Raw genomic sequence first — 237034 nt, forward strand, 5'->3', positions numbered from 1 at the left:
GGCCTGTGCAAGAGATGAATCCAACTGAGCCAGAAAAGCCCTTTTTTGGTCCAAATTTTTTTTTCTTTCAGGCCTTGTCCTGTGTATACCAGTCACGCACCACATAACATTTTGGTCAACAAGGGACCACATATATAACTGGTCATCCAGTAAGCTATGGTTACTTTATTATTGAAGAAAGAAAATTTTTAGGCCAGGCGCGGTGGTGGTTCACGCCTGTAATCCCAGCACTTTGGGAGGCCGAGGCGGGCAGCTCATTTGAGGTCAGGAGTTTGAGACCAGCCTGGCCAACATGGTGAAACCCTGTCTCTAGCAAAAATACAAAAAGTTAGCCGGGTGTGGTAGCATGTGCCTGTAATCCCAGCTACTTGGGAGACTGAGGCAGGAAAATCACTTGAACCCGGGAGGCAGAGGTTGTAGTGAGCTGAGATTGTGCCACTGCACTCCAGCCTGGGCAACAGCAAGACTCCGTCTCAAAAAAAAGGAAAACGTTTAATATAAATATAAATATGGTGCAGCCTAAGTGTACAGTGTTTATAAAGTCTGAAGTAGGCCGGGCGCGGTGGCTCAAGCCTGTAATCCCAGCACTTTGGGAGGCTGAGACGGGCGGATCACGAGGTCAGGCGATCAAGACCATCCTGGCTAACACGGTGAAACCCCGTCTCTACTAAAAAATACCAAAAAAAAAAAAAAAAAAACTAGCCGGGCGAGGTGGTGGGCGCCTGTAGTCCCAGCTAATGTAGTCCCAGCTACTCGGAAGGCTGAGGCAGGAGAATGGCGTAAACCCGAAAGGCGGAGCTTGCAGTGAGCTGAGATCCGGCCACTGCACTCCAGCCTGGGCAACAGAGCGAGACTCCGTCTCAAAAAAAAAAAAAAGTCTGAAGTAGTGTACAATAATGTCTTAGGCCTTCACATTTACTCACCACACCCGCCGCAACTTCCAGTCCTGCACCTCTTTTCATGGCAAGTGCCCTAACCAGTCATTTTTTATTTTTTGCACTGTACTTTTACTGTACCTTTGCTATGATTAGGTGCACTAATACCGCTGTGTCACAATTGCCTACATTGTTCAGTAGAGTCACTGCAAGTTTGTAGCCCAGGAGCAATAGGCCTTACCATATAGCCTAGGTGTGTAGTAGGCTCTACCATCTTGGTTTGTGTAAGTTACTCTATGATGATCCCTCCATGACAAAATCACCTAGTGACACATTTCTCAGAATGTATCCCCGTAGTTAAGTGACATATGACTATTTTTTTTATTGTGGTAAAATATAGTCACATTTACCATTTTAGCCATTTTTAGGTGTACAATTCAGGAGCATTAAGTACATTCATCCTGTTGTATATCCAGTGATCACTACTTATTTCTAGAACTTTTTCATCACTCCAGAAACTGTACCCATTAACTCTTCTTCGCCTCCCACCCCCATCCCCTGGCAACCATCATTCCATATTCTGTCTCTGTGAATTTAATTACTCTAGGTACCTCATGTAAGTAGAATCATACAGTATTTATCATTTTGTGACTGGATTATTTCACTCAACGTGTTTTCTTTTTTTTTTTTTTTTTTTTTTTTTTTTTGAGACGGAGTCTCGGTCTGTCGCCCAGGCTGGAGTGCAGTGGCGCGATCTCGGCTCACTGCAAGCTCCGCCTCCCGGGTTCACGCCATTCTCCTGCCTCAGCCTCCCGAGTAGCTGGGACTACAGGCGCCCACAACCGCGCCCGGCTAATTTTTTGTATTTTTAGTAGAGACGGGGTTTCACCGTGGTCTCGATCTCCTGACCTTGTGATCCGCCCGCCTCGGCCTCCCAAAGTGCTGGGATTACAGGCGTGAGCCACCGCGCCCGGCACTCAACGTGTTTTCAAGGTTCATCCACATCGCAGCATGTGTCAGAACTTCCTTCCTTTTTAAGGCTGTATAATATTCCATTGTACACATTGACCACGTTTTGTTTATTCATTTGTTGGTTGACACTTGGGTTGTTTTCACCTTTTGGCTATTGTGAATAATGCTGCTATGAACATTAGTGTATAAGTATATGTTTGAGTCCCTGCTTTCAGTACATAAGAGTGAAATTGCTGAATCATACGCTCATATTTTGTTTGACTTTTTGAGAGATTGCCAAACTTCTCCATAGCAGTTGAACCATTTTACATTCCCACCAACAGTGCACAGGAGTTCCAACTTCTCCACATCCTCACCAACACTTGGTTACCTTCTCTTTTGTTTTGTTTTTTCCTAATAGCCATCCTAATGGTATGAAGTAGTGTCCCATTGTGATTTTAATTTGCATTTCTCTAATGAATAGTGAGATTGAGCGTCTTTTTCCTGTTTTTGGCCATTTGTATATGTTCACTGGAGAAATGGCTGTTCAAGTCCTGTGCCCATTTTTCATTGGATTTTTGTTCTTATTGTTGAGTCATAAGATTTTTCTAGATATTCTGGATATTAATCCCTTGTCAGATACATAATTTGCAAGTATTTCTCCATAGGCTGCTTTTTCACTCTGTTGATAGTGTCTTTTGATACACAGAAGTTTTTCATTTTCATTAAAATATCATTAACTTAATTTCACTAATTGCATTAATTTCCAAGTCCAATTTGTCTATATGTTGGTGGTAGTGGTGGTGTTATATCTAAATCATTGCCAAATCCAATGCTATGAAGTTTTGCCCTATGTTTTCTTCTAAGTTTTATAGGTTTAGGTCTTTATATTTAGGACTTTGACCATTTTGAGTTCATTTTTATATACAGTGTTAGGTAAGGATCCAGCTTCATTCTTTTGCATGTGAACATCCAGATGTCCCAGCATGATTTGTTGAAAAGACTATCCTTTCCCTATCTTGGTACCCTTGTTGAAAATCATTTGACGTATATGCAAGGGTTTATTTCAAGGCTCTCTAGTCTGTTCCATTGGTCTGTATGTCTATCTTTCTTTTTTCAGGAAAGTACAGTGTTCAAACTACACAGTCTTGATTACTGTGGCTTTGTTGTAAATTTTGAAATCAGGAAGTGACAAGCCTCTACGTTTGTTCTTTTTCAAGATGGTTTTGGCTATTAGGAGTTCCTAGATTCCATATGAATTTTAGGATGGGTTTTATCTTTCTTTCTTTTTTCTCTGATTTTATTTTATTTTATTTATTTATTTTTTTGGAGACGGAGTCTTGCTGTGTCGCTCAGGCTGGAGTGCAGTGGCGGAATCTTGGCTCACTGCAACCTCTGCCTCCCGCCGAGATCTCGGCTCACTGCAACCTTCACACCATTCTCCTGCCTCAGCCTCCTGAGTAGCTGGGACTACAGGCGCCTGCCACCACGCCCGGCTAATTTTTTGTATTTTTAGTAGAGATAGGGTTTCACTTTGTTAGCCAGGATGGTCTCGATCCCCTGACCTCATGATCTGCCTGCCTCGGCCTCCCAAAGTGCTAGGATTACAGACGTGAGCCACTGCACCCGGCCTTTTTTTTTTTTTTTTTAAACTAGACACAGGGTCTCCCCTGTTACCCAGACTAGAGTTTAGTATCCTGATCATAGCTTACTGCTGCCTCAAATTCTTGGGCTCAAGTGATCCTCCTGCCTTAGCCTCTAAAGTACCTATGACTGCAGACATGTGCCACCACACCTGGCTTTTTTTTTTTTTTTTTTTTTTTGGTAAAGCTAGGGTCTCGTTATGTTGTCCAGGCTGGTCTTGAACTCCTAGGCCCCGCAAAATATCGGGATTACAGGCATGAACCACTGAACCTGGCCTGTGATAGGTTTTTATATTTCTAAAAATCACTGTTGGGATTTTAATAGGATTGCATTGCCTCTGATGATCACTTTGGGTAGTACTGACATCTTAACAATATTAAATTTTCCAACACAGGATGTCTTTCCATTTAATTGTGTCTTTAAATGGATATAATTGAACACAGGATGTCTTTCCATTTGATTATGTCTTCTTTAATTTCTTTTGTGGTTTTCTTTGTACAAGTCTTTCACCTCCTTGGTTAATTCCTACGTATTTTATTCTTTTTGATGCTATTTAAATGGAACTGTTAATTTCTTTCACGAAGTGTTCACTGTTAGTACTATAAAGAAATGCAACTGATTTCTGTGTGTTGATTTTGTATTTGACAACTTTGCTGAATTTGTTATTCTGTTTTTATAGAATCGCTATAAGATCATGTCATCTGTAAAAAAAGAGAATTTTATTTCCAATGTGGATGCCTTTTATTTTCTTGTCTAATTGCTCTGGCTAAGACTTTCAGTACTATTTTGAATAGAAGTGACAAAAGCAGGCATATTTGCCCTGTTCCTGATCTTTCGGGAAAAGCTTTCAGTCGTTTGCCATTGAGTGTGATGTTGGCTGTGGGTTTTTCATGTATGGGCTTTATCATATTGAGGAAGTGTCTTTCTGTTCCTTGTTTATTATTGAGTATATTTATCATGAAAAAGTGTTGAATTTTGTCAAATGCATTTTCTGTATCAATAAAGATTATCATGTGTTTTTCCCCTTCTTTCTAATAATGTGGTGTATTACATTGATTTCAATGTATATATTTTTTCTTTTTTCTTTTTTTCTTTTTTTGAGATAGGGTCTCACTCCATCACCCAGCCTGGAGTGCAGCAGCAGGAACACGGCTCGCTGCAGCCTCAATTCCTGGGCTCAAGTGATCCTACCCCCTCAGCCTCCCGAGCAGCGGGGACAACAGGTGTGTGCCACCACATTGGCACTTTTTTCTTTTTCTGTAGAGACAGGGTCTCCCTATGTTGCCCAGGCTGGTCTCAAACCCCTGGGCTCAAGCAATCCTCCCACCTTGGCCTCCCAAAGTCCTGGGATTAAAGGGGTGAGCCACCACACCTGGCTTCAATGTATGTATTTTTAAATGATTTTAGGCCATGTGTGGTGGCTTATGCCTGTAATCCCAGCACTTTGGGAGGCCAGGGTGGGAGGATTGCTTGAACCCAGGAGTTTGAGACTAGACTGGACAACACAGCGAGAGCCCATCTCTAAAACAAATTTTAAAATTAGCTGGGCATAGTGTTGTGCACCTGTGGCCCCAGCTACTCAGGATGCTGAGGCAGAAGGATTGCTTGAGTCTGGGAGGTTTGGGGCCGCAGTAAGCTATGATTGTGCCACCGCACTCCAACCTGTGCAAGAGTGAGACCCTGTCTCAAATGAAAAAAAAAAAAAATGTGGAATGAAATCCTTTGGTGTCCATCAGAGGCCCCGATGTCATTCCCAGAAAGGAGTCTCCTTCCTGCCCTGCTGGTGGCGCTGCACCCTACATGACTCCTTTGGATACCTCAGAGACCCTTCCGTCTTAGCCAGAGCAGGGAGGTGGCTGGGCACCCAAGCCTGGTGACCCTGGCGCTGTTTGTGCTTCATCCCTTAGAAACCAGTGTTCTCTTTGTGGGTTTCCTTCCATTCTTTAGTTGTTGTTTTTTTTTTAATTTAAAAAAAAATTTTTTTAGAGGCAGGATCTCTGTTGCCCAGGCTGAGTACAGTGGCACAATCATAGCTCACTGCAGCCTCAAATTCCTGGGCTCAAGTGATTCTCCTGCCTCAGCCTCCTGAGTAGTGAGGACCACAGGCATGAACTACCATGCCTGGCTAATTTTTAAAATTTTTGTAGAGGTGGAACTCACTCCATTCTCTTTTTTTTTTTTTTTTTTTTTTTAATTGAGGTAAGACTTAAGTCTCAGGTATGAACAACAACAACAACAAAATTGAGGTAAGATTGACTACAATGGAAGGCATGGATCTTTTATATTTTTTATTTTTTATTTATTTATTTATTTTTTTTTTTTTGAGACGGAGTCTCGCTCTGTCTCCCAGGCTGGAGTGCAGTGGCCGGATCTCAGCTCACTGCAAGCTCCGCCTCCCGGGTTTACGCCATTCTCCTGCCTCAGCCTCCCTAGTAGCTGGGACTACAGGCGCCCGCCACCTCGCCCGGCTAGTTTTTTGTATTTTTTTTTTTTTTAGTAGAGACGGGGTTTCACCTTGTTAGCCAGGATGGTCTCGATCTCCTGACCTCGTGATCCGCCCGTCTCGGCCTCCCAAAGTGCTGGGATTACAGGCTTGAGCCACCGCGCCCGGCCTATATTTTTAAAAAATATTATCAGGCAGCCCCCCAAACCAGAATAGGTTTGAAGAGACTCCCAGAATGCACAGATCTTAACAGCACGGTTTCATGACTTTTGTATGCGCAGACCACTGCCACATACGAGTAAGCTATGGAACACTCCATTCCCTGAAAGTACCCCCAGGCCCCGTTCCTCATTTCTGGCACCTCATTTCTGCCTCATTCAGGCACCATTCTGATTTCTACTCCATCGCTTTACTTTGCTCACTCTGGAACTTCTCACAAACGGAACGCTACAGTATAGAATCCTGAGTGTGGCCTTTTCCAGTCAATACAGCATTTGCAAGATTCATCAATGTTGTGGTCACATGTATCTCATTTGTTTTTATTTTTGTTTGTCTTAAGGACAGTGTGATAGTAAATCTCATTTGTTCTGAGTGCTGGGTAGCATCTCATTGCATGACTACAGTTTGTCTGTCCATTCTCTCTGTCTCTTTCATTTTTTGTAGAGATGGTGTCTTGCTCGTTGCCGAGGCCAGTCTCGAACTCCTGGTCTCAAGTGATTTGTGTGCCTCGGCCTCCCAAAGTGCTGGGACTACAAGTGTGAGCCACTGTGCCAGGCCCCTGTTCTCTTATTGATGGACATTCTTGTGACTTCTGGTTTGGAACTATTGTGAATAAAGCTGCTCTGAACATTCTTGAACAAGTTCTTTTTGTTCACCTAAGGTTTCATTACTTCTGGGTAAATATCTAGGAGTGGACTTGCTGGATCATAGGGTAGGTGCATATATTTAACTTTTTTTTTTTTTTTTTTTTGAGACAGAGTCTCGCTCTGTCGCCCAGGCTGGAGTGCAGTGGCAGATCTCAGCTCACTGCAAGCTCCACCTCCCGGGTTCCTGCCATTCTCCTGCCTCAGCCTCCTGAGTAGCCGGGACTACAGGCGCCCACCACTGCACCTGGCTAATATTTCGTATTTTAAGTAGAGACGGGGTTTCACTGTGTTAGCCAGCATACAGGATAGTCTCGATCTGCTGACCTCGTGATCCACCCACCTCAGCCTCCCAAAGTGCTGGGATTATAGGCGTGAGCCACCACGCCTGGCCATATTTAACTTTATTTATTTATTTATTTATTTATTTGATTTTGAGACAGAGTCTGTAGCCCAAGCTGGAGTGCAGTGGCGCGATCTCGGCCCACTGCAACCTCCGCCTTCTGGGTTCAAGCAATTCTCCTGCCCCAGCCTCCCGAGTAGCTGGGATTACAGGCGTCTGCCACCATGACCAGCTACTTTTTGCATTTTTAGTAGAGCTGGGGGTTTCACCATGTTGGCCAGGCTGGTCGCAAACTCCTGACCTCAGGTGATCCACCCACCTTGGCCTCCCTAAGTGCTGGAATTACAGGCATGAACCACCGCACCTGGCCAATATATTTAACGTTATAAGAAACTGCCCACCAGGTGCGATGGCTCATGCCTGTAATCCCAGCACCTTGGGAGGCCAAGGTTGGGCAGATCACGAGGTCAAGAGATCGAGCCCATCCTGGCAAACATAGTGAAACGCTGCTCTGTTAAAAAAATATAAAAATTAGCTGGGCATGGTGGCACGTGCCTGTAGTCCCAGCTACTTGGGAGGCTGAGGCAGGAGAATTGCTTGAACCCGGGAGGAGGAGGTTGCGATGAGCCAAGATCGCGTCACTGCACTCCAACCTGGGCAACAGAGTGAAACTCCATTTCAAAAAAAAAAAAAAGAAGAAACTGCCAAGAGCGTTTCACAGTAGCTGAAATGCTCATCTTTCCTGCAGCATTGTATGTGCATTCCAGTTGTCAGTTGTTCCACATCCTCACCACACTTGGTATTGTCAATCTTTTAAATTTTAATCATTCTGGCAGGAATGGAGTGGTATCTCATTGTCGTTTTGATTTGCATTTCCCTAGTAACTAATGATGTCCATGATTTTATGTGGTTGTTTTTCACCTCTTATTAATTTGCAAGAGGTCTGGGGGTTTTTTGTTTTGTTTTGAGACAGAGTCTTGCTCTGTCTCCCAGGCCGGAGTGCAGGGGTGCCATCTCGGGTCACTGCAACCTCTGCCTCCTGGGTTCAGGTGATTCTCCTGCCTCAGTCTCCCGAGTAGCTTGGATTACAAGTATACACCACCACACCCGGCTGATTTTTTAGTAAACACGGAGTTTCACCATGTTGGCCAGGTTGCTCTCAAACTCCTGGCTTCAAGTGATCTGCCCATCTCAGCCTCCCCAAAGTGCTGGGATTATAGGCTTGGGCCACCGTGCCCAGCCAGGAGTTTTTGCATATATTCTGAATTAAAAAGTCTTTGTCAGATACAAATATCGCAAACACTCTTTCCTCATCTGTCACTTGCTTACTCACTTTCTTGATGTGTCCTTTTGAAAAGCAGAACTTTTCATTTTGATGCGAGTGCTTTTTGTGCCCTAAGAAGCTTTGCTACCCGAACATTATGAAGGTTTTCTTCTATGTTTAGTTTTGGAAGTCCTATTATTGTCACTTCTACATGCAGGTCTGTGGTGTATTTTGCACCGATTTTCATGTGTGATGTGAGTCAAAGTTTGTTTTCTCCTTATGGACATCCCATTGGTTTTTTTTTTTTGTTTTTTTTTTTTTTTTTTTTTTGTTGAGACAGAGTCTTGCTTTGTCGCCCAGGCTGGAGTGCAGTGGCCGGATCTCAGCTCACTGCAAGCTCCGCCTCCCGGGTTCACGCCATTCTCCTGCCTCAGCCTCCTGAGTAGCTGGGACTACAGGCGCCCGCCACCTCGCCCGGCTAGGTTTTTGTATTTTTTAGTAGAGACGGGGTTTCACCGTGTTAGCCAGGATGGTCTCGATCTCCTGACCTTGTGATCCGCCCGTCTCGGCCTCCCAAAGTGCTGGGATTACAGGCTTGAGCCACCGCGCCCGGCCATGACATCCCATTGTTTTAGCACCATTAGTTAAAAGGACTGCCCTCTTCCCCATTGAATCACCTTGGCACTCTTGTTAAAATCCAGGTACTACATTTGTGCTGATCTACTTCCGGACCCCCTATTGTGTTCCATTGATCTTTATCCTCAGGCCCAAAGCATACCGTATTCATTACTGTAGCTGGCCAGGCACAGTGCTCATGACTATAATCTTTGGGAGGCCAAGGTGGGAGAATCACTTAAGGCCAGGAGTTTGAGACCATCCTGGACAACATAGCAAGACTCTGTTTCTATAAACAAAATGATAGCTTTATAGTAACACTTGAAATCAGATAGTGTAAGTCCTCCAACTCTGTTTTCCTTTTTCGAAATTGTTTTGGCCATTCTAGTTCTTCTGCACATCCATGTACACTTTGTAATCAACCTGTGAATTTCTATAAAAATAATCAGCCTGACAATTTCTCATGGGATTTTAAGATTTTGTTGAATCTATAAATTTGGGGACACAGAACATCTTTTTTTTTTTTTTTTTTTGAGACGGAGTCTCGCTCTGTCGCCCAGGCTGGAGTGCAGTGGCCGGATCTCAGCTCACTGCAAGCTCCGCCTCCCGGGTTCACGCCATTCTCCTGTCTCAGCCTCCTGAGTAGCTGGGACTACAGGCGCCCGCCACCTCGCCCGGCTAGGTTTTTGTATTTTTTAGTAGAGACGGGGTTTCACCGTGTTAGCCAGGATGGTCTTGATCTCCTGACCTAGTGATCCGCCCGTCTCGGCCTCCCAAAGTGCTGGGATTACAGGCTTGAGCCACCGCGCCTGGCCGACACAGAACATCTTAACAATATCTCATCTTTCAATCTTTGAACAGATTACATCTCTTCATTGATTTACGTCTTCATTAATTTTTCTTTTTTCTTTTCTTTCCTTTTTTTTTTTGAGACAGGATCTCACTCTGTTGCCCAGGCTGGAGTGCAGTAGCACGATCTCGGCTCACTGCAACCTCCACATCACAGGCTCAAACAATCCTCCTGCCTCAGCCTCCCAAGTAGCTGGAACTACAGGCATGTGCCACCATGCCTGGTTAATTTTTGTATTTTTAATAGAGATGGGGTCTTACCATGTTGTCCAGGCTGGTCTCGAACTCCTGGACTCAAGTGATCTGCTTGCCTCGGCCTCCCAAAGTGCTGGAATTACAGGCATGAGCCACCGTGCCCAACCTTAGGTCTTCATTAATTTCTTTCAGGAATGTTTATAGTTTGCAGTGCGTAGGTTTGGGCATATTTTATTAAATTTATCCCTACACATTTTATGTTTTTTGATGCTACTGTAAATGGTACTTTTAACCACCACATGTCCTCACTCATATGTGGAAGGTAAAAAAAAAAAAAAAAAATGGTCTCACATTAGTCAAAAGTAGAACAGAGGCTATTAGAGCTGGGGGAAGGGAGGGAGAGAGAGAGATGTGTTGAAGGATACAAAATTCCAGCTAGATGGGAGGAACAAGTTCTAGTGTTCTACACCACTGTAGGATGACTGCAGTTAACAAAAATGTTATAGTTTCAAATAGCTAGGAGGAGGATAGCAAATGTTCCCTAACAAAGAAATGATAAGCGCTGGAGATGATGGATAAGTTAGTTGACCCGGATCTGATCACTGCACATTGTATGTATTGAAACATCACTATGTACCCCATAGGTATGTGTCGTTATTTGTCCATTTAAATTGTTTTACATTTCACTTTCCAGTTGTTCATAGCTAGTATATAAAAACAGGTTTGACATTTTCTCTTGAGCTCCTGCTAAATTCATGTATTAGGTCTAGTAGTTGTTTTGTAGATTCCTCAGGAGTTTCCATGTACATGATCATATCATCTACAATGAAAAACAATTGCGCTTCTTTCTTTCATATATATATGTTCATTTGTATATGACATTTGCATGTTGATTTACCTATAATGTACATAGGATGTGTACACATATGCATACATTTCTATACAGGATGTTTTTGCCTATGTCAGTGGCCAGGTCCGTCAGTGACAATGTTCAGTGAAAGTGGTGTGAGTGGGTGTCCTTGACGTGTTCCTGATTTTAGGAAAGCGTTTGGTCTTTCACAATTAAGTACAGCGTAAGCTGTAGATGTTTCTCCTAAATGCCTTTTTATCAGGTTGAGTGAGTTTCCTTTTCATTCTAATTCCTTGAGAGTTTTATTTTTTCATAAATGGGTTTTGAATTTGGTCAAATGCTCTGTCTCTGTTGATATGATCACAGTATTTTTCTTTGTCATTGTTAATGTGATAAATTACGTTGATTACATGTTGGCTGTGAAATCGTCTTGCATTCCTGGGATAAATTCCACGTGGTCATAATGAATGCTTTGTACGTGTTGCTAAGTACAATTTGTTCACGTTTTGTTAAGGACTTTTGCGTCTGTGTTCTTGAGGGATAATGCTGGCCTCATAAAATGAGTTTGGAGATGTTTCTCCCTTCTCTATTTTCCTAAATAATCGGTGTAATATTGGCATTATCTCTTCCTTAAATGTTTGATAAAATTAACCAATGAAACCGTCTAGGCCTAGAGTTTTCCTTATGAGATAGAATTTAATTATTTTAATAGATATAGAGATATTCATATTTTCTGCTGCTTCTTGTGTAAATTAAGGAATTTGTCTAGTTCATTTAAATTTTCAAATTTAGTGAACTAAATTTGTTCATTTTGACTTATTCTCCTTTTAATGTCTCTAATCTCTGTAGCAGCATTTCCTCTTTCATCCCTGATATTGGTAATTTTATGGCTTTTTATTTTCAAATAACCAACATTTTACCTTAGTGGTTTTCTCCATTCTTTTTGTTTTCTTTTCTTTTCTTTTTCTTTTTTTTTTTTTCTTTTTTTTTTTTTTTTTTTTTTGAGACAGAGTCTCACTCTGTCGCCCAGGCTGGAGTGCAGTGGCACAATCTTGAACTAGCTCTACCTCCCGGGTTCACGCCATTCTCCTGCCTCAGCCTCCCTAGTAGCTGGGACTACAGGCACCTGCCACCACTCCCAGCTAATTTTTGTATTTTTAGTAGAGACAGGGTTTCACCTTGTTAGCCAGGATGATCTCGATCTCCTGACCTCATGATCCGCCTGCCTCGGCCTCCCAAAGTGCTGGGATTACAATTTGTTTTCTATTTTACTGATTTCCACTTTTATACTTATTTCCATCCTTCTATTTACTTTGATTTTAATTTTAATTTCTTTTTCTGTTTTGTTTTGTTTTGTTTTTTTTGAGATGGAGTCTCACTCTGTTGCTCAGGCTGGAGTGCAGTGGCGCAATCTCGGCTCACTGCAAGCTCCGCCTCTGAGGTTCATGCCATTCTCCTGTCTCAGCCTCCTGAGTAGCTGGGACTACAGGTGCCTGCCACCATGCCTGGCTAATTTTTTGTATTTTTGGTAGAGACGGGGTTTCACTGTGTTAGCCAGGATGGTCTTGATCTCCTGACCTCGTGATCCGCCTGCCTCAGTCTCCCAAAGTCCTGGGATTACAGGCGTGAGCCACTACTCCTGGCCCTTTTTCTGGTTTCTTAAGGAGGTTGCTTAGGGCATAGATTGTAAACCTTTCTTCTTTTTTAACAGAAGTATTTAAGGCTATAAATTTCCCTCCAACCACTGCCTTAGCTGCATTCTAGAAATACTGATGTGTTATTTTTTTTATTGTCATTTAATTCAAAATATTTTCCAATTTCTCTTATGAGTTCGTCTTTGATTCTTAAGTTATTTAGAATGTGTTGTGTGATTTCCCAGTTGGGGGGATTGGCAAGCTATCTTTTTATGATTGATATTTATTATTATTGTTATGTCCTAGTGTGTGGTCTACTTGGTGAAAGTTCCATGTGCAACTGAAAAGAATATGAAGTGTGAAACATATGTGAAGAATGATGGCGGGACTCTGGTATAATCATTTTGGAAAAAGTATTTGTCATTCTTGTGTTAAACATATACCTACCTATGACCTAGCCATTTCACTCATAGATGTCTATCCAAGAGAACTGAAAATGTATGTTTACACAGAAAGTTTTACATCAACATTCATTGTAGCTTCATTAGTAATAGCCAAAAACAACCCACCAATAGGTGGGGGATAAACAAAATTGGTGTATCTCTACAATGGAACACCGCTTACCAAAAAAAAACCACCACAGCAACAAAACAAAAAAACAAAAAACCTAGCTCCTGTTACTGGCTTTTTATTTTTATTTTTATTTTTATTTTATTTTATTTATTAATTTTTTTGAGGCGGAGTCTCGCTCTGTCGCCCAGGCCGGAGTGCAGTGGCACTATCTCTGCTCACTGCAAGCTCCGCCTCCTGGGCTCCCGCCATTCTCCTGCCTCAGCCTCCCGAGTAGCTGGGACTACAGGCACCCGCCACCTCGCCCGGCTAGTTTTTTGTATTTTTAGTAGAGACGGGGTTTCACCCTGTTAGCCAGGATGGTCTCAGTCTCCTGACCTTGTGATCCGCCCACCTCGGCCTCCCAAAGTGCTGGGATTACAGGCGTGAGCCACTGCGCCTGGCCACTGGCTTTTTAGATGTGCCTCTTTGTATTTTAGTGGTTGCTCTAGGAGTTTACATTGTACATCTTTATTATAACCTACTTACTACGTTATATTGTACTACTCCCCATTAGGTATAAGAAGGTTGCATCTGTATAATTAATTCCACTGGCAACCATGTTTTTGCTATTGCTGTCATATGTTTTTCATTAATATAAACCCAACTATACATTGTTATCATTCTTGTTTTAAGTAATCAGTATTGTTTAAAGAAAATGAGAAGGCCGGGCGCGGTGGCTCAAGCCTGTAATCCCAGCACTTTGGGAGGCCGAGACGGGCGGATCACGAGGTCAGGAGATCGAGACCATCCTGGCGAACACGGTGAAACCCCGTCTCTACTAAAAAATACAAAAAACTAGCCGGGCGAGGCGGCGGGCGCCTGTAGTCCCAGCTACTCGGGAGGCTGAGGCAGGAGAATGGCGTAAACCCGGGGGGCGGAGCTTGCAGTGAGCTGAGATCCGGCCACTGCACTCTACCCCGGGCGACAGAGCCAGACTCCGTCTCAAAAAAAAAAAAAAAAAAAAAAAGAAAATGAGAAGGAAAAACATAGCATTTTTCTTTACCTGTATATTCGCACTTCTGATACTCTTCATTTCTGTCTGTCCATCTAAGTTTCCATCTGGGAAAATTTCCCTTCTGCCTGAAGAACTTCTTCCTGCAGTGGTTGTAGTGCAGGTCTGCTGGTAAGGAGTGATTTTGGCTGACTTTATCTGAAAATGCCTTTATGTCTCTTTAGGGTTTGAAAAGTATGTTCACTGCACATAGATCTCAGAGTTGCCTTTTTTTTTCTTTTCTTTTCTTTCTTTCTTTTTTTTTTTTTTTAAGATGGGGTTTCACCGTGTTGGCCAGGTTGGTCTCAAACTCCTGACCTCAAGCGATCCGCCCGCCTCGGCCTCCCAAAGTGCTGGGATTACAGGTGTGAGCCACTGCGCCCGGCCTGGAGGTGGCTTTTTCTTCCTTCTGCCCATACGCTTTTTCCTGATGGGAAGTCGCCAGGCATGTGCAATATGTCCCGGCTGCTTTCTTAATCTTAGGTTTTCTCTTAATCTTAGGTGTCCAAGAGTTTGATTGTGATAGGCCTGGCTGTGTTTCTTTGCATTAACATTCGTTGTAGCTTCACTAGTAATAGCCAAAAACAACCCACCAGTAGGTTGTGTTAAACATATTGCTTGGAGTTTGCTGCGATTCCTTGATGTTGGTCAACCAATTCATGAAACTTTAGGTCATTATTTCTTCAGTTTTTTTTCCTGCCCCATGCTCACTCCTCTCCTTCTGAGACATCATGATGTAAGTTGTTTGAATATTGTCGCTCGGGTCCCTAAGGCTGTTTTTTCATTGTTCTTTTTAATCGTGTTACTCTCTATTCTTTTGATTGGAGAACTTTTAAAAAATCTCTATTGAAGTTCATTGACCCTTACTTCTGCCATCTCCAATCTGTTCTTAAGAATAAAGTCCATCCAGTTAAATTTCCAATTTTCACCTGTTATTTTACCTTTACTTTTTGTCCTAGAATTTTCCTTGCTTTTTTCTTTGAGGTGGGGTGTCTCACTGTGTTGCCCAGGCTGGAGGTAGTACATGCAGTGGTGTGATCATAGCTCACTGCAGCCTCGAACTCCTGGGTTCAAGTGTTCCTCCCACCTCAGCCTCCTGAGTAGCTTTCAAGAGTGAGCCACTGCGCCCTGTCAACCATGGACACTTAAAAACAGAAAACATAACATAAAGCCTTCAGGCCATGCTTGACAGCCATGCTTTGAGCACCTACTATGTGCCAGGTACCATGCTGGGGACAAAAATGTGAAGAAGGGAGGCTCCTGCAGGGCAAGAGAGAAAGACAGGCTTTAGAGTAATCAAGAAACAGCATTCTGTGGGAGCCCTGGGCGGGTGCCTCATCTTGCCAGCTGACAGGGAGAACTTCCTGGAGGGGGGCCTGTACGCTGAATCTTAACCAATGAGGGGGCATTAGCCAGGGCAGAAAGAGGAAGGCACAGCTTGGGGCTGAAGGAACAGCATGGGCAAAGGCACAGAGGCCAGACAAGGCGGGTACGGGAAAAAGTCCCAGGCAGGAGTAAGAGCAGTGTCCCCACCCGCTGGGCGCCCCCACTGCAGCCGTCCGTGGGTGGGGTGGGATCAGAGCTTGTCTGAGCTGGTGAAGGCGGGACTCATCCCCGCTGTGTCTGGGCCTCCTGGTGCAGTCTTCCGCCCTGACATGCCTGGGCACCTGGGAGCTGACAGGTACGGTGCCTTTCCAGAGAGGTAAGGCACTGGATGGGAGACTCTGACCTGTAAAGAACTGGTTGATGGGAAGCGCCTGCTGCATTGATATGGCATCTCCGCCCCACCAAGGCTTTGAAAATCAAATACTCCCCAAGCTATGGAAACCCAACCACAGGCGGACTGTTAGGACTTTATTATTATAATCACTCGGCCCAATTCCAGCCACCGTGGGCAGAACAATGAGCCATTGAAGCCTTGCGGAGGTCTCGCCTCTCCCATGGGCAGGGACCCGGTGCTGAGGCCTTGGCAGGGAGGGTGGTGGCAGGCCTGTCCGCTACTGCACAGCCCGGGGGCCCGCTGGGGGTCCAGGCTTCGGTCTCCTCACTCATCGAGCGGGCGGCCTGAAGAGCACACATCCGGACGGTGCTGCACTCTCCTGACATTCTGTCCTACACTGTGACCCTTGTAGGTCAGGAGCTAACTCTGTCTGCTTCGGGGAGACCACCATGCAGAAGACACCGGCGCCCTTCGCAGTCCTCAGCATGCATGGCCCCACCCACATCATCATAAACAGGGAGCCTGTGGGGTGCTCCCGCTCCGAGCTGGGGTGCCCAGTGTAGGGGTGGCCCTGGGAGCCCCAGCTGGGTCAGAGGTCAGCAGCCAGGGTAGAGGGCTAGGCACAGCTGGCTCCGCCCCCAGCTGCTGAGTTACAAGGCCACACCACCTCCTGCCTGTGGCTCCACTTGATTCTCAAGCATCTGGTGTATTTCATCATCAGTTATAAGCCAAAAAGATTCCAGTTTTAGTTAGGGGGAAAAAAAGTTCCATTCTGTGGAACCACAAGGCCCCATCATTGTCCCACGAAACCCTGGAGGCCAGGACCTCGCCAGGCTTCAGCCAGGTCTGCCCCACGCTTTGCTCCTGCTGCACCGGCACCGCTGGCTTTGCACCTCCTCTATGTCCTGAACACACAGTTTGTTGGGCCTGGATTTTCACTCCTGTGGGTGCCCAGCTCCCTGCCCTGCCCCCATGGGAGTCAGCTGCCAACCAAAAGGCACAGCGGGGGACGTTCTCTTCTTGTCTCCCAGGAGCCTCTGCTTGTCCCCTCGCTGGGAAGTAAGGGAAGGCTCTGGGAATGCCGGCTTGGGTTTCGGGATTAGGGTAACCCGAGCACCATACACCACGTCAGGGCTGGGATCAGGCAGGCTCGGGCCTAAGATGCTTTGCTGGACCCCACAGATGGCCCCCTCGCTGTCCTCATAGACACAGGGGGTTGGCCGGGGACCACGACAAGCAGGACTCCAGAACCCTCTGGTGGCAGGACCAGAGGTCAGGGAGATTTCAGGGAGTTAGGCTGGGCCTCGAGAGCAGGCATAGGGGAGGATGAGGGACAGGAGGGTGGTCAGTGTGTGGCAGGAGTGAGGTTCGACTGCACCTGCAGGAAAGCACCAAGGGCCCACGGGCACCAGGCCCAGGACTGAAGCTGCAGCCCTGACGGTTCCCGTGATCAAGTGGACAGGGATTAAGGAGCAGCATCTGGAAAATGGGCCCACAGTCTTGCCTCTCTCTCCCAGAGTTGCCCGGAAGATCCATCCAGGGTGTTGACAGCAGCAATCAGTGGCATTCAGTGCATGGACCTGGCTGCAGGGCGTGGGCACCGTGTGGGTGGGTGTGGCGCCCCAATCCTCCACTCCTGGCCAGCGCAGGCAGTCTCGGCTGCTGTTGCCTGTATTCCCTGATGACCCGTAGTGCCAGCCCGAGCTGGATGCTGTCACCGCCTGACAGAGTGCAGGGTGTCTGCAGCAAGTCCTCAGCTCTTGACCAGACTTCACCCTGCATGGTGGATTCTGGGAACAGAAAGCCATGATGCCAGCCACGCCTGCCAGGCTTGGAAGTGGGCCCTGTGGCTGACGCTCAGGGAGCTGCTGCAGGTGAGACCCCAGGAGCTCCCTGGTGTCTGGGGCCCCATCCCTCCCACGCTCTGCCTCCCAGAACCCTGTCGGGGCTGCGTCACATCCGTTTCCTGGGTTATCAGTCTCATGGCAGCTCTTGCCTGTTGAATCTTCTGTCCAGTTATTTCCCAAGCCGAACATTCCAGGTTGTGGCTGGACAGGCCCTTGCCTGCCTGCCTCCCACTCTGAGCTCCTTCCTTCACTAGCCCATCTGAGGGGGCACCAGCAGCTTGGCTCCCCACAGCCGGCCCTGTGGGACCTGGTCTGGGCAGGGGCAAAGCAGAGCTGGGGTCTGCACAGCACTGGAGCACTGGATCCTGCCTGGAAGAGCACAGCCGAGAAGCCCCAAGCACAGCGGGGAGCCCCCTCAGCCCGGGTGCAGAGGGACATGGGGGCACATGGAGCCAGTTCCTCCCTGCCTGCCTTCTGCTCGGGGGTGGCAGCCAGGACGCTAGCGTGTACCTGTTTGTTTATTTACGCCCCTGCCTGGTACAGGAAGGACCTCAGGCAGCTTGCAGGGCCATGCAGTGCCCAGCCAGAGAGCCCAGCTCGAAGATGGTGGCAGAGGAAGGAGACTAGGCTGGGCATAGAATGCTCCCGTGCCAGGCCCTGTTGAGCTCTGGACTTCCGCTGGGAGGGCTGGGGAGGGGAGGACCAGGGAGACAGAGGTGGGCCAGCCTAAGGACGCAGGCTGGGGGCCCATGGGAGGGGTCTTGTGTGCCAGTGGCCCTACCAGGACGGGTGTGGGGCTGCGGCCTGGGGCTCCATGGAAGCTCAGGGAGCGGGATCTGGAAGTCTCAGCAGCTGGCTGGCTCCCTGGCCCAGGCCCATCTGGATGGAGAGGCAGTTCAGAGGGAGTTGCTTCCTGATGGGGCTGGGGTTGGGCCCATGGAGGAACGTGCTTCTACCTCAATGGGCCCTGTGCCCGGGCCTTGATACCTGTAGGGGCTGTACCACCTGCCCTGGCCACTGGTGCTGGCCCGCTGGTCTTGGGTGTGCACCCCCTGCTGCTTCCTGCTCCAGAGTGTGGGGATCCCCGTGTCTGCCAGTGGATGACCTACACCGACCCTCATGGACCCTGACTAAGCCCAAGGGTGGGAAGTGGCGATGAGTGAGGGCAGGTGGGCAGAGGCCAGCAGGTCTCATCAGGCTGGGCGGGAGGAGCTCTTGCCCAGGGCAGGGGCACTCAGGGACTCTGGGGAGGAGAAGTGGCTCCCAGAGGGACACAGGGTGGGGCAGCAGCCTGGGACCGGGAGCAGGAGGCTCAGGCAGCTCTGAGCTCTGGGAGGCAGGAGTAGCCCCCACCCACCAGCCCAACGCAGACACCAACACTCCTCTCACGCCACCCACTGGAGCCAGGTGCCAACGTGTGCTCTCTTGGGGAGAGACATGAGCATGGGGTGGTGACGCCACTAGGATGGAGCCTCAACCCGAGGTGGCCCAGGCACCTGGAGCCTCAATAGGGCCTGCAGGGGTTAGTGTGGCCTCATGGCCCTGCCCCGGTGGGCACACTGCCCAGCCACCTCAGGGCATCCCTCATTACAAGTCTTGGGTCACCTCCAGTTCTTGCCCAGTGTGTGAGGGGTAGGTGGGGGCCTCAGGCCTGCCCCTGGGGCCTGCTTCAACCTGGGGAGGGGACCAGGGCCCAGGGCCCAGGTACTGGCGGCACCTCTGAGCTGCCGCGCTGGGGCTGGAGTGGCCGTGGGCCAGGTAAGGCAAGCAGGTGTCAGCCGAGGTGAGCTCATGTGCCAAGACCCTGTGGGAGGAGCCCAAACCTGAGGCCAGGAAACAGGTGCTCTCAACTGCAGCCCTGCCTGACACTGCTGCTCTCACAGGGGCAGCTCTGCCTGAGGGCCCAGCCAGCACTAAGGTCACCTCACGGCCAGGAGAGCAGGGCCGAGGCGCCCGATGGCTGTCAGCTGAGGCTAGGGACAAGCGAGGCTGCAGCATGCTCAGGGAGGGGGGCTGCAGTCTGAGCATCTCAATCACCCCTCCCCTTGAGCTGATGACCCCTGCTGTACCCCCTGTTCCACTCCTCAGAGCCCTGCCAGGCCCTGCCCTCCCCTGCTGCCCTGCTCTGGCCCTGAAAGCCCTCCATAACTGTACGTCCCCTCCCCTGCATGTGGATCACCCAGGGGGCCTGGGAACTGCCCAGTGTCACTCGGGGGTGCTGGGGGCAGGAGAAGGTGACACTGCCCCATGTCAAAGTGGAGGGTGCAGCACAGGGGGTCCACTCAGCCTGGTTGGGCAGCACCCCCTGCCCACTCCTCCCCCTCCCACGTCTTTGCGAAATCTGGTGCCACAGCAGAAGTGTGCAGGATGTCGCCGCGGGTAATTGCAGGTTACACAGAACAATCTGAGGAATTAAAATCATATTTTCATTACACCATAAAAACATGTGAAGGCGGGAAGGCGGCCCCGGGGCCAGGTGGAGAACACCCTGCTCTGGCTCCACCCTGTACTCCCTGGGCCGTCCCTGGGGAAACACAGGATCGAAACCACTATTGGCCCAGGACACTCGTCCCACACTGGGCAAGGGAGCCTGGGAGAGCGGCCGCTTTGCCCACATTGCCCTGCTGGGCCTTGGTTCCTGCCCTGGCTGTGCAGCTGCCTGGGTGGGGGCTCTGGGCCAGTGTCCCACCAGAGTAGTGAGGTGTGGGGATGGCCAGTGCCTGTGGGGTCCCCTGGGCCTGGTCTGCAGCCAGGTGCCTGCCAGTTCAGCACCGGCCCTGAGAGGGCCTGGGGCAGCAGTGCTGGCCTGTTTGTGGCAGCTCTTTGCCTGCAGCACCCATTGCTTGTAAACTGCGCTGGACCCCTGCCTGCCACTTACCAGGAGAGTATGAGCCCCTGTGCAGCGGGAGCCCAAGGACCCACGGCTGCCTGGGATGTGTGTGGTGGACGTTTTGGTCCCTCCTAGGGGATGCGCAGGCCGGCTGAATGGGCCACACAGCGCGGGAGAGCTGAGGTCACAGAGAGCAGGTATGTGGTACACGGTGTGTTCCAGGAAGAAAGGGCACGCAGGGCAAACCACCTGGAGGGGCCAGTGGGGACACAGACGTGTGGGTGGCTCTCAGGCCCCCAGCAACAGGCACTCCTGGTCGGCTGGGCGGGCAGGGAGGCGAGAGGCCCTCCTGGCAGAGTGCCGCCCAGCGTGTACTGCGGGCTCCACACAGCTGCATCCTCTCCATCACCACAAAAGCACCAAGGCCATTTCAAGTTTTCCCTGTGCTCCCTGGCAGGGACTGATCCCAGGGCCGAGGAATCCACAGGCCCTCTGCCCCCTTCCTGGCTGCTGCCCAGAGCCACCCCCTAGAGCCCAGGCAGCAGGTGTAGGCCGACCTCCCGGCTTTGCGGTGCCCCCAAGGCAAAAAACTTGCAGGCCTAGAGGCAAGCCCCACCCACAGGATCCAGCCCAGGCATGCCACCAGCCGTGCGTTAAATGGGACATGGCTGATCAGGAGCTGCACTTGTGGGAGGGCCTGGCCCAGCACTTGGCATCTTAAGTGGGTGTCTGAGAGCTCACGCGCACGCTTCACACGGCAAGTCGGGCTTCTGCAGGCCCATTAAGGCGCAAAGGCATTCCTCTGTGCGCTGACAAGCAGGGTCCCATCCAGGGCTCGGGGCCGGCAGACTAAGTGATGTTTTCTTAAGGAGGACACGCGATTAGCCACCGCTAAAGCCCCAGCACAATGCAGGGCCCGGCCGTGGCTGTCAGCGCTGTCTCTTGGCAGTGACTGACAGGCGCTCCCCAGCCCATCAAGCCTCAATGCACAGGATTAGCCTGACGCAGTCGACAAGCTGACTTGGAGGGCCACAGTGGAAACCGGCAAAGTGACTGACATCCAGGGACAGAGAGCCTCACACAGCCCTGCTACCTCCCATCATGGGCCCGCCCGTTGGCGGGCTGTTCCAGAACAAAGCCAGTGTCGCCGCCCCTCCCGAGAGCCTGCCTGGCGCTGGGCTGCCGTTCTTGCCTCAAGGTGCAGAGACCAGGCAGAGGGTCCCAGGAAAAACCCTCAGTGGGCGTCTTCAGGCCAGAGGCCAGACAGCTGTGGGGCAGGTGGGGTGGCTCTGCCTCCTGCCTAGGTGGGGTCCCCAGCACTGCAAGGCTGCTCCCCTCTGCCCAGGGCTGCTCGGAATTGTGCTCAGGAGTTCAAGGGGCCCCAGCGGACCCTGGGCTGCACATGATTTAAGAGGGGCCCGGTGACCTGGCCAGACCCCACCCACCTGGGCGATCCTGGGGGCCCGTCAGGGACACCACAGGCAGAGCACGTTTCAGAAAAAGCACCCTCTTTATTTGCACCGCAGAAATGCCAGGGGGCTCGGACATGGGTGCCCACAGGGTGGGTTTCCACCCAGGTCGTCATCATCTGGCAGCAGGAGCCTAGAAGGAGTGCCAGGCGGCAGAGGCTGAGAGGTGCAGGTGTGAGGTGGACAGTCCCCTGAGCCATCCCTGCGGGGCACACAGGCCACCTGTCCAGCACTTGTGCTCCACGCTGACCGTCTCACAGGCGCTCCAGGAGAGGGGTGAGGCCCTCCAAACCTGCCTGCAGCCATCCTGCCAACAACGGGAAGGTCAAGGCAGCCACCCACCCCTCCCATCAGCCTGGTCATGTCTCCCACTGCCACACCCAGGGACCCCCAAGGGAGAGACGGGTGAGAAACAAACCCTGCAGAGAGTGGCCCCACCCCAGGGCGATGCGTCACAGGGAGCGACGCAGTGCTACAAAAATATTTTGAAATGATAAAAATTTATAGCAGGCTCCTAACAAAACAGCTCTGGGAGGTGCAATGTTCTGATAAGAGTTTCCTCAGGATGCCCTTTGTTTATTCCTATCAAGCTCAGCCCCGCCGGGGGGAGGCAGCCACAGCGAAGCAGGGGGCCCTGAGTACCCCCAGAGAGGCCTCCCCAGAGCCCCTCGGCACCATGCGGACCCCAGAGCCTGTCCACAGGCATCTTCGGGGGAGCCCACTGCTCTGCCTGGTCTCCACCTCAGCCCCAGGGGAGAGATGGAGCCCAAACACCCCCAACCCCGGGACAGGCTGACAGCCGTGGGGGTGCCCCAGGTGGGCTGGATGGCACAGGCTGAGGGCCCACCCTGCCCCGGCCCCCGTCCTCAGCCCTGGCCGGAGGATGCACTGTCAGACCACGAGGCGAGAGGGCTCTGGCACAGGCATCCCTGGGGCAGAGGCCAGGAGCTCTCTCCAGTTTCTTCCTCCTGGGAAGAGGATGAACAACATGCCCCTGGCCAGCCTGACTCTGCAGAGCTGAAACAGAACCAAATGTGTGGGGCAGGCTGGGCAGGGCCGGCCATCACAGGGCAGCGCCTCCACCTTCTGGGAGGCAGGGAAACAAGGGGGCCCTGAACTCTGCAGGAGCCAGGTGGGAGGCCAGCTTCCCGACTGCAGCCGCCTGTGAAGCAGCAACTTGAGATGCCCGACTTCAGCCCGCCCCGGACACCCTCCACGCCAGCATCCACCTGGGCCAGGCTCCTACGGATGAGCCCTGTTTCTTGAGACCTCTTGTGTGTGGGGAGCAGCTGTGGCCAGGCCGGGGTCTGGGGTTCCCGGGGAGGTTTGGGCCCTTGGGGACTTCTCCTCCTGCCTGTCACCAATGTGGCCTGGTTACAGGACGGAGCATCCCTGTTCTGGGTGGCGTGGCAGGTACAGCCTTGCTGTACACCTGGAGGGAGCCCATGGCCAGGGCTCCTGCACCCCTGCCATGTGCCCTGTCCTCAAACACAGAGCCGGCCCCACTTGCATACCTGGGTCTGGCCTCCGAGGAGCTGGCGGCGGGCGCACCGTGTGCCCTGGCCTGCAGGGACGGTGCTTACCCTCAGCAGCCTGTCACCGTGGGGTCCAGGCCTGAGCGCTTGGAGATGCGCAGCTTGACTACCTCCTCGGAGCATGTGGGATGGATACCCACGGTCCGCATCACCTGCGCGTAGGAGGCCCCACACCTGCACATATAGGGGATGGGGGAGGCAGGCGGGGGTCAGCACAGGGAGGGGGGTCCACAGCATCCCATCCCTGGGAAGAGGAGGGCCTCGGAGGCTGCTGGTCTCCTCACTGTCCCCTAACCCCCAGCCAGAAGCCAGGACCCCTGCCCACACCTGTGGGAGCCGTCCACCTCCCTCCCAGCAGATGCTCAGCGCTCATCTAGCCCACCTCCTACCCAGCCACGCCCTGGCTTGCCCTGGCCTGGCTTCCTGCTGTTCCATCCCCTGCCCCCAGGCACAGTCCTGCCTTAGGCCTCTGCTCTCTGCTTTACCCACAGACAGCGCATCCTGACCTCACCACACCACCGCCCCCCAGGCCCCACATCCAGCCAGCCACGTCTCTCAGGCCATGCACAATGTCCCAACCTCCAACTACCCCTGTCAACCCACCCAGAGCCTTTGCCACGGCTTCCTTTGACCCCGGGACGCCGAAAACACACAGCCTGAGCCCAAGACCCGGGCAATGGCCCCAGCTCCAGACGACATGCAGCAGCCCTGGGGTGGCTCTCCAGGCACTGGCGCCCCGCTCATGGTGGCATGAGTGCTGGGCCGGGCGGGCGAGGGCCCCAGCAGCGACCCGGGGCCACAGTGGACACCTCGCCTGGCTCTGGCTGGCTCAACAGCATCTGGCTGGGGCAGAGCTGCCCCTTGTCTCCCTGAACCCGCCCTGTCTGAGGAGGGCCTGAGGAATCTCTGCTGCAAACCCGCGAAGGCCACATAAATGCAGCAAGAGAGGCAGCAGCTCTCCACTGCCGCACTGCCGGCACTCGAGGGACACCCGGCTGCGCGTCGCATCATGGCCCGCATTCCTCGGGACTTACTTGATCCCCAGAGCAAATCCTTGAGTAACTTCGCCTGCGTTGGGGCCAAGGAAGTGCAGGCCCAGCACCAGCTGCGGGGGCTCCCTCAGGCACACCATCTGAAAGCCGCACATCTCAGCTACCAGCCCAGGAGGGGGCTGGGTCACGTCCACCCTGCATCCACCCTGCACCCTGCCTGGGGGTCATGGCTGGGGCCAGCCCTTGGGTATTAGCCCTGCCGGGCTCTTTCCCACCCTCCCTCTCACCCTCAGCACCCTGGGCCACAGGGATGCTCACCTTTACATAACACTGGGATGCATCCCGTCCAGCCACCGTGAATTCCAGCGGTTTATAATGGGCGTGATAGACCTGGGGACAGGATACCACCCCTGGATCAGTGCTGGGACAAACAAACCTTGTGGCACCTGCAGCTCCCACAGGCTGCATGGGCAAGGCAGGGTCATGATGGGCAGGAACCATCCATCTCGCCTGAAGGTCTGGTCTGGGATGGGGAGGAGGGCTTGGCTGGCTACAGGCTGTGTGCAGGCAGCCAGTGGCTGGAGCCATGCTCTACAGGACAGACCCTCTCCCAAACAAGCCTGGGACCCCCGCAGACCATAGCAACAGAGCAGGCATCAGGCAACCCAAGCACCCAGGCTGGGCACAGCAAACCTGCGTGGATATAGCTCCCCCACAACCAACGGCGGAGGCAAGAATGGGTGAGCAGGCGACCACCCGGCTCCCTCAGGCACCCTGGTGCTCCCTTGGCCCTCACTGGAGCAAGGCCGCTGTGGCCACACCAGAGCCGGAGCTGTTGGACAAAGGCTTTCAGCACCCTTGAAGGGCTCGACAGCGTGTCCGGGGCTGCGGCCAAGTAAAAAATGAGCGGGGCCCTCACATGTGCTGCACAGCCATTATTAATTAATGGAACTTCAGAGAATATTGTTCTAACTAAGACAGAATTGAAAAGAAAACAAACAAAGAGTATTTGGCCATTCAACATCGTGAAACATAAAACAACATTATAAAATGCCAGGAACATATGTCCCAGCGCACTTGTGATGAATCAAACAAAAATAGCAAATAAAGTGCCTCGGGGAAGGCTGGCCTGTCAGGCCTGTCCTGTTGATGGAGAGGACTGGGGTGGAGGGGGAAGGGCCCAGCCCTGGAGCCCAGTGACTCATCCCCAAAGGCCCCAGGCCCCACCACCCAGGCCACAGGCTCCGGTTTCTCTGGGTGCCTGCAAGCTGCCGCGGCAGCAAGATGAAACCGCACCGAAGGCTTCCAGCTACCATGGCCCGGCAGGCTTCAGAGCCCCTGCATTCTTCCAGGCCACCCCAGAGCCACAGCCACCTGCCACAGCAGACCCCCAAAGCAGCCTTGCTCCATGAAAACCCCTTTCCTCCAGGGTGAGTGCCTGAGCCTGGAAGAAGCTGGAAGAGGATAGGTGTCAGGATGTGGTGGGGGGCGAGGGGTGGGGGGCTCTTGCCCGGGAGAGAACCCGGGCAGTCCAGGAAGACGAGGTGTAGGGTGGTTAGGGGGTGGGGGTGGAAGCAGAGGTCGGAGGCCCCTGGGAGAAACCTTTCTGGGTCGAGTGAGATTCAAGTCCCTGCAAGGTGGGGACAGCACAGAGGCACCTTCGGGGCCCTGGTGCTTTCAGGGATAAGCAGCTGTGTGCTGGAGTGGGGCCGGCGCTCAGTTGACCTCAGCAGGGGAGCGGGTGGCACCATGGTGGTGACCCAGTTGGTGCTGGGCACCCCTACAGCATGGCTGGGGTGGGGCTGGGGGCTTCTGGGCCACAGGGCTTCTTGCCCTCAGAACAAGGCAGCCAAGGGCCTTCCCCTCACTGCTGTGACACGTGGTGGCAGAGACCAGAGGTACCTAAGCCCAGTCACCCCAAGGCTGCCAAAGCCCAGGCACCCCCATTTCTGGGGCTGCTCCCAACGTGTCCCTTCCTGCTACACACAGCCACCGCTCAGGGCCCCTGGAAAGGAGAGACCCTGGCGCCCTGTTCACAAGGCCTCCGCCCAGAGCGGGGAGTGAGGTCGCGGAGTCGCCACTGTCCTCAGCTGCACTGCTCCCAGGCCTCACCTCAACATGCTCCTGCCCGTGGCGAGCCACTGCCTCCTCCTCGGACAGCCCCACACAGCCATACTCCAGCGGGGTGAAGACGGTCGTGGGAACCTGAAAGCAGATCCGGAGTCAGGGAGGGCCCTTGGGCCCCGAAAATCGAAGGTCCCCATTGCATGTGACGCAAAGAGCAGTGATCACAGACCAGGCCCAGATGTGCCTGGAGCAGGCTGCAAGTACAGCAGGCGACCCACCTGCCCGCGCCTGCGCCACACTCTCAGAACGGAGCCCCACACACACGCTTGCACACACACGTGTGCACAACACCCCCGCATAAGCGCACACACATGCATGCCCACACCTACATGCAGACACACAGCGCACAAAAGCCCCTCACCCCAGAAGAGCTAGCCTCGAACTCGGCCTCTCCCGGGCTGCACGTGGCGTCCGCTAGATAGAACTCACATTGTCATAGTCCATCAGGTCTGAGGACCCGCCGAAGAGCCGCTGCACCAGGAGCCTCCCAGCCATGATAGCCGTGGGTGTCAGCTCAGGCCGCCCCTTGGGGAAGGCACAGCGGGGCGACGTCAGCACCATGTCCGGGGTTATATGCAGCCCCCATGCCACCACCCTTTGCCCCCCAAGTGGGCATCTCCCTTTAGAAAATCCCCAACACTGGCACCGAGTACGGTGACGTAAAGCCTCCCCCTGGAGCTCGTCCCCCTGCGGGGCATCCCAGGGACCTAGGTAGGTCACTCATTCTCCCGCTTGTTGCCCTCCACCCTGCCCTGGGAAAGGAGTCCGCTGCCGATGAGGCCGGCTGTGCCACCCTCACATGCTCAAGCCTTCTCTGCAAACCCTTCTGCACGCTGCTGACCTCGGAGGGCTGCCTGATGACCAGGCTCAAGAGAGCCCCTGCTACCGTTTGCATTCACTGGAATCCCCGGCTGAAAAGGGACCCCAAAGCGTTCCACACACTCCCAACGTGCAGCTCGACTTGCACGTCACAGTCCACAACAAATTCCAAATCAGAACGTCGCTGTGCTGGAGAGCCCTCCGTCCCAGGGTGTCCCCGGCCTTGGGGGTTCCAGCACCGTCCTCTGGGATGGGCTGCCAATCACCTTGGCAGCAGGAAATGCAGATGTTGTTTGGCATTCCAGAAATGCGTAGAGATCCGTGGAGATAAACTCAGAGCGCAGCCTGCGCATTCCAGCAGGCCTGACTAACGGCGGAAACGTCCCGGCGGCGGCGCACAGCGCACAACATCTCATTAAACAATAGCCCCCGCCCCGCCCACAGGCTCTTCCCAGCCGCTCAAGGGACCACTGGTTGGGTGTTAACTCTTTGGACTGTTCAGAATGACCTTTCTGAGTGGATTTAATGTTTAAATAAAGAATGCCTTTGTGTGTGCCATGCATTTCTGGCAAAACAGTTTGAAATGTTACAGTTTCCAACGCAGGAGCCTGGGAGCTACACACTTGCAGAGGGAAAACTCAGATTCCCAGACAGAAGGGAGGCTCCCTGCTGTGCACAGAAATGCACGTGGCACTGTCTCAGGGTGCAGTGCTCACAGGATGCAACAGACCATGCAGTCAGAGACCACTGCACCTACATGGTCCAAGGCAGAGGCTGCGCTTGCAGAAATCACACTGAGCAGCTGAACCATCCAGCTAAGCAAGCTGGGGCTGCAGGGTGGCCGAGGCATGTGGAGTCACGTGCTCTGTCCACACAATCGGGACGGCGAGATGGGCCCTACAGGACCCTGCTGGGTCCGCCTGGAGCCTCAGAGTGTGACCTTATTTGGAAATAAGTTCTTTGCAGATATAATTAAAGTAAGGATGGAGATGAAGTCATCCTGGATTAGGGTGGACCCTAAATCCAATGACAGAGAAACTGTAAGAAGCAAATCAGGGCCCAGAGACACACCCAGGAGACTGTCACGTGATGATGAGGCAGAGAGAGGAGTGATACAGCCACAACCCGAGGGACGCCGGAGGTGTCCTGCCCCAGAGGCTTCTGAGAGAGCCTGGCCCAGCTGACACTTTTTGAGATGGAGTCTCGCTGTCACCCAGGCTGGAGTGCAATGGCACGATCTTGGCTCATGGTAACCTCCACCTTCCTCCTCCCGAGTTCAAATGATTCTCCTGCCTCAGCCTCCCGGGTAGCTGGGATTACAGATACGTGCCACCACGCCTGGCTAATTTTTGTATTTTTTTAGTAGAGACGGTTTCACCATGTTGGCTAGGCTGGTCTTGAACTCCTGACCTCAAGTAATCTGCCTTGGCGTCCCAAAGTGCTGGGATTATAAGCATGAGACACCGCACCCAGTCCCAGCTGACACTTTGATTTCAGACTACTGCCCCCAAACGTGAGAGAATCCATGTCTGCTGTTCTGGGCCACCCGTGTGTGGTGATTTAGTTGTGCAGCCCCAGGACGCTGACACCAACAGGTCTCGCTACAAAGAAGCTCTCAGGGACACTCCAGAGCCACTCTCAGCAGCAGGCACTGGACACATGCAGGACAGGCAGAGCACTCCTGAGGCTGCCGGGCTGCAGCATCCCAAGACTGACCACCCAGGTCCCTTACTGGGGCCATGGGTAAGGAGGGCTCCAGAGCCCCCACCCAGGAAAGACTGGAGCTGATCTTCACAGCAGCAGCTGAGAGCAAAGGACCTGTCCCGGTGTGACACCCAGAGAGGCAAGCCAGGGGATACGAAGGTGGGGAGGGCGGGGCCAGGTGGGCCCAAACTGGACCTGCCTCAACCCTGTGGGGACAGGATGGCCCCACGGCCATGTCCAGTGGTGGCATTTCTAAGCCTATGCCTCCAGCCTACCTGCCGGGGGTTGGGGCCTGCGCGCAGAACTGACCCATGCCCAGTTCCCAGCAGGCGTCCACCGCTGGTGCTTGCAGCTGTCTTTAGGCCTTCCACACTCCCGCCACAGAAAGGAAAGGAAAGGCAGAGAGCTGAGGCCCAAGTCCAGGTTGCCCCAGAACTCCAGACAGGCTGGACCTGGGGTTTGACCCAGAGCCTCTGTGATCAGAGAAAGTGTTGTTTCTCTCCCACAGGACAGAAGCAGCCGGAGCCCAGCGAGCAGGGGTGGTGGGGCAGGCAGGGGCAGGGGCCTGGTCCCAGGACGCATGCCGTACCTCCACCACGTCACCAATGGCGTAGATGTGGGGCACAGAGGTGCCTTCCCGGGAGTCCACCAGGATCTTCTGAGTGTCGGGGCTAGTATCTACCCCAGCCTTCTCCAAATTCAGACTTCTGGTGTCTGGTACTCGACCTGAAGGAAATAGAGAGGGGGCTGAAAGGTCATCTTCAGTGGCTTTGACCTAGAGCTGTTGTATTTAAACTATTTCTCAGAATGTCCACTTACAGACCGGGTACGGTGGCTCATGCCTGTAATCCCAGCACTGTGGGAGGACGAGGTGGGCGGATCACCTGAGGTCAGGAGTTCGAGAACAGCCTGGCCAACATGATGAAACCCTGTCTCAGCCGGGCGCGATGGCTCACGTCTGTAATCCCAACACTTTGGGAGGCCGAGGCAAGTGGATCACCTGAGGTCTGGAGTTCAAAACCAGCCCGGCCAACATAGTGAAACCCCATCTCTACTAAAAATACAAAATTACCTAGGCATAGTGGTGCACACCTATAGTCCCAGCTACTCAGGAGACTGAATCGCTTGAACCCAGGAGGCGGAGGCTGCAGTGAGCTGAGATTGCACCATTGCGCTCCAGCCTGGGCGACAAGAGCAAAACTCTGTCTCAAAACAAACAAACAAACAAAAACAAAAACAGAAAAGTAAAGAAAAGAAACCCTGTCTCTACTAAAAATACAAAAATTAGCTGGGTGTGGTGGTGTGCACCTGTAGTCCCAGCTACTTGGGAGGGTGAGGTATGGGAATCACTTGAACCCGGGAGGTGGAGGTTGCAGTGAGCCAAGATCACACCACTGCACTCCAGCCTGGGTGAGAGAGTGAGACTCTGTCTCAAGAAAAAAGAATGTCCACTTAGAACCGGCCAAAAGTGAAGCACCAGCAGCGCAGAGGGGCTCCTGGCCTCTGCAGGAGGTGGCAGGCAGGTCTGAAACAGATGCTGGTCAGATGACAGCTGGCACAGGAGACAAGGCGGGGTGCCACCCGCGGAGACCAGTTGACCTTAGACTGGTTCCTGGCATGCAGGAAAGGAAGAGGCACTTGCCAATGCTGGGGCTCCCTGACATCAAAGAGTGCTAAGTGTGGGATTCCAGAACCTTCCACATGCCCAGGCCTCAGGCCCTGCTGCAGGGCCACCAGCACAGTGCCAATGGCTCTGGTACCGACTTCATCCGGAGAAACCAGCCCTTCGTGGGGAGCTGCTGGCACCTGGCCTGCCTGGTCACCCTGCATCTGTCTGTAGCACTGCAGCCTGATACCATCAGGCAGTGAGACCGAGAGTCCAGAGGGGCCTCCTTCGAGGACACCTGCAGGCTCCCGATGGCCTCCTCCCTATCTGGACAGGCTGAAGAGGAGCCGGCCACACCCTGGACTGTACCCCAACAATGCTCAAGTCCTGGGTCTGGCCCTCTGCCCAGGTAGGGCCTGAAGGTCTCTCCCCATTAGGGGAAAGGAAGCCCCCCCAACCCACTAGCAGAGGGCCAAGTGAGCAGAGCTAGCAGCTGGGTCTCCCGCCTGCTCTGTGCTGCAGCCCCCCGTGGCTGCCTGGCACACAGCCCCAGCCTAGAGACCTCAGGGCCGAGGGGAGCTGAGCTAAGGGGCAGCGTCCTAACTACACCATGCCCATTCTAGGGGGCAGCTGGCTCAGCTGATCCTGCTCTTGGGTGCAAAGGTCAAGAGGGGCAGGGGATGGCCAGTCCAGGGGGTCAGCACAGCTGCCCCCTGCCAGTCTCCACATAGCCTGGGGCCCGGAGAGAGGGCACCGCATAGGCCTCTTCACAGCCCAAGGGCCAGCAGAGGTCCCTTCCTCCCCTAACTCAGATGGGTGTGGCTTTGCCAGGCCGGCGGGCGGCCACAGCAGCTTTTCCCTCCCAATCCCAGCTGCTCTCGGCTCCCAGGGGCTCAGGATGATCCACCGATGGCAAAGGCGGTTTGGCGTCAAAGGCATAGGACCCCTGCTCATTGTGGCTGCGACAAACCAGCTGCTGGCCGGCATGTGGGTGGCGCCCACCTAAGCATCTGGAAGCTGAAGCTCCCGTGAAAGGGAACCCTTAAGTCTCCAGCTGCCGTCCTGGGGCGGGAGTCAAAACATACAAACTTGGCTAAGCCGGCTTGCGGGAGGCTGGCTCCAGCCTCTGTGCTCTGCTCAGCCGCAGGAATTGGGTGCCGGGAGGGCTGGCACCGGCTGGGGATCAGCCCAGACACAGGGGATGCCAGCCCACATCAGAGGAAGGAGCTGGGCCCCATGGGCAGGGCTGGGGCACAAAGGAGGAGCCGAGGTCCCTGCAGGCAGGGGGCTCACACCCAGCCCTCTGGTCCCTCCCCAACCTGGTGTCCAGCCCACCAGACCCAGTACTTCCTGGTGCCTGTGGGAATAGAACATCTGACGCTGCACCCACACTCTCCTCTGCATGCTTGCCTGGCTGGTCCCAGGAAGCCAAGGCACTCATCATGTTCCTCATGATAACTATGGCAACTATAGACCTTGCAGGTGCTGACCAAACCCTGTCCCCAGGTCTGAAGGAAATAAAGATAAATTTAAAAGTAGTCACAAGAGATAAAAGAGGCGTGGAATTAGGTGGCCCATCCAAAGCCGGGACTCTTCTGCACACGCTGTGTGGATCCCTCTGGGAAGTTGGTGGGAATGTGATGGAGCCACTAATGTGAAAAGCATGACAACAGGACAGGCTGGATGGCCAGGGGAGAGAGGGCTGCGTGGCACAGACACACCTGGCCCTGCAGGGACTCCATAGCCCATTAGGGAAGAACAGCAAAGAAAGAGTGAGTGGCCTGTGGCAGGTAGCAGGCTCAGCCCTGAGGAGGGCAGCCAAGGGCACAGTGGGGTTAGAAGCTGGGCCGGTGGGACGTGGCTGGGAGTGGGTGCAGGGAAGAGGCCTGTTCCACTTGGGTGGGGCCACGTCCCCAGCTGTGGCCAGCCCTGATGGCAGGACACCAAGCCCTGAGCCCCACTATGGGTCTTGCAAGCAAAGGACTGGGCAGTGGCCAGAGAAGGGCCAGATATCCCTGCTGGTGCTGGACAGCCAGTCAGGTGTCCTAGACCCCACTGGTTCAGGCCTGGAGCCCTGCAGGAGGGTGAACGACTCGTGCCAAGGTGGGGACCCAGTGGGGCCCGAATGGTGTGAGCAGCAGGATGCAGGCGGCTGTGCCCAGTCAGCTCCCCACCATTTCCCTCCTATGCCAGGATAAAGGCGCACCACTCAGGCCATTTGGGGAAAGAAGGGCGCCTGCACCAGTGTCTTTCGCCCCTGCATGTTGTGCTCTGAGCTTTCCCAGCTGTGCCTGCAGCCCACTGCAGGCCTCCCCATGGAGGGGCTCTGTGCTCCCTGCAGCTCCGTCCTCGCAGCCTTGGCTCTTGAGCGCCCAGTGCAGTGTTTGCCAAGTGCTGCTGAATGGCCCCTCCTGAGGTAGGACATTTGGTGGCTCTCGAGTCTCTGATTCCTAGACACCACCAGGATGGAGACCTGGGGCACCAGCTTGCCATGTGTCAGCTGAGTTCCTGGGGCAGATCCTCAGAAGAAGGGCAGCCAGCTGAGTGGGGACTTCCGGGCGCAGGACAATCCTTAGACTCTGTTCCTTCCGGGGGCAGGCGGCGCACAGCGCTCTCTGTCATGCTGCTTTAATTTGCACTTCTTTGATGACTGGTAAGATGAAGTAATTTTTGGCCACGTGTTTATGAACCGTATTTCCTCTTTTGTAAATTGCCAGTTTCTGCCTTTTCTCATGCATTTATAGGCATCTTCACCATGTTCCTGCTTTGTAAGAGCTTATTACGTAATGGATACATAACACTCTGTCATATTTTCTGCAAACAACAAGGGCATTAAAATTCCAGGTACAGCTCTTCAGACTGCACTCATGAGCAGTCGTGGGCCACAGGATTCGTGGGCAGAGGAAGGGCGCCAGCTCTGTATTCCTTGTGCATGTGAAGCACGAGGGCTCATGGGCCTGCACGCTGTGGACTTACCCGGGCGGCACAGCTACATCAAGGGCACCTTGAAGGACATCCCCTTGCTGAGATGGTCTCCAGGATCCACACCAGTTTAAGCGGCAGACAGAGCTGTCCATCACCACCAAGGGCCTCCACATGGGCCAGTTTGTTTGTGTACTGTAGCAAGAGGGCCCAGCTGGGCGTCGGCAGTGTCCTCCCTGCAGGCACCACACCTGTACCATCAAGCGCTGCCTGGAGGAGAGGCTGGGACCAGGACTTATTGACCTGGGCCTTTGAGAACTACACCGCAGTCACCTCCCCTAGCCTGGAAACCAGGAAGACTCACATGAAGCTGCCCTCCAAGAGGATCATCTCAGCCAACAGAGCTGTGGTCGGCATGGGAGACAGAGGTGGCCAAACTGACCAGCCATCCTGAAGGCAGGCCATGCCCACTACATATAAGGCAAAGAGGAGCTGCTGACCGTGGTGCAGAGTATGGCCACAAGCCCCAAGGAACGTCCCTTCAGAGATGGCAACCACTGGCACGCTGGCAAACCTGCCACTGCAGAGATGCCTCTGCTGGTAGCAAACTGGGTCTCGTTGCTGCCCACTGGGCTTGGTTCAGACTTGGGGCTGATGGGCCCAACAGAGTTTGTCCTTCTGCCAAAAAAATAGTAATTCCAGGTACAAATGGACGTTCTCACTTCCTATGTATATGTGTGGCTGGCCCACAACACTGACACTCAGGAAGCACTGGGCTGAGCACCTCTGCAGCCCGGAGCTGCCTCCAGCCCCAGGCCCAGCAGTGCAGCACCCCTGATGCAGGACAGCCCATCTCCACATGTGGCCCTGGGAGTGCTAGGAGCAGCCGGGCAGGGCAGCCCTCCTCTGATCACAGTGAGAGCCTCACCAGCTGCTCTCAATGGCCCGGGAGATGGAGGGCAGCCACCACGCTTGTCCAGCCAGCCTGGCCCCAAGGAGGGACCAGAGAAGGCTGAAGCCCAAAAACCACCCAGACAGTCACCATGGATCACTCCCACCTATTCTGATGGACACAGGGACAAGGGGACGGCCAGTCACATGCAGTATTACGCACCTCTCTCATCTGTGATAGGAAGAACAGGCATGCCCTCTGATTTCACGCCCGCCTGGGACACATGTTCCCAACAGAGAAGAGCAAGGAGGCGGTGCCCCGGGTGAGAGGTAAGTGCCAGCGGGAGTACAGCAGGGTGAGTCAGTGGCTGTGATCCAGACAGAGGCAGCCGGGGCCAAGCACTGCGCCTGAGGACGAGGGTGTGGAGTGGGAAGCTCCAGGGCTGGTGGGCGATGCGAGGCAGGCAGGGCTTCACACATAGGCCCTGTGGGCCACCTGGCAACTGTCTCACGAGGGATGTGGCCCCCAGAGCCAGCCACTCTCACAGAGCCTGGCCTGCCACTTGCCGCAACGAGGCACCTTGGAACCAGGCACAGAGAAGAGTATATATGCCTTTGGAAATGGAGTTAGATCCTTGAAGCTTATTTTTCTTTTTTTTTTTTTCTTTTTTTATTTTATTTTTTTTGAGACGGAGTCTCGCTTTGTCGCCCAGGCTGGAGTGCAGTGGCCGGATCTCAGCTCACTGCAAGCTCCGCCTCCCGGGTTTACGCCATTCTCCTGCCTCAGCCTCCCGAGTAGCTGGGACTACAGGCGCCCACCACCTCGCCCGGCTAGTTTTTTGTATTTTTAGTAGAGACGGGGTTTCACCATATTAGCCAGGATGGTCTCGATCTCCTGACCTCGTGATCCGCCCGTCTCGGCCTCCCAAAGTGCTGGGATTACAGGCTTGAGCCACCGCGCCCGGCCTGAAGCTTATTTTTCTAAAATACTTATCTTCTTCTTCTTTTTTTTTTTTTTCCAGAATCACCCCTTCTCAATGAGCCCCAGGCCCCTATCCACAGCTCTGAGCCCAGGAAGGGGATGCACCTGCCCTACTGGCCTCGGGTCCCCTCGAGATGCCATGTTAGTTGAATAAATGAGTGAGCCCCGGGGCCTCAATGGGACCTGACTGGCCACTCGCTGTGACCACCAGGGACCCCCAGGCTGTCCCGGGGTATCTTATACCCAGGGAGGCTCCTCAGGGGATGGGGGTGAGCTTCCCCACAGGCAGCATAAGGGCCTTTCCTACTTGAGCTGCCTGCGTGCATTGTGATGTGTGAGACCCCACAGTCAGCCTTGGAGTACAGCGCAGCCTCCAGCTCAGGCCCAGAGGACCCCCAGGAAGGAGCGTGCTCTATGGCGAGTGGTCATTATTGCTTTAACAGTTATTATTAGACCGGGCGCAGTGGCTCATGCTTGTAATCCCAGCACTTTGGGAGGCCGAGGTGGGTGGATCATGACATCAGGGCTTCGATACCAGCCTGGCTAACACAGTGAAACCCCGTCTCTACTAAAAATACAAAAATTAGCTGGATGTGAGGCCGGGCGCGGTGGCTCACGCCTGTAATCCCAGCACTTTGGGAGGCCGAGGCGGGCGGATCACAAGGTCAGGAGATCGAGACCACGGTGAAACCCTGTCTCTACTAAAAATACAAAAAATTAGCCGGGCGCGGTGGCGGGCGCCTGTAGTCCCAGCTACTCAGGAGGCTGAGGCAGGAGAATGGCGTAAACCCAGGAGGCGGAGCTTGCAGCGAGCCAAGATCGCGCCGCTGCACTCCAGCCTGGGCGACAGAGCGAGACTCCGTCTCAAAAAAAAAAAAAAAAAAAAAAAAATTAGCTGGATGTGGTGGTGGTTGCCTGTAATCCCAGCTACTTGGGAGGCTGAGGCAGGAGAATCGCTTGAACCCGGGAGGCAGAGGTTGCAGTGAGCCGAGATCACGCCCTAGGACTCCAGCCTGGGCAACAGAGCTAGACACTGTCTCAAAAACAAACAAATAAAAAACAATTATTATTATTATATTATTAATTATTTGAAAAGAGGTTTTACTCTGTTGCTCAGGCTGGTCTTGAACTCCTGGACTCAAATGATCCTCCCACCTTGGCATTCCAAAGTGTTGGGATTACAGGCATGAGCCACCTCACTCAGCCCTTTAATGATTGTTAACATAACTGCAATTGTAACAGGTTGGCTGCCCTGGGACACCTGCAGACATTAGAGGGTGCATGGTAATATGTATAAATGGTGCCGACCTATCTCTAGAAGACTTTTCACCATGTTGTTCTTTTTTTTTTTTTTTTGAGACGGAGTCTCGCTCTGTAGCCCAGGCTGGAGTGCAGTGGCCGGATCTCAGCTCACTGCAAGCTCCGCCTCCCGGGTCCACGCCATTCTCCTGCCTCAGCCTCCGGAGTAGCTGGGACTACAGGCGCCCGCCACCTCGCCCGGCTAGTTTTTTTTATTTTTGTATTTTTCAGTAGAGACGGGGTTTCACCGTGTTAGCCAGGATGGTCTCGATCTCCTGATCTCGTGATCCGCCCGTCTCGGCCTCCCAAAGTGCTGGGATTACAGGCCTGAGCCACCGTGCCCGGCCTGTTCTTTTTTTTTAAATTGGTTTCCACTCAGTTCTAACCATAAGTACTGAATATGACATGGTAACAAGACCCAGCTCGACATCCATGTATGCAGGTGCTGGCTGGCCTGTCAGATGGCTGTGGGCTCTGGACACGGGTGTGAACTGGCCCTCAAGCCAAGCATGGGGCACCAGGCTGGTGGGTAAGCACAGGGCGCTGCTTCCTGCTACTCTGGCCTGGCCTCTGTGAGGTGTTAGCACCACCATGAGCTAGGGCTGAGCCAACAGTGCTGTCTCAGGAGCAGCAGTGCACGCCCAGGGCCACATGGTGTGGAGGGGAAGGCCGCAGCCACCGCTCATGGGAAGAGCTCCACGAATGTTCATCTTGGCTCCACTTCAAAAAATACCAAACTCACATGCAGACAGATTTGGGTCTCTCTTGATGTAATTAATTACAAACTAAATTTACACTAAAATAAAAAGGTGTTAGACTATCGAAGAGGGGTCTCAGATCCGTATCACCTGCCCAGGGATGGCCACTCCACCCTGAGAGCACGGAGGTGTGGGTGCCAGGGTCACGGCTGGGCCCATCCCCACCGGGAAGAGCATAGCCACAAACTTGGTTTCACGCAGCTGCAGCAAGGCACATCCCTGAGAGCAGTCCTGATGGGCCCACCGCAGGCCCCCTGCCCAGGCAACATCCACACCCACTGCGGCCCCTAAGCCCCGGCTGCGCCCACACCAGCACGGAGGGCATCCAGGAGGAGCCGCCCTTTCCCTCTCACCAGGCTCGGGATGCTCCCATCCATCCCCAGCCTAGGGGACTTGGTTCTTGCTTTCTGCCCTTTCTTGCTGCCTGGCACTCAACAGAGGGACATTCCGCAGGGACTTGTGTAGCTGAATCTGCGGTGTACGGGAGCCATCAGCCAAGCACAGCTGAGCAAAGACGGTTGCCTGCCACGTACACGCCAGCAAGCAGTGCCTGGGTGGAGAGAGGAGCCCCGGGCTGCAGCCCACCCTGGCAACAGCTCCCCTCCTGGGCACCGCCAGCCCCCATCATCATCTTCTGGGCACCCCAGTCTCTCCGGCTATGGTCCAGGCACACGTGCCACGTGGGGCAGACTATACACAGGCAGCTTGTGCGGGTGGCCTCTGTGCGGTACCAGGAGGAAGCCGGGAAGCCAAGCTCCCACGCTCCATGCATGCTGTGTTTCAGGCTCTGATGCTGATTTACACACAGGTGGACATCTCTGAGTTAACTAAGAGAAAGCCCAAAGAGGAAATGGCTTCAGTGGCCAGGGTAAGATCCAGACGGATTCCTTCCCTGGGTCTCGTCTCACCTGCCATACCACAAGGCCCCCGGGCAGACCCAGGGCCACCCTCCCTGGCACTCAGGCACAACAGCTGCCTGGCTGTGGGATCCCCAGGCTCAGCGAGTCCCCTCCTGTGTCTGCTGGCTCTTCTGGCCGTGGGCAGGACTCCCGTGGTGCAGGGAGGGATACGCCAGAGCCTTCAGCATCTTACCCTCAAGAGAGGGACAGAGAACCATCCAGAGGGGCTGGGGACGCCAAAGGGGCACATGACGATCTCAACTTCCAGTTTCTCAGGGCTGCAGTCCAGAGGCAGTCTGTCCTTTCTTTAAAACCAAATTTAAGCTCAACTAGCACTTAGAAGCTTCTGCACTAGGAGGCATTTGCTCAGGACGCCCCAGCCCCACCCTGCTCCCCTAGACAGCCAGGGATTCAGGCCACAACTGGTTAACTCAGTGGGCGAATTCGAGCCCGCAGCGGTGCTGGCTGACTGTCTTCACTCAGCGCTGTAATCGGCACATCTGCAGACAGGAAATCCTCCTCCCTGAAGTTCCCAGTCTATTATCTGAGACACCTGGTGTGGGCGGGTGATTCAGAGACAAACAATGAGCGGGGCCCCCTGCACAGCAATTAACTGCTTTAACTGCTAATATGTTTAATCCACCACGTGGAGATCAAGGCTGCATCGAGGAAGGGGCTCGGGTCCTCCTCAGCTTCCAGACTGCAGGGCCCACTTCGTGATGCCAATGTCCATGGTCCTCGCCAGCTGCGGTCAGGCGCCAGGCACACAGGCAATGGGCAGGGCCAGCACTCAGCCCCACGCGGGAGCTCTGTGCAGCACCTGGGCTCCGTGTGTGTGTGTGTGCGCTGGGCATGGGGGCATCCCCGCTTCCTGTCAGAGCCCAGCTTGTGCGGACGTAGTGCACACCCGGGACAGGAAGCGGAGTCGGAGATGTTGGCATTGCCAGCTGTGCCGCCCCTAGGGCGCTTTATTTTAACCTCCCAGAGTGGATCATCCTTTATTGCAAGTAGAAATAAAGCTTGGTTAAAGGCTTATCGTACAAACCGGCAGAAAACGCTTGCAGTTGCTGACCTGGGAAGTGGCTCCTGAATGTTTACAAAACCTGGCTCTGAGCAGCAGCAAAGTCAGCACATGCCCGAGCGGCCCCCAGCAGGCGTGCAGAAGCCGCGCCGCCCTCGGGAAGCAGGGTCAGAGGCCAAGGACTGCGAAAAGCTTCCACCCCCAGCATCAATCACGCCAGGCAGACTGTCTGGGGGATGCTCATTTTGCAAATACAAAAAAATAAAACAGACTCCTAGCAAGGGAGGATGGGCGTGCAGGCCATGGCAGCTCTGCTGAGTAGGGAGGGGACTTGCTTGTTGCCTGCCAGGCTGACGCCCGGGCTTTCCAGGGACACAGCCCCTGGCCCATTGGTCTGCTACATCCCTGTGGGCTCAGTCGAGGGCGCCCCTCAGCTCAATGGCAAGAGCTCCCTTATGCCATGGGTGAAAGGAGATGTCAGCAGACAGAGGAGGAGGGTTAGGGCGCAGGGGGAGGGAGAAACTCGCCACCTCCCCTTTAGAGTGGAGTTTATTTGGGGTAGGAGGACAAATTTTGAAAGAAAAATAAAGTGGAGTTTATGATGAGAACCATCAGTACACTTCAGAGTCCAAAATGTTACCTAATCCTTCAAAGTGTTTATCATAACAAATTTACTTAAAATCTGCTTTTACAATGTGACTGAGAGCATTGCTCTTGCTGACTGATCACCTCTGGGCCGAGAGCCCTGCATGCACTTGGGCGTCTCAGGTCCTCCCCAGCTGTCACCTCTGGCTGTGCCCACTGCACAAAAGTGAAGGCTCAGCCGCTTCAGGCTGGTTTCCTTGCTCATTTCCCATTCCGAGTGACTGCTGCAGAAGTGCATCACCCTGTGACACAGCTTGTGCCTGCGGGAGCCCTCCCCCAGGGGACACTGACACCTGGCCAGCCCCACGTGAGCCCAGTGAGCTGATGGAGGTGGAGCCGGGGATCTGAGAGGGACCCTAGCTCTGACGTTGGGCTCTCGCAGGGGACAACATACCAGGCTCAGCACGAAAAGGCCTCGGAGAACTAACAACACTGAGTAGGTTGCTTCCGCCTTCAACATGCAAGTTGACAGGGCAACTGGGAAAACTAGGAGCCTAAACTAGACGGCCAGGCACCGAGGCGGATAGGACGTCTGAGCAGGCGCGCTGTGTGTGCCGCCACCCACCCTGATGAGGACGCGCAGCCCTCCTTGGGGTGGCCCATCTGCAACGGCCTCCACGCCCAGCTTTGTAGCAGGCCTGGGACAGGGCAGTGTCTGGGTGATCCCTGTTGGCTCCAGCTGCCCCTCGCCAGTCCCCTCGGACAGCCCCGGCCCAGGTCTGGGCACAGGTATCCCTGGGCTGTGTCCATACTCCCTACACCTGCTCGGCCTCTGCCCCATGCAAAACCGGACCCACACCTGACAGAGAGCAAGACGGTGAGACCAGACTGTGCCCAGCAAGTGGCAGCCAGCCCACACCTGGCCGGGAAATGCCCAGGCCTCTGCCCAGCACTGGAAGGGTGATGTCTTCAGAAGCCTTCGAAATGTGACTTCTGGAAAGGCCTGCAAGATGCCACTCCGGGCATGTGATGACTTGCCAGGCCCAAAGGGACCCACTGGGAAATACTGCAAGCCACGAGAAGGCTGGGCGGAACTTTAAAATGCCTGCATCATTTTTATGTGCTGAAAACAGGCACCTTGTGCACACCCATGTTCACAGCAGCATGATCCACAACAGCCAAAAGATGGAAGCAGCCTAGGTATCCGCTGACAGATGATGGACACACACACAACTCAGCCTTACAGGAAAGAAATGCTGGCACGCGCTACACAAATGCTAACTCTAACAGACGCTACAACATGGACTCGCCCTGGAAAACACTTTGCTAAGAGAAATGAGCCAGTCACAAAAGGACAAACACTGCCTGATTCTACTTACATGAAATCCCTTGAGGAGTCAGATCCACGGAGACAGACAGCGAAGGGTGAGTGCCAGGGGCCGCAGGGAGTGAGTGTTTAAGGGGGACAGAGCTCAGTTTGGAGATAATGGAAAAGTTCCAGAGATGGATGGTCATGCTGGTTGTACGATATGAATGTACTTAGCACCACTGAACTATATACTTTAAAATGCTTAAGATGATGAATTTGATGTTATGTGTATGTCACCACAAGTTTTAAAACTTTCAAATCTATATCATTTTTACGTTAAAAACAACAAACTAGCTTGGCTGGGCATAGTAGCTCAAACCTGTAATCCCAGCACTTAGAAGGCTGAGATGGGAAGATTGATTGAGCCTGGGAGGTGCAGGCTGCAGTGAGCTATGATCACACCACTGCACTCCTCCTAGGCAATAGAGACAGACCCTGTTTCACACACAAAAAAGAAAAAAACCTAGCTGGAAAGCCTGAAGCAGCAAAATATTTAATATGCTAAAGAAAAACTACACACTGGCCAGGTGCGGTGGCTCACACCTGTAATCTCAGCACTTTGGGAGGCCGAGGCGGGTGGATCACGAGCTCAGGAGACCGAGACCATCCTGGCCTACATGGTGAAACACCGTCTCTACTAAAAATACAAAAATTAGCCGGGCATGGTGGTGAGTGCCTGTAGCCCCAGCTACTCAGGAGGCTGAGGCAGGAGAATCGCTTGAATCCGGGAGGTGGAGGTTGCCACTGCACTCCAGCCTGGGCGACAGAGTGAGACTCCATCTCAAAAACATAACAAAACAAAACAAAACAAATCAAGACTTAAACCTGGAAGGTGACATGTAGGATTTATGTGCTGAAACCTTAATAAGCAATCGATCAAGGGCCAGAGAAGGTGAGGACGACTGCCTACTCGCTTCTTTTTTTTCTTTTGAGACGAAGTCTCACTCTGTCTCCCAGGCTGGAGTGCAGTGGCACAATCTCGGCTCACTGCAAGCTCCGCCTCCCGGGTTCACACCATTCTCCTGCCTCAGCCTCCCAAGTAGCTGGGACTACAGGGGCCCGCCACCACGCCCGGCTAATTTTTTGTATTTTTAAGTAGAGACAGGGTTTCACCGTGTTAGCCAGGATGGTCTCGATCTCCTGACCTTGTGATCCGCACACCTCGGCCTCCCAAAGTGCTGGGATTACAGGCATGAGCCACCGCGCCCGGCCCTAGCCGCTCCTTGATGAGGACACCTGGCTGATGCCATCTTGGTATCTTCTCTGGTTTTTCTAGCATGTCCCACAGTGGTGGGGAGACATGCAGAGATGTGAGGTGCTGGGGATGGCAAGATGGGCATAGCCTAGTGTGGGTGCCGCCCCACAGGCCTTCACTGTTGCTCTCGAGGTGTACTGGGGAGTGGCCAACCCACCTGGCAGCCAGCAGGCTGGGGGAGCCCTGGGAGGTGACAGGAAGTGGGGCAAAGATTCTCCATGCATCTTGGGGAGACCGGAGACAGAGTGTGTGGCTCGATGCACCCTTACCTATGGCCCACAGGACGGTGTCGAAGGTGCCTGTGTCCTCCTTGCCAGTGGTGCAGTCCTCCCAGGTGACCTGCAGGTGGCCATCAGGGAGCCTCCTGACTCGGGAGGGGGCACAGCCCCTCAGGAACTGGGTGCCATGAGATGCCATGTGCTCTATGACCATGGAGGACATTTGCTGCAAAACACAAGAAGACAGGCCATGAAGACCAGGTGGCCGTGGGAGAGAGGCCCTGGCCTGCCCTGCTCTCAAAGGCCTCAGTGAGGGGCTGAGAGGGGTCTGTGTGGAAGACGGGGTGGACACCCAGCCCCTGCTCTACGTCCTCTTGTTCTCTGTGGAGTGTCTGGCCCCTGTCCAGGCTCCAAGTCCTCAACCCTGGGCCCTATGGTCAGGACTCACTCAGTCTGTGGGCTCCTCTCTAGATGCTAATTAACTAAGTCTTCATCAGCCAGATACAGCCACACCTGTAATCCCAACCCTTTGGGAGGCTGAGGTGGGAGAATCCCTCAAGCTCAGGAGTTTGAGGCTGCAGTGAACTGTGATCACACCACTGCACCCCAGCCTGGGAGACAGAGTGAGACCCTAGCTCTAAAAGAAAAAATAAACAAGGCCGGGCGCGGTGGCTCACGCCTATAATCCCAGCACTTTGGGAGGCTGAGGCAGGTGGATCACAAGGTCAGGAGATGAGACCATCCTGGCCAACACAGTGAAACTCTGTCTCTACTAAAAAACACAAAAAATTAGCCGGGAGTGGTGGTGGGCACCTGTAGTCCCACCTAACTGGGAGGCTGAGTTAGGAGAATGGCATGAACCCAGGAGGCGGAGCTTGCAGTGAGCCGAGACTGTACCACTGCACTGGGTGACAGAGTGAGACTCTGTCTCAAAAAAAAAAAAAAAAAAAAGGAAAAATGAACAAACAAATCCTGGTACACCTACACATTTCTTTTTTTTTTTTTGAGACGGAGTCTCACTCTGTCACCCAGGCTGGAGTGCAGTGGTGCAGTCTCGGCTCACTACAAGCTCTGCCTCCTGGGTTCATGCCATTCTCCTGCCTTAGCCTCCTGAGTAGCTGGGACTACAGGTGCCCCCCACCACGCCTGGCTAAGTTTTTTTTTTTTTTTAGTAGAGATGGGGTTTCACTGTGTTAGACAGGATGGTCTCAATCTCTTGACCTTGTGATCTGCCCGCCTCGGCCTCCCAAAGTGCTGGGATTACAGGCAAGAGCCACCGCGCCTGGCCCATCTACACATTTCGTAAAAAAACAAAAACAAAAACAAAACAAGAAAAAAACAAAAAACTTAGTCTTCACTAAAATCAATGAGGCTCTGTGAGCTGAGGGTTGGCCGAGGACCCATAGCAGGGCCCGCAGATCTGCACAGCTCACCCTGCATGGGGCCTCCTTCATGGCAGTCATGTAGTGTTGGATGTCTCCACAATGACAACTCCAGACTTCTATTTTAACAGGAGACTTTCCCTTGAAGAGTTTTTAGCTAAAAAAAGAAAATCTCTATTGCTCCACTCTAGGAGCTCATCCTGCTGGCCACATGAGTGTGTGCACCCCAGACACAGATGAAGGCCACTGTACACAGCGCACCTGTCCAGACGCCAAGACCCCACAGGCTGTCTCAGGGCCAGCGCTGCCCTGTGTCCCTCAGCCCAGCTCACACATTACAGCTATTTCACCCTCACTCCCTCAGAGGGGACAGGCAAGGGGAGAGCAGGGAGTCAGGGGTCTCTGAGGTGGGGCTAACACTTCTGCAGCACACACCAGCCTCTTACTAATGGGACGACCCGGAGGGTGACCCTATCTGCCGGCACAAGGCTGGGCAGAGCCTCCCTTCACTGTGCCTGCGGTCGGCTGGAGGCCTCTGTCCAGCCGTGTGCCCCACTGCCACCCTCCTCCCTTGCTCTGGCTGCGTGTTTGCATATTTCCTGGACAACCTCCTCATCCCATTCAAGGGTTATCTCTAAAGATTCAGGCATCACTCATGGCCCATGACTGCACTGCACCTGCCTGGGAGGGGCTGTGGGAGGAAGGGCCGCAGAGCCACAGGGGTGGGAGCTGGGGCCTCTGGCACTACCTGGTCGAAGCCGCGGAGGGGGATGCTGCGTATCATGACGGTGGTGTCCAGCCCGATCCCGGTGAGGAAGCCAGCACACTCCAGGGCCACGTCTGTCAGGTGCCGGCTAAGGAGCACTGGAGATCCTAACTTTGGAAGCAATGGGACAACACCCCGGGGCCCTGTGCCACAGCCCACGCCCCACCCATCCATGGCTGGCCCCGCAGGAGGCTCCCAACTCAAGACCCCCACCTCCACATCTCAAGTGCACAGGCTAGGGTTAGCAAGGAGCCCTCAAGCAGCACCCATGGACTAGGCTGGCCTCTGGCCTCTGCTCCCATGGCCTATCGGTCCCAGCTCCGGGGCAAGGCCTGCATCCTGGTGGATCCCAGTTGGGATGGAGAGAAGTGGCCAGTTCAGGGAGGACCTCAGCCATGGGAGATGCCAGGTGGCTGCTTTCTTCCACCTGTGCTCTTAGCCAGCGGCTTGGGGCTTTTCTTTTTTTTTTTTTGTTTTCTGTTGCCTAGGCTGGAGTGCAGTGGCATGATCTCGGCTCACTGCAACCTCCGCCTCCCAGGTTCAAGCAGTTCCCCTGCCTCAGCTGCCCAAGTAGCTGGGACTATAGGTGTGAGCCACTGTGCCCGGCCAGGGGCTTTCATTTCCCTCAGATGTCCCCTTGACCTCAGGCCCTCCTGCAGCTCCTCTCCTGACCCTCCCTGTCTAACTGTCCCTTCTGAAGGAATGAGTACAGGCCTCATAGCCATGTCCAGCTGTCCCAGCTGTCTCAGTGCCCAGCTCAAGAAGAGCCTCCAGCAATCCCTGGCCAGAGGTCAGCCTCAAACTGTCCCCAGGCACAGGTCCTCCATGCCAAGAGGCCCAGGAAGTGCTTGATCTGAGGCAGCAAAGAGCCTGCCGGAAGGGCGGGCGGCAAGGAGGGACTCAGGGGAAGGAGTGTCCAGTTCCCAGGACGGCCACCTGCACGCTAGCAAAGGATACAGCTGGCCCCGACCACCAACCTGTTACAGAAACAGATACAGAGAGAGAGCACGTGTAAAGCTGAGGCCCTTATTGACCAAGTGAGGTCAGAGAAGAACCCTGCAGCCTTCGTCCAGGCCCTCGGTCAGCTCGTGAGCTCCAAGGCTACTGTTCAAACAGCTTGCACAGGGTGCAAAGCCCACTTTCCAAGTCCACACTGTCAAGCATGTTGTGAATCAGCAAATCACCTGGTGGTGAAGGGCGTGTGTGTCAGTGACAAGTGGTACCTGTCCCCTGGAAGGCACCTGGAGGCATGGAGAAACTTCCACCAGAGCAGCACACGGCTTTCCTTCTTTCCCCCGGGGCCTCTTGGGCTAGGGTGGAAGCCCGGAGATGCTGGGCAGGACGGGGAGGCCACCAGACCGCAAGGGAAGACATCATCTGAGCAGAACACTCTCAAGACCACGGAGGGCCAGGTCAGAGGCACATCCAGCCCTATCACAGCCAGGCGCAGGGCCAGGAGGGCCAGCTCCCCAGAGAGGGGACTGAAGGACCCCAGGGACAGGGGAGGCAGCACAGGACGCTGCGACCAGCAGTCATTGGAAATATTTGCTCTTGTAGTGAAAACACCCTATTGTTCAACTCCACACTCCACATGTGTTTTGCATACACACGTACTCACACACACTTGTATGTGCACACATGCCACACACCTGCATGCACACATGTGCATGCACATACTCTTACATGGGCACACACAAATGTAAACACACACACACTCACATGGGTACACACATTCATTCACATACACATACGCACACACTCATGTAAACACATGCGTGCACACACATGCACACGGGCACAGAACCTAACACGGAACAAGAACTCCCAGCAGGGCAGCTGCACGCGGGTGGGCTCCCACATTACCCTTCAGTCTTTGAACAAGAGGAGGTGATGTAAGGATGGATAAGCCCAATGTCAGTGCTAATCCCAGCAGGTACTAATGATATAATCCCATTTCAAAACGCGGTGTATCCCTTGCAATCATTCTGCAGGTGCCCTGCGGGAAGCATCTGGCGTGCAGCTTCCTCACAGTGGCTGGGGACAGAACCGCGCCACTGTCAGGATTAGGGTGAGCAGACAGAGCTCTGATGGCCGGCTGAGCACAAGGTGGTTACACGCCACACTCGGCATGTGAGGACAGTGAAGGGGGACCCTGGGACCCCCAGCCAAGCAGGACTGCAGAGATGCATTCCCCGCCCCACTCAGGGCCAGCAACACTTGGGAAACAGGCACCATGGTATGCATGCACTTCCACACGTGCACACACACGTAGGCACCACATACACATCTCGACACGGAGGTGCACTTCCAAAATGACAAAACCAAACTCTTTTTGGACTTGCTATACGCAGTGAAAGGTACAAACTTTTGTTTAAGATATGAAGTTATGGCCAGGTGCGGTGGCTCACGCCTGTAATCCCAGCACTTTGGGAGGCCAAGGCAGGCAGATCACAAGGTCAGGAGATCGAGACCATCCTGGCTAACACAGTGAAACCCCGTCTCCACTAAAAATACAAAAAATTAGCTGACCGTGGTGGCGGGCGCCTGTAGTCCCAGCTACTCAGGAGGCTGAGGCAGGAGAATGGCGTGAACCTGGGAGGCGGAGCTTGCAGTGAGCCGTGACTGCGCCACTGCACTCCAGCCTGGGCGACAAGAGCGAGACTCCGTCTCAAAAAAAAGAAAGAAAAAAGATATGAAGTTATGAGTTACTGCAAATATAAACAGAACTCTGCTGCTTTGCATATAGTGTCCCAAATGCAAGGGTGTAACTGGGCGAGAGCCCATGATGCGGTGCCCCTTGCCCCCTGCTCCCAGAGGTGGCTGTGCATGGGCTAGAGGCTTCCTGCTGGGCTGTGCAGGCACCAGGGGAGTGAGGCCAATGCATCGCCTCTGTGGGCAGCTGGGTCCTGCGCATCAGGGCCTTCCTGGCCCTGAAGGCCAACCCTTTTTCAGCAATGGGCCCTGCAGCCGCAGGACAGGGGCCAAGCTGTTCTCCGGGCCTCCTACCTCATTGCTAGGGATATAGCAACACACCCTCCTGATTTCGCCACAAATGTTTGCTGTCTCTGCCACCGACGTGTACATCCCCACCTCCTAGACGATGCTGACCCACCAGGACTGGATTGGGGTGGGGGCAGGTGACTCTCTAGGCCCTCCCTCGGAGCCCCCCCAATGCCCAGGCCTCCTGTCCTGGCACCCACAGGGCACAGGAGAAGCTCCTGCCTCAAGGGCCACCTTCAAAGTCACAGGTGCCCCCATCCCTCAGCTGCCAGCTCTGAATCAGCAACCGAGGGCACAGTTAAGAGGAGGTGGGCACAGTGGGCACATTCCCGAGTGGGCATCATTGATCCTACGTGTTCGGCTGAAATCTCTGAACAGAAGCTCACGTCTCACTCGCGTGGAGGGTCATTTTGGGCCTCTTCTTCTTGTCATGAGCAAGGATTACTGACAGCACTGGTTTTCACTGTATCCCTCCCCACATTGATCAAATTATGTGAATGTTTACCCTTTGAAGAATGCAGGATATGAGAACTCAAACAGAGAACTCCGTTCAGACCAGCTAAAGTAAGAAAATGCCCGAGCAAAATGAGACAGGCACCAAAGCCTCCAGATCACAGGGATAGAGAGTACCCAAAGACAGGGACCTGCAGACACCTTCTTCAGGCCACTCATGGCCCAGCAGGGGTGGGGACAGACAGGAACATGGTGCAGTGACCAACTCACACCATGGCTGGCCACAGGTGGTCAGAGGTGCTGGCCCCAGAAGTCAGGGGACCAGCTCACAGGACCTGCGGGTAGGGGGCTGGAACCACTCAACTTACCACTACATTAAAAGACCCAGAGATTGGGTGTGGTGGGTCATGTGTGCAATCTCAGCACTCTGGAGGCCAAGGTGGACAGACTGCTTGAGCCCAGGAGTTCAAGACCAGCCTGGGCAATATAGCTTGTCCGCATCTATACAAACTAAAAAAATCACTGGGGCATGGTTGTATGCACCTGTAGTCCTGGCTACTCGGGAGGCTGAGGAAGGAGGATTGCGTGAGCCTAGGAGTTTGAGGCTGCAGTAAGCTGCACTCCAGTCTGGGAAACAGAGTGAGACCCTGTCTCTAAAACAAACAAAACAAAACAAACAAAAAATCCATTTTCCATGTGATCCCAGCAGCTCCACTCTCTGTGCTTTTTGGTGTGCAAACATTTTCCAAAGAGGCATAATAACTACTGCAGGATTAGCCTAATCACAGGGCAGGCTTTCTTGTTCAGAACTGGAGTGGGGGGAGGAAGCAGAAACAAAAGCATTAATTCAGGCCCACGAAGCCCAGGCTTAAAGAGCAATCCATCTGCCTCTTGAGCTTGAAGGCCTGCTCTCCAGAGGGAATACTCACACAAAGTGAGAGTCTCATGGGAGGCACCCTGGCCCCTTGGAGGTCCTGCCAGCCCAGGAAATACCAGATGGGCCGCCAAGCTGCGGACGCCCCAGGGAGGCAGCACAGGGCTGGGGGTAGTACGAAGTCCTCCTTCCCTGGCTTGCCTGGGACCCCGCCAGCCCCACCCAACCCCTCAGGGGCAGATGCTGGGCCAGAGCCTCTGTGTGCTGGCCTTGTAACAAATGCCACCGAAAGCCCTATCTTGTCATGTCTTAGCCACAGGGATGCACACCAAGAGTGGCAGGGGCTTTGCAGTCTGGTAACAAGCCCCAGGAGGACAGCTGGTCTCCCTATTGCTGAACACAAGGACATCCCGTCACACCAGCGGAATGTGCCACTTAAATTAAATTTTCTCCCAAATGGCTGTGGTTCTTCCCAAGATAAAATTTATCTTCTTCCCTCTTGAGCTTAGGAAGAGAGAAAAATGATCGCAGTACCTGGCTGGCTTCCGGACTTCCTAAGGGTCAAATGAAAGCTCTTTCCATGACACACTGACAGGCAGCCTTAAACCAGCCCAAGTTATAAAAACACTCTGGCTCTCAGAGCCCCAGGAGTGCGAGGACAGACAGCAGCAGGCTGGTGCAGCAGCCTCAGAGGGTGGACAGGCCTGGCTGGCTGCAGCCCCTCCCCTGGGGGCCAGTGTGTGGGCTGGGAAGCCCCTGAGCCAGCCTGGCAGCTGCAGAAGAGGCTAACCCCATGCTCCGTAAACCCCCATGGGGACCTGGGCAGGGGCTACAGAGTCAGAAGCAGGAACAGGCAGCCCCTGGTTGTTTCCAGGAGGCAGTACCTCTGTTATCGGACCTGAGAGAAGGCTGCGTCTCATTCACGCCCTCTGCCCCGTCCCAGTGTTGCCAGCTCAGAGCCCTGCTTCGCCGAAAGCGGACCTACAGACACAGCAAGAGGGAGGACTAGAATAGAGTGACCACAATCCCTATATTGGGGTTAGGGCACCTGAGCTCCAAAGCCTAGCACTGAGAGAGAAGACGAAGCCCAGGGCCATGGGCGTGCAAGAGACAGAGACAAGGCACACTGTCAGGGCCCAAGTCCCTGCTGGGTGCAGAGGCTTCCCGGTGGAGGCAGCCCTCCAAGTCAGGGAGTGGCAGGAAGATTGTACGGCTATGGGACTGGAGTTGGAGCTCAGCTCCTTGGCCCCGCTCGGTTGCCAGGCCCCTCTGGGCCTCGGGCTCCTCTTGGCTGCACTTGGATCCCAACCCCCAGTGCCTGCTTCTGTAAAGGAGCTCCCGGAGTAGGCTCACCGTCCTTGCCTTCCACATTCCTCCACCTGCCGGGGGCTTGCTCTGTGGAATAGAAGGTTTGGTTTGCAAGGTTGCATGCCCCCTCTGAGCCTTGTCATTTGGGGTCACGTGCCCCTCCGCACCCCTTCCTCCCTGCAGTGGCCACTGTTCCCAGAGGGGCTCCACTGCCTGCCCAGGGGTTGCTGTACCTCCCCAGAACCCTCCTCTCTTCTTCAACCTGTCTTGCAGTTCCAGAGAAGGAAATACACAAGGCCAGCAGAAAAGGCAAACAGGCTAGGCAGAAGGCAGGCGTCTGCATGGCACAGAAAGAGCATGAACCGACCTGGAGTCCTTCCCAGGGTCCTCCCCACCAAGACTGAGAGGACAGCCCCCTGCGCTGGGGCATGGCTGTGGGAGTGGGGCAGCCAGAATGTCCCCCGCCCCACCCCAGTGCACTCAAGGATCCTGCTCACCCACCCACAAGCTCACATTGCTTTTACAGGAGTTTTCTGCACGTCTTCCTCACCCTCCTGGATTACAAACCCGGTGCTCAGCCCACTCTGCCCGACAGGTATGGCCCCATTTTGCTAGCATATGGCTGTTTAGTGAAGGGCCCTGTTTAATTCTGTCTCCCCTTGACTGAGTTTGGACACGATCCCCCTACCTCTGCCATCTGTCCAGCCCTGGGCTCCCCAAGACCTGGATGCAAACAAAGGAGGAAAGGGGCTCCCAACTTGGGGCCCAAGGTGCACTGTGATGCCTGGGTGGCCTCTCTGGGGCAAAAGTGGCATGGTACAACCTTGCAGGCTGGGTCCCAGGCCCCACTGTGGGCACCACTCGCCAGATCTGGAGCTCCCAGCAGTGGGCCCCATGTGGACGTGCGCTGAAAGGAGTTCCCGGCAGCCTGTGCCTGTAGTGGAGAGGGACGAAGGAGGCCTTGTGCACGCCGCAGAGCCCACCGAGGGCCTGGGGCCAGGGGGCCAGGGTGCCTCCTTGGTGGAGAAGCCAACCAGGGGACACAGTGCCCAATGCAGGAGGGGCACTGGGATGCCGGGCACCCTGAGTTGCCCACCTGGCCTCCTGGACAGGACCAGGTAGAAATGTCCCACCCGACTACGGGAGCCACTCAGGGGCCAGGGGAGCAGCCCTGGGGTCCATATTAATTTCAGCTCCATTTTAAAGGCGAGTTAAAATAAACATGGGGAATATTTATAAGGCAAATAAATCTGGCAGAAACAGCCCCTCCAAGTGTGAGTGGAGGCCTCCCCTCAGCCCCAGCCCAAGCTGATAAAATACAGAAATGCTACTGTAGACCCTCCGGGCTTATTTTGACTGCGGCAGAGGAATGTAACATGTAAACACTGACTCCCATATTACACTGTTACAACTTGCATTAACAGCGCCGGACAAAAGCCGCATTTTCACAGAAGCATCGTACAGGGATATATCTCCAGCTTAATTTTTAAAAAAACCATTTCCTCACATAAATCATGCTCAGAATGAAACGGGTGACTGATACATTGCAAACACTTTTTTCTTAAACAATAACATACCTAGATTCCTTCTAAATGAAAGAGCTTTAAAAAAAATCTTCTAAATGTTTTTTTTCTGAAGAAAATAAACACTGCAGTTTCTTTCCCGAACAAAATATCTGGGGCCGCGTCTTCCCGGCCGAGCTGGCTGCTCTCAGCACAGGGTTGCAGGGGAGCGCTCCCCAAGCCCCAGCCACCTTGCTAGGGAGGCTGCAGGGCCAGGGCACCCAGAGTACCGGGCCCCCTCCCCAGCCCCAAAGGGCAGCCTCTGAGGGGGCCAGGCGTGACCAGGGTGGCCAAAGTGCTGGGCTGCAGTGACCGGCCCTGAAGACTCCAGTACAGGCCGGGCGCGGTGGCTCAAGCCTGTAATCCCAGCACTTTGGGAGGCCGAGACGGGCGGATCACGAGGTCAGGAGATCGAGACCATCCTGGCTAACACGGTGAAACCCCATCTCTACTAAAAAATACAAAAAACTAGCTGGGCGAGGTGGCGGGCGCCTGTAGTCCCAGCTACTCGGGAGACTGAGGCAGGAGAATGGCGTGAACCCGGGAGGCGGAGCTTGCAGTGAGCTGAGATCCGGCCACTGCACTCCAGCCTGGGCGACAGAGCGAGACTCCATCTCAAAAAAAAAAAAAAAAAAAAAAAAAAAAAAAGACTCCAGTACATCGAGGGGCCTGGCAGACATCTTGGGGCCGCCAGACGTCCAAGGCCATTTCCCTGCAGGTCCAGCAGGCAAAGCATCCTGCAGCAGCTGGAGGGGCATCCAGACTCCACCCAGAGAAGCCAACATGAAAGACAACCAGAGCTACCGGCAGGACTCAGGATGCCAAGTGAGAACAGCGCCTTGAGATGGGCACCAGGGCCCAGGCAGCCCGTCTCCACCACGCAGGCAGGACTCAGGACGCCAAGTGAGAACAGCGCCTCAAGATGGGCACCGGGGCCCGGGCAGCCCGTCTCCACCACGCGGGCAGGACTCAGGACGCCAAGTGAGAACAGTGCCTCGAGATGGGCACCGGGGCCCGGGCAGCCCGTCTCCACCACGCGGGCAGGACTCAGGACGCCGAGTGAGAAAGTGCCTCGAGATGGGCACCGGGGCCCGGGCAGCCCGTCTCCACCACACAGGCAGGACTCAGGACGCCGAGTGAGAAAGTGCCTCGAGATGGGCACCGGGGCCCGGGCAGCCCATCTCAACCACACTGCAGAAGAAGAGCAGCCAGCCCAAGGAAGTAAAAGAAAATCCGACTTGTGGACGCCCATAAGGAAAATACAGGGCTTTAAAAAAAAAAAAAATCTTGGGGATGGGGCAGGCCTTTCTGAACATGCAATAAATCAAAAAGCCGTTAAGTGTAAAAGATTTAAGTTACATTTTAAAAAAGTTAAACCATTTGTACATCACACAAGTTAAAAGACACTAGAAGCTGAGAAAATCTGCACCACAAGCGACAGAGGATCACATCCCTAATACGCAAACCAGCTGGAGGGTAAGAAGAGATAAGAGAAGGGAAAAGCCAGACGGGAAAGTGGGCAAGGACCATGCTGGCGATTATGAGGCTGTGAAACGAGGCTTTTCACGTAAATATGTGAAAAGACCACCGATCACAGCAAATGCAAACAGAGTCAGATCATGTGTAACCCGGCAGATAGTCAAAGATCAAACAACAGTCTGGGCGCGGTAGCTCATGCCTGTAATCCCAGCACTTTGAGAGGCCAGGGTGATCACTTGAGCCCAGGAGTTCAAGACTAGCCTGGGCCACATAGCGAGTCCTTGCTCTAAAAAAAATAATCATTAGCTGGGCGTGGTGGTGGGCACCTGCAATCCCAGCTACTCAGGAGGCTGAGGCAGGAGAATTGCTTGAATCCAGGAGTTTGAGGCTGCAGCGAGCCATGATTTCACCACTGCACTCCAGCCTGGGCAACCGAGCAAGATCCTGTCTCAAAGATTAAAAAAAAACAAACAAAAAAACAGATAACCCAGAAATTATGGCATAACAGGAAAAAGTGATCAGTGTGACAACAGAAAAACTTAAAACTTCTGCAGGAAATAATATCACCAAGTCCAAAGACAAAACACCATCAGGGGTCCAATGGAAGGCAGCAGGCAGTGGATGGAAACCAGCACAAGCTTGGCACGGTCTCAGGAGAGTGTGGGTGCACCGTGGGCAGCAGTGACCGCTGCCCAGGCCAGGGATATGGGAGGAGAGGCTCCTTTATGTTTTGTGTCTTATCAAAAAGCTGATGCCTGAGTTACCAAGGACGGGAAGCGGGAAATGTACACACGGAACCAGCCTGTCAGCACAAAGTGTTAAGATTGAAGGGCAGCTCCCCTTGTACCGAGCTTTTCTACTTCCAGGAAAGATGTAAAGTGTATAAGACCACCTCACAGCCACTAGGATGGCCACTGTCAAAAAAACAGAACACATCAAGTCCAACAGAGTTTAAAGGAAAAAATAAAAATTAAAGAAAGAAAGAAAAACAGAAAACAACATGCACTGGCGAGGATGTGGGGACCCCGGAGACCTCCTGTACTGCTGCTGAGAATGTAAGATGGCGTGGGCACTGTGGGAAACAGGATGGAGGTTGCTCAAGACCATATGATCCAGCAATCCCACTTCTGGGTTTGCACCCAAAAGAACTGAAAGGTCTCCAAGAGGTATCTGCACATCTGTGTTCACTACTCACAGCACTATTCACAACAGCCAAGAAGCAGAGGCAACTTGGGTGTCCATTGACAGATGAATGGATAGACAGAAGGTGGTATGCCTGTGCAATGGAATATTACTCAGCCTTAAAAAGAAGGAAATTCAGATACAACATGGATGAAAAGAGTTCCAGATATGGATAGTGGTGATGGTTTCACGACATTATTAACATATTGAATACCATTGAACTGTATACTTAAACATGGTTACAGTGGGGCGGGCGTGGTGGCTCACGCCTGTAATCCCAGCACTTTGGAAGGCCAAGGCAGGTGGATCACCTGAGATCAGGAGTTTGAGAACAGCCTGGCCAACAAGGTGAAACCCTGTCTCTACTAAAAATACAAAAAAATTAGCCAGGCGTGGTGGCAGACGCCTGTAGACCCTGCTACTCAGAGGGCTGAGACAGGAGAATCGCTTGAACCCGGGAGGCGGAGGTTGCAGTGAGCCGAGATTGCGCCACTGCACTCCAGTCTGGGCGACAGAGTGATACTCTGTTTCAAAAAAAAAAAAAAGTTAAAATGGCAAATTTTATACTATGTCTGTTTTATCACAATGAATAATTGGGAAAATGGGTCAGAAGCACTTCTGATGGTAAACAGATGCACCTTGAAGGTTTTCACTGCAGCATTGATAATGATGAAGAAGAGAAACTACTGAGATGCTCATTAACACGAGAAAGGTCAAAGGAATTACACTACATCCATTCAAGGGAATCCAGTCCTGACCCCACACAAAGATGCCCTGCTAAGTGTGAAACAATGACAAGCAGAGCACGTGACACACCACTCACACACACACACCACATCTGCACGCACACCATGCACATTCGGGCACACACAGAGGTGGAAACCCTTTTCCACTGGTATTTTCTCCTGGGGAAGGCTCGAGACTGCTATTGACCAAGCCTCTGCCACCCTCTGGTGGCCTCTCTGGTCCCTGCCAGCATGAAGTCTCCACACCCCACACACAGGCAGGAGCTGCCTGGACCTGGGACCTCGGGATGGCCCCCTCTGTGGGCATCGGAATGCACTTAGTGACTCTGCACATGCTCCCATGGGGAGTGAGAGCCACTCTCACACTGCTAGCCTCCCTTCCACAACCAAGATGTTGTTTCTGAGGCCTTTGGAGTCTTTGCTAGATTTCAGGGAAACCCAATGTACAAACCGGAAGACAGTGCAGGTGTTAGTTGAGGGCTGGAATAGGGATTGCTGGCTCTCCCCTCCTTAATGTTCTCCCTGATGTCCTTGATGGAAACCACTGGAACCCCAGGGCTCCTGGGAACCCCATTTGACAACCACTGACCTAGATAACAAATAGCTGACACCCTTTATACGGCATTCTTGTTATTACCTCCAAGGCAGCCACAGGACAAAGTACATCAACAGCCCTGCAGAGGGGCACAAGTCACAGGCATATTGTCTCGTTTTGAGACAAGGTCTCACTCTCCCAGGCTGAGCGCGGTGGTGCAATCACAGCTCACTACAGCCTGAACCTCCTGGGTTCAAGCAATCCTCCCACCTAGCCTCCCAAGTAGCTGGGACTACATGGTGCACAGTACTAAGCTTGGTTAATATTTTCAGATTTTTGTAGGTTGGGCGTGGTGGCTCACGCCTGTAATCCCAGCACTTTGGGAGGCTGAGGCGGGCGGATCACCTGAGGTCAGGAGTTTGATACCAGCCTGGCCAACATGGTGAAACCCCATCTCTACTAAAAATACAAAAATTAGCTGGATGTGGTGGCGGGCCCTGTAATTTCAGCTACTCTGGAGGCTGAGGCAGGAGAATCACTTGAGCCCGAGACGCGAGGGTTGCAGTGAGCCGAGACTATACCACTGCACTCCAGTCTGGGCGACAGAGTGAGACTCCGTCTAAAAAAACAAAAACAAAAACAAAAAACAACAGATTTTTGTAGAGTCAAGGTCTCACTATATTGTACAGGTTGATGCTGATCTCAAACTCCTGGCCTCGAGCAATCCTCCTGCCTCAGTCTCCCAAAGTGCTAGGCTAACAAGCATGAGCCACCGTGCCTGGCCACAAACAACAGGCCTTTTTTCCTTTTTTGGGTAAACCAGAAAGAAAGTTCCAGGAGCCAAAGACCAGCACAGGCTCTCAGGGCCCAGTGCTCACTCTGGTGAACAAAAAGAGGACCCCACCACGCATGCGGCAGGCCTTACGTTTTTCCAGGGGATTCCTTCAGCCAGAAGATGTCATCACTTGTGATTCCATATTCCAAGGCACCTTCGATCTGTCAAGACAGAAATGACCCCTGGGACAAGAGCTCCATTTGGCCTGTCCTGGGGCTTCCTTAAAGAGGATGCCAGCTTTGCAGAATCAACCAGAGCTGTCCTAGGGCACACATGCACGGGGCTTCCCTGATGCCAGTCCTTGTGTGCAGGCTGTGGCCTCTCTGGGGCTGCAGGTGGCCTGTCTGCATCTAAGCTGCTGTGCTCCAGGGCCCGCTGCCCTCGCAGGGTACCTTTCCCCTCTGTTCCCCAGGACCCTCCTCTTGACCCTGGTTCAGAGCAGGATACAGGGCCTGAGGTGGGTACAGCAACTGCAGGGGCCATACAGGCAGACAGCTGGGCCCCCTCAAGTCTGCCTGGGTTCTGGACAGACACACCAAACAGACGGGTATGCAGCCCCAGGGAGCAACACCTGGGTTCTGGGTGGTCCAAACTCAGAGAGGGGAAGTGGGGAGAGAACAGGTCAGCAAACCAGGGCCAGCAGAGCTCAGGTGTATCTGCGTGGCAGGGGTGGCCTGCAGAGCCAGCCAGAGGAGAGGAGGCACAGGGGGTAAGTGCCACAGGTTGAGGTGGGCAGGGCCTGAGGGGCAGCTCTGAGGGCACCTGGCTCAGCCAGGACAGACTTCACACTCTCAAGGGCTGGCCCGGGTGGGCTCTGAGCCCGGAAATCAGACAGGTCATCTGAAGAGGGGTGGCCAAGCAGGTGGGAGGCCCAGGGTGAACATCCCCTTAGCGGCCATGAGAACAAGATGTGCTGGTGGAGGAAACGGATCTCAAACAGTTTACGCTTCCAATTGGCAAAAAAAATAAAGTCAGGAATTTCTCAGGTTTGCTCAAGGAAAACCGAAAGGTCTGGCAATCAAAGGGACTAAAACGCAAGCAAGCCTTGGCAGACACCCTGGGAGGGCGTGGCGGGGAGGGCAGACAGGCTCTGAGCTGCCTGCCTCCTAAGGACCAGGAGCGCCTGCTGGATCCCCTATGAGCCCAAAGAGCCGTCAGCAGCTGCCTGTGAGGTGCAGAGCAGGGCCGGGCCAGGCCAGGGCTCCCGTGCAGGGCTCCCTGGTATGGATGCACGTGCAGCTCTGCCTGGGGCCTCAGAGAAGCCCAATGACCACTGGGCTGCTGGAAGCTGGCTGTGGCCTTCTTTAAGCACAACCACCATGAGCCCAGCTGCCAGGAGAGGGGATCACCTGGACCCTGTCTGCGGCAGTTGCCTTGAACAATCTCACAGTGTCATCCTACAGAGCCACGCAGCCCTGAGCCCCACCTCTGTGCATAAGCAACCTGCCCCCGCTAGAGGCTGCTGTGGCTGCTTGGCAGCCAGAGAAGTCCCGTGGCCTCTAAGGACTGGGAGTGCTTGTGCTCCTTGGGGCCCCTCCTTTCCCTGTTCCCATAGTAAGCAGAGGACGAAGTGGAAGCTGGGGTCATGTCCAAGAAGCGGCAGAACCTCCCCTTGCTCCACCTCCACTGGACTGCCCCTGGGTCTAAGTCAGAGGTGGTGTGGCCTCCAGGCTGAGAGACCCGTGGTCTTCAAAAGCTTGGCTGCAGCCTACTTAGAGGCTTGGAGCAGGCGGCACACGGTTCCCTGGGAGGCCCATGAGGGCTGGTCTCAGCCAAACCTCTCTGCCCACCCCCAGCCGGTTTGCTTTCCCTGCCACAGCTGCCCCCCAACCCCTCACCCTGGGGCCCCTTCCTCAACTCTGACCCCACAACACACAAGACTGGGCCAGGAGTTATTCACCTCTCTGTTAAAGACAGTGATAAAACTGGCAAGAACCGTGAGATTCAGAATTATGGAAATTAACCACAGGCTTGCAGCAACACAGGGAACATTTAAAGTCAGGAAAAACAGCTGAAGCTGAGTGAGAATGGGAGCTCCAGGGTGTTTTAACTCACTCTGGTCCCACTCCCACCTCAGCGGCAGCCTGAACAGTGACGTGTCAGAGAAAGCAGAACCCAGCTGGGGTCTTTCAAAGCCCCTCCCAAAGAAGAGTCAGAGTCAGCATCTGACCCTGACAGGGGTTCCCGAGAAGACCTCTCAAAAGGGTCATCTTTATCCGACTTCACTGGAGCTCAGCCAGGGTTAAAAGCCTTTCTCTGGGGGGCATTTGTCTGAGGTTTTCATCTCACAGCTGCCTGAGGGGATAGGTAACAGTTGGAGCCAACAACAGACTGCCCAAAAAAGCTTCAAAGGAAAAGCCAAGGAATGAGATGTCCACTGGAGCTTTGAAAGGTTCCAGCATATTCCTGGGAACCTAGGCCGGGCACACACACGGCACTGTGCACACATCAGGAAGGACCAAGGAGGCCCTGAGCCCTCACCTCCAGATGACCTTGATCTCTGCACAGGCAGGAAGTGAGGGCTAGGGCAGAGCTGCCTGCTGTCTGCTGAGTGCGGAAGGCATCCCCTCCAAACGCTCATGGAGCCCTCAGCAAAGACCGGGAGAGTGCTTAGTTTAGGGAAATCTCCATGCAGTTCTTAGCTGACCACTAAGCTAACCAAGTAGAGACTTCAGTGGCCTCATACAACAAAGAATAAGAGTCGACAAAGTCAGTTCCGAAAAGTCACCAAATAAGCAGCTGTAACAACAGAATCCTGGGGCAGAGGGAGAATCTGGTTTCCAAAGTTACCACATTAAATTATTTGAAATGTTCGGCTTTCAATTAAAAAAATTACAAGATGGCCGGGCGCGGTGGCTCAAGCCTGTAATCCCAGCACTTTGGGAGGCCGAGATGGGCGGATCATGAGGTCAGGAGATCGAGACCATCCTGGCTAATACGGTGAAACCCCGTCTCTACTAAAAAATACAAAAAACTAGCCGGGCGAAGTGGCGGGCGCCTGTAGTCCCAGCTACTCGGGAGGCTGAGGCAGGAGAATGGCGTGAACCCGAGAGGAGGAGCTTGCAGTGAGCTGAGATCCGGCCACTGCACTCCAGCCTGGGTGACAGAGCGAGACTCCGTCTCAAAAAAAAAAAAAAAAAATTACAAGATACGTGAAGAAACAAGAAACCATGACCCTTACACACTGCTGGAAGGAATGTAAAATGCAGTCATTGTGGAAAACAGTCTGAGGTTCCTTGAAAGGTTCAACATAAAGCTACCACATGGCCCGACAGTTCTGCTCCTAAGTGTAACCCAAGAGAAGTGAAAACTGAAGTCCACCAAAAAACTTCTTTTTTTTTTTTTTTTTTTTTTTTTTTTTTGAGACGGAGTCTCGCTCTGTCGCCCAGGCTGGAGTGCAGTGGCCAGATCTCAGCTCACTGCAAGCTCCGCCTCCCGGGTTCACGCCATTCTCCTGCCTCAGCCTCCCGAGTAGCTGGGACCACAGGCGCCGCCACCTCGCCCGGCTAATTTTTTGTGTTTTTAATAGAGACGGGGTTTCGCCGTGTTAGCCAGGATGGTCTCGATCTCCTGACCTTGTGATCCGCCCGTCTCGGCCTCCCAAAGTGCTGGGATTACAGGCTTGAGCCACCGCGCCCGGCCAAAAAACTTCTTTGCAGATGTTCACAGCAGCACTATTCACAATAGCTAAAAAGTGGAAATAACACGTGTTCATCAACAAGCAAGTGGATTAACAAAATGTGGTCTATCTATACAATGGAATAGTATCCAGCCATAAAAAGGAATGATACTGACACACACTACAGTGTAGGTGAACCTGGAGGTTGTTATGCTCAGTGAAGTAAGCCAGTCACTAAGGGACACACACGTACGATTCCAGTTACATGAGAAGGACTAATGTGTACGATTCCACTTACACGAGGTGCCTAGTGTTGTCAAATTCATAGAGACAGAAAGTAGGTGGTGGTTGCTAGGGGCTGGGGGAGGAGGCGCTGGGGAGTTAGGTTTAATGGGAATAGAGTTTCAGTTCAGGGATGATGGAAGGAGTGCTGGCAATGGATGGTGGTGACTGATGGCCACACAGCTCTGTGAATGTACTAAAAACCACTGAATTGTACCCTATAAAAGGCTAAATTTTATAGCCTGTGAATTTTATTTCAAACTTTTTTTAAACTGGGGGAGGAGAAGGAGGAAGATGAAGAATGAGGCTTATATCCTGAATGTGCCAACATTCTGAGGCTGAAGGGAAAAGGGGGAATCAGCAATGGAGACTTAGGAAGCAGGATGCTGGGGTAGAAGGGGACAGATCCAGCGGGGCAGAGGGAGAGCAGAACGAGAGCTGTCCTGAGGATCTGGCAGCTTGGAGGCCACTGGGGACCCCACATTTCAGCTGTGTGGATTCAAGAGCATTGGAAAGCAGAAAGTGATGACAGTGAGTATAGGGGGAAAGGGTGTGCAAGCCGCTGCCGTGGAAGCACGCGTGTAAAAGCACATCCCTCAGAGAGACCGGGGACGGGCCAGTGCAGCAGGGACGCTGTGCTCTAGGGACACTCACGTGTGTGGGGTACCTCGGCCGCCCTCCAGTAGCAATGATGATGTGGTCAGCTGATAGCAGAATCTGAGAAGAAAAAGAGAAAGCCATGGGTCAGACAGGTGCATGGTGGTCACTTACCGGAGGGCCTGAGCACTACAGACCTTGGCCAGCAGTTCCCATAGCCCCTGCCCTGCAGTGTGGACCCTCGGCCAGCAGTTCAGAAGCCCTGTGGAACTGGAATCCCATCAACGGTCAGCCAGGCAGAAGGGGGACAGGCAGAGCGGACAGGGAGATGTTCTAATACCAAGCACTTCAAGGCACCCTCAAATCCCCAAATAATCCTGCAAAGAGGGTGTGGCCACCAACCCTGTTGCCATATCACTCTGAGCAGCAGCTCAGTAAACTATTTGATCATGTTAAAGACAAGTGCCCAGAAAGAAGCCACCTTGTCGATTCCAGCAGCACGTGTTACTGAGAACAGCACCCAGGCCAAACACAGCTGCAGTTGGTGCCCAAGGTCTGCAGAAGAGTCCATAAGGAGCCACACAAGTAAGTCAGATGCTCACCTCTTTCCCACCTTTGGCAACGCCACAAACCGTGTGCTCGTCAACAAAGCTGGCTTTGATGTTAAAGTACTTGACTTTTCTGAAAGATAAAGATAAGATTTTCAAACACTTCCTCTGCAAATTAAACGTCACCAATTGTATCAAATAGGGAGCACTGGTAAAAGGGAGTTCCAGCCTCCAGCAAGGCCTGGTGCTGTGGCTCAAGTGGACCAAGAAGTAAGCAGCAACCACACTGAGAAGCACGGAAGGGTTGTGTGGGCACCTCGCCTGTCCCCCAGGGATCCCAGGGACATGTTAACCACATGTGTCAAAGCAGGGACAGAAGCCAGCTCAGCACAGTCCGGAGAGGCCATGTACACCCCTGGTGTGCAGCAAGAGGTGGGTGGACCTCTCTTGGGGACAGTCCTCATCACCCAGACATGTTCCAGCAGGGAGCTGTGGTGCCCACCAGATGGGGTCACCTTCTGCCTTCAGGGGTGTGGTAACACCAAGAGAATGGGCATGACAAGCCTGGCAAAACGGTGGCTGGGAGCATGGTGCACAGAAATAAAACAACCCATGCTTTCTTTTTTTTTTTTTTTCTGAGACAAAGTCTCACTCCGTCGCCTAGGCTGGAGTGCGGTGGCATGATCTTGGCTCACTGCAACCTCCACCTCCCGGGTTCAAGTCATTCTCTTGCCTCAGCTCTTGCCTCAGCCTCCCAAGAAGCTGGGATTACAGGCTTGCGCCACCACGCCTGGCTAATTTTTGTATTTTTAGCAGAGATGGGGTTTCGCCATGTTGGCCAGGCTGGTCTTGAACTCCTGACCTCAAGTGATCCACCCACCTAAGTCTCCCAAAGTGCTAGGATTACAGCGTAAGCCACCGAGCCCCACCCTTTTTTTTTTTTTTTTTTTTGAGACGGAGTCTGGCTCTGTCGCCCGGGCTGGAGTGCAGTGGCCGGATCTCAGCTCACTGCAAGCTCCGCCCCCCGGGTTTACGCCATTCTCCTGCCTCAGCCTCCCGAGTAGCTGGGACTACAGGCGCCCGCCGCCTCGCCCGGCTAGTTTTTTTTTTTGTATTTTTTAGTAGAGACGGGGTTTCACCGTGTTCGCCAGGATGGTCTCGATCTCCTGACCTAGTGATCCGCCCGTCTCGGCCTCCCAAAGTGCTGGGATTACAGGCTTGAGCCACCGCGCCCGGCCTTTTTTTTTTTTTTTTAGAGACAGATTCTCACTCTGTCACCCAGGCTGGAGTGCAGTGGCACGATCATAGCTCACAGCAGCCTCGTCTCAAGTAACTGGAACTATAGGCATGGGCAACCACACCTGGCTAGTTCATTTTATTTTTTGTAGGGACATGTAGCAACAAAACTATGTTGCTCAGGCTGGTCTGCAACTCCTGGGCTCAAGTGATCCTCCCACCTCAGCCTCCCAAAATGCTAGGATTACAGGCATGAGCCACCGCACCCGACCGACACTTTCTAATGACAAAAGGACCGTGCAGCAGAAAGGGTTCTGGGAAGGCTCCGCCTCCTGCTTGAGCCTGCCTTCTCCCCACCAGCAAGCCTGCGCCTCCATGGGCTGTCTGAGGTGCATGAAGTTCCCATAGCAAGAGCCCTTCAATCACCTCAACGCCAGGAAGCAGCCGTGGGACACAGCCACGCAATGCTCATGACAGCACTTTTCAGAAGAGTGAAAAAGCAGAAACAGCCCAGGTGCACCCCAGCCTCCTTCTGCTGGTGGCTCCGGAGCAGGCAGTGGGCTGGGCCTGTTTGATGCCCGCCCAGGAGCTGCCCAGGGCAGGGAGGAAGGAGGGCAGAGCCTGCTGCCCCCAGGAAACTGCACCGGGGGATACACAGCCCCACAGAGCAAAGCAGAAACTCCACAGCACAATGTAGCTTAGCTCCCTGGATAGCGGGAGAGCTCGTGAAGCCCAGGTGGAGGGCAAGCAGTTGGCTTCCTGGCTTCTCTTTCCTGGATTTAGCGGGCACAAAACTGCTGCCTGCTGTGAAGCCCCAGGAAGAACCCGCCTGGGGCCAAGCAAATGGTGCATGAGGAGAGCCACTAGACCTCTGCAGGACCACTGTCCCCTCCACAGCCCATGGGGCACAGGCAGTGCCACAGCCCCGGGAGAAAGGCTGGGTCTGAGGTGGTACCAGTTTCAGGCATCTGCTGTGCTGGCAGCTGAGCCCCAGGAGAAGGTTGCAGGCCCAGGGAGCATCAGCCTCTGTGCTGGAGATCCCCCAGGAGCTGAAAGGAACAGTGACCAAGTAGGGACATTTGCTCCAGCGGAAAGCACCAGGCCCCTGCACCCACACCCAAGGAGCTGGAGGTGTGCAGTAAGACGGGGGTTCACAAGGTAGGGGCTTGCCACTGGGATGGCCCTCACCGCTTATCAGCCCCAGGCCCAGTCGTGTCCACGCTCTCTGGCCTGAGGCCTCCCAGCCCCAAGCGCCTCCTCCCTGTGCAGCCCTGGGCTCTGGCCATTCTGCCAATGTGGCCTCACTCGTTCCTTGGCAGCACCTCCAGGCTGTGCTCAGCATCAAAGGGCAGTCTCCCCTTCCCCTGCAGTCACTCCCATCTGCTCCTTGTCCTCATCCCCACCCCTGAGCAGGACCTGAATCCCCAGAGCCTGCCAGGGCGTGCTCTGCACAGTAAGTAAGTGTGTGTCCAGGCACGAAACGCCCGAGAGAAGGTCCAGAGGGTGGCCCACCCCCAAGAGAGCTTCAGTACCTGTCCTGCAGCTGGACACGGTGGCCCCAGTTCAAGGACTTCACGTGATTTTGAACAGCTTCTGCCATCTTCCTCCTGTGAAGACACAAAACAAAATGTAAAAGTCACAACACAGGTGTTAGCTGCAGGGTCTCACAGTGGACTATTAGATTCAAATGGTACATTCATAGAAATATCAAAAAACAAGAGTGCTTTGAGAGGTGGCAAAACGTGACATCCATCCCTACGCGCCACCGCCTGTCCCAGGCTTGGGGCTATGGACCTTTGGACTCACAGAAAACAGGGGCTCTGACCCACGGCTATCCAGATGCAGCTGTTCTGTGCCCCAAAGGCTACTCACAGCAGGCAGAGCCTATCTGAGCCACTGTGGGTGTGGCTGGGCCACGTGGTCCCCTTCCCAAAAGAACTCAGCGGAAGCGGCCTCCCACTCCGCATTCCGGGCCTTGGAGATGGACTGTTCTTGGTGGGGCTGTGCTGTGCACGGTTGCAGCATCCCTGGGCTCCCCACAGAAGGGGATCAAACGCTTCCCCAGTGACAACCAAAACTGTCTCCAGATATTCCCAAATGTCTGCAGCAGACAGCGCGGAGTCGCCCCTGGCTGAGAAACCCATCCTACGGCGCACTCCCCATGAGGGTTCATGGAGGATAAGCCCCCTCTTCCTCTTCCACTCAAGAATAGAAGAAAAGTACCAGAATGCCACGGCGCCAGGTCCTTACCAGTCATGCGGCACGGGCTGGGCCACCTCCCAGCCGTAGTGGGGGGCATCTTGGATCAGGCCTCCCAGCAGTGCCGCCTGGTGCATCAGCTTCTTGGGGATACAGCCCACGTTGACGCAGGTGCCGCCGAGGCCCCACCGGGTGCCTGGGACGTGGGACGAGCACATTTGAATTTATGTTCAGGTGACTGCTAAAGGCTTCCCTGATCTTCTAGAGTGTTTGGAATTCCTTTAAGTTGCTTTGTAACTCTAACAGGGCCCAGTTGACATGCCACATGAATCTGCTCTCTATAACTGTACTCAAAAATAAAAAGTTGTTTTTCTTTTTTTTTATTATTTGTTTATTTGAGACAGAGTTTCACTCTTGTTGCCCAGGCTGGAGTGCAACGGCGTGATCTCCATTCACCCCAACCTCCGCCTCCCAGGTTCAAGCTATTCTCCTGCCTCAGCCTCCTGAATAGCTGGGATTACAGGCATGCACCACCATGCCCGGCTAATTTTGTATTTTTAGTAGAGATGGTGTTTCTCCATGTTGGTCAGACTGGTCTCGAACTCCCGACCTCAGGTGATCCACCCACCTCGGCTTCCCAAAGTGCTAGGATTACACATGTAAGCCACCATGCCTGGCCTATTTCTATTTTTAATTAAAAAAAAAAAAAAATTAGGCCGGTGTAGTGGCTCACGCCTGTAATCCCAGCACTTTGAGACGCCGAGGCGTGCAGATCACCTGAGGTCAGGAGTTAAAAAACAGCCTGGCCAACTAAATTGAAACCCTGTCTCTACTAAAAATACAAAAATTAGCTGGGTGTGGTGGCATGCACCTGTAGTCCCAGCTATTCAGGAGGCTGAGGCACGAGAATCACTTGAACCCAGGTAACAGAGGTTGGCAGTGAACCGAGATTGCAACACTGCACTCCAGCCTGGGCAACAGAGCGAGACTCTGTCTCAAAAAAAAAAAAAAAAAAAATTAGAGACAAGTTCTCACTCTGTCGCCCAGGCTGGAGTACAGTGGTGTAATCAGAGGTCACTGCAGCCTCAAACTCCTGGGCTCAAGTGATCAAGGTCTGCCTTGGCTTCCCAAAGTGCTGTGAGTACAGGCATGAGCCACTGCACCTGGCCAGAGTCATTCTTGATAATGATGAAGAACTTTAAAGTAATGTTGAGTGAAACAGGACACTGTCCAGAGACCATGGACAGCAGTGCTGAAGGACTTTGGTGTCAGTTGCCCTCTGTACAGCAACTGGGCCCACCTCCCGCCTCCTTTCCCAGGATACCCAGCTCCCATAGGGTGCTGCCTACCTTGGGGAGAAGGTTCCACGTAGTCCACCACGGCCACCTTCCTTCCCAGCTGAGCGGCTGGAAGGACAAGGAGAGCAGCAGGTGAGCATGGGGAGCTGGCTCAGGACTCAAGAACAGGCACTCCTTGGGGCCTGTGAGGTCCAGAAGAGTGTGGACAGGGCCTGGGCCTGTGGCTGCCCACACGGTGGCTAAGTTGCACGATGCTAGGTACCCCTGAGCTGCCTCTGCACTCTGGCCCGCTGAGCTGCGCTGCCTGCTGGCTCTGCACTGAGCCTCTTGCTGCCACTGCCCACCCAGCTGCGCTGCCCACACACAGGAGCCCTCAGACCTCTCAGGGCCTTCAGCCTTTGTACCATCCATGCCTCACAGTGCTGGCATCAGCCCCACCTGCCCCTGCATGTTCACCATAAGCCCAGCGCCCACCCAAGCATCCCTGGGTGGCATCCTCCAGGTAGCCACCCCACTGGGAATGGCTCCTGACTCAGAGGCTCTCCCTTGTCCCTTCCCAGCCCAGCCAGAGCCCCCTAGGTGGGTATTTGCTGCCTCACTGTCAGGACCAGGACACCAAAGCTCAGGAGAAGTGACGCAGCAGCCCCAGGGTAGGCCAGCCCCAGAGCAGGAGCCCAGTCCTGACTCCAAACCACACTTCCTGTGGCAGAGCCACCCAGCTGCCGTCCCAGCCATCGGCGGGGCCACCCAGGGCCACGTGTTCTGAGGCCAACACAGAAACCATTAGCCAGGACCGGGCACGGTGGCTCACACCTGTTATCCCGGCACTTTGGGAGGCTGAGACAGGTGTATCACTTGAGGTCAGGAGTTCAAGACCAGCCTGTCCAACATGGTGAAATCTGTCTCCACTAAAAATAAAAATTTAAAAACTGGCTGGGTGTGGTGGTGCAAGCCTGTAGTCCCAGTTACCCAGGAGGCTGAGGCATGAGAATCGTTCAAGCCCAGGAGGCAGCAGCTGCAGTGAGCCAAGATCATGCCACTGCACTCTAGCCTGGGCGACAGAGCAAGACTCTGTCTCAAAAAAGAAAGAAAGAAAAGAAAACATTAGCCAGGGCTAATTTCAAGCTTCCATTTGGCCGGGCTTGGGCACTGCATCAGCAAACTTCAGGCCTTGGACTTGACTGCCTCCCAGGGCACACATAAATCTCATGAACCCTACAATGCCATGGGATGTGTTTGATTCATGGCTATTAGAAAGCAAGATTAGAACAAAGTTTTGTAAGAGTTCATTTTAAAAATCCATTTTGCTTGGCTGGGTGCGGTGGCTCACGCCTGTAATCCCAGCACTTTGGGAGGCCGAGGTGGGCAGATCACGAGGTCAGGAGATCGAGACCATCCTGGCTAACACGGTAAAACCCTGTCTCTACTAAAAAACACAAAAACAAAATTAGTCAGGCATGATGGCAGGCGCCTGCAGTCCCAGCTATTCGGGAGGCTGAAGTAGGAGAATGGCGTGAACCCGGGAGGCAGAGCTTGCAGTGAGCTGAGATCGTACCACTGCACTCCTGGGCGACAGAGGGAGACTCCGTCTGGAAAAAAAAAAAAAAAAAATCCATTTTGCTCACTGAATGAATAATGGGATTCCCATGCTCAATTTAAAAGCTCAGGCCAAGGGGATGCTTCAAAAAGCTACTGTCACCTGGGCACAGTGGCTCATGCCTGTAATCCCAACCCTTTGGGAGGCCAAGTGAGGCGGATCACCTGAGGTCAGGAGCTCGAGACCAGCCTGGCCAACACGGTGAAGCCCCGCCTCTACTAAAAATACAAAAATTATCCGGGCATGGTGGCAGGCTCCTGCAGTCCCACTTACTCAAGAGGCTGAGGCAGGAAAATTGCTTGAACCCAGGAAGCGGAGGTTGCAGTGAGCTGAGATTGTGCCACTGTACTCCAGACTGGGTGACACAGTGAGACTCTGTATCAAAAAAAAAAAAAAAAGGTAATGTCCACAAGGCGCAGTGGCTCACGCCTGTAATCTCAACACTTTGGGAGGCCACGGCAGGCAGACTGCTTGAGCCCAGGAGTCTGAGACCAGCCTGGGCAATACAGCAAAACCCTGTCTCTACAAAAAATACAAAAATTAGCCGGGCATGGTGACATGCGCCTGTGGTCCCAGCTGCTCAGGAGGCTAAGGTGGGAGGATGGCTTGAGCTTGGGAGGTGGAGGCTGCAGTGAGCCAAGATTGTGCCACTGCTCTCCAGCCTGGGTGACAGAGCAAGACTCCATCCCAGAAAACAAACAAACAAACAAAAAAAGCCAGTGTGCAACTCCCACATCTGACCATGACGGAGCAGGGCCCAGATTTACCCTCCCCCTGAAGCCACCCAAAACCCAGGTAAAATGCATGAAACGGCGGGCTTTCAGGTACTCGATGTCAGGCAACAAAGGACCTGAGGGAGAGGAAACAAACATGGTGAACGCTGGGGAGTCTCCAGGACCCAGCACTGCAGGCCAGGGGAGACCCAGGAGAGTCCAGCGCAGGAGAGGGTTGAGAGCTGGGGGAGACTGAGGCAGCCAGAGGTCATGCATAGGAGACAGTGAGGAGGGGGCTGCCTAGAGAATCTGGGAGATCTGATCGACGCATGTGTCTTGGGAAACTACCTGAAACCAGACAGAACCACCTGGAAGGACTGGCGGGGACGGTGCCTGTTCCCAGAAGCTGGACTGGGAAAAGCATGTAATTCTTATGGCACTGGGTAATGCTTCAGTAGTTGAGAATCATTAGCCCTAGACTGGGCCCTGCTCCATACCCACCTAACAAATCTTTTGCAGAAGACCCAAAAGGATCAAACTGACTCTTAATAATGGCATCAGCAGAGCTCAATAATAATATTTCTAGAAATACAAAAAATGCCCCGAATCCAACAAGGTAAATTCAAGTGTCTGGCATTCAACCATAAATTATCAGTCACACAAAGCAGCAGGAAAATACACCTATAAAGGGGGGGCAAAAAATTAGTCAATGGAGACTCACTAGGAACTGACACAGATGCCAGAATTAGCAGAAAAGATCAATGAAACAGGTATTCTAACTATTCCATATTTTTTTCTTTTCATTTCTTTGGTCGGACGCCTCACTTCTGTGCCCCATCTCCACCCTGTCACATACGATAAACTATCTGTTCATGTGTCTGTCTCGGTAACTAAACTGCAGAACTCTGTGAGTCAGGGGATTTGTCCTGGTTTGTCTTTGCTGTTCCAGGTCCTGGCCCAGAGCTTGGACCACATTAAGTATTCAAATGGTCTGTTGAAGAAATTAGCATGTCAAAAACAAACCTTTCTCACAGAACAATGTTCCTCCTTGAGTGTTCAAGATCCCAGACCTCTGGGTCCCTTTTTCCCTATTTACTCCCTACCAAAAGTTCTCTCTCCTTTGACTCCGGGGTGGTTCTGTAAACCTCTTATGCAACCCAACTTGCACTATACGGCAGCTACTTCTCACAGTCACAGACTTTTGGCGTGGGAAGGATCTTTTTTCTTTTTCTTGAGATGGAGTCTCGCTCTGTCTCCCAGACTAAAGTGCAATGGTGCGATCTCGGCTCACTGCAACCTCCGCCTCCCGGGTTCAAGCGATTCTCCTGCCTCAGCCTCCTGAGTAGCTGGGATTACAGGTGCGCACCACCATGCCTGGCCGATTTTTTTGTATTTTTAGTAGAGATGGGGTTTCACCATGTTAGTCAGGCTGGTCTTAAACTGCTGACCTCGTGATCCGCCCACCTTGGCCTCCCAAAGTGCTGGGATTACAGGTGTGAGCCACCATGCCTGGCCAGGAAGGATATTATATGCAATTTGTTCTACCTACTTACCTGAAGTTTGCATCTCCTTTATAACATCCTCACCAAGCGCTCACCTATGCCTGGTACCTTTGTCTGGGAATGTACTGCCTTCCAAAGCGGTCACTGAATTTTGGGAACTCTCCCAGCATAAAATTCCTCCTCATATTAATTGGAAATGTTTTCCTGTAACTTTTTTTTTTTTTTTTTTTTTTTGAGATGGAGTCTCGCTCTGTCGCCCAGGCTGGAATGCAGTGGCCGGATCTCAGCTCACTGCAAGCTCCGCCTCCCGGGTTCACGCCATTCTCCTGCCTCAGCCTCCCGAGTAGCTGGGACTACAGGCGCCCGCCACCTCGCTCGGCTAGTTTTTTTTTTTTTTTTGAGACAGAGTCTCGCTCTGTCGCCCGGGCTGGAGTGCAGTGGCCGGATCTCAGCTCACTGCAAGTTCCGCCTCCCGGGTTCACGCCATTCTCCTGCCTCAGCCTCCCGAGTAGCTGGGACTACAGGTGCCCACCACCGCACCCGGCTAATTTTTTGTATTTTTTAGTAGAGACGGGGTTTCACCGTGTTAACCAGGATGGTCTCGATCTCCTGACCTCGTGATCCGCCCGTCTCGGCCTCCCAAAGTGCTGGGATTACAGGCTTGAGCCACCGCGCCCGGCCTTCCTGTAACTCTTAACTATCTCCCCCCACCCGCCACATGCCCACTCTTCAAAATTTAAAACAATTTATATTCTTTCTTTCCCCTTAAGTTTTCTCTTTTTGAATTCCTTCAGTGATGAGTTTCAAGGATAGATTCCTTCAACTAGGATAGTTTAGGTGACTTCTCTCCAAATGACCCACCTTCTCCAAAGTTCAGAAGGGATTTCCGATGCTCCCAGTAGGAAGTCTGAGGCCCTAGAAATGGGCAGCTCTGGACCTGCCCTGGCTCCAGGCTGTGTCAGCCTTGAACTCGGTCGCAATCAAACATCTGACCTATAGAAGTTAACAGCAGGCCGGGCGTGGTAACTCATGCCTGTAATCCCAGCACTTTGGGAAGCTGAGGCGGAGAGATCACCTGAGGTAAGGAGTTTGAGACCAGCCTGACCAACACAGTGAAAGTCATCTCTATTAAAAATACAAAATTAGCTGGGTGTGGTGGTGGGTGCCTGTAATCCCAGCTACTCGGGAGGCTGAGGCAGGAGAATTGCTTGAACCCAGGAGGCAAAAGTTGCAGTGAGCCGAGATGGCACCACTGCATGCTAGCCTGGGCAACAAGAGTGAAACTATGTCTCAAAAAAAAAAGTTTCAGCATTCACTGAAATCCCTGAGGCTGTGTTTTTTTGTTTTTTTTGTTTTTTTCCAAATCTTGTGGACTTCTGAGTGGTACAACTGCAGCTGCCTTGCCTGGTAACTTGGGTACCTGGTTTGTGGGTCCAAGTGTAGGCCATTCGGGTAGATTTGATTTTTTTTTTTTTTAATTTAAAAAAAGGCTTTTTTTTTTTTCTTTTAAAAAGACAGGGTCTCGCCGGGCACGGTGGCTCACGCCTGTAATCCCAGCACTTTGGGAGGCCGAGGCGGGTGGATCACAAGGTCAGGAGATCGAGACCATCCTGGCTAACACAGTGAAACCCCGTCTCTACTAAAAATACAAAAAAATTAGCCAGGTGTAGTGGCAGGAGCCTGTAGTCCCAGCTACTCGGGAGGCTGAGGCAGGAGAATGACGTGAACCCGGGAGGCGGAGCTTGCAGTGAGCCAAGATCGCGCCACTGCACTCCAGCCTGGGTGACAGAGCGAGACTCCGTCTCAAAAAAAAAAAAAAAAAGAGAAAAAGACAGGGTCTCACTTTGTCGCCCAGGCACTGGTGTGCAGCGGTGCGATCGCAGCTTGCTGACACCTTGACCTCCTGGGCTCAAGTGATCCTCCCAGCTCAGCCTCCCAAAGTGCTAGGACCACAGGCACACACCACGCCCGGCCCTCAGTGGTTTTCATGGATGAGTGTATCCCCAGACCCTCCGAAGGGGAGGATACTGCCTTATCTCTCTCCTTCTTCCACCAAGAGGGCCACACCTGGCCTTTCAACCTTGATCCAAGTGAGGTTGAAAAGCAAACAGGGCATTCATCTTCACCCTTTATAGCCACATAGCCACGTCTCCTGCCTACAAGCAGCTTCCACTACCCCTCACACCCCAAGGCCCGGCCTCATCAGCCGCAGCATCTTCACCTGGCCTTTCACACTGAAGCAGAAGGAGTGACGGTTTACTTTCAGCTGCACGGTCTCCATCATACCCATAGACCCAAAGGCCGAGCTTCCCCTCCGACCCTTCTCCTCAGCTCACTGCCCCACTAGCCATTCTGCATGTTCAAACAGCGCAGGCGCAACACGGAAGATATAACCAAAGGCTCAAGCTGGATTGTAGAGATGAAAACTACAACACAGGAGATGAAAAATACACTGGACGGGATTAACGGCAGGTCAGATGTTGCAGAATCTTTTATTGATGGGTTTGAAAACATAGGAATAGAAACTGTACAAAATGAAATGCAGAGCGTGTGGGGAAAAGAAAGAGATCAGCTTGTTACTATGTCTATATAGAAAGAAGTAGACATAAGAGACTCCATTTTGTTCTGTATTTGAGATGCTGTTAATCTGTGACCCTACCCCCAACCTTGTCCTTGCAAGAGACATGTGTTGTGGTAACTCAACGTTTAATGGATTTTGGGCGTGCAGGGTGTGTCTTTGTTCCTAGAAAAGCTAGGTATTGTCCAAGGTTTATCCCCCATGTGATAGGATGAAACAATGTTGCTAAAAGGTTTATCTCAAGGCACAGGATTTTCCTTTAAACTTATTCATGTCACAGAGATCCTTGTTCTTATGTCTTACTGCTAATTTCCTCCCTAAAAACGATCCTATTGTCCTACCACTCCCGTATCTTTAAGATGGTAAAGATAATTATCTATAAATACTAAGGGAACTCAGAGGCCGGTGCCGGCGTGGGTCCTCTGTAAGCTGAGCGTCGGTCCCCTGGGCCCCGCTTTTCTTTCTCTATACTTTGTCTCTGTGTCTTATTTCTTTTCTCAAGTCTCTCGTTCCACCTAACGAGAAACACCCACAGGTGTGGAGGGGCAGGCCACCCCTTCAGAGCGAAAATTGGTTCTAATGAAAAGAGCATCAGTAGGTTGTGGGGAAGCTTCATGCAGCCTAATATACATGGAATTAAAAGTCCCCACATGTGAGGGGAAGAGGGAGGGACAGAACAATTATTTGATAAAATAATGGTCAAAACTTTTCACAACTTCATGAAAACTAAAAATTCATAGAACCAAGAAGTTCAACAAACTCCAGCAAAAAAAATAAAAATAACAGAATGACATCAAGGCACACCATAAGTAAAAACCATTGCTCAAGACCAATGAAAAGAGAAAATCCTAAAAGCAACCAAGACGCACCACAGAGAAACTAAGATAAAAACAGTAGCAGATTTCTCACTGGAAACAATGCAAACCAGAAATCAGAGGGGCAAAATTTTTAAAGTACTGAAAAAAAAAGGAGGTCCGGGCACGGTGGCTCACACCTGTAATCCCAGCACTTTGGGAGGCCAAGGCGGGCGGGTCATGAGGTCAGGAGATCAAGACCATCCTGGCTAACACGGTGAAACCCCGTCTCTACTAAAATCACAAAAAATCAGCTGGGTGTGGTGGCAGGCACCTGTAGTCCCAGCTACTCAGGAGGCTGAGGCAGGAGAATGGCGTGAACCCAGGAGGCGGAGCTTGCAGTGAGCCGAGATCGCGCCACTGCCCTCCAGCCTGGGCAACAGAGCAAGACTCCATCTCAAAAAAAAGAAAAACAAAAACAAAACAACAACAACAACAAAAAAGAAGGCAAAATAAAGATGTTTTCAGACATCCAAAAGCTGAAAGAATTCATTACCCCCAGAGCCACATTACAAGAAATGCTAAAGGATGCCCTTAAGGTAGAAGAAAAATACCAGATGGAAATGTGGGTCCTCACAAAGGAATGAAGAGCACAGAAATACATGGGTGAGTATGTGAGATTTTCTCACATGTATATTTTAAACAAAAATAATAATGATGTATTGTGGATTTATAACATATAACAGTAAAATGCATGATATAATAACATAGAATGAAGGTTAGGAGGGGTGGAATAGATGTATGCTTTTTTAAGAGTAGATTGACAAGTTAAGGTACATGCCATAATCCCTAAAGCAACTCAAAATAAATCAAAGACCTAACTGTAAGAGCTTGAACTATAAAATGCTTAGAAGAAACCACAGGTGTAAATCTTTGTGACCTTGGATTTCTTAGCCATGATACCAAAATCATAAGCAACAAAGGAAAAAAAACAGATAAATTGGACTTCATCAAAATTTAAAACTTTTGTGGCACGAAGGATACCATCAAGAAAGTGAAAAGAGGCCAGGCACGGTGGCTCATGCCTGTAATACCATGACTCTGGGAGGCCAAGGTAGGAGCATCACCTGAGGTCAGGAGTTCAAGACCAGCCTGGCTAACATGGTGAAACCCCATCTCTACTAAAAGTACAAAAATTAGTCGGATGTAGTGGTGTGTGCCTGTGGTCCCAGCTACTTGGGAGGCTGAGGCAGGAGAATCACTTGAGCCTGGGAGGCAGAGGTTGCAGTGAGCCGAGATCATGCCACTGCACTCCAGCTAGGGTGGCAGATCGAGACTCCATCTCAAAAAACAAAACAACGGTCGCCCACGCCTGTTAATCCCAACACTTTGGGAGGCCAAGGTGGGTGGATCACTTGAGGTCAAGAGTTCAAGACCAGCCTGGCCAGTATGGTGAAACCCCCGTCTCTACTAAAAATACAGGTGGTGGTGCACACCTGTAATCCCAGCTACTCGGGAGGCTGAGGTGGGAGAATTGCTTGAGCCTGAGAGGTAGAGGTTGCAGTGAGCCAAGATGGCGCCACTGCACTCCAGCCTGGGCAACACAGTAAGACCCTGTTTCAAACACACACACACACACACACACACACACACACACACACACACACAAACAGCTGAAATGTCCAGAACAGACCCATCCATGGATATAGGAAGTAGATTAGTGGTTGCCGGGGCAGGGAGAGGGGGGAAGAGAGTGACTGCTAATGGGTATAGGGTATTTTGGGGAGAAACTAAAATGTTCTTGAATAACACAAGTTTGAACTGTGCAGGTCCATTCATACATGAATTTTTTTCAATAAATATAATCCTTGACTGGGCCCAGTGGCTCCCACCTATAATCCCAGCACTTTGGAAGGCCAAGGTGGGCGGATCACCTGAGGTCAGGAGTTCGAGACCAGCCTGGCCAACATGGTGAAACCCCATCTCTACTAAAAATATAAAAATTAGCTGTGTGTGGTGGCAGGCACCTGTAATCCCAGCTATTCGGGGGGCTGAGGCAAGAGAATTGCTTGAATCTGGGAGGCGGAGGTTGCAGTGAGCTAAGATTGTGCCATTGCATTCCAGCCTGGGTGACAAGAGCAAAACTCCATCTCAAAAAAATATATATATTGTCTCTCCATATCAGCAAGTTCCAAATCTGTAACCAAACTTGGGTTGAAAACACAGTATTCAGCTGGGCGTGGTGGCTCATGACTGTAATCCAGCACTTTGGAAGGCTGAGGCAGATGGATCACTTGAGCTCAGGAATTCAAGACCAGCCTGGGCACCATAGCAAACCCCATCTCCACCAAAAAAATACAAAAAGTAGCTAGGTATGGTGGTGTCTGTGGTTCTAGCCACTTGGGAAGCTGAGGTGGGAAAATTGCTTGAACCCAGGAGGTGGAGGTTGCAGTGAGCCAAGATTGCGTCACTGCACTCCAGCCTGGGCGACACAGTGATATCTCAAAAAGAAAAAAAAAAAAAGAAAGAAAATTAAAGAAAGAAAAAGGAAAAAACAGTATTCATAGGATGCAAAACTATATATACAGAGGGCTGACTTTGTATCTGTGGGTTCTGCAGGGCCAACTGCCTGACTGCAGTATGCACGAATTTCGGTGTCCATGGATTTTGGTAACAGCGAGGGGCCCTGAAACCAGTCGTCTTCAGGTACCGAGGGACAACTGCATACGTAATGTGAGGTATATCCCAATAAAACGATTCTAAAAATATGAAACACTGAGGGATGTGTCTGATAAAATATGTGAAAGACGTATACGTTGAAAACTACAGGCTAGACACAGTGGCTCATGCCTGTAATCCCAACATTTTGGGAAGCCGAAGTGAGAGGATCATTTGAGCCCAGGATTTTGAGACTGGCCTGGGCAACACAGAGAGACTCCCATCTCTCTTTTTTTAAATAAAAAAAAAACTTGAAAAAGCAACTAAAAAATGCTACTGAAAGAAATGAAAAAACACCTAAATAAGAGATATAACATATGACCCAGCTGGTCCAATTTTAGGCACTTACCCAAAATAATTTAAAACATATATCCACACAAACACAAAGACAGATGTTCACAGCAGTACTGTTCACAATGGCCAAAAGGGAGAAACAATTCAAGTGTCAAGCTACAGGGGAACACATACACGAGACGGCACAGCCATAAACAGAACACTACTCAGCAATGAAAAGCAAGAAGCCAACGACAGTTGCACCAATGAAGACGAGTCTCAAGGTCACTACCCTGAGTGAAAGAAGCCAGAAGAGGGAGATGACATACAGCAGCATTCCGTCTATACCCAATTATAGAAAATGTAAACTATAGCCACAGCACATGCCTGATTGCCTGGGATGCAGAGGCGGGGAAGCCAGAAGGGATTGCCAAGGTTTCAGAAAATGTTGGGGTGTTATGGGCTGAGCTGTATCCCCTCAAAATCCCTGTGTGGAAGCCCTAAACCCTAGCACTTCAGAATGTGACTGTATTTAGAGACGGGGTCTTTAAAAAGGTAATTAAGTTGGCTGGACGCGGTGACTCACGCCTGTAATCCCAGGACTTTGGGAGGCTGAGGCAGGCGGATCACTTGAGGTCAGGAGATCGACATCAGCTTGACAAACACGGTGAAACCCCGTCTCTACTAAAAGACAAAAATTAGCCAGGTGTGGTGGCAGGCGCCTGTAATCTTAGCTACTCGGGAAACTGTGGCAGGAGAATCGCTTGAACCCAGGAGGCACAGGTTGCAGTGAGCCAAGATCGCGCCACTGCACTCCAACCTGAGTGACAAAGCAAGACTCCCTCTCAAAAACAAACAAAAAAAAGTAGTTAAGTTAAAATGAGGCCATACACAGGTACAGTGGCCACATGTGTAATAGCATTTTGGGAGGGTAAGGCAGGAGGATGGCTTGAACCCAGGAGTTTGAGGTTGCAGTGAGCTGCGATCATGCCACTGCACTCCAGCCTGGGAGGCAGAACAAGACTCTGTCTCCAATAAAAAGCCAACAGAAAAAGACGCCATCCACTTGATCCAGTAGGACAGGCATAGGTAGAGATTAGGACGTAGACATGCACAGAGGGACAATGGCTGCCATCTACAGCCCAAGGCAGAGGCCTCAGAAGAAACCAGCCCTGCCCGCACCTTGATCATTTCCAGCCTCCAGAACTGAGAGATAATAAGTGTGTGCTGTTTCAGCCACCCAGTCTGTTGCGGCAGTCTGTTTATTACGGCAGCCCTGGCGGACTAACAGGGAGTGGAGGACACACTCGCAATCGTGACTGCGGTACTGGCTGCACGGACTCATGCACATGTCAAGAATGATCAGGCTGCCCATTTTAATAGCTACAGTTCATCTCAACAAAACTGCAAAACCATGTCATCCTCTGCAGGGAAATGCCACTCTCATAAAAGGCGAAGACATACCCAGGAGCTGTCCACATTCTGGATTAAAGGGGACTCAGGTCTCTGCAGCTACAGCATGGGAGTGAACGCACAGCCCAGGTGCCTGGTCTGCTAAAAGGAACAGCACTAGGCCTCGTGGCTGCCTGTGCCATCCGTTTCTGGGAGTGGTTCTGACAGTACAGTGTGGCACAGACCCTGCGTGCCTCTGCTAATCCCCAATAGGCCAGGAGACTTCCCACGTTCCTACCCACTCCCCAGCCCCCCGGGAGCAAGAGTAGTGGATTTCTTTTACACCATGTATGCTTCTAAAGCCCAATACTGGACATCAGAGAAGCACAGCTTCAGGGCCAAAGCGCCTGGTGAACTCCCTCTCATTTCAGCCCCACCTCCCTTTCACCCCTCCCCTCCCCATTCACCACACCTGCCCCCTTATCATTGTTTACACATGGCCAGAGCAGACCAGGAACTCCTATAGCAGGGCACAGAGTCTGGCAAAGTGCTGGTGGCCCATGCATCATGCAGGTTAGCAGAGATCTGCAAGGTGTCATCTCGGGACACCTCTGGGTCCAGCCCATTTGCCCAACATCTTTACTCACTGGGTGCCAGGCCAAGTACAAGACTCAGCCAGCAGAACTGACCATGGGCCCTGGGGGAAGGTGCCAACACTAAGAACAAGGACAGGGACAGGAAAGGAGGGTGCAGCTCCAGCCTCGCAGCTAGCTGGGCAGGTGCAGAGAGCAGGCAGGCAGGGGGACAGCCACAGTAAGGCGAAGCAGAGGACTGTGCAGAAGCACGTGAAGGAAAGTGGGGAGCCCGCAGAGGGTGTGAGTGGTGGGAGCTGAGACTAGTTGGACTGGGGCTCTCACTGTGAGTAAAGCGGAAGAGCTGGAGGGCTGGAGCTGAGGAAGGTTCAGCCATGAAGTGCCGCAGTGGCCGCTGGGTGCAGCAGACAGCTGGAGCGTGGCAGGGAACAGGCCACAACACAGAGGCCACTGGGGTGACCCCAGCAGGGAGGTGGTGCATTTTGCTCATGGACGCTTTCTGGACAGCACCACCCTCTCTAGGGGCCCTAAAAGCTTTGAGGCCTTGCCACAAAGGATACAGAATACATACCCTCCTTGGCACAAGCCAGGCCGCCAGATCCCCCGCCAATCACCAGGAGATCATAGTCCCGCTGACCTGCTGAGAGAAGGGATGAGAGGTGGGAAGGAATGTCTGTCTGGTTAAATGTGGTATAGGATCTATTTCATCAGGATTGGAGACTCCATCCTGTGACGGTCAGGGGTGACAAGGCACCACACATCATAGCAGAAAGAGTGACTCGATACACATAGTCTGTGCAAATCCAGAGACCAAGCCATATGGTGGTGAGGCTGGCCGTGGGTGTGTGTGATCATCTTTGCAAATCACAGGCACACCATGCCAACCACTCTGAACTCAAACTTCACCCAGTGTTCTGAGTCAGAATTAAAATATTTTCTTTTTTATTCTATTTATTTTTGAGACAGGATCTCACTCTGGCTTGGGGGAGGGATGAAAAGCAAGAAGGAACACAGTCAGCACAGGGCTAGGACACAGACCCAGAAGGGCCCCCACGACAGGGGCACAGTGGCACAATCACAGCTCACTGCAGCCTCCACCTCCTGGGCTCAAGTGATCCTCTAGCCTCAGCCTCCAGAATAGCTAGGACTACAGGCACCGACCACCACGTCCAGCTGAATTTTTTTGTTTTGTAGAGATGCGGTCTGGCTATGTTGCCCAGGCTGGTCTCAAACACCTGGCCTCAAGCAATCCTCCCACCTTGGCCTCCCAAGGTGCTAGGATCACAAGCATGAGCCACCAAGGTGGACTAAAACATTCTCCTCAAGTCCACGTGCCTTTCAGTTGTGAAGGCTGCCCTCCATCACAAGTGAGCAAGAATAAAAGCACAAGCAGCCCCTGTCCCTCACAGCTGGCCAGTGCACACAGCCAGGGTCTCAGTGTGCCCGGCTGCAGTCACCTAGGAGGGAAGCCACCCCGGGCATAGGGAGAGCTGTCTGGGCTCAGGTTTCATCCCTGGAATTCCTCTTGGGCTGGCTGTGGTGTCACCTCACCTCGGTCCTCCGTGGTGGCTGACTGCACATAGTGCCACTTTCAGCCTTTTTAGCCTGCAAAAGGTGTCATCTGTGTGCAAGCTACTGGCAAGGAAGGCAGGCAAGGGGCAGCCAAAAAAGGGAGGGATGGAGAATAAGGGAGCGGAGGGAGGAAGTGCAGAGGGGAAGTACACTGAACTGGACCTGAGGTCCGGTACACCCAGCACCAGGCACCAGCCCGCTCCCTGCTGAAGGAAGGAAGAAATAACAGAAAGTCATCAGTCTGCGGGGTGAGGGCAGGGTGGGGACTGATGACAAGACTCTGGGGTATAAAACAAGTAGTGTCCTCACCCCCTCTGCAGATACGAGCCTGCCCAGATAAGAAGCACCACCCTCCCAGAGCACCTGGAGCTGGTCGCTGCTTCAGACAAGGCCAAGAGTTTCCATGATCAGAGTGAGGTCTGTCATCCAAGGCTGGGCAACCTGCCCACCACCTGCATCAGAGCCTAGCGTCTGCCGTGAGAAGGCTGCACCTATCTTTGCAGCCACCTCCACCTTCCTAGGCAGGCAAGGCTGCAGAGAATATACCTGGAGTGCCATGTCTCTCCGCACCCTGGCTCTGCAGATGCCCCACAGACTGGGGTCTAGAACATGCACTCCTAAATGAAACAAGAGCTGGAGCCTACAGGTGACCTGGCTCACAGCTGAGAAAGCTTGGGAAGCTGCATCTAGGCACTCAGGCCATGGCCTGCAGCCAGCCTGCCCCACAGCCAAACCCATCCACCGTTTCACTTGGCAGCCAGCATCTGAGTGCATGTGAGATGTGTGCACACCTGTGGGAACTGACAGAGCCACAACTCGGTTCCAGCAGCCAGTCCAAAGCACACTCAATTCCTAACTCAACTCAAAGGCTTGGAAAGGCCTAAACTGTTGTAAATTATTCTGATAGCTTTAATATAAGTCTAGAGAACCAAGAACTGCTGGTCAGGTAGAAGCTGCCACGAGGTCCCCCGGAGAGCATGAACCTGCTGATGGAGGAGAGTCTCTCTCCTCCTGCTGCCTGGTAGCCAGAGGCTTTGCCCACAACGTCCCTACCTTCCATGGCAGGTGCCTGTCCTTCTTGTTGCCATAGCAGGGTCCTTGTTATGTCACCCTGCCCTGCAGCCTCGCACTGTGCCCCCTGTCTGCTATTGGGCAGGGTGAGCAGCTGTCTGTATGGATGTGCTTATCTCGGGCGGCTTGCTCTCCCCCTGTGCACACCTAGAAGCCCACTCGGGCTGATAAACACTGGCACAGGGGAGTCATTTGCAAGCATAGGAGATCTGCCTTTAAGCACCTGGAAGGGCTTGGGTAGCCTGCTGGGGAGAAAGGACCCCAAAGTACCTCAAAGGTGGGTAGGGCAGACGCTGCTCGATGGGAGGAAGGGCTGGGTGGCAGGTGTTACCTGGGGACACACCACCTGTGCACTCCAGTGTCCTGGGGAGCCTCATAACCTTGCCTTTCACCCACTTTAGCCAGGCATACTCTCTCCACCTGCAGGGCTTGGCCCCAGCAAGTGTCTCCCTTGCCTCTGCCTTCTGACACATTGTCTATTAATTTTCTGCTCCACTTTGAACCCACTGCCTGGTACAGGCCAGCAAAGAGCAAGCACCCAGAGCTCATAGCAAGGCCCAAGAGAATGCAGCACTGCACCAGTGAAGGCAAGAGGAAGGGTCCTCCAAAATGTGCACCCACAGGTGGGCTGGCCACCTCAGGAGCCCTCCTGTATGGCTGCTCTATCTTGAGCTCTTTCCTGGCAGCAGGTATTGTCATTCTGGCTCCTGTTCAGGGGCTGCATCACCCACCCCCTCCAAGCCTGGGACAGGGCCAGTCTTCCTGCTCTAAAAGGAGAAACTGCAGGGCCTGCAGTCCCAGCTACTGGGGAAGCTGAGGCTGGAGGGTGAGTTGAGCCCAGGAGTTCAAGGCTGTAGTGAGCTACGTTAGCACCACTGCACTCCAGCCTGGGTAACAGAGTGAGACTGTCTCAGGAAAAAAAAAAAAGAAAAGAAACACACCCCTGGGCCGGGCACAGTGGCTCACACCTGTGTTGCAGGAAGTCAGGGACCCCAAATGGAGGGACCAGCTGGAGCCATGGCAGAGGAACATAAATTGTGAAGATTTCATTTTAATGTGGACATTTATCAATTCCCAGATAATACTTTTATAATTTCTTATGCCTGCCTTTACTTTAATCTCTTAATCCAGTTGTCTTTGTAAGCTGAGAATGTACATCACCTCAGGACAACTGTGATAATTGTTAACGGCAGAAATTGATTGTAAAACGTGTGTGTTTGAACAATATGAAATCAGTGCACCTTGAAAAAGAACAGAATAACAGCAAGTTTTAGGGAACAAGGGAAGACAACCACAAGGTCTGACTGCCTGCAGGGTCAGGCAAAAAGAGCCATATTTTTCTTCTTGCAGAGAGCCTATAAATGGATGTGCAAGTAGGAGAGATATTGCTAAATTCTTTTCCAAGCAAGGAATATTAAGACCCTGGGAAAGGAATGCATTCCTGGGGGGAGGTCCATAAATGGCCACTCTGGGAGTGTCTGTCTTATGTGGTTGAGATAAGGACTGAAATATGCCCTGGTCTCCTGTAGTACCCTAAGGATTATTAGGGTGGGGAAAAAACTCTGCCCTGGTCAATTTGTGGTCAGACCAGTTCTCTGCTCTTGAACCATGTTTTCTGTTGTTTAAGATGTTTATCAAGACAATATGTGCACAGCTGAACATAGACCCTTATCAATAGTTCTGATTTTGCCCTTGTCCTGTTTCCTCAGAGGCATGTGATCTTTGTTCTGCCTTTTGCCCTTTGAAGCATGTGATCTTTGTGACTACTCCCTGTTCGTACACCCCTTCCCCTTTTATAATCCTTAATAAAAACTTGATGGTTTTGTAGCTCAGGTGGGCATCACAGTCCTACCGATATGTGATATCATCCCCGGCAGTCCAGCTGTAAAATTCATCTCTTTGTACTCTTTCTCTTTATTTCTCTACCGGCCGACACTTACGGAAAATAGAAAGAATCTACGTTGAAATATTGGGGGTGGGTTCCCCTATCTGGAGCCCAACATGGTTTTCTTTTTCCTAAGTGCATGTGGGAACCTGATTCCCTTTGGTAGGTGCGGAGAAACGTTCATCGGTCCAGTCCACGGAAACACTTGTTTGCCTCCCTGACGACTGGTGAGTCGTCTGTGTATTGTCCAGGGTAACTATGGGTCACGTGGAGTCTAAACATTATGCTTATCTCTGCTATATTAAACTCCTGTTAAAACAGGGGGGAGTTCAGGTTCCCATGGAAAATATGGTCACCCTATTCAGGGCGGTAGAAGAAATACCTTGGAGAAAACCAAGAAGAAATATCTTGGTTTCCTGAAAAGGGAACATGAGATGTGGAACTATGGGATCGTGTTGGTGCAAAATTCCGGGAATTGGTCCCAACAGAAAATTATGTTCCCGTCACTATTTGAGGTGATTGGGCCTTCACATGTGCCGTGCCGTCGTAATGACATACCAGTTCCATGACCCCCTGTAGTTACCACAATTTTCTGAATCTGGTGACCCTCTACTTCTTCCTCAGCTTTCCTCTCTTGCTCGGCCTTCGTTATCTGCTCAGCCTCTCCCTTCGCCTACTCCTCCCCCACCTGACAATACTGAGGATTCAATATCTAAGTCTGGTGACTTTGGTTTAACGTCACCCCCTGATGATCTTATTTATTTTCATGAAGAGCCGATACTCGTAGCTCCCTGACTTGGACAGCCCAGGACCACATCCATGCTAACTCTTCCCTCTCCAAACCTTTGCAGTCTTTGCCTCCGGAGCCATCCAAACTACAATTTACCTGTAATTCTGCAGGCCCTCCCCCATCCACCACAGCCCCTCACCCTCCTGTCATTTCGGTCCCTCAACCGGTCACTTTGCCATCCACTCAACCTGCTTCTCTGTACCCTTCTTCACGCATGGACGCCCCTGCCACTCTGGTTGCACAGGACTGGGCCAGTAATCACCAATATGCTGCTGCCTCTTCTGCTCCCCCAGTGCCCTTTTCTCACACTCTCATACCAGTCCAACCTCCTCAACCTCAGTTTCCCTTATCTACACATACTTTTCCTGTCACTTCTATGCCAACTCCGTCTCATGTGGCTGCTCTTGAAACTTCCATGCAACACTTACTACACCAAAATAAACAAACAAATAGATGAGAGGCGTGGGCTTATCCTGTCACGCTGGAACCTCCTAATGCTCAAGGGGTACAAGTGCGTCAATACGCGCTGCTCAATCTTACCTTTTTAAAAGAACTCAAGGATGCTTGTACTCAGTATGGTCCTACTTCTCCATATGTTAAAATGGTATTACAGACTCTTTGTACTGAGGTCATTTTGCTTCCTTTAGACTGGGACCTTTTGGCAAAAGCTGTTCTAACTCCATCTCAGCATTTACAGTTCCGTAGCTGGTGGTCAGAGGAGGACCACCTGCAGGCTCAGCTAAATTGGGCTGATGGCATTCCAATTACTCAGGCTCAGCTCACAGGCTCTGATAACACTCTGATACTACCACTCAATTAGGCTTTGATGCTCTCACCACGGAACAAGTAACAAAGCTATGTATGAGAGCTTGGGATAAATTACGTGCCCCAGGCCAAGCTCCTGTTTCTTTTACTACAGTTAAACAGGGTCACAATGAATTATATCCTGATTTTTTGGCTAAATTACAAGATGCTGTTGAAAAATCTGTCTCTGATGAGCACGCTCAAGGTATTCTCCTTCGTATGTTAGCTTTTGAAAATGCGAACCATGAGTGTAGAACGGCCACGTGTTCCGGCCAACGACAAAATTTACCTGATCACGAGGTATTGCCTGCATATATGAAGGCTAGTGAAGGCATCGGATCAGACACACACGAAGCTATTGTGGGCACGGGCCATGAAGGATGGCAACCAAACTGGCTCGACTGATTATTTTCTTGGAGCCTGCTATAATTGTGGTCAACTTGGTCACACTAAAAAAAAAACTGCACTGTGAAAAACTTAAAAGCAGCCAAGTTGGCTCAACAAACACGGTCAAATGCTCCTGCTACCGTTTGCCTGCGTTGTCATAAAGGTAAACATTGGGCAAGTACTTGCCACTCTAAGTCTGATATAGATGAAAATCCCTTGCCACAGAACCAGGGAAACGGGAAGCGGGGCCAGCCCCAGGCTCCAATATCAAATGGGACACCTCAGACTCAGACCAACATTGCATTTCCCCTTCAAACAGTCCCAACACAGCCCCCAGCACAAACAAATTTACCTACAGCCAACCCAGATGGGTCTCAGTCTCTTCTTCTGTCTCAGTACAATGTTTGTGTACCTCCACAGTAGGGGGCGGGGAGGCCGATCTCTGTAGTACCATTCCTCTAAATTTACCACCTAATTTTTTGCCTTTAATTGTCCCCATGGGGGTCACTGGCCCTTTACCTCAAGGTTCGGTGGGCCTGGTGTTAGGCAGGGCATCCACCTCTGCTAAAGGTATCATAGTTCATACCTGTCTCATTAATTGATTCCTCTGATGAGATTAAACTCATCGTGTCTGCCAAAGTTCCTGTTTCCATTCTGGCTGGTGAGTCCACTGCTCAATTACTTTTACTACCTAATATTGTTTTAAACAAAGGAGATAAGACACGGGGTCCTGGGATGGGCTCCGGTGGTGAAAAAGCCACTTATTGCATTAATGTAATTGCTAAACAGCAGCCCACCTACACCATACACATTCAAGGGAAAAAGTTTGAGGGCCTAGTAGATACCGGGGCTGCGATTTCTATTGTGTCCTCTAATTTACAGCCTTCATCCTGGCCTAAACATTCCGCTAACATGAGATTAGTAGGTGTTGGAAAAGCTGATGAAGTTCACCAGAGTATGTTTATCTTGCCTTGCACTGGCCCTGATGGTCAAAAGGGAACAATTCGCCTTATATCACACCAATCCCCGTTAATCTTCGGGGAAGAGATTTGCTGGCACAGTGGGGGGCTGAAATTAATATTCCACATAACTCTTATAGTGCTCCCAGTCAACATATAATGGAAAACATAGGGTTTGTTCCTGGATTCGGTCTCGGTCCCAAACCTGAAAAAATTACTAAACCTCTTCAAGTTACTGTAAAAGAAGACAAGGCTGGTTTAAAAGCATAATTTAACCACTCCCCACTCCCAATTACATTTAGCATTGTTTACTTTAAACTTTCTAAATGTTCCTAAAGAAAATACTCTGACTGCAGCTAAATGCCATTATACAGGCAAAGAATTCTCCCTAAATGAAGGCAAGCCAGTGTCACGGAAAAACTCCCAAACCAATACCTGGGAACCTGGAACAATTATAACGTGGGAAGAGGGTATGCTTGCATTTCACCAGGATATCATCTATCCCCTGTCTGGGTGCCCACTAGGAGACTTAAACTTTGTGTAAATACTGACAATAAAAACCACAGGGAAGGCCGGGCGCAGTGGCTCACGCCTGTAATCCCAGCACTTTGGGAGGCCGAGACGAGAGGATCACGAGGTCAGGAGATCGAGACCATCCTGGCTAACACGGTGAAACCCCGTCTCTACTAAAAATACAAAAAATTAGTCGGGTGCAGTGGCGGGTGCCTGTAGTCCCAGCTACTCGGGAGGCTGAGGCAGGAGAATGGCGTGAACCTGGGAGGCGGAGCTTGCAGTGAGCCGAGATGGCGCCACCACACTCCAGCCTGGGTGACAGAGCAAGACTCCGTCTCAAAAAAAAAAAAAAAAAAACCACAGGGAAGAGACGTCTGCATCAGAGACCGCCCTCATACCTGGTGAGATCTGTGCTGACTGCTTAGAAACTGGCACGCCAAATCAAAATGGGTCTGGTTCAATCCTCCCTAATGGCAACGGAGACCCCTCTAACTAATCCCACTTCTCCTAATTCCCTCTTTTTCTCCTTACGAACCTAAAAATCTCACCATTTCTATTAGCCTGAAAATAACATCCCTCTGTTCTTCTTTTCCTCCTTCAGCACTGGATCTCGCTTACAATAGGTTTTATTTAATAACTATCTTCCTTATACTTTCTGTCTCACCAGTTTCCCCTCAAACTGATTTACCTGCTACACAAAACTATTCTTACTGGGCTTATGTGCCTTTTCCTCCACTTATTCAACCTCTCACCTGGATGGATGCTCCTGCGGAAATCGATACTAACGACAGCGTGTGGATGTCTGGTGCTACAGATGACCATTGCCCTGCTCAACCAGGAGAAGAAGGCACTGCATTTAATGTTACTATGGGTCATAAATACCCTCCTCTGTGCCTCGGACATGCACCTGGTTGTATCCATCCAGAAACTCCAAAGTCTGGGCTCCTTGTCTTTCAGAGAGATTAGCTACAGGGAAATGGGGACATTTGGTCTCCGGCCTCCCCCTTTCTCCTTTAAGACAAATAAAAAGGGGAGTAATAGGAGATACCCTATACTTTCAATATAAACCTGTAGGAAAACCATGTCCTAAAAATTTTGAGGGCCCATCTAAAACTTTAATTTGGGAAGTTTGTGTTAACTCACATGCACTAGTATTAAAAAATGACTCGGCCGGGCGCAGTGGCTCATGCCTGTAATCCCAGGCATGAGATTTGGGAGGCCGAGGTAGGCAGACCACGAGGTCAGGAGATAGAGACCATCCTGGCTAACACGGTGAAACCCCATCTTTACTAAAAATACAAAAAATTGGCCGGGCAAGGTGGTGGTCGCCTGTAGTCCCAGCTACTCGGGAGGCTGAGGCAGGAGAATGGCATGAATCCGGGAGGCAGAGCTTGCAGTGAGCCGAGATCACACCACTGCACTCCAGCCTGGGCGACAGAGCAAGACTCTGTCTCAAAAAAAAAAAGACTCATATGGTTTAGTAATAGACTGGGCACCAAAGGGCTATTTAAAAAACAACTGCTCAGCTGGGAGCGGTGGCTCAAGCCTGTAATCCCAGCACTTTGGGAGGCTGAGACGGGCGGATCACAAGGTCAGGAGATCGAGACCATCCTGGCTAACACGGTGAAACCCCGTCTCTACTAAAAAATACAAAAAAACTAGCCAGGCGAGGTGGCGGGCGCCTGTAGTCCCAGCTACTCGGGAGGCTGAGGCAGGAGAATGGCGTGAACCCGGGAGGCGGAGCTTGCAGTGAGCTGAGATCCGGCCACTGCACTCCAGCCTGGGTGACAGAGCGAGACTCCGTCTCAAAAAAAAAAAAAACAAAAAAAAAAAACAACTGCTCCTCTGGCAGAAGGGAATGCCTGGTGGCTACTTATTTTATTTCTTACTGGGAGGAACAGGATCACCATCCTATTTTGCACAGAAGGTTCAGCTCGCTCTTTCCCTTAAGATGGGAAGATAAGGGCATTACCCCCCTGAGGCCTTGTATGATATTCCCCATTCTGAGCCCAGAACGCCCAGAACTTTAGAAATTGGCTATTGCCATGTCTGGACTGTGAGTGTGGGAAGGGGAAACTTTTCTGTCTGTTGTTCCCACTACCGTCCCTCACATCCGTGATTCTGAACCCCATGATAAATCCCCTTTGAACCTTTTTCCTCTTTTTGATGCCGATTCCCCCTTTATTGGACTCCACTAGCAAGGGTGAATTTAACCTTCCTGAGCTTGCCCACCTGACACATGCAGCCAAGAAGCTTTGAAAGAGAGTGCCCTGGCCAAGGGTTCCAGGTCTCAGCAAGGCCACGAGGTGGTGACTGCCTCCCAGAACTCTGTCAGGCCACCTTCTGTCCTGGAGATCCCCAAAACCTCCATAGCGACAGCTCTGCCCACCCACACACGCAATCAGCCCTCCCTCCCGAGTCCACCGCCGGCTGAGGGCCAGTCACCCTGCCTCCCATAGCCACCATCCCTGGGAAGGAGCCCTGACCCTGTCCTTACACCCCTCTACACTCACTGCCTGTGGGGAGAGCTGCTCGCTGTCACAGGCATCCAGGGGGCAGGGTCGAGGGGCCCCCTGCATGGTGGGGGACCATGTTGTCGTGCATGGAATGAAACTGGCCACACATAACAGATATGGTGGCGCTTTGGCGAGCTCTGGGGGAGTCTGTCCTACACGGTGAGGTTTGAACCCTCCTGAGTGACCAGACACCCAGCGTCTGCTTCAAGTGCTCAGTTATAATTATCGTCCGGATTTGGTCAACTGTTCCTCAGGGGCTCCAGGAGGATGAGTGTGTATCCTCCCCTTGCTCTGTGCAGCCTCTAACCTCTAGAGTCTACTAGGGGTCTGGGAAGAACGTGGGAAGTCTGGCCAGTGGGGCCGGCGGCTGGTGACCTCAGGAAGTGGGATATCATCATCTTCAGAACTGTAGTTGTTACTGGGACACCAGCTCCGGGAGATCACAGGTGCAGCCAGCACAGCAGGACCTTAGACAAGGCTGGGCTCAGTTTCCCCATCTGGGAAGGGGGCTGCCTGTGGCTAGAAGCAGCCCGAACTCCTGAGCAAGACTAGACCAAGAGGCCGGTGTATGGACACCCCCGCGTGGGCACCCCCACGGGGACACCCCGGCCACCGCCGCGCGGACACCCTCACGAGGACACCCCGGCCGCGCGGACACCTACCACGGGGACGCCCCGACCCCATCCTACCTGCCGCGCCCCGCGCAGCGCCCCGTACCCCGCCCGCCACGGCCTGCGTCCGCCACCGGAAGCGCCCTCCTAATCCCCGCAGCGCCACCGCCATCGCCGCCATCCTCGCGGGGCTTCTCGGGCGGCTGGGGCTGCCCGCCGCGCTGCCTGCGCCGGACCGGGGCAGGTCCAGTCCCGGGCGCGCCGCCGCGGTAGAGGTGAGAGCGCCGGCCAGAGCCAGAACCCCGCCGAATGGGGCAGGATTCGCGGCGGGGGCCTTCAGACCTAGGGTGGAACATTGGGATAGGGTGTGGGGAATTCGGACCGCTGTGAAGGGATCTGACTTTGGGTGGGGTTCTCCGGACTTGGGGTGGGGGATGTGGATGGGGACTGGGGAATTCGAAGCGCTGTAAAGGGATCTGACTTTCGGTGAGGGTCTCTGGACCTGGGGTGAGGGATCTGACTTGGGGTGGGGAGCCCTGGATGGGGAGTGAAGAATTTGGACCTCAGTGAAGGGATCCGACCTGTGGTGGGGGTCTCCGAACCTGTGTTGAGGAGCTCCGGATGGGGGTGGGGAATTCGGACCTTGGGTGGGGATCTTTGGACCGGGGTGGGATCCCCAGACTCCTTGTGGAAGGCTGAGGTTGAAGATCTGTGCTGAGGTGAGGGGCTTTAGATAGCCCTGGGAGATCCCGCTTCAAGACTGGGTTGGGGGTCCAGACCAGGAGGATAAGCCTATCCCTGGAGTAGGGCTTGACCTGGTGAGGGTGTGGCAGAATCACAGGGGAGGGTCCCACTTGGTCCTTGGGCTGGGATCAGACTCTTAGAGCTGGAGAGTTGCAGGGGGCCTGGGGGAGGGTCTGAGGAGCCCCAGATTCAGAGGGCCTTGGTGACCTCTCCAACAGGTTCCCTGTTGGAGGCCTTGGGGAACCCCAGGGCCTTTCCCTGCAAGAGAATGGCTGCTCCACCAGGAAGGGGCCCAGGACTCCACAGGGTAGGGGGCTGTGTGGTGCGCAGGACCACGTGGGAATGGTAGAGAAAGGGGAAGTCACTTTGGGCTTGCCTTGCTAACAGACCTGCTTTTTGGATTTTTCCACCGGGGGATTTTTGTGTCCTGTTGCTGTTTATTGTTTAAAGTGACCCCCCAAGCCTGAGGGACCATAGCAGCTGCCCTGCAGAGCCCAGTGAGACACTAGTTAATGGAGAAAAAACAGCTTTTACTTGGTAACTACTGACAACATGAGAAAAAGCTGGCTCCATGCTGATTTGACTAGACGTGCCTGGAGTTTAAAGGGAGAGTGAGGGAGTGGGAAGGGGTGGGGACTCAGTAGAGTTAGGGAAATAGAAAATCACCAAAACCGGGAAGGGAGGGTTAGCCCCTGTGGAACCAACTGATCTGGGTTTGCCACTGGGACTTACCGAAGTCAGGCCCCCAACCTCCCACAGAGACTGGGAGACAGGGGCCCCATCCTCAGGTGTTGGCTGGAACACACAGGAAATTCTTGTGGCAGCCTTGAGCTTCTCAGGCAGACACTTTTAAAGGGTGCTAGGATCGTTCTGGGAATGTGGCCTGGAGCTGTTAGGAGCTGTTAGTGTTCGTTCCAGTCTAGATAGGCCAGGGCGAGGCCCAGTGGAGAAGGGGACCCCAAGGAGCCTGGCTGGAGTGTGGGGAGGGAGGGTCTTTGTCAGTACCCCTCCTGTGCAAGAAGAGCAGAGACATGCTTCTTTCCTCTCAACAGTACCCCCTTTGTTTCACATGTCCGTGTGAAGAGATCACCGAACAGGCTTTGTGTGAGCAACATGGCTGTTTATTTCACCTGGGTGCAGGCGGGCTGAGTCCGAAAAAGGAGTCAGCAAAGGGTGGTGGGATTATCATTGGTTCTTATAGGTTTTGGGATAGGCGGTGAAGTTAAGAGCAGTGCTTTGGGGGCAGGGGTGGATCTCACAAAGTACATTCTCAAGGGTGGGGAGAATTATAAAGAAACTTCTTAAGGGTGGAAGAGATTATAAAGAACTTTTTTTAGGATGGGGGAGATTACAAAGTACATCGATCTGTTAGTGTGTGGCAGAAACAAATCACAATGGTGGAATGTCGTCAGTTAAGCTATTTTCACTTCCGTGGATCTTCAGTTGCTTCAGGCCATCTGGATGTATACGTGCAAGTCACTGGGGATGTGATGGCTTAGCTTGGGCTCAGAAGCCTGACACCCTCCATTTTCTGTTCTGTGTTGTGTTCATAAAGTACCAGCGGGACCATCTGTTGAGACTTGGTAGCAAAGGATTTTTGCTGGATGATGGAAGCAGTCAGGCATTTAGAGGAAACAAAAATAGTAGCAGGCTGGGCACGGTGGCTCCTGTCTGTAATCCCAGCACTTTTGGAGGCCGAGGAGGATCATGTGAGGCCAGGAGTTTGAAACCAGCCTGGGCAACATAAAGACCCCATCTCTACAAAAAATTAAAAAGTTAGCCCAGCGTGGTGGGATGGGCCTTTAGTTCCAGCTACTTGGGAGGCTGAGGTGAGAAGATCGTTTGAGTCTGGGAGGTGGAGGCTGCCGTGAGCCGTGATCGTGCCTGTATACTCCAGCCTGAGCAACAGAAAGAAGCCCTATCTTAAGGAAAAAAAAAAAAAGAAGAAAGAAAAACAAAGATGAATGGTTGAAGCTGTCGATAAACCCAGTTTTTGAGCCTACAGGGCAGCAGTTGAGGTTTCCGGCCCTGGGGCCCTAAGGAGGCCAGCAGGGGCACTCAGGGATTTCCTGGGGTGTGGTGTGAAGTTTGTGATGATGGCATAGGCATCGGTATCCCAGTTGTGGTTACTTCCTGGAGAGAACATGGGGCATGCAGGAGCTGGAGGGGGGTCTTCCTGGGCGGTCTGTGTGGCAGCGGCTCCAGACCAAAGGCTGCCCGTGGATAATCTGTTGTGGTGCTGAGTTCTTTCAAGTTTATATCAAGCTTTCCAGCTTCAATCTGCAGGGCTTTTTTTTCAGATCCTGGGGGCAAAGGGCAGCTACAAGACCACCTGAGTCCCAGTGGGGATTTGAGTTCTTGGTGACACCAAGTCAGCGAGGAGACAAATTGGAAATGTCAGTCTGGAGAGAGTGGTAGGTAGCCAGATACTGAAGGAAAGTAGATGGGAGGATTTGGTAAGGGCTGGCGTGTAGGAAGGCAGTGACAGTCCAAGAAAACAGGCAGATCATAAAACCTCAAGGATAGGCCGGGCCCTGTGGCTCATGCCTGTAATCCCAAGCACTTTGGGAGGCCGAGGTGGGCAAATCAGCTGAGTCCAGGAGTTCAAGACCAGCCTGGCCAACATGGCAAAACCCTGTCTCTACTAAAATTACAAAACATTATCCAGGCGTGGTGGTGCATACCTGTAATCCCAGCTACTCAGGAGGCTGAGGCAGGAGAATCGCTTGAACCTGGGAGGTGGGGGGGCTGCAGTAAGCCAAGATCGCACCACTGCACTCTAGCCTGGGCAACAAAAGCGAAACTCCGTCTCAAAAAAAATTAGGCTGGGTGTGGTGGCTCACACCTGTAATCCCAGCACTTTGGGAGGCCAAGGCGGGTGGATCACAAGGTCGGGAGATCAAGACCATCCTGCCTAACACAGTGAAACCCCGTCTCTACTAAAAATACAAAAAATTAGCCGGGTGTGGTGGCGGGCGCCTGTAGTCCCAGCTACTCGGGAGGCTGAGGGAGTAGAATGGTGTGAACCCAGGAGGCAGAGCTTGCAAGGAGCTGAGATCACGTCACTGCACTCCAGCCTGGGTGACAGAGTGAGACTCCATTTCAAAAAACAACAACAACAAAAAAAAAAAACACCTCAAAGAGTGAACTAGATTAGGATCTGATAACTCCCAAGAGGGTGTTATATTTCTCCACTGAAGCATAGCATTTCTCTTTACTTCCCTTTTTGATTGAAGATAATCAAAGTAAGATTATTCTTATTTACCAAGTAATTCTGGTCTCATTAAATTTGGCCTGATTATTTACACAAATGCAGCACGAATGGTAATTGACCACACAGGCCTTTTTAAGTTTGCTGAAACTTTTGATAGGGAATCTTAGATTGAGCTTTTAAAAGCCTTTTGAGGTTAGGAAGCCAAGCCAAGAACTTCCAGCCAGACTTCACCTGCAGTGCCTACAGATTTGCGTGAATTCCTCTCTTCTTGAGGTCCCTGAAATATCCCAAGGTTCCTGGGCCTCGGAACCTTGGGATATTTGGAAGAGACTTTCCTTACTCAGTTGTAAGACCAAGAACCCCTTAAGACAGATACCAGGCCAGATTTTTCAAGAGCTCTTTGCAAGCAATGGCTCCACAAAGTCAACCTGAAAGCCATCTGGTCATACCTGATTCTATGTACATCATTCTCAAACAGGACATTCCAGTCCAAGCCTTGGTAATATAGCCAGTGTTTCCAATTGTGTCCTGTTACAAGGAGAACAGATTCTTATTGAAGTTATGCGATAACTATATTGCCATGAAAATAGGAATACTCAATAATAGTTTCTGATTTTTGGAGGGATCAGGCCGGAAGAAAAAGATAATTGCTTCAATTTTGTTTAGAGAAGTATCATTTACTATAATATTACGAGTCATTGATAGGTTAAGGAAAACGGAAAGGTTTCTTTTTTTTTGAGGCGGAGTTTCGCTCTGTCGCCCAGGCTGGAGTGCAGTAGCAGGATCTCAGCTCACTGCAAGCTCCGCCTCCCATGTTCACACCATTCTCCTGCCTCAGCCTCCTAAGTAGCTGGGACTACAGGTGCCTGCCACCACGCCTGTCTAATTTTTTGTATTTTTAGTAGAGACGGGGTTTCACTGTGTTAGCCAGGATGGTCTCGATCTCCTGACCTCGTGATCCACCCGCCTCGGCCTCCCAAAGTGCTGGGATTACAGACATGAGCCACTACACCAGCCTGCTGTGTTAACTTCTAACAAGGCCTAAATAGCATTATTATTATTATTTTTTTTTTTTTGACAGAGTTTTGCTCTTGTCACCCAGGCTGGAGTACACGATCTCAGCTCACTGCAACCTCTGCCTCCCTGGTTCAAGCAATTATCCTGCCTCAGCCTCCCGAGTAGCTGGGACTACAGGTGCCCACCACCACACTGGGCTAATTTTTGTATTTTTAGTAGAGACAGGGTTTCACCATGTTGGCCAGGCTGGTTTTGAACTCCTCACCTCAGATGATCCACCCACCTCTGCCTCCCAAAGTGTTGGGATTACAGGCGTGAGCCACCACGCCTGGCCCTAAATAGCATTTTTTATTTGACAGCACGTTGCATGAAATTATGTAGGGACCAGCCCTACAGGGTCTGTGGGTTTTTTGCCCCGTGTGCAGAGATGAGAGATCGTAGAAATAAAGACACAAGACAAAGAGAAGAAAAGACAGCTGGGCCCAGGGACCACTACCACCAAGGTGCAGAGACTGGTAGTGGCCCCAAATGCCAGGCTGCACTGTTATTTATTGGATACAAGGCAAGGGGGCAGGGTAAGGAGTGTGAGCCATCTCCAATGATAGGTAAGGTCATGTGAGTCACGTGTCCACTGGACAGGGGGCCTTTCCCTGTTTGGCAGCTGAGGCAGAGAGAGAGAGGAGACAGCTTACGCCATTATTTCTGTATTTCAGAGACTTTTAGTACTTTCACTAATTTTGTTACTGCTATTTAGAAGGCATAGCCAAGTGTACAGGATGGAACATGAAGGCGGACCGGGAGCGTGACCGCTGAAGTACGGCATCATAGGGAGACGGTTAGGCCTCCGGATAACTGCGGGCGGGCCTGACTGATGTCAGACCCTCCACAAGAGATGGTGGAGTAGAGTCTCCTCTAACTCCCCTGAGAAAGGGAGGAGACTCCCTTTCTCGGTCTGCTAAGTAAGGGGTGCTTTTTCTAGGCACTGACGCTACCGCTAGACCAAGGTCTGGTTACTAGACCAAGGTCTGCTAGGTAACCAGCGTCTTCCCAGGCGCTGACGTTACCACTAGACCAAGGAGCCCTCTAGTGGCCCTGTCCGGGCATAGCAGAAGGCTCACACTCTTGTCTTCTGGTCACTTCTCACCGTGTCCCTTCAGCTCCTATCACTGTATGGCTTGGTTTCTCCTAGGTTATGATTGTAGAGCGAGGATTATTATAATATTGGAATAAAGAGTAATTGCTACAAACTAATGATTAATGATATTGATATATAATCATATCTATAATCTGTATCTAGTGTAACTCTTCTTATTTGATATATTTTCTTTATTATACTGGAACAGCTTGTGCCCTTGGTCTCTTGCCTCGGCACCTGGGTGCCTTGCTGCCCACAAAATTTGCCATTGAAATAAACCTAGTGGCCGGGCGCGGTGGCTCAAACCTGTAATCCCAGCACTTTGGGAGGCCGAGACGGGCGGATCACGAGGTCAGGAGATCGAGACTATCCTGGCTAACACGGTGAAACCCCATCTCTACTAAAAAATTACAAAAAACTAGCCGGGCGAGGTGGCGGGCGCCTGTAGTCCCAGCTACTTGGGAGGCTGAGGCAGGAGAATAGCGTAAACCCGGGAGGCGGAGCTTGCAGTGAGCTGAGATCCGGCCACTGCACTCCAGCCTGGGCGACAGAGCGAGACTCCGTCTCAAAAAAAAAATAAATAAAAAAGAAATAAACCTAGTTAGTTTAACATCTCTCTTACAAGGTCACAGGACAGATCCTCTGAGGTCTTCAGGGGCCCTCCAGGAAATCTCAAGTCAGTTTGCGATCAAGACAATGTCATAGGCCACATGCAGTGGCTCACGCCTATAATCCCAATACTTTGGGAGTCCGAGGAAGGAGGATTGCCTGAGCCCAGGAGTCTGAGACCAGCCTGAGAAACATGCTGAGGCCCTGTCTCTACAAAAAAAAAAAAAAGAAAAATTAGCTGGGCTGGTGGTACATGTCTGTAGTCCCATGTACCCTGAAGACTGAGGCAGGAGGATCACTGGAGCCCAGGAGTTCAAGGCTGCGGTGAGCTGTAATTGTACCACTGCACTCCAGCCTCGGTAACAGAGTGAGACTCTGTCGCTGAAAAAAATTTAGGTCGGGTGCGGCGGCTCATGCCTATAATCCTAGCATTTTGGGAGGGCAGATCACCTGAGATTGGGAGTTTAAGACCAGGCTGGCCAACATGGCAAAACCCCGTCTCTACTAAAAATACAAAAAGTAGCTGGCTGGCCGGGCGCGGTGGCTCAAGCCTGTAATCCCAGCACTTTGGGAGGCCGAGACGGGCGGATCACGAGGTCGGGAGATCGAGACCATCCTGGCTAACACGGTGAAACCCCGTCTCTACTAAAAAGTACAAAAAACTAGCCGGGCGAGGTGGCGGGCGCCTGTAGTCCCAGCTACTCGGGAGGCTGAGGCAGGAGAATGGCGTGAACCCGGGAGGCAGAGCTTGCAGTGAGCTGAGATCCGGCCACTGCACTCCAGCCTGCGCGGCAGAGCGAGACTCCGTCTCAAAAAAAAAAAAAAGAAACTTTGTACATAAATACATTCAATGATTATGAGATCAATTCTAGCCAGCTTTGACCTCATAACATAACGATTCTTTTCTGCAGACTTTCTTGAGGCCAGGAGTTCAAGACCAGCCTGGGAAACACAGGGATAACTTTCTGTATCCATTCACGTTTGGTTTTGTTTTGAGACAGAATCTCAGTCTGTCACCCAGGATGGAGTGCAGTGGCGAGATCTCAGTTCACTGTAGCCTCGACCTCCTGGGCTCCAGCGATCCTGCTGCCTCAGCCTCCCAAGTAGCTGGGACTACAGGCATGTACCACCACACCAGGCTAATAATTTTTTTTTTTTTTAATAGAAACAGGGTTTCACCAGTTACCCAGGCTTGTCTCGAATTCCTGGGCCATTCACGCTTTGTCCTATATTTTTCCTCTTTTTGTAATTTTACTTCAGGATAAAATTACATCCCTTTCTTTAACAAAAACAGTCTACATTCTTTGCATACTTTTCATATAAAAACACATCCTATTTTCCTCTCATACTTTGTATACAAAATTGTTTCCCTCATTCTTATTGTTTCTAGGAGTTTTGTTTTCATATATTGATTATAATTTTTAAACATTAGTAACCGGTATTTTTTTTTTTTTTAAGAGACAGTCTTGCTGTGTTGCCCAGGACTCACTGCACCCTTGAACTCCCGAGCTCAAGTAATTCTCCAACCTCAGCTTCCCAAAGCACTGAGATTACAGGCATGAGTCACCACGCCTGGCCATACTTGTATTTTACAGAGAAAAGTAGGAAGAAGACAATTGGAAATTGTCTGTCATTTAGCAGTTTATTAGCAAATTTTATGAATATACTATCTTATAATCTCCTTTTTATAGTACAAAAGTGCCAAGAACATGTTTGTTAACAGGCCAGAATACCTCTAGCCAGTCTGTACCATATAAAGAAGACAAAAAGTACAAAAAGTTATGCTTAATAATGAATGTTCCAGCACTTTCTCCTGTTCAGGTATTATTTAGATATTCAATGAATGTCTATTATCTAACTTCACTTAGTGTGACTCTGAGGTTGAAAGTTACTGAAAAGATCTTGGGAGCCTTTTTAGGCCAATATATTATCAAATGCAGTTAACAAAACACAACTCACTAGTTTATATAAGAGCTAGTTCTCACTTTTTTTTTTTTACTTTATTTTATATATTTTTCTTTTCTTTTTTTTTTCTTTTTTTTTTTCTTTTTTTTTTTTTGGTAGCGACAGGGTCTACCTGTGCTGCCCAGGCTGGTCTTGAACTCCTAGCCTCAAGTGATCTACCTACCTTGGCCTCCCAAAGTGCTGGGATTACAGGTGTGAGCCACCACCCAGCCCTGTTTTATATGTTTATCCGAACTGTGTTTCTGGCAAATTGGGCAAATTAAGGGACACTTGCTCAGTGTGAGGGGAAGACTTTCTACCTGTATTTGTGGATATGACCTTTACGACTTGTTTTGCCTGCTAGATGACTGACTGCATGTTTCCAGTGAGCTCAGCTGGTTGCTTTTGTGGGTCCCTGAGGCCCTGCGAGCCCCTGATGGAGCAGGAAGCCTAAAGTTCCAGGGACCGTGGGGAGTTGAGGGGCCGGAGGGGAAGAGAGAGGCCTGCAACGGGGGCTGAGGGGTGGAGGAGGCCAGACTTGAAGGGGGTGTCTCCTTCCAGAGAAAGTAGGGGGGTGTGGAGGTGATCGGAAGGGAGAGGCCTGAGAGGAGCTAGTTTGGGGAGATCTCAGGTATCCCAAAGGAGCCACTGACTTCCAAATTATCCTTGGTAAAGCCACATCAACAAGGAACAACTGCTTGTTGTTCTTCGCAGTTTTGTTTTCATATGCTGATTAAAGTAGTACAGAGGGCGTGATCAGCAGGGCTCCAGTAAGAAGCTCCCACGGAAGGAGCAGGAACACAGAACAGAGCGGGCAAGACAGCTCCACCAGGAGTCAGGAGTGATTCCCCTCTGGGAACGAGACGCCAGGAAGAACTTCCAGCCCAGGAGGTAGGTACCGTTCAGAAGAAGCCTGGGACTCTCGGCACCTCAGAGCCTTACTCAGAATCATAAGAAGCAATGTCTGTCCTCACTGCTGCATCCGATGTTCTTCCGGAGCATTGGGTCACAAGTCAAACCATGTCACTCCCGCATGAGCAGGCAGAGTGGAGATAACATGGATCGATGCGGGCTCCGGTTGTTGCATCCGAGGGTCGGTCGGATGGTGGTTCCCATCCAGATCCAAGTCCTGACCCCTGATCACAGAGAAACACAGCCAGACATTAAAGTGGTAAGGACAGAAATTATAATATTTGGTGACCAGTGACAGGAGGGGAGAGAGCCGAGCTCCCCTCTGATTTGTGCAAAGAAGTGGGGAGTGGGGAGGAAGAACAGCAGGGACTCAGGAGTGAGGAAAGTGGAACATTACCAAAAGCAGGTAGGGAGGGTTAGCCTTGGGAAACCGATCTAGGTTTGCCACGGGGGCTTACTGAAGTCAGGCCCCCAATCCCACAGAGACTGGGAGACAGGGGCCCCATCTTCAGGTGTTGGCTGGAACACACAGAAAATTCTCTTGGTAGCCGTGAATTTCTCAGGCAAGCGCTTTGAAGGGGGCTGGGATCATTTTAGGAATGTGGCCTTGAGCTGTTAGAAGCCATGTGCAGTATGGTTCACACCTGTAATCCCAGCACTTTGGGAGGCTGAGGCTGGAGAATCACTTGAGGCCAGGAGTTTAAGACCAGCCTGGGCAATGAAGCAAGACGCTGTCTCTACAAAAATAATTTTTTTAAATTAGCCAGTCACTGTGGCATGCCCCAGTGTAGTCCCAGTTACTCAGGAGGCTGAAGTGGGAGGACTGCTGGAGCCCACGAGTTCAAGGTTGCAGCAAGCTGATTGCACCACTGCACTCCAGCCTGGGCGGCAGAGGTGATCATGCCACTGCACTCCAGCCTGGGCGGCAGAGGTGATCATGCCACTGCACTCCAGTCTGGGCAACAGAGGGAGACTCTCTTTTTAAAAAAAAAAAAAAAAAAAAAAAGGCCGGGCGCGGTGGCTCAAGCCTGTAATCTTGCAGTGAGCTGAGATCCGGCCACTGCACTCCAGCCTGGGCGAGAGAGCAAGACTCCATCTCAAAAAAAAAAAAAAAGGGCCAGGCGCGGTGGCTTACGCCTGTAATCCAAGGCGTAATCGTAATTCTTCTGTAATCCAAGAACTTTGGGAGGCCGAGGTGGACGAATCACAAGGTCAGGAGTTCAAGACCAGTCTGACCAACATGGTGAAACCTTGCCTCTACTAAAAATACAAAAATTAGCTGGGCATAGTGGTGTGAGCCTGTAATTCCAGCTACTCAGGAGGCTGAGGCAGGAGAATTGCTTGAACCTAGGAGGCAGAGGTTGCAGTGAACCTAGGAGGCAGAGGTTGCATCGTGCCACTGCACTCCAGTCTGGGTGACAGAGTCCATCTCAAATAAATTAATTAATTAATTTAAAAATGAAGGCCGGGCGCAGTGGCTCAAGCCTGTAATCCCAGCACTTTGGGAGGCCGAGACGGGCGGATCACGAGGTCAGGAGATCAAGACCATCCTGGCTAACACGGTGAAACCCTGTCTCTACTAAAAAATACAAAAAACTAGCCGGGCGAGGTGGCGGGCACCTGTAGTCCCAGCTACTCAGGAGGCTGAGGCAGGAGAATGGCGTAAACCCGGGAGGCGGAGCTTGCAGTGAGCTGAGATCCCAGCCTGGGCGACAGAGCGAGACTCGTTCTCAAAAAAAAAAAAAAAAAAAAGTGAAGCAGCAGCAGCTTCGTTAGTGTTTGTTCAAGGACTGATAGGCCAAGGTGAGGCTCAGCTAAGAAACGTGCTCAGAGGAGCCTGGCTGGAGTGTGATGGGGGAGTCTTTGTCCAGGCTGCTGCCATGGTGGGCCTCGGGCCTCATGGCCTGGGTGCTGGGGGTAGGGCTGCCACCCAGCCTTGGGGAGAGCAATGAGGAGGTCAGATTCCACTCACACCCAGTGAGGTCTGGACGCAGGCTTGGCCTAGAGCCTGGTCCTGATGCCCGGGCTTTGTTTTTTTGTTGTTGTTTTCTCGAGACGGTGTCTCTCTCTGTCACCCAGGCTGGAGTGCAGTGGCGTGATCTCGGCTCGCTGCACGCTCCGCCTGCCGGGTTCACACCATTCTCTTGCCTCAGCCTCCTGAGTAGCTGGGACTACAGGCGCCCGCCACCACGCCTGGCTCATTTTTGTATTTTTAGTAGAGGCGGGGTTTCACCATGTTGGCCAGGCTGGCACGTCACCCCACTAGGCATACCCAGGTCCTTTCTGTCCCTCCCTAAAGGCATCCCTGTCCTTTCTGTCCCCTCCACACTGAGCCGAGCCAGCCTATACTCTTGCCCCAGGCCTGCCCTCTGCTGGGAGCCGGGACGCTGAGCTCCTGCTGCATGAGCAGGTTGACCTGCAGGGGGCCTCCAAGCAGGTGCCAAGGCAGAATCAGATGTGACCGGGAGAACGCCCTTGAAGGATAAAGCGAATGTGCGACCACCATGCAGGTCTGGCCTATGGAAGGGAGGGGAGGGGGCCCCGGTGGGGCCACGGTAAAGGAGTGGAGGGGCCCCACAGGCAGGGACAGCCGAGCTGGTCCCCTGGGGCTGTGGATCTGCAGGTGCAGTGCAGCCTCTTGCCTTTCTCAGCCCAGCCCTTGCATCCGCCTCTTGGTGTGTCTGTGAAGACAAAGTCCCCGTGGTCCCTGCAGCACCTGGCTTGAAGCAGGTGTGCAGCCCGTGTGAAAGTCTTCCCTTTAGCTCTTACGTATTGAGTCAAAAAAAAAAAAAAAAAAAAATTCCTTCCCCTGAGCCTGGGGGCCTGGCCCCACTGAGGATACCAGCAGGCAGGGGAGGCTACAGGAGTCTGTCCTCTGCCTGGCCCTCTGACCTTCCATTCTGACCCCTTCCCTTCCACACCAGCCCCTTTCCCCATGTAGGGTGCAGTCTTTGTTGCAACTGCTCACCTCTGCCATGGTCGGGTGAGAGCAGCCACGGACAATGTGTGTGCAATTGTGTGTTTTTTGTTTTGTTTTGTTTTGTTTTGAGACGCATTCCCACTCTTATCGCCCAGGCTGGAGTGTAATGGCACGATCTCAGCTCACTGCAACCTCCGCCTCCTGAGTTCAAGCGATTCTCCTGCCTCAGCCTCCCAAGTAGCTGGGATTACAGGCATGCACCCCCATGCCCGGCTAATTTTGTAGTTTTAGTAGAGACTGGGGTTTCACCATGTTGGTCAGGCTGTTCTTGAACTCCTGACCTCAGGTGATCCACCCGCCTCAGCCTCCCAAAGTGCTGGGATTACAGACGTGAGCCACCACGCCTGGTTGACTGTGCGTTCTGATAAAGCTTCATTTATAGAAATAGCAGCTAGGCCCCTCACAGGGTGCCCAGGGCAGGTGCACTGTCTCACCTCTTCTCAGGTGTCATGGGGCGAGAGATTAGTCCTCTGCCTCCTCCTTCCTCTCTGCAGGTTGGCGAAATGACAGATTCTTGTACTGGGCGGTATGAGACAGTAGCAGGACAGGGACACTCCCAGAGTGCTGCCAGAGAGAGGCGAGGCCCCATCTGGATTTGATGGCGTTTGTATTGCGGTGTTGGTAGATGGTGGTGGTGGTGTTTTAGAGACAATGTCTCTGTTGCCCAGGCTGGAGTGCCGTGGTGCAATCACAGCTCACTGCAGCCTCCAACTCCTGGGCCCAAACAATCCTCCCACTTCAGCCTCCTGAGTAGCTGCAGCTACAGGCACGCCACCATGCCTGGCTCGATGGGTATTTTGTGGCCATTAAACTTCTGGTCATTCCTTTAGATTCCCAGAGGCTGGATGGAGATGAGTGGCCAGCCCCTGGGTCCACAGATGAGCGTGGGGCCAGGCTGCAGCCTGTGGGATCTCCCAGGCCGGCCTCCAGGTGTCCTCTCAGCCTGTCCACAGGCCCTGCCCAAGCGTGTGGCCTACTTGGTGCTGCCCGGCTTGTCTTTAAGCACCTGTACCGGCTCTCCCTGGATTACTGGATCGCAGTCAAATCCCCTGCCAGAATCCTGGTCCCCCTTTATCACACGGGATCAGCCCCGAAGGGCAGGGCTGCTTGCAGCAGTTCCGGCCTTTGCTGGGAGGTTTCCAGCCCTGTTGAGCAAGTCTCAGGCAGGGCCCTCTGCAGCCTCCATGGGGGACCTGTGTGCAGAGCAGGGCTGCCCGTGTGTGTAAACGCTGAGAACTGGCCTTCTTCCTGCCATCTGTGTCCTGTTTGTCATCACGCCTGTGGCTCTACGCTTGTCTCCCCAACTGGGCCACCAGCCCTGTGAGGGCAGAATGAGGCATGTCCAAGCCACAGTGACTCTCAGTGTGCAGGGGGCTGTTAGCATTGGTTCTGTGTTCTGGAATAGCGAGGACATTGTGCCCCAAATGGCCAGTGGTTTTTCCGGGGATCGCTGCCGCCGCATGTTGGCCCCCTATGGAGAACGGAGGATGCACAGCCGTTTCAGGGCACAACCCGAGGTCTCCTGAGCTTGCTGTGCAGCCCAGTCTTTCTCTCCGTGACCCCTGGTAGCTATCTTTCTCCTCCCTGGAGGAGGAGAAAGACACTTTCCTGAGCAGGAAGATGTGGGTGAATAGAGACCAAAGTGTCAGTCACTCTTCAGACAGAGGTGATAGCAGAATGAGCAAAACTGACGGACCCCAGATCTTTGCAAAGGGAGCAAAGTCAGTTTCTAGCTATCTTTTTTTTTTTTTTTTTGAGATGGAGTCTCACTCTGCCGCCCAGGCTGGAGTACAGTGGTGCAATCTCACCTCACTGCAACTGCCTCCCGGGTTCAAGTGATTCTCCTGCCTCAGCCTCCCGAGTAACTGGGACTACAGGCACATGCCACCATGCCCAGCTAATTTTTGTATTTTTAGTAGAGAGAGGGTTTCACCATGTTGGCCAGGATGGTCTTGTTCTTTTTTTTTTTTTTTTTTTTTTTTAATCTTGCTCTGTCACCCAGGCTGGAGTGCACTGGCGCAATCTCGGCTCCCTACAACCTCTACCTCCTGGGTTCAAGCTATTCTCCTGCCTCAGCCTCCTGAGCAGCTGGAACTAACAGGTGCTCACCACCACGCCTGGCTAATTTTTGTATTTTTAGTAGAGACAGGGTTTCACCATATTGGCCGGGCTATCTCAAAATCCTGACCTTGTGATCCGCCCGCCTCAGCCTCCCAAAGTGCTGGGATTACAGGTGTAAGCCACCACACCAGTCTTGCTGGGTCATATGGTAGTTCTGTGTTTAACTTTTTTTTATTTTTATTTTTTGTGGGTTTTTAAGAATTTTTAAATATTTGTGGGTACATAGCATGTTTAAATTTTTTTTTTTTTTGAGACGGGGTCTTGCTCTGTTGCCCAGGCTGGAGTGCAGTGGTAGGATCACAGCTCACTGCAGCCTCAACCTCCTGGGCTCATGTGATCCTCCCGCCTCAGCCTCCCAAGTATCTGGGACTACAGGTACGGACCGCCATGCCTGGCTAATTTTTAAGTTTTCTGTAGAAATGGGGTCTTGCCATGTTGCCTAGACTGGTATGGAACTCCTGGGATTAAGCAATCCTCCCGTCCCAACCTCCCAAAGTGCTGGAATTACAGTCGTGAGCCACCAGGTCTGACCACATGTTTAACTTTTTGAAGAACTACCAAACTGTTTTCCACAGCAGTCACACCAGCAATGCCAGAGGGTTCCAATTTCATCACATCCTTGCTAACACTTGTTATTTTCCTTAAAAAAAAAAAAAAAAAAGCCAGCTGGGCACAGTGGCTCATGCCTGTAATCCCAGCAGTTTGGGAGGCAGAGGGGGTGGAGCGCTTGAGCTCAGGAGACCAGCCTGGGCAAAATATCGAGAACCCCCCTCCACCCCATCTCTACCAAAAAAAAAAAAAAAAAGGTCGGTTGTAGGGGGTGGTGCACATCTGTCATCCCAGCTACTTGGGGGGGTTGAGGCAGGAGGATCCCTTGAGCCCAGGAGGTCGAGGCTGTAGTGAACTGTGATCACACCACTGCACTCCAGGCTGGGCAACAGAGTGAGACCCTGTCTCAAAAAAACAAAACAAAAAAAAGCACATTTCAAACCTACACAAAAGCAGAGAGGATTCCCCTCGGTCCTCCGGCCTGCACCCCCGCCCCACCACAGGGGCATTCAAAACTGTTTCTTGTTGCCTCTCTGTAAGGTAAGGGGGACTCTTGACGCTCCCCAGACCACGCAGCCAAAGTAGGGTGATAGGATCACGGGGTCCCAAGTCAGACACTGAGCTGGCATGCCCACTCCCGAGTCCTGGGACCCCAAACTAAAGGAGCTGTTCCTTTTCCCCATGGAGGGCTGACTGGGCAAAATCCCAGCGCTGGGAACATCCGAGCAGCTCTGAGTGGCGTGGGTGGGTTTCTACCTGACTTTCTTTAAAGGGAGGCCTGATTCTCGGCTTTTCAGGACCCGCCCTCTATTTCCTCACTTATCTGCTCTTTCGTCCTGTGAAACTGGGCAGTGGCCAGTGACAGCGCAGGGTCAGCCCTTGGATGGTCAGGTGGGCGTGATCCCACCCTCTTCCATGGCTGGGTGGGCGTGATCCCAAAGTCACTTGGATGTGGTCCCGCCTCCCTCCCGGCCTGGTGGGCGGGGCCTCCCCTTCTGCACCAGCTGGGCTAAGCAGAGAGGAGGGTGGGCTGGGAGGCCCCACAAGGCTGGGTCGGAGCGGAGGTGGTTAGCCTGGGAGAGGCCGTTGGGAGGTGGGGTGGGCAGGGGCCAGGACTCTGTTGGTGGCCTGGGGCAGCCAGTCCTCCTGCTCTGGGCGTCAGTACCTCACACTCACAAGGGAATCCCAGCACTGGAGGGCCTTGTGAGGTGGCCGTGGGCACTGTGGCCTCCAGGCGCTGCATGGGGGCCTGGGCGTGTTGGCCTTTGAGCCTTTGGTCTTCAGCTTCCCCAGCCTCCATGGCTCTTGGCCATTGGGACCCAGTTGGCCTTTGAGCCTTTGGCCTTGAGCTTCCCCAGCCCCCATGGCTCTTGGCCACTGGGGCCCAGTTGGCCGAAGAGCCTTTGGCCTTGAGCACTTCCCTAGCCCCCATGGCTCTTGGCCAATGGGGCCAAGTTGGCCGCAGAGCCGCTGGCAGGTGGGACAGGTGGGCACTTGGTGCCTCCTCGCACCAGCTGGGCCCATCCTGCAGAGTGGAGTGGGCAGGTCCCTCCTGCCGGGCAAAGGAAGAGGGCTTCAGGGCCCCTCCCTGCTGTGGCCTCCTCCCCTCTGCTGCCTCCCACTTGGCCCTAGGGGACACTGCTTGCAAATTTATGAACAGATGAACCTAGAGATTAGAGATTCAAAAACCAAATTCTTACACAATTCAAGTATTATGCAGATTTGGATTTATAATTTGGGACTCCAAGGTCTGCCAGGTAATTTGCTGTTTCAGCAGAATAGCCCTTTTAATTTGGGGTGTTTATTTCTAACACTTACTGTTTTTTAAATATGGAGAGTAAACAAAATGGCCCATTATCTGACCACACAAATATTAGTAGTAGTCATTATAGATAAGTAAACCATAGCAGATAAATAGTAGTAAACCAAGCAACAAGGTGTGTCATAGGAAATCCCCACCGTGAAGAAAGGAGCAAGGTGGAAAGTTCTGGCTGCTTCAGGTCTGCATGGTCCCTCTCCACCATGGTTCCCTGTCATCTTCCTGCCAGAATAAGGACACTGTCCTTAGGGAAGTGCCATCTCCTGTTTTTTCCCCACGAGCCCTGTGGGCACATCCTGCCCTGCAGGGAAACATAGTGGGCCACGGGTTTCCCTACAGGCCTGGGACCCTTCCCCAGGGTAGCAGCAGAAGGTGGCATGATTCACACTCCTGCACCTGTGGTCAGGGGCACCCCCGCTGGCACTGAGCCCTGCACCGGGTTCCATCACCTGCTTGGGGCTCTGGCCTTTGGCCTTTTCCTGTGAGCCATATATTGGCCACTGTGACCCATCTGTTTCATCATCTTTTTCTTACTGGTTTGTGTATGTTCTTGGTAAACTAGCCCTTGGTCTTACACAACATTTCCAAGTTACTAAAGATTCTTCAGGGGAAATACAACTTAAGCAAAGTGGTTCCCTCCTCGTGTGGTTCACGAGGTGCAGGTGCTCACAGGGCAGTGCGGACAGGGACTGGGAGACTGCCCCTGGGGTCTCTGGCTGGGTGACACTAGTAGGGATATCGCTTGGCCTCTCTGAGGCCTTCTGCTGTCTCTTCTGAGGCCAGAAAGGTGAAGCACTGCGTTCGCCCTGCTAGGGAAGGCTCAGGCCAGGCTAGCCCTGTCCGGAGAAGGGGCTCAGATATCTGGACCTTGGTCATGGCCAGGTTAGGGTTTCTGTTGATGATTATCCAAAGGCAAAATTGATTTCCACAGAAATAACATCTGCTTTGCTGCTGAGCTCACAGAAAGAGACCCCAGACCCTTCCCGCAGTCAGAGGGCTGGAACCTGCTCGGAGGCGCTTTGAAGGTGAGTTGGCCAGTGGAAGCTGGGGCAGTGCCAGGGTGGGTACAGATTCCAGCCCGGTGCATTTGCACAGGTCTGCTGGGCACACGTCCACTCTGCCTGTGTAAACAGGCCACGTGGTGGGAAATCCCCTAGAAGCCTGGTGTCCACATGGCCTCCCCCTAGGGCGGAGCCTCTGCTTCCCTGTTCTCTTCTGCTCTGTCCTCTGGTGCCCTGAGGCTGGCCTCCAGGGGTGTCCCCTCTGCGGCCCTGGGCCTGCCTCCTCGCCTGGGTGTGCCTTTCTAAAACGGAGCGTCCAGCGGACATTGGGACCCCCTATGCCACTGGGAGTCCAGGGCCCCATCCCAGAAAGATCTCTGAGTGACCACAGGGGCCCCAGAGGAAGTTTCCTTGTGTCCTTCCCATTTTAGGGTCTGTGATCTGAACCCCTGGGCTTCTGATTCAGGCCTCCTGTGCTCTGCTCTCTGCCTGCTGGGTTCCCTCACCAGGCTTCTGTCTGTCTGGTTCCCAGGCTACCTGCCTGGAGGGTCACACCAGGAGGATTTCAAACAGGTTTCAAGTGGGGTCACTTGCCATTTCACTGTGCCCCACGAGGTACACTGTGGTGGGCAGCAGGGCTGGCCTTTCTCATCTGGGACATGCCACATGTTGCCATCCCCAAGGGAAGTGGTGAGTGGGTCTGTCCTGGTGTTCCTGGCCTGGGGACTGCCAGTGTCCTTATTTGGACACTCAATGAAAGGGACACACGAATCCCTGGGGCGTCCAGAGCATGGGTGACCAGCATGGGTTCACCACATGAGGCTGAGGGGCTGTACCATACAGCCTCTCTTTGGGCCACCCCTCACTACCCCCCACTCTGGGTCATGGGGCTTCCCTGCCCCTGGGTGTCCTCTAAGCCAGCTGGGAGACAGCAGCCTGGGTCCACATCTGCTTCTGTATTCTGTGTGGTTTTAGAGGATCCCTGGGCTGCCTGGGGAAGCGCCCAGGGCCAGGGAGTGTGACCTGCAGGCTCCACACAGGACTGCCAGAGGCACACACCTGCTCTGTCCGCCCGAGGGCACCCGAGGGCATGAGAAGGCTGGCTCCCTGGCACTGACACGTCAGGCAACTGAGGACATGGCTGGCTTCTCTGAACCTTGCCCCTCTGCGAACACAAGGGGGCGATGGTGGCACTCCAAGCTGAGGGGCATGTGGGTACAGCAGGAAGAGCACAGAGCACTGGCGCCCCTCCCCTCCCGCCCTGCAGATGCTGGAGGCCCCGCCTCTGCTGCTGGCGGCTGTGTTCCTGGGCCTGGTGCTGGTGGTGCTGCTGTTGATCCTGAGGCGCTGGGGCTGGGACCTGTGCCTTATCTGCTGGAACGAGTTCGTCCTGCAGCCCATCCGCAACCTGCTCATGGGTGACACCAAGGAGCAGCGCATCCTGCACCACGTGCTGCAGCATGCGGAGCCTGGGAATGCACAGAGCGTGGTGGAGGCCATCGACACCTACTGCCAGCAGAAGGAGTGGGCCATGAACGTGGGTGACAAGAAAGGTGGGGTCCCGGCCGGCAGGTGCTGAGCTCTGGGACAGGGACCCAGGACCAGGCATCAAAGCCCTTACCGGAGAAGCTGTTATCACCCCGTTTCCAGGGGGCTGGGAACCCTGGGATATGCCCAGATAGAGCTGGGGGGTTCCTCTGGAGTCCCAGGGTGCCAGGGTCCCTGATGATTCCTCCAGGCCCTGCTGCCTGTGCCCCAGGACAACAGGCCCCCACACAGGGTCTGATGGTGGTGCAGTTCTCCTTGAACTCTGCTCTGGCCACCATGGGACCTGCCTGGGGACCAGTCAGACTGGTTCTCCTGGGCCCGCCCCCGCCTGGACTCCAGCCTGGGGCACAGGATGTGCTGCCGGACTCAGGGAGTTACTCAGGCAACTAGTGCTGCCCCGGGGCGCCAAGGGGGGGGCGGGTGGTTCAGGGTTTCAGAGAGGGCAGCTCTGTGTTAGGACACGCTGGGGCCAGCCAGGAAGAGTGGAACAGACAGGGACCAGCATGGGCATAGAGGCTAAGGGACCATGGGAGCTCCAAGGGTACTCACAGTGGGGACCAGGTCCTTGGGGCTGGGGACACCAGGGAGGTAAAAGATCCCTCCAGCAGGTAGGGAGGGCGGGCAGAGGAGGGCCAGAGGCCGGGCATTTGGGAGGGGCTGTTGCTGTTTGGGAGAGGTAGGGGGCCGTGCCTAGGGATCCAAGTTCCCCTCCTTCCGCCTGTGCTCACCTCTTCCCTGTCCCCTACCCTGCACAGGCAAGATCGTGGACGCCGTGATTCAGGAGCACCAGCCCTCCATGCTGCTGGAGCTGGGGGCCTACTGTGGCTACTCAGCTGTGCGCATGGCCCGCCTGCTGTCACCGGGTGCGAGGCTGCTCACCATCGAGATCAACCCTGACTACGCCGCCATCACCCAGCGGATGGTGGATTTCGCTGGCGTGCAGGACAAGGTGCGCATGCCCGACCGCCTGTCAGACCTGGAAGAAGGGCCAGGGCTGTGGGCGGGGAGGGCCTGGTTCACACCACGTTCATTGAAAACCCACTGTCACCAGGCCCCTCAGTGCCTCCCAGCCTGGGGCTGAGGAAGGACCCCCCAGCAGCTCGGTGAGGGTGGTCTCACAGCTCTGGGGAAATGGCCAAGGTGGCACGAGGAGGGGCAGGGACATAGCGGGGCCATGTCACCCAGAACCCTAAAGAAAACTGATGAATGTGGCCGGGCGCGGTGGCTCAAGCCTGTAATCCCAGCACTTTGGGAGGCCGAGGCGGGTGGATCACGAGGTCAGGAGATCGAGACCATCCTGGCTAACATGGTGAAACCCCGTCTCTACTAAAAATACAAAAAACTAGCCGGGCGTGGTGGCGGGCGCCTGTAGTCTCAGCTACTCGGGAGGCTGAGGCGGGAGAATGGCATGAACCCGGGAGGCGGAGCTTGCAGTGAGCCGAGATCACGCCACTGCACTCCAGCCTGGGAGACACAGCGAGACTCCGTCTCAAAAAAAAAAAAAAAAAGAAAACTGATGAATGCTTGTATGGGTGTGTAGGTACGGCCTCCTGTCTGTGTGGGCGTGGGCACTGACAGGCGCTGTTGTATGGGTGTGTAGGGATGGCCTCCTGTCTGTGTGGGCGTGGGCACTGACAGGCGCTGTTGTATCGGTGTGTAGGGGCAGCCTCCTGTGTGGGTGTGGGCACTGACAGGCGCTGTTGTATGGGTGTGTAGGGATGGCCTCCTGTCTGTGTGGGCGTGGGCACTGACAGGCGCTGTTGTATGGGTGTGTAGGGGCGGCCTCCTGTGTGGGCGTGGGCACTGACAGGCGCTGTTGTATGGCTGTGTAGGGATGGCCTCCTGTCTGTGTGGGCGTGGACACTGACAGGCGCCGTTGTATGGGTGTGCAGGGATGGCCTCCTGTGTGGGCGTGGGCACTGACAGGCACTGTTCCAGGTCACCGTTGTGGTTGGGGCGTCCCAGGACATCATCCCCCAGCTGAAGAAGAAGTATGATGTGGACACGCTGGACATGGTCTTCCTCGACCACTGGAAGGACCGGTACCTGCCAGACACGCTTCTCCTGGAGGTGAGTCCCAACCAGGATGGCCTCTGTGCCAGCTGCTGCCCAGGGCCCATTAGGTCAGCCTCAGCCTCTCCAAAGAGCCAGGCACCCCAGCAGAGCCCTGTGCAGACAGAGCTTGCTCTGGAGGCACCACCTGAGGTCCAGGAGTGTGGGGGACTGAGGAGGTCCTGAGGTAGGTGGAGATGGGTAGGAAGCTGGGCCAGGGGCCTGGCTGCTTGGCCTGTTGGGAACTAGGGAGCCAGCCTGCCCGTGCAGGTGCAAAATGGGTGGCAGAAGTGGGGTGCACACCCCAGACCAGATACCAGGGCAGAAAAGGCACAGGACCAAGGAGATGGGGTGGGGAAGGGCCGCTCCAGGCTGGCCTGCTTTCCCCCAAGCAAGCCAGTGCTCGTGCAAAGAAAGCACGTGTCTCCTGCAGAGCTTCCTCCCGAGGCCCCATCTTGTGCATTCCCCCAACCCAGCCCCACTGACGAGGACCCTGAGTTTCCTTAGTGAGGCCTGGTAGCGGGTGGGGCTGTCCTTGCTTCCCTGAGGGGCTTGGGGCACTGGTGGCCCTTCACAGACTGATGCTTAAGGAGCCTCACATCAATGACACACTGCCCCACCCCTCCCTGGTGGTCAGCGACACTGAGTGGCTCTGTGATCCTCCACTGGGCTTGGGACACCCACCCTCACGGCCTCCCCACCTGCTCATCTGCAGCTCTCCCAGAAACCGGACACTGCCGTTAGCAGCAGGACTAGGAGCATAAGGGGCATAGCCCCCATGCCTGGCTAGGTAGGGCCACTGGATTGGAAGGAACCAGCACTAGCAGAAGCCTGAGGTGTGAAAGGGCAGAGAATGTTCCAGAACAATGGGAGTCAGGGCACACAGGACTTTGGGTAGGTGAGGGTTAGACCTGTCTTCTGGAGCTGGGCTCAGGGGGTCATGCCCATAATCCCTGTACTTTGGGAGGCTATGGCAGGAGGAGCACTTGAGGCCAGGAGTTCGAGACCAGCCTGGGCAACATGGCCAAAAAAATATATATATATATATATATTAGATGGAGTATTGCTCTGTCACCAGGCTGGAGTGCAGTGGCACAATCTCCGCTTACTGCAACCTCTGCCTCTTGGGTTCAAGCGATTACCCTGCCTCAGCCTCCTGAGTAGCTGGGACTATAGGCACGTGCTGCCACACCCGGCTAATTTTTTGTATTTTAGTAGAGACGCGGTTTCACCATGTTGGCCAGGATGGTCTCAGTATCCTGACTTCGTGATCTGCCCGCCTTGGCCTCCCAAAGTGCAGGGATTACAGGCATGAGCCACCGCACCCGGCTACAAAACATACTTTTAAAAATTAGCTGGGTGTGGTGGTGGTGTGCCCCTGTAGTCTTGAGCTAGTCAGAAGGCTGAGGATGAAAGATTACTTGAGCCAAGGAGTTGGAGGTTACAGTGACTGCCACAGGTTATGGGGACGGTAACTGGGTCCAGCTTTTTTTTTTTTTTTTTTTGAGACAGAGTTTCGCTCTTGCTGCCCAGGCTGGAGTGCAATGGCACGATCTCAGCTCACCGCAACCTAACCCTCCCGCGTTCAAGTGATTCTCCTGCCTCAGCCTCCCGAGTAGCTATGCCTGGCTAATATTTTTGTATTTTTAGTAGAGATAGGGTTTCTCCATGTTGGTCAGGCTCGTCTCGAACTCCCAACTTCAGGTGATCCGCCTGCCTCGGCCCCCCAAAGTGCTGGGATTACGGGCGTGAGCCACCGCGCCCGGCCTTATTCCAGCTCTTAACAAAAACAACAAAAAACTTGTCTGGAAAGATCCCTGTCAGCCTTGGGGAATGTGGAAAGAGAGGGCTGTGGGGAGGGCATTTCAAGTGCCTTGAACTCATGAGTCGGGGCTGAACCCTGGCCGTGGAGAGGGAGGACCTGTATTGACCAAGGGGGCGGGCAGTGGGAGGGTGGGAGGGAGACCTGCAGGCCAGGACAGCGTAGCTGGCGGGGCTCACCCTTGACAAAGGAGCATGATGCTGGCAATTGGGTATTGATGGGAGAGAGCAGACACTCAGCCAGACGGGCTTCACTCGGGCAGGAGAGACAGCCACAGCTGGGCCTGCGTTACCGGGGCTGAGTTTCAGCAGCTGTGGTGTGATAATTACAGGGGCCTGCCTTCATAAAAAAGTAGCAAATATTGCAGTTTAGTAACTAGGAAAGTAATAGTTTTCTCAGTGCTGCTTGTGCAAAGCTGGTAATTATCTCAAAAGAAGCAAAGTTTATGAAGTGGGAAGTCATGAATTGGGAATGGGTGTCCTTGTTAAATGCGTATCTGCACACTCACGGCTGGGGCCCTGTGCCACCTTGTAGAGGGTTGGGGGACAGCCTGGCTCTTGTGAGGGCCTAGCCATCCCCTCAGTGGGCTCTGTGAGCATTGGAGGCATGGGGAGTGAGGGGCTCAGGAGCAGGTTGCAATTCAAAATCAAGGGCTGCTTTGAGGAGGTCTCTCCACCGGGCTGCCATAGTCACCAAGTCCAGCCCACACCCAAAGGAACAGGAATGAGTTCCCCCTTAAAAAAAAAAAAAAAAGGACAGGGTCTTGCTCTGTGCCCAGGCTGGAGTGCAGTGATGCCATCATAGCTCACTGTAGCCTCAAACTCCTGAGCTCAAGTGATCCTCCCACCTCAGCCTCCTGAGTAGCTGGGACTACAGACATGCACCACTACACCGGCTAATTTAAAATTTTTTTTGTAGAAATGGGGTCTCCCTATGTTGCCCAGACTGGTCTCAAACTCCTGGCCTCAAGGGATCCTCTTGTCTCAGCCTCCCAAAGTGCTAGGAGTACAGGTGTGTGGCTCCAACTTTGTTGTTTTTTTTTTTTTCTTTTGAGACGGAGTCTCGCTCTGTCACCCAGGCTGGAGTGCAGTGGCCGGATCTCAGCTCACTGCAAGCTCCGCCTCCCGGGTTCACGCCATTCTCCTGCCTCAGCCTCCCGAGTAGCTGGGACTACAGGCGCCTGCCACCTCGCCCGGCTAAGTTTTTGTATTTTTAGTAGAGACGGGGTTTCACTGTGTTAGCCAGGATGGTCTCGATCTCCCGACCTCGTGATCCGCCCGTCTCGGCCTCCCAAAGTGCTGGGATTACAGGCTTGAGCCACCGTGCCCGGCTGTTGTTGTTGTTTTTTTTTTTTTTTTGTATTTTTTAGTAGAGACGGGGTTTCACCGTGTTAGCCAGGATGGTCTTGATCTCCTGACCTCGTGATCCGCCCGTCTCGGCCTCCCAAAGTGCTGGGATTATAGGCTTGAGCCACCGCGCCCGGCCTGTTGTTGTTTTTTGAGACAGAGTCTTGTTCTGTCGCCCAGGCTGGAGTGCAGTGGCATGATCTTGATTCCCTGCAACTTCTGTGAGGCTCCAACTCTTGAAGGGAGGAGAGTCTAAGGAGGGTAGGCACAGTTGAAAACCACCTCAGCAGAGTGTCACCTGCTCCTCTTGACACTGTCACTTCTCCATGGCATTAGGTTTTCAGTGCTGCTCAGATGCTGCTGCATGTTTAGCCAGTTCTCCAGGGGGTCTGAGTAGCTGGTAGGAGGCTTGCAGTGTCGGGGGACAGGCAGGACAGGTGCTGCTTTCTTTCCCCTCTTGACCAGTTTTGTAAAGGAGTGGGCCCCTGGCAGCCTCCAAAGGTGAGCCATGCTCCTTTCTGCCCTTCCCTCCTTCTTTCCTGTTTAACTCGTGCAGTTGCAGTGGTCTGGTGTCTTTCAGTCTGCTGACGTCATCTGTATCCCTGATGACCAGACTGGGCTCCTGAGTCCCCTGGCGCAACCGGAGAAGTCCAGGAGCCCAGGCCCCTCACTCATCTTGTGTATTCCCTGGCCCGGGCCGGAAGGCAGCCGCCTTGCTCAGGGCCTAGGCCATTGTCTTCCTCCTGGGTGGCACTTTGTTCTAGGTCTTTTCAGCTGACATTGCTAGGACATTTTTTTTTTTTTTTGGTCTAAATGTAAACACATCATGATTCATGGTGGTACTTCCTGTTCAACTCCGGACCTTGGGGCTGTCCCCTGACCTCACTGACCTTGCAGCCGTGTGGTGTCCATACTGTCACGTGAAAGCCCCTCTGCTTTCTCTGCAGCACACGGGCTGGAAACGACCGCCACCCACCACTGGGACAGCTGCAAGCCCTGTGGGACTCTCTAGACGCATCCCAGAGGGATGTGGGGTCGGATGCCAGTGTTTCAAGGCACCTGCCTGCGAACTGATTTTACTATACGTTAGATGTTTGAGATTGCTTGTTAACTTTTGTTTGGTGACTAAGTCAGATCTCCACGACAAGGTGACTGGGGTGTCCCTTGCCCTGGTGGGTCCTTCCTCTCCAAAGAAAAACACTTCCTCTCAAGGTTTCTTTATTGTTTATGTGATGTAAGCAAACCCTCCTTGCAGCTTTGATAGGCAAGCATTCTTTTTTTTTTTTTTTTTTTTTTTGAGACGGAGTCTCGGTCTGTCGCCCAGGCTGGAGTGCAGTGGCAGGATCTCAGCTCACTGCAAACTCCGCCACCCGGGTTCATGCCATTCTCCTGCCTCAGCCTCCCGAGTAGCTGGGACTACAGGCGCCCGCCGCCTCGCCCGGCTAGTTTTTTGTATTTTTTAGTAGAGATGGGGTTTCACTGGGTTAGCCAGGATGGTCTCGATCTCCTGACCTTGTGATCCACCGGTCTCGGCCTCCCAAAGTGCTGGGATTACAGGCTTGAGCCACCGCGCCCGGCCGATAGGCAAGCATTCTATGAAGTTTCTCCTGATAGTGGACCCCACGGGCCATGCCCTGTGGCTGCGTTGTCAACAACTCCTTCCTTCTGTACAGAACCCAGGCAGAGGAACTCTGTGTCCTCCCAGGGCCCAGGCACCGGTGGAGATGGGGGGTCTGCAAATGCAGGAGCTTGGGGGATGTTCAGAACTGACTCCAAGGGGCAGACTTGGTGGTGAGAGGTCTGCCCCACCCCAGCCCTGCAGGGTCACCCTGGTCAGGCCAATATTGTCTCCAGGGACCATACTGGTGCCTCTCCCTCATAGGCCTGAGTTCCTGGCACTAGGTGTTGAGGGCCCCACTGTTTCCACTCACCCAGCTAACATTTATTGAGCACCTACTGTGTACCACATGCTGTTCTAAGGGATGGATACGCCTGAGATGGATACAGGAGTTGATGAGAAAGGTCCCTGTCTTCACGGGGCCCATGTTCTAGAGGTGGCACCCAAGTCTTGTACAGTCCTTTCCTGCAGGAGTCATGCTGGGCAGAAAGCGGAAACCTGGCCCTAGGGGCTAGGCACAGGCGTGGTACAGTGGCCTGGTGAGGAGCACCCATCCTGGTTTGGGCCCGGTTTTCTGAGCACCTATGACCCTCACCTCCCCCACCCCCTGGTCTGTTTGCAGGAATGTGGCCTGCTGAGGAAGGGGACAGTGCTACTGGCTGACAACGTGATCTGCCCAGGTGCACCAGACTTCCTGGCACACGTGCGCAGGAGCAGCCGCTTTGAGTGCACACACTACCAGTCATTCCTGGAATACAGGAAGGTGGTGGATGGCCTGGAGAAGGCCATCTATAAGGGCCCAGGCAGTGAAGCACAGCCCTGACTGTCCCCCTGGCCCCGCACTCAGGCTCCCTCACCCAGCCTGGTTCTGAGGGTGCCACAGACGTGCTCCTGCTGACCTTCTGCGGCTCTGGGTTGTATCCTAAATGCAAAGCACACCTCGGCCAAGGCCTGCGCTCTGCCATGCTGACCTCTCTGAACTGCAGCACTGGATTGCTCTCCTTTTTTAAGACTCAATCGTGACCTCTTTACTAACACCCGCTAGCTATATTATCTTACATACTAATACATGTTTTAAAAATATAAAATAGAAATTAAGACTCTAAATATAAATCAACTTAGTACATCCTTCTCGACTGCCATTCTCCTGCTGCCCTTGACTTGGGCACCAAACATTCAAAACTCCCCTTGATGGACGCTAACGCTAAGGGCGGGGCCCTGGCTGGCTGGGTTCTGGGTGGCATGCCTGGCCCACAGGCCTCCCAGCCACAGTGGTGCAGAGGTCAGCCCTCCTGCAGCTAGGCCAGGGGCACCTGTTAGCCCTACGGGGATGACTGCCGGCCTGGGAAACAAACAGAGGAGTCAGCCAGCATTCACACTTGTCTGACCAAGCAGGCGCTGGGGAGAGGTGGACCCCGCAGCAGCACCAGCTCCTCTGGGCCCCATGTGGCATGGAGTGGAAGCGTCTCCTTCCCCACTCCCAGTGGGCCTTGCCTACAGAAGAGGCAATGGCTCAGATCAGCCCCCACATCCCTGCAGTTGCCCCCCCAGCCCGTGAATGAGGATGCAGTACTGGTTTGTGTCCACCTACACCCAGAGCTGCCCTCAGCTCCTCCAAGGGGTCAGACTACTGGCCACCACAAAGGCTCCAAGGGCCCAGTTCCCAGGCCCAGGACAGCTCAACCCTGTGCTAGCTGAGTCCACCTGCACCCAGACCAGCCCCTAGCCAAGACTCCACTCCTGGGCTCAAGGCCTGGCTAGCCCCTAGCCAGCCCACTCCTATGGATAGAGAGACCAGTGAGCCCAAATGGACAAACCTGGGGCCACCCAAGGGTCAGAAATAGCCTCTGCAGGACACAGCAGATGGACACCTGGGACCACCTCCACCCAAGGCCCTGCCCCAGACGCGCGGAGGCCCTGACACAAGGGAGGAGCCAGCCACTTGTGCCAGACCTGAGTGGCAGAAAGCAAAAAGTTCCTTTGCTGCTTTAATTTTTAATTTTTCTTACAAAAATTTAGATGTTTACCAATACAGTCTTATTTTGGCTTATTTTTAATGCGTTTTCTCAGTGTTTTTCTTCTGAGTCACAAACAGCAGGCACTGAAAGCAGTCCCCAAGCCACTGCCGAAGGTCAGTCCTGGAGGTGCTGCCCGGGCTCCAGGCAGATGCGGTGGCCCCGGCCCCGGCCAGCATCAGCTGGACAACGGCTCTCTACTGCACAGGGGCCTCACATGGCTGCAGGGCTCTGGGGAGGTGGGGCACCTGTAGCCTGACCCCTACCTTGCTGCTTCCAAAGCTTCCTTGCCCAGGGCTGGGCCTTGTGGGGCACCCCTGACACTGTGGTCTGCCTGCCTGCAGGGTGCCCAGGGAGCCCCTCCACCTTTAGGAGTCCAAGTTCTTTCCCAGCCCCCTCCCTGCCTAGCCACCTGCCCCTGGCACCAAGCCTTCCCGCACCTCTGGGGCACTGTGTTCCCAGGGGTACCCTCCTATCCCACCAGCCCCAAAGCCCAGCCAGGCACCCTTCCCTGCCACCTCCCTGGGCCCTGCCCTAGCAGCCCAGTCGGCCTCCTCGGGCCTTCTGTCACTCGCTCACACACAGCACCATGTCAGTAAACAGCTAACTCAGGCCTAGGGAGTTAAGTAGGGTGGGGGGCAGGAAGGTGTCCCCAAAGTCAGGCTTGGCTGGGGTGAGGCGCTGCCAACCCCTGCCGCCAGGGGGCTCCAAGCTCCACGGCAGGATCTGCTCAGGGTGGCCCTTCTTCCACGATCCAAGCCCTAAGAACAAGAGGCTGGGCCTGGGCCCTGCAGAGGGAGAGGGGATGGTGGACGCTGCAGCCAGAGTGGCACAGGACCACGTACAACCTCAAGGTAGGGCGGCCAACTCCACAGGCTACATGGATGGAGATGTGGACAGAAGCATCTGCCCTGGGTGGTGTGAGCTGACCCCTGGGGTCAGGACTGATCCTGACTTGCTGGTCCTCAAAGGGCATTGGAGGGTATGGTGCCCATCCCTACTCTGGTCCCATCTCCTCAGGCCCCTGATCCCACAGTGCCTGGGACAAGGCTGTGGGCCCAGGGAGCACCCTCCCTCTCTGACTTCTGCTGGCCTCCCCTGGGAATGGGCCACTGGGCTGCTGGACTGGAAGCCAAAGTCCTGCGGGGAACGTGCGGGAAGAGCAGAGCATGCAGGCAGCGGAGACCAACAAGCAGCCCTGGCCCAGAGGGCAGAAACGTTTGGACAAACAACCAGATGAGAGAACGTACCAGGCATGCAAGCTAGACCCAGGAGTCAACGGGCTGAGGCTTAGCGTCCCCCACGGCGTCCACCAGCCTGACCGCGGGCCTGCTGGGCCCTGGGGGAGGGGCCTTCCTGCTGGGATCGAGCTGCAGTGCACGGGTGGGCATTAAAGGCACAATAGAGCAGGTTAGTCAGAGCTCCTGGGGGGACAGGGCAGGGGCAGGGCCCAGGCTGGCGATGTAAGGGTGGGCCTGCCAGGACAGCACAGGGAGCACCAAGGGCACAGGGAGCCAGACAAGTGTGGCTCACACGGGCCGGGATGGGGGGGCACGTGCACACACAGAGGCCTACACAGGAAGCTGGGGGATTGGCACACAGCAGGCGGCAGGTCCTGCCCTCGCCGGTGGATCCTGGCGGGCCCTCGCACACACATGCACAGAAGGGTACACACACACTAGCTCAAAGGCTCCGGCCCATGCAGGGTGTGCCCGGGCAGTGCTGTCCCCAGCGGGTGGGAGCTGCAAACTCATCAGTACCCACAGACTGACTGGCACGAAAGGGCTGCTTCCTGGGCTTGGGCCCACAACCCAGCTATACCCCAGGGCCCAGACCAGACCCAGCATGGCCTAGGCTGTTCTCCAGCAACCCCCAGACACAGAGCCCCACGGGGTACCTGCCCACAGTCACATGACACTTACTTTCAATGGTTCCTTCTCAGAGGCCTCTCCTGCAGAGCCAATGCCCCGCGGCCTTCGCTCCCTCCGGTCTACTGTGGAGTATCCGTCTGCAGATGGAATAAAGTGGGGCATGAGGGGTGCTCTGAGGGGGGCCCTGTAGGAGCAGATCTTCCTCTCAGCCCAGACACAGGGCACTCGTGGGACAGGGGCTTTGGGAGATGGCCCCCACCCACCCTGTCCTCGAGATCCGGGCTGCTGCCAGCTTTCACCAACACCCTGCCTCACGCTGGTGCAACCCTTGCCTGCCCCACGGCAGCTCCAACTCTCCAGACTCCCCTCCACTTGTGGGCCAGAGCTCCTGGATGGGCACTAACCCCTCTCTAGCTGCCCTGTACCTCACTCTCTGAGCACCCCTTAACCAAATCTCTCTCCTCCACCCAGCACCAACTACACCCCATAAAACCAGCAGGCCCGCCTCAGGCTCTGGTCCCCTCCCGGCACAGAAAACAAACCACACTGCGTCTGCACTCACCTGGACCAAGCGCGTCCATGGGGATCACATCCCGGCTGCCAGTTTTCTCGTCTTCTGCAAGGCAGGAGGAGGAGGCAGGCTGTACACAGCGGCCAGCGGGGATCGGGGCACAGAAGCCCCAGGTAGCCCTAGAGGCTCTCTGTCACTAAGGTGCCTAACCTCTGCCAGTTGGAAGCCCTACCCTGAGCTTGACAGCAGCGTGGATGCCATGGGGAGTAGCCAAGAGGCAGAGGGCAGGGAAAGTGGCCTATGGAAGCCGTCTCCGTGGGAGGTGTGGCTCCTCCTTCACCTTCACCCAAGGGTCGGGCAGCTGGGGTCCCCACCCTCTAGGCCCCCTAACCTCCACCACTCACCAAGGCTCTTGTCCACCAGTGGCAGCGTGCTGTCATCGAAGCCCCCAGGACTCGGTGCTCCCTTAGGCCCCTTGGCAGTAGCAGCAGCCGACTGAGACATAAAACACAGACACAGTGTGGGTGAAGCACACGGAGTGGGAATAAGGCGAAGTGAGCAGGGAAGGCCAAGGAAGCCGCACCTGGAAGCGCGCCTTGGTCCAGCCATCTTTCTGCAGAGTACCACGCAGCTCTTTGTAGCTCCACACTGTCTGCAACACGTGCGACGCCGCCTTCGCCTCGCGTACAGATTGGCTGTGGGGCCGAGGGCGGGGTCAGTGGTGGCCCCTCCCCCACATACCCTGCTCCCCAAACCACCGACCCCTCCCCTCCACACCTGGAGGTGACGAGAGCCACCAACGCTGGCACCCCACGTGCCTGCAGGAGCGAGCGCGTGTTATCCAGGCTGTCGGACACGATTTCGTGGATGGTGTTGAGCACCGCCACCACGGTGTCTTCCTCCAGGCGGGCCCCAGGTCGCGGCGGAGCCTGTGCATTGCGCACATTCCGCACAAGCTCGGCCATGGCGTAGCTCCCTGAAGGGCAGGGCTAGGTGTCAGGACACGCCTCTGCCCCACCCCTCCAGGAATGAGCAGGGATCCCGCGAGGGCTAGGGGCGCTGCCAGGAGAGCCCCTGGAGACCGCCACAAGGAACCATGCGAGCAGGGTGCTGAGCTTCAGAGACAGGGCCAGGGGGACTGGAGCTGCCTAAGGTGGGCCAGCGCCCAAACAACAGGGGCGGGGCCTGGACTCCCAAACCACTCATCCTCCAACCCCCTCCCATGGGACTAGAGCTGCAGGCATAGTTCGGTGTCCAGGCGTGGCTCTGCAGGCGTCCTCACCGATAAGATCTTTGTTGCGCCGGTCCAGCGAGAGGTTGCGCAGGGCAATGGCGACGGCGCGCACCACCTTGTCGGTCTCAGACTGCAGCAGTTCCACAAGCACCGGCAGCCCGCGCTCTTTGCGCACTGTGGCGCGGATGTACGTGGCCCACTGAGAAGGTGGGGAGAGGGTTGCTCAGCCATACACCCCAAGCACTCTCCCACCTCCAGATCCTGACTGCTCCCTCCAGCTGAACCTTCCTGCTCCCGTGCCCGACAAAGCCCTACCCCAAAAGCTCAACGGCACCTCCACCGAGGCTTTCCCACCGTCCAGGGTGCACGTAGTGCCCGCAGCCCATGCACTTCTTGGATCTTGGGGTGGTGAGGTGGCCCCCCCTTTCCCCGCCAGCCGAGGCAGGAGCTGCACCAGTGAGGTGCCTGGGATTCCCTCTCTCAGGACTTGCCCACCCTGCCACACCTGGCCCCTCACCATCCAGTTGCCGGCACTGAGGTTCTGCAGAGCACCGGCGGCAGCCTCCAGGGTGTTGAAGTTCCGGCTCTCCGTGAGGAGGGAGAGGTAGAGACGTACCACCTCGGGTTGGTACAGCAGCTCAAAGCCTGGGTGCAGGGCAATCGCCATCCACGGTCACCCAGAATCTGCTCTCATCCATCATACCCCTCCCGCTTCCCGCTTCAGAGCTCCCAGGGGGTGAGCTGGGGCCAGGGATGGGTGTGGATGAGTCACGTAATGTTTACTATCAACATAGTCACCCAAGGGGAAAAGCGTTCCCATTTCACAGAGGAGCAAACTGAGGCTCAATCAGTTGGACCTGCCTGGCAGCAGGAGCATCCAGGAGGCCTGGGGTGGGGAGGGAGGCGTCAACCAGGAACGCTCTCCTAGCAACAAGACCCGCATTTCCCGGTATGTCCCTGAAGCTATGTATCCTGGCCACGCCCCTAGCAATAGGGTCCACCTTCCCTGGCAACAAGACCAGCATTGGCCACACCCCTAGCAAGAGAACCTGCTTTCACTAGTAACTGAAGCTGTGCAGAGCCACGCCCCCTAGCAACAGGGCCCACCCTCCCCCACTGACAATAGAGCCCCCACTCTGTAAGTCAATTGATGCAGTGCAACCAGGGCAGCTGCCCTAGCAACAGGAGGCACTCTCCCTGGCAACCACTCCATGTTCCCCGGCAATTGAGACGCCATCCTGCTGCTCTGCCCAGTGCTCCAGAAATGGGGGGTCAAGACAGCCTTCCAAGCTTGCCTGTCCTCAAACAGGGGCTTCAGCCTGGCTTGGGATACTACCTCAATCTCCCCTGTACTCGCCCAGCGACATTTCATCACCCCCTCCTGTCCCCACGCCCCATGCTCCCTCTACTCCTGCCCTGCTGGGCTTTCTGCTCCCACATACTCCAAAAACATTCCCTGCTGGGATATCTGCACCAGCCCTGCTTTAACTGTAATGCTTCCCCATAGCCCTCCTGCAGCTGGGGACCTCCACTCTGGTGACATGCAGGCTCTTCCAACTGGTTAGGCCCCACCAGGGCAGACCTCTCTCTCAGGCCAGATCCCAGCACACAACCCAATAGGCACTGCCCTGCCCCTGCAGGTGTTCGTCTGGCCTAGCCTCTGAACCTGGATGTGAGAATGCCCGCCTGGCTCCCAGCCCCGAGGTGAACTCAGCTTTGTGGCTAACACAGGAGGCCCTACCTCCACTGGGGGCGTCCCTCCAAACCTTCCCACCTCTTACGCACCGTGAGGCTGAGCAAGCCCCTGGCCTCTCTGTGCCTGTCTCCTCCCCCAACCTTGCCTGACATGACCCATGGCACTGCCTCCCATTCTAAACCCTCAGCAGGTGTCCCAGTGCTGAATAATCCTCCAGGAAATCCTGCACCTATGGGCCTGTTTCCCCATCTGTTCCCTGAGGCCCTCCAGGCCTGCTTGATGGCCCAAAGCTCCACTACCAGGGCAATCCTGAGCCCAGACATCCCCCAGCGGAGCTGGCTTCGTCTCAGCCCACTCACCTTTAGCAGCCTCAGTTCGCTTGGGCAGGTCTAGCGTGTCAAAGTTCCGGTCCATCTCACCATCCTTCTTTCCTGGAAGGGAAAGGTGGTGTAGGAGGTGACGCAGACCCCATATGGGGCATGGGTGTGTCAGAAGGGTTGGGCACAGTTCTCTCCTACCCAGGCCCCAAAAGGCACCCCCATGTCCAGGCCTGGGCACCTATGAGAATGCAGCACCACTGTCAGAGTTTGGGCAGTTTAGGGGTAGGAGTTGGTGGCAACGGGGCCTGGGGACATCCCAGGACTCATCTCCCACCAGGTGCTGGAAGCTGTACCACAGACCCTCCCGGTGGCTTCCTTGCAACTGCCAGGTATGTAGACCGACGAAGCCAGGAGCCCTGGCTGGATGGCAGGTGGATACAAGCCGAGAAACTGAAGGCTGACCGGGACAAGACTCGCTTGGGTCACACAGTAAGGCAGAACTAGGGGGAAACTCCCCCAGTCTGGGGTCAGGACATTGTCCCAGGATCTACTAGCCAGGAGAAACCCCACAGCAGCCCACCTAACATTTGTGCAGCCCTGGTTTGCACACCTTTGTGACAGTGAGCCCACTGTCTCTCAGCCACACTCCCATCTCAGATGACACTTCTACCCCCTCACAAGGCAGCAGAGTGGAGCCAGATGACCTGAGGTCCCTGCCCTGCTCACCCTCACGGGACCCTTGTATCCCTTTGAACCACATGCTGCCCCATTCTATCAGAGAAACAGACTGCTCCCTGGTGCCCCTAGAGACAAGTATCCCCGGGCCCTGCCCACTCTTGGCTCTGCCCGGCTCTGCCCAGGTAGGCAAGTCTGAGGTTATAAAATGAGCCCCTTGGCCTTCCCACCTGGCACTGTCATAAAGATGGCAGCCCGAGTGATGAAGCCAAGGGTGGGGCAGGGCCCTGGGGCTGGAATGTGCTTGCCTCTTCCCAGGTGCCCACTGCACATGCCAGGCCTGGAGAGCAGGATAAAAAGGGACTCACCTTGGTGGAACCACTCCTCTGGGCAGCCGGAGGAAGCAGAGGAGAGAGGAGAGGAGCCTGAGCAGGCAGCACTCATCACCCCCCCCCATGCCCTCCCAGAGGCCTCAGGTTCCCACTGCACAGCCTGGATCAAGCAGGCAGCATGTGGAACCTCATCCCATCACTTCTGGGTGCTGAGCACCCACCAGTGGGACGAGGAGGAGGCCTAGGGTCAGTGGGGCAGGGGCAGGTGGTGCACAGGTCGCCCACAGCTGCTGGGGAGGTCCCGGGAACCTACACCCCGCTAGTGCGGTAGAGAAGGTGTGCAGGGCATCTTGCCCAGGCAGATGGGTGACTGCCCCACAGGTTGGACGCAGTCTACAGCTATTCTGTAAACAGTCAGCAGGCAGCAATAGCCATGGCTCTTTCTCAACTCATGGGCGAGTGGAACTCTCCCCGGAATAGAGACTGGGTCTGGGCATCAGTGGGACCACCAGGCTTCCTTTGTGTACTCCCTGCAGGTCCCACAGTGTAGATGGGGAAGGTTGGACCTGGGCCCCCAACCCTGGGCCCCGTCAACCATGTGACCCAGGGCAGCCCAGCCTCCTTGGCTCCCAGCTTCCCTGCCTGCCTGTTGGGGGCTGTGCAGATGTCCTCTGGCCTCCATGATGGGCTGCTGTGGGTGTACAGAGAGCCTTCAGCTGGGACAGGAATTGAGATGGTACCCCAGTCCGCCCCACCCACCTTTGGCCTTCTTGCCACCAAAGCAGCTGGCATCATCCCGCCTCCGGCGCTGGGAGACTACAGCACTGCCCAGGGGCCCGGGCTCGGCCTCCTGGTACCTATCGGCCCCGGGCACCTCCTTGTGCACGTGGTAGGACAGGTTCCGCATGATGCACACGCAGTTCTCCACCGACTGCAGGGAGAGGTGAGTGGCTGGGGCAGGGCACCCTAGGCACAGGGCCAGCCCTCAGGAAAGACTGGCCACAGGTGGTGTGCATGAAGGCACCAGGAGCAAAGGGACAGGGAGGCCTCAGTCGGGGGGACAAAAGGGCGGTAACCACCAGGGAGGGTCCATGGGAGGAAGCCCCTGCCTCATGGAGCATCTTCTGCCTGCAGGACAGTGCCTACTTCAGTGCGGTCACTGTGAGGCAGGCCATGCCCAGAACGCCGCCCCAGACCCACAAACCCATTCCCCTGTGCTGTTCCCACAGTTCCAGCCTCCCGGGACCTGCATGATCGTCTCTCCAGCCCTTGGTATGAGGCTGTGACCGTCCCTGCCCACCTTGTTGTCCGTGTCCTTCCGGCCCACTGCCGACTGCAGGGCATGCAGGAGCGCGTCCACCAGCCCTTCACACTCCCGGAGTCGCCGCCGGGCCTCAGCACCATCAGAGCTCACATTCCTGTGTGGCCAAGAGCAGGTCAGGTGACCCCTGGCTACCACAAACTCCCCAGCCCCACTCTGGCCTCATGGGCTTGTCTTCATCTGCAAAACAGGCCCTTGCTGCTGCCCTCCTAGCACTATTGGGAAAGGACGCCACAGCCTGGAGCTCAGCGAAGTGGGAGAAGCGAACTGCCCCCGGCCTCAGGAGGGGAGCCCTGGCAGACAGCTGTCTTGGCTGGGGATAGCTAGGCAGGGGAAGACAGGGCTTTCCTGCCTCCCAGCTGACCTAGAAAGGGACAGGTAGACTCAGAGAGACCTGAACCTATGCATAGGCAATTCTGGGTCCCTTGCCACCCCAATGGCAGCTCTAGGCCCCACCTTACCCCAAGGTCAAGAGCCTGCAGGGCTGCGGGGGAACACCCTGATGGACAAGCAAGACTGTGGGGACCCAGGACTCTGTGGAGTCAGCAGGGCCTCCCAGGGGTAGGAGGGGAAGGGCAGAGGTCACAGGTGGCTGGGATGAGCCTCCCAGGCAGATGAACAGGGAGGTCCCAGCTCCCCTCTGGCTGTCAAGTGACGGGAAGGTAGGTGAGAGCTAAGCAGGGCTATGGTACCACACAGACCCCTCCAGAGGGTGCCCCTGGGAAGACTAGGGCACCACTTGGGGGTGAGTACAGCCCCATCAGGCCCCACTTCTCATCCACAGGACTTGTGCCACAGCTCTGAAGCTCCCAGGCTCTGGTGCTCCTAAGCTTGCTGCCATCTTCCACACTATCTGGGACCACAAGGACAGGGCCTGGTGTGCTTGAGGCTTTAGCACCAGGCCTGGTCCACACCTCAGGCAGCCCGACGTATTCTTGAAGACAGTTGTCCACTCAGCATCCCGTGGCTTGGAGTCCTCGTTGGGCTCACGCTCCCATCCTGAGTGGGGCACGATCACCTCATGGGTCAGTGTCTGCAGGCCATGGTCAATGATGACCATCTTCAGGGGCTCATATGACGACAGGTTCCACAGTGTGCCTGTGGGGTGCGATTGGCCAACCCGTGCTGACCATACGCACCGCCCGCCTACCTCCCCAGGTGGCCACGCCCAGGACCTGTCCCACTCTCCTCATGTCCCAGCTCACACAGAACAGTAGGAAGTAACAAAAGCCGTGAGTGGTTCTGAGGGACACCAGTACTGGTTTCCAGCTAGGAAGGAACCCCAAAGGGGAGGAGGTGCAGAGAAGGGTGTGGCAGTACTGTCCCGTCCCACCCATTCCCTGCCACACGGCAGGTGGCACTAACACTCCTGAGGCCACAGGGCCTCACAGAGACACGGTCAGGTGACCCTACCTGTCCCTCAGGTCCCACAAGGCACAAGCCCCACCACTGCACTGTTGGGGTGGGAACCAAGGAGGCAGGTCCCAGGGGAGTTTCTGTGGGGGCAGGAGGTGAGGGGACATGCCTGAGGGGCCCACTGTCAGCCTCCCGCCTATGGTAGAGACTGGGGAGCCTGTCACAGCATCTGGGCCTGATGACTGGCTCCTGGGGCAAGCGTCTCAGCGGCTGCACTCCTGCCCACCGGGCACTCTCCCAGGCGGTCGCAGGCCGCGTGGCCTCGTTCCTCCCGTGCTGAGCCTCGCACTCTTCTCTTCCCAGGGGATGTGGGCATGGCCAGGTCCCACTCACCAGTGACAAGCTCGCGGACCTCGTTGTCCCGGGCGGCCCGCAGCAGGCGCACCAGGGCAGGCACACCACCACAGTCCCGGATGGCGGCCTTGTTGTCAGTGTCACGGCCATAGGAGAGGTTGCGCAGTGCCCCACAGGCCCGGCGCCGCACCTCAGCCCGCGGGTGGTCCAGCAGCGCCACAAGCAGTGGCAGCCCCCGCAGCTGCCGTACACGCCGCTTGACACCCTCGTTCTCAAAGCACAGATGTTGCAGGTAGGCGGCCGCATTGGCCTTCACGGGGTCCACGGGGTGCCGCAGCATGGCCAGCACCTCAGGCAGCTCAGGGTCCCGCCAGCGCGGCTCCTTGCGGGCGCTATCCACTGAGGGCGAGCGCCGCACCAGCCGGTCCAGGCTGCCCAGGCTGCCCCGTTCAGGCTGGGCCAGGGGCGCCGTCACCGCTGGGAACGCAGGCCGTTCATCCGTCAGCTCGCCGCCATCATCTGCCGCGTCCTCGTAGGCCCTGCACAGGCAAGTGGGGCACGTGGACATCGTCACAGCAGCCGCCAGCCCCGCCTCTGAGCTGCCCCATGACACCTTCTTCAGGACTGCAAACTCACCCAGCAGGGCTGGGCTGAGAGCACCTGCATCTCCGCCCAAAGCATGGTGGGGACACAGAGAGTCATGCACCAGCCCAGTGAAAACCAATTCACAGCCAAATGCCAAACCCCAGCCAGAGGCTATCAGGACCCAGGCAACCCTCCCAGGACAGCAAGCTCACTCACTGCTGTCACCAGGCAGTGTTCCCCGATCCCAAGCAAAACATGTTTCTGTGCGATATGTGCTAGGGCTGCTGGAGAGACCCACCTCCCTTCCACGAAACCACCCCATCTTCCATGAGGCCCATCTCTGGCTGTGTCAGGATGGAGAGGGGGTAGATGGCTCTCTCCACATGAAGCCATCCCAGTAGGACCACCCGAGGGGTGTTCAGGCCACCAGGCCCTTGGGGCACAAGATCTCCTTAACTCTCAGTAGCCCTGTGGGTTGCTGTCATCAAACCCACTGCCCTGAGGCTAGGAGTGGTCAGGTGACTTGGCCAGGGTCACACAACAGAATCCAGACCCGGGCTGTGGTCACGTCCCCACTCCAGAGATGCAGAAACTGAGGGCAATGGGGACAGAATCATGGGCTGTGACAAGGGCCAGGGCTCTGGGTTCTGGTTACCCAGAGTGTGGATGAGCAAGGCCGGTGGTCGGCACTCTTCCCAGCTTTTCCTAGGCCCTGGGCCTGCAGGATGGTGCCCAGCCGAACTCCTACCACCCCAGGGTCCACCTTTCTTCTCTCCCTGACAAGAGCCAAGGCCAATTCAAACTAACGTACATGACTAACTCAACTGCAGCCACTTGACAAGTGGGGCACTCTGTAGTTGGGTGGAGGGTGGACTTCCCAGAGGAGGTAGCCACAGGGAACGGGGTGCAGCTCACCTGGTGTGAAGGCCCCGCCCACACTCAGGCCTCCTCCTCGTGGCCGTGCCATAGTCAGGCTCCAGCTCAGGGCCACCCTCGTCATCAGCGGCCAGGCTGCGCGTGTCATCCTCCAAGCCATACGGCTCGGCCTGGAAGCGCTCGGGCAGGGAGCGGCCACCTGGTGGCCCAGGCTCAGGACCCACTGAGAAGGCCTCCCGGTGGCCAGGCAGTGTGAAGCAGCCATCACCAGGGCCTGGGCCAAGGGGGCCAGCACGTGGGGGCCGCACACCCAGCCCTCGGGACAGGCTGCCATAGCTGGAACTGTCCCGGAGCTCGGGGCCTTCGGGAAAGCCAGCCCCGCTGCTGAGGTAGGCTCGAGAGAGTGTGGCCGCCGGGCCACCACCACGCAGCAGGAAATGCCGGTCCAGGGCACCATCGGCAAAAGGGCCTAGTGGGGGGCCGCCATCCAGCAGGGGGAGTCCGTCTGGGCCCAGAGGCACCTGGCGTACTGTCCGAGTGGTCACCGTCTTGACAGTCTTGGTGACCTGGTAGATGAATAGGCAGGTAGGTGCGGTAGCCCGAGAGGCCTAGAAACTGCTTTGTTGGGGCCTGGCTGGCCTTAATTTCCCACTCCAGCAATGAGGCCCCCGGTGGCAAGCTTCCATGTCCACTCTGCAGGTGAGACAGCTGCAGCAGCCTGGCCCTGCTCACCTACCCACTGCCTGGGCCTGTCCATACCTTGGTCTCGGTGCGCCGGGTCGTGCCATCTTCAGATGTGACAATAGACACGTGGGAAGTGGGTGTGCCGGGGTCCTCCTCCACCGTCACGGTCTCCTCCAGCACATCAGGCGCCTCCGGCATCGTGGCCAGTGAGGCCTGGCTGCCTGGGCTCTGCTCCTGGGGCAAGGAGGGGCACTGGTGGGCAGGCCTGCTGCTCAATCATCCCTGGAGTGCAGGTCCCCACGCACAGCAGCTCTGCCTCAGCTCGTGCTGGCCAGCACACCAGGGTGCCTTCCTCCTGGTCCTAAACCCACCCACCCCAGGGCCTGCCTCGGCCCAAGCTAGTAAGGACAGCAATAAGTTCTTGCCCTCTGAACATCAAGGTGCTAACCCTGCCCTGGCACCCCATCCTGGGGTGACCCTGGGGCTGGACCCCCATCCCACGCCTCCTCAGGCTGAGTTGGCAGATAAGGCCACAGACCCTGGGGGTGAAGTCTAGAGGGCCCTCCCCAAGCTGCATGGCCTGGCTGCCACAGGCTCCTCCAGGCCCCACGAGGTGCCAGTGAGACCTGCGGGATGCATTCCTGATGTCACCCGCCACCCCTAGCTGGGACATCATGGTGTCCTGGGGCCTCCTCCCTCACCTACCCCAGAAACCTTGAGTATAGAAGCCTTGTGGGGGCTGTTTCAGCACTGCCTACTGACTACTGTGGCCACACTAAGGTTCCCGCCACCAACGCCAGCCAGACGCCCTCAAGGGACAGAAATATGCAGTTCCTAGAACACTCTATGCACCTGTAGCACCAATATATCCTTACTCTTTCCAGCCCAGACATTCTTTAGTGTTGTGTAGGCACAGCCTGGCCCTACCTCAGGCCAGTGGCTGGCGCCCCCAGTGACTGAGACTCTGGGCATCGTATCAGAGATCAGACACAGTGGATTTGAGCCTATGGGTGCCCTTGCCACCATTCTGCATGGGGTGATGACACTGGAATTCTAGGCAAGACAGCTCTGGACTGAGACTTTTCTATCCACATGCCTACTGACTAGACTTGCCAGTGGGAAAACTGAGGCTCAAAGAGGATAGGCTGGCCCACATCAGAGCCAGGCCCAACCCCTGCTGCGCTGAGTGGCTTGAGGACCTGAGACCCACAGCCTGCTCTGGGCCTCTGACTGCACAGGTGCCTGGCCCCAGGGCCACATGGCACCAACATCCGGGGATTGGCATCTAGCCAGGACGGGCAGGAGCTGAAACCCAAGCCCTGGTGGGTGGGTGAGGGGGAGCACATTCCCAGGCAGCCAGGGCAGGGTCAGCAGGAGGACAGGCCCCGCTCTGTGGCCCAGGCCCCTGGTCCCTGCACAATGGGTCCCTTGCCTGGGCCCCCTGGGGCCTGCACAGACACCAAGCTCTCTGCCAGGCTCCAGAGGGAGACTCTGCCCATTCTTGGGCCTGGGAGGTGAGCCTGGCTAGATACTCAGCGCTGCCCTCAGGACCTGCCTACCAAGGCCTGTGGGCTAGGAAGCCTCCCCAGGTCAGGGTCCTATCCTGGTGGAATACTTGACCCCCAAATGCACGCAGTGCAGGGGTCCAGGAAGGGGCCCGCACCAACATGTTAGGACAGGTGTATCCCTCAGGCTCACTGACAGAGGAAAGAGGTGGCCACAGAAGGTACCTCCCCCTCTCCCAGGGGCAGGGTCTTAGAGGATGACAGGTAACTTTATAGATGGGAAAACTGAGGCCTGGCAGGGGGAGAGGATTTACCTAGAACTTCACAGTGCAAGTGGCATTTCAAGCATCCCCAGAGAAGGCAATCTGGCAAGGAAGCCTTTGGGCCTCATCTCACCCTCAGTCTTGAAATGTACGTGGAATGCCTGGCTAGGAAAAGGGGACCTGTTCCCTGAGAAAAAAAAAATAGACTGAGGCCTAGAGTGGGGACAACTGGTATGCCGCCACGCAGGGTAGGCTGGGCTCTTCTCCAAAGGCACTGGGGAGCTGGGACTGCTCTGAAGCAGGAGAAGGCTTGTGTGGCCCATCACTGCTGGGGCTGGGCTACCCCATCTGTATCTGGCAAATGTGTGTCAGGCCCTGAGCTCTCTCTGCTGGGCCCTGGGGGAGCTCATCAGAGTTCAAGCAGGTGCCCAGGCACCGAGGGGCTGCAGTTCTGGCAACAGGGTGAGGAGGGTATGCAGCAAGACTGAGGGGATGTTACCCAGGACACTCTGCCAGTGGGATGTGGCCCCTCATAGATGCATATATTTACATCTATTAAAGACTCAGAGAAGAGCCCCCTCCTCCCTAGGTAGGCAGTGGGGGTAAGAGAGAGACGAAAAGGGGAGGACATCTCAGGACCCAGATGCCACTCTGTGGCCCAGCTTATCCCTCCCACCAAGGCTGTGGTGCAGGTCTGACAAGCAGAGCTGAGGTGGTCCAGGAGAGCCAGGTCCCCCCCAGCAAGACCTGGCAACCGTGCGGCATCACCCATCAGCCCCAGCCTAGCAGCTCGGCAGTAGGATCCCGAGGCCCCAAGAGTCCCTGCTGGCAAATGACCTCAGGGAGCTAAAAATGGGCGATGACTTCACCCGGGTGGCAGGAGCATGAGTCAGCCAGTGATCACAGGAAAGCCCGGCCCCCGCTACACATGCCCAGGCACACACACATGCATATACATGACCCCTCAGACAGGGACACAGGCACGTACATGTACCTGTGCGAATACCCAGCCTGGCACAGGCCGAGCACATCAACCTGTGTGCTCTAACAGCACCCCAAGGGCACGGCGCCCACTGTTCCCTGAGGCACACTCGTGAGCACACATCCTCCCGTCCTCCATCGTGTGTCAAGACCCTTATCCAGGCAGGGCCTCACAGACTCTCAACACACAGGGACAGGGGCCACCAACTCTGCCAATCACCTGCCCAACATCCACTCTGGGAGTCTCAGAGCTGGCTGGCAGAGGGAGAAACTGAGGTGTAGAGTAGTGAGAGGCCCTAACCATCTGGTGGCTCAGGTCTCTGCAACATCTTTAGGGTGGGGCTGTGGAATGGTGGGCTGACTCTCAACAGAGGAGTTGGCTGCAGTCCCTGGATCCCTGTCTGGCCCCAGTGTCCATGTCTGACGTGCGCCTGCCCAGACTGGCCCACTCTCAGGGACCTGCAGCCCCACACAGCCTCTGCCTCAGACCCGACTCTGGGCTGTTCCCCTCTGCACTCTAGACATGGGGTCTACCCTGAACACCCTACCTCCAGTCCAACCCCATATGCTGCATTCTGTCAGTCGTCTCTCATCACCCCCTCCCCAGCCGGGGCTCCATCCTTGCTCCTCTTGCATCCTGCCCAGGCTCCCAGCACTCATCCCTCCCTTGGCTCTTCAATCTCTGGTGCACCAGGTCCGGGGCCCCCAGGACTGGCCTGGAAACAGGCTGCTGCCCAGGCCTGAGATTTCCCAGGAGCTCCCTTGGGCTTGTGGGAAGGGCCAGAGTGGCCAGGGAGGTAGACCACCTACCCCTGCTCACAAGAGGGTCCCAGGAACACAGGGCTGAGCCCAGCATAGGGGCTCTGGGCCCCATCACGCACCTGGGGCTCAGCTTCTTCACAAGGAGGTGGGAATGACAGAGGGGACTGCGGTCATGGGACATGCCGGGTAGCACCAGTCCCACCTTTGTGGCAAAATGCAAGGAACACAGGGAACAGAAAAGCAAGACTGGACCAACACAGAGAGGGACTGCTGGTGGACAGGTGGCTGGGCCCTGGTCCCATAGCATTTATCTACCCGAACCGCTGGACTTCACAGATGTACAACCACAGTCTGTGTCCTGAAGAACAGACTGCAGGAGCAGGCTCCTCCCCTGTCCACGGCCTGGCTAGCACACACAGGGAATGAGTTAAAGTGAGATTGCACACCTGGATCTCACACCTGCAGGCCAGGCTCCCAGAGGGCAGGAGGTGGCTGCCATCAGATGGATGAATGAATGAATCTCCTCCATCCCCAGCATGGCCCTCCCAGGTAGAGTCCAGGACAAGCCAGGCTGGCATATTCCACCAGGCAGCAAGCCCTTGGCCACCACAAAATGCCCTTTCCCTTGGTGCCACAGCTTCTGACCAGTCTCCAGGACCTGGAGCTCACTCCTCCACACAGCAGTGCACCTGCCAGGGCGTGGCCCCAGGCAGAGAAGACAAAAAGCCAAGCTGGGGGAGCAAGCTTGGGGTGGGAGAGCAGGGCTGACTGTCATCCACCTCAGCCTCCCCAAGCTCAGCTCAGGGCCATCAGACATACTGTGACCATGGATTTCCCAAAAACCATTCCCTCCATCTCTGAGGGCCAGACTCTGGGGGCCACACCAGGGCCGTATGACAGGCAGGGGCCTGGCTACCCAGGTGGGCAGTTGTGTGGGAGACCTGCCTCCCACCACAGAGGGTCTTGGCTGGTCTCTCCTCTGCTCAGTCAGTTTCCCTGCCTATTACTGAATCCAGCACTGCTCAAAGCAGAGAGCAGACTGCCTATGCCTCCGCCCCCCCGCCCCGCCTCAATGCTGAGAGGGGGAGGACCCCGTTTTCCTTAGAGATCCCCTCCAGCATCCATTAGTGGGCAGGGCCTGTCTCTACCCCTCCCATCACGTGCGCCTCAGAGGCAGAAAAGACTTCCATTAAAGCTCCGGAAGCTCCTTTGCAGGTCCCGGGAGTCAGAGCCGGCGCAGGGGGTGTGGAGGGAAGAGGAGGAAGCCTCTCAGGGAGCAGAAGGCCTACCCGGGCTTCCCTCTTCAGACTCCAGCCTCCTTCCTGCACAGACAGAAGCTGCTCAGGAAGGCCCTGGCTCTCCACCCGTGTCCCCAGGCACCTGTCCTGGGCGCTGGCCAGGAAGCGCCCATCCGGTCCCGGCCAGTTCCAAGAGGAGGGTCAAACTGCCAGGGGTCCCGGCCCCCAAGGACCCGGGGATGGGCTCCACAGTCCCCACGGCCCCTCCTGCACACCCGGGGGCACCGCGCTCACACTGCCACCCGCCTGGCCCTGGCCCTAGGCTGACGCAGCCCAGCCAGGGGCGCAAGACAATAGCCGCCTCGGGCCAGCGGCTCCGCGGAACAAAAGCTGGTCGTCCCGGGCAGGCCGGCGCCCCGCCCTCCGCCTCCGACCCCTGGGCCAGGGTCCCCCAAAGCCAACTTCCCTCCAACCTGTCTGAGTTCGGCCGGCATCGGGCCGGGGCTCGGGGGCTCTGGCCAGCGGCGTGGGTGGCTGTGGCTGGACCAGGCTCGGCTCCGGCGCCTCGGCCGCTCGGGCTCAGGCTCGGCGGACTCGCTCCCCGCGGGGGCGGATCTGGCGGCGGTCACGGCGAGCAGCCAATCGGGCGGGGCCGCGCCCAGGTGGGGCGTGGCGGGGGCCGGGGCGGGCGTGGCGGGTGGGCGGGGTGAGGTCCCACCCCCCAGAGACAGGGGGTGGGGCCTGCAGCCCCGGGGTCGTACCCTGTCCACCCACCACCCCCACTCACTGCTGGCTTGGGCGTCTGCTCCCTCCCCTCCCCGCGGCAGGGGTGTCATTTTCCCGCCGAAAGACTTTGGCCAAGTCCTTCCCAGGCCTCGGTTTATGACCACACTTCACTCCGCCTGCTGAGGGGAAAATAGTTCCGGCAGGGCAGGTGCCCGTGCTGCGATGGACAGAGCGCAAGGCCTCCCTCACTGGCACAAACCTGGCTGCGACTCAGTTTCACCTGCCGTGAAATGGGGGCCGGTAAGACAGCAGTCACGGTCTGCGAGATCCCTCCAGTCTCCCAGATCCGCCCCTCACCCTCCTGCCTAGCCGCCACTCCGAATGGACCTGCAAGGAACTGTCCCCACAGAGTTCACTGGGGACCTGGAAAAGGGCCCAGCAGGGGACCCCCACTTTGTATCTTGGGCTCTCCCCATCGAGGCACAGAAGCCCGGAGTGCACCCCCACCGCTCCCCCAGGCCAGCCTCAATGTGGGCCACACCCTAGGGAGTCTGGTTCTGCTGCGGTGAAAAACGGGATGGGAAGGGCTGGGCTGGAGCCACCTTCTTATGTCAAACCCCACAAAGGCCAAGCCAATGGCTCCAGCATCACGAACAGGGAAACAGGTTCCGAAATGAAATGAGCTGGGACCAACCCAGAGAGGCTCAGTGGGTCTGGAAAGAGAAAGGGCTCGGGCCCAGGCCTCCCACTGGCTTCTCCACGGACCCCTCAGAAAACAGCCTCTGCAGGGACCACTCTCTGCTGCCCTGAATGCCATATACAGAGGCCACTCGGCTAGCATGCTCAAGTTTCTAGGTGCCCACCGTGTGCCCCTCTGAGTCTCAGTTCCCCCACCTGCAGAGGGGTGAGCTACCCTAGTATTGGCCAAACTCCTGTATCTTGCATCTAGGGCAGACCTGCCTGGAACCCCTGGAGCAGAGCGCAGAGGACCAAACACTGCGCCAGAAACGCACCCGCATCTTATCTTTAAGCTGGCTCCATCTTCTCAACTGCACCAGTTGCTAGTGCCCCAGCCACCTACCCACCTCAGACGAGCCCAAGGCAAGTTCCCTGATGGCACCCCTCCCCACCAGGTGGGCGTCAGTCCTGCTTCAGCTGGCTGTCTAGAGGAGGGGCCCCTTCCTGCTGGAAGATGAAGGGCAGGTAGCCAGGATCCTGGAGCAGCCCCGTGAGTGCAGGAGCACTCCCCCTGACCTGGTTCCCCAGCCTCAGCCCCCAGCTACCTGCCTTGCCTGCCATTGCCCGGCTTCCCAAAGCCCAGGCTCTGACCCTGTGGCTCAGCAGGTAGATTGCTAGGCACTTCCTACTGAGACCAATCTGGGAAGCCTGGCCAGCCCAATGTGGCCCTGCCTCCCCTAGTATCCTCATCAGCCCAGCCAGTTGAGCTGCAGCCCTGGCAACACATGCTCTCTTCAATCCCAGCCTGAGAAAATCAAGGGCAGGGGTGGAGTGGGGCCGGGGTGGGGAGTTCAGGGGCAGGGGTAGTAGGTGGAGGGGCAGTAGCCCGCGGTCTTGAAGTCTTTTGCTTGAGGAGGTCAGGGTAGCTCCAGGCTGTGGGAACATCTTCCCACCAGGGCATCAACCCTCTGGGGTGCCTCGGGTCCTCCCACACTGCCTGTCTGAGGACTGTTCCGGTCTGGGAGGGTTGGACTGAGCACACTGGCGCCTGAGAGGCGGCCTTGGGGTCACTGGCTTCTACTGTCCCCATGTGGCCCAGCTGGGCCCAGCATTCTGCTTCCCCCGCTCAAGTTTGAGGGTACAGGCCTCACATTTTGGAGTATCTCAAGTCTGAGGCTGTGAGGGTGGTCCTAGCACTGAGACCCACCAGAGGCCTCTGAGCACCAGGGGTCATGAAAAAGGGCCCCCCCCCAGTGAGTCTCAGACCCTCTGGGGACATTAATTTGGCACTGACCATGCACTGGTGCTGGGCTGGGCCTTTTATGAGGATCTTGTGAGCAGACGTAGAAAGTGTGACTTGCCTGCTGGCCAACAGGACACCAAGACTCAGGGAGTAGTCCCTCGGCCTGACACAGGCTGCTGGTTCTGAGCTCCACATGCCCCAGTCAGGTGAGGAGAGCCCATGGGGCCGCCTCAGCAGAGACCAGCATTTGCTCCCTTTCTCTCTAGACAAGAAGGGCCAGGCTGCCCCAAGCTCCTGGCATGTGTGTGCCAGGCACAGGTTCCTAGAGTCAGAGCCCAGCAGGACCAAAGAAGGGCGGGTGGGGGTGCAGGTGCTGGGAGTGTGCTGGGGGAAGTCTGGTTGCTGGGTTTAGAGGGGCAGGGAGCTGAGCCAGGGAGACAAGACTCTGCTGGGTGAGCCCTCTTAGGGTCACTCTGTGAAGAACCCAGAGGCCACAGCAGGAGGCAACCCCCCGGCCTCTAAGCTGGGTGGTAAGGAGGGCCCCCCTTATCAGCGGCTGCTGGGACAGCTCCACCCTGACTCCTCAACTGCACTAGGCCTCAGTCAGTAACAGGAACCATGATAATCACACCACATCCCAGGTCTCCCTGCATGTACTTGTTCCAGCCTCCCAACCCCAAGCCAGGGGCCCCTGCTATTTCATCTACAGGTTAGAGCACTGGGGTGCTGGGAGTGGGGTGTCCCAGTGGTCTAACTATTCACTGCATACCCCAACTTTAGAGTTCTTAGGGCCTGGCCATGGAACACAGAGGGCTCTATATCTCCTGAGGCTGAGTAGGGGCCTGAGCCCATTCTGAGGATAATGGCCAGCAGAGAAAATGAGGCTCCCAGGTCAGCCTCTAAGCTGCAGGCAGAGCTCTGGGCCTTGCTCCAGCCTCCTGCTGGGGCTGACCCACCAGAGCATGCAATGAACACCGTAGCAGGGTTAGGCATGGGGCAGGCAAACCCCTAAAGTGTCTCTAGGTAGACCAAAGAGCTGCCCAGAACAGACCCCATCCAGCTGCCTGGGCCCTGAGGGCTCAGGGGAGGGTGCTGTTCTGAGTGTTGGGCTGTGTCCTGCCCACTCTTCACATGGTACCTAGCATACCCAAGTGGGTCCAGCCCAACCTGGGATCCCATTTTCCTTTCCTCCCCAGGAGCCCCATCAAATCTTGCAATAAGCAACTGCATGCTGGCTTGTGGTCCACCAGGACCCACTGATTGTTTTCCCACTTGGCAATTTTCACCCTTCCCAAGTCACTAGGCTGTTACCTGGAGGACCAGCTGTTGCCAGGCCATTGGCAGGGGCTGCCCACCGCCCATGCCACCACTGACCATGCCAGGCTGCTGGGCACGCTCCAACTGCAGGGCAACATGGCGCCGCTCCTGCTCCAGTGCCCGTGTCAGCCTCTCGAAGCGGGCCTCCTGCTCCTTCACCGAGGCCAGGATGCTGGCGGCCGAGTGCACATTGCAGTCCTCCATGACCAGGGCGCCCGCCAGCTGCAGGCAAAGCAGAGCAAGCTCAGTGGGGTGGGGCACCAGCCTGGCAAGGCCATCATGGGCCCCTGCCCGCCCCACTCACAGACCATACAACTCACTCCCAGACCAGAGCATCCAGCCCTCTAGAGGGAAGCACATTGATTAAATTCTAAATTAAAAGTCATTAATCCGAGGCTGTCTGGAAGCAGCGGGCTCACTCCCCATGGGTCACGGGACTCTGACCTGGCTCCTCCACTTCCTGCTAAGGCCTAGCAGAAACATGGGCCGTGGGCGGCTTGGAACCCGCTGGGAAGGGCAGGAAGAGCTGGTATGATGAGAGCTTCCTACCTCCCAGGCCCTCTGCTGCCCATAGCACATGCCAGCTCACCCTCCATTTCACAGGGCCACCCCACTCCCATCTCACAGAGGCAGATGCCAGGGCCCAGAAAGGGTGGGGGACCATTTGTAGCCACACAGCAGGTGTGGCATGGCCAGTGTGGCCAGCAAGCAGGGAGTGAGAAGCTGCTCCACTGATGGGTGCCCAAGACCCTGAGGCAGGCACAGGTGACCATAGCCTGAGAGCTCCCGGCAACATTGGTCTGCAGACCAGCAGTCCAGCCTCCACTCACATCCACATTGGCCAGGAACAAGGGTGGTGCCTGCTACATGTGACAGAGTGAAAACTGAGGACAAGCCTGGTTGAGGTTCTGGCTGGGGGTGCATGAAGTTAGAGATCCTAAGCCGGGAAGTGGCTGGTGTGTGTGATGCCTTATCCAGAAAAGGGCAGGGGCCAGGCATCGGAGGCCAGGCACAGGATGGGATTGGGTGTGCCGGGCCCAGCCCAGTGTTGCCCTTCAGGGCCCCAGGGGAGCAGGCAGGGGCCGTGAGGGCTTGGCAACTACAGTGACAAACCAGCACTTTCCCTCCCGGCTTGCTCCCTGGCTGCCCAGGATGTTTGTTTTTCATGGGTAAAAAGAAGCAGGACAAGTATATGGAGCTCAGATCCAGGCTCACCGTAGTGGGCAGGGCATAGCCACGAGGCCACACTGCCCGGAGCACAGTGAGCATGGCCCAGTGCCCAGGCCTGCTCAGGCATCCTCCTGGCCCGTCCCGCCAGCCTGCTGAGGCTGACTGCTGGATCCCTTGCCCTTGCACCAATATAGGGCCCTCCATGGGGAGGACACACATGGCAGGTGACATCCCCAGAGGATCAGCACTGCTGCTCACTGGTCTGGATGGAGCCAGCCGCAAGGACAGAGCCCCCAAGAGAAAAAGCAGCGCTGAGCTCAGTTGCACCAGTGCTGGCTGGGCCAGCAACACGGTGCGAGGACATGGGTGCACCTCATAGGTGAAGAGACACTGTGGAGCCCAGCACCACCAACAGCTGGGAAAACAGGCCCAGCAAGGGCGAGAGACCAGTGCAGGCCCCAAAAGCTGCTCTCCATTTCCGCAGCACCTGTCCCACAAATGAACTGTCAACACGAACTTTCGGGAAAGCCAGCGTGAGTGGAGGAGCTGTTTTAAGCCAGCCACAGAATGGAAGAATGCAGGGAGAGCTGGGGGCCGCCACCCGAGACTAAGGTGCAGACTGGATGCTCTAGCAAAGGGAAAAACAGCACTGCACACGCAGAGCATGGTCACACGGCTCTTCTCTACACACCTGATGCTGTCTACCCACAGGTCCCAGACCCACCAACACAGGGGAGCCTTGTGCATGAATGCACCCAATCCAGTTCTGGGCCTGAGGTGGGAATGGTAGGGTATTCCTCCTGGGAGGGCCAGGGCAGATGGCAGGGGCCATGTCACTGGAGCCCCCAGCCCAGTCCTGGCTGTAGCACAAGCCCGTCTCAGCCGAACCTCGGAATCAAGGGGCAGAAGGGAATGGGATGCAGCCCTGGATGGCAACAATCGGGACCACAGGGTAGTCATTGGCTTCGTGGACCTGGGCTGGCTTACTTCCCTCCCTGTGCCGAGACGTGGACCCTCACCTACACCACACACCCCATCCCCCATGTAGCAGGACCAGGCTTGGGTCGCAGACCCTGAGGACAGCTTCCCTGACCTAAGCCTCTCCAGCACACCCTGGCTCTGGGGTCTACAGATGCCCACCCTAAAAGGGCCCAGTGGCTCTGGCTGAGGGCTCAACTCCAAGGCCACAGTGGGAAGGTGACCAAACCCCACACTGACCTTCTCATTGCCCAACTTGGCTCAATTGGTGCAAAATGACCATGTGTCTCCCTGGAGACATCCAGAAACACTGGCCAGTGTTTGGGGGGAGAGTCCGGCAGCCATGCTCAGGACAGCAGAGACCTCGGTGCTGGGCCTGTGCCATCTGTCCCAGCTACAAGGTATGCCCTGCATTTGCTCTGGGGGGAAGTACCCTGGGCCCGCAGGTCATGGCCTTGGCACCTCAGGTGTCTCAAGAGCAACCCGAGGCACACTCCAGGCAGAGCACGGAAGGCCCAGGTCCACTCCTCTGACATGGTAGCCTCTGGCCTATGACAGGAGCCCATGTGGATACAAGGGATCCCGGCCCAGAACCATAGAGGGCTGCTTTTCAGATGATAACTCAAAATGCTGCTTTTATATTCAAGTAATATATCACGTCAAGGAAAGCAAAATGTGCATGGATTCTTAAGATCGATGGGGCCTGAGTGGATGCTGGGCAGAGTGGGCACCAGATTTACTTTTGCTAGAGCCCGGGAGAGCCTTGGGGGCAGGCTGGGAAGGGGGACGCTGCACGGACCCTGGCTGTCCTCTCCAGCCAATGCCACCTTGGCCTCCCCTAACCTGGGAAGAGCCCAGCATTGCCTTGTCGGGTGGACCCCTCACGACCCCCCACCCAAAACACAGCAGCCAGCTTCATGCCCAACTCTGAGGAGGCCACTTCTTGCCAAACATGTTGGCCCCAGGAGTTTACTTAGCAGCAACGCAGGAATGACACTGCATAGTCCACCAGTGACCAGACTTCAGGACCATGTGGACAACACCATGTTCCAGCCAGAAAACATCAGGAACTGAAGAGGGGTTGGAAAGGTTGGGACTAAATTGAAACTCTGAAAAATAAATTGCAAAACAAAAGTGACGACCCAGCCCCAGCAACAATGGACATTGGCCTGGACCAAAGGGGGGGTCGAGAGCCTCCAGGTACTCTCACAGGACGAACTGCTGGGCAAGCAGGTGGCCCAAGGAGAGAAGCATGGCAGGAGAAGAGGGTGCCCCAGGCACACAGCCCATGGGAGACTAGAGGGAGGGAAAGCAAAGGAGAGATGGGGGAGGATGGACAGACAGATGGATACAGGGATGGATGGGGGATGGATGAATGAATGGAGGGTGGCTGGGGCAGTGGTGGAAGATGGACAGAGGGATGGACAGATGGATGGATGGGTGGGGGGATGGTGGGGGATGGACAGAGATGAATGGATGAATGGGGATGGACAGATGAATGAATGAATGGGTTGGGGGGATGGTGAAGGATGAACATATAGATGAATGAATGGATGGGTGGGTGGGGGGATGGTGGGAGATGGACATATAGATGGATGGATGGATGGATTGGGTGATGGTGGAGGATGAACATATAGTAGGTAGGAGGATGGTAGGGGATGGACAGAGAGATAAACAGATGGATAGATGGGGGGATGGTGGGGGATGGACCGGCGGATGGACAGATGGGGGAATGAGGGGTAAGAGGACAGATGGGTGAATGGATAGGCGAGTGGGTGAAGCAATAGAAGGGTGGACAGCTAGTTGGATGATTGGATGGGTTTATAGATGAAATGAATGGATGGATGAGTAGTAGATTTGTAGGTGGGTGGCTGGAGGGATGGGAGAAGAGGCCAGATAGAAGGGGGTGTAACTGAGTGAGTGAACAAATGTGTGGACAGGAGGCTAGTAGGTGGTTATATAAGAAAATGAGGGGAGATGGGAGGATGGGTGAATGGTGGCTAGTTGGATGGGAAGGTGACTGGATGGATATGGGTGGTGTTGGAGGGATAAAACGATGATGGAAGAATGTGTAGGAGGGTGGGCAGATGGGATGCTGAAGGTTGGGTGGATGGAGGAGTGGATGACAGAGAAAATAGAGTGGGATGCATGAATGGAAGGGTGGGTGGGCTGTGTGGGGGCTGGTGGGCAGGAAGGAAGTGCTGGAACCTCATTAAGTGGAGAATGTCCTGGCCCCCAAACCCTCTGGGGCAAACCACAGTCAACACATACTGTCAGGAACATGAAGGCATGGTGAGGAACCTGAGGGTAGAAGCTAAATCCTTTCCCTGAAACCAAAGCTGACATTTGACGTCTTCTTGCCAACCCAGACATTCCTCCTCGGGAGTGCAGCCAGAGCCTTGTCCGGAAAATGAAATTATGGGGCCCGAGTCCAATGTGGGTTGAGGAATTAGAGGAATTTCCGAAGGGTCAGGCCAGTGAGGGGTGGCAGGCGGGGCCTAGCTCCCATCCTGACCCCTTGCCAGCTGTCTACCAGGACACAGCCAGGGCTGCGCTGGCCCCCGTGAGGGGAGAGAGGGGATGGATGACCATCGAGCTTCCTTCCACACCCCCTCCCCCCTCCACCCATCCCTACGAGGAGGAAATGACACCAGAAGTGCCCTGGCAGGACTTGGACCCAGCCCCAGCACCCACCGTCTGCCTGGGAGGACATCCTGGGAGCTGCCAGCACAGAGACTTGCTCCCCACCCTAGCTGGCCAGGCCTTGTGGGGGCCCCATGTTTACCCTGTTGCCCCTACTGTGGTCAGATGGTGCCCAAAGCCTTGCGGGGAGCTTCTGGCCAAGCCCACTGGCCAGGCACTGCACCCGAGCTGGGACAGGGCCAGAGCCGAGGGCCTGGGGTGTGGGGTTCACAGGGCAGAGTCCACGCCCATCTGTGCCAAGGCCAGGACCACAGTCCCTTGCAGACTGTGTTGGGCCTGGGGTGCCTGGGCTGGGGATGACAGTTCTCAGCCTCTAAGCAGCAGAAGGAACCCCTAAGGAAAGATGGACAAGCGTGACTTTGTGAGAATGAAACTTTCTGTATAAAAACAAAAAACAAAAAACAAAACGGGTCACACAGTGTGGTCATGATTTTTAAAGAACTGACACCATTTAGAGCCACACATGCAGTGAGTGTTTTGATGAAATGACGGGTGCCAGCGCTACTCGCAGACCATGACTCCAGCATGGTGAGGCTGGTGTGGGGTGTGCGGGACCCACCACACTAGGCTCTCCAAGAAGCAGACACAAAGAAAACGAAAAGCCAATCGGCATGTTGGGATCAAGTGTTTGTTTTTTTTTTTTTTTTTGAGACGGAGTCTCGCTGTGTCACCCAGGCTGGAGTGCAGTGGCGCGATCTCGGCTCACTGCAAGCTCCGCCTCCCGGGTTTACGCCATTCTCCTGCCTCAGCCTCCGAGTAGCTGGGACTACAGGCGCCCACCACCACGCCCGGCTAGTTTTTTGTATTTTTAGTAGAGACGGGGTTTCACCACGTTAGCCAGGATGGTCTCGATCTCCTGACTTCGTGATCCACCCGCCTCGGCCTCCCAAAGTACTGGGATTACAGGCTTGAGCCACCGCGCCCGGCCGGGATCAAGTGTTTGTAACATACAACAACAAAGTGGCATCCTCAACCCATTAGGGGCTCTCATAGGCTGCTCCAGAGCCCCACAGTCCTGCCCCTGCAGGTGTACCACTCCTCGAAGCACGGGCCGCTGGCATCATCAGAACCTCAGTAGGAAATGGACAAACCAGATACCCTCCCCACCGGGCAGGCCAGTGCAAGCAGAGGCCAGGGACTAATCTCCCCAGGAGCCAGGGCGGTGCCTACTGTCAGAGAGCCATAATCAGATTCAGCCTGGAAATTTGATTTCCCCAGTAGAGGCGGCGAGCCAGGCTGGATGAGACGCCATCAGGGCGTTGGGTAGAGGGACAGAGATAGTTCCCCAGGCTGTCCACATGCTCACTCAGTGGCACCCGCTGATCATGTGAGCGACCACTCCCACGTCCAGGGAGACTACTCAGAAAGGGCCTCTTCCCACGGTGCTCCTGCCCTGCACTAACGCAGTGCCCAAGGCCAAAGGTGGCCAGGACCAAAGCTACACTGGTCAGCCCCAGGGGGCCTGCTGGATGGGAGGTCCAGGGGCACCAGGGACTGTGTGGGGCTGACACAGAAGTTGGGGGTCTGGTCAAGGCAGGGACACTGCTGGGGGCCAGGGAGCTGGGCAGCCTAAGGTTAGGGTAAGGGCTGGCTCTAGGGAATGTCAATGGCCAAATGAGCCCAGTGACTACAGGCAGGATGTGACAGGTGAGCAGGCGGGGCAGGCGAGTGTCCCAGCAACTGTCCCTCCTCTGGGAGGCATGAGCCACAGGGAGCCACTGCTGGAGGTCCCTAAAGGGTCTGGGCTTAAGATTCCCAATCTAGCAGGTCACAGACACCTGCTCCCTGAGCCAACAGCAGCATCCTTTAAGTCTGCTTGGTCTCCTGAGACCTGCCTCTCCATGAGGAGACATGGGATGGGGTGGAAAGGAGTCCTCCAGGCCCCAATTCAAAACAGCCCCCAATGCCCTTCCTGCGCCTGACCCAGACTCTAGCTGCAGCTGCAGCAGATGGGGGTCCTGCAGACTCCAAGCCGTGGAGTAGTGGCAGTGAGGGCCACATTCTCTGGGCTCTCTGCTGCAGCCTGCCCAGGACACCACCAAGGGTTCAAAGGCTGGGGAGCTCCAGGGAGAGGGCTGCAGGGGCTGCCAGCGCAGTGTCTTCTCCCCTGCACACTCAGCCCACCTAGTCCACCCCCAGTGATGAACATGAAGCCTGTAGGGGTGTGGAGAGGTGTAGTGCCCCACTGAGTGGGCCGGACATTGGTGGTGGTGGCTGGCCCATTGCCTCCACGGCTTCCCGGGACGGGCACCCACCCTGCAAGGTGCCGTGTGGCTCATGCCCCTGCCTCAGGGAGGGCAGGCGCAGTGGAGGCGGGGTGGGGGGGGGGCGGTTACAAGGCCCAGACATGGAGCTGAGCCCCATCCTCTGTACTCTGGGATGGGCACAGGGACCAAAGCATCCCTGAGGAGGGAACTGACAGGGCTCGTAGCTAGGCTGGGATCAGAGGCAGACAGCCACAGGACCTGGGAGCCCTGCCCTACCACGCCCTATGGCCCCACTGAGGCGCTGTAGGGGACAGCTGTCCGCCAGGCTGAGGGGCCTCAGTGGGCAGGTGCAGTAGTCGCCATGCTGGCCACCAGCCTGAGCACACAGGGCCCTCTGCCTGCAACGCCCTTTCCCCCCCGAAGATAGTGGGTAGACCCCTTCTTCCCAGCCCCTCTATCGCCATGGCAACATCCAGGCTTCTCCTGAGGGACAGAGCCTCTTTGTGGTGACACAAAGCCCCTTTGAGGGGAGGTGGGGGTGCAGCTCCTGGGAGCCTGTGGCCAAAGGGCCCCTGGGGGGTAAAGCAGGGCCCCCCAGCCCAGGCCCCCTCCCAGGTTGCGGAGCCAAGGAAGCTGAGGTAGGAGAGCCTTGAGGTTAGCCCAGCCTGCCCCAGCTGCCCACCCAGAAGGGTCTCCGGATGGATGAGCCAGACAGCCCGGGAGGCCAGGCCGAGGCTGGGCAGAGACAGTACCGAGGAGCCTCTCTGCAGGAGCTAGGGGGTTCCCGCTTTCCCCCTTGTTGTTTTGACAAAGAACACACTCTGCTTAGATAAGTGGAAAACAGCACTGGCAGCAGAGCTCCCGACGGTCAGGAAATGCCCAGGATGGCCGCAGGAACAGTGCCTGGTGGAAGATGGGGGCAGGAAGTCCTCCGTGGGAGGGCAGGCAGGGGCCGTGAGATGGAAGGTCAGATAGTGGGAGGTCTGGCACCAGGTGTGCTGAGAGGACTGGCCCCGGCATCATGGCCCCACCCAGTTCACTGTCCTCTCACTTCTCTGGCCTTGGCCTCCGTCTTCACCTGTCCACCCGGGGGAAAATGTTGCTGGCCTTGCTGCAGCTAAAACCCTGGGACAGGCCAGAGTTGGATAACAGGGAACCTCACCAGGGCTTGGCTTATTCCAGGGCTGGGGAAATGGAACCCTGAGGATGATGTGGGTCTCTGGCACAGTGACAACATGGCTGCCCCATCCATGCTTCAGCCCCACAGCCAGGGAGGCAGAGGAGGCCAGACCACATTTCCCGAGACTCCCAGCCCTGGAGTTCCTCCTGCACTGGCCTGAGGGTCCCTGCCCCCATCCCCACCTCCCCACCCACTGACTGCTGCTGACCAGGCACCTGGCAGCTCCCTGCATGCAGGCACCCTGCCCAGAGGCCCTCCCCAGGTGACCTCACTCTGACCCACAGCAGCTTTGCTAACTAAGCCTGTGCGGTGGGGTCGGGGGGTGGTCACTGGCCCCCCGCGGCAGTACGAGGAGGTGCTAGCCCAGGGAGAGATCCATTCTTTTGTAGGCAAATCTACCCGACTACCAGGGAGTGGGGCCAAGGGCTGCCCCCACATGGCAGTGCCTGGGTCAGCAAACACTCACTGCATCCCCCACGGAGGCCCTCACCACACCCCTCCCAGCCTGCCTTCCCCACTGGCATTCCGCTGTCTGCTGACACCTGCGGGCACAGGGGTGGGGGTTGGGACCCTCCAGCTGCCGTGGCAGGGAGTGGCCATAGGGTGGCTGCTGTGGTGGATGGAGGCCATGGGGTTCAGGATGGATCAGAGGAAGGTGTGGGTGAGAGAATAAGCCCGGGCTGACCGCAAGAGATCAGGCCTGGGTGGCTGGAGGGAAGGGCCGAGACCCTGAGCAGGAGGGTGCAAAGCGGGTCTGTGAGGCTGGAGAAGCTGAGGGACTGCTAGATGCATGAGGTTCTGGAAGAGGGGGTTCAGGCTGGAGACAGAACCACCAGCAGCTTCAGCCTGTGAAGCCGAGAGACAAGACAGGTGCAAGCCCCAGTGCCTCCTCCAAAGTACCCTCCCCTGACCTTCTAGAACAAGGAGACAAAGTCACTTTCCCAGCCATCATCTTCCCTGCACTGGAAGGGGCAGAACCAGGACCCAGCACTGAGAGGTGGGCCTCAGCAAGGAGGCAGTGCTGCCATCTCGTGGGGACAACAGCCTGTCCCCTAAAAGTCTCAAAACCCTTGGGAAAGGTGTGTCTCACTGTACCCTTCTCCCACCCAGCACATCAGAGGAGCCAGTGGTACAAGCCCTTGACCCAGCATGAAGTAGAACCCACCCTGTGATATGCAGGGAGGTTCCACGTCTCATTTGGTCTGCCCTTGCCCCAGGGTCCTGTGTGGCCTCTGGCCAGCGCTGGCTGCTCCCAAGGCGCCTGGAGCACAGCCCATCCCTCCCAGAGCCTGAGCTGGACACTGGCCTTGCCGCTCCCAACCCCCTCCCCTGCTGGGAGCCAGCTCCACTCTGGAGTGCCCATGGCAACAGGCCTAGACACCAACCTCCAGCAAGTGCGCAAAGTCCTGCCTTTCATATGCAAGCAACGCAGAGGGCCAGGCAGGGAGCTGCACTACCCCATCCAGGGCAGATTCCAGGCCCTGCGGCCTCCCATCTGGCTCCCACCCCCACATACCAAGAGAGCCTCAGGACTCGACTGTGTGTCCAGTCCCCGCCACAAAGAGGTGGGAACCTTGCAGAGGGAAGTGCTGACAGTTTGGGGCCCTCCTCAAAGCCACCTACTGGCATGTGTGCAGCTGCCCACACTGCTATGGTGTGAATGCCAGTGTCCCCCAAATTCATGTTAAAACCCAATCTCCAATGTGACACTATGAAGAGGTAGGGCCTTTAGGAGGTGATTAGTGCCCTTATATGATCAGTGTCCTTATCAAAGCGGCCCTTGGGGGCTGCTTTACCCCTTCCACCATGTGAGGACACACAGAAGGCACCATCTATGAACAGCCTTCACCAGACATGAAATCTGCTGGCGCCTCGATCTTGGACTTCCCAGCCTCCAGCACTGGGAACAGTAAGTTTCTGTTGTTTATAAGTGGCTCCGTCTAAAGGTATTTGGTGGCAGAGCATGAATGAACTAAGACACACACAGACACACACACAAGCACACCCACACAAAGGGACTCACAGATGCCCCACGGGCACAGGCGCCAGCAGGCACACTCGTCCACACCCACGTGGCTGCTGCTTGTCCCACCTAGAAGTCCTGACAGGCCCTTTCGGGGATGGGGGACATCTTGGCTCCTGGTGAGGATCAGCATGCTAGGTAGACCCCATTCCTGTCCTGGACACCGGGCAAGGCAGACCCCTCCAAGACCCCTGAGGCCAGGTCAAGCCTGCCCCTAACACCACAATCTGCAGGACCCTCTGCCTCTGATCCCATATGAGGTTCCTCTGAGACACATGGGAGTGGCTGGGCCTGCAGACCCCGAGCTTGCACAGACCCACCTGCAGGGACAAGCACACCCTAGTGCCCAGGAAAGACCCTTCCACCATGGGTCATTACTTAGGAAACAGCTGGTATGTGCCCTAGAAGGTTAAAGACGGTGTTCAACTCCACTGGCCACAGACCACAATGAAAAGAAGCTGCTGGCCGGGCGTGATGGCTCATGCCTGTAATCCCAGCACTTTGGGAGGCCAAGGAGGGCAGATCACCTGAGGTCGGGAGTTCAAGACCTGCCTGACCAAAATGGAGAAACCCCATCTCTACTAAAAACAAAATTAGCTGGGCGTGGTGGTGCATGCCTGTAATCCCAGCTACTCAGGAGGCTGAGGCAGGAGGCAGAGGTTGAGGTGAGCTAGGATCGCACCACTGCACTCCAGCCTGGGCAACAAAAGCAAAACTCCATCTCAAAAAAAAAAAAAAAAAAAAAGAAAGAAAGAAAGAAAAGGAGCTGCTATGAACAATGAGGATCCCATGGAGATTTAAAGAAAAACCCGGCAGAGGCAGTAAACAGCAGACTGCAGAAAACACACAGTGTGAGACTAGAGAAAGTACACTAAGACAGTTCCCCGAACCCCAACAGCAAATGGGAGAGATGACAAGAGGATGGTGGGAGCCACCGAAGACAGACCCCAGGGCCAAACTTCCACATGATAGGAGTTCCCAGAGGGAGAATGACAGACAGTGCTCTTCCAACCACAGAAAAACGACCAGAAACCACCTCAACTGGAGTGTGTCCAATGGGGCTGTCAGCGTCGGGGCTGTCAGTGTCGGGGCTGGAATCTGAGTTAAGGTATGAGCTTTCTATCTAGAAAAGAAGCCCAGGAAGTCATGGATGTGTCTATCTCTGGTTTTTATAATTCAGTCTCATTTCCTCTGGCTCCTAAATGTGCTGTGTCCACTTCGAGGTGTAGGGAAGAGGTCTGCCCAGCCCTGACCTGCGGGCTGTGCTGAAGCCTGGGCCACTGTCTGCACCAGGCTGTCTGTAGGCCTGCAGGGGCTGCATGCTGTCGCTCTGTAAATGTCAGCCTCAACACGCTGCTGCCTGGCTCCCGTCTCTCACAGCTCAGACACTGTTTTATGATAAGAAAGAGCTGACAGCTTTGTTAAAACAAACAAACGCCTCTCCTCTTCACTTGAGATCTTTTACAAAGTTAACATTGCTCTGAAACCCCATAAGGAAAAATTATGGTGAGGTTTCTGGATTTTCAGAGGCAGCAAACTCATCTTACCTAGAGCCCTGGACTACCCAGAGAAGTAGTTTTAAGAACCAAAAGAAGAGAATAATTTGGGAGTCCGTGAGGCCTGGATAACACAAGGGATCCTGTGCTTGCACTGCTGGGATTCAAATTTGGGGGCTGCCACCACCACGAGTTTGTGAGAAGCCCCCAGTCGGCACATGAAGATTGTGTCAAGGAATAGCAGCTGCTGATGTGTGGAACTGATTTTTTCAGCAAGGGCCTGCGATTCTGAATGCATTAAGGCAGCTCCAGTTGTCTGTAGCAGTCCTGTCAGCTGCCCATTGGGAGCATTTTTACTGGCTCAGGAAATTCATGGATCTGTGGACTGATGACTCCAACAGATTAGGTATGAATCCAAGAACCACAAAACAAAATCTAACCAAGCCAAACAACAACCAAAAAATAAAACAGAATAACAACAACAACAAAAAACTCAATTTGTTTTCCTTTTCTTTGCATGATATTAAAATAAAAAGATGGTAACAGACTACCATAAACATTTATGCACCAACAAATTAGATAACCTAGATGAAATGGAAAAATTTCCCAGAAACACACAACCTACCACAACTGAATCATGAAGAAATAGAAAACATTGATTAGATTTACAACTAGCAACAAAACTGAATCAGTAATCAAAAACCTCCAGCAAAGCAAAGCCCAGGACCAGATGGCTTCACTGGTGTATTCTACAAAACATTCAAGTAATTTTAACACCAATCTTCCTCAAACTTTTCCCAAAAATATAGAGGAAGGAACACTTCGCAATTCATTTTATGAGGTCAGCCATACCCTAATACCAAAGCCAGGAAAAGACACTACAAGAAAAGAAAACCAATAACTTATGAATACTGAAACAAAAATTCTCAAAAAAAAAAATACACTAGCAAACCAAAATCAGCTGCATTTTACAAGAATTATAAACCCTAACCAAGTGAGATTTTACTCCTGGAATGCAAGGATGGTTCAATGCACAAAAATCAATCAATGTAATACACCACAGTAATAGAATAAAGGACAAAAATCACAATCATGTCAAATGATGCAGAAAAAAACATTTAACAAAATTTGATAGTCTGTCATGATAAGAAACAATCAAACTAGGAAAAGAAGGAAACTTTCTCAACATGATGAAAGCTATATATGAAAAGCCCATAACATCATACTCCATGGTGAAAGACTGAAAGCTTTTCTCCTAAGATCATAAACAAGACAAAGATGGCTGTTTTGACCACTTCCATTCAACATAGTACTAGAAGTTTTAGACAGAGTAATTAGGCAACAAAAAAAAAAAGAAAGAAAGAAAGAAAGAAAAGACATCCAAACTAGAAAGGAAGAAGAAAAACCATCTCTGTTCATAGATGACATAACCTTATATGTATAAAACACTAAAGATTCCACATGCATTTTTTAAAAACTCTATTAGATGTAAAAAATGAAATCAGCAAAGGTACAGGATAGAAAATGAATACCCAGAAATGAGTTGCATTTCTATATATGAACAATGAACAATCCAAATGGGAAATTTAAAAAACTATTCCATTTATAATACCATTAAAAAGAATAGAATACATAGTACTAAACTTAAGAAACTTAAGATCTGTACACTGAAAACTATAAAATACTACAAAGAAAAATTAAAGAAGACCTAAATCAGTGGAAAGATATCCCATGTTCATGGCTGGGAAGATTTACTACTGTTACAATGACGATACTACTGAAAGGGATCTACAGATTCAGTGCAATTCCTATTCAAATTCCAATGACAGCTAGGCATAGTAGCATGTACCTGTAGTCCTAGCTACTCAGAGGTTGAGGCTAAAGAACTGCTTGAACCCAGGGGTTCAAGGCTGCAGTAAGCTAGATCACACCATTGCATTCCAGCCTAGATGACAGAACAAGACCTATCCAAAAAAAAAAAAAAAAAATCCCAATGACATTGTTTTCAGAAACAGAAATCTATTGTAAGATTCATATTGATCTTTAAGGATCCCAAAGAGCCAAAACAATCTGGAAAAAGAACAAAGTTTGAGGACTCACACTTCCTGATTTCAAAACTTACTACAAAGCTTTAGTAATCAAAACAGTGTGGTATTAGCATAAAGACAGACACATAGACCAATGAAATAGAATACAGAGCCCAGAAACAAACTCTCACGAATACGGTCAAATGACCTTCAACAAAGGTGCCGAGACCATTCATTAGGGAAATGATGGTCTTTTTTTTTTTTTTTTCAGACAGAGTCTGGCTCTGCCGCCCAGGCTGGAGTGCAGTGGCCGGATCTCAGCTCACTGCAAGCTCCGCCTCCCGGGTTCACGCCATTCTCCTGCCTCAGCCTCCCGAGTAGTTGGGACTACAGGCGCCCGCCACCACGCCCGGCTAGTTTTTTGTATTTTTTTAGCAGAGACGGGGTTTCACCGTGTTAGCCAGGATGGTCTCGATCTCCTGACCTCATGATCCGCCCGTCTTGGCCTCCCAAAGTGCTGGGATTACAGGCTTGAGCCACCGCGCCCGGCCATGGTCTTTTCAACATAGATACACTTACAGGTGGATACACACAAGTAAATGAATGAACTCACACCCTTGCCTTATTACATACACAAAAATTAACTCGAAATAGATGAAAGAGCTAAACATAAGACCTCAAACTATAAAACTCTTAGAAGAAAATATAGGGGAAAGTCTTCATGACATTGGATTTGGCAATGATATCTTGGATAAGACACCAAAAACACAGGCAACAGAAGTAAAAATAAATTGTACTACATCTAAATTTAAAACGTCTGTTCATCAACGGACACAATCAATATAGTGAAAAAGCAACCCACAGAATGGGAGAAAAGATTTGTAAATCACGTATCTGATAAGGAATTCATATCCAGAACATGTAAAGAACTCCCAAAACTTAACAACAGCAAAAAAACAAATAACCCAATTTAAAAATGGGTGGAGTTGAACTGACATTTCTCCAAAGAAGATACACACATGGCCAACAAGCATGTTAAAAAATTTGCTCAACATTTCTTTTTTTTTTTTTTTTTTTTTTTTTTTTTTTTGAGACGGAGTCTCGCTCTGTCGCCCAGGCTGGAGTGCAGTGGCGCGATCTCGGCTCACTGCAAGCTCCGCCTCCCGGGTTCACGCCATTCTCCTGCCTCAGCCTCCCGAGCAGCTGGGACTACAGGCGCCCACAACCGCGCCCGGCTAATTTTTTGTATTTTTAGTAGAGACGGGGTTTCACCGTGGTCTCGATCTCCTGACCTTGTGATCCGCCCGCCTCGGCCTCCCAAAGTGCTGGGATTACAGGCATGAGCCACCGCGCCCGGCCCCTCAACATTTCTAATCATTAGGGAAGCACAAATTAAGGCTACAATGAAATATCACCTTACACCCATTAGGATGGCTATTTTATTTAAAAAAAAAAAAAGCATTGGCAGGGATATGGACAAATTAAGACCCTTATGCATTGCTGGTGGGAATGTAAGATCAGTACGGCAGTTCCTCAAAAAATTAAAAATAGAATTACCATATGGTCTAGCAATCAGAAAATTCTGCATTATGTCTCTAAAAGAATTGAAGCCGAGCGTGGTGGCTCACGGCTGTAATCCCAGCACTTCAGGAGGCTGAGGCGAGCGGATCACGAGGTCAGGAGATCGAGACCATCCTGGCTAACACGGTGAAACACCGTCTCTACTAAAAATACAAAAAATTAGCCGGGCATGGTAGCAGGCGCCTGTACTTTCAGCTACTCAGGAGGCTGAGGCAGGAGAATGGCATGAAACCGGGAGGTGGAGCCCACAGTGAGCTGAGATCGCGCCACTGCACTCCAGCCTGGGCAACAGAGCGAGACTCCATCTCAAAAAAAAAAAAAAATTGAAAGCAGGGTCTCAAAGAGATATGTGCACAACCATATTCATACCAGCATTATTCACAATAGCCAAAAAGGGGAAGCAACCCAAGTGTCCACCGGTGGATAAATGGGTAAAAAAATGTGGTGGAGACATACAAGGGAATATCATGCAGCCTAAAAAGAAAGAAAATTCTGACACATACTATTCTCACGATGCTAAGTGAAAATAAGCCAGTCACAAAAAGACAGATACTGTGGGATTCTATTTATATTAGGCATCTAAAGTAGTCAAATAATAGGAAAAGTAGAAGCAGTTCAAGAAAGGGGCAAACAGGGAGTTTTCTAATGGGTACAGAGTTTCTGTTTTGCAAGAATAAAACAAAGTTCTGAAATTGGTTGCACAGCAATGTGAACAACGTGTACAACGCTACTGAATTGTATACTTGAAAATGGTTAAGATAGTGAATTTTGTGTTATGTGTATTCTACCATAATTAAAAATTAAATTTAAAAAAGAGGCCCCCTCACATAATAAGAAATTGCCTAATACCCTTTTATTTGTTTATTTTTGAGATGGAGTCTTGCCCTGTCATCAGGCTAGAGTGCTGTGGCATGATCTGGGCTCACTGTGAGCTCTGCCTCCCGGGTTCACGCCATTCTCCTGCCTCAGCCTCCTGTGTAGCTGGGACTACAGGTGCCTGCCACCACACCCAGGTAATTTTTTTAAATTTTTTTTTATTTTTAGTAGAGATGGGGTTTCACCATGTTGACCAGGATGGTCTTGATCTCTTGACCTCGTGATCCGCCTGCCTCAGCCTCCCAAAGTGCTAGTATTACAAGCATGAGCCACCGTGCCTGGCCTACCCTTTTTAAATAAATAGTATATCAAAGGTAAAAATTTAAGGCTGGGTGCAGTGGCTCATACCTGTAATCCCAGCACTTTGGGAGGCCAAGGCAAGTGGATTGCTGGGGCCCAGAAGTTCAAGACCAACCTGGGCAACATGGCACAACCCTGTCTGCACAAAAAAATGCAAAAATTAACCAGGCATGGCTGGGTGCAGTGGCTCATGCCTGTAATCCCAGCACTTTGGGAGGCCGAGGCAGGTGGATCACCTGAGCTCAGGAGTTTGAGACCAGCCTGGTCAACATGGTGAAACCCTGTCTCTACTAAAAATACAAAAAAATTAGCCGGGCATGGTGGCATGTGCCTACAGTCCCAGCTACTAGGGGGGCTGAGGCAGGAAGATCACTTGAACCCAGGAGGTAGAGACTGCAGTGGGCCAAGATCGTGCCACCACCCTCCAGCCTAGGTGACAGAGTGAGATTCCATCTCCAAAAAAAAAAAAAAAAGAAAGAAAGAAAATTAGCCAGGCATGCTGGCGTGCACCTGTAGTCCCAGCTACTTGAGAGGCTGACGTAGGAGGATCACTGGGGCCTGGGAGGTCGAGGCTGCAGTGAGCTATAATCATGCTACTGAACTCCAGCTTGGGTGACAGAGTGAGACCCTGTCTCAAAAAATAAAAATAAAAATAAAAATGTAAGAATACAGAATTGTATACACGTGTAACAAACCTGCACGTTGTACACATGTACCCTAGAACTTAAAGTGTAATAATAATAATAATAATAAAGGCTAAAAAAAAAAAGAATACAGAATTGTCTGTTTAGAAATAGTGAAAAAATATACTCCCACATCATACCTTAAAATGTATGGGTTACAGCCAGTATTCTCCTCAGAGGTAAATTCATAGCCTTAAACCGTTTAATTATCAAACTATAAAGGATGAATATGAGTAAACTAGGCCCCAAACAAAAATTCCCATTGAAATGACCAAGAAAATACGGAAGTTAAGGGAATAAAAATTGTACCTATCACTGACTACCTTTCACAAGCCAGAAAGAGAGAAATTTTCAACAGATATTGTTCAGAGAGGACAGGACTAGAGAAGATACAGAAAATTAATCTGTGAGCCCAGGATCACACTGTCAAGTTCCCCGTTGTGCCTGTGCAGAGATGTACAAAAATCTAAACCTTCCCCTGCCCCTACAGCTGAAACTGAAAGTCAGAGACAGAAACCACCTGGGCTTCTGCTGGGTGACAGGTCAGGGCAGGTGTAGCAGCCAGCACAGCACCTGACATATAGCAGGTGCTTCAGGTGTTTCTGCTGCATAAAGAAAGCAAGGATGAGCAGCCAGGAACAGTGCACTGGCCAGCAAAGCATCGTAGCTCCCGTGCGCAGACCAGCCTGAAGAATCAGAGCTGGGCCCTACACTGAAGGCAATTTGTCCAGGAAATTGAAGAAGTGTCATGAGAAGGACTGCCCTGGGGCTCCAGAGGCTCAGGAGGTGCTGCCTTGGCGAGGCCATCTCTGCATCTAGAAGGATCAGGGAGTGGGCCACCCAAGCACTCTGCAGAGTCCAAAGTGGGGGCGGGCAAGGAGTAAGGATGGTAGTGTCCCAGGGACTGAAGATGGCTTTTATCCTGAAGGGAATGGGGAAACTCACAGGAGGAAATCATAAACATTTGCTGAAGCAGTGGGCAAGAAAACCAGGCTCAGCACAGGAGCTTCCAAGGCCCTGGCAGAAGGAGCCCCTACCAGTTGCAGGGGAAGGGACAGGGGACACTGCCCCACTCCTACCCAGTCCCTTTCTGGCTGCTCAAACCTGCTGTCCTCAGATCTGGGGGACACTCCTCCTGCCCTACCAAAATGGCAGTGGCTCTGGGAGGTAATTACTATTGGTAGGTGATATACTTTGAATATTTGTCCCTGCCCAAATCTCATATTGAAATGTAATCCCCAATGCTGGAGGTGGGGCCTGGTGGGAGATGATTGGATCATGGGGGCAGATTTCTCATGAATGTTTTCACGCCATCCCCTTGGTGCTGTCCTTGCGATAGTGAGTGAATTCTGGCTGCATAAAAGTGTGTGGTACCTCCCCCTCCTCTCTCTTGATCCTGTTTTCGCCATGTGAAACGCCTGCTCTCGCTTCCCCTTCCGCCAGGACTGGAAGCTTCCTGAGGCCTCCCCAGAAGCTGATGTTGGAGCTATGTTTCCTGTACAGCCTGCAGAACTGTGAGCCAATTAAATCTCTTTTCTTTATAAATTTCCCAGTCTCAGGTATTTCTTTATAGCAATGAAAGAAGAGCCTAGGCCGGGCGCGGTGGCTCAAGCCTGTAATCCCAGCACTTTGGGAGGCCGAGGCAGGCGGATCACAAGGTCAGGAGATCGAGACCACAGTGAAACCCCGTCTCTACTAAAAATACAAAAAATTAGCTGGGCGCGGTGGTGGGCGCCTGTAGTCCCAGCTACTCAGGAGGCTGAGGCAGGAGAATGGCGGGAACCCGGGAGGCGGAGCTTGCAGTGAGCCGAGATCGCGCCACTGCACTCCAGCCTGGGCAACAGCGTGAGACTCCGTCTCAAAAAAAAAAAAAAAGAAAGAAGAGCCTAATACAGTGGAGGTTGAGAGACTCCAAGTAAACAGGGCAGGACAGGTGGGTTTAGGGTTGGGGGTGAGCACCAGGAGTAAGGGGACCATGCTAGCTTACGGAATGGACCTCAAGACCCAGGGCTCCCCAGGACACGAGGCTGTCAGCGTGGGCCACTGGGTCACAGGCAGCCTCCTTCCTTGCACCACACTCTGGGGCCTGCCTACGCCCACCCCCAGCAACACCTCTGGAAGACCCTGGCTCTGCAAAGACAAAAGTCTGTGAACATGAAGCCTTAATTTAAAATTAACCAATGCCTCTTTCACAGGTTTGGTAAATAAACGTCTGGAATTCTTTCTTCAAACACAAATAACCGAGTTAGTCTCATTACAAACAATAGCTCCCTGCAGATGGGCAAATGCCACAGAAATGTCACCAAAAAGCCTGGAAATGGAGGGTGTGCTTGCCTGGGGCTGGGCTGGCTCACTGAACCTCAGTTTCTCCAGTATAAGACACTCCTCTCCCACAGGTTCTGAGGTCCTGGAGGAAGATGGGTCTCACCCAAGTCCCTGGCCCCAGTTGAGTCTGGGATTCATCGGATAGAGCAGTTGGGTTGGGGGAGCTCCAGCTGAGAGGAGGTGGAACCAGGTGGGGTCCTGACCATGCCCTGTCCTCTCCAGGGCCCTAGCCAGGCTGCTGGCCCTCCCGGGGGCAATAAGACCCCATTCTCCCCAGGCAGGGGGACACAGGTGAGGCTTACAGTCTCTGCTCACTGACTGGGGGACCCGGTGCCACGGCCTACCTGCCCCAGTGTGTTCAGAAGGTCCCTCTCCAGCAACCTCGGTTCCCAGAAGGTGCCACGTGCAGCCAGGGTGCTTAGAACATAGGACCGACACAGTGGCTCACGCCTGTAATCCCAGCACTTTGGGAGGCCAAGGCGAGCGGATCACCTGAGGTCAGGAGTTTGAAACCAGCCTGGCCAACATGGTGAAACCCCGTCCCTACTAAAAATGCCAAAAATTAGGCTGGGTGCGGTGGATCACACCTGTAATTCCAGCACTTTGGGAGGCCGAGGCGGGCGGATCACCTGAGGTTGGGAGTTTGAGACCAGCCTGACCAACATGGTGAAACCCCATCTCTACTAAAAATACAAAAACAAACAAATTATCCGGGCATGGAGGCTTATGCCTGTAATCCCAGCTACTTGGGAGGCTAAGGCAGGAGAATTGCTTGAATCCGGGAGGTGGAGGTTGCGGTGAGCTGAGATCACACCATTGCACTCCAGCCTGGGCAACAAGAGTGAAACTCCTTCTCAAAAAAGAAAAAAGAAAAAAAATCAAAAGTTAGCCCACTGTAGTGGCACATGCCTGTAGTCTCAGCTACTCAGGAGGCTGAGAGAGAAGAATCACTTGAACTTGGGAGGTGGAGGCTGCAGTGAGCTGAGATCACACCACTGCACTCTAGCGCAGGCAAGAGTGAGACTGTCTCAAGAAAAAAAAAAGAACATGAGGGGTGTCATCCTTCTCCCCTCCATCCCCAGGCCCTGGCTGCAGACCCCTAACCACCTCCTGCTGACCTCACTTCTCCTGTACCCCAACTCCTCCTGTACCCAAACTGGAATCCCATCCCAAATCTCCCTGTCCCCCACCTCCTCCCAAATCCCTCCTCTCCCTCCTCCTACTCCCCTCAGGGTGTCAGGCCTTCTCAACAGGGTCCCCACAGCCTCATCCTTCTCCATGCTGGGAGACCTGGTAGCCCATGGCATGTTACAAGGGGCACAGCTGATCCCCTCCACAGAGCCCTGGCGCCCACACCTGCACATGGGCTTGTAACCGGAGGTGGGGGGAAGCTGAGATGCACCAGCTGTGTGCACAGGAGGCTCAGCCCGGTAAACCATCTTCACAACCAGGATCCACCAATACCCTTGCTGCAGGTCCCAGAGGCCTGCCTGGCAGGTGATCATCTGCAGGAGTGCTGGCATCACCCGGCACCAACACCCACAGGGACGAGGCTGGGGTGAGAAAAGGCACAGGACTGGCGGGGAACAGAAGCTAAGCAAGAAGCTCCCGCACCTACTGTGCGAGGTGCTAGAGGCAAGCTCGGTGGGGACCAGCTCTGGGCCGAGGATGGCCTGGATCCCATAGCAAACCAAGAAGTGTGTCACCTCACACATCCCCGCTGGGGGATCTGGGCTCCTAATTCGCAGATACGGAGCCATGCACAGGGCAGCGGCACCTCATGGAAGGGGCAGATCCCTGCACTGTCTGTCTTCCCATTGCGGGGTCTGTCCTCAGTGCAGGGCCCCAGGCAGGCGCTGTCTGCAGAAGGTGGGAGTGGCTGTCTCTCTGGAGAGGGGCTGCTGGGGCCCCTTCCCTCAGCTGCTCCCTGAGGCCTTGGTATCCCTGGTGTCTGATCATCCCACCAATGCTCTGCCCCCAGCACACACACATCTTCTGCCCCACTGGGACCTCAAGGTCAAGCCCAAGTTGTTCAAATACAGAAAAGCTACTCAGGGCATGAAATGTTTGTTGCTGCAGCCCTGATGGTGGAGAAAAGTTGGAAACAGCCTGAACGCCCAAGATGGAAGCCATCTCCTGAACACACCTGGGAAAAGAGCAAGCCTGGAGGGGAAGGAGCTGGGGCGCCAGAGGAGAGGCAAGCCCAGCGCAGTGGGACACCAAGGGTATGACGACAGGGGGCACTGATGGGCAGTGCCAGGGGCACAGGACCATGGCACACATCACACTTAGAAAGCACACATCGGGGACGGTGGGGGAGGTCAGGTGCACTGGGCTGTGCGCCTGCAACAGGCATGAGTTTTTGTTCCTCCTTTACTGTGTTTTCTACATTTTCTATAAACAAGCACATACTGCTTCATTATTTAAAGGGCCAGGCACAATGGCTTACACCTGTAATCCCAGCATTTTGGGAAGCCGAGGCGGGCAGGTCACTTGGGGCTAGAAGTTTGAGACCAGCCTGGCCAACGTGACAAAACCCCATCTTTACTAAAAATACAAAAATTAGCCAGGTGTGGTGGCGGGTGCCTGTAGTCCCAGCTACTCAGATGGCTGAGGCACGAAAATCACTTGAACCTGGGAGGCAGAGGTTGCAGTGAGCCAAGATTGCACCATTGCACTCCAGCCTGAGTGATAGTAAGACTCTGTTTCAAAAAAAAAAAAAAAAAAAAAAGTGGGGATGCTGGCACCACAGTCACCTGGCCTCTGCCACTCGGTGTCTTGGCCTCTCCTTGGCTCTCAGCCTCTCAGGCACACCCAGGGAAGCCTGGCCCAGCAGATGCAGGAAACACGTCTATGGCACTGCAAGGGCCTCAGCTCCAGGCCTGGGGTGGGTGTGGTGGAGCCTCTGAGGAGGGAGACGCTGCCTAGTGAAGGGTGGACCTTGTCCAGGGTGAGACCTCTCCACCTACGCAGTCCCTGACTGCTCAGTGGCCTGGCCTCACTTTTTCCACCTGTATACTCACTGGCCCTCCAGGCACTATGGACCCCCTGGATGGGCCCTCGGGGCACCCAGCACCTCCCCCCAGGGCACACAGCAAAGGCCCTGGGGAGGACTGGAAGGATGGGGTTGTTTTTTTGTTTTTTTTTTTTGAGACGGAGTCTCGCTCTGTCACCCAGGCTGGAGTGCAGTGGTGCCATCTCGGCTCACTGCAAGCTCCGCCTCCCAGGTTCACGCCATTCTCCTGCCTCAGCCTCCTGAGTAGCTGGGACTACAGGCTCCCGCCACCGCGCCCAGCTAATTTTTTGTATTTTTAGTAGAAACAGGGTTTCACTGTGGTCTCGATCTCCTGACCTTGTGATCCGCCCGCCTCGGCCTCCCAAAGTGCTGGGATCACAGGCGTGAGCCACCGCGCCCAGCGAGGATGGGGTTGGTAGCCATCTCTGCAGCATCATTATCTTGCAAAATGCAGCAAGTAAATTCAGATGTGTAAATGGCCTAATTAGAATTTCAAGAAGAGTAAAAATATTTTTAAAAGAGAAAGTTTAACTAAAGGCTTATTTTAAATACTGAAGTTATCACCTGCAAAATGGTCAACCTGGCAAGATGGGCCACAGGGGAGGGGGTGTGGGGCGCCCAGCCCCCATCTTCCCCAGCCTCACACCGTATAGCTGTCCCCACGTCCTCTGCCAGGCAGGTGAGAGAAGTCTTAGGCTCCCCAAATCTGAGCTTTAGGGGGGCACCCCCACAGGAATACTCCTACTGCATTGGACCTGACTCAAAGGATGCCCTCTGCTGTGGGTCAGGCACCCAGCCTGGGCCCAGGGAGGCTTCAATAACAGCCAGAGCCAACTGCAGCCAGAGGAGGCCCAAGGAGGGACCAGAGAGGCAAGCCCAGGGGCCTGGGATGCTCCAGGGAGGAGAGGGATGAGGTGAGAGCTGGGGTAGACACGGGGGATGAAATGCACCAAACAGCCACTGCACTGCGGCCTGTGGACAGCTCAGGAGAGTCCCTGGGCATGGCATGGCCAGGGACCTTGCTGGTGTCCTGGCACTGCAGGCCTCCCCAGGTTGACCCCATAGCACAACCTCACCACCAGCCACGAGTCATCCTGAACAAGGGGCGGCACAGCGGGGGTGGCTGGCCAGCCTACACCAGGCTCTCCAGCTACAAAGATAAGGTCTTCATGCAGCAGCCAGATCGCCGACCACCACCTGCCCACCAGCCCAAGGCTGGGACACAAAGAGGACACACATGAGCCCCTGGTCTGGCAGTGCCTCTGTCAGAGGCATGTGAACCAGAACAACTCCATCTTGAATAGCAGCTGGGTAAAATGAGGCTGACAACTACTGGGATGCCTTCCCAGACAATTAAGGCATTCTAAGTCACAGGATGAGATAGGAAGTCGGCACAAAATACAGGTCATAAAGACCTTGCTGATAAAACAGTTTGCAGTAAATGAGCTGGCGAAAACCCACCAAAACCAAAATGGCCACAAGAGTGACCTCTGGTTGTCCTCACTGCTACACTCCCACCAGCGCCATGACAGTTTACACATGCCATGGCAATGTCAGGAAGTTACTCTGTATAGTCTAAAAAGGGGAGGCATGAATAATCCACTCCTTGTTTAGCATATCATCAAAAAATCACCATAAAAATGGGCAACCAGCAGCCCTCAGAGCTGCTGTCTGTAGAGTAGCCATTCTTTTATTCCTTTACTTTCTTAATAAACTTGCTTTCACTTTGCACTGTGGACTCACCCTGAATTCTTTCTTGCGCGAGGTCTAAGAACCCTCTCTTGGGGTTTGGATCAGGACCCCTTTCCTGTAACAACTCTGCCTCGGGTCACAAGGATATTGGAGCCCATGACGCTCGAGGATGAGGCCAGTCCTCCCAGCAGCCTGGGCAAGGGACACCCTCCTGCTTCCCCATGAAAGGCCACGTGAGCTGACGTCAGGAGAGTCACACCCCTCACCACAGGCTGGCTCAGGGGCTGTGGGCCCCGAGGTCCCAGCAGTGCCCCCAACCTTAGCATACAGCATCGAAAGGCCAGGCACCCACAGAGAGGGCCAGGTGGCTGTGGGGGCCCAGGCCTTATTCTCAGGAAATGGGTCCCAGGCACACCACAACCCTCACAGGGGAGCTAGCCTGCTCCAGCAGTGCCAGCTCACAGGGAGTCCCATACAGGTCCCAGGGAGGAGAAACCACACACCCCCCCAGAGAATGACCACACACACCCCCAGAGGCACACATAGGATACCTGGGATGCCTGCCAGCAGACCGACAGCCAGGAGGCCCCCCACCCCGATCTTTACAACACCGGCAACCACAAACTGTAAGACACGAAAGCGTTGGGGCGTTTCCATTTTCTAATGACAGAAGACACTAGTCAAGAAACAGTTCAGGCTGGGTGCGGTGGCTCATGCCTTTAATCCCAGCACTTTGGGAGGCTGAGATGGGAGGATCACCTGAGGTCAGGAGTTCAACACCAGCCTGGCCAACATGGTGAAGCCCCATCTCTATTTAAAAAAAAAAAAAGATTACAAAAATTAGCCAGGGATGGTGGCCGGCGCCTGTAATCCCAGCTACTCGGGAGGCTGAGGCAGGAGAATTGCTTGAACCTGGGAGGTGAAGGTTGCAGTGAGCTGAGGATGCACCACTGCACCCCAGCCTGGGTGACAGAGGGAGACTCTGTCTCAAAACAAACAAACAAAAAGGAAACAGTTCAGATGCAGCTGTAAAAACAAAGTTAAATCACTGCTGCCCGTTTACATCAGAATAAATACTAGTTGGTGCTATGGGCTGAATGTGTGCCCAAAGTCCATGTGCTGGAAACTTAATTCCCAACACAACAGTGTTGAAGATGGGACCTCTAAGAGATGTTTAGGTCACAAGGGCTCTGCATATGAATGGATTAATTCCGTTACTGTGGGAGTGGATTTGTTATTTCGGGTGCAGGTTCCTGATAAAAGGATGGGTTCTGCCTCCTTTAGCGCTCTCACGTGTGCTCCTGCCCTTCTGCCACCTCCTGGTCCTGGGGTATGCCACGACAAGAAGGCCCTCGCCAGATGTGGCCCCTCAATCCTGGACTTCCCCGTCTCCAGAATTGTTAGAAATAAGTCCTTGTTTTTCAGGAATTAGCCAGTCTCAGGTATTCTGATACAGCAGCACAAAATGGACTAAGACAGACAGATTAAGTGCTGTGTACAAAACTAAAGTAAAAATACCTTCTAGAAGAAAAGACAGGTGCACGTTTATCTGGCTATATGCTAGGGAGGGTTGACTACACAAGAGTGACGGAATATCTAAAAATGGAGAAAGGCCGGGCGCGATGGCTCACACCTGTAATCCCAGCACTTTGGGAGGCTGAGACGGGTGGATCATGAGGTCAGGAGATCGAGACCATCCTGGCTAACAGGGTGAAACCCTGTCTCTACTAAAAGTACAAAAAATTAGCCAGGCGTGGTGGCGGGCGCCTGTAGTCCCAGCTACTCGGGAGGCTGAGGCAGGAGAATGATGTGAACCCAGGAGGCGGAGCTTGCAGTGAGCCGAGATCACACCACTGCACTCCAGCCTGGGCAACAGAGCGAGACTCCGTCTCAAAAAAATAATAATAAAAAATAAAAATTAAAAAATAAAATAAAAATGGGGAAAAATCCAACAGACTTCACCACAAGATGTGAAACATTCTTGACATCAAAAATGATCATAAATGAAAATTAAAAGGGTGAGAAAAATGTACAGCAGGCAAAAAGATGAGTGAAGAATGAATATCTTTTATATATAAGGACTCATACAACAGCTGAGAAACCCATCAAAACCCAAGAGAAAGCCCGGCACGGGGGCCAGGCAGCCACAGGAGACGAAGCCGCAACACCCTGCAGGCACACGGCGGCTGATGGAGGCGGCCAGGCTGGTGCTGATCTCTGACAGGACACCACTGCTGGTCAGCTATGGGAAAGGGCAGGGCATCTGTGTCCCCGCCAGTCCTTCTCACCCAGGCCTGGTCTCAGCGTGCACTACCCCATCACACCCTCCCAGCTCCCCCTCCTAAGGGAGCCCTGCTACTCATCACCATCTTGTAACTCCACAGTTGGCCACTGGTTTCTCTGTCTGTTGTGTTGTTTCTCTGTGTGTCTCCTCAACCTGGCTGGGAGCTCCTCAGGGGCAGGGCTGGGCCTGATGTGCCTGTGATGCCCAGGACTCAGCATGAGGCTGGGTGAGTGGGTGCTGAGTATGGCAACACATGGGTGTTTACATCAGCCCCTGTCCCAGCTGAGCCCTGAGGCTCCCTCTTGCTGTGGGCAGGACCACACCCCAGGGCCCAGCAGAGCAGGCAGCCACAAGCCAGGGCCCAGGTTGCCCAGGCCAGCACCACACCAGCGCCCAGAGCAGACATGACAAATCAATCACCACAGCAGACCGGAATAAACAATCGCCAGATAAACGTGCACCTGTCTTTTCTTCTAGAAGGTATTTTTACTTTAGTTTTGTACACAGGACTTAATCTGTCTGTCTTAGTCCATTTTGTGCTGCTGTATCAGAATACCTGAGACTGGCTAATTCCTGAAAAACAAGGACTTATTTCTAACAATTCTGGGGAAAGGCAGAGAAAGAGGCACAGAGAGGGCCACAGAGAAACACAGAGAAGACCAAGAACTGGAAGGGGGAGGGAAAAGGAGGGACAGGAAAGGAGCAAGCAACAGGAAGGAAAGTGAGCAAGTGTGCCTGGGCAGCCTTGGACCTGCCCAGCCAACCACCCTCCTGCGGGCCTTGTTACCAGGGCTGTCGTTTGGCATCTGGCTGACCTGGCCTCCCTGAAGTGTGGTGGCCTATGAGGAATTAAGGGCAGTGGGACAGCCCCTCTTGCCACCCTGAGACGCCCCATCCCCTGTGCCACAAGCAACCCAAGTACCCTGCCTGAGCCTCTTTGTCCCAACCCAGAAGACCCTGCATAGCCAAATGTCCTGAGCAGTGACATTCTCGGCCAGACGCTGGTCCTCCCACGTGGTCTATGGCTGTGATCAGAGCACGTTCAGACTATTCAGTTACGGGCTGTCTGCAGCCATTTTCATCCTACAATGGCAGAGCACTGCAACTGTGACAGAGACCATAAGCCTTGCAAAATTGAATTACTTACTCTCTGACCCTTTCAGACAAAGTTTTGTGTGCCTGGCCTCCAGGACTATCCTCTATCCCTGTGGCTCCAGTCTCCCAGGGGCAAGTGAATGGCCTGGCCCAGTAGGCTGTGCCGATACTGGATGCCACTGTGGCTGGCATCCTAGCTAAGGCAGGTGAAGAGCAGACCCAGTGAATATCCAAACCAACATCAACTAGCAACCTAGTCAGCCAGCCCCAAACAGGCTTGTCCCTAAAGCCAGACATCAAACCAGTGGCTGCTGTCCATATTCAGGCCAGTAACAAACTGGCCTGAAGCTGGGAGGCAGGAGGCCCTCACATCCACCCTGTCCAGGCCAGGAGCTGTGCCCACCCAGGGTGAGAAGGACCAGGAGCACACCGGGTCCACGGCCACAGTCCATCCCTGTCACCCCCACCCTCCAGGCCCACCAAAACACTCTGCTGTCCTACATGGGAGAGGATGTCCCCAAGCTAAACCCAGAATACTCACCTGTCTTGAGGGGAGATCAGCATGTCCTGACGCCCACCCTGCGGGCTCTGGCTCCTGCAGGGAAACCAGAAGGCACAAGTGAGGTCAATCCAGCTGGTAAGTCCCTGCTGGATAAAGGTACACGAGCCCAGACCGTCCTCTAAGCAGGACCTTGTCAAGCCTGACCTGAAGGTCATCCCATGGTGCTCCCGACTTATAACCACACACTCATGTGTACCTTCTTGTCCCCACGAGTCCAGGACTGCAGTTGACACTGGGCTGCCAGGGTTCCTTGTCAGCATTTCTAATGCTGTTGACCATCCTTCAGGAACGTGATCCTTCAGAGATGTGGACGGATAATGATGTCTTCCCCATCACACACAGCACAGCAGGAGGACTCCCACCCCAGGGTAGCCAGGCTCGGGTCCTGCTGGCCCATGCAGGTGCTCATAACCCCACAAGGCACCTGCTCTACCTCCCTGGAGTCTGCTCCTGCCTTGTAGGCCAGGCCATGTGCCTCTCCCGAGGTTTCCTGAGGCCAACACAGATCCTGGGCCCTCGGAGGCAGGCAGCTGCCCCCAACAGTCACCAGGACAGGGAAGGCTGGGAAGCAGGCAGGTTCCTGGCCCTGGAGCTGAGGCCAGGTATGAATGACCATTTGGTCCCAGCCAGGTGTGAATGACCATTTGTCTGGGACGGGGGGACCTGGCACTCAAGCCTGTGGTGCTCAGGCTTATGGGCTGGAGCAGGAGACAAGGGGGTGCCTGTGCTCCCACAGCCTTCAGCCTTCCTCAGGGAAGGACCCTGCGGTTTCCTGTCTTAGCCAATGGCCCGAGGGACACATTCCCTCTCGTTATATCTAGGCCTGGGGATGTTGCCAGAATGTTCATGTCGTAAAAATGAAAAACAAGACACCGCAGACAGACAGGGAAGGGCTGGGCCTCGGACGGGAGGCTGTCTCTGGGGAACATGGATAATGAGAGCTCTCTCCCCCAGCTCTATGGTGTTTTCTAGACGGTTCTGAGGCTCTGCCCAATAGTCCTTTGTGGTCATGGTCCATTCTGGCGCCCCCACGGTGTGTCTCCCTGTCTCCCAACAGCCTCTTCATCATGGGAAGGGGTCCAAGTGAGGGTGGGCAACAGGCTACGCCTCAGGGTGGGATCATGGGGGGTGGGACATGGGGCCTGAGGCAGGGAAGAACCAGGGACCAAGCCAGGCACATGTGCATATGCATGTGCGTGCATATGAATATGAGTGTGTGTGTGTGCCTGAGGGGGCAGGCCTGGCTGGGAGCCCACCCACCAGCACTGCGTCCCCAAGAAGAGATGCTGCTCCTACTCCAAGGTCTGAGGCTTAGGAACCAGCTTTTGCTCTGAGTGTGACATTGCTAGGAAACCTCTGCTTTTAGCTTAAGTGTTCACATAGGTTTTGAACCACAGAGAACCATGTGACTTTTTAAAATCAGCCCTGATAAGCACCAGCCTCTCCCGAGGAGTCACCATGTGCCACAGACTCACGACACACTGGCTGCGAGCCATCATCTCATGGACACCACCAGGTGCCTCAGGTTGGCTACACACCCCATTTTACACATGGAGAAACTGGGTCCAGGCCAGACAGTGGCTGGGCCAGGATTTAACTCAGGTCTTCCTGCCCCCAGGGCCTCCCAAAGTCCCCCACCCAGATGGGGAAGTATGGCCAAAGAAGAACACGGCTCTTTCCTCATGGGCCTCCCGCCTCATGGGGTCCAGCCAGGCCAAGAACCTGCAACCATATGGGAGAGCCAATAGGAGACCCTGGAAAGGGGTTCAAGTGAGGCACTGGAGAGGGCTTCCCCAAAGAGATGGGTGGGAGCAGAGAACAGCAGCACCACAGGAGGCTGGATGGTAGGAGCAGCCAGAGCTGCAGGTCTCCTTCCTAAGGGTACACTAGCCACAGCAGCATCGTACAGGCAGGGGCAGAGCAGAGCATCTGTGGCCAACCTAAGGGAGCTCTGGGCAAAGGACAGATAGAGGGATGACAGGCAGGACAGTGATGTGAATGCAGAACTAGTGATGGGATCATATGGAAAGGTGGGGGGTGCTCACCTTGGGGAGCCCCCCGAGTACCACTTCAAGGCTGCTCTGCAGGCTCTGAGGTCACCTGCTTGGCCAAGGACCCACTACCAGCCGCCTCAAGGCCAGGGGACGACTACACCCTTTATTGGGCCCTTTCCCCCAGTGAGGATGGCCTGGCATGGGCCCCCCCCACCAAACTCTCCAGATCCAGTGGCTGGCCACGGGGCTCTGCCAGCCCCTGGCTACACCCCACTGATGCCCTAGGAAGGCCTGTGGTTCCGGCACGGTATCCATGATCCAACCAAAGGGCTGAGAGGTCTCATACTGGGGCATGAGCCTGGCCCGGGCCACATAGCCAGATTAGCAAGCTACAGCCCCTTGGATGGCTGACAGCACGGGGCAGCTCCCATGGGTACACACTGGGCCCAGAACTGGGATGGAGGATGCAGCCCGGGCTGGGTAGGCAGTGAGGAGCCCAGGTGAGCTCATTCTGCACTCCCTGAAATGTGGTCTCATCAGGCCACCCCCTCCCCAAGTCTCCTCACTTCCTGCTCTGTAAGCGGGAGGTGACACTGACTGCAGGTAGCTGAGAACATGCCCTGGTAACAGCCAATGCAGGCAGGTGCGTGGAGTGCCCCGTGGCCACTGGACAGGGAAAGTCCTTGCTGCTCAATGACAATGGTGTCTCCTACAGCAAAACCCAGTGTTCTCCTAGGCCTGCTGCCACTCTGGGCACATAGTGAGAACACGCCCACTTCTACTGCGGACATTGAAACACAGCCCGCACCTGGGAAGGCCTGGGAGGCCCCTGGGCACACACTTGAAGGATGCTGCACTTTTGGGGCTACATAGGCACAGGGCTAGTCTTTCACTATCCCCACTAAGCCTGTGTGTGGTCACCCACCACCTGGCCTTCAGACCTCCTTCTGCCTGCACTAAACATGTAAGGGGCACCGAGGAGACTTGCTTGGCTCCTCTCCAACTCCAGGCCCTCCACAGGTAGCTTAGAGGCCGAGCTCTGGTCATCCAAGCCAGTAGTCTGGGGAAGGGTCCTGGTCTGCTGCAGGAAGCTGGGTGGAGCCAGTCTTGCCTGCCATGGCGGTCCCAGCTGCCCTCTGGTGGCCACGCTCGGCTCCCTATTGCTTTGCAAGAGACGGCAGTCCCTCAATCAGCAGGGGCAGTGGGAAGGGCCTGGGCCTAACTGGTTATGGGGTGGGGTGAAATCTGTGGCTCCAGGCATCCACCAGCTCTGGGTCATCTTCCTGACCTGAAATAGGCCAAGATGTGAAGCCCCTGAGCCAGGAAAGCCTACTAAGGGATCCTTGATACCGTGTCTCCTCAGAGTAACCCAAGACTTCATCTTGGTTTTTTCTGGCTTTTTTTTTTTTTTTTTTTGAGACGGAGTCTCGCTCTGTTGCCCAGGCTGGAGTGCAGTGGCCGGATCTCAGCTCACTGCAAGCTCTGCCTCCCGGGTTCACGCCATTCTCCTGCCTCAGCCTCCTGAGTAGCTGGGACTACAGGTGCCCGCCACTGCTCCTGGCTAATTTTTGTATTTTTTTAGTAGAGACGGGGTTTCACGTGTTAGCCAGGATGGTCTCGATCTCCTGACCTCGTGATCCACCCGTCTCGGCCTCCCAAAGTGCTGGGATTACAGGCTTGAGCCACCGCGCCCGGCCTTTTCTGGCTTTTTTTTTTTTTTTTTTTTTGAGACGAAGTCTCGCCCTGTCACCCAGGCTGGAGTGCGATGGTACAATCTTGGCTCACTGCAACCTCTGCCTCCCGGGTTCAGGCAATCCTCCTGCCTCAGTCTCCCCAGCAGCTGGGATTACAGGCGTGTGCCACCAGGCCCAGCTAATTTTTTTGTATTTTTAGTAGAAACCGGGTTTCACCATATTGGCCAGGCTGGTCTCAAACTCCCGACCTCATGTGATCTGTCTGCCTGCCTTGGCCTCCCAAAGTGTTGGGATTATAGGCGTGAGCCACCGTGACCAGTCCATCCTGGTTTTTTTGGTTTTGCTTTGTTTTTGTTTTTGTTTTTATTTTGAGACAGAGTCTCGCTCTATCACCCAGGCTGGAGAAGAGTGGTGTGATCTCGGCTCACTGTAACCCTCACCTCCCTGGTTCAAGCAATTCTGCATCAGCCTCCCAAGTAGCTGGGACTACAGGCACATGCCACCATGCCCGGCTAATTTTTGTATTTTTAGTAGAGACGGGGTTTTGCCATGTTGGCCAGGCTCGTGTCTAACTCTTGATCTCAGGTGATCCGCCTGCCTTGGCCTCCCAAAGTGTTGGGATTACAGGCGTGAGCCACCATGACTGGCCTCATCCTGGTCTTAATTGAAGCTAGTGGCAAAAGAACAGACACCTCCCCACGACTAAGCCACCATCAGGGAAGTCCCCAGGACCCCCAGGGCCCACCTGGTGCTCTACAGTGCTGTCCCTAGACTCCCACCCTCCATTCCTGGCCCCATCTACAGAGTGGGCCCTGACTCCCTATCCCAATTCAACCCTGTCACTCCCTCTGCCAGGGCCAGGTGGGGAACACGACAGATGGGCTAGACAGAGGGTGGTGCCTGGCATCCATGCGCAGAGCTCCCTGCTCCTCCCAGAGACTGGGGATCCTGCTGCTCCTGCTCCTCCTGTACTCACTCTGGACAGCCTCACGGTCCCCCAGGCCAGACTCCTGGGGTGACAGTGAACTCACCCTGAATCCCTAGTAGCACAAACAGGAGGAGGGGTGCTACCCTACCCTCACAGAGCCACAGAGATGCAGAGGGCGCCTGGGGCTGGGAGGACACTGCAGGGCCACCTCTGGAAGGGGTGCCAGAGCAAACACGGGAGCCAAGCAGCCCAGATGTGGTGGGTGGGGAGGCTCAAATTTAGCAGGACTGAGGGTCAGACCTTGTTCTCCCAGGAGGGACCTTGGTCAGGAGGTTCTTGTGTTTATGCAGAAAAGTCTGACAGGGCAGCTCAGCCAAGAGCTGGGCAGGGGCTGGCTTGGCTGTGCTCAACTACCCTCTCAGCTGGGACTTGAGTCCCTTAGCGAATGTTCTGTGCCCAGTCCTCTCTGCTGGGCCCTGGTGGACCCCAGAATGGGGGTAGGGTGGGGTCAGGAGACAGTTGGGAGCAGACATTGTGGATAGGATGGGGCAAGACTGGGGGAAATGCCTTCCCAGACACGCTGTGGTTCACACTGTGGCCTGACCTAAGGCCTGGATCACCTGCTCAGGAACTGACTGGCCACTGGCATGGCACACTGGGCAAGAGAGCGCTGACTGGCCCCTGCATTCAGCACCATCTCAACTCCAATACAGTGAGTACAAGACAGGTAACACTCGCCCTGTTTGAACCAGATCTCTAACCACAGCCTGGATCCCAGAGCAAAGGCAGATAAGGCAGTAGTAAGGAAGTAGTAAGAAGTAAAGGCAGCTACCCCAGAGAAGCTAAGGTCAGGAGAGGTGGAGGCTCCCACTGCACCCCGCTGGCCCATACCATAGAGGAGGCTTCTCCCACAGCGGCGTGGGTACCCACCTGAGGTTATTAGACAGCAGCATTAAGAGCCTACTTTAAAAAACACCCACAGGGCACCTTTATTTTCCTTATTTCTAAATATGCCTGGGTGTAGGGAAAGGGAGCTGAAGTCCTTTGGTTCCATTTTAAGTATGCTACGTTACACATAGCTAACAAACGGTGAAATTTTATAAGCAGCCAATATTTAATTATTTAAAAATTAAAATAGGCTGGAGATCTCACGCCATCTGCCCAGGGCGACTCCCCAGCAAACCGAGCAGAGGCTCCCTCAGAGTGCAGAAGACATGCTCTGCACGGGCCCCGAGGGGGCGCAGGGCGACGTGGGGAGGGAGACCCAGGCCGGGAATCCAGGTGGCGTGCCCTCGCTCACCCCCGAGGCGGCAGGAGCAGCGCGGCGCGGGGATATCCCTCCGGGCCGTCGGTGCCCCTGCGCTTCCCGGCGGCGCGCTGCCCCAGGAAAGTTCCCGGCCTGCCGCCCCTCGGGCCGTTGGAAAGTTTCCGTGGCCGCAGGGCCCCGGCAGCTAGGCGCCAAGCGTCGCGCGGGGCGGACACGGCTGCGGGGTCGGGCCACGCTCAGCTGGAGAGCTCGATGCAAGGCGCCCGGCCGGGTCGAGTAGGGCTCGGAGACCGCGCACAAAGGGACCCGCCCCCTCCCCCGGCCCGAGGTCTCCGGCGCCGCAGAGCGCACGGACAAGACGCGGGTGGGGCGGAGATTGGCTCCGAAGCCCGGCCCAGACCCTCGCCCTAATCTCGACTCCGGGCACAAGACCCAGTCCGGACCGCTGCCCGGAACGCGTCCCAGATCTGCAGCCCCGCCCCCAGTCCCGGCTCAGACCCGCGGCCCCAGCCCCAGGTCCCGCACCCCGCCCACTGGCTCAAGCTTACCTGGAGCGCAGCGTGGGTGGCTGCGCAGCGTGGGCGGCTCCGCAGCGCGGCCCCAGACCCCAGAAGGGCGTCCCCGGGTCCCTCGGCGCGCGGGGTGCGGCGTTCCCAGGGCGGGGCGCGGCGCGGGTCGCCGTCCACTGGGCCGCAACTCGGGCCGGTGCGGGGACCGCCCCCTCCCTCCGGACCCAGCAAGCAACCCGAGACCCCGGGCCAGCCCTCTCGCCCTCACGCGGCCCGTGTGCAAAGCGGACCGGGCCGGCGACGCGGAACTTCGCCCCGCCCCATCTGACCGCAAATTTCCCCATTGGTCGAGAGACCCGGCGCGGCACGGCAACCGGCGCCGATTGGACGGGTGCGTGGAGATGCCGGCTTTCCATTGGGCCTTCGGGATGTCAGTCCCGGCGGCTGACCGGCCCCCTCGCGGAGGGGCCGAGGCCGCGGCACCTGCCCGAACCTCTGCGGTGGTAGTGGCCGGGAAAGCGGGGCAGCTTCCTCCTAGCCGAGTTACGAGAACATCCCCCGACCATCCAGCCCCGAGCAGGGACTGGTAGGGCCGGCGCCCCTTCCCCGGATTCCGGCCGCGTAGCCTCCATTACCACCCCCAGTTCACAGGTATCCTTCTTCAGCGCCTGCTACTCGCTGTGCGCTGCGCGGTGCACGCCGCGCCTTCCTGTCGACATCGAATTGTATTCCTCACGCAAACCGCGAGGGAGAGTTCTGCCACTATCCCATTTTATAGTTGGGAAACAGCCTCAGAGAGGTTCTGACTTGCTTGAACACAGTCGTCTGACCCTGGGGCCTGGGGACTCTCTCACCGTCACCGCCCCTGGGCCCCCGGAGCGGGGCGGCGGTGGAGGTAGGCTGCCGTATTTCCGAGAGCAGGAAGGGACCCCTTCTGTAAACCAGGGGCTCACCTCCCCCACCAGGCCTGGATGTGGAGACCTCTTAGGCTTGTCCCACCTTTCAGGTCCCCCATGGGGCCGCCTTTATTACCTCCTCCTGGCATCCTCACAGCCCCACAGCTCTCCGTCTGGGGAAGTGGAGTTGTGCGTTTATGCCCCCGTACTGCTGTCCCATTTTCTCCACCTTACCTGGAGTCAGAAAGAAACGCGGCTTCGCTGACTGTTGAGATTGGCATGGTTGCATTTCCTCTCCAGATTGAGGGTACCTGACATGAGTGGGAGCATGACTCTCCGCCAGCTCCGCGTAACCTTGTGGTGTGGGGGGAACCAGCAGGAATGCTGCCCAGTGGGCTTTTGTAGGGGGAGGTCCTGAGATGACTTCTTGGCCAGTGACCCTGGCTCATGCATGCTGTCAGCCTTTCCTGCCCTGGATGCACCTGGACATGACCAGTTCCTCAGCTCATTGCATTCCCCAAGGCCACCTGGGGAAGCAAAGTGCCCACAACCATGCTCATGGGTGGTGGAGGGGTGTGACCAGACACTCTTGTCTTTTCCACCCATATTGGGAGTCCCGTGTGTTCACCCAATCATTCCTTGGTCAGGACAAAGAAAATGAAATGGCCCAAGGCAAGGACTCACTGCTGGAGCCACCGCTGGGTCCATCTGTGTGCTGGCAGCATGGTGAATTGATCTCAGCTGCCTTTCAGAGCCAGGCAGCTACTATCAATCGATTGGAGCTGGCACTTCATGTGCCAATTGGCCTCCTGGCATAGGGTTGTTGCTTGCTGCTCTGGGAGGGCAGAATGAAATATCTGTCCCTAGAATGGGGCCCTCACAAGCCAGGTAGCTGTCATCCTGTGGAGCAGCACCATGGTGACATTCTGGCTCAGGTGCTGTGTAGCTGAGGGGTCGTTTCCTCCATTTAGGAGTAGACGTAATGAGTCCAGCTGTCCCCAGCCATCTCTCCAAGGCTATTGGACCCTGGTTCTGCTGGAGCCCCTCTTCTCACAGTGACCTCATAGTCCTGTACCACCCCCTCCCCAGACTTGCAAGGACTGGACAGACCTCTGTTGAAAGAGCACAAAAGAGACAACCATACACCAACATCTGTGCAAGTGAGACTACCTCTCCCCTCTTCACCACCCCTACCACCCATAGAGTTGCAGAGACCTGTCTGCCCTTGGCAGGCAGGATCACTAGCTGAGGTCAGAGGATGTGGGGGCAGCACCAATTCAAACAGGACTAAGGACTGCTGTCCAGCAGTTGGCCCATTAGGCTGCAGCTAGAAACACAGCAGGGGAGGCTGGGTGCAGTGGCTCATGCCTGTAATCCCAGCACTTTGGGAGGCTAAGGCAGGCGAATCACCAGAGGTCAGGAGTTTGAGACCAGCCTGGCCAACATAGCAAAACCCCATCTCTATTAAAAGAATACAAAAAGGCCGGGTGTGGTGGCTCAAGCCTGTAATCCCAGCACTTTGGGAGGCCGAGACGGGCGGATCACGAGGTCAGGAGATCGAGACCATCCTGGCTAACACGGTGAAACCCCGTCTCTACTAAAAAATACAAAAAACTAGCCGGGCGAGGTGGCGGGCACCTGTAGTCCCAGCTACTCGGGAGGCTGAGGCAGGAGAATGGTCTAAACCCGGGAGGCGGAGCTTGCAGTGAGCTGAGATCCGGCCACTGCACCCCAGCCTGGGCGACAGAGCAAGACTCTGTCTCAAAAAAAAAAAAAAAAAAAAAAATACAAAAAAAGGTAGTTGGGCATGGTGGTAGACACCCATAGTCCCAGCTACTTGGGAGGCTGAGGCAGAGATCGCTTGAACCTGGGAGGCGGAGGTTGCAGTGAGCTGAGACTGAACCACTGCACACTGCACTGCAGCCTAGAAGACAGAGCAAGACTCCATCTCAAAAAAAAAAAAAAAAAAAAAGAAAGAAAAACACAGCAAGGGAGACCACAGGGACCAGTAGCCCAGTGTCCTCCCTCTCTCATCCTGTCACCTAGCTCCATAGGGACAGCTATGGGGCCCACAGGGAAAGCCACAGAGAGAAAATGCTTTCAGCTGGGTGTCAAGAAGAACTTTTCAACAGTTGGAGCTGTTGAAACCAAAAGAGTGGCCACAGGAGGTAGTGAGCTTCCTATCTAAGTTTATGTGCAATTAGAGGTTGGATGCCAGTGAGCTTGTTGCAGCCCCAAGCTCCCAGGGCTTAGGTGCCCACTCTAGACCCATCTCATCTGCTGTCACCTGTTTCCTGGCATCATATGTCATCCAGACTGGAGTGTCAGTGGTAACAAAGAACATCAGAGTGTCTTCTCTGGCCCTGTCTAGCTGGGAAAAGTATGGCTGGGGGTGGGGTTGGCCCAAGGCCACAAGCTATGACAGAACAGGATGCAAACCACCATCTGACATGTTACTGCATCCCTCTTTGTGCGCAAAGGGAAACCTTGGTCAACTCTTGTCCAGCTTTGAGGTGCATGGTCTGGTGCTTTGGGGCAGCCCACTCTGCAGCTGCTGCCATGAACCCCAGGGCAGAGTCCATCACCCCCAAGCCCCAGATCCCACTTGTCCACCATCACCACCTCTTGGCCCTACAGATTGCATAGATTTGGCTGCTTAGAGGGAAATCACTGGTACCAGCCCTACACGATCCCACTGCTGGATGGTGGGAGAGACAACTATGTCTGGCTAGGTCTGCGGCCCACTGGCCATGAGTCCCTGGACATCTGGAGTCCTTGGTTTATTTGTTGTAAAAGGTTTTGTTGGATTCCAGGAGAAACACAGATAAGACAGCAAAAGTGTGGAGCACAACGGGCCTGCATGTAGGTCCAGGTTAGACTCTTGCCTTTGCTGATTACCAGCCAGGTTCTTCCCATCCCTGAGCCCCAGTTTTCTGCAGGGCATCAGGGCACCTAGGTCTTCAACGCAGGTTGAAGCCTCTCGTGCTTGCCACCTTTTTTGACTTCAACTGAATGACATAACTCCTCCAAGTCTCAGTGTTTACATGTTTACATCTATAAAGTGGGGTGAAAGAACTGCTGACCCAGACATTGGGTTTAGAGTGCTTTACACATTATCATTATCCCTAATGTCCTTGTCATCCATGTCATAGTTTTTTCAGTGCTCACTCTTTGAGGCAGGGCATGGGCCTCTGGGCTTTGACTTTCCACCTTTCTGCCACATAGGCCCGGCACAGCCCAGAGGCCACTGGAGCAGGGGTCCCAGCTCATGCCTCTGTCCTGTTGGGAGGGCCCAAGTCAGTGTCCACCTGCTCGCCTTGCACAAGTCAAGCTGGGCCAGCCCCTCCTCACTGGGGCCTGGACCTGGATGTGAGCTCAGAGGCTACAGTGTAGGGGTGAAAGTAGGGGAGGGGATGGGTGTGCAGGGTATAGTACTCAAATGCCTAGTCCAGGGTCTGGGGTCCATACTGGGAATGGCAGGGACATCAAGGAGGAAAGAGCCGACCTGGAGGCCATAAAGTGAAGGAAAGGATGGCCAGGAGGAGGATGGCCAGGTCTAGAGGCGGGGTTGAGTGGACAGGATGGGAAGACCAAGTCGCAGTCTGAGGGGGCCGTTCTGGAAGTGAGCATTCCTGTAGCTCTTTCGAGAGAGGCCGCAGGGTGGGCAGGTGACAGATGGTGTCCATGAGGGCATGAGCTGAGGAGCGGCTGCAACCTCCCAGGGCGTCCCCGCAGGCAGGGAGTCGCGGAGTACCCGAAGGCCGCGGGATCGGGAAGCGCTCGGACGCCTGCGCAGCCCCAAGCCATGGCGCAGCCTCGGGGGCGGGGCGCCAGGAGACTGCAGCCTCCGAGCGACAGCGCGCGCAGCCAACGGGACTCCGGCATGCGGCGCGCCGCCCCGCCCCTCGCTGCGCGGCCCAATGGTGAAGGCGCCGGCTTCGGGCCGGGCGGGGACTGGGCTGGCTGCGGTGGCGCGCTGGCGCGGCACCCGGAAGTCGGCGGCGGCGGCGGAGGCGGTGAGTGCGCGGCTCCGGGGCTGGCCGACTCCTCTCGTTGCCTGGCCGGCCTGGGCTCGGGGGCACCGGGCTCTGGGTGCGCGGACCGGGCTAGGCTGCTTGAAGGTGGGTGGGCTGGCCGCACCGCCTTGCCCTGCCTCAGTTTCCCCTTTCTGAGGTATGGTATAGAATCAGGCGGCTGGGTCAGGGGCTACCACGTCGATCCGGCCGACGAAAATGCCCCGCGCCTTACTGGAAGGCGTTTTTGGTACTCCCCGCTGACACGGGATGCGAGGGACACTGGCAGGTGGGAACCAGACTCGCTGCGGGGAGGCTGAGACTGACAGGGCCGGGAGCTGCGTGGTCCCTGCAGGGTGGGTGGGCTGCGCGGCCTTGGCAGCATCAGGGACAGCTCTGGAGCCCATTCGCTCTGTCCCCTACCTGCGGCCTGCTGCGGGCCAGCAGGGTGACAGCTAATGTGGGTGTGAGTAGTTAGTAAGTGCTGGGTCATCCCTGCGCCTGAATGCGGCCTTCCTGGGGAGGTTTGGGTAGTTACATCCCCCACCCCCACTTCCAGGGCATCAGAGGTAGGGGCTGGCAGGGCTGCACTCAGGGCAGTCCTTGCCCCACCGCAGCCTGGGCTTTGCCCGTTTTCCTCTAGGGAAGTGGGCACAGAGAGGGCTGTTTGCTGAGACCCCCACCTTCCCTGCCCCCAGCACCTCTTCTGTGCTCCCTTGGCTTCCTGCTGGGCCACAAGCTTTAGAGTGAACCTTCTGCCCTTGGACAAGTCCCTGGGCCTCAGGCCCCATTCCTCTTCAAGAATGTCACATGCCCTGTCCTGGCCAGGGCTGTCTGCACTGGCCAGGCCTATTGTGTGGCTCCAGACCTGCTAACCACTGTTTTGCTGCCACTCTGGGGGCAGAGCCCTCTTCCATGAGGCAGATGTGACAGCAGCTGTAAGGGGTAGCTGAGTAGCTCTTTGGAAGGCTTTCTCACGCTAGCTCATTTGCCTTTGGGCAGCCTTTTGGGGCAAGCATTCTTTGATCCAGTCCTGCTCCCACAAGGAAAACTCAGGCTAAGGGGACAGATGGTGTTCCCAAGGTCATTCAGATCCAGGGCCCGCTCCCAGTGCCTCTACTACTCCTGGGCCACTCTCCTAGGAGTTTTCCTGCATCTGTGTCCTGTTGGGTGGGTTGGGGGCAGCTGGAGAGGGTGACCATGTTGTTAGATGGACACAGCAGAGCCTCTGTTCCCGCAGGATCCTAGTGCTCTGGTGGTCCAGGGTGGGGTGCCCTGGTGCCCCCACTCTCTTGGGCCCCTACACAGCTTTGTGTTACTTGCATGTCCCCAGACTGCAGGCCCCTCAGACCAAGCGCCTGCCTGCTGTGATGTGTGGTGGCCATAGCCCTTCCCTGAGCTGAGATGACCAGCTGTCAGCTCTGCCTGGGCTGCCAGCCCTTTGTGCTTCCTTGGTCTTCACTTGTGGGCTGTCATTCTGATTACGTTTTGCAGTGTGTGTAATCACACGTAGTGTCTTGGGAACTTGATCCTGTGCCTGGCTTCTGCACCAGATGGTGAACTTGGAGGGCACCCTGGTGCCCACCTAAGCGTGCTGCTTCTGAAAACACCCACAGATATATGAGGGACTTCTCAGGGACCCCAGAAGGGGTCTGGAGAGAAACAGCCCAGGACAGGGAGGCTGGGAAGACTTCTCGAAGTAGGGCCATGCTTGTCATTGACACTCCAGATGCATGAGAAGCAGGGCCCATCCTTTGGTGATATGTCAGTCAGCACATGGCAGCAGCATGGCAGAGCCTGGCCTTTGTTGGCCCCTACCATAGGGTTTGGGCTATCTTGAAAACAAGCCTATCCCTACCATAAGGATGGGCTCTGTGAAAACAAGGTCACCCGAGAAGGACTGAGCTGCCTTTTGAGGTTATCACTGCAGCTTTTTCCCCTTTTTCTCTCAACTTCCTTTTTAGATTGCAAAAATAGTTTATGCATGCTTAAAAATAAAAAAGGCCGGCCTCCTTCTCCCAGCGGCTGCTCCCCTGGTGCGCTTGCTGACATTTGAGGGTGCATCCATCAAGATCTTCAGTGCCACGCTAACTTGAAGTGCTTGCCTTCACCCTCTTTGCAGGCGTGGTAGGAGTGCCCCCTTTTTGTTTTCACTAACCACTCAGGCCGCAGGGGCCGCTGCGAGGCTGACCTGTTCCTGGCTTGTGAGGAAGCTGAGTGTTCCTCCCAGGAGGGCCTGAGGATGGGGCCACCCTGTGTCCAGAGCCTTCTGTCTGCTCACGATGCCTCTTGTTTGTGTTGCTCCTTGGAACTGGGAAGAGACAGTGATCCTCTGGTGTGAGGCTGAAGTAATGCCCCGGAAGCATTGTGAAGATCTGAGGAGAGAGTACCACTGTAGAAAATGTGTTGTGATAGGCTGGGCTTGGTGGCTCACGCCTGTAATCCCAGTACTTCGGGAGGCCGAGGTGGGCAGACTACAAGGCCAGGAGATTAAGACCATCCTGGCTAACACGGTGAAACCCCGTCTCTACTAAAACTACAAAAAAATTAGCCGGGCATGGTGGCTGGTGCCTATAGTCCCAGCTACTCGGGAGGCTGAGGTAGGAGAATGGCGCAGACCCAGGAGGTGGAGCTTGCGGTGAGCTGAGATCATGCCACTGCACTCCAGCCTGGGCAACAGAGCAAGACTCCATCTCAAAAAAAAAGAAGAAAAGAAAATGTGTCATGATAAAATGCCATTTAGGCCCGGTGCAGTGGCTCACGCTTGTAATCCCAGCACTTTGGGAGGCCAAGGCGGGTGGATCACCTGAGGTCAGGAGTTTGAGACCAGCCTGGACAACATGGTGAAACCCTGTCTCTACTAAAAAAAAATACAAAAGTTTGCTGGGCGTGGTGGCGTGCACCTGTAATCCCAATGACTCAGCAGGCTGAGGCAGGAGAATCGCTTGAACCCAGGAGGTGGAGGTTGCAGTGAGCTGAGATCGCACCATTGCACTCCAGCCTAGGCGACAAGAGCAAAACTCCATCTCAAAAAAATAAAAAATAAAAAATGCCATTTAATAGCCAGAGAGTGTAGATTGGTGAGGTGTTGCTGAGGAGATAGGAGGGCAGCAGGGCATTGCAGTGGCCTTGCAATCCAGAGGGTTTCCCGACGTTAGGACTTTCTCTGCCCAGGCCCCGGGAACAGCGACACTGTGTTCTTTTTTTTTTTTTTTTGAGACGGAGTCTCACGCTGTTGCCCAGGCTGGAGTGCAGTGGCGCCATCTCGGCTCACTGCAAGCTCCGCCTCCCGGGTTCCCGCCATTCTCCTGCCTCAGCCTCCTGAGTAGCTGGGACTACAGGCGCCCGCCACCGTGCCCGGCTAATTTTTTGTATTTTTAGTAGAGACGGGGTTTCACTGTGGTCTCGATCTCCTGACCTTGTGATCCGCCCGCCTCGGCCTCCCAAAGTGCTGGGATTACAGGCTTGAGCCACCGCGCCCGGCCGACACTGTGTTCTTATGTGTGTTTACCGCCTCTGCTGGCAGCCACCAGGAGCCCATGTCACATGTCTGTGTCTGCCTTGTCCTTTGAAAAGAGCAGCTCAAGCTTTCAAGCTCCGCCCCTGGGGGCTGCCACAGCTGATGGGGTGGGGATTACAAGGGCTGGGTATTGGGCGCCCGGCTGCTCAGCCCTGCTGCACCAGCCCTTGTGGGCATTGAGGCTATTAAACGGGGGCAGCAGACTGTAGGACTCAGTTGCCCTCTGTTCAGGGACTCACCACGTGTAGCCCCAATAGGAGCCCGACTTGACGGCTACCCTCCCAAGTGTCTAGGTCCCCTTGTCGCTGTGGTTCTAATAACTTTCTGTTCCCTCGTGTGCACCCCTGCCTCTGTCACCACTGCTTTCTGCTTAGCACACCTCCCCTCTGCCCACGTGCTATGTTTGCCTTTTTGGTTGCCAAAGGGAAGTGGTTCCACCAAGAGCGTGTGTCCCATCCCCTATGGCCCCCAGGGTCTCCAGGTGTGGCGTTGCCGTGACAGCCCAGCTGCACCCCGTCCTGTGCAGAGCTGTCTTGCACTGGGGCTGATTGGGTCTTCTCTTGCTTTCCATGAACAAGTGACACTTGGGTTCTTGCCTTTCCTTCCCTCACTTCCCTGCCCATAGAAATGTCCCAGTCCCAGCAGGGAAGGATGGCAGGATCTGTGCACTTTCATTTTTTTTCTTTTTGAGATGGCGTCTTGCTTTGTCACCTCAGAAGGCTGAGGCAGGAGAATCGCTTGAACCACGGAGGGAGAGGTTGCAGTGAACTGAGATCATGCCACTGCAACCTCTGCCTCCCGGGTTCAAGCGATCCTCCTGCCTCAGCCTCCTGAGTAGCTGGGATTACAGGTGTGCATCACCATGCCCAGCTAATTTTTGTGTTTTTAGTAGAGACAGGGTTTTACCATGTTGGCCAGGCTGGTCTTGAACTCCTGACCTCAGGTGACCCACCCGCCTCGGCCTCCCAAAGTGTTGGAATTACAGGCGTGAGCCACTGCGCCTGGCCAGTGCACTTTCTTTTGAGGGTGGACATTACTGTTCCCCACCGGGAAGCATGCCTACTGGGTGTGCACGCTTTCAGTGCCTGGTGTGACAGATTGTACAAAGTGAACCCAGCCACACAACTACCATCCATATCACACATGAAACCACCGCCAGCACCCGGACATCTCCATCGTGTCCCCCAGTGGCTGCCTAGACCGGGTGGCCCTGCCCTGCCTTCTGTCTCCATGGGCAGATGTTGCTTATCTCTGGCCTCTGCATGGAAGACCAAGCAGAGTGTTATCTTCTGGCTGGGACCTCCCTGCTGCCTCGGGAACGGGGGCTTGTTCCTGTTCATCGCCGTGGAAGGGCACAGGCTGGCTTCCTTTCCAGGTTATGGGCTTTCTTACTGTGTCACTTTGTGGACTTGGGCACCTGCAGAGTGCCTGGCATGGTGAGCAGGGGTTGGGGCATGGCGTGATCTAGGCAGGGTTTGGAAGGTTCTTTGAATAGCCAAGAGGGACAGTCTGGAGAGTGCCCTCCAGACACCCAAGAATGCATTGAAGCTAAGGTGACTACTGCAGCCTCAGAGGCCTGGTGACACATGCAGGGCCTCAAGGGGCCCATGTGACTAGGAGTTCAGGGTGTGGCTGAGGTGAGCCAGACTGGATGGCCAGCGGCCACCTGAGGATGATTGGCTGTGTGTTTGGGAAGCATGGGTCGTCCCCACCTCACAGCATTCACACAGGCAGACAGCGGGCAGATCCAAGAGCTTCACCAAGGCCGGGCGCAGTGGCTCACACCTATAATCCCAGCATTTTGGGAGGCCGAGGCGGGGGATCATGAGGTCAGGAGTTCAAGACCATCCTGACCAACGTGATGAAAAACCGTCTTTACTAAAAATACAAAAATTAGCTGGGCCTGGTGGCATGCGCCTGTAATCCCAGCTACTCGGGAGGCTGAGGCAGGAGAATTGCTTGAACCTGGGAGGCAGAGGTTGTAGTGAGTTGAGATTGCACCACTGCACTCCAGCCTGAGCGACAGAGCGAGACTTCGTCTCAAAAAAGGAAAAAAAAGAGCTTCACCACTGTGCAACCATACAAAGTAGTTAAGAAAAAGGAGTTCTCATTTTGGGACAAGGAGAGCCTCCTTTAGCAAGACAGGGGACATGACCACTGTACGGTAACGATTGGAAAATCCCATGTAATATAAGACTATTTCTATGAGGCAGCATCACAGGCATTTTGTCCCCTGAAAGGCAGGGGACAGCTAGGGAGAAAACAGTTGCAGGCCTGGGACAGGCACATGGTGGCCCACATCACACCAGGGTCAGTGAGACAAAGGCCCAGTGGTCAGTAACCACGTTGGTGAATTGTAGGCAAGAACATACAGGAGGTCGCAAGTTGCCCAGCCAGTAGGGAATGCCCATAAAACCCTGGTGGGAGCATTTCCTACACCACATACACCCTGGAGGTGGGTGAGTGGCAGCAGGGTCTGGCGCTAGACGTTAGCGGGAACTTGGCCGAGTCTGCTTATCTGAAAGCGTCACCCATGGATGGAGCAATTCCACCTCCTGGGTCTATCCTAGGAATGTCCTCAGCCGCTCTCCCACTGCTGTAAAGAAATACCTGGGACTGGGTCATTTATTTAAAAAAGAGGTTTAATTGGCTCATGGTTCTGCAAGGTGTATAGGAAGCATGATGCTGGCATTTGCTCAGCTTCCAGGGAGGCCTCAGGAAACTTAACAATCATGGCAGAAAGCGAAGCATGAGCCAGCACTTCACACAGCTGGAGCAGGAAGAAGAGAGAGATGGGAGAGGTGCCACACACTTAAAACCAGATCTCATGAGAACTCTTATCACTGTACAGTACCGGTGGGGGGGATGGTGCTAAACCTTCGTGAGAATTCCGCCTCCGTGATCCAGTCACCTCCCACCAGGTCCCACCTCCAACACTGGTAATTACAATTCAGCGTGAGATTTGATGGGGACACAGATCCAAACCAAATCAGCCCATGTGCAGAGCATGTGCTAGGGATGGTCACTTGATGGGACTAAGACACCAGCCAGAGCTGAGAGGCAGAGAAGCGGGAAAGCTGGGCAGTGGTGAACCAGTGGGGACGTGGCTCTGGTGGAGACGGACTTCATGGCCAGTCAGGGAGAACGGAGCAGTGGGACCCTAGTGTGTTAACCCCACCGCATACATGTGTCTGCTCACATGTATGTGCAGGCAGGCTAAGAACACTCTGGTGCCACAGGCAGCCCTTGGCTGAGGCTTTTTTTGTTTTCTTTTTTGAGACTCAGAGTCTTGCTTTGTCATCCAGGCTGGAGTGCAGTGGTACTGTTATAGCTCACTGCAGCCTCAAACTCCTGGGCTCGAGCAATCCTCTTGCCTCAGCCTCCTGTGTAGCTGGGACTACAGATGCATGTCACTGTGCTCGGCTAATTTTATTTTATTTTTATTTATTTTATTTTACTTTACTTTTTTGAAACGGAGTCTCACGCTGTCACCCAGGCTGGAGTGCAGTGGCACAATCTCGGTTCACTGCACCCTTTGGCTCCTGGACTCAAGTGATCCTCCTGCCTCAGCCTCCTGAGTAGCTGGGATTATAGGCCTGTGCTACCATGCCTGGCTAATTTTTGTATTTTTAGTAGAGACAGGGTTTCACTGTGTTGGCCAGGCTGGTCTTGGAATTCCTGACCTCAAATGATCTGCCCGCCTCAGCCTCCCAAAGTGCAGAGATTACAGCCATGAGCCACTGCACCCGGCCTTATTTTATTATATTATTAACATTATATTGAGACAGAGTCTCCCTCTGTTGCTCTGTTGCTGGAGTGCAGTGATATAATCATAATTCACTGCAGCCTTGATCTTCCAGGCTCAAGCCATCCTCCTACCTCAGCCTCCCAAGTAGTTGGGACCACAGGCATATGCCACTGTGCCTGGCTAATTGTTTTTATTTGCTTATTTATTTATTTATTTGAGACAGCGTCTCACTCTGTTGCCAGGCTGGAGTGCAGTGGCACAATCTCGGCTCACTGCAAGCTCTGCCTCCCAGGTTCACGCCATTCTCCTGCCTCAGCCTCCTGAGTTGCTGGGACTACAGGTGCCCGCCACCATGCCCGGCTAATCTTTTGTATTTTTAGTAGAGACGGGGTTTCACCATGTTAGCCAGGATGGTTTTGATCTCTTGACCTCATGATCCACCCGCCTCGGCCTCCCAAAGTGCGGGGATTACAGGTGTGAGCCACCGCGCCTGGCCTTTATTTGCTTTTTGTAGACAGGGACTTGCTGTGTTTCCCAGGCTGGCCTTAAACTCCTGACCTCAAACAGTCCTCCTGCTGGGCCTCCCAAAGTGCTGAGATGACAGACATGAGCCCTGCGGGATGGGGCTTTGGCCTGTTAAATGTAATTGGAAATGTTTCTCACCAGAATGTGCTCCTGGGTGACCTGAGCAATGGGATTAACAACTGTGGACCCCACCAGCCTCCAGAGCTGCCAGTCGTGGCAGCAGGAGACTCAGCCTTGGGCTGGGGCACAGAGAGGCTGAATAGAGGGTGAATGAGCAGGCAGCGTGTGAGAGGGACCAGCGTTTCTTGGCATTATACAAAAGCTAGTAGAGGTGGTGCTGGTTGGTGTGGGGTGGGCGACTGGCACGGTCAGGTGCCTGATGCCTGTTGGCCTCCTCGGAAGGGGACGCTGGCAGTAGTGGGTTCTGGAACATGCAGGAGGGTGGCCTGGATTTGTCCTGCAGCACCGAGGTCTGCCTGTTCCCCACTGGGTCTTCCATTTGAGGTGCTGTCAGCATGGTCCTCGTCCCCCTTGCTGCTTTTCCCCATGGGCCTCTGCAAGGTCACTGCCCACGCTCCACCCCACCTACCTGCCTGTGTGGTGGGCACTGAGAGTCAGGGAAGCAGATCCTCACTGCTGGGCAGCAGGCCATGTGCATATCCATCAGGGTGCCAGACCTTGTCCCCATGCAGCCCTGGCTGGGGTCATTGCTGCTGCTGCTCTCTGCTTGTGGCTCTGGCCCGTCTTTGCCCAAGCCTTCTGTCTGAGTGGTTTTCTTGTCGTGCCTTTTTTAGACACCACATGGAGTGAGGTTTGGGGCTTGCCTCAGCTGGAGTCTCATTCTTCTTAGAGAGGGAGTTTAGGCCCTTTCCATTTCGCTCTTAGGACAGAAGGCCCTGTTGGTTCCTCCGAGAAGCCAGGGGAGGAGCCCTAGGCTGGAGAGGGGATTCTGGAGCAGAGTGGATCTCAGAAGCAGAAGGTGGGCAGAGAGGACGGTGCATGCCGGGAAAGTTCTCGAAAGCATCAGCAGATGGGCCCAGAGTGCCTGGAAAGCTTCCGCCCTTCACAGACGGCGCCATGCACTAAGAATAACCCGTGCCAAGTCCAGGCTTTCTTCCTATTTTGCAGAATTACCAGGTTGTTAGGCCAGGGGAACGTATGCCGGGATTCTGGGAAGACTTCCACCCGCACTGTTATTCTTAGAGGACGGGAAGCCCTTGGCTGTGGTGTGAAGAGGGCTCTTTCTTTCCATTCATACCTCACAGATCCTCTGGCCAGGCTCAGGGCGCTGAAGGACTCCAGGAGTGTGTGGGGGATTTCCTCCCTGGAAGAGGCCTGTGCTCTGTCCCTGCTGAGGCTGGCGGCATTTGCAGTCACATGGTGAGCTCGCGGTGACTGTCCCCTTCTTACCTCCCTGGCAGGGTTGGCGAAGGCCACACCAAGGTCCCAAGTGATTGGTTCCCAGGCCTCCCTGCACAGAGGCTGTGCGTGTCCCCCGGGCATTCACTCTAGCTGTCTGGGCTGCAGGGAGGCAGGGTGCCTGGCCTGAGTGGAGGTGACACTCTACTGGGGGTGGTAAGTGTTGACCATCACAAAGGCGACCTCTTTCATCACATCTGTGTGAGAGGAGCTGGACTCTCCTCAGATATGGATGAGCCTCACAACCCATATCCTTTCATCTCTTGCATGTCCACCAAGTCCCTATGTGCTCCGGGAGGCAGTGGTACAGGCCGGCCGCTCCGCATGACCAGAGCACCAGTGCCTCATACTCCAGTGCATTTCCTTCCCAGGGTGCGCCAGGACTCTTGTAAAGAGGGCATTCCCGTGTAAGCAGTTGCTTTATTTTTTTTATTTTTTAATTTTTTTTTGAGATGGAGTTTTCCTCTTGTCTCTTAGGCTGGAGTGCAATGGCACGATCTCAGTTCACTGCAACCTCCACCTCCTGGGTTCAAGCAATTCTCCTGCCTCAGCCTCCTCAGTAGCTAGGATTATAGGCGCTCACCACGATGCCTGGCTAATTTGTTTTTTTTTTTTTTTTTTTTAGATGGAGTCTTGCTCTGTTGCCCAGGCTGGAGTGCAGTGGCACGATCTTGGCTCACTACAACCTCCACCTCCTGGGTTCAAGCAATTCTTGTGTCTCAGCCTCCTGAGTAGCTGGGACTACAGGTGCCTGCCACCACGCCTGGCTAATTTTTGTATTTTTAGTAGAGACAGGGTTTCACCATATTGGCCAGGCTGTTCTCAAACTCCTGACCTCGTGATTCGCCCACCTTGGCTTCCCAAAGTGCTGGGATTACAGGTGTGATAATTTTTGTATTTTTAGTAGAGACGGGGTTTCACCATGTTGGCCAGGCTGGCCTCAAACTCCTGACCTCAGGTGATCCACCCCCCTCAGCTTCCCAAAGTGTTGGGATTACAGGGGTGAGCCACCTCACCCAGCCGGCAGTTGCTATAAAATTTTATAAAAAGATGTTGTTAAGACCCAGTCATTAAGACTTCCTGAGGTGGGAGGATCACTTCAGCCCATGAGTTTGAGAACAGCCTGGGCAACATAGTGAGACCCGATCTCTCCAAAAACATTTAAAAATTAGGGCCAGATGCAGTGGCTCACATCTGTAATCCCAGCACTTTGGGAGGCCAAGGTGGGTGGATCACGAGGTCAGGAGATCAAGACCATCATGGCCAACATGGTGAAACCCTGTCTCTACTAAAAATACAAAAATTAGCTGGGTGTGGTGGTGCGCACCTGTAGTCCCAGCTACTTGAGAGGCTGAGGCAGGAGAGTCACTTGAACCTGGGAGGCGGGGCTGCAGTGAGCTGAGATGTGCCACTGCACTCCAGCCTGGGTGACAGATCGAGACTGTCTCAAAAAAAAAAAAAAAAAAATTAGCCGGGTGTGGTGGTATGCACCTGTAATCTTAGCTACTTGGGAGGCTTGAGGTGGGAGGATGGCGATGGCTTGAGCCCAGGAGTTCAAGGGTGCAGTGAGCTATGATCACATGACTGCACCAGGGCGACAGAGTGGAGGTAATATGCTTCCTCAAGTAGCCGTGAGAACGATGCTTCTTTTCTTGTCCTGGCTCAGGAACCTCACCACCATGCCATGTTGCCCTGCTGTGCTGTGCTGGTGTTGTGGGTTGGTGGCAGGACGTTTGCCCACCTCACAGGCCCTGCTTTCAGTCTTGGAGTATGGCTCTTCTCGACTGCTGCCCACACGGCCTCCTGTCCTCAGCCTGGACTACATATCTGGGCTGTTCCATCCCTGTGGGCCTGTGAGGCCTGGCCATGTGCCTGTGCCATGCCAGTGGCTTTCAAGATGATGTTTCTAGTAGGACCACATGTAAGCACAGTAACCACCATGGCCAGGAGGAAGCTGGCTGCCCATCACCACCTTGCCCAGGGACCTCTTGCGCCCTGGCGGGGATCAGCAGCTCCTGCTGTGGGAGAACAGAAGGCAGCATGCTGACTTCCAGGAGTGTCCGCAGCATGGCTGGGCAGATTAGAGCTAGAAATGAACAGATCTAGTGCTGAGGCCATCCTGGGTCTCTGGGGAGCTGCCAGGCTGTGGGTGCGGGGTCCAGGAGGCCCACTTGATCCCAGCATCCCACATGTGCCTGCTCGGGGTGGCCAGCTCACTGCTTCTTCACCCCTAGCCCAACCAGCAGGTGCCCCACCATGAGCCCCTCCGGGCTCACCTTGCCCATCCCCGCCATGTGACCTGGGAGTCGTGGTGGGATGGGATCACAGCTACAGAGCACACAGCACAGGGAGGAGCTCATCAGCATCTTCCCCCCTGTGGAGCCCTGGCCCAGCCTCCTTTTGGACCCGCCCTGGCAGCCGGGTTTTGCGGCGCCTGCCCCACCCGCCCAGTAACCTACTTGCCCAACTGCTATCCCAGTGGCCGTGAGGCCAGGTGACGAGATGGGGGTGTGTAAAGCATTTTCTGCCTGGAGAGGATGGGCGTGTGGCCATCTGATTGCTTCTGCAAGCCTGGTGGATGTGTGCAGGATATCCTGGTGGTCTCAGCCCCGTGGGGCAGGCGGGTCCCCTGCAGGATGCAGAGACTGGGCGTGGCTTCCTGCAGATGTTCAGATGCCTCTGGGCTGTGGCCTCTGAGACCCAGGGCAAGGCTGCTGGCTGGACCGCAGACCCTCCTGCCTGCCTCTTCCTTCAGCTGCTCTTTGTGGTCTGGCTCTGGCCGCCTGGGCCTCAGGGCCAACCCTGAATGGCTTTGACCACTCTGTGGCCTTCTGACTGCTGAGGACTTGCAGAGAGTTCACTGGGCTTGGCTCAAGTGCTGAGCCCAGGGCAGGGTTGGGGACAGGCAGAGTGGGGCCTTACCTGGAAAGCCAGGCACGATTGTCCCTGGGACACCAACCCTCCTGTAAAGTTGGCCAACTCGGGCACCCTTGAGTGCAAGCTCTGTGTGGCACAAGAGATGCCCTGAGGAGCCCAGCCTCACCTGGTGTGATGGGACCTGTGGAAGTTGTGGGAAGTGGTCCTGGCCACCCGTGTGCGCACCTGCCCTGTGCCCAGATCAAGTTGTGGTGACCAAAAGGACAAGGACTATATCCATGGCTCCCTCCCAGAGCCTGGCAAGTCAGCAGGCATGAGAGGGTGTTGGAAGCTGTGGTGGGCCTGTGTGGGGGCCGTGCAGGACCTAGGGAACCTGCAGGGCTTGGCTTAGGGAGCACACAGGGGCCCAGGCAAAGGCAAGGTCACAGGTTGGGGGAGGTGAAGCTGGCAGGGGGAGGGGGAGACCTGCTGGCTAGAGCTGGGTTGGAGGCCGGTGGGCAGTGGGCCTGGCTCGAGCAGGGCGCGAGGGATTGGAGAGAAAGGCAGTTCCTGATGGTCCCCTCCTCAGGGGCTGGCTTTCCTCTGGTCCTTCCCTCCCAATGACCGCGTCTTCGTCGAGGCCACAGCTCTTGGCTCTGCGCCCACACCTCCAGTGCCAGGCTGCCCGGAGATCCGTTGATGGCCTTCCCTTGGACCACGGAGCCCTCCCTGCCACTGGTGCCTGGAGGGCTGGTCTGCTGCCCCTGTACCCTGGCCAGCTAGGATGGTGGGGTCGTGCAGCTGAATTAGGGGTGCCTTTCTGTCTGTCCTATGTGTATCAGTGGCCAGAACTGCCCTCATCCGTGGCCTTGCCAGCAGCTGGGCGTGCAGCCCCGGGAGGGCTGAGGTCGGCTGAAGTTGAGACCAACGGCCTTCTCTAACACCCCAGAGGAGCATGTCCCTGGTGAGCAGGCCTTGGGTAGCCCTGGGCTCCAGGCCAGTGGGATTCCAGTAGGAACCGGCTGACAGGGCTTCTCTAGTGACTGCAGCCAGGGGTTCTCATGTGCAGGAAAGACCAGCTCCTCCAGAGTGAAGGGACTTGTGTCTTCTGGCCACGTGGTGAGGGCTGGGCCCACCCCATCAGTGGCACCTAGCAGGTGGACACCTGGGTGCACCCCCAAAGCCCAGCGTGCTCCCCATCTTCCTGCACTGCATTCAGGAGGGTTCTGCCTCATCAGCTGCACCTGATCTGCTCTTAAACCCACAGCTGAGCTTTAATGTGCAGTCACGGAAGCTTTCATTTCTAAAAGAACTTCCTAAGAGTTCTTTTGGCCAGGCGCGGTGGCTCACACCTGGAATCCCAACACTTTGGGAGGCCGAGGCGGGCGGATCACCTAAGGTCAGGAGTTCGAGACGAGCCTAACCAACATGGAGAAACCCCATCTCTACTAAAAATACAAAATTAGCTGGGCATGGTGGCGCATGCCTGTAATCCCAGCTACTTCAGAGACTGAGGCAGGAGAATCGCTTGAACTCGGGAGGTGGAGGTTGTGGTGAGCCGAGAGGATGCCAGCCAGCCTGGGCAACAAGAGCAAAGAAACAAAAAACAAAAAACAGTTCCTTTTGCTGCTTTGTAAACCCAGTTTGCTCTTCATCACTTCCTTTCCCCTGCAGATATTTCTGAGCTGTCTGTTTTCTTTCTGCCATCAGAGCATGGTTGGTTGATGATGCATGTACAGTTATCTTTCTGCTGGTTCTTACTCATGGTGCTTCTTTCGTTATGTGGTTCTTTCTGACTATGTACTGCTTCTGGTCTTTAAAAAATGATTTTGAGACTTCTTTGAAGTATAGGATGAAGGTATCTTTCTCCAGAGAGAACTTCAGGCACAGGGGCACTGCCAGTGCTGGAGCCCCTTAAAACTGTGCTTGGCTTGCGGGTCCTTGTACCCCCAGTGTGGACCTGGACAACCGGCTGTGCCACCGCTTCTCAGGAACGTCCCCCCACTTTTGTGCCATGTCCCCATGAGCCCTGGGGGTGACTGCGGCTATAGTTCATCTCTCCCTGAGCATTGCTCTTTGGAGTCCCAGCCTAACTTAGGGGAGAGTCTTCTGTTAGGTCCTCCATCCTGCGGAGGTGTCTGGACCTTGTCTTCTGTCTCCTTCGCCCCCGGGGGCCACCAGAGCATGAGCCCCAGTGTGTTCAGTGGGCAAACGCTCTGAGGCAGGATTGGCCACTGTATTCTGCTGTCCTCTGTGGACCGCACTCTCCCAAGTGTTGGCCAAATGCTGCATGAGCTCATCAACTCCTGGCAATTTTTAAGATGTTTTCATATTTTATTGAGCATCTCGAGTTGTTTTCACCAAAAGGATTGGCCCTAGTAGCCTGCCCACCCTCGGATGATGGCCCCCTATGGGCGCTTCCAGGGCACCTAGTGAGGGGACCCAACCCACTTCCAGCCCCCCAGTCTGCTTCTCACAGGGACCCCTTGTAATGACACACCCTTTAGTTTCCCATCCTATGCAGAGAGCAGACCATCTCAAATGGCTGCCCATCCCCCACCACCCAGTGCATCTGCAGGTGGTGCTCATTGCTGTCCCAACACCTCAACTGCACAGCCACCAGCTCCTCACTGAAGCAGACGGTGCCCAGTGGCTATCCCTGACGCCCGTGCCTGTGGAGGCACATACACTGAACCCTCTTCACCACCCTCCCCACTCATTAGACTTTTCTTGGAGGAATCTTTTTGGCTCTCTTCAGTATTTGAACAGCTTCTTGGCTGTCCCATGTCCCAGCTATGAGCACTGGCTCTGCCCTCGAGCCATGTCACTAAATCATTGCACACGTGCACATTTCAGGAAACTTGGGTGTCACCCTTGGCTGGCCTCGGGATCTAATCTCCGTTCTCCACTCATTTGCACTGTGGAAAACTGCCTGCTCTGGGCCCCAGAGGTCCTTGGGTGGGGAAGAGGTGTGTGCTAAGTGTGCAGTCACCCAGCGTGTCCACGGCACGTGTCCATGCCAGCTGCTGTGGGTGTGTGGGGCCCTCGGGTCCTGTGGGATGGTGAGTGTGTGTGCTGAGTGGGGCCTGTAGGCCCTGCATCCCAGGTGAGTGGGCCATGCTGTCCTGCCTGGCAGGATGGGGGCGGAGGCAGGGCTGCCTCCTTTGGTAGCATGTGGGGTGGGGTTGGTGCTGTTGTAGGGGAGGAGATGTGCATGTGGAGGACGGTCTTGAAGGAAAAATGTATACAGTGGCCCGTTTCCAAGACAAAGTGCCTTGAATTGGCTTAGGTCAGCAAACTACAGAAGAAACAAGACATACTAGGCCCCTGCTTGGATAGCTGATGTGTGCTTGCCAGCCTCCTCTTTCCCCCCACTTAGTTGCCTTCACCCAAACCAAAGAAGTTTAGTCTAAGATGAAAGTTTACTGGCCTGCAAAATAACTCATTTTGTCCGTTCTTATCAGCCTGCCTGCTACTTAGGTCGTAAGTTAAATACTTAAAAAGTCCCTGAGCTGACTAGGACTGCAATGCATTGTGGCCTGCAGCAAAATACAGCAAGACAACCCCCAAAAAACACCTGAAGCCCCGGGCCAACAATTAATAGGCGACGTCCAGGAAAAATTGTGACCCCATAGTACTCGGCCTATAGGATCTAGGGGAGGGACCTGCGCACTAGGGGATAAATTGCTTGTTGAAACTGTGCTAGGTGTGTCTGCCTATCTGACACCTGATTTTGCAAGACTGTCGTTAAAAGTCTCACTTTTTCTGTTCTCTGGGTCTCTGAGTTCATTCTTTAAGTTTGGATGGGTAAGTTTGTTTTTCACAGTGTGGCTCCTGCCCTCACTGCTGCTGCCCCCTTTGGGCCCCCCAGTCCCCCAGCTCGGTGTGTCCAAGCCTTCAGAGTACCGTGGTGCTGATGAGATGCTTCTGTTCAGGGCTGGTGTTGCAGGTGGTGGAGAGACAGTCTGGCCAGTGCTGATGAGTGTATGGGTTTGGGAGGTGTTTGTGTGGCGCTGGCCAGGAATGTGGTGTCCAGTTCCCCCACACCCAGCAAGCGGTACAGGCACCACAGAGGTGGTTCTGTTCTGGCCTGTTGCAGGTTTGGAGGGCAGCTCTGAGTATCTGGCATCTACTCAACTGGGTGTTTTTCTTTTCCCGCAGACCTCTGGACCTGTGTGAGCAGAGCCGCCCTGCGCCACCATGTGCATCATCTTCTTTAAGTTTGATCCTCGCCCTGTTTCCAAAAATGCATACAGGTAACCCCCTCGCTCTGCATCTGCGGCACCCTGCAGGGTCCTGGGTGCCCAGCCAGTTCTCATGCCACCCGAGCTGCTGTGTGCAGGAAGGCGTGTGGGCCAGGCCGGGGCTGCACAGGCCTGGCACTGCCCTCCAGGACAGGGTCACTCCGTGTGGGATGCTGTCAGAATGCCTCTTGGGGCGGGGACTCCAGTCGATGTACAAAGGCGTGAAGACTCAGCCACAGAAGGCAGCCATAGGTAGGACAGAGAAGTGACATGGGTCCAGGCGGGCTGCAGTTCTATGGGCTTTGAGGAGGGTCGGGCGGCAGAACCGGGGCAACGGTGTCAGTGAGTGAGAGCCAGCTTGGGCTGGCTGGTCGCAGCTGCTGGTGAGAAGTCAGAGTGGTGGCCAGGCTAGGGGTCTGTGTGTGGGTTCTGAGCTGAGGAAGAAGGACCTGGGGTAGAGGGGACGCTGAGGACCAGCCAGAGGAGTCAGGAAACCAAGGCCAGAAGCCACCCCTGACCCTGGACTCAGGACGGCCACACCTCCATTCCCTAGGACACCCCAGCATGTATCCCCACGGAGAGTGAGGCAGAGATGTAACCCATGCCCAAAATGAAACTTGTAACCATTCTCTAATGCAACTGCTTGGGAAGCTTGCATCATTTTAAAATCTATACCAGAAATGATTTGAACCATTTCAAGAGGGTCTCAGATTTCAGTCATTACAAAGTTGCATAGACACCATGCTGCTTGACTTCAAGGCTGAGTGAAGTCATTTCAGGCCAAGGAATCGGGAAGGAAGAGTGTCTGGTGTTTTCCCTTTTTGCAGTTGGGTGAGTGGCAGGGCCAGGCTAGGGTCCAAGCAGCAGACAGCATGCTGCAGGGAAGGTGGAAGAAATGTTAAGAAAGAACTGTTATCGGCCGGGCGCGGTGGCTCACGCCTGTAATCCCAGCACTTTGGGAGGCCGAGGCGGGCGGATCACAAGGTCAGGAGATCGAGACCACGGTGAAACCCCGTCTCTACTAAAAATACAAAAAATTAGCCGGGCGCGGTGGCGGGCGCCTGTAGTCCCAGCTACTCAGGAGGCTGAGGCAGGAGAATGGCGTAAACCCAGGAGGCGGAGCTTGCAGTGAGACGAGATCTGGCCACTGCACTCCAGCCTGGGCGACAGAGCGAGACTCCGTCTCAAAAAAAAAAAAAAAAAAAAAAAAAAAAGAAAGAACTGTTATCTGCCACAGGAACTGGAGTAGCGTTGGGCTGGCTAATGAGAGAACAGAATTCTAAAGAATGTAGGGGTCAGATGCGGTGGCTCACACCTGTAATCCTGGTGCTTTGGGAGGCCGAGGTGGGTGGATCACAAGGTCAGGAGATTGCGACCATCCTGGCTAGCAGGGTGAAACCCCGTCTCTACTAAAAATACAAAAAATTAGCCGGGCGTGGTGGCAGGTGCCTGTAGTCCCAGCTACTCAGGAGGCTGAGGCAGGATAATTGCTTGAACCCAAGAGGGAGAGGTTGCAGTGAGCTGAGATTGCACCACTGCACCCCAGCCTAGGTGACAGAGCGAGACTCCGTCTCAAAAAGAAAAAAAAAAGAATGTAAGGACCGGGTGTGGTGGCTCACGCCTGTAATCCCAGCGCTTTGGGAGACCGAGGTGGGCGGATCACGGGATCAGGAGATCGAGACCATCCAGGCGAACATGGTGAAACCCGTCTCTACTAAAAATACGAAAAATTAGCTGGGCATGGTGGCACGCACCTGTAGTCCTAGCTACTCGGGAGGCTGAGGCAGGAGAACTCAGAAGGGTTGAACCCAGACAGCAGAGGTTGCAGTGAGCCGAGATCACGCCACTGCACTCCAGCCTGGGCAACAGAGCAAGACTCCATCTTAAAAAAAAAAAAAAAACAAAAACGATTAAGGGCTGGGTGCAGTGGTCAGCACTTTAGGAGGCCGAGGTGGGTGAATCAGAAGGTCAGGAGATCCAGACCATCGTGGCTAACAGGGTGAAGCCGCATCTCTACTAAAAACGCACAAAAAAATTAGCTGGGTGTGGTGGTGGGTGCCTGTAGTCCCTGCTACTCGGGAGGCCGAGGTGGGAGAATGGCATGAACCTGGGAGGCAGAGCTTATAGTGAGCCGAGATTGTGCCACTGCACTCCAGCCTGGGCAACAGAGTAAGTAAGACTCCATCTGAAAAAAAAAAAAGATTAAGGTAAAATTAGGTCATGTGGGTAGGCCGTAATCAATATGATGGGTGACTCAGATACGCACAGGGGAAGCTGGTGTGTATACAGAGATAGAAGCAGTTGTCTGTATATCGAGAAGACCCTCAAAAGGAGCCAGCCCTGCTGACGCCTTGATCTTGGATCTCCAGCATCCAATGCTGCGAGACAATAGTGTCTGTTGTTGCAGCCGCCTAGTCTGTGGCAGCCCCAGGAAACTAGCACGCTGAGGAGAGCTGGCCAGCTCTGTATGCGTTTCAGGGCTGCCTCCTGCAGGCTGCCGAAGAGACTCTACCCACCCCGAGTGCTCCCACCTCTGGGAAGAAAGCTTGATGGCCAGTCTGCAGGTGCTGGTCAGTGCCACCCGGCCCCCTGGGTGGAGAGGAGGAGGGTTGACATGGGCCCCTCTTGCTTTCACTTAGAACCTGTGTGTTGCTGCCTGGACCTGTCCTGTGGTTTCTGCCATACCAGTTGGCCTTGGGATTTCTCTGGACTATTTTCCGAAGCCCTAAGCCAAAGGCGAAATGTGCCACCTCTGGGTGACTGAGCAGATGTGCGCTGTTTTCCTGACTTCATGGGAGGGTGTGAGACACTTCTGGTGGCTGCTGCTGCTCTGGCTGTGAGGTGTCCAGCCAGGAGAAGGGCACGCTGCAGGCTGGGAGCACAGGTGCTTCTACCGAGCCCCTGACAGCACCTCTGCAGCACTTTGGGAGGCTTTGTACAGGTATCCAGCTAGGCTGGGCTGGACTCCTCACCTGTGGACTGGGGTAAAAAGTGGGGTGCTTTAGGCCACTATGTTTTTATTATTGTTGTTGTTGTTTTAGAGACAGGATCTTGCTCTGTTGCCCAGGCTGGAGTACAGTGGTGTGATCACAGCTTACTGCAGCCTCAAACTCCCCAGCTCAAGTGATCCTCCCACTTCAGCATGCCTAAGTAACTGGGACTACACCACGCCCGGCTAATTTTTTTTTTTTTTTTTTTTTTTTGAGACAGAGTCTCGCTCTGTCGCCCAGGCTGGAGTGCAGTGGCGCAATCTCGGCTCACTGCAAGCTCCGCCTCCCGGGTTCACGCCATTCTCCTGCCTCAGCCTCCTGAGTAGCTGGGACTACAGGCGCCCGCCACCGCGCCCGGCTAATTTTTTGTATTTTTATTAGAAACGGGGTTTCACCGTGGTCTCGATCTCCTGACCTTGTGATCCGCCCGTCTCGGCCTCCCAAAGTGCTGGGATTACAGGCGTGAGCCACCGCGCCCGGCTTTTTTTTTTTTTTGATAGAGGGAAGGTCTCGCTATGTTGTCCTGGGTGGTCTGGAACTCCTCCTGCCTCAGCCTCCCAAAATGCTGGGATTACAGGCATGAGCCACCATGCCCAGCCTAGGCCACCGTGTTTGGTAATTTGATACCCATCACAGAAAACCAAGACCCCGCAGCAAGATAACAGTCACTTCATCATGTCACCCTACCTCTTTCGAAACTGCCTGTTTACGTCCAGGCGCGGTGGCCCACGCCTGTAATTCCAGCACTTTGGAAGGCCAAGGTAGGTGGATCACTTGAGGTCAGGAGTTCGAGACCAGCCTGGCCAACATGGTGAAACCCCGTCTCTACTAACAATACAAAAATTAGCCTGGCGTGGTGGCGCACACCTCTAATCCCAGCTATTAGGGAGGCTAAGGCAGGAGAATCACTTGAGCCTGGGAGGCAGAGGTGGCAGTGAACTGAGATAGCACCACTGCACTCCAGCCTGGGTTTCAGAGCGAGACTCCATCTCAAAAACAAACAAACAAACAAAAAACAACTGCCTGTTTATAGCCCCATGCGATGCCCCTTGCTGACTTCAGCCTGGAGTGGCTGCAGGACAAGCTGTTACTTCATGGGGCAGCTTCCATGGGGTCACTACTCAGGGTTTGATCACTGGATCTCAGGCCAGAGTACCTCCTATCTATCTGTCACCAAACTGCCTCCCAGACAGTGCACACACTCACCCCCTAGCAGAACACACTCGCCCCCTGAGATGATGCATATACCCCTTGAGATGGTGCACGCACTCACCCTGCCTAGCAGCGTGGGTGTCAAGTGGTGATGGATAATTAGTGGTTTCAGTTATTGGAACAAAATAAAGCCGGGGTGACTTGCCATCCTCAGGGACCTCGCCATGGTGGGTGCATCCCTGTCTCTCTGGACGTGGGGCGCAGATAGGCTTCTATCCATGTGCAGCCCTACCAGTGATGATGGAGAGAGCTACTTCCTCCCCTCTTTGGGGCTTGATCTGGGTACTCGGCATGCTGGCTCATGCCTGAATTATGTATTCAATGAAATCCCTGGCAAACCACCAGCAATTCAGCTAAACAGTGACTGCTGGTACAAAAATAACCTGGCAATTAATGTTCCTGAGTTATTAGGCAAACATATATAATTGCTGCTTGTTTAAAAACAGACAGCTGAACATCTTAGGACAAAAGTCCATGCTCATTCAGCTTTTCTTCTTACTTTTCCCCCCTTTATTTTCCCTTTGCAAGAGCATTATGTCAGAATCAGCACCCGAAGCCAACAGCCCTGGTTTGGGGTTGGACTGGGATGAGATGTCCCTGGCTCCCCCAACCCCTGTTCACCTGCAGGGCTCTGGGACGTGGAAGCAGAGGAGGAAGGTATTTAAGAGAGAATGCTGAGCGGAACCACATGGAGCTTGACCCCACCCATGGCTCTCATCCCAGACTCTGGCGCGTCCCCACCATAGCACTCAGGGACTGCGGTGTTCTCCCTTCTTCTGCCCGCTGGCCAGGTCACAGCCAGTGGGCACCTTCTACAAGACTGGCCCATCCAGGTCTGGGGCAGGTGTACTGCCTTCTACTGCACTGTCCAGCCCACGGAAGGTGGGCTCTACTGCCATCCCCGCTGCAGAGGTTGGGGGGCACTTCTGCCCAGAAGGGACATGGAGACTTGGTCCAGGTCTGGGTTGAAACATAGCAGTTAGAGGTACAAAGGCTGAGGCTCATATCAGGGACAGAGACCACCTCCCCCTACCCCAGGCAGCACATTCCCAAGACCTGGTACAGCCCTGGGGCCAGCTGGGCATCAGAGCAGGCTGAGTGAGGCACTCTGGAGGTGCTGAGGCTTCCGTAGCAGACCCCAAGGGCTCTAGGCATGGCACAGTCCCTGGCAACAACCAAAAGCATTTCCCCAGTTCTGCAGGCAGGAAGCTTCAGGGGCAGATGCTGAGTTGGGGGGCACACATGTGCACACAGGCCTCCAAGGGCATGAGTGGTGGGTGCAAGCACCACTTTCTTTTTTATTTGAAATGGAGTCTCGCTCTGTCACCCAGGCTGGAGTGTAATGGCGCGATCTCAGCCCACTGCAACTTCTGCCTACCAAGTTCAAGCAATTCTGTGCCTCAGCCTCCCAAGCAGTTGGAATTACAGGTGCCCACCACCACGTCTGGCTGATTTTCGTATTTTTAGTAGAGACAGGGTTTCACTATCTTGGCCAGGCTGGTCTTGAACTCCTGACCTCATGATCCACCCTCATCGGCCTCCCAAAATGCTGGCATTACAGGCATGAGCCACCGCACCCAGCCATGAGCACCACTTTCACTCCCAATTTTATGAATGTCTGTTATTTCACAGTTCATCAGAAGCAAATGTTTTATGAACTTAATGTGCAATGATCAATATGGAAATTATTTTTAAACACTTGTCAGGATCTCACCACTGCAGCTTGGTTTCATACTCACAGTGTGATGGTAGGACAGCCGAGCCCTGCTCCTTGGAGCTGCCTCTCCATGGCACAAGTGTTCAGGGGGTCTTCAGCCATCATTTTTTTTTTTTTTTTTTAGAGACAGGGCTTCTCTGTTCCCCAGGTTGGAGTACATTGGTGCAGTCACAGCTCACTGCAGCCTCAAACTCCTGGGCTCAAATGATCCTGCTGCCTTAGCCTCCCAAGTAGTTGGGAATACAGGCATGCACCACCACGCCTGACTAATTTTTGTTTTTGTTTTGTTTTTGTTTTTTTTGTAGATATGGGGTCTTACTTTCTTGCCCAAGCTGGTCTCAAAACTCCTAGGCTCAAGTGATCCTCCCACTTTGGCCTCCCAAACTGCTGAGATTATGGGTGTCATCCACTGTGCCTGGCCCAGCCATTGCTTCTTAGATCCTCGGGTCTAACGAATATCGCAGGAACTGACCCCTTCCACTCAGTCACCACTATGTCCTTATTTGTTTTCTTCTAGTGTCCAAGCTGGGACTTGAAACTCAGTTTTCTTTACTCAAGATCAGGGCTATTAAAGTTTAGATGTCTCTCCTAATTGCAAAAGAAATATTTATTTGATTAGGCTGGGTGTGGTGGCTCACACCTGTAATCCCAGCACTTGGGGAGGCCAAGGCGGATGGATCATTTGAGGTCAAGAGTTCAAGACCAGCTTGGCCAACATGGTGAAACCCCATCTCTACTAAAAGTACAAAAAATTAGCTGGGTGTGGTGGTGGGTGCCTGTAATCCCAGCTACTCAGGAGGCTGAGGCGGTAGAATAGCTTGAACCTGGGAGGTGGGAGTTGCAGTGAGCCGAGATCGCGTCACTGCACTCCAACCTAGGTGAGAGAGGGAGACTCCATCTCAAAAAATAAAAATAAATAAAAATAGAAATATTTGTCTGATTCATAATGCAAAAAACCTAGTAAGACAGAGAAGTTCCCATCCACTCCCCACCGACCCCAGAAATTAACTCCAAAAGACACAGAATGGAGCAGCCCTTAGACGCCCACATGCTGTGCCGTTCAATCTGTATCCTTGAGCTCACGCTTCCAGGAGCCCATGGATTTGTTGTGAGTGTTCCCAGGGCTGGGGACAGATGGACAGAAGGAGGGACAGGCCCCCACCCTCCAGCCTGGGCTCCAGGCATGCTTGGTGCCAGCCCCTAAGGGCCTAGCAGAGCCGTCTCCCGCCATTGAGTGGTGTGGATGTGTGTCCCTGCCCAGCATCCTCCTGTTTACGGGCAAGGCTCTGAGTGCAGTCCCGGCTGCAGGCCCCCAAGAGCTCACCTGGAGCCACTGTGCTCCTTCCTCCTGTGCAGATGCGGCGGGACTGCTGGCTTCCTGCCCTCTCTGAGACTGGTCCTTATTGCCACTCAGGCCAGTTTGGTGTGTGAAGAGAGAAAAAGACTTGGCTCGCTCGTTTCCATCTGAAGCCATCAGTGGTGCTTTCCTCTTGCAGGCTCATCTTGGCAGCCAACAGGGACGAATTCTACAGCCGACCCTCCAAGTTAGCTGACTTCTGGGGGAACAACAACGAGATCCTCAGTGGTGAGTCTTCCTGCGTGCTCCGCGATGGCTGCGCCTTGTTACTTCCCTAGCCCCTGCGTGGCCGAGTGACCCTAACTGAGTGGTGCTGCCTCCGAGTGTGATGGCAGGGTGTAGAGGTGGAACCGATGGGGCTCGTGGTCGGGGCTAGCCCCAGCACTGGGCATCGCCAGAGCTGCCCACCCAGCACTGTCTGCGCTGCTTCCTGTGCCATGCGTGTGCACGGGAGCCCCATCATGCGAAAGGATCAGTTGGTTTTATTTGGATCCTCCTTTTTGCTGAGGGCATGTGGGTGGATTTGTGTGAATGTACAGATCCACACTCGGTCACGTTGTGAAGCGACCCAGTCATGTGAGTGTGTGCATGCGTGTGTATGCGCGCGTGTGCGTGCCTGTGTTTGTGTGTGTTTGTGCATGAGCACACTTGCTTCAGGGATGGCGGGGCTGAGTTTGGGGAGCCGCTGGTGCTGAAGCCCTGTCACCTGCACCATGCATGTGTTGCATGAGGTGTATTCATAGGGCAGAAGTAGGGGTGAGAACCAGGTCCTCCCCTCCAAAGATACCAGCCTTGTTGAAGTCCTGTTGGACAGGAAGCAGTTCCTGCCCATGGGGTGGTGGGACTCTACATGGAAGATGTGCAGAGATGGCTGGTGAGGCCACAGATTACTCTGCCTGTGTACCAGGTGCCAAGTGGGCCCGAGTCATCGTGGCATGCTCCAGAGTGCCCACTCAGGCCAGATGTGTGACCTCGTGGGCCCATGGAGGCTGTGTGTACCCTGTGCTGCCTCCCAGGCTGGGAGGGCAGGTGTTGGGATTACAGGTGTGAGCCCAACGCTTTGGGAGGCAGGAGGATTACTTGAGCCCAGGAGTGCAAGAACAGTCTGGGCAACATGGCAAAACCCTGTCTCTACAAAAAAATTACAAAAATTAGCCAGGCATGGTGGCGTGTGCCTGTGGCCCCAGCTACTCAGGAGGCTGAGGCTAGAGAATTGCTTGAGCCCAGAAAGCAGAGGTTTCAGTGAGCTGAGATTGTGCCACTGTACTCCAGTATGGGTGACAGAGCAAGACCCTGGTCTCATTCAATCAATCAAATAAAAGCTCAGCTGTGGGGTTTTGTGAGGACTCCTATGTAGGCCTGTGGCCTGGCAGTAGTATGAGAATGCTGCTGAGGCTGAGTGGTCCTGGCACCGTGTGGGAGGAGGACGGGTGCATGGAGACTGAGGCAGGGCGGTCCTAGGCCTGCTGGTATAGGATGATGCAGTGGGTGCAGGGCTGGTCAGGATGGGTGGGTAAAGGCACGGGACTGATGTCCTTGGAAAGTGGAAGGTTTTTGTAGATGAAGACATGGTGGCTCAGAGGGTTTCCCTCCTCTGGCTCCTTGACTATTGTGCCCTCCTGGGCTCCATCCCACCCTGGCACCCAGGTCTGTCAGCTGCCTCTGAACTAGTGCCAACCCCAGGAGCTCCAGTCTTATGGAATTGTTCACCCATGTGGTGTTTTGATGGTAGCAGCTGGTGCACTGATGTACACGGGCTCCTGCCAAGTGTCGGGGTGACCATATCACTAAGGCCCACATCCTCTCACTCTCTGGCGTCACCAGATTGTGTGCAAAAGTTTAGGACAGTGGTTCTCCAGGTGTGGTCCTTGGGCCTGTAGCACCAGCTTTACTTGAGAACTTGTTGGAAATGAAATCACCCTGGTGCAGTGGCTCACACCTGTAATCTCAGCACTTTAGGAGTCCAAGGCAGGAGGATCCCTTGAGGCCAGGAGCTTGAGACCAGCCTGGGCAACATAGTGAGTCCCTGTCTCTACAGCAACAACAAAAAATTAGCCAGATGTGGTGGCACATGTCTGTTGTCCCAGTTACTCGGGAGGCTGAGGTGGGAGGATCACCTGAGCCTGGGAGGCAGAAGGTGCAGTGAACCGAGATTGAGCCACCACAGTCCAGCCTAGGCAAGAGAATAAGACCCTGTCTCAAAAAAAAAAAAAAAAGAAAAGAAAAAGAAAAAAAGAAATGCAAATCAAAATCATTAAATTCATAAAAATTTGGCCATTACTTCTTTTTTTTTTTTTTTGAGATGGAGTTTCGCTCTTGTTGCCCAGGCTGGAATGCAATGGTGCCATCTCAGCTCACCACAACCTCTGCCTCCCGGGTTCAAGCTATTCTCCTGCTTCAGCCTCCCGAGTAGCTGGGATTACAGGCGTGCGCCACCACACCAGGCTAATTTTGTACTTTTAGTAGAGATGGGGTTTCTCCATGTTGGTCAGGTTGGACTCAAACTTCCAACTTCAGGTGATCCGCCTGCCTCGGTCTCCCAAAGTGCTGGGATTAGAGGCATGAGCCACTGCGCCCGGCGGCCATTACTTCTTCAAGTAGTTTTTCTGTCTTCTCCCTCACTCTCTCCTTCCCTCCAGTTGCATACATCTGTTAGTTCACTTGCCTTTGTCCCACACCTCTGTGATGCCCTCTGTGTACTTTTCTCGGTGCTCCTGCATCTTGTGGTTTTCCAGCCTGGTGTCTGGGAGCCAGCCCTACTCCCCGGCCTGTGTGAGCACTGGTGGTTCTTGCCCCAGTGTCATATAGTCTCTTCCCTGAGATGCTGACCAGACATTCTCTGTGCAGCTCCTTCCTCTCTGTACTTTTGTGCCACTGTCTTAGTTCATTTGTGTTGCTCTAAAGGAAAAAGCTGAGTCTGGGTAATTTTTTTTTTTTTTTGAAATGGAGTCTTGCTCAGTTGCTTGGGCTGGAGTGCAATGGTGTGATCTTGGCTCACTGCAACCTTTACCTCCCAGATTCAAGTTATTCTCCTGCCTCAACCTCCCGAGTAGCTGAGATTATAGGCACCTGCCACCACTCCCAGCTAATTTTTGTATTTTTGTGTTTTTTTTATTATTATACTTTAAGTTCTAGGGTACATGTGTACAGCGTGCAGGTTTGATACATAGGTATACATGTGCCATGTTGGTTTGCTGTACCCATCAACTTGTCATTTACATTGGGTATTTCTCCTAACGCTATCCCTCCCCCAATGCAATTTTTGTATCTTGAGTTGGGATGGGGTTTCACCAGGTTGGCTGGGCTGGTCTCGAACTCCTGACCTCAAGTGATCCACAAGACTGGGTAATTTATAAAGAAAAGAGGTTTATTTGGCTTAGAGTTCTGCAGGGGACCTGAAGCATGGTGTCAGCATCTGCTTCTGATGCAGGCCACAGGAAGCTTCCAATGATGATGGAAGGGGAAGGGGAGGTGGTATGTGCAGATCACACGCGGAGAGAGGAAGCCAGAGAGAGCGGGGAGGTGCCACGCTGTATTAAACAATCAGTTCTCAGAGGAACTAATAGAGCTAGGACTCATCACTGTGAGGACAGCACCATTCATGAAGGATCTGCCATTAGGTAGATCTGTCTCCCATTAGGCCCCACCTCCAACATTGGGGATCAGTTTTTTGGGTTTGTTTTTTTTTTTTTTGAGACAGAGTTTCACTATTGTTGCCCAGGCTGGAGTTCTATGGTGCTATCTCGGCTCACCGTATCCTCCTCCTAGATTCAAGCGATTCTCCTGCCTCAGCCTCCCGAGTAGCTGGGATTACAGGCGCCTGCCACCACGCCCAGCTAATTTTTTGTTTTTAGTAGAGACAGGGTTTCACCATGTTGGCCTGGCTGGTCTGGAACTCCTGACCTCAGGCAATCCACCCGCCTCAGCCTCCCAAAGTGCTGAGATTAGAGGTATGAGCCACCTCACCCAGCCCGGGGTTCAGATTTTAACATGAGATCTGGGGGACAAACATCCAAACTATGGCAGCCATGAACTCTGGGTGTCTCAGTTTCCCCAAACACTAAGCCCCTCTTCTCAGCTCAGGGAGTCTGCTGAATTCAGCCTGGTCCCGCCACTCCCTGGGCTGGGTCCTGGAGCCTCTCTAATCATGGGCTCACTTTGTTTCCTGTCTCTCATATCCTTTTTGGTAAAACCCATTTGATATGGTTTGGCTGTGTCCCCACCCAAATCTCATCTTGAATTGTAGTTCCCAAAATCCCCACATGTCCTGGGAGAGACCCAGCGGGAGGTAATTGAATCATGGGGCAGTTACCCCCATGCCGTTGTTCTCATGATAGTGAGTGAGTTCCACGCAATCTGATGGGGTTTTTTGTTTTGTTTTGTTTTGGTTTTGGTTTTGGTTTTTTTTGAGACAGAGTTTTGCTCTTGTTACCCAGGCTGGAGTGCAATGTTGCGATCTTGGCTCACCGCAACCTCCACCTCCCAGGTTCAAGCAATTCTCCTGACTCAGCCTCCTGAGTAGCTGGAATTACAGCCACTTGCCACCACGCCTGGCTCACTTTTGTGTTTTTAGTAGAGATGGGGTTTCACCATGTTGGCCAGGCTGGTCTCGAACTCCTGACCTCAGGTCATCTTCCTGCCTCGGCCTTCCAAAGTGCTGGGATTACAGGCATGAGCCACTCCTCCCAGCCAAGATCTGATGGTTTTACAAGGGGCTTTTCCTGCTTTGCTTGGAACTTCTTCCTGCTACCATGTGAAGAAGGACATGTTTGTTTCCCCTTCCACCACGATTATAAGTTTCCTGAGTCCTCCCCAGCCATGCTGAACTATGAGTCACATCTCTTTCCTTTATAAATTACCCAGTCTTGGGTATGTCCTTGTAGCAGCGTGAGAATAGACTAATAAATACACCATTGTTTCATATATTTTATTTATATTTTTTGGTTGTTTTATGCAGGAAGGTAAATCTGGTCCTTGTTACTTGGGCAAATTTGGAAGTTTTGTTCTTGTTTTAATTATTGATTTGTAAGAGTTGTTTATCCATTCTAGATATGAGTCCTTTGTGCCTACTCATTTCCTTAATGATAACTTTTGGTGAGCAGAGTTTTTTTTTTTTTTTTTTTTTTTTTTTTTAAGGTAGAGTCTCAGTCTCATTCTCTTGCCAGGCTGGAGTGCAGTGGTGCAATCTCAGCTCACTGCAACCTCCGCCTCCCAGGTTCAAGCGATTCTCCTGCCTCAGCCTCCAGAGTAGCTGGGACCACAGGTGTGCACCACCACACCCAGCTAATTTTTGTATTTTTAGTAGAGATGGGATATCACCGTGTTGGCCAGGATGGGCTCTATCTCTTGACCTCGTGGTCCACCTGCCTCAGCCTCCCAAAGTGCTGGGACTGCAGGTGTGAGCCACCGCGCCCAGCCAGAATATTTTATTTTAACAAAGTACAGTTTATCTTCTCTTTTATGAGTTGTTCTTTTTGTGTCTTATCCAAAAAGTCTCTGCCTACCCAGAGGAAAATATATAACAATATTTTCTTCCATTTGCTTCTAGAAGCCTAATTTTGGTTTTTATGTTTGGTCTATGATTTATCTCAAGGTTTTGTACATAGTGTGAGGTAGGGGTTGAGATTTACTGCCTCCCACCCCCAAATCTCTCTAGTTGTTCCAGCATCATTTATTAAATGGATTTTCTTTTGCCTAGTTCATTACTATGGCAACTTGGTTGTACATCAGTTGAACATATACGTGTGGGTCTATTCCTGACTCTGTTGTGTCCCTTTGATCTATGTATCTGTCTTGATGTCAACACCACACAGTCTTTGAGTGCTGTTACTTTTTAGTAAGTCTTTAAATCAGGGTGGGCACAGTGGCTCACACCTGTAATCTCAGCACTTTGGGAGGCCGAGGCGGGTGGATCACCTGAGGTTGGGAGTTCAAGACCAGTCTGACCAACATGGAGAAACCCCGTGTCTACTAAAAATACAAAATTAGCCAGGTGTGGTGGTCCATGCCTGTAATCCCAGCTACTCGGGAGGCTGAGGCAGGAGAATCACTTGAACCTGGGAGGCGGAGGTTGCAGTGAGCCGAGATCATGCCATTGCACTCCAGCCTGGGCCGCAAGAGTGAAACTCCATCTCAAAAAAAAAAAAAAAAAAAAAAATAGAAATCAGAAAGTGGTGAGTCTACCTTCTTTTTCGGGACTATTTTGGCCATCCTAGTTCCTTTGCATATACATAGATATTTTAGTCAGTCTGTTAATTGCTATAAAACAAAAAGCCCCCTAGGATTTTGACTGGGCAGGTGTTGAATCTATGGGTCATTTGGGGAGAAGTGTCACCTTAACAATACTGAGTTGTCTAAGAAGTACCCAATGAAACAAATAACAACAAGAAACACTATTGAAGTTGGGCGCGGTGACTCACGCCTGTAATCCCAGCACTTTGGGAGGCCGAGGTGGGCAAATCACGAGGTCAGGAGACCGAGACCATCCTGGCTAACACGGTGAAATCCTGTCTCTACTAAAAAAATGCAAACAAATTAGCCAGGTGTGGTGGTGGGCAACTGTAGTCCCAGCTTCTCAGGAGGCTGAGGCAGGAGAATGGCCTGAACCTGGGAGGTGGAGCTTGCAGTGAGCCGAGATCTCGCCACTGCACTCCAGCCTGGATGACAGAGCAAGACTCCGTCTCAAAAAACAACAACAAAAAACAAACAAACAAACAAAAAACCCACTATTGAATCTTTCAGTCAGTGAATATGCACATCTCTCCTTAAATCAGGTCGGCTCAACTTGAGACCTTCAACAGTGCCCTGGAGTTTTCAGTCTTTGTCACCCTTTTTTCATTAAATATTTTCGTGTTTTTTTTTTTTTTTTTTTAATCACACCAAGGGTTTTAAAATGCTGTTATAAATGGTATATTTAAATTTTCGCTTTCCAGTTCTTGCTAGCATTTATTAGTTCTAATACATTGGTCTTGGTATTCCTTTTGGATTTTCTTTATATATGATCCTGCTGGTTGCAAATAGAGTTTTGTTTTGTTTGTTTGTTTTTGAGATAGAGTTTTGCTCTTGTTGCCCAGGGTGGAGTGCAATGGCGTGATCTCGGCTCACCGCAACCTCCATCTCCCGGGTTCAAGCGATTCCCCTCCCTCAGCCTCCCGAGTAGCTGGGATTATAGGCTGCCTCAGCCTCCCAAGTAGCTGGGATTACAGGCATGTACCACCACGCCTGGCTAATTTTGTATTTTTAATAGAAATGGAGTTTCTCCATGTTGGTCAGGCTGATCTCGAACTCCCAACTTCAGGTGATCCGCCCACCTCAGCCTCCCAAAGTGCTGGGATTACAGGCATGTACCACCACGCCTGGCTAATTTTGTATTTTTAATAGAAATGGAGTTTCTCCATGTTGGTCAGGCTGATCTCGAACTCCCAACTTCAGGTGATCCGCCCACCTCAGCCTCCCAAAGTGCTGGGATTACAGGTGTAAGTTACCACACGGGGCCACAAATACAGTTTTATTTCTCTATTTTTGATCTTTATATCTTTTTTTCTGTTATAATTGATTATTGTTATAAAAATAACATCTTAGGGCCAGGCACGGTGGCTCACGCCTGTAATCCCAGCACTTTGGGAGGCCAAGGTGGCTGGATCACCTGAGGTTGGGAATTCGAGACCAGCCTGGCCAACATGGAGAAACTCCGTTTCTACTAAAAATACAAAATTAGCTGGGCGTGATGGCATGTGCTGTAATTCCAGCTACTCAGGAGGCTGAGGCAGGAGAATTGCTTGAACCCGGGAGGTGGAGGTTGCAGTGAGCCAAGATCGCACCATTGCACTCCAGCCTGAGCAACAAGAGCGAAACTCTGTCTCAAATAATAATAATAATAATAATAATAATAATAATAATAATAATAAAAAATAAAATAACATCCTAGCCAGTGCACTGGCTCACTCCTGTAATCCCAGCACTTTGGGAGGCTGAGACAGGAGGATAGCTTGAGCCCGGGAGTTCGAGACAAGCCTAGGCAACACAGCGAAACCTTGTCTGTACAAAAAAGTGCAAAAATTAGCCTGGTGTGATGGTGCACGCCTGTGGTCCCAGCTACTTGGGCTGAGGTGGGAGGATCGCTTGAGCCTGGGAGGTGGAGGTTGCAGTGAGCTGTGTGATCGCCACTGAACTCCAGCTTGGGTGACAGAGTGAGACCCTGTCTCAAAAAAATAAAAAACAAAATAAAATAATAAAAGTAACATCTTTTTTTTTTTTTTTTTTTTTTTTGAGATGGAGTCTCACGCTGTTGCCCAGGCTGGAGTGCAGTGGCGCGATCTCGGCTCACTGCAAGCTCCGCCTCCCGGGTTCCCGCCATTCTCCTGCCTCAGCCTCCTGAGTAGCTGGGACTACAGGCGCCTGCCACCGCGCCCGGCTAATTTTTTGTATTTTTAGTAGAGACGGGGTTTCACTGTGGTCTCGATCTCCTGACCTTGTGATCCGCCCGCCTCGGCCTCCCAAAGTGCTGGGATTACAGGCTTGAGCCACCGCGCCCGGCCAAAAATAACATCTTAATGACAGGCTTTTTTGCCCCAATCTTTGGGTAAAATGACCCCCTGGTCTCCTATGGCTTTCCGGGCCTCTCCAACCTTGTGGCACTAGCAGTGGCCCGCGCCCTGCAGAAGATTTGGCGGGGGTAAAGGTCCTGGTTGTGTGCTGGGCTCCGACTGAAGGGCCTGCCCTTTGGGCCTGGTGCATCCTGCTGGGTGAGGATAGCCAGCGTCCCTGCACCCCATGCAATTGGAGCCTAGTGCTGCCCCTCAGCCTTGGAGCTTGGGCTCCTCAGAGCCTGTGCAACTCTCCCGGCTCCAAAGATTGCAGAGTGAGGGCCAGCCTCCTGGCCCAAGTGAGAGGATATGTTCTGCAGGGCGTCTGTTGGGATAGGTGTGGTTGGTGTCATAGTCGTCCTGCAGGGCAGGGATCTCGCTTGCATGACCCATGAGCCCCAGGGGCCGCCTGGCCTTGAAGAGTTCCAGCCACTATTCCATAGCTGGGGCTGCTGGGCCAAGCTGCATGTTGAATGTCCTCGAGGAGCTTGAGGCAGGAGCTGGGCCGAGTATGCGTCTCCCAGGGCTGGGGACCGGGGTGGGGGGACTGGAATGGGTGGCATCAGTGGTGGTAACACTGTCATCTGCCACAGGGCTGGACATGGAGGAAGGCAAGGAAGGAGGCACATGGCTAGGCATCAGCACACGTGGCAAGCTGGCAGCGCTCACCAACTACCTGCAGCCGCAGCTGGACTGGCAGGCCCGAGGGCGAGGTAAGGCGAGTGGGGTGCGACCAAGGTGAGACAGGGTGGGGTGGGGCGGGCCTAGGTGAGACAAGGTGGGGCCAAGGGACTACAGGACTGGCCAATGTATGATGGAGCATGGCGGGCCAAGGTAGGAAGTGCCAAGGTGCTTGTGCTCAGGTGTGGGATGGGGCAGGGCTGAGGTACCGTGGGGCAAGGCCAGGTTCCAGAGTGGGCGGTGCCATAACGTGGCAGGGCAGAGCCCAGGTAAGGGTGGGGACAAGAAGAGGGCAAGCTGGGCCCCGGAGCAGATGGGGGTTTCTGCGGGCATATCACCACCACCACTGAGGTGTGCTGCAGGGGTATGTGGCAGAGACAGGAAGAGTGAGGAGGGGCATCCCCATTTCCCATGCCCTGGCCCTCTGGTGTCACAGCTGGGAGCCCACTCCCACCTGACCCACGCAGCACTGTTTACTCCTCTTAGGGAGCACTCTCCACTTGTCCTCATTGCATGTCACTCCTGACTGCTGTGTCACAGTCCCCTGCCTGGAATGTGTGTAGAGTAGATGCCTTCCCCGAGATGACAGCTCTGTGGACACACATTGTCCCCACTGAAAGGTGTTATTACTTCATGCTGCATTTCCATAGGAAGACATAGTGGGGAAAAATTTTTTTTAATAAAATGAGTAGTTTTCATTGCTGACCTGAGTGGCAGCCAGGCTAATGAGATGTGGCTGACTCTTGTGACAGTCATGACAGGCCAGGGCTCCAATGGGTCCCCTCATCTTCCTGCATCCTCCCCAGGGGGCCCCACATCAGTGTTCCTGGGGGAAGAGCACATCCCTGCAGCTGTGGACACGGCATCTGTCCCCTGCCTACAGGTGAACTTGTCACTCACTTTCTGACCACTGACGTGGACAGCTTGTCCTACCTGAAGAAGGTCTCTATGGAGGGCCATCTGTACAATGGCTTCAACCTCATAGCAGCCGACCTGAGGTGGGTCTGCCAGAGGGGGATGGCGGCTCTGCCCAGCACTGCCTCGGGGGCAGGCCTCAGGCTCATCAGGAAGCCGGGTTCCTCTGGAGGCCGTGCTAGCCTCTCCAGGGACGTTGCTCCTCATGACTTGGCAAACATTCTGAGGAATGAGCCTGTCACAGATGTACCAACTCGGGTATTTGGGAGTGAAGCCCAAGGCTTCCTGTGATGGCATGAGGGCTGCTGGCTCCCTGGAGAAAGCTGAGGCTGTGAAGAACAGTCACACAGAGTGGCCCTGGCTGGGTGTTCTCCCTCCCACGGGCAGGCTGTGCAGAGCAGCCCTCGGCAGCCCTGGCCTGGAGTGGCTGGGATGCTGTGCTCCCAGGGAAGCTCCTGTTGGAGACAAGTCCACAGGAACTGCAGAGGTTTTGTGTGTTTTGCCCTTCCGCGAAGTGAGCATTCCTCCCTCCTGCCCTCCTCCCCCTCCAACGCCCCAGAACTTGGCGAATGCTGGTAGTCTGGGCCTTCCGCCAGGACAGGCAAATGGGAAGTGGTCGGCACACTGTGGCGGGCCCTGAAGCTGCCTCCTTCCACAAGGGCAGGTCCACAGGCCGCTGTCCTGGCTCCCGAGTCCCAGGCCTGCTGTTCGTTGAGCATCCCTTGTGTGTGGCATGCCCAGCTCTGCCCCGCACGGGCCTGTGCACTTGCTATGGAGGCTCAGAGAGTTGCGGTGTCCCCTAGGTGGAGAGCCGAGGGCTGGCGTGGGGCACTTGCTGCCTGGAGCCCTTCTTCCTGCCCATGCCTTTGTGACTCCAGGTGGCAGAGCCCGTGTGCTCCCTGCATGCCTCCATGCTCAGGAACCACTTTCCCCGGTCAGTAGTTCCATGTGGGTCTGACTTAGCCTCAGGAGAATGGATCCGTGGCTGTGATGCCAGCAGAACTCGGCACTCAGCAGCTGTGTGGAGGTGGGGTGCCAGGGGTGCCATGCCCTGAGCAGATGCATGGGCTCCTGTGGTTGGGGGGTGGGGTCTTGGGCTCCTCAGAGCCTGTGCAACTCTCCCGGCTCCAAAGGCTGCAGAGTGAGCGTCAGCCTCCTGGACCTAGCCTGAGGATACAGGCAGTGGCAAGGAGAGCGTACCACAGGTCAGGCAAAAGCTGATGCCAGGGCCGAGACTGGAGGGTGGGGGACATCAGAGGTCAGCGAGCAGCCCTGCTGGTAGGTACAGATGAGGAAGCCAAGGCCTGGAAAGGAAAGAGGCTTGTCACGGCCACAGCTATCCCTGGGTGAGGCCTGCCCTCCGCCTGGCCTGTGGTAGTGCTGGCAGTGGCCCCAGCATGGGTGTCCAGTTCTGTAGGTCCTTACATAGAAAGCCCAGAGGAGCTTTTTGCCTACAAACAGTCTCTGAAATTATGAACCAAGTATCTTAGGAAAGTTGCCAAAGACCATGGTGAGGAAGAATGGGAATGGAATGTGAACGTGGATGGGGGGCCCTTGAAGCCTACTAGGGGTGGGGAAGGTGGGTCCCACCTGGTGGGCAGCACTTGGGGAGGAAGACACCACACCTGGCTCTTTCTCTGCATCTGTTCATCTCGAAGGGCCAGTGCTCCATGCCCAGCATCTGACCTGGGAGGGCATTTCACAGGCCACAAAGAGATCCTCTTCACTTTGCAAAAAAGGCACTTCACGTTCTAGAAGACTTGCTGTGGTATTGAGGATTGGAATATTTTCAGCTGGGGAGCATTTTTAACTATTTTCTTTTTTAAAATTAATTTATTTATTTTGTAGAGATGGGGTCTTGCTATGTTGCCCAGTCTGGTTTCAAACTTCTGGCCTCAAGCAGTCCTCCCTCCTCAGCCTCCAGAGTAGCTGGGACTGTAGGCATGAGCCACTATGCCTAGCTCAACTGTCCCTTAACTATTTTAATTGTACACTTAACACATGAGAGTAGGAAAATGTGGTCTTTGGCGCTTTTTTTGGAAGTCTCGATCACCCTGGGGCCACCTGTCCAGAAACACTCAGAGATGAGCTGTGGTGAGGGGCCTGATGGAGAGGTTGGTGATGTGGGGATGCGGCTCAGCCCTGCAGTTGTCCCCATGGGCAGCCTTTTGTGTGCCCATGCCATGGGGCATTCGGCAAGGCAGGAAGGCCTTTTAGATGCTGTGCTTCCCAGGCTGGTGGACCCCGAGGTGAGCTGGGAACATACCCATGATGCTGGACAAGAGCTGGGGCCTCCATGACCCTGCCTGCCAGGTGCCCAAGGGGCTGGGTCCTGCAAGCCCCTGACCTGGCCACAGTGGGCTACTATGCACATCGCTAGCCTCTAGAAACAGGGCTGTGAGATCCCCAGGCAGTGTCGGGGGAGGACACCCTATGGCTGTAGTCTGACATTCTCTCCCCTTGGTCTGCAGCACAGCAAAGGGAGACGTCATTTGCTACTATGGGAACCGAGGGGAGCCTGATCCCATCGTTTTGACGCCAGGTGAGCCTGCCCTGGCAGCCTGATGGGGTGGGGGCTGTTCCTATGCAGAGGTTACCCCTGTGCTTTTTAGAGACCAGGCCCTTGTCATATTACTCTCCTGGGATGACTTTGTGGCCGTTTAAGTGCCTTATGGTCTGTGCGGACCTTGCCCTGCACCTGCACACTTCAGAGAGCCCTGGCTCCCTGCTCGCCCCCCAACCACGGGCCTTTCCTGCTGAGCGAGATATGCCCCTGTTCTGGGCTTCCCACCGCAGCCCTGTAGCCCAGCCGGCCACCCCCAGCCTCGCTTCCTGTGCCATCCCAGTGTGCCCTGTGCCTGTCCCTTCTCAGACCCTCTGGGGCCGTCACCACCCGGGTTCTTGCCTGGTCTGCTCCCTGACGCACATGTACACACTCCACTCCAGCCCCACACAGACGCACACCTCCTGTACCCAGTCCCCAGTCGGATCCCCAGTCCCCATCCTCAGGGCCTCAAGCCCCCCTGCACCAGGTCATACTCCACAGCTGGGTTCTTCCTGCCCTGCCTCTGCACCACTGCCCAGCCTGTGCCTCCTGCTGCATGTCCTTCCTTTCCCCCCTCCTTGGGTGCTGCGATTTCCTGGAAGCTTCCTCTGCCAGTGCCCCAACCTGGACAGAATGTGTCACGTTGCCCCCTCTGCAGCCATGTTCTGGGAGGGAGGTCTGCATCTTGTCCCAGGTCTGGTGCCAGGACAAAGCAACACTCCTGGGAAATGGCATTTGCCCTGGGTGCACAAAACTGTAGGGACCGGAGCCCAGGTTCCGGGGCCAGCTGGCTCCCTCACTTCCATGCTCGCTGCTCGCAGAGACTCCTTGCTGGTGGCATCATGGAACTGTGCCTCAGACGCCCGCTTTGGTCCCTCTATTCAAGCTGCTGGCTCACACAGGGTGTTTCAGCACCTGGGGAGTGTGTCAGTGCCCTTGGTGCCACCCACACCCCTCTGTGAGGGGGCTCCCTCACACCCCTGGCTCCTCTGAAGCTCCGTGCCCACGTCACACAGACTTCCTTTGGCATTTGGCATAAATCACCAAGTGAGATTGCAGGTCACAGGTGCACACCTTCCCACTGGGTATACATGGTGGAACTGAAGCCCCAAGCATTTCTGGAGGGGCCCAAGGTAGATGGTAAGCAGTCCCCAGGACAGCTGAGTGGCCCCACCCCTCCTGCATCTTGGGGGGCTGGTGGTGCTGACGGGCTCATCATGAGTCCTATGGTCCTTGCCTGGCCCACACTGGAGCTAGCTTCCAGCTAGCTTCCATCCACAGATGGGCCCAGCACCCCCATTTGCTAGGGTGGTGCCCAGACCCGAACCCCTGGGCTAGTTGGGATCTCCAGAGGAGGCATCTGCCTGGAAGGTGGCTTCCAGTGTCTCCCACCCATTGGCCCCACGCATACCAGCTGGTGCCCTCTCCTCCACCTGGGGCTCGTCCTTCCGGCCACCTTCTGTGACCCTGGTCTTCCCCTCCCCACCTTGAATACAACTGTGGGCGGTCCACCTGAGCTCCCAAGAGCTGGGCAGTGGCACAGACATAGACACTACCAGTGAGGCAGGGATGTGGCCCCAGAAGGTCCTGAGCTTGCAAAGGATTGTTCTGACTGTCTCAGCCAGCTCTTGCTGTTCCACCTGCCCCAGGACCTCCCTGTCAGTTCAGGGTCCGTGGGGTTGGAATGTGTAGCAAGATGGGTCTGTGGCAGTGGAGTTGGGCCACACTGAGCCTGTGACTGCCCAGGAGAGAACTGGAAACTAAAAGGTGCAAAAGCAGAGACCCCCTACCACCCCCTCATTCTGAACATTGGCCCAGAGGCCTCTGGGGCAGTCACTGTAACCATCCACGTGACACCCACGGTTCTCAAAGGCTGAGACCTCTGTGGCCAGAGATGCTTATTTTCTGCTCAGTTGTTATTTTGGGGAACTTATTTCTGTCTACATTCTGCCTTATCCCTGAGCCTGCCCCACCTGGTCCACGTTGCCTTTATTTTTTTGATAACAGCTTTATTGAGATATGACTGACTAGCAGCACAGTTCACGCATTTAAAGTGTATCATTCAGTAGGTTTCGGTTCATTCACAGAGTTGAGTAACCGTCATCACTACCTAATTCCAGGACCTTTTCTTGATCCCCAAAGAAAGCCATACCCATCAGCAGCCACTCCTCAGTTCCCGCTTCTTCAGCCCCTGCAACCTTTAATCTGCATTCTGTCTGTGGATTTGCCTATTCTATTCTGGACACTTTGTATAAAGGGAATCCTATAATACGTAGTTTAGGGGACTTTTTTCACTTAGTGTTGTCTAAAAACCCACCAGCGGCCGGGCGCGGTGGCTCACACCTGTAATCCCAGCACTTTGGGAGGCTGAGGCAGGCGGATCACGAGGTCAGGAGATCAAGACCATCCTGGCTAACACGGTGAAACCCCGTCTCTACTGAAAATACAAAAAATTAGCTGGGCATGGTGGCAGGCGCCTGTAACCCCAGCTACTCGGGAGGCTGAGGCAGGAGAATGACGTGAACCCAGGAGGCGGAGCTTGCAAGTGAGCCGAGATCGCGCCACTGCACTCCAGCCTGGGAGACACAGTGAGACTCCGTCTCAAAAAAAACCAAAAAACAAAAAAACCAAAAAAACCTCACCAGCATGGCTAAATAGTAGAAAGGAGAGTTTTATTCGCTGTATCAGTTTACAGACTTGGAAGAGAGAGTCTCTAGCATGGACTGAGGTGCTCTTTTTTTTTTTTTTTTTGAGACGGAGTCTCACGCTGTTGCCCAGGCTGGAGTGCAGTGGCGCGATCTCGGCTCACTGCAAGCTCCGCCTCCCGGGTTCCCGCCATTCTCCTGCCTCAGCCTCCTGAGTAGCTGGGACTACAGGCGCCCGCCACCGCGCCCGGCTAATTTTTTTTGTATTTTTAGTAGAGACAGGGTTTCACTGTGGTCTCGATCTCCTGCCCTTGTGATCTGCCCGCCTCGGCCTCCCAAAGTGCTGGGATTACAGGCTTGAGCCACCGCGCCCGGCCAGGTGCTCTCTTTAAAGAGGAGAAGGGCAGTTTGAGTTTTATGTCTCCTGAGGTCCATATCACACAATAGAGTCATACATATTCAATAGGTTTGGGGAAAAGCCATACATATTTATGAGGGGACCCGAGAACATATGCAATAAACATATATGTAACATACATCCCATGTTCACTTTGGGGCGGGGTTTTAGCATTAAAATGGGGCAAAATCTGGCTCTTTCCATCAAAAGGTGAGCTCTAGGACACAGAGTGCAGCCTCTATGAACTGCTGAAACCGGCTTACGGTCTGTAGTTGCTTATCAGAAAAGAGTGTTTGAAGGCTGATTCTCTGTCCAGTCGGGGTTGTAGTAGTCTGGGCTGTAAGTCAGAGTTAAGAGGGTCTTGATAATGTGTGATAATGAGTTAAGATAATGTGTGTGATCGCTGCTATTGTGAGGGAGTTTATCAAGAGTGCGTTTTTTCTTGTAGCCATAGGAATTTAAGGAGTTGCCAAGCCAGCTGCCCTGAACCCTCAAGCCAGTTGGTACTTTTTGTTTCTTCCCTTCATCCCTTAGTGGACACTTGCATTGTTTCCACCTTTCGCCTGTTATAAACAGTGCTGCTCACAGTGTGACCTCACCGCGTTTGTGTGGTCGTATGTTTTTATGGCTCTTGTGTGAATACCTAGGAATGGAGTTGTTAAGTTGTATGGTAACCCTGTTTAACCTTTTGAGGAACATCCAAACTGTTTCTCAAAGCTGCTGCAGCCTTATACATTCCCACCAGCAATGAATGCGGGTTGCAGCTTCTGTGAAACCACTTGCTATTTTCTGCGTTTTTGGTGATAGCCATGATAGTGGGTGTGAAGTAGTGTGGCCTCGTGGTTTGGTTTGCATTTCTCTCATGGCTATGATGTTGAACAGCTATTTTCATGCTCGTTGGCCGTTTGTATGTCTTCTTTGGAGAAATGGTTATTCAAACTGGGTTGTCTTTTTGAGTTATAGGAGTGCCTTATACATTCATTCTAGCTACAAGTCTCTTATTTAAAGCACAAAGTTTTAAATTTTTAAGTCCCGTGTCTCTTTTTTTTTCTGTTGCTCATGATTTTGGTTTCTTTTCTAAGAAACCATTGCCTAATCTAAGGTCATGAAGCTTTCCCCCGATACTTTCTTCTTAGAGTTTTATAGTTTTTGCTCTTTCACTTGGGTCTTTAGTTTGATTTAAGTTAACTTTTTTTTTTTTTTTTTGAGACAGGGTCTGGCTCTGTCACCCAGGCTGGAGTGCAGTGGTGCAGTCATGACTCACTGCACCCTCAACCTCCTGGCCTTAAGAGATCCTCCCTCCCTGGTCGGGCGCGGTGGCTCACGCTTGTAATCCCAGCACTTTGGGAGACTGAGGCGGGCAGATCACAAGGTCAGGAGATCGAGACCATCCTGGCTAACACGGTGAAACCCCGTCTCTACTAAAAAATAGAAAAAAGTAGCTGGGCGTGGTGATGGGTGCCTGTAGTCCCAGTTACTCCGGAAGCTGAGGCAGGAGTATGGCGTGAACCCAGGAGGCGGAGCTTGCAGTAAACCGAGATCGTGCCACTGCACTCCAGCCTGGGCAACAGAGCAACACTCCGTCTCAAAAATAAAAAATAAAGAGATCCTCCCTCCCAAGTAGCTAAGACTGCAGATGTATGCCACCATGTCCAGCTAACTTGTAATGTTTGCAGAGATAAGGTCTCACTATTTTGCCCAGGCTGGTCTTGAACTCCTGGGCTCCTGTGATCCTCCTGCCCCAGCCTCCCGATGTGCTGGGATTATAGGAGTGAGCCACCTCTCCCGACCTGAGTTATCTTTTGTGTATGATGTGAGGTAGAGTCCAGCTCCATTCTTTGCCCACGACTATGCAGTTGAATGGTCTTCCATGTCGTTCACGATGGCAAAAGCACTGTGACACCTGGGGCTGGAGGCTTGGCTCTGGGGGCCCTGGCAGAGCCAGGGCTGTCTCCCTGAGAAATGCCTTGGCCAAGATATTCTCCTGGAAGTCTGACAGGGAAAGGGGTGGTGTCTTGGTCTCCCTGGTGCATCATTTGGGGTGCATGGCTCCCATCAAGCCCCCCACCCCTGCTGCTCTGGCTTCTAGAGAAGAGCCTCTGAGGTGAGGTGCTTCTCCACCTCAAGTCCCTCCCCTTCGCTTTTTGTGTCATGAGAAACCCTTTTCCTGTTGGCCTTGCCTTCTGCCAACACTCTGGGAGCTTGTTCTGAGAAGCCACAGTTCAGAGAAGCCACAGTTCAGAGTCTGTGCACTGAGCCCCCTGGCTCTCCTAGCCAGGGGCCTGGCTGGTATGCAGAGGTGGGCCATGCTCTGCTGAGGCCCAGCCTGCACCTGTGCCCACTGTGTGGCACTGTTGGGGGTTCCCCAGATAGGGACGTGATTATGTTGGGTGCCTCCTGGCCTCTGGTGGCTAATTCTCCCACTCTTGAACTTCTCAGGTGGCCCCCCAACCTGGCGTGAGGTGGAGAGGTTCCCTCTTGGCTGCCCCCTTTGCCTGTGAGATTTCAGGTTGCTCATTTCTTATTCATCCATCCATGCTGCTGGGCATCTGTGCCTTGTGGTCTCCTGTGGGTGTCCCTTTCCGCCTACTGCTGAGTTCTCCACTCTTTGCCAAGCCGTCAGGTCAGGAATGAGCATAGGGAAGGTGCTGGAGCATGGAGTGGCTTGGCCTTAGTCTGGCCTGATTTCATTGTCCCCAGCTGTACCCCATGTTAGGTGGGTGGCAGGTGGCAATTTGCCCTGACATGGCACAGCAAGGCCTCTGCATGGCCAGCCGATTGCTCCCCACAGGCACCTACGGGCTGAGCAACGCGCTGCTGGAGACGCCCTGGAGGAAGCTGTGCTTTGGGAAGCAGCTCTTCCTGGAGGCTGTGGAACGGAGCCAGGCACTGCCCAAGGATGTGCTCATCGCCAACCTCCTGGATGTGCTCAACAATGAAGAGGCGTGAGTGGGCGGGTCCTGCTGGGGTGAGCCCTGGTGTCTCCCAACCAGGGCAGAGGGAAAGGCAGGCCCTGCCGCCCTGGGAGGCCCGTGGAGGTGGCCAGGCTGGGTCCCCAGCTGCAAGGAAGCTGATGGACATGCTGTCCTCCCTGCCTGTCCCCTCGAGCCAGCTGAGGTTTCCAACACCAGGGACTTTTGATGACAGGAGATGGGCCCAGGCCCAGGCCCAGGGGAGGCTCAGTGTGCCCAGAGGCTTGATGCAGCCACATGGGGCCCAGAGCAGATGGATGCTCCCCTCTGCATGCTGAGGGCTAGCGGGAAGTTCCAGAAGATTCTAGACACTCAGCAAACCCAGGCGGAAGAGACAAATCATGGAAATGAGTGGCCAGGGTCAGCACTCTCAGGGTTGATGGGGCTTCCCGCATGCAGTCTGTCCCCAGCGACCCTGGGCTGAGTGCTGGGCAGGGACTTGCAGTTCCGGGAACTGCCTGGGTGTAGGTGCCCCCACCCACTTCCTTGCCTGTAGGCCTCAAGGCCCCTCAGGTGCCAGGCACCGGGGTCTTGGTTGCCCCAGCCAGGGGTCCTGGTGCTTGCCGTGCCGGCCTTTCTCCCACTGAGCAAGATGCCCCACCCATCCCTCACTCCCCACCCAGGTCAGACCACTGCCCTGCCCAGGTGACCCAGCATCCACTCCCACCCTGTCCAGCTTGCCCCCTTCAGAGAAGCCCCCATGGACTGTCTCCCACTCCTCCCCCTGGGGCCCCTTTCTGCCCCCTGTCTACCCTCCCTGTCCTCTGGGCCGCTGATCTGCGGCCTCATCCTTCAGCCTCAGCATCACTGCCTCATTGGAAGAGCCCCACCTGGGCGTGCCCAGCTGTAAGTCCACACTTACAGTGTGCCATCTGGGACAGGCTGAGGACCGGCCCTGGCTGCCCTCACTGATGGCTGGAGCCCCAGTGCTAGCTACAATGGCTGGTTTGAGTGGACTTCTGTCACAAGGGCAGATGCCCACAGGGCACCTGTTGGGGCAGGCAGGGAGCTTGTGTGTGCCATCTGGGGCCAAAGCTCTACGATTGAGTCATAAGTTAAGGGTAGATGGAGATTTTCCGCCTTGAGCAGAAACGTGTAGGAAACAGGCCTGTTGTGGTGGCGCATGCCTGTGATCTCAGCACTTTGGGAAGCCGAGGTGGGTGCATCACCTGAGGTCTGGAGGTCAAGACCAACCTGGCCAACATGGTGAAACTCTGTCTCTACTAAAAATACAAAATTAGATGGGCTTGGTGGTGCACGCCTGTAATCCCAGCTGACGACTGGAGCCCTGATGCTAGCTACAATGGCTTGCTTGAGTGGACTTCTGTCAGGAGAATCGCTTGAACTCGGAAGGTGGAAGTTGCAGTGAGACAAGATCGAGCCATTGCACTCTAGTCTGGGTGACAAGAGTGAAACTCTGCCTCAAAAAAAGAAAAGAAGAGAAAAGAGAAGAGAAGAGAAAAAAGAAAAGAAGAAAAGAAGCCTTGGCCGGGCGCGGTGGCTCAAGCCTGTAATCCTAGCACTTTGGGAGGCCGAGACGGGCGGATCACGAGGTCAGGAGATCGAGACCATCCTGGCTAACACGGTGAAACTCTGTCTCTACTAAAAAATACAAAAAAAACTAGCCGGGTGAGGTGGCGGGCGCCTGTAGTCCCAGCTACTGCAGAGGCTGAGGCAGGAGAATCGCCTAAACCCGGGAGGCAGAGCTTACAGTGAGCTGAGATCCGGCCACTGCACTCCAGCCTGGGCAACAGAGCAAGACTCCGTCTCAAAAAAAAAAAAAAGAAAGAAACAAGCCTTGCAGTTCCCCGGCCACTCCCCAGAGCCAGTTAGGCCACCAGGTGGGATGGGGCTAGACCGAGCTGTGGGCAGGCCACAGAGGGACTAATGGCCACCGCTTCCCTCCATCCTGCAGGCAGCTGCCAGACCCGGCCATCGAGGACCAGGGCGGGGAGTACGTGCAGCCCGTGCTGAGCAAGTACGCAGCTGTGTGTGTGCGCTGCCCTGGCTACGGCACCAGGTATTGCAGCCCGGTGGGTGCGCCACCTCCTATCCCATGTCCCACCTTCCACACTAGAGGGCCGGCAAAGAAGCCAAGTGCCCCCATGTTCCATAGCGAGGGCCAGGCTCCTTCCTCGCCTGAGTGGATTCCAGAGCTTCTGCCCTGTCCAGATGCAGCTACAGGGTGAGCAGATACCACAGGCTCCCAGGGCCCCATAGGCTGGGCTTTAGGAACCAGTACATAGCCACACGGGGCCAGGATGGCCTCAGGGCTGCCTGCACATTGGTGGATCCCTGTGGGCAAACGCCCCAGCACCATGGTGGCACTAGGCCTGCAGGCTGTACCCTTGGGTGGCAGCTGCTGGCCAGCTTTCCCGCCTGGGGCTGGCCAGCCAATTGGCAGGTGCACAATGTGATTTCTTTCAGCCCCTCCTCTATCATAGACTCATATTCCTGTGTATGAGGGAAAGGCAGGTGCCAAGTCCTCTCCTTGACGGCATGGCCACTGGGTCCCACCCCACGGGGAACACTGAGTGTGTGTCTGCCCTGGGAACCAGCCTGTGCCAGGGCTGCTGGGGAATCCGGTGCCACCCTCTGTCTGCAAAGCCCACAGCAGAGAGGGTTGGAGGAGAGGAGAGTGTGCTGAATGTTTGCTTCAGGTGGGCTGGCATGGCCTGGGCATTGGGAGAGAGGGCACAGGAGGGGAGTCTTCCAGACAGAGGAGGCCTGGGCCCCAAGTGGTCAACAGCTTGACCTCTTGGAAGAACCAAGCGTGGCTGTGTCTGGGAACCTGGGCCTCCGAGGGGGAAGCGTGTGGTCAGCCCGCAGGCTTCTGTGTGCCGTGGCTCATGCTACACAGGGAGAGCAGGGCAGGGTGGGGTGGTTCCTAGTGAAGGTGGCAGGACTCACTTAGCATGGGCCTGCGGAGCCAACCAGAAGCTCACGTGCCACTGACGGCCCCTCATCATCCCCAAGGCTGAGGCTGCTGTTCTTCGGTGACTTGGCACAGCCTCTACGCATGGGGGTCCTGCCTCTACCTGCCTGCATTCTTGCCCTAGCTGTAGCTGTGACAGGCAGGGCAGGGCTGAGGGACACCAGGTGAACGAGGGACCCTGCTCTCTTTCAGAACCAACACCATCATCCTGGTAGATGCGGACGGCCACGTGACCTTCACTGAGCGTAGCATGATGGACAAGGACCTCTCCCGCTGGGAGACCAGAACCTACGAGTTCACACTACAGAACTAACACCACCTCTGGGCATGGCCAGTGGGCTCCTGGGGGGCCCTGCCTTGAGGGGCACTGTGGACAGGAAACCTTCCTTGGCCATACTGCATTGCACTGCCCGTGGCTTGGCGAGCATCCCCTGGATCAGGACCGTGTGGTTTGCGTGTTACCTGTCTGTGTCCCCATGCCTAGCTCAGGGTCTGCCTTTATGCCAGTGGGGAGCAGCAGAGTCTGACACCAGGTCTAGGACTGGCCCAGGTACACCATGAACATGTGGATACACCGGAGCCCATCTTGCACATGTACACAGGCACACACACGGCACACCCATACACTCCTGCACGTGCACAAGCACACACACGCAAGGCATATACATGGACACCGACACAGGCACATGCACATGTACATGCATAGGTGTACTACACATGTGCACACATGCACAGTTGCACAGACATGCACATACACGATGCTGGACAAGGCAGAAAGGCAACTCTCACCTCTCATGTGCTTCTGGCCAGTGGGCCTTCGTTCTAGTCCGATGACAGGAGTAGCCTTGTATTTAAAAGCGGCCCCTCCTCTCCTGTGGCCACAGAGCACAAGGCGTGCTTGAATTCTTGACAAGCAGACCTGCTCCTGCAGAGGAGACAGCCACATTTGGAACTGGGCACAAAGAAGACCTGAGAAAAACCCACTGTCGTTTTTTTGAGATGGAGTCTTGCTCTGTTGCCCAGGCTGGAGTGCAGTGGCACAATCTCAGCTCACTGCAACCTCCACCTCCCAGGTTCAAGCGATTCTCCTGCCTCAGCCTCCTGAGTAGCTGGGATTACAGGTGTGCGCCACCACGCCCAGCTAAGTTTTGTATTTTTAGTAGAGACAGGGTTTCACCAGGTTGGTCAGGCTGGTCTTGAACTCCTGACATGGTGATCCACCTGCCTCGGCCTCCCAAAGTGCTGGGATTACAGGCGTGAGCCACCGCGCCTGGCCGAAAAACCCACTCTCATAACAGAAGTGCAGACTCATTGCCAGATTCAGTGCCCTTGAGTGTGCCAGGGTGCTTTGTGTTTGGGACAATCCTGTGTGTGCCAGGAGGCTCCGTGTGCACCAGGGGCTCTCAGATTCCCGCTTACCCAGCTGGAGGCCATGGCCCTGGCAGCCCCATCTCAGCCAGCCCTGCTCTCTCCCTCCTCCCACCAGGTGAGGCAATCTTCATAGGAACCTGTACCCGAATGTGAGCTGCTGATAATAAAACTTGAGGCTTTGGTGAGCGCATTTCGAGGCCTTTCCCTTGTGTGCAGGGTGCCAGTGGGAGCTGTTGCGTCTCCCATGCAGCCAGACACCCTGGACAAGGCCCTTCCCACCTCCCCCTTTCCTCACGGCTTCTTCAGCCCCACTTGTGGATGCCTGTGGGTCAGCCCATCTGTCCTTGGGCAGGGGCCGCCGTGAGAGACCCCATGCGTGTGGGATGTGGTAGATGCCGGTTATGGGGCCAGTCACCCATACAGGTCTATCGGGTCGCCGTGGAGACCTCACTGGAGGGGGAGGCAGGCTGGCCTGGACTTCTGTTGGATGGTGGGGGCCAGGGGATGGTAAGAGGGGCAGGAGAGCAGGTCTGCATCTGTCTCAGCCCCAGGAGCTCCTGGTTTGGGGCCAGCTCTAAGGAGCTTACGTACCCGGACCTGGCCGACTATAAGGGGGTCCCGGATAGCCAATGCTGAGACGCAGACTTTTTAAAGCCTCTGGGCTTCCTGGCCTGATTGTGACATGATGCAAGTTCACCTAGGGAGGAGCAGGGACCTCCCCGTCCCTTCCCCTTCCTGCCCAGACCACTCTGCTGGGCTTGGAGCCCTCCATGGCTCACTTTGAACTCAGAATTTCTGAGTTTCCCAGCTGCGACCCAGGCTACACCCCCAGGCCTGAGGAGAAACTGAGGCCCCAAGTCCCATACGTGTCCTCTGAGTCAGGACAACAGGCTCCTGGCTGGGGGCACTGCCCTTGCTGCCAACACATTCACCTGCCCCAGTGGTCACCGTGTCCTGTGCTGGCGACCAACGCCAGCACCCAACCTGGATGGCGTCCTGCCCTCATGAAGAGCCCCCCGGATGTTCACCTCTGCCCAGTTCACCAGGAAGAGCAGTCTCTGCTCTTGCATGGGTCCCTCTGCCCCCACCCTGCCCAGGGCTCCCCAGTAGCCTGAGCCCCTAAGGAAGCACAGCCCTCAATGGTGATTCTATTGGTGTTATGAGTGGTGTCCCCCAAAAAGATATATCAGTGTCCTGACCCACAGTACCTCAGAATGTGACTGCATTTGGAGATAGGGTTTTTCTGGGGATAACCAAGGTGGAATGAGGTCGTTAGTATAGGCCCTGATCCAACACGATGGCTATCCTTATAAAAAGGGGAAGACTTAGGCTGGGTACAGTGGCTCATGCCTATAATCCCAGCACTTTGGGAGGCTGAGGCAGGAGGATTGCTTGAGCTCAAGAGTTTGAGACCAGCCTGGGGCAACATGTCGAAACGCTGTCTCTACCAAAAAAAAAATACAAAAATTAGCTGGCCATGGTGACTCATACCTGTAGTGCGAGGCTGAGGTGGGAGAATCGCTTGAACCCAGGAGGCAGAGATTGCAGTGAACCAAGATTGCACTACTGCACTCTGCCTGGGCAACAGAGAGACACTCTGTCTCAAAAAAAACGAAGATTTGGGCTGGGCGCAGTGGCTCACATTGTAATCCCAGCCCTTTGGGAGGCCAAAGCTGGAGGACTGTTGAGCCCAGATTAGCCTGGGCAACATAGCAAGACCCCATCTCTACAGAAAAATTAAAATTAGCGTGGCATGGTGGTGCACACCTGTAGTCCCAGCTACTTGGGAGGCTGAGGTAGGAGGATCACTTGAGCTCAGGAGGTGGAGGCTGCAGTGAGCCGTGATTGCACCACTGCGCTTCAGCCTGGATGATGGAGAAAAACCCTGTCTCTTAAAAAAAGGAAAAAGAAAGATTTGGACATGGACAGATACGCACACAGGGAGAACACCGTGTAAAGACTGGAATTCTGCTCCACAAGCCAAGGCATCACCAGAAGCTGGGAGAGGGGCCTGCTTCAGAGCCTTTCCTGGAGCCTTCAGAGGGAGGAGGCCTGCCGTCACTCTGATCATGGACTTCCAGCCTCCAGAGCTGTGTGACTATAATAAATGTCTGTTATTTTAAGCCGCTCAATTTGTGATGCCTTTTTTTTTTTTTTTTTTTTTTTTTTTGAGACAGGGTCTCACTCCATTGCCCAGACTGGAGTGCAGTGGCAAGATCACAGCTCACTGCAGCCTCCACCTCCTGGGCTCAGGCAATCTTCCCACCTAGTCTCCTGAGTAGATAGGACTACAGGTGCATACAACCACATCCAGCTAATTTTTTGTATTTTTTGTAGAGAAGGAGTTTTACCATGTTGCCCAAACTGGTCCCAAAATCCTGGGCTCACATGATCCTCCCACCTTGGCCTCCCATAGTGCTGGGATTACAGGTGTGAGCTACCGAGCCCAGACTGTGGTGGTTTTTTTTGTTTTTTTTGTTTTTTTTTGAGACAGAGTCTCACTCTGTCACCCAGTCTGGAGTATGGTGGCGCAATCTGGGCTCACTGCAACCTCCACCTCCCAGGTTCGAGCGATTCTCCTGCCACAGGCTCCGAGTAGCTGGGACTACACGTGCACCCGCCACCACATCCAGCTAATTTTTTGTATTTTTAGTAGAAACGGGGTTTCACCATGTTAGCCAGGATGGTCTCGATCTCCTGACCTTGTGATCCGCCCGCCTCAGCCTCCCAAAGTGCTGGAATTACAGGCATGAGCCACCGCACCCAGCCGACTGTGTTGCTTTTTTAAGGCAGCCTTAACAGACTAACACAGTTGTGATCTTCACTTTACAGATGAAGAAACTGCAGCTTGGGGAGACACCATAATGGCCCCCCAGTTCCCAGCCAGGTGGAGAGGCAGACCCATGGGCCAGGACAGAATAGGATGAGCACAAGGTGGCACCTCTGAGGGTGCCTGCCCCACAGATCCATGGTCCTCCCATGCTGGTGTCCCCACAATGTCTGGCACTGTTCGCCACTTCACCTTACTTGCCCAGGCCTACCCCATACCCTCAACTCACAGCTACACACTCTGCACAGCTCCTGCCCCAGGGTCTTTGTGCTCACAATTCCCCTGCAGATATCCAAACCACACTGCTCCCCCAATTCCTGCAGGTCTTTACTGAAGTCTCGGGCAGGCAACTCATTTAAAGTTTCAGTCTAGCCCAGCACGGTGGCACAGGCCTGTAATCCCAGCTACTTGGGAGGCTGAGGTGGGAGAATCGCTTGAGCCCAGGAGTTTGAGGCTGTAGTAAGCCATGATTGCACGACTGCACTCCAGCCTGGGCGACACAGCGAGCCCCATCTTGAAAGAAAGAAAGAAGAAAGAAAAAAGGAGGCTGGGCGCAGTGACTCACACCTGTAATCTCAGCACTTTGAGAGGCCAAGGCGGGTGGATCACTTGAGTTCGAAACCAGCCTGACCAACATGGTGAAACCCCGTCTCTACCAAATATACAAAAATTAGCTGGACATGGTAGCGGGGGCCTGTAATTCCAACTATTCGGGAGGCTAAGGCAGGAGAATCGCTTGAACGTGGGAGGGGGAGGTTGCAGTGAGCTGAGATTGCACCACTGCACTCCAGCCTGGGTGACACAGGTAAACTGCATCTCAAAAAAAAAAAAAAAAAAAAAAAAAAAAAAAAAGGAAGGAAAGAGGAAGGGAAGGAGGGAGGAGGAAGGAAGGAAGGAACTCTCTTTTTCTCTATGGCAATGAGCACGCACCATCTGGCGTGCTTTGTGCTAGGATTGTTTCTTGCTTGTCTGTCCATCAGAATGGGAGCTTCAGAAAGGCAGGGACCTTTCTTCTCTTGCCCCACCACCGTACTCTGATGCCCAGGCCAGGTAGACATTTGAGCCAAGAATGACAGTGCTGGTGCTTCCCAAGCCCCCATCTATTTGGGCCAACCTCTTGATGCAAGGCCCTTGTGCTAGTAGGGGGTATAGGGGCCCAAGGCCAATACCTTCTAGAAGAGCTTTGGACGTGACACCAGCAACGGCTGGGCCTGGACAATGGCCTTCCTGGCACTGCCCAGCCAGTCCTCTGTGCTTGTCGCCAGATGCACCTGATCCCTGAGTCCCCAGCATGGATCCCTTTCTCCCAGGCAGATGGGGAACTCACCTCCTTCTCAGATGCCACTTCCCAACATAAGCTGCTTCTGCCCTCTGGCCCCAAGATGGCCAAGTTGAACTGTGTAGACATAGAGTCTGGAGGCATGGGGCTGGCCAATGTGGAGGCAATTCTATGAACAGACATGGCCAGGCCAGGAATGCGGCATGGCCTCAGGTCTCATCCTGGAAGACCTGGGTTCCTGATCTGCCTGCAGACTTCCTGAGACCATGTCTTGTTCTCACGTGCCAGCAGATGCCTGGCTCATGGGTGAGCTGGGCTTAGGTGGAAACAGGAGCCCAGAGGGGAAAGGATCCTCCTCCAGCTTGGGGTGGAGTCCCAGCTTCCAGTCATCAATCTTTGCAACCCTGGGGCTGGACCTGGATAAGGTTCCATGGTAAGGATCCTTCTCCATCACCCAGTCAGTCCCAGGCTGTGTGGGAAACTGGCTGGGGTGGACAGGTCTGAGGTCTCAAGTCTTGACAGGGGCCAGTGGAGCCTCCAGCTCACCAACCAAGTGTGAGAGGTTGCTGTGGTTGAATGGCCATGTGCTGGACTCTGACTGGCCCAGCCACAGGAAGGCTGGCATCCCCTAGCTGAGTCCTGGACCCAGACCCTCCAGGGCATGGAGGCCATTGTGAGGGATCTGGTGCTGAGGTGGCTGGGGAGGCCTGTGCAGGCCTACAGCTTTGTCATCTGCGACATTCCTCTCCCCGCTTCCTTTAAACTTTTTCATTTAGAAATGATTTTAATGGCTGGGCACGGTGGCTCACGCCTGTAATCCCAGCACTTTGGGAGGCCGAGGTGGGTGGATAACCTGAGGTTGGGAGTTCGTGACCAGCCTGACCAAAATAGAGAAACCTTGTCTCTACTAAAAATACCAAATTAGCCAGGCGTAGTGGCACATGCCTGTAATCCCGGCTATTTGGGAGGCTGAGGCAGGAGAATCCCTTGAACCTGCGAGGCAGAGGTTGCAGTGAGCCGAGATCGTGCCATTGCACTCCAGCTGGGCAACAAGAGCGAAACTCTGTCTCAAAAACAACAACAACAAAAGAAACCTCATCTCTACAAAATATACAAAAATTAGCTAGGCATGGTGGCAGGTGCCTGTAATCCCAGCTACTCGGGAGGCTAAGGCAGGAGACTTGCTTGAACCCGAGAGGCAGAGGTTGCGGTGAGCTGACATGGCACCACTGCACTCCAGCCTGTCAACAGAGCAAGACTCCATCTCAAAAAAAAAAAAAAAAGATATAAAAGTAGAGCAAAAAATTCCAGTATCTTTCACCCAGTTACCTCAAATGTTAACACCACACCCAATCACAGAAAAATGATTACAACTAGGAAATTAACACTGATAATGTTAAAGAAGGAATTATTGAATGACACTTGCCAAAGCACTGAAGGGAAGACTTTATTCAGGACCGTCTTGCTAGGTATAGGGACCATGCGAATGAGATTCTGCAGTGGGGGAGGGAGATTAGGCTCAACTCCGAATGGGCAAGCGGAAATTGACAGCCAAGGAGCAAGGGGGTGGGAGCTGGGTCAGCACATGGAAAATGACTAAGAAGAAACATCCTGGTAAGGGAGATTCTGGCTACACCAACTAACAGGATTTTTGCTGAAGACAGGCCATGGTGACCAGACATCTTCACCTGGGGGACAGTGTAGGAACGGATTAGATAAGGAGGGTGATCAGATGTCGAGGGTCGGGGGTGCTTCTTGCTAAAGTGACTCTGCAGGGTTCTTGCTCTAAGTGAAATTTACAAGAAAGTGCACAGATGGGCCTAGAAGAAGGTTCAGAAGCCTGGTTTGGCCAAGCAAAGAATCTATGTCGGTCCCTCCTCTTGTTCAAGGGAAGAAGAGATTATCTTTCCTCAAATAGTACAAGTCCATTTCCTTGCTGGGCTGCCTTTTGTTCATTAAGGGCCAGCTGAATCATCTGCTGGGACCGGCAGTAGAGAAGATCTCCTACATGGTCTGAGCCATCAGGCCTTGCATGTTGAAGATAAAAGCAAAACAAAGGTATTAGTTGGAACCAACTATAAACTCAGTTTCTGAGTTCAGAGGGCAGCTACTCAAGAAGATTTCCGGGTGCTGTGCTTGAAGCATCTTCAGATGGAGTAGGGGCTAACAGATTTTCCTGGATGGCAGTTTGCATGTCACGAAGGCTGCCCACAAATTATCTTCTGTTATGGTGCCATCTCTAAAGTTTCTTTCTTTTTTTTTTTTTTTTCAGATGGAGTCTCGCTGTTGTTGCCCAGGCTTGAGTGCAGTGGCGCAATCTCGGCTTACTGCAACCTCTGCCTCATAGGTTCAATCTTTGCAACCCTGGGGCTGGACCTGGATAAGGTTCCTGGATAAGGACCTGGATAAGATTCTCTTGCCTCAGCCTCCTGAGTAGCTGGGACTACAGGCGCACGCCAGCACACCCAGCTAATTTTTGTGTTTTCAGTAGAGACGGGGTTTCACCATGTTGGCCAGGATGGTCTCAATCTCTTGACCTGGTGATCGGCCCATGTTGGCCTCCCAAAGTGCTGGGATTACAGGTGTAAGCCACTGTGCCCGGCCTAAAGTTTCAATCAAGTTGTCCAGCTTCAGCTTACAGGGCTTCCGGAAATGGGAAGTTTTATTTTATAGTGGTTCCAGGCCAGAAGGGTGGGAAAAAAACTGGAAACATCAGTTTAGAGAAAATCAGATATTAGAGGAAACTAGAAGAATTCAGGATCCAGGCCGGGCGCGGTGGCTCAAGCCTGTAATCCCAGCACTTTGGGAGGCCGAGACGGGCGGATCACTAGGTCAGGAGATCGAGACCATCCTGGCTAACACGGTGAAACCCCGTCTCTACTAAAAAATACAAAAAAAAACTAGCCGGGCGAGGTGGCGGGCGCCTGTAGTCCCAGCTACTCAGGAGGCTGAGACAGGAGCGTGGCGTGAACCCGGGAGGCGGAGCTTGCAGTGAGCTGAGATCCGGCCACTGCACTCCAGCCTGGGCGACAGAGCGAGACTCCGTCTCAAAAAAAAAAAAAAAAAAAAAAAAAAAAAAGAATTCAGGATCCAATCCAGTTTGTAGGTAAAGATCAAAACCTCAAAAACAATGAACAGGGCTAGAATCTAATAATGGGTGCACTGTAATTTTCTTCTGAAACTAATTTTTCTCTATATAGTCACCCTATTTCTATCAAAGATGTTGAAGTAAGACTAATTCGTAGCATAAGTTTAGGTTGATTAAACTTGGCCTAATTACTTACATAAGTGCCACAACAATAGTGAGTGAACACATAGGCTTTATTAATTAATTAATTAATTAATTTTTTTTTTTTTTTTTGAGACGGAGTCTCACACTGTTGCCCAGGCTGGAGTGCAGTGGCGCGATCTCGGCTCACTGCAAGCTCCGCCTCCCGGGTTCCCGCCATTGTCCTGCCTCAGCCTCCTGAGTAGCTGGGACTACAGGCGCCCGCCACCGCGCCCGGCTAATTTTTTGTATTTTTAGTAGAGACGGGGTTTCACTGTGGTCTCGATCTCCTGACCTTGTGATCCGCCCGCCTCGGCCTCCCAAAGTGCTGGGATTACAGGCTTGAGCCACCGCGCCCGGCCTAGGCTTTCTTTAAGTTTGCTTTGCTAGGACTTTTAATGGGCATCTCAGATTGGGCTTTTAAAAGCCTTGCCAGGCTAGGAAGCCAAGCCAAAGCCTCACCATCATACTTCATTTGCAGTCGTTACAGGTTTGGGTGAATTCCTCTCTTTTTGAGGTCCGCCAAAATATCCTGACATTCTTGGCCCTGTCAGGAAGTGACTTTCCTTACTCACCTACAAGGCAACCATGTGACCCATGTATTCAAGGTATCAAACCCATTTTTCCCCAAGGGCTTTATTGGTTCTATAAAGTCATCCTTAGTTACTTAAAGTTGTCTGGCCATATCTGAAAATATGGCATTTCAGTCAAAGCCTTGGTAATATAAACAGCATTTCCAATTGTGTCCTGTTACAAAGAGAAGAGGTTCTTACTGAACTTATGTAAATAAACATATTGACATGAAAATCAAAATACTCATGAATAGTTTCTGAATTATGGAAGGATAAGGCAGAGAGAAAAAGTAATTGTTTCACTTTTGTTTACAAAGGCACACTTTACCAAACTGCTGTAAGCTATGGATAGCTTAAAAGAAAGGAGAAAAAAAAGCTTCCTTAAATCTGGAAAACAAAACATTAAAGAACCAGCAATGTTTCAAACAAAACATAAAAAAATTATCCTGGCTGGGTGCAGTGGCTCACACCTGTAACACTTAGGGAGGCTGAGATGGGAGGATCACTTGAGGCCAAGAGTTTGATACCAGCCTGGTCAACATAGCGAGACCCTATCTCTACAATAAAATTAAATAAATAAATGTCATTGGTTTATTCATCGCCATGTAATTTATTCTTGTTCTGTTTGATCTTGGTCAGCAGTTTCAGGAACCCATCAGGGTCGTCATTCGAGTTCTGAAAATTCTGGCCAGGCGTGGTGGCTCACGCCTGTAATCCCAGCACTTTGGAAGGCCAAGTCAGGCAGATCAATTGAGGCCAGGAATTTGAGACCAGCCTGGCCAATATGGTGAAACCCTGTCTCTACTAAAAATATAAAAATTAGTCGGGCATGGTGGTGGGCGCCTGTAATCCCAGTTACTCAGGTTGCAGTGAGCCGAGATTGCACCACTGCACACCAGCCTGGATGACAGAGTAAGACTCTGTCTCAAAAAAAAAAAAAAAAAAAAAAAAAGTTCTGGAAATTTTTTTCCAGAGTTCTTGAAATTTTGTTCAAGCAATTCTCCTGCCTCAGCCTCCTGAGTAGCTGGGACTAAAGGCACGCGCCAGCATGCCCAGCTAATTTTTTGTATTTTTAGTAGAGACAGGGTTTCACCATGTTGGCCAGGATGGTCTCCATCTCTTGACCTCGTGATCCGCCTGCCTCGGCCTCCCAAAGTGCTGAGATTACAGGTGTGAGCCCCAGTGCCTGGCTCCAGCCACAATTTTAAGTAATCAAAAACCTAATAAAAAACAATATGAAGAATAAGGAACTATCTTGATATAACACAAACATCTGTTTCCAAGGTCAATTATTTAAAAGGTAAACAGAAATCTTCACAATCTCAAATACTCTAAGAAAACTTTGTCATTTTAACAGAGAAGACCAAATTAAAAGTTCTGCATCACTGTACTACTAATAAAGCTAATTTTAATGAAACCTTATAAATGAATCCATCTAATCTCACACAAGATAATATTTATTTTCCAAGATTTCTTTTCTATAGATCTTTTTTTTTTTTTTTTTTTTTTGAGACGGAGTCTCGCTCTGTCGCCCAGCCCAGGCTGGAGTGCAGTGGCGCGATCTCGGCTCACTGCAAGCTCCGCCTCCCGGGTTCACGCCATTCTCCTGCCTCAGCCTCCCGAGTAGCTGGGACTACAGGCGCCCACAACCGCACCCGGCTAATTTTTTGTATTTTTAGTAGAGACGGGGTTTCACCGTGGTCTCGATCTCCTGACCTTGTGATCCGCCCGCCTCGGCCTCCCAAAGTGCTGGGATTACAGGCTTGAGCCACCGCGCCCGGCAGATCTTTTACAACTTAAAAAAATTACGGCCAGGCACGGTGGCTCATGCCTGTAATCCCAGCACTTTGGGATGCCGAGGCGGGTGGATCATGAGGTCAGGAGATTGAGACCATCCTGGCTAACGTGGTGAAACCCTGTCTCTACTAAAAATACAAAAAATTAGCCGGGCATGGTGGCGGGCACCTGTAGTTCCAGCTACTCAGGAGGCTAAGGTAGGAGCATGGCGTGAATCTGGGATGTGGAGGTTGCAGTGAGCTGAGATCGTGCCACTGTACTCCAGCCTGGGCGACAGAGCGAGACTCCGTCTCAAAAAAAAAAAAAAAAAAAAAGAGTCCTGGGTGAGAGTCCTGTGGCACCACAATCATTAAAGAAAAAAATTATTCAGCCTTTGTCAAAGCATGGTAGGGAAGGCCTTATTAAGGAGTATTGCCACCGGCATATGGACCACAGGCAATGGGGTTTTGCTGCAGGGGAGAGATTCAGCTCAACTCTGAATACAGCAGGGACAAGCGTGAACTGATAGCTAAGAAGCAGGGTGGAGGGTGAGTGGATGGAAAATTACTAAGAGGAAACATGAGTGATAAGGGGGATTCTGGCTAAGCTGACCTAAGAGGATTCTTGCTGAAAACAGGCTGGGGTGATCAGACATCACCTAGAGGATGGTGGAGGGATGAGGAATTTCATCAGTATTATGGGGAAACGAAAGAGAGATCAGCCTGTTACTGTGTCTATATATATAGAAAGAAGTAGACAGAACAAGACTCCACCTTGTTCTGTATTTGAGATGCTGTTAATCTGTGACCCTACCCCCAACCTTGTCCTTGCAAGAGACATGTGCTGTCGTGACTCAACCTTTAAAGGATTTTGGGCTGTGCAGGGTGTGCTTTGTTAAACAAGTGCCTGAAGGTAGCTTGCTGGTTAAAAGTCATCACCATTCTCTTAATCTCAAGTACCCAGGGACACGTACACTGCCAAAGGTCGCAGGGACCTCTGCCTAGGAAAGCTAGGTATTATCCAAGGTTTCTCCCCATGTGATAGTCTGAAATATGGCCTCGTGGGAAGAGAAAGACCTGATCGACCCTGACACCCGTGAAGGGTCTGTGCTGAGAAGGCCTCTTGGCAGTTGAGATAGAGAACAGCATCTGTCTCCTGACCGTCCCTGGGCAATAGAACATCTCGGTGTAAAACCCGATTGTATGTTCTGTTTACTGAGAAAGGAGAAAACCGCCTTAGGGCGAAAGATGGGACTTGCTAGCGCAATGCTTGCTCTTAATGCACTAAAAAGGTTTATGGAGATGTTTACATATGCATATCAAGGCACAGCACTTTTCCTTAAACTTAAGTCACAGAGATCTTTATTCATATGTCTTACTGCTCACCTTCTCCCTACGATGATCCTATTATCCTGTCACTTCCCTTTTTCTAAGATAGTAAAGACAATGATTAATAAATACTGAGGGAACTCAGAGACCGGGGCCGGCCCGGGTCCTCTGTATGCTGAGCGCTGGTCCCCTGGACCACTTTTTCTTTCTCTATACTTTGTCTCTGTGTCTCATTTCTTTTCTCAAGTCTCTCGTTCCACAAAACAAGAAACGCCCACAGGTGTGGAGGGGCAGGCCACCCCTTCAAGTATTGAGGGCAATCAGAAATCAAAAGCAGGGTGGTTCTTGCTAAACTGGAATTCACACAGATGGACCTAGGTTTAGGAGCCTGATAAAGTTTGGCCAAGCAAATAATCTTTTGTCAATACAACAATACAATACTTTTCACTTTTTTTTTTTTGAGACAGAGTCTCGCGCTGTCTCCCAGGCTAGAGTGCAGTGGCGCGATCTTGGCTCTCTGCAATCTCCACATCCTAGGTTCAAGCAATTCTCCTGCCTCAGCTTCCTAAGTAGCTGGGACTACAGGTGCGTGACACCACGCCCAGCTAATTTTTTGTATTTGTAGTAGAGACAAGTTTTCACCATGTTGGTCAGGCTGGTCTAGAACTCCTGACCTCAAGTGATCTGCCCGCCTCGGCCTCCCAAAGTGCTGGGATTACAGGCATGAG

At 54.0% G+C, this 237034-nt stretch overlaps 4 protein-coding genes across 20 annotated transcripts; 2 read left to right on the top strand and 2 right to left on the bottom strand.

Moving 5' to 3' along the window:
- Positions 1–22017: 22017 nt before the first annotated feature.
- Positions 22018–90353, bottom strand: LOC105480714 (thioredoxin reductase 2). 3 transcript variants are annotated; one of them, XM_011739836.3, is made up of 18 exons: positions 90225–90353; positions 79610–79675; positions 66930–66986; positions 65632–65776; positions 64914–64988; positions 62200–62278; positions 61655–61717; positions 57190–57260; positions 46083–46102; positions 45108–45199; positions 43029–43203; positions 29762–29898; positions 27079–27174; positions 26635–26727; positions 24841–24912; positions 24565–24662; positions 23510–23704; positions 22018–22302 (listed from the first exon to the last, which is right to left on the bottom strand). In XM_011739836.3, exons 1-17 carry the CDS (start codon positions 90325–90327, stop codon positions 23581–23583), a joined length of 1566 nt encoding a protein of 521 aa, XP_011738138.1. In that variant the 5' UTR covers positions 90328–90353; the 3' UTR covers positions 22018–22302; positions 23510–23580. The 3 variants fall into 3 exon arrangements, with proteins under 3 accessions (XP_011738138.1, XP_011738137.1, XP_011738139.1); XM_011739835.3 differs by having other exon boundaries at positions 79610–79678; positions 90225–90327; XM_011739837.3 differs by lacking the exons at positions 22018–22302; positions 23510–23704; positions 24565–24662; ... (2 more) ...; positions 27079–27174; positions 29762–29898 and adding an exon at positions 42570–42822 and having other exon boundaries at positions 79610–79678; positions 90225–90327.
- LOC105480715 (catechol-O-methyltransferase) lies at positions 90287–118634 on the top strand. 5 transcript variants are annotated; one of them, XM_011739839.2, is made up of 7 exons: positions 90304–90421; positions 99524–99700; positions 108122–108215; positions 109459–109744; positions 110495–110688; positions 111678–111809; positions 117200–118634. In XM_011739839.2, the coding sequence occupies exons 4-7, from the start codon at positions 109459–109461 to the stop codon at positions 117398–117400; spliced, it is 813 nt and encodes a 270-aa protein (XP_011738141.2). In that variant the 5' UTR covers positions 90304–90421; positions 99524–99700; positions 108122–108215; the 3' UTR covers positions 117401–118634. The 5 variants fall into 5 exon arrangements, with proteins under 5 accessions (XP_011738144.2, XP_011738141.2, XP_011738142.2 ...); XM_011739840.3 differs by lacking the exon at positions 90304–90421 and adding an exon at positions 92021–93304; XM_011739842.2 differs by lacking the exon at positions 99524–99700 and having other exon boundaries at positions 90287–90421.
- LOC105480716 (ARVCF delta catenin family member) lies at positions 118549–173960 on the bottom strand. Of its 6 annotated transcripts, XM_011739844.3 has the most exons (20): positions 173750–173937; positions 167298–167351; positions 139115–139342; positions 130483–130641; positions 129763–130289; positions 128302–128801; positions 127467–127650; positions 126532–126649; positions 125991–126162; positions 125268–125285; positions 124264–124335; positions 122726–122853; positions 122257–122407; positions 121752–121950; positions 121558–121669; positions 121379–121469; positions 121026–121079; positions 120515–120600; positions 119843–119962; positions 118549–119380 (listed from the first exon to the last, which is right to left on the bottom strand). In XM_011739844.3, exons 3-19 carry the CDS (start codon positions 139322–139324, stop codon positions 119855–119857), a joined length of 2889 nt encoding a protein of 962 aa, XP_011738146.2. In that variant the 5' UTR covers positions 139325–139342; positions 167298–167351; positions 173750–173937; the 3' UTR covers positions 118549–119380; positions 119843–119854. The 6 variants fall into 6 exon arrangements, with proteins under 6 accessions (XP_011738146.2, XP_070936117.1, XP_070936118.1 ...); XM_071080016.1 differs by lacking the exon at positions 125268–125285 and having other exon boundaries at positions 173750–173960; XM_071080017.1 differs by lacking the exon at positions 119843–119962 and having other exon boundaries at positions 173750–173960.
- A 4577-nt stretch (positions 173961–178537) lies between these two features.
- LOC105480712 (transport and golgi organization 2 homolog) lies at positions 178538–225443 on the top strand. Of its 6 annotated transcripts, none has more exons than XM_011739828.3 (9): positions 178538–178622; positions 194849–194943; positions 202347–202435; positions 211386–211505; positions 212357–212471; positions 214860–214930; positions 220767–220920; positions 222863–222967; positions 224075–225443. In XM_011739828.3, the coding sequence occupies exons 2-9, from the start codon at positions 194888–194890 to the stop codon at positions 224193–224195; spliced, it is 831 nt and encodes a 276-aa protein (XP_011738130.1). In that variant the 5' UTR covers positions 178538–178622; positions 194849–194887; the 3' UTR covers positions 224196–225443. The 6 variants fall into 6 exon arrangements, with proteins under 6 accessions (XP_011738130.1, XP_011738131.1, XP_070936122.1 ...); XM_011739829.3 differs by lacking the exon at positions 178538–178622 and adding an exon at positions 178629–178727; XM_011739827.3 differs by lacking the exon at positions 178538–178622 and adding an exon at positions 187264–187792.
- The last annotated feature ends 11591 nt before the right edge of the window (positions 225444–237034 follow it).

This window comes from Macaca nemestrina, chromosome 15 (genome assembly GCF_043159975.1).
Source record: "Macaca nemestrina isolate mMacNem1 chromosome 15, mMacNem.hap1, whole genome shotgun sequence".
Taxonomy (NCBI): Eukaryota; Metazoa; Chordata; class Mammalia; order Primates; family Cercopithecidae; genus Macaca; species Macaca nemestrina.

Excerpts from the sequence above, each read along its gene's own strand:
- LOC105480714 (XM_011739835.3), bottom strand. The coding sequence starts at position 90,327 with ATGGCGGCGATGGCGGTGGCGCTGCGGGGATTAGGAGGGCGCTTCCGG. Across the intron at positions 45,200-46,082 it reads GTTGGTGGTCGGGGCCAGCT|ACGTGGCCCTGGAGTGTGCT; the intron begins GTATCCTTTGCT and ends GGCACCTGACAG. Across the intron at positions 43,204-45,107 it reads CCCTCCGCGGCTTCGACCAG|CAAATGTCCTCCATGGTCAT; the intron begins GTAGTGCCAGAG and ends TGTGTTTTGCAG.
- LOC105480715 (XM_011739842.2), top strand. The coding sequence starts at position 109,459 with ATGCTGGAGGCCCCGCCTCTGCTGCTGGCGGCTGTGTTCCTGGGCCTG. Across the intron at positions 109,745-110,494 it reads GAACGTGGGTGACAAGAAAG|GCAAGATCGTGGACGCCGTG; the intron begins GTGGGGTCCCGG and ends TACCCTGCACAG. Across the intron at positions 110,689-111,677 it reads TCGCTGGCGTGCAGGACAAG|GTCACCGTTGTGGTTGGGGC; the intron begins GTGCGCATGCCC and ends GCACTGTTCCAG.
- LOC105480716 (XM_011739844.3), bottom strand. The coding sequence starts at position 139,324 with ATGGAGGACTGCAATGTGCACTCGGCCGCCAGCATCCTGGCCTCGGTG. Across the intron at positions 128,802-129,762 it reads GGGCGGGGCCTTCACACCAG|GGCCTACGAGGACGCGGCAG; the intron begins GTGAGCTGCACC and ends TTGCCTGTGCAG. Across the intron at positions 126,163-126,531 it reads GGAAGGACACGGACAACAAG|TCGGTGGAGAACTGCGTGTG; the intron begins GTGGGCAGGGAC and ends CTCTCCCTGCAG.
- LOC105480712 (XM_024792557.2), top strand. The coding sequence starts at position 195,005 with ATGCCACCCGAGCTGCTGTGTGCAGGAAGGCGTGTGGGCCAGGCCGGG. Across the intron at positions 195,184-202,346 it reads GCCACAGAAGGCAGCCATAG|GCTCATCTTGGCAGCCAACA; the intron begins GTAGGACAGAGA and ends TTCCTCTTGCAG. Across the intron at positions 212,472-214,859 it reads CTCATAGCAGCCGACCTGAG|CACAGCAAAGGGAGACGTCA; the intron begins GTGGGTCTGCCA and ends CTTGGTCTGCAG.